The sequence below is a fragment of the Semicossyphus pulcher genome, unplaced genomic scaffold, assembly GCF_022749685.1.
Source record: "Semicossyphus pulcher isolate SPU_LCO1_2020_fin unplaced genomic scaffold, fSemPul1.0.p SCAF_17, whole genome shotgun sequence".
Lineage (NCBI taxonomy): Eukaryota > Metazoa > Chordata > Actinopteri > Labriformes > Labridae > Semicossyphus > Semicossyphus pulcher.
In genome coordinates, this window is record NW_027211681.1 from 11,198,569 (window position 1) to 11,432,545 (window position 233,977).

At 41.7% G+C, this 233,977-nt stretch overlaps 8 protein-coding genes across 9 annotated transcripts; 2 read left to right on the plus strand and 6 right to left on the minus strand.

The window, feature by feature from the left end:
* Positions 1–25,672: 25,672 nt before the first annotated feature.
* dand5 (DAN domain family, member 5) lies at positions 25,673–26,742 on the minus strand. The gene is made up of 2 exons (XM_069665461.1): positions 26,272–26,742; positions 25,673–25,960 (listed from the first exon to the last, which is right to left on the minus strand). The coding sequence occupies exons 1-2, from the start codon at positions 26,740–26,742 to the stop codon at positions 25,673–25,675; spliced, it is 759 nt and encodes a 252-aa protein (XP_069521562.1).
* Positions 26,743–33,188: 6,446 nt separating this feature from the next.
* On the minus strand, positions 33,189–36,206 carry tspan34a (tetraspanin 34a). The gene is made up of 7 exons (XM_069665696.1): positions 36,150–36,206; positions 34,945–35,160; positions 34,652–34,726; positions 34,426–34,533; positions 34,167–34,304; positions 33,969–34,061; positions 33,189–33,245 (listed from the first exon to the last, which is right to left on the minus strand). The coding sequence occupies exons 1-7, from the start codon at positions 36,204–36,206 to the stop codon at positions 33,189–33,191; spliced, it is 744 nt and encodes a 247-aa protein (XP_069521797.1).
* Positions 36,207–38,146: 1,940 nt separating this feature from the next.
* On the minus strand, positions 38,147–47,031 carry LOC138594561 (ras-related protein Rab-3D-like). Its single transcript, XM_069665695.1, has 5 exons — positions 46,913–47,031; positions 43,010–43,243; positions 40,406–40,524; positions 39,169–39,293; positions 38,147–39,046 (listed from the first exon to the last, which is right to left on the minus strand). The coding sequence occupies exons 2-5, from the start codon at positions 43,241–43,243 to the stop codon at positions 38,859–38,861; spliced, it is 666 nt and encodes a 221-aa protein (XP_069521796.1). The 5' UTR covers positions 46,913–47,031; the 3' UTR covers positions 38,147–38,858.
* A 1,548-nt stretch (positions 47,032–48,579) lies between these two features.
* Positions 48,580–51,567, minus strand: pld6 (phospholipase D family, member 6). The gene is made up of 3 exons (XM_069665463.1): positions 51,389–51,567; positions 50,282–50,511; positions 48,580–48,839 (listed from the first exon to the last, which is right to left on the minus strand). The coding sequence occupies exons 1-3, from the start codon at positions 51,565–51,567 to the stop codon at positions 48,580–48,582; spliced, it is 669 nt and encodes a 222-aa protein (XP_069521564.1).
* A 1,012-nt stretch (positions 51,568–52,579) lies between these two features.
* On the plus strand, positions 52,580–57,023 carry LOC138594906 (transcription elongation factor 1 homolog). The gene is made up of 4 exons (XM_069666182.1): positions 52,580–52,658; positions 52,965–53,101; positions 53,204–53,274; positions 55,823–57,023. The coding sequence occupies exons 2-4, from the start codon at positions 52,986–52,988 to the stop codon at positions 55,885–55,887; spliced, it is 252 nt and encodes an 83-aa protein (XP_069522283.1). The 5' UTR covers positions 52,580–52,658; positions 52,965–52,985; the 3' UTR covers positions 55,888–57,023.
* Positions 57,024–69,194: 12,171 nt separating this feature from the next.
* plppr2b (phospholipid phosphatase related 2b) lies at positions 69,195–125,273 on the minus strand. 2 transcript variants are annotated; one of them, XM_069665951.1, is made up of 8 exons: positions 125,095–125,273; positions 120,638–120,748; positions 100,476–100,664; positions 76,508–76,628; positions 75,823–76,073; positions 74,790–74,966; positions 73,194–73,324; positions 69,195–71,846 (listed from the first exon to the last, which is right to left on the minus strand). In XM_069665951.1, exons 2-8 carry the CDS (start codon positions 120,746–120,748, stop codon positions 71,738–71,740), a joined length of 1,089 nt encoding a protein of 362 aa, XP_069522052.1. In that variant the 5' UTR covers positions 125,095–125,273; the 3' UTR covers positions 69,195–71,737. The 2 variants fall into 2 exon arrangements, with proteins under 2 accessions (XP_069522052.1, XP_069522053.1); XM_069665952.1 differs by having other exon boundaries at positions 71,724–71,846; positions 73,178–73,324.
* Positions 125,274–133,756: 8,483 nt separating this feature from the next.
* On the plus strand, positions 133,757–176,849 carry palm3 (paralemmin 3). Its single transcript, XM_069666658.1, has 8 exons — positions 133,757–134,148; positions 162,502–162,554; positions 164,343–164,423; positions 169,768–169,895; positions 170,590–170,662; positions 171,821–171,851; positions 172,473–172,526; positions 173,832–176,849. The coding sequence occupies exons 2-8, from the start codon at positions 162,510–162,512 to the stop codon at positions 174,824–174,826; spliced, it is 1,407 nt and encodes a 468-aa protein (XP_069522759.1). The 5' UTR covers positions 133,757–134,148; positions 162,502–162,509; the 3' UTR covers positions 174,827–176,849.
* Positions 176,850–209,032: 32,183 nt separating this feature from the next.
* LOC138594393 (uncharacterized) lies at positions 209,033–228,697 on the minus strand. Its single transcript, XM_069665465.1, has 17 exons — positions 228,686–228,697; positions 226,450–226,540; positions 224,593–224,664; positions 224,147–224,487; positions 223,691–223,719; positions 222,987–223,049; positions 222,622–222,752; positions 219,003–219,151; positions 218,708–218,870; positions 213,549–213,917; positions 213,098–213,379; positions 212,986–213,012; positions 212,807–212,908; positions 212,660–212,690; positions 212,243–212,292; positions 212,088–212,122; positions 209,033–210,271 (listed from the first exon to the last, which is right to left on the minus strand). The coding sequence occupies exons 1-17, from the start codon at positions 228,695–228,697 to the stop codon at positions 210,173–210,175; spliced, it is 2,046 nt and encodes a 681-aa protein (XP_069521566.1). The 3' UTR covers positions 209,033–210,172.
* Positions 228,698–233,977: the final 5,280 nt, after the last annotated feature.

Here is a 233,977-nt window from a genome sequence, read left to right on the forward strand (position 1 = left end):
ATAAAGTCACCTATAAAAATGATACATAATAAAATTGTTACTAACGAGAAGATGAAAATAATTAATAGCAAAATGTTAGCAAAAAATAAAAGCATCAAGGTAAAAAATATATATAAGAATTAAACATCAACCACAGCAACAATACTAAAAATCACAATAATAAGAACAATAAGAACACTAATAATGTTATAAAATACAGCTATGTTATAATTCTCAATGGTCTGATAATATATTGATTAAATGCCATCAGCCATAATTAGTCGTATAATTCCCACAGTTTATACCGTGACCTTCCTAATATAGTTTTTCCCCTTCACTTTGTTTGAATATTAAATCCTCTCGACTTCTGTTTTTTTTGTGTTTTTTTTTTTACAGATGCTGCTGGATGGCGAGCTCGCACGTGCCCATCGGCCTGTTTGGAGAATGACCAGTTGATTGGAAACACACCAAAATGTGCCTCTAAACCCCGAATAATCCCACGACACGATTCTTTCTTAACCCTTAATTAACCGACAAACAACAGTTTTTACAGTCAGACCGCACAGTGAGCTCAGCACGAGCGCCCACAGACCGGAAGTCACAGCAGGCCGGGCTGATTTTCTTCAAGTTTCAGGCAACAAAAACTACATCCGAAAAAAACAACAAATAACACCGAGGAAACGTGTCTGTGGAACGAAAGAAGGAGCAGCAATGGAAAAGCACTTTTTTTATTCACGCAGGTGTTTATTTGATTGACAGGTGACCACTTATCAAACGTGCAATGTAACATGTTTTCGGCAACAGTCGTAGACGTAATTCTAAAATCGAAAAAGTGCAAAAAAAAAAGACGTTTCCTCTCATGAGAGCATTTACCTGCAAGACACAGCTGTGGGGGAAACTGAGCTGGAAAAAAGAAAGACAAACAAACTGTCCTTTCATTTTAAATGTTTAAAGTAATCGCGTTGCTAATAATAATAAAGAATTTCGAAGAATAATGTTATAAGTAAAACAGAATTACAACCGAACACGAGGATGGACATTAAAATATTGCATACAGTATAAAAGCGCGGTGGTACTATTAATTATTAAAGTGTGGAATAAAAATTACAAAATAAAAGTCTGATAAAAAAACAAAAACAATACGCCGTTTCTTTTAGATTTGCTCATTAAAAATCCGCACACTGAATCATTAATGTTTCAGAGGAAACACTTTACATTTGTCTATTAATGTGGCTTGAATAATAATTAAAGTCCCGTGCCCTGCTGATGCTGTTGCACCATATGCTTACAACAAGTGACCTAGATTTAATAAAGCAACAATTCTCACGTTTTTCTGAAAATAGTGTTGATGAAAATTAATCAAATATAACTGGTTCCCTTTTAAACTATTTTCTTTATAACATCCAAACCATCACAGCCATCAGACTGTTGAATGTTGTGGAGAAAGGGGCATAATCATAATAAAATAACTGCAATAATTAGGTCATAAATCGTTGATTTATATTCTAAAAACCAAATAAAAAATGAGAAACCCACAGAAAGTAAACGAGTTTTCCCTTTTTAATGTTTCTTGGCAGGAAAAATAAATCTAAGAATATAAATTCAACGATATGTTCCAAAAAAGTGGAGGAAATTTGTTGGCCCTGATCATTTGAGGGAACATTCAAGCATCAATTAGGCCGAGCTTTGGGTTAATGAAAGCCCTGAGCGCTGCGTCTCACCACAGCTTCTTAAACCAGCCATTACTGCAGACCACAGTGACTCTGATAGCACACTGCTTCAAGACCGGGCATTATGTGGGCAACAAGTTCCCCTGAACCTCAGAGAGAGAGAAGAGAGAGCGGCACACTGAGGGATCAGACCGGGCAGAGTTCAGACAGCATGCAGGACGTCTCGAAAGTCATGTCTATAAACGAAAAAAAGGAATCAGAGGAGCTTAGATACTGAGCTGTAGAAAGGATTTGTTTTTATAAAAGAGACCATGCGATAAATTGCTGGTCAAATTACGGCACTGAGGTCATTTTTGTGGCATCAACTGGTGTAGAAGTTTAGAGGGACAGACGAAAGAAAGACGAGGACAGAAACTGTCAGATTGGGAGTCCGATGCGAGCCACAACAGGTACATATTTTAATGAAGAAATGATGAAATATTGACGTGTATTATTAGGATAACTTCATAAGGTAAACTCTCAGATTATTTTAAAGATATTACAGAAAGAATATGGCTCATGAGGAACTCAAAACTCAGACAAACATGTTTTAGAAGCACAACATAAAGGTGAAATGTTCTCCAAACTCCTGTGTTTCAAGTTAGATCATCTATTGTTACAATGATGGTGGTGACTTTAAACTCAGGATATACGACTCGGGGTAAATCGAGGTCAAAATAAGAGAAATTAAAATGGATCTCTTCAGAACAAACCTGCATGAAACGGAAGGATTTCAATTATTCCTTGCAGAAAAATTGCAGAAAGAAAAAGTCAGCTAAATCTCGCCGCTTCGTTGCAAAACGTTGACAATTTATCTACACATTTGCAAAACTACGAGGGCTTAAGAAGATCACTAAAATAAAAACATAAAGACAAGCCAATACAGCCCAGAAGAAGATATTTTCCAACAATAAACCACCTTTTAAGGCTCCCAGCAGAGTGCAAAATAATGCAGCACAGCTACAAAGTACAACGCTCAATACAAATACAAATAAAGGCCTCAGCCCTGCATTAACTCTTCCTATTAAAAGCCTTCACTGTGACTCCTGCTCTACTTTCTCCCAGCCTGCTCTCACTCAGGTCAGGGGAAACTTAAACACTCAGCTGAACCTTACACAAAATATACTCAGCTCAGGCTCATATATCAAACACAAGCAGAACTATTTTTTCCCTCTATCGGCTGCCCGAAACCGGCCTGGAGAATTCTGCGTCTCTGTGCGAGAAAAAGTGCAATAAGCGGCGGAAAGGGAAGGAAAAAACAAGGCTCTTTTTGTGTGCGGCGGCGGCCGAGGTTTTTATCCCTGCACGGCCGAGTGTTGTGTAGCATTACAAATCTCAGCTCGGCCTGGACGGACACAGGAGGGCTCTGCTGGCCCTGCTCACACTGTCTGCATCCTTTACGCTCTGCCATGCAAATAAACCCAAATGAGAGAGCAGCTGAGGGAGCGAGGGATAGAGATGGAGGGGGAAAAAGATGGAAGGAAGGAAAGGGAAACTAAGGAAGGATGAAGGCAGTAAAAAGGAAATGAAGAAATGTATGTGGAGGGAAGGAAAGAGCTGGTTTGAAGTAGTTGCATGGGGACAAAAAAGGGAGAAAGTCTGTGTGTGTTTGTGTGAGAAAGAAAGAAAGAAGCGGCGGTTGGAGGGGAGAGGAATGCCCGGCCCTGGCACAGCAGAATGGGATGGAGGGTGGAGTATGTTCACACTGCTGCTGCCAGCCGAGCACATTCCCTCTGCAGAGTCATGGAGACTTTTTAACCTACACATCCTGAAGCTGCAGCGCTTTCCTTCAGGAGAGGTTTCCCACAGTCGCGTACAATAATATAGGTCTGATGGGGTTTTTATCAAATGAAACGTGGTTGAATAAGGGCCTGGAAAACGATTACAAGTGATGCTGAAAAAGTCTGCAGAGGCTTAAAACATGAACATTTGGCTTGTTTGTCGTTCAGAAGCTGGAGGTAGACACAGAAGTTTGTAAAAAAGAGTTAGGGGGTGTTTGACAGGCATCAGGCGAGAGAGCGGAGCAGTTCTGGTACGTGTCCTTGTCCACTAGGCCACAGGGACGTCCTGGACACTGTATTTTTATATTCCAGTTGTAACATCCTTTATCCCCACACACACTACGCTTAACACTAACACACGTCTCGATGAGGAAACTGAATTTGAAAAAGAAACAGTATGCTGCCAACAACATCTGGCAAACGGGACTACAGATGAAAACTAGGCTTTCAACTTACATTTTGTTTGAATGTTGATTAATGTGCATTGTTCCTTTTCTTTAAATAAACTATAATTAATTATGTTACACTCTAAAAAGTGATGGCAATCTACTCATTTTCTTTCTTTCACTCAGGCTCGAGTTTAAAGCGACGGAAATTAAAAGAAAAAGTTAAAGGTGTGACGTTAATACGCTGATTATAAAGTTATTTATGCAAGAAAAAATACGTTACAACACGGACAAAAATATTCACAAAGACAATCTGATAAATATTAAATATTATAATGTAGTAAAAAAGTTTAAATACAGCACACATAATGGAAGTGGTCAATGCACGGCTGGTTTATGTGATAGAGTGCATTTTGTCAGTCTGTGCGCAAGAGAAAGAGATTATCTCTACCACCGCAGCCGTCCGCACGTCAAATACTTTCTGGACTTAAACCAAACTTCCTTTAATTTATTGAACAAAGAGGCGATCAGAAACGCGCTCCTGACTGAGGTAAAGGACGTGTGTGGAGTTATTGATAATATCGTCTGCTCTTTGAGGGCTGCTTCAGCGTCACACAGAGCGAGCGATCTCTGAAAAATAATGTCAGAAAAACAGGTTTAACATTTTAGTTTAACAGCAGCAATAATTCATTTTCACACATCCCTCGTGTGTCCGAGATATTAAGTTGGGAAGTAGCTTGTCAAGTTTTATGCTTACAGTATTTTCTACATTATACTTTTGCTCCACTCATTTCAGAGGGATTTATTGATAAGGTGAAACTTTGTTGATCCCCAGAGGAGAAAGTCGGGAAATTCATTGTACTGTTACTCATCTATAATAAATTGACTGCTTTGGTCTATAATGTTAGAGGGGAGATTTTTATATGAAAATATGATCACTCAATGAACTAGAATATATTGTTGTAGATTCAGTTTAAAGTAACTGAAATGAGCTCCAGCTTCGCCCTCTGCATCAGCATGTTAACGCGACATTAATAATTAAATCAAATGCAGGTCTTCTATCTGCATATTTGTATACTTTAAGTCACTTTTTATGATACTTCTGCACTTCTACTCTTATTGTAAGACTTTTACTACCAATGAACTGTTCCTAAATTGTAATATTCATGTAAAAGAAGTGTACATTTCTCCGGTTTTAAAGCTTTTAACTGTGAGAGAGCCGCGACAAAGATTGTGAGCCCGAGTCAAACATCAGGAGAGAGCAGCGCGAGCCGTTTGTCTTTCTGAAGAGAGGCAGCGACTTTCCAAGAAATTTGCAAAAGTAATGTGTGCACAAGTGTCTTTGTTTATCAACGGCTGACATTAGGCTCAGCCTTGATAACACACGCGCACACACGCACACACACAAAGCCCACACAGTTAAACTGATAAAGCACAAGTTCAGTTTTTGAATCAGACATTTTGTATGAGCAAGAATTAGGATTACCATGAAGACAAGTTATATTATTATTAGTATTAAATTACTTTTATTAAAGCTAAAACTTTCAGCTGATAAATCTATAAGATGTTCAAGAACATTTAATGTGCATCATTAATTTTTTATTGTCATTTTTACGAGCACAATTGCCCCCAAAAATTGCCGTTTTCACCCATTCCTATATCAGGATATGAAATAATGTATCATTTTTAATATAAATGTACTTATAACATATATGCTGGTAATTTCAATAATGAATTTGAGTTGATTTCCTTTGATGCTCAGGTGTTTGACGGGCCGGTCACATCTTATGTCCATTTCTGAGACTAAAGAAATAATTTACAACATATAAAGATCATAGTTATATTAACTTGTGGTGAAGCAAATACTGTTTTTATGACTAATATTATTTTAAATATTATTAAAAAAGGAACAAAATATGAATCCTCAAACGTCCTCTAAAGGCCACAGTGACACTCTGCGGCCTGTATTTGTGTCTCAACTGTGCGTGTGCGTCCAGCTCCCTCTGACATCACTCCTCTTTGTGTCATAAACAGTTAGCAAACGTGACCTGACGTGAGCTCGTCTAAACTGCGGCGCACACACGCTGTCATTGTGTCTCCGCGTCTCCGCCCGTCCGTCCTGCGAGCGCGGGGGGCGTCCTCAGCACCGGGCGGATTTGTTGTGGGCCGGGCAGGTCAGCGCCGTATAAAAGTTAGTTAGTTTTAATGTTTGTGAGAAGAGGAGGAGGTGGAGGAGGAGGGCGGTTGAATGGATGCTGTGCGTGTGTGCGTGTGTGTGTGTGTGTGTGTGCTCCCCCAGGAGAAAAGAGGACTCCTAATCTGTTTTCCTGGCTCTTCTTTAAAGGGAGAGCAAGACACACTAGAGGCTCCCTCTGATCTGCTGCCCCATCCATCCCTCACTTTCTCCCTCTCTCTCCTCCATCCCTCCTTTCCTCGCCTCCATCATCTGTCTCTCGCTCCCTCTGCTTTTAGCCCCTCGTTTTCTCGGCCCCCCGTCCCTATGCTCTCTCATCTGTCGTGTTGGCCCGCTCTGGTCTTTGTATGGCGACAGCTCCCGTCTCCAGATACTGCCTAAGAGCTCTGATTCCACTTAATCACTCCGTTTTTTATTAGTTTTCCCTCGCAGGGTATTTTGTGTTCTGAATTGCGTTTATCTATTATGCTGTTTCAGATTTATTGCTTTAGGAGGCAGACTGTGTGGCACGCTACCCACCAATACGGTACACGATGCTGTGATCTCTCTACGTCTGCCCCTCTTTATGCCTGTCTGCTTTCATCCCTTCAAAATTAAATGAACAAATACACAAGCAGGGTGCCGTGCCACACTCGCTCACAACTCCTCGCGTACTTTTCCTATACTTTTTTATTAGTTTTCTTTTATTGGGCGTCTCGAGCGCTCCTCTTCGGTTATTTAGCGCGAAGTGGAGACCTCAGGGGAAGAGTATATGGCACCGCTTTCTCGGGATGGGACTCCTCTCTTGGATCCATCTGTCCTGGCATCTTTTGCGCCTCATTGCTTTACTTTTCCAATTTGAAGAATAAAAAATTAAAGTCACAGGTATGGCTTTCTCTGTGAGCACAGATGTCAGTCTTTGAACAGTTTTTTAGTAATTAGCAGGATATTTACAGTGGCTTAGTAGTGACTGTGGCACCTTTAAATCACACTGTGCTCTAAAAAGCAAAATTAAACTGTTTATTCTTCATTAATTTTGCGCTTTTGAGGATTTTTAGCAAACAAACAGTGATGCATGAGGTCATTTTTCTGCTGCGCTGCAGTCTGAACCGCTTATTTCTACTCAGAAAGGAAACATGGCATGCATACTCAAAATATTTTGCCCCAAAATGGCGGCATTATCATCCCGGCCCTCCATTTTGTTCTGTCACTGGAATCGAGTCTGGATCGTGCACCTGACTTGTTGGACCAGTGTTTGCATTTGAAAATACCCCCTCTCTATGCCCCGCTGTTACTATGCATCCCTCTAATGGTTACTGGTCACCTCGAGTGTCGCTAACCCGCTGCACCAATAGGAAACGGGCCTTCGGACTGACGTTCCCGCCTTCTCCGCTCTCCTTTCCAGGGGCTTCCTGTGACCGGGGGGGAACATGGGCGCTGGCCATCACCTCGACCGAATCCAGAACCAAATGAGAGACACTAAGAGAGGAAGACAAAAACAGATACAATGTGAGCGAGGAAGCCTCAGAAATATTCTTATACATCAAGAAAAAGAAGAAAAATGATGAAGACAACGAAAGCTCCGTTTTTAGATAAAAAAAAGAAATAAAGAAAAATTAATATTCATGACCCCGTCCCTCCCATCCAAATTCAGCACCCTCCCAAATCCTCCCTCCTCCTCCTCCTCACTTCCTCTCCCCTCCATTGGGTGGCAACACTTGGTAGGGCACATGGTGAGACAGCTGTTGCAGGGCAACATGGGCATCTGTGGTGCTACACAGAGGAGAGGGGATAGCATGAGGGTGGGGGGGGGGGAGTGTATGGGGTGGGGGTGTTTGTAGGGGGTGCAGACGACATCAAGAGAAGGAGAAAGTCTCCTCTTCTCTCTGCTCTGTGTTCATACGAGAGTGTCCTAAAGTTTCACTCTTTACTGTTGGATCCACGTGGAAAGGTGGAGAGGTATTTCAGGGACGGACAAGAGAGAAAAAGAGAGTCTGAAGTGGGGAAAAAGAAGACATCTCCTCCTTTCCTTCTTCTCCTTCTTCTTCTTCTCATTCTTCTTCTATGCCAAGCTGTGGATGAAAAGTAGCACCTGTCCTCCAAGCTACCGCAGAAACAACATTAGCATAAGAACACTCGGATGGGCCGCTCCAAGACTGGAGTTGGTGCCTTCAACGCCCAAATCCTCTCTCACACACACACACACACACACACACACACACACACACACACACACACACACACACACACACACACCCTTCTTCTCCATGTCTACATTTCATTCTGTTTCTCTCACACAGACTACACCCCCTCCACCCTCCTCCGCCTCACGCTGCACCTTCCTCTTCAGAGGGAATGGGCGTTTTCCCAGGGTTATTATCAGATGCCAGGTGCCCCCCCCTTCCCTTCATATAAACACACACATACACCTCACCCCCCACCCATCATTTTCCCCCTATTCCCCCCCACCTCCCCCTCCTCTCCCCCAGCACCTACCACACACCCTTGCCATTTCTCTCTCCCCCAAAGCGCCAGCGCAGCCCCACCTCATGGTGCCAAAGTGGGCAGCCTCTGCTTTGGCGTAGCCTGGGCCTTCTGGTGCCCTAGATAGCTGCGTGTACGTTTGTGTGTGTGTGTGTGTGTGTGTGTGTGTGTGTGTGTTAGTTGTGAGCACTGGCCCAGCTCTGTGCGGACACAGCCAGCCCTTTAAACTGTGTCAAGGCTCCAGATGCTGGGAGAGACTGGGATTAACACAGGCGTTTGTATGCAGACACACACGCACAAACAGATGCACACAAAATATTCTCTCAGCCGATGTATTGCATCATACTGCGAGTGCTTTGTGTTACGTGTTTTCACCAAAGCCTGAGCGAGCGGGAACACGGGAAAAAGAAAACGGAAAAAGACGCCGAAAAGGCCCAGAACCTGCTTCATAACGGAATCACTTTAAGGGCGGCGACAGAACGTACGGAACCTCCTTTATGACGTTAATAAAATGCAGATCACACACAGAAACGTGTGCGGCAGGATAAAAAGGTATCAGACATCCGATGACGAACCAGCGGTCTCTGGCACGACTCTGAGTCGATGCACTGATGCCAACGCTGCACCTCAGAAAGTGGATTTGGATTAGTCAGAGAGAGAGGAGGACCTCAGAGACCTGACATACACACACACCCCAGTGTCCGTACACTAGCCCTTTAGCAGCATGCCACTAGCCTCGGGGCACAAACACACACACACACACAAATATGCAAAGACACACACGAATACCAACCAAGTGTCCACCTACTGTTTCTTTAGTTTTGTGCCACTGCCCTTAGGGTATCCAGATTCACACACACACACACACAGTCACAAACACACACCATGTGCACATTCCACTGCTGATTGTGACATCATCACAACTGAACTCACTGAAAGCACCAGAGTGATGTGAACGATAGCAAATTACCAAGACAGTCCCCCCGCAAACTAGCAAAGGCTACAGACTGCTAATTACAAGAATGAAGCATGTGTGTGAGAAAGAGCGAGTGAGGGAATGTTTTCTTCTTCAGCGTCTCTCTCTCTCTCTCTCTCTCTCAATCTCTCTCTCGCTCGCTCGCTCTGTCTGTGTGTCTTGCTGCGCAGTAGTTATGGTGCCAGTTATGGAGTGTTTGCCATAGCAGGGAGCTGCCTTGGCACGGTGCCCTAATTTAGAGGAATTAAAAAGCACTAGACAGGCCCCTTTGTGGCACCGTGCGCCCGCTTTAATCTCCCCACGCCTCAGCGGGCACCCACAGCACCAGGAGTGGGCACGGTGCCCACATGACCCCAGGCAATATGGAAATCGCCACCAAAAAATCCTAACTAAGCGCCGAGCCCTGCCCCTGGTGCACAGTGTACACAGTACACACGGACATGCGCAGAGCGAGGCCGTCGCGCACACACGCACGCCGGTACCTTGCACACTGTACTCCCTCACACACACGTACTTACACATATGATTAAAAACATGAAAAAGTAATTGCAGGCGGCTCACATGTGTACATAATTACAACACTGTAACACACACATGTAGTAGTTTCAGGGCACAGGGGCATGAAATGAAATACTCCTGCTGTTGTCCCTGCTGGCACACACGCCGGTATATGTACATACACACACGCACGCACACACACACACATTCAGTTTTCCACTCGTCCGAAGTTGGTGTGTGTTCTATTTGAAGTGTAGGTGAGTGTAATGCTTGTCATGAGGTCATCCATCAGGGCTAATGAAACTGGCAGACCCCGACACTGTCTCACTGGGCAGCACCGCTGGCGCCGCAAGCTAACTCAAGGAGAAATGGACTGATTTAATTACACAGCCAGGGCGCGCACACACACACACACACACACACACACGTACACACGTCTTTGCACACATGCAAGCGAATATACATACATGAACACAGGCATGCACACTCACGCACTTTGCACACAGGTACATAATCATGGGTGAAAATGCAATCACACACACACGTTAAAAAGCCAAATGTTAGAAGGCACACGCACACACACACACACACACACACACACACACACTACTCTATCCGATTCTGCCCATTAGCCACTTCTTGCCAACACCATGTTTTGCCAGCTAGCAGACCGGTGCAACCTTTAGAAGTAGCCTGAGCTCCACATGGATGTTACCCTTTTGTGATAAACAGAACTCAGTGACCCGTCCTGGTTTCAGGGTAATAATATGTTTAGTTGTAATTTTCATCTATGTAGAACAAATCATTGAAGGCACCATTAGCGAGCTAGCTGCGCCTGCTCGCTGCAGGTTCACAATGTTCCCTTCCCTAAAACAAAGACCCACTTTGGCCCTGGAACAGGACGCACTCCCATCCCTCTCTCTCTTTCCATCGCCCTCTCTCTCTTTCTCCCTCTCTCTCTCTGTCCGTTTGTCTCCCCACTGGTTTCACTTAATAAGCTTCAAAGGTTTCTGGGCAACGTGACTTCCAAAAAAAAAAAAAAAAAAAGTTACCATGGCATTTTTTTGGCACTCAGCATCTTCCCTCTTGCTGAGGATATGGGGTTGCCATGACATCCGTGGGCACCTTATAAAGCATACAATTGTGTACGTTTGTGTGTGTGCGTGCATGCATGTGTGTGTGCGCCTGACGGACAACTTGTGCCAACCTCGGCTAAATGCTTAGACACTGGTAGGAAACCCGGGACGGCGGCGAGGCCAGCGAGTTCATCTGTGCCCGCCAACTCATGCTGCTTACAATCTATATATCCCCAAACACACACACACACACACACACACTCTCTCTCTCTCCTTTTCTTTTATTTTCCTTTCTTTTTATCTTACTGTTTCAATGCATTTCGTGAGCGTGAAATAAAAACATATCATAGCATGTTTTTTGGCCGTTACATGTTATTGATTAATAAACTCAACAACAAAAGAACTGGCTCGGAGCGAACGCACACATGCATCTCTGCGAGTGCATTCTGTGTTTGTTTTGCTTAAACTTACCCCAGAGAGACTCAAATCCAAGTGCTAACTTTAAAGTTGGCTCTGGATTTCCACTGATGGTTAATGTTTTCATACTGGCATCTTTCTTTGTCCCTGCTAATGTTTGTGTGTGTAACTTTGTCTGCGTGTGTGCACTTATTCTGCGCGCTCCCAGCCAAAATAATTAGCAGTGAGCGCAGAAGTAACCTGCAGTTAACTCAACGGATCATGATGGATGTAAAGGTCAGGGCCTCAGTGCACGTGCTAATAATTAGCCTTGAGTGAAGGGGTGTTCAAGTGATATAGGACAACAACAAATCCTGTTCGTTTCGCGATGGTTCCATGATCTCAAAGTTGTGTTTTAACCAAAGTGAAGCTACTATTTCGTCTCCTTTTAGCATTCAGTGCACATTTCAGGCACTCGAGCCTCAACTAATGTGAAACGCCTTCAGCAGCTGCAGCAGGTCTCCAATTTGAGCCAAATCTTTCCACACGATTTCAATGATCTTCATCCGAAATTTCAGCACATTAAACAGCATCCCCTTTAATTCCTTTGTTTTTTTCACTATTAAAAGTGTCAAAAAAATTGTGCATCATAGTCTAAAAAAATCCCCATAACTTCCCGTTTAAAAAAAACGATTATTGTCATTGAAAGTGAAAAGCTTCACTTGCAGAAGACGGCCTGATGGTGCCCCACACATGCTCCCATCCTTACATCTGTGCACTCTCACGGACAGGGCTTCTAGTGGCCTCTAGTGGTTTGTGTGTGATGTTACTCTGATGTTGCGTTTTAAACTCGGCACAGCTGAGTCTCACATCCAAGCTGCAGACGAATATTTTGCAATATAATACAGACTTATAGTCATAGCGTGCTCTTTCATCAACATACATTCAACCTTTTTTTTTGTAATTAAGAAATGTGCAATGAGAATTAAACTTCACAAACATAAATCAAAATGTTCCCAGATTTTAGATCTCTCTGGAGCCGTTTCACCACCACTTAAAACGTATATATCTATATTTTTTATAGCTATGAGATGCTGCCTTATTTCCTTTGTGCATTGCATTATGGGAGGATATTGTGCAGCACACTTAAAAGGTGTTGCCTTTACACTTACATGCACACAGTCTTTTGAGTGCACTGTATTTTGTCTCTTTTAGATCGTACTGTAAACACGCTACATGTATGTCGTTTTATAATCAGGAAGACGTCTCTGTATGTGCATACCAAACACTCTAGTTTGTTATGTTATTAAAAGCATATGAAACGGCCCATCTTTACGCTATTTTTCCAACAACTTCTTACACATTGAGTTATATTGTTAACAAAACTGCTCCTGCTCTAAGTTTAACTCATTCATCGGACACAAAATGGTCCGCTTCTCAAAACACAGCTCAAGTTTTTCATAATCGCCCACCAGAAAAACGTGGCAGATATTTTACCGCAGAGTGCGTCGTGTCCTTAAATCATCAAAAGCAATAAAAAAACAAACAAGCTTAGTCTTCAATCTCACCTAAATCACATCACAAACAGAGCCTTCCTCTTCGGGGAGAACACTCAAACTGCGTGTTTATACGCCTGCTAATTGTAATGCACCTGGACTTAATAGTGCACACAGAGATTAAATCCTGCGTCACATCGAGCTCAACACTTTTGTTGTTTTTATATGAGCCAGCATGTTTGTGATTTAACAGCTTGAAAAAATAATACATTTGGGTATTAAAGCGCAAAATAAAGTGTTCTGTCAGAGCAAGAATTTATGTTGTACGTACGAGAGGAACAATCCTGTGAACACTGCAGAAGAGACGCGGGGATTTACAGGATCTGTTTTCCTTTAATATTAAGGGAACGCAGCTTCACATAAAAGTATATTTAGTGTAATCTTGTGTTTTCTTGTGTTCGATGTGGATGGAGCTTTTCTGCTCTTTCAGAGCTTCATGTGAGGAATGTGGACCATCTTGGGCTGTGCCAAAGTTTGCAGCAGTCCCCAAAAAGCAAAGAAAATGCTGCTTTCAAGTCAAGAGAAAATATCTCTTGGATGAGAATTATTCCAAACTAAATTGTGGTTAACTTTCCTAAAATGAGAGAAATTCTGTTTTCAGGGTGAGACGGCGCGATTAGGCCGATAAGGGAGACAGAGGGTTGTGACGGCTTTGGGAAATAAGCCTCCGACAGGTTCTGCTATTGCAGTGGATCTGTGCTTTACTAATCTGCGTTCGCCCCAGCAGTGTAAAACTCCCAGCAGAGCTCGGGTCATATAATTTCGCTTTCTCCAAAGTAAGAAAAAATGGAGTTTAATAGTTCTTCTTATTAGCTGGTACAACTGCTGGGAGCCTGCAAAATAAAATAGCTGTTTTTCTGTTGATCTGTTTACGCTCGCCTGAGGAACTTTACAACCGAAAGAGCCAAGACTCCAGAGCGAAATAAAAAAACAAAAACCTTTTTCTCTCTCGCTCACAGCCAAAGTGGACTTATTATGTTACTGATGGCAGAATTCCCAGTGTGGAATTAGGACTTTGAGCTCCGATAACGTTCCTGAATCCCAGCAAGGCGCTGCTTTTACTGGTGCTGGTCACACACTGCTTTCTGCTGTGCCCTGAGCCAAACCAGCCGAGGAATTAGTCATTAATAGGGGGAAGACTTGAGGCTGCTACTGTTTCCCATACTGATGAAGAAAGAGAAGGATTGTACAATGATGTCTGTGATGGTGTGGGAGGTTCACAAACGCTTTGACGCCGTGGTTTTTGAGATTGTGTGAACGGTAGGTGAATGAATTTTTAACCATATCCCTGCTTTATTTTAAACGTATGCTTTTATATATCCGTCCGTGTGCTCACCTGTCTCACATGACAGCAGCTCTCCGCACACCTTCTCCTCACCATTAGCAGCATAGCCTCGGTGCCCCTGTGTAGCCATGATAAAACAATAGAGTGCAAATCTTCCAATCTCCTTAATGTTCACTAATCTAATGAGTGCGGCGGGGATATAAAGCAGATTGCTGAGCATTACGTTTTACCATTAGAGACACAGCCACCAGCTATTTCAGCACTTCTGCGCTGAAAAATATCTGATTTTACCATTATTACTCCAGTCTGATCCTATCGGCCTGCTGCGTCTTGGGTAGATTATGATTTGGCACGAGGAAGAGTGCGGTTACTGCTGAGTGTGGGAGAAAGTGAGTGGGAGTATGTGTGACCATACGTGTGTGTGCGTGTGTGTGTGTGTGTGTGTGTTTGATAGTGAGGGAGGGAGAAAATGGCGTAATAACAAGCCAAGTTAATAAAGGGAAACAATTAGGACATAAAAGATTGACATGACCCACTGATTTGAACGCTCTTGTCTGTCTTAATGAAATCCCTTTGACTATATCAGCTCCACACACACACACACACACACACAGATATAGACATGTGCACACTCATTATAGTGGTCTCATTGCTTCCCTCAGGCGCTCCTGACAGGTGTGGCTCCCACACACAGACACACAGAGATACACAGAGATAAACATTCACAAACACACACACACACACACACACACACACACACACACACACATGCACCAGGCCCTACAGGGCATTTTTTCCTATCCTGGGACCGCACAATGGGCACTTTGTACACCCTCCCAGCTCCCCACCCCAGCCCTTACACCATCAGCCCCCCACCGGCTTCCAGCACATCCCTCTTTAAATGGGAGATTATGCAAATGAGCTCGCAGCACGGCGGCACCCCACATATAAGTGATGTGCATTCAGCGAAATCTAAAGTGTGTGTATGGGAGTCAGCACATGACGGAAGTGGCCTAAAAACACAGACGAGCTCCAGGTGTTTGAACCTTACAGGAATATTTCTTTTAGTCATAACAGGCTGCTTTTGTTGCTTTTTATAATCTGCCGATTTCTTTTTTTTTACAGCAAATATGTTTCACAAATTTATGCTTACGCGGCTATAAATATCGCTTCAGCTTGCAGGCGAGACTCTGGTGGCTGAGAAATTGTCTCTGATCGGCAGCAGCTGCGAGCGGACTGATGGAAGAGCACTAACAATATGGTGCTATGATTAATTCATTGAAATTAACTGGACAAGTTTACAAAACTGCGCCGCCATATGAAAAGCACTGTTAATTCCAGGGGTGGAAGAAGTATTAAGATACTTTTCCAAAGTAAAAGCAGAAATATAACAAAGTTAAGTTAAGTTCTGCTTTCAAATTGTTACCAAAGTGAAGAATAGAAGTATCAAAAGTAAAACAGCCATGTCTGTGTTATCATTATCATTATTATTATTATTATTATTATAATAGATCTTTTTTTTGCCTTTATTCGACAGGATAGCTGAAGAGAGACAGGAAATGTGGCAGAAAGTAGAAAGTGGGGGATGACATGCACCAAATGATCGGCAGACCGGGAGTTGAACCTTCGATCAGTGCATCAAGGATGCTCTACCAACTGAGCTAAACCAGCGCCCCAGGACCATGATTATCGCTTTGTTAATATGATAAGAAGGAAGCATTTTAACTACTTTATAACGTAGTTTAATCTCTAATAATACATGAAATGTTTTGTGTGTGAAAAATGTATTTTAAAGTTTAGGAACTGTAGATGCTTTATAAAGGCGATGCAGTAAATATAAATATTTCAATGTGTGTTGAGGAGTAGTAGGATAAAATAAGCTCTGTACTTTGAACCATTTTGAGGTACTTTTATCCCAGTATTCTTTAGTAAACAACACCACTGATGGCAGAAAGTATTCAGAACATTTACTAAAAATGCTTTCAACATTTTACTTTCGTAAATACATTTCAAGCATCAAAAGTAAGGATACTGCTTAAGCAGAGAAAGGCTGCTGTCTGTATTATTCATCTACATATTATACTACTAACCCATGATGCATCAGTGTGTTAAAAGCATTATACTGTATGTTGCAGCAATGCAGAGCTAATTTATTGTATTCTACTGGAATTATATTTATGGCAGTAAGCATTTTTATAACATTAAACATCTACATCTTTGTAAAAAATTTATTAAAGTAAATGAGCATGAAAGCATGTACTAAAGAAGTGCTCAATTACAGAACTAGATTATAGACACTTACTACTGATTAATTTACATGCTGCTTTGACGGCTCTTTTATTCTGCATGTTGATAAAAGTGCAGCAATAAAACAAAATCAAGATATTGTGGAAATGTGTGGAAAGTATCCCAGTAATCTTGGGTTCTCTAGTAGAGCAAAGTGAATTTAAGATCTCTAGATAATAGTCGGACGAGCAGAAGCCACCTTCACTCCAATTAAAAGAAAACCTCTCTCAGGTAAAGCAGGAGGACGAAGCGGCACAGTTGGAAGTAGAGGAGTAGAGACACTGAGAGAGAGAGAGAGAGAGAGAGAGACGGCTGATACTCACTTCCCAAGGGTGCCGATTAAATGAGTGTGCAGACAGAGACGTACTAGAGCGTGTACACACAAACACACACCGCAGGCTTGTTACATACAGCAGTCAGGTTCGGGGTCAGGCCGGGACACAGGTTACCACAGGGTTAAAGCCTCGTGCACATGAGAAAAACAGCAGAAACAGATTTAAGAGAGAGGTGCATGCCAAGAGTGCCATCTGCTTTAGTTCCCCCCCCCCTTTCCAGTTTCCTCTCCCGTCCCTCCCCGGCTCCATCTTTGTTTCCCTGCACATTCCCCCGTTCTATCTCCCGCTAAAAAACACACATACATATTTTGTCAATAGCTAAATATTACCATTCACTATTTGTTTTCCACACTGCTGGAGCACTGATAGTAAACTACGATGGTATAGATACAAGGACGGGTGTGGGGTGGGGGAGAGGGGGGGTAAGATAAGTCCAAATCTGGCAACCGTCTCAAGTGTAATGACACCTCCATCTCTATGGAAAACCATCCCCTTTTGTCTTCACTTGCATGGGAGCTCTTTCTTTTTACTGTTTTGTTCCCAGAAAACCCATGGAACATTTGCCAACATTTTTAAGAGCTGCGAAAAGCAGGATTTTTTTTTTTCTCTGCTGGTTTTTTAAGTCTTCCACCTCGCAGGTGTTTCTTTTTAAGGCGTGCTCGACAATGCCAAGCTCGTCTTGGCTCGTCTTGAATGCCGCGGGCCTCGAGGGGGGGGTGTGGAGAAAAAAAACAAGGTTGGAGAAATCTTATTGATTAGCAGTTGTCGCTTCCCTTTTCTTTATCTCACTATGGCTCTCGTCTTCTGCGTGGCTCACCCTGTCTCGCACACTTTTAGAAGTTCTGATAGGAGAATGAGAAAGCTTTGTAGGACAGGCCAAGAAAAAATACAGCAAAAGAAATCTCAACTATAACTTAAAACCCTCACAGGAAGTAACCGGACCTGCAGATTTCATTTAAAATATGGTTTAAAAAAAGGCTGTTTTCAGTGCGTTTGTGCAAGTGTTCACGTGTCACAGACTCTCACAGAGTCAAACTTACCCCAGGCCTGCTGAAAGTGGAGCCGATATTAAGCGCTGTCTAATTTCTCTCCGTCCTTAAGGCGACTCCGGCTTCACAGATGCCGTCGAACCTGATTTACGATGCACGCCTGCATGTCATACAGAAAATGAAGAAAGAATAATCAATCTTATCTCATTCTGATGAGCCCATGTTAGTCTGATTAGTATTCTGTGGGTAATTGACACAATTGCAGCCAAAGCTGGGTTCATTAATGGGAAGACAGATTGCTGCTCGTTAGAGCCACCATGTGGTGCAAACACAAACAACAGCCATCTTGTTAAAAAAAAAGTGGAGTTGATAACTGTGTAAGCCGTGTTTAGTCTTAACAAAATGTCATGTAAAAGTAATAAGTAATAATAAAACCATGTTATTGCCCTTGAGAGAGAGAAATGATTCAGGTATTTAAATTAGAGAGGGAGGGGAAAGACTGAATAAACAGGTGGACTGCCAGTTAGGATCAGTGATACGCCGGCTGGATGGAAAGAAACACGGGACAAAAAGGAGGGAGGGGGAGAGCTCAGAGAGAGGGATGAAAAGAGGGAGCCGGGGAAAGAAGTACCATCTGTTTTTTAGGCACAAGGAAGATAAAAATGTGCGTAGCGCTCAGAGGCAGCATGTTGGTGTAGACTCAGGGTGCAAGAGGAGGAAGCTACGAGGGGCAGGGAGAGGTAAGGGAGAGAGGGCAGATAAGAGGGAGGCGGACAGATGGGAGACAGGAAGATGAGAGAGGGAGAAAGAGTGAGAGCGAGTGTGGAGGAGAGGGGAGCAGAGATTGGGGGTCTGGCAGCGGTGGGAGCACACTGGGCACGCTCACATCAGGAGGGGACATGACTCGACATGCCTGCTCAGCCCAGCTGGGTCAACGCTCTGCACTGCCATGTTGTTTTGGCTCCTGCAAACACACACACACACACACACACATACGTGCACTGTGGCACAAACTGACAAACAAACCTCCAGCTCGCTCCTCTCTGTCTCATATCTGGACACACACTCAGTCACAGGCAAACACACACAAGCTCACACCCAAAATGCCAGGGTTTTGGCGAGAGCGGGCCGGGCGGGCGAGGGCCCCGGACTAATGGAAACGCCAAACTCGTTACTCTAACGCTGGGTGACAAGGGCACCTTGGGCTGCAGATGTTCCTGCTGATGACAGATGGAGCCGGGCACTGCCAGGGGACAGTGGGCCAGGCCGGCGCCAGCTCCATGCCACCTGCACCCCTTCCTCTGTACCCCTCCACACAAACTCAAACACGCACACACTCACTCGCTTTCTCACTTGGCCTATCTCTCTTAAACACTGGCGCTCTGCTCCCCCCCTTTTTTTCCTCCCTCCTATGTGTCTGTCCCTCTCCCTCAATCACTCTTCCTCTTCCTCTCTTTCACACGCACTGGCATGCTCCTCTTCCTCCACTGCCCACTGCGAGGATGACTGTTTGCGGACAGATATCTATGACACTGGCAGAATGTGTTGGATGATATTGGTGTTGATCCTATTAACAGACAGAGCAGAGATTAGTGTTTCATGACCATAATTCAAGATGAGGAAATTAACAAACTGTTATGTAGTGAAATGTCCGCTGCAGCATCCTGATGAGCGCCGTAAAAAAAAAAAACGAGTTTGCTGCACGTTCTGTGAGCGCGATCGTAAGACTGAGTGTGATCCATGCAGCCATTTCAGAGCAGGAAGTGGATTCCAGATCAGCTAATGCACGATGGAGACTGCGTAATGATACCATTTATCTTCATGGAAGTGGTGACAGGCTTCTGGAGGTGTTTCGCCGGCCTGGCTCGAAGAGAGCGTCCACCAGGATAATTTGCTCGTTGCCGTTCGTAGCCAGATTACCAAAGTGTGCTCAGCTGTAATTCTGATGATGATGGTGAATTTCACGAGGCTTTCAACTCACCAGAAAAGCTTTTCACTGTGTCACTATGCGAGGCAAAAAGACAAATAATGTAGCCTAAAAGTTTTACAGTTACTTTTACACATATTTATTATTTTATAAGAGCCACAGATGCATTTAGCTTCTACTGCTTTGAGTTAAATGTTATGAAATATAAAGGGGGATTGTGCTTGAGTGCATGGACACGTGGAGAAAACAGAGGGAGGTAAACCCCGCGTTCACATCAAAGTCTTTCCCTCACAGAAAACGTGATGAGATTCTGGAAGAGGGCTCGGTCCGTCACGCCAGCAACAAATCCAGGAACATCGCCTGTCAGTCTGGGAATCCAAGTGTTGAAAGAACACCAAGCAGCAGAGATGCATATGTTTGCCGTTTCATAAATTTTGATAAATCGGACCAGGCTCGATAGCCAAAGTTGTGTCTCCAGCTTGGCCCGGTGCGATCGTTCCCACTGTTGGAATCTGCAGACTGTGATATTGAACTACTCTGTGATTAATGTGAGTTTTGACATTGAAATCTTCTCGATGTGCTGTGAGTGAAAGACGACAATGTGCAGGGTCCTAATCAAAGTTTCATGGGAGCTTGTGAATCTGCCAGCATAAAAACAGCGCTGCATTGTGGCTGCAGCTTCTTGGAGCACTTTTCTGTGCTACAGCCCCCCCCCCTCTACACTTACACCAAGCCTGCATCCCCCCCCCCTTTAGCACCACCTCATCCAAAAACCATGTGCGCCGTGTCATTTCAACTCCCTCCACGCTGAAGAAGGGCCCCTAACAAAACAAAACAATTATCTCTCCCCTCGTTAGGTCCTGGCTCGCATCCCCTCTCCCTATTTAACTCCCTTCTTTCTCCTGCCGGACCCGGCCTGCGCTCTTGCCCCTCTGTAGCCGTCTCTGTGACAATAAGTCGAGCTGAGGGTCTCTGAAGTGCTCCTGAAGTGGAGCGTTTAGCCGATTTTAGGCTTCATGTTTCTTTTAACGGCCTCGGCAGAAGCAGACACACAGGACGGTTGAGGTGCCCATGAGAGAAAGATTAAGAAAAGGGCAGGAGAGCGGAGTACGTGATGATGAGGGCATGTAGTCGAGTACGAGGCGTAGGATGGGTCGAGGTGGGTGCTGATGTGTGCCGGTGAAGAGGAAGAGGGAATGGACGGGCTGGCAGCAGGCGCTTGAGCAGGTTTCACCGTGCCAGCTCTTAATTACTTTAATTGGAGTCATTAGCTAAGTGAGCATGAGAGACATCACCTGCACGGCACGCAGGACCGCACCTGCCACAGCGACATTGCTATCATCATCATCACACTCAAGCGGAGGGTTTACTGACAGCTCCACGCTCGACCACACGGATGCTGCCACACTGAGGCCACAGTCAGTACAAGAGGAAGAAGATGCAAACAGATACTGGAGAAAAAAATTTAATCTGTTGAAACTGAAGGCAAGAGGTCAAAGGGTCAAATGTTTGTCGTCCTCACCTGACAGAGTTAGACAACAGTTAGAAACACTGAAAACAATCAAATTTTCATCTCTCTCTCTCTCTCTCTCTTTCGCCCGAATATCGAGCAACATTGGAAATAAAAGATATTGCTTTTGTGCTTTGACATATTCTAATTCAGGTCCATCAGTACTACATATCAGGCTTTGTCAGGAAAATAATGATAAAGTCCTGGACACATTGCCACAGGCCTTTTTCACAGCGGACATATTAACATCCAACAGGAGGAAAAGCGCAGGTGTTCGTAGTAGCATTAATGATGGCTGCATTCCATTTAGCTGCTTCAATGTCATGGTCCTGGTTGTGTGCATGCTGACTGACCTGTTGTGGTTTTCTCAGATACCTGAATAGCACAGAACCATTGTTACAGTTATTATTAACACCTGTGATTTTCCTCTTGTTGGATGTAGTAGTAGTACGGTCTCTGTTGTTAACAGTTCAACAAACTTTATCAAGACAGACAGACAGTCAGTCATTGCCTGACATTGATATGTGTTAGAAAGTAAGGAACCTAACAACAAGAAAATTTAATTAAACTACTTGTATATAATAATAGTAAGGCAGCAAGGTAAATGATCCTATCTACTTTACTATCACATGAAAAAAATATTATTCAATTGTTTAAGTATAAAAACATGATATTTTACATGAAAGTCCCATTCACACATGTACATTAAATTTGTTATTCAATTAAACACTTTTTTTTTGCACAGAACTAACACTGGATTTTTTTTTCTTTTTCTTAAGATGATTTTTGTCATTTACAGGACAGCTGAAGAGAGACAGGAAATATGGGGAGTAGAGAGTGGGGGGTGACATGCACCAAACAATCCGCAGACTGGTAGTCAAACCTACAATCAGTGCGTTGAGGACTGTAGCCTCTGTACGTGGGACGCCTGCTCCACCCACTGAGCTAAACCAGGTCCCCAGGGGGGCGTCTTTTAATAGCCAGTATGATCAGGTGTAAGGATCGCTGCAGTTCACAGTTTCAGTGTTGAATTGAATTGTTTCAACATGGAGTTGAAAAATAGTTGACCTATGGTGAAGTAGACTATGATGCATAAGACCATAATAAATCTATGGCTTCAACACAACCATTAAGGTTTCATACTACATTAAAAGCTGTGCAAAGTGCACTAAAGCTTAATTGTACACAAAAGCACCTACATCAAATTTCACAAAACACACACGTTATCAAAGTCCATGTAAAATCTGTTGCATTCACCGAGAATAAACCTCTGGTAACTAATTATCCGATGATGACCTCACCTTAACCCGTGTGATGCTGTATGATGTGGACAGCCTGAGGAAGGACAGGAAGTGGATGTACATTTTCAGGACTCAACGTTTGTTGTCTTCATTATAGCTGTGATGTTACTGCCAGAGTCCAGTCTGCAAAAAATCATTGTACACAAAGACAAAGAGTTATGTTCAAATTTACTTAAAAGTGCAGGTACTTTAAAAAGTAGTAGTAGTGAAAAAAGTAGTATCTGATCCTAAAACCACAGCAGGACTTTATCCAATGACAAACTTTGATGTTGTCCGAATCTGCAGGCTACACCTTCCTCTGTCCTCCTCAGCACCCAGCAGACAGCCTGGCAGGCGAGCTGGCAGACAGGCAGGGTGGCAGGAGCCTGGCAGGCTTAGCCCGGGGCACCGTCTCCTGCAGAGCCAACTCTGACCAGCTGGTCCAGGCTAACACCACAGAGTGAGCGTGTACCAGCATATCAGTGGGGAGGTGGATGTTAGCTGCAGTCTAGACCCCCTCACACCTAGAGCCTGACACCTCCAGCAGTAAAGCTGCACCCATGAGATTCAGGTGAGAAGTCTCTGTCTGGTCTATGGACTTAACAGGTCGTCACATTACTGTCCAGAGAGCAGTGCATGATGGACCCCTGTTTGCTCTCACCTGCTGGTGCCAGATCTACGAGCCTGATCCCCTGTCCGGCTTAGTCTGATGCACCATGACGGTCCAGCAGAGCTCCAAGCGCCTGAGGAAAATGTAGTGAACCATCCTCTTTAGTTCTGCTTAGCTAGTTAGTTAGCTTAGCAGAGTTTAGCGTGAGACACAGAAGGACACACAAGAAGTCGAGAATAAAAGGTTTCCAGCATCAAAATGGTCTAACCTGGGAATATTTGTTTTCAAGCCAATTATCAGACAAAGAACCACAGACGCACCTCACTCTGTTAATTAACGTCTAGAAAAACATTTTTCAAAGAAAAACTTCCAAGAGAATGTTCAAAAATAGGCCTGAAACCCTCCATTAATAATTCAGCTTCCCCTTGATACACCTTGATTGACCTGATATGATTTGAGTCGCCAGCCCCCCCACCCCCCATCATGCACACCTCCCAACCGTTTCCACGTCTGACAGTTAAAAGGCCTACACACAGAGAAAGAGCAGGCAGCTCATTGTGCGTTTTAAAGCGCTAACTAGGCCACTTAGCACCCCGTGACGCTGATCTGATCCCCGAGGCGCTGAACTTGGCAGCGGGCCCTCCTCCTTTCGCTCCTTCCTTTCCCCCTCGCCATGGGAACCAGGCCATCCTTAATGACGCAGGAGTGCTCCGCCGGATCCCACAATGCAAAGGGGGCTGACATCTGTCTTGCTAAGTGGTGCACTCTCTTGTGCACCTTGTTTGTTCAATCAACAACCCCCCCCACCACCACCACCACCACCACCCCTCACTCCACCTCTTCCCCCCTCTCTTCCCTCCACTATGCCCGTTTTCTTTTTTATCTCTTTCTTCAGTAAAAAAAAGACAAAAGATTGGCAGAAGAGGGGAGCAGAGTTTGAAAAGAATAGACAGCAAGATAGTGAGATCATGACTCTCTTTTAACCACCATCATCACACACACACACACAACAGCGCCGTGGGCAGATTATTACCGCGAGCAAGTGCGCCATTGTGCAGTGACAGAGATGGATGGCTAAACACAGTGCAGGTTTAGTTATGAATAACTCAGATTCCTTCATTTCACGAACAACAATCTTCAGTGTGAGGAATGAGAGTTAAAGCGGCTTTTGCTCACAGTTAGCGTGCCTGTTTGAGCCTCCAAACCTCTCTTCCTTCTGCATAATCAGAAAAAAAACAAGTGCCTGATTAAAAGTGGCCCCTAATTCCTCATAGTTAAGACCTGGGCAAATATTTGTCCCATCAATCTTGGAAAATATAGCCATCAACCCAAGATGTTAATCACATGCTAATGGAATCCGAGGGGCTCAAAGCAACCCCCGTAGCGCAATGAACGCTTTCACTTTTTCAGAAAGCCCACGTGAATGCAAATGGCCATCTAAACAGTCATTTTGACAGCATGCCAAGGCAACGTAAAGAGCCCCCTTCTTTATGCTCCTCTGGGAACGTATGTAGGGATGTGTGGGATGAGTTCACTTTACCAGACCCAGGTGCCAGGATATAAATGAATAATAGGTTTTATGGGCCCTAACTGAAAAAAAAAAGCACACACACACACACATAATCACACATGCTCACCCGCTCAAGTGCATCTGCAGAGAAGGATGTTCAAATTCCCACAACTACCCTGAAAAGAGATTGGGCATGAGAATAGCTGGTTCCTATACATAATTCAGGGGTCCATGCTGAAACAATTATGTTTGCTTACTGCTAAGTACCCGTGCTCAATAGCTCGTTTGCTCTCTCGTTGGGTGCTTTCAGATGTAAGTGCTATGTGCTAAAAGTCGGTGGAACAAGGCTTTTTAATAAAATATAGGAGCCGACACTTGAACGCTTGAATACGAGAGTGGCTGGAAAAAACAACAAATGCTCTTCATGTTTTTACTCGAGCTTTGCATGCTAACTAAATAGCACTCGTAAATCTAACAGGGTTGGCAGAAAAGTAATTAGCAACGGCAGGCGAAAGGAATTTGGACGAAAAGGACATTTTAATGACAATATTACAGATCACAATATTTCAGTTTAGATGAATCTAAACACATTTTTCCAGTCCAGTGTGGACGGATCCATCTGTTGCAGCGTGGCCAACATATAGGTCACTTTGTCTTCAGTCAGTGGTGGAATATACCACAATATATTACTCTGAATTACACATTCAGACTCGTACACAAAAACAGATACACACACAAATACACATGTAAACACAGATTAGTGTCTTATTATTTTGGCATCAATTAGGTGATATTAAAGTCCGTATCTTTGCAGTGATTAGACAGAGAATAAAAGGCATCAACCCTAAAAACCTGCCCTTCTATTCACTGTAGAAAATCACTGACAAAAAAACAAGCTGTCGTGCATTTTTCTTATAACCGCTGTATCACAGTGACAGGTAACTCTTCTCCTCTCTGCCCGTCTCACACTTGCACTCCTCCACCACCACCAGCCTCCTCTCCCTGACCTCGGCTCCGCAGCGGAGGGGCACGGTCACAGTGTGAGATTTGGACGGGGCGCAGCGGGAGCAGGGGGCCCGGTGGTGGAGCGACCCTGTGCCAGTAGCACCCTGCCCTGCAAACTCCCCCTCGGACGGGATGAACAGGGAGCTGCACTGGCCGAAACACAGCTTGTTGTGCACAGTTACCGTGCTGCATCCTTCTGCTGTCACATGCTGGGAGAGGGAGAGAGAGGGAACGCAACACTTAATACCACTTGTCTGCTTCGTTTCTGTACACTTACTCTCTATTATTATACCAGTTTCTTTAGGTTAAGCTCTCCTCTGAAATTATAACACCCTTCTCTGTTAAAGAACAGTTCTTGAACATCTCTTAATGCCAATGAAACAGCTGCTAACACTGCTATCTTTCACTAGACTGTGGGAAGAATCACTCCTCTTGATGCTTTTGTTCAAGACATGAACTTTGCAGAGGAATGCATTAAAATCTTGGCATAAAACATGATATAAGAATCTTTTCCTCTTACCTGAGTGAAAGGTACAGCCGTGCACGTCTGCTTAGTGTCCTTCAGGTTGACTGGCAGGTGCATCTTTTCTCCTTTATTGATGGCTCTCTGCCACATCTGCAGGCCTTGCCTCTTCTTCAGCTCCATCTCATTTTTAGGGTTCATTTGGTGCAGTGGACTCACCGGGGTCCTGGGGGCCAGGGCCGGACCTGGACGCCCCTGAGACAAGAAAGCAGGGAAGGACATCCTGGAGCTGAGGGAGGGGGCTTTTCTGGGGGTCAGTCCCCGTCTGAAGAAGCCTGACTGGGCCAAGGCACGAGGGTCCAGCTGCACCACCTTCACGACTCCGTGGACGGGCTCATCTGGTCCGCTGCCTGATGATTCAAAATCGGCTTTTGACCCTTTCACAATGTTGTCAAACGCACTGCGAGGGAATGTAAGAGCTACGGCTGCCCAACTGCACAAAAACACGAGGCTGATAGGGAAAGCCATTCTCCGACACAAAAAGGGAAAGTAGAAAAATATGTTTTTTTTAAAAATGCGGTTTAAGTGTTAAATTAAAACTAAATCTTTGTCTGGTGGTTTGGTCCAAGGTTCCAAATGGCAACCTTGCTGTCAGTGCTTTGTCAGTGTGATGGAGGGACTCTTTTATATAGGTAGCTGCCAGTTCTCACCTGTGTTTTAATGCACGGGAGGTGTCGCAATTCCCACACCAGACCAGACATCACACCAAGCTTATAACTCCGGCTCGTGGATGGTCGCCAGACTGAGAGGATTTCAGTGTCAAGGTCATAAAAAGAGCTTCATCCTTGAGGTTCAAAATAGCGTAATGTGAGGCGGATTCTGTTGTTACTGAGCATTTTAGCGATACATTTTAGGAATTAAGATCACTTTGATTATTTTAAGATTTTAAAATCTACAGGTGGGTTAAAAATTGAAGTCCAGAACAACAAAATCTCCATCTGTGTTCAGTAATTAAGATGCTGTGAGTGTGAAAGCCACAGCTTACAACTCACATCCTTTTTATATGCAACTTACGATAATTATATTCCATTAAAGCAACATCTCTTTTCCAACCTGTACACAAGCAAATGATTTTTTTTACCTCACTATCATAAAATGAACATGCACAGGGGGGATTTCAACCCTAACTTGCAGAAGTATTGATCGAAAAGCAGCAAACTGATCAAGGGGAAACTTTCACTGCTGGAGTTAAAAATGTGATCTCATCTACAATAAAAGCCTCACTGAGCAGGTGTTCCTGTTACCTTCAGCCGTAAAGCAGTAATGAGTTTATGTTCTCTGCGCAAACAAGCCGTCTCCTGTCCATCTATTCCCACAGCCTCCCCCTTGTCGCCCCATCATTACACCATTAGACTTCAATGAGCTCCGTCACCCGCGACCTGATCACACAGCGGCTGCTGAAAGGTCGACTGGCTGACAGGGTGATAATATTCAGGGTGTTTGACTTTCTCATAGAGGATACTTTTACTCCTCAACTCTTGTCCATGTCTGTTTCCCGTCCAGCACTTAACATTATGGTCCAGATACATTCAAGAACGGGAAACGTTTATACCTAATCTGAAGGCTGTCTGATCTTCACTGATGTGAAACATTTACACGCAGGTTGGTGGGGACTGTTTCCAAACTTTTTTAGCAGTTGCATTATTAAAAGTGATGTAGAACGTGAAAGGAAGTGTACTGTATTCATATGGGGAAATTTCCTTTTATCTGCAGTCTCTATGTTTTCCACAAGAGGGCAGACTTTACAAAGTATTATCTCCCCTGCCTAGCCACCTGCTCTCTCACTTTTTAAACAGCATGTTCTGAAAATGTTTCTCACACACCCAGATAGAGGAAATAATTATTCCTTTTAACACAAGAAGTTATTTAAATGTCTTCTCCCCCTTTCTTTACATTTTAAAGCCTGAGTGACACGTACAGGAAAAAGTACTGACTCTGCGAAAGCTTTTCACAGTGCTAACATATTTCAATGCGGCAGTTGTTGCGGCGATGAATGTTGTTCTTTTAAGAAAGGAGAAACTCACTTTAGCAACATTTAGTCAGTCATGTAAAAAGGGTCAAAAACCACCCTTCTCTGAGGATTGTTGACTTTATTTTGCACAACTGATACAACCAAAGAATAAAGTCAATAAAACCTGATCAAATGAAAACTGCTCAGAGATGAGAGATGTGTCCCAGTCTCAAGTTCGCCCATGATCCTGTAACAAGACTTTCCTGTAACCTCTTCACAAAACGCCTCGTCACCTCACTACGTTGCAACTGTCGTAAAGCAGCCAAACAAATAAAAGACAGCGTACAACATGTACAGCAAAAAAGAGAACAGCAGGGCCATGTCTGTGGTGCTGCAGAGCTGAGCTAATTCTGTGGATATGCTGGATTATAATGTTGGCTTTGCGACCATAAAGATGTTTTCATGCTGGGCAGAGAGGAAACACCTTTCAGATCATGTAAAAATGTTTATTATCATCATGTTTGTAGGAAGCTTTTAACCTGTGATGTTCACAAATATGTTATCTATTATTGGCTTCACTTCTTGTACCCTGTGTTCTACGTTCACTTTTACAAGAGTGCCTACAAACAATCCGACATTACAACTATCTAACCCAGAGAACAATAATGTGACGCACACTTGTCACGTTGCCTTTAACTGTTTTATGATGATGATAGATGATGTTTTCATATTATGACGCCACCGAGAAGAGTCCTCCTCATGTACATATGGCAGAACATGTGACAGGACAACCTGCTGACTACACTAACTATACTACAGTAAACACACACTCAAACTCGCTGACACACACTGTGATCAGTCCTTTATGATGTAAACTGTCTAGTTACATATCCGCAGCAATTAACCTCCACATGTACAGCAAATTAAAACAGCTCCAACCATAAGGCTAAACCATATGGAACACACCTTCCTATCCACCTGTGTAATTTATCAGCTGTTCAATCCTATTATTTGTTAACGGGTGCAACCTTTAAACCTTGCTAACTGCACAAATGATCCGCCACACCAGCAGCTGGCCACGAAAGAGCTATCCAACAACAACACAGGCTGTAGAGGGATTTGATGGATATATATAGTACTGTGCAAACGGTGGTGTGAAAAAACGTTGGCTGTAAACTAAGAATGCTTTCAAAAATATAAATAACAATAGTTTATTTTTATCAATTTACAAAATGATAAGTGAGAAAAATCTAAATCAAATCTATATTTGGTGTTCCTACCCTTTGCTATCAAACCAGCATCAATTCTTAAAGGTACACTTGCACAAAGTCAGGGATTTTGTAGGATTATAGTCAGGTGTATGATCAACCAATTATACCAAACAGGTGCTAATGATCATCAATCAACACAGTCATTAACTGAAACAGAAACAGCTGTGTAGGAGGCTTAAAACTGGGTGAGGAACAGCCAAACTCTGCTACCAAGGTGAGGTTGTGGAGGACAGGTTCATGTCACAGGCCATACACCACGGCAAGACTGAGCACAGCAACAAGACACAAGGTAGTTCTACTGCATCAGCAAGGTCTCTCCCGGACAAAGATTTCAAAGCAGACTGGGGTTTCAAGATGTGCTGTTCAAGCTCTTTTGAAGAAGCACAAAGAAACGGGCAACGTTGAGGATCGTAGACGCAGTGATCAGCCAAGGAAACTTAGTGCAGCAGATGAAAAACACATCAAGCTTATTTCCCTTCGAAATCGGAAGATTGTGCCATCAGGTCAGAACTGGCAGAAACCAGTGGGACCCAGGTACACCCATCTACTGTTCGGAGAAGTCTGGCCAGAAGTGGTCTTCATGGAAGAGTTGCAGCCAAAAAGCCAAACTCCGTCATGGAAACAAGGCCAAGCAACGCAACTATGCATGAAAACATAGGAACTAAGGTGTAGAAAAACAGCAGCAGGTGCTCTGAACTGATGAGTCAAAATTTGAAATTTTTGGCTGTAGCAGAAGGCAGTTTGTTCGCCGAAGGGCTGGAGAGCGGCACAATAATGAATGTCTGCAGGCAACAGTGAAGCATGGTGGAGGTTCCTGGCAAGTTTGGGGCTGCATTTCTGCACATGGAGTTGGAGATTTGGTCAGGATTAATGGTGTCCTCAATGCTGAGAAATACAGGCATTTTCTCCATCATGCAATATCATCAGGGAGGCGTATGATTGGCCCCGAATTTATTCTGCAGCAGGACAACGACCCCAAACATACAGCCAATGTCATTAAGAACTATCTTCAGCGTAAAGAAGAACAAGAAGTCCTGGAAGTGATGGTATGGCCCCCACAGAGCCCTGATCTCGACATCATCAAGTCTGTCTGGGATTACATGAAGAGACAGAAGGATTTGAGGAAGCTGACATCCACAGAAGATCTGTGGTTGGTTCTCCAAGATGTTTGGGACAACCTACCAGTCGAGTTCCTTCAAAAACTGTGTGCAAGTGAACCTAGAAGAATTGATGCTGTTTTGAAGGCAAAGGGTGGTCACACCAAATATTGATTTGATTTAGATTTCTCTTCTGTTCATTCACTGCATTTTGTTAATTGATGAAAATAAACTATTAACACTTCCATTTTTGAAAGCATTCTTAGTTTACAGCATTTTTTCACACCTGCCTAAAACTTTTGCAAAGTACTGCATATGAGCAACAACAAAAAAAAGTGTATTATTGGACTGGTTTAAGTGAGACATTACTGCAATCCCTTTCCTCCCTCTTCCACTCATAAAATGTCAGTAGCTCTTTAAAATGAAAAAGGAAAAAAAAACATTAGCATTAATTGTTATTAGCACTTAAAGAAGGATGGTCCTTAACTCAACTATCTTTTTGGTCTACATTATCTCTGAAAAATATGTCGCAACTTACTCACCACAGTTAATTTTTAAACCCTTTTTAGAAACAAACACACACACACACACACACACACACACATATATATATATATATAGTAGTTGAATGCTGAAAATATATATTTAAAATAACACTAGTTAACTAGTTGAATGCTTAGAATAAATAAATAGCACCAGTTAACCAGTTGAATGCTGAAAATAAATACATAACACTAATTTACCAGTTGAACGCTGAAAATAAATAAATGGATAAATAGCACTAGTTAAATGCTGAAAATAAATAAATAGCAATTGTTAACTAGTTGACCGCATTAATAACACTAGATAACTAGTTGAACGCTAAATAAATAGCTAAAGTAGTTGAAGTCGGAAAATAAATAAATACCACTAGTTAACTATTTGAATGCTTAAAATAAATACAATAGCACTAGTTAACTAGTTGAATACTGAAAATAAATACATAAATAGCACTAATTAACTACCGAATGCTGAAAATACACAAATAGCACTAGTTAACTAGTTGAACGCTGAAAATAAACACACACACACACACACACACACACACAAACACACACACACACACACACAACACTGAATGAACAAATCAAGTGCATACAAAAAGTACACAATAACAGCCACAAACAATAAAACTCCAAATCAAAGCCGCCACCACCAAAATCATACGTGGATTTACTCAATACCTAGCTGTGAGCAAAACGACATAGGCTAACAAAATGGATTCATCATACATTGCTAATAAAAAAGTAACAGGTCTCATGCTAGCTGTAGCTAACGTTAGCTGGAGGCACAGAGCACATAACATAGGAAGTAGCTAATACTTTCAGCCCATAAAGCTAACTCACAATGTGAATGCAGCTCGGTCTGACATACCTCTTCAACGTCCTCCTCAGTATCCTCCATGTGAACCATAATAATGTCTCCACCATGTTAGCATCCTCAATGCTGGAATTAGCCATCTGTGACCGGTCAGGCAAATATCTTTCACCCTTTCTCCTTTCTTATCAATAACAACGGTATCACGGTCCACTTATTGTACTCTTACATATTGTATTTCACCGAAACGATTCGGCACTTGTAGTAACTGGTAGACTACACACTGTTGTAACATGCTTATGCTATCCCAAACATCTTGTCACACTTGCAGCAACATGAACCGGCCAATCAAATCACTAAACTAGCAGCAATGGACAACGGTCAGGGTCAATCGCGTCAGTGAACCATTTTTAAGTAAGGACGTTGTAAGAATATATTTAAGATACTAATTGTTATATTGTTGCTTGTAACTTCAAATTTGGAGTGAAAATAAAATACATGGGTAAATTCTTATTAGGTTGAAGCCAACCTAAAACCCAGCGGCTAATGTGCCTGGACAGTGGTTATGCTAACCTACAGTCAGCGGTTAGCATAAACTACTTCCGGTCATGACTTCCTTTTCCGTTCACTCTCCGACTAGCAACTGAAAAAGATAAAATTGATTTGGAGTTTAGATTCCTGTGTATAATTCGTAATTTGTCCCTAATTCAATCCATTATATAAACATTCATTTATATATTTAATGTATACATATAAAGCATTCAATCATGCCAATGAAAATATGCAAAAGAAGACCACAGTCAATGCATGTATATAGTACAAGTCAAGATTGTGTTTTTGTGTTTAATATGTCAATTTGATCAAACATAAAAAAATAAAGGTATCATTTTACAACAGTGAATGCAAGGGATATGAACAACTGACACAATTATTTCTGCATCATTTCACATAGCTACATGTATCAGCAAATTAAATGTCAGCACAACAACAGCCCTATGAAAACATAAATAAATCACATATAAATGTGTACAGTTTCTAAACGAAGAACATGTCAGCTCCATCAACCACATTTTTGATTTAAATGCTCTGTATGCAATATTGTAGGTCGAGCATTAAACGACTTTTAATCCCTCTTTTTTGAATCAAGAAAAAAAACATAACTTTATATGATAAAAGATGCTAACAAGTCAAATAACTCCACCAATTACATTATTCTTCTCCAATCCCACACACGAATCACTATGCCTTGTTGCCAATGTTGTTGTAGAGAACCATCGATACCACCATGGCAGCAATCTGTAAGGAAAACAGTTAATCAGTTAAACACATAATCTAAACACAGTGTAGTGGATCTGAGATAGAGCTTGTATAGAGTACCATGAAACATTTAGGGACAAGCTATTTTGGATCTTTTTAGCTTGCTAAGGATTTTTAAACTGTTAAAAAATAACTCTATAAATCAACTTGTTATTTTCCTTTTAATACCTTTTGTTATATTATTCACATTAATCCGCACAATGTGGCATGAACATACAAATAATAGAGACATACCGGTGTTGCACCATATTCAGCAAATATTTTTGGGCCTCAAACTCATAAAAGAAGTAATGAATTTTAAATCAGAATGAGATATGTTTTTATAAATTTCTCCACAGTTGTGTAACTCAGAAATAAACGTATAGAACAGTGAAGTTGCAAGCCAGACTGATAAAAATGGATTCTCGCAATGAAAATGTTAATTTTGAGGGGAGCTGGAGATTTAGATGATAATTCTCTGTAGGTTCATCAGTTCAATGACCCCTTTAACATTGCAATTTAATGCACTGTTATACTAAAAATATTGACTATAGTTCATAATATGCGTCTCCTGCCAATGATAGTAATAAATAATGATGATGCTTGTTATTATATTTGTGTATTTATTTAAAAAGGTAGCAATAAAGTCAAACAATAATTATTGAAAGATATTGAAAGGGATGAGAAAATGTGAAGAACCCTGTCTGACTTTGTGTTCTGTACCTCAAGAGCAGCAATTCCTAAAGCCACAGCTGCAACGACCACAGCATTGTCCTCTATCAGCTGCAGCAGCTTATCAAAGCAGCCATCGATCATCTGGAAGAACGACAGAGATAGAGAATGTTTGATGCACGTCACCACACTTCATTGTTTTATTGCTAACATGCACAAAGTTGAATCAAGAGTAAATTGGTCTCATACCGATCTACTCGCTCCATTTTTATTGCAAACACCGGTAGTGATGGACGCATTGCAACATGTTGGTGGATAAACACCATGTTCTTCGTTAAAAGGAGAGCCATCAAAATCAGTGTAGTTCTTGTATCCGCAGCACTTAAACTAGAAGGAGACCACAAAGAAACACGAACAGTTCAACAGCTGCTTGTGACAATAGAAGTGTGTAAATCTCCTGACTGAAGAATTCAGTTGAAACATAAAACATAAATTATAGGTGCAGTACCTGCTCCATGGTGGCATTCCAGAGAGATGTCAGACCCTCATCCTTTCCATAGTTTACTTCAATGCCTTTTCTAACTTCATCTTCAAGTTCGCCAAGAAGTTCCTGAGCCTGAGAAGGATGGGTAGAAAAACATTGCATCAGTTCTTCAGGGTTTTTCACTGTGCAACATTTTTACAAAGGCAGTTATTACTAGCTAGATCCTGTTGTGCTTTCGAGAGACACTTACAACATCCTGGAAGACGAGCAGCACCACAGCACCAGCGACCTCGATGAGGAAAATAACCAGCACGATACTGAAGAACTGAATGAAGGGAAAAGGATAAATTACTATGTGAAATTCTCACTGTGTCTTTGAAATCAAGTCTCACCAACAGAGTGAGAAACAGGACATTTAAGCAGACGTTAAGTAAGTAGAAAGATACTGCAGAGATTCAAATCTAAAGCTACATACTATATTATTAAACAGCTTCATATCAGAGCAACCGAGCAGTGGAAGTGGACCTTTCAGACATCACTCACCGTCAGCAGCATACACCTGCTCTCCTTGACAGCTCCGCAGCAGCCCAGGAAGCCAATGATCACTAGCACAACACCCACTCCAATGAGCACGTAGCTGACGTAGACAAGCTCGGATAACCCAGAAGGAGCGCCATCCACGCCATTCAGAATACCCAGAAAGGAATCACTGTTCACCTTCACCCAGACCCCAACACCCAGGATGGCTGCACCTGCCAACTGCATGATGGGTAAGAAGAAAAGAGAGAAAGAATGGACATTAGATTAAAGCATGAAGACATAATGTTGAAATAGTAAAAACTTGAGTTGTACAATAAAAGACATACATTTTTTTCTGTAATGAGAGCTCTAACTGAGGACATGACAGTTCATAAACAAAGGTTTTTTTTAGAAACTTTGTACAACATTTTTAGAAATAGGCTAATTCGTCTTTGTGCCTTAAGTAAGATGAAAACATTGGCACAACCCTTATGTCAAGCCAGTTAGCTTAGTTTAGCTTAGTTTAGCTTAGGGTAGGTGGAGCTAAGCGGCTGCTTTTCCGGTCTCTGCAAGCGTTGCGAGTAAACAGTAATCTACTATGGCTGAACAAACAAAGAAAAGATCGAAGACTACAGATACGACTTCAAAAATAAGTGAAAATCCAAAGAAAAAGAAACAAATTAGACGCTCAGAGGACGGCAAACAGTCTAAAAAGGAAAGCGACCGTCAGCCAGGAAAGTTAAGAGTTACAACTGTAACAAAGGGAGCCAACCGTAGATGTCTGGTTAAATTGGGAAGCGCAATCTCGCGATTACCGTTTATCGCCATTAGGTGCCGCCAAAGAGAACGAGACTAAGAACTTTGAGATTATATCTTTAAAGTACTAGTGTTATGTCCCAAACAACAGGTGGTCTCTTAGGCAAAGCTAGGCTAATCATCTGCAGGCTGTAGCTTCAGCTTCAGCAATCAAACAACAACTCTTTTTACAACTCTCGCAATACAAAGTGATGAAGAGTTTTTTCATATATGTCAAACTATTCCTGTCAGCTCTCACTGAATAGAGGTACTCAGCTATTTCACAGGTTTAGCTGGATAGGGGAATTTTATACAAAGCCAAAGGGAATAGCTTGTACTCTTACTGCATTAGTGACTGTAATGTGTGCTGCACAGGCTGTTTTCATGTGGAAGAAGTAGAAAAAACAATTGGCAGTTTCCTTGTTTCAACTTACAAAGATGACGCCATTGAAGACGAACATGATCATTTTGAGAAAGCCGGAGCAACACATCTTGGCGGACTGTTTTTTTCACACTGCAAAACAAAAAGAGCAAAGAAGTCTGTTAGTTCAGCTAACTCAATAATCAAAGAATAGGAAACACTTCCTTATTTTCTGCTTATGGGATTATGGTTTAATTTGCATGTTAGCTCTCATAGGAAAATCAATGGTATGTATGTGGACGGCAAGCACCAACATGGGTCAGATGGCATTTGCTTTGGGTTACACATTAACCACAGTAACTGGCAGCAAAAAAACACAAGGGGTCCCAATCGCCTTCATGCTGACGTAACCCAAGGTTTCGGTTCATGTGTGATTCAAGTTTCATGTTCATATCCACACTTTATTTTGCCTCGCCGCAAGTTATTTAAAGGATCATCAAAAACATGTTTGAGTTACAAGAAATGTTCGACGGCTTCCTCTTAACACGTCAGACTCCATCTGGTACAAACAGGGAAAATTCACTAAAACTCCTCTGTGTGCTACTCTTAGTAACCTGATCTCTTCATTGTGTTAACTAAATTATCTATTTCAATTACGCCATAAAACTTACAAGTTGGAAAGGTGCCATGTAAGTAGGTCATGGTCATTTTTGTTATCACGCTCTTATTAATCTGATGTTCTCTGATTAGATCGCAGTTAAAGGTGAAGCTAACGTATGTTACTGGTAGTCACACTGAATCATAAAACACACACAGTGACTTCCTTGTCCCCAAGCTTGCACAACTTTGTTCCCTTCTGTCACCTGTATCCGAGACATGAGCTCAGTTTTATAGAGATTGATCTTTTGTTCTTCCTTATTGCACCTCTGACTGTAACACTTCATGGGAGCCTATTTGGATCCTGTTTCCTTATTGCAAGAGGCAATAAAATGTTTCCATAGCCACAGCGGAATCACGTTGTCCTTTGGAGCACCTTTCACATAAGCCCTTAGGGCGTTTGAACAGGACAAATAACAGTTTTCAGGCAAGTTTTTAAGAACTGCCTACATCAGCTCAAGATCTGTGACAAGAAAAGTAACAGCTAACGGAGCTAGCTTCCTCTGCTGTGAAGTGTTGATGATGAAGTGAAATAAGCCAAACGTTACTTGGCTCATTCAGTCTGAAAGTTGTTATAATCAAGTGTGATTTCAACTGAACCCACTTAAATATAACAACCAACAAAATGACAATAATGAGACATCACAAAGAAAGTTACACTTTGATAAAGAGGGAACAACTTCAATTATTAAATACCAAGTGTCATTCATCTTCCATTCTTTCTCTGGTTAAAACATATTAGATCCCAATGATTTTAGATGGTTGTAGATAAAATGTTAAGTTCTTATCTGTTGATCATATTGTTCAATAATTCCATTAAAAGTGTATAAGAAGCATGAAGCTCATACCTGTACTGCTCTGAATCTGTCTGTCCGCTGAGGTCTGATCAACCAGGAGTGTCTGCTCAACAAGGGTTTCACATGCCCCTTTATCTTCTCACCACAGGTTTAACCGACACACACACATGCGCACACACACAAACACACAAGAGTATACACAGATAGGACAGAAAGGAGTTCATGCCCTCCACATCACCGACTTTGCATTTAGGGTAAGCAACATTTCCATTGACCAAAGTCCGTTCAAAAATAGAAACTTTTATGGCTTTACAACGAATTAATAGTCCAACTATTTACATTGATGTCAAATTAATGATTGAATGACATTTCACACAGAGGTCAAAACACAGGACCTTTCTAAAAAGAAATGAAATGATTTAATGTTCGCATAAACACAATCAGGGTGTTTCATTTTAACAGTCTGGGGATAAAACATGATTGATTCAATTTTATAGGAACTCATTACTCATGTCACCAACTATCAGATTCTTTCTATTTTTTTAGAGGGTTTTTAATTCAGAAAAATAATTTTCAATTACTTAGTTCGCACAAATGAAAACCAACAGACACACTGTGTAGATTAATTTATTTTAATCTGAACTTTTTGAGGGACAAAATAAATGTAATGAAGAAAATATTCAACTCGCATTTACCATAAAATGGTAAAAAAAAAACAACACAGCAACATTAAAAGAAAAATATAAATTAAAAGCAAATGAGAACATCCCTCTGAAACAGTGATAATCACAAGTCCAGGCTACACGGGCAGACCTGGAATGACACAGCACCTTTCAGGTATGTTTGACTTTGCACTGAGCAGTCAGGAGCCGTGTCTCTCAGCAGGACTAAAGGGGTCAGATTCAAAGGATACACAGTGTGTGGTAAAGAGTCAAGGTGGTGTAATTTCACGCAACAACCACAAGGGGGCAGCATGACTCAAGTAAATCACAGTAATCCCCAGTCATGCTGATTTGGCTCCTGCCTTTCATTTACTCCCCCACCTGCAACAGGTGCTGTTCACCCACTAATGAAGAAGCAATAGAGCAGAGGTGTCGGGAAAAAGGCACAGCCGCTCAGCGCAGCTCTTTGGCATGTCAGTGTAACAGTCACATTCAAATAACAATGAAATGCTGATAAACAGATAAAATAATGAGCAAGAGCATCCATGACAGTATTGCAGTAACATAAAGTCAAGTACTTCCACAATAAGAGGACTGTGACAGTTAAGTTAATCTGTATATGTGTGTGTGCGTGTGACTATGAAACCAAATTTCCTTTGTCAGCTATCAGCACGTGCAGCGCCCCTGGCTGCCAGGGGGCGTCTCCTTCAGGTCAGCTCCCTTGTGATTGGCCGACAGACCGGCCTCACCGTTGGGGCTCTCGTTCATCTTCTCACAAATGACGTCCACCAGCTTGTCAAAAACCTGCTTCACGTTGATGTTGTCTTTGGCGCTGGCCTCGAAGAACTGAAAGCCTGGAGAGAAGAGAGAGAGAGATAAAGACAGGTGATGAGTCATTATTAAGTGATGTGTTTTCCTGCTGACTATGTGATATAAGTCTTTTTATGTGTGTGTGTGTGTGTGTGTGTATGCTGACCGAGCTCTCTGGCCAGTCTCTTGGCGTCTTCAGTGGGGACCTGCCTGTCTTCTTCCAAGTCCAGCTTGTTGCCCACCAGCGCTACTTGAGCATTGCCCCACGAGTACGTCTTGATCTGGGTTGCCCTGAGAAACAACAATGCAACATTTTCACACCTACTGTTTTTTCCTGCTGTGACGCACTAGGGCTTTTTACACATGCCAGTTCAAGGCGGGATTATTATGCCTCTGTTACGATCCGTCTTCTCGCGCATGGAGACATTCTCCCAGAGAAGTATTTTGACTTCAGAAAGTGTGATTGCGGGACTTTTAGCTGTATTTGTTTGTGTTTTTATTCTACTTTAACTTAAAGGGGTGATATTATGCTAATTTCAAGCTTTGTGTTTCACTCTGTGATACCTGTGGAGTAGCTTAGCATAATTTACAGTTTAAAAAACAGCAGGCGGGTGCAGGCGCAGGCGCTCATACAGCCTCTGCAAAAGAAAGTTCTTCTCTGGTTTTTTTATTTATAGGTTTGTGTTTGTATTATGAACTTTTGTTTAAGTGTATACAAACTTTCTCCTTACTTCCAAATAAAATATTCTCATTGAGGTCTTTTATTAGCAGAGCAGTTAAGATAACCAAAACATGCAAAAAAGATGTTTTTCAGACCTTGAATAATGCAAAGAAAACAAGTTCATGTTTCATCAACAGAATACTAATGTTTAAACTCAGGAAGAGTTCAGAGATCAATATTTGGTGCGACTACCTGGTTTTTAATTACAGCTTTCATGCATTTTGGCATGCTCTCCACCAGTCTTTCACAATGCTGTTGGGTGACATGATGCCACTCTTTGAGGAAAAATTCCAACAGCTCTGCTTTGTTCGATAGCTTGTAAACATCCATCTTCCTCTTGATCACATTCAGGAGGTTTTCAGTGGGGTTCGGATCTGGATTGGGCTGGCCGTGACATGTAGAGAGATGCTGATTTAAGGAAATTTTGGAGTGCTCTCTTCTTTCTTTTCTTTTTACTGTGTTTGCAGATGTATGCTATTTTTCTTTGAGATATCCTGTTACTGCGATCAAACTTTACCCCCTGTAACAATTTAAATCTGTGTTTTACTCACAGCAACTTGTCCTCATTCATAGATACCAACAAAAAAACGAATGGCACAAAGCTTTACATATATACTTCACATTTACCTATTGCATAGCTGACCCTAATATAGTGTGGCTTTACATTTGGAGATGTACCCACCAGTCCTGTACAGCACAGAACGACTCCTGGCTTGTGATGTCATACATAAGCAGGAACCCCATGGCTCCTCTGTAGTAAGCTGTGGTGATGGTGCGGTAACGCTCCTGCCCTGCTGTGTCCTGTAAACACACGACACACCTGATAATTATGGGAACATTTCCAGTTAAAATAATAAGACACAACCCACGACTGAGCCTTGAAGACTGGATGATTGATCCTTAATGAGGACAACTATGGTTGTTCCTTGAATGAAATGAGCAAATGATTCTGGAGGGAAGAAAACAAATGGTTAACTTGGTTGTCCTGAGAGGAAAAGGTGAATCATTAACTCTCTGGAAACAGAAGTGAATGTTTCCCGTCATGTGTGGAAGTGGCCACACCCTGTAAATACACAAGGACTCGCTTCAGGGACAAAAATAAACAGTATTTTTTCTTCTTCAAGCTCTTATCTGATGGTGTGAAAACTGTTTAAGCATCTGGATCCTGACCTACAATACATCTCAGAGACACCACACTGTGGGAGTCACAGCACGAGCTTTTACTACAATCCCCATGAAACCCATTCAAGTTGCTCAGCAGCTAATAAAATGTTCCTCTGCACTTTCTTTGTGTAAACGTATGCAACTGTAGCACTGTTAAGCAGAGCAGAGAAGGCATGCTATGCTGAATATTTAAAGCTGAAAAAATGCATTACTTTCATCTAACACTGCTGTGGGTGACTCCTCGCCTTCCACTTACATTCAGTAATAGATCTGTCCTGGGTGTCAGCCTGCACAGTAAGCACATTCAGCTCAGCTCTTACCCATGCATCTTTCATGAACCCTGCCGTCTGGAGACGATGTTAAACATCAACTGTCATTAACTCCGGAGTGTGAGAGATTAGTTTGCGCCACATCCATGACAGGCAGCAGCGTGTAACAGGGCAAACTGCACACTGGGGTGAGGATAAACAGTCTGTATTGTGTAACAATGCTTTTAAAAGCTTTACTCGCTCTGAATCTGAAGCTGGGTTTTAGAAGCTCTCAACCAAAAGGTAAAATGCTGTTAATTAATGAAAGTAAATAACAGATTTGACATTAAAGCGGCTGCAGCTTTTTATAGTCAATTTGGCTGATGTACTGTCTGTCTAGCTTGTTTTCTATCTTTCTATTTGTGGCATGGGGAATGAAAACGCAGCCCGAGCATTCAGCTGGAAATTATGAGCTCTTTAGACCTCAGTGATGTGAGGGCCACAGCTCTCTTTAACTGACACCTCTGCTGTCAGCTCACTGTACTCTTCATCTCTTCATTGTATTAAACTAACTTTTTAGTCTGGTCTTGTCAAGTCGGCCATCACAGGATTTTTCCGTTTCGTTCGTCATTAGTGTTGAACTGATTAAAAATGAAAGTGGCAATGATTGTTTGATTATTCCATTAATCAGGAAAAGAAAATTAGTTGCCGACAGGGCTGAACGATTTTGAAAGAATATCTAATTGCGATTATTTTGACCTATATTGTGAATGTTTAGACATAGTGGGCCTTTCTGTGTGGACTTTGCATGTTCTCCCCGTGCATGCGTGGGTTCACTCCGGATACTCAGGCTTCCTCACAGCCCAAAGACTCATTAGGTTCAACGGTGACTCTAAATTGCCCGTAGGTGTGAGCATGAGCATGAATGGTCGTCTGTCTCTGTGTCAGCCCTGTGATTGACTGGCAATCAGTCCAGGGTGTACCCCGCCTCTCAGCTGGGATAGACTCCAGCCCACCTGCAACCCTGAACAGGATGAGCAGCATAAATGATGGATGGATGTACAGTACGTGTTGGTCACTTAATCATTAAACCCCAAACATCTTATGTTTAACTAGAAGCCACATGAACTGGATGTGCAGCTCGCTACCGAACCTGGCAGTCAACTGCTATGTGGCTCTTTGCTCTGATTAGTTGTTGCTTCAGGAGGCATTTAGGTCTGCACCCATTTATGTTTCCCCTTGGTGACCAAAAGTGAGAGTTTTACCGCTGACGAAACAATGGGCACACGCGTCATTACAGGGAAAAAGAGATCGACATGTGGCTCATTTGGTGGGTGAATTTTGCTCTTTCCTGCATACATGAAAAGTCAGTCGAACCTGAAATTAAATTAGATTTTCCTTGTATATTTTATTAAATAAACTGATCAACAATATTTTTGTAAATAATTTGGTTAAAGAAAAATTATATATCATGAAGAAAAGGTCAGATATACAGTTAAGATTTGCAAATAATAACCTGTTGCTACAAAGTGATTAGATCAGTGACCCACATCACTTCAACAAGTGTCTGTTTGAATATACAGAGTATGTCTATGTGCATGTAATGGTAAATAGTGTGAAAGCAGGAAAGTGAGGGGAAAGCAAAGGATTTTTAATGAGCTTCGCTCTGATTATTTTTCATGCCAGAATGATTTGCCAAGCTACAGAGCACAGAATAGAAAGAATATCTGTAAAAAGTAGCACCTGAAAGGCTCTACTCATCATTTTTCCCGTTGGATGTGGCCAACTAACCTCAGTCAACCTGTGAATGAATAGCATTTTTATGAAGGACATGTTTGTGTTACTGCTGTTTGTTTTCACTGCTCTCAACTCACCCAGATCTGAAGTTTGACCCTCTTGTCGTTCCTGTAGATGGTCTTTACTTTGAAGTCGATGCCCACCGTGCTGACAAAGGCTGAAGTGAAGGAGTCGTCTGCAAAGCGGAACAGGAAGGAGGTTTTCCCCACGCTGCTGTTCCCGATGATCAGCAGCTTGAACATGTAGTCAAAGTTTTGGTCGGCTGCATCCCTCTGCTCAAGGCCCGTCCCCGGATCTCTGGCTAGTGCCATCTGTCAGATAAAACAGGACGAGAGAGGAGGAAAGGCTCGGAATCAGACTCCCAACGTATTCATTAGATGGTGAAACTCATTCAGACAAAAAGGACCAACCATTGATTAAAAAATGCTGTTAATGGGACCTGAGTCCATTAAAGGATGGACAAAGATGGAGAACGACGAGTGCTGATATTAGTTTATTGAGCAATTAGCAGAAATTAGTCATAATCAATGATGAAAAACAAACATTTCATTCATTTATCTGTAAAAAGGACAACAATTCCCTTTTCTGGCTTTTCCCTGGTGATAAATTGATGACTTTCTTTGTTTTGTATTGAGGTTAATTTAAAATCGCTCTGTCCATGACAGTTGGTCAAAAACACAACAAGAAGTGCTTAATCTGTTAAATGGAAAATAATCAACATATTAACAGATGATGAAAATAATCTAGTTATGACCCTTAAACAGCATAGGGACACCAGTTTATCTCAGTGGTTACAGTCCCTGTCCCCTATATAGAGGCACAGTCCTTGATGTAGGCAGCAGCTTCAGGTTCGACTCCGGCCCTCGGCTCCTTGCTGCAGATCACCCCCCACCCTCTCTCTTCCCTCATTTCCAAATCAATCCACTATACTGTGAAATTAATAAATAAAGGCAAAAAAAGCCCCAAAAATAATCTAAAAAAAAAACCACACTATAGCAGAAAACCAGAGCCTACAGGAAGCTGACTATGTATGTCATGTATGACAGCAGGAACAACAGAACATTCTAGAGTGCAAACAAGTCATTACAGGTTCAGCAGGTCAAACAGAGAGCGACTTCCCACACATTTAGGATTAATGACCATGATTGTGCAGAAAAAACAAAAAAATACTGGCAACTATTTACATAATCTTTTCTCTTTATAATTGTGACAATTTGCTTCCTTGCTTTGGTCTTATTTCATGTATATTAAATATTATTATTGTTTATACTATAGTCTGACAAGCATTTGATGACATGACTTCTTGCTTATAGATTGTGACAGGGATGTATCACTAGCTTTTGACATTGTATAGACAAAATGACCAATTAATTTTTCAGGAAAATGAATGGCTGATCAATTGATAATGAGTAAAATCCTTATATAGAGTTATTAGTGGCATTATAATGTATGATCATGTCTTAATGCAGAGAGATCAGATGTGATTCTATGATGTTTTTGCAGAATTCAGAAAAAAGATCTGCATACAGTAATGTTTATTTTTTTCCAATAAACTTATAAAAATAACATTTTAACAAGTGGAAACCTCCAGGGCTGAGAAATGAAGCCAATGTGTAAGTGCCAAAAACTGCAGTACCTCAAGTGTCCACTTGAGGCTGGCTCCAAAAGTGAGTCAATTCCAATTAGTCCCCAGATTAAAATGCTCTACTTTAGTATATTAAGAGCCTGGAACAAACAATTATTTGGGCCTCTACAGTTCATATCTCTATTCATGACAACTGAATTTAGGCTGAATTTATAAATAACTCGCTATAAGTGACAGGTGGATGCAACTAGCTAGGTTTCATCTCAGCTAATTCAGTCACTGAACTTCACCTGTCTGCTGTGCTTGTGTTGCTGGTGTCACACATTTACATCAGACAAGTAATATGGCCTGCCGTGTGATTTGTTAAACTAGCAGACCATCAAAGAAGTCTGTGCTCAATCTTTTTAAGTGAGTGAATATTAATTAATTATAATAATTATATAATATTTATTATCATTATTATTTTGTGATACGTAAACCCAAATTAGCAGATTAACTGCGCTCGCCGCAACAGCCTTGTTAGCTTGTTGAGTGCTTGTCAAACATGAAATGATTAGCAGCAGCCCATGCATAGGAGTCAGGATTGTTGTTGGCTTTTCCTTCGGCAGGCTGAGGAGAAAGAACAGTACTGAGGAGGAGACCAGGTTTTTTTAAGTTACCCGGTATGTGTCTTCATCCGTCACTCTCTCACTGGAGATACAGGCAAAGTGTGCATCTGCTACGTTCCACAAGCTCTCTTAGCTTCTTAAGTCTGATAAATGAACAACTGTGGTCAGCCACCACCATAGAATCTAACTCTGGGGGAAATGTGATGGTTTACTGGCTCATTAGCCATCTAATGAATTAGCCACAGGCACAGACTGTATAGCTCTGATAACTTGGAAATCATGTGTGTCAAACAATTGTATCAAGCTCTGGTCTAGAGTGTATTTATTTTTATTATATTAATAACTAAAAAGGGGAAAAGAGAATGAGCACAAGCCAAGAAAAAGTCACCTTTATACTGATGTATTTTAAAAGTATTTGCATCATGCAACAAAAGAACTGAATGAAAATGAAATTTTCTTGGAGTTACATTTGACATGATTAATGAGTTTGATTTGGCTGCATCACCGGCCTCCCTGGCTAAAACTGCTGTCTTATTTAAAGGCCGAGGGGTTGGTCTTCTGGGAAGCGATGTGGTAAGACAGTACTTGTGTGTTCGGTTGTCAGAGTGAGGAATCTCAGCTATTTGTGAATTCGGGTTTACACTCACATGTCTGAAAAATGCATCCTCGCTAATAGCTGAGCAGATACTTGTTGGTAAATGGAAGAGTTGTTTTAAAAAATGGTCTCTCGTCCTCCTTCATCCCTCCTATCGGTCGCCCCTGTGCCATGAATCACGGCCAGGGCGTGCTCCTTCCACTCTCTCTGCCTCCATCTGTCACCCGCTGCTCTCTAGACATTACTCACATGGACTCATGTTACAAAACTTATGGTATGAGTGGATCCTGAGCGGTAGGAGAGGAGCGATAGATTGTCCTCCTCTCCCCTCCTTGTATGTTTCATCCATCACCCATCTGACCATTCATCGACCCACTGACACACCCTTTTAAAAACACCAACACACACAAGCACACACCCATTTATCCTCTTTTACTCTCTCTCATATTCATCCATCTTTACATCCCTCCTGTCTTCATCCATTTATATCTCACCCCTCTCTCTCCCAGTCCACTCTCTCTCTGTCCTCCATCCTTCTGCATCATAAGGAGGCTGAACCATCCATTCGTCCACACATCCTCAAACCCCCTCCCTCCCTCCTCGGTCATATACTCCTCCCTGATTGCTGAGATCTCCCTGGAGACCAGCTCAGCATTACTGCTTCCAAGACCATAAAGAGGGACTTGCCGCCAGCGTGCTGCTAAACACACACAGCAAAACACCAACATCCACGCATGCGTACTACAAATAAGTATGAAAACACGTACAAGCTAGTGTTTGGAGGTTTAAAACGCTGGATGTAGAAGAAAACAAGTCGCATAACATCAACCACTTCAAAGTATACGTTATGACATAAAAGCAAATGTTAACATCTGGTCTAAATGGCTGGAGTTAATGGAAGTGCTTAATCGAAATAGGTGTGCGCTTCGCAAGTCCAGGCTAACTGTTTGTATGAGGACACATGGGGTCATGGCACTTGTTGGCACTTTGAATCAGTCTATTTATTTCATCTCATACCAGCCTATATTATTACAAAACCAAAGATATAAGTGGGACGTAAAGTTATGCTGACACTGTTTAAACAATGAGCCTAATTTGCTTACACTATCCTACCATACGGTAGCTAAAATACAACCTAATACCATTTAAAGAACCCTCTGCTGTGACTGAAAACTGTGTGAATGTTTCTCACCTCGGATGTAGTTTATGAGTCTGTCTCCTCCGTCCTTCCAAGGTTCTTCCACCTCCACCTGAAAGCCGATGGGTGTGCGGTGCTATCGGGCGCTCCTACTCATGCGCTCCGCTCCCGGATCTCCACAATGTGCATGTGCCTGTCACCGGGACTCCCACCCTGTAACCACAGTAAAGTCTGCCTGGAAATATACATGGCACTTCCTTTACGGAGTTTCAAAATAAAACAACCGCTTTCATTCAATCGTCAAAGTTTAAGAAAATTCAAGTAATTAATGTAAAATTAAGACTATAAAGCATAGTTAAGTTGTTTTAACCTGTATTATGCGTGATTACTAGAACTTTCGTCAAAGGACGTATGGTTGTACCCAATGACTGTATGGTTGTACAACACACTGCACGCTCGCTGGTCCTGCCAGACTTTTAATTTGAAAGAGAAATCGCCGTATTTCCGATACTGTTATGTCACTCAGCGGCTGATTTACGCAGTTTTATAGTAAACTTCAGTCGGCCTTCCCCTGCATAGTCTGTCGAACAGCGCAGACGTTCACTCGTAACGCATCCAAACTCATGACCTCTCACTCGGTCACTCATACACCGTGGATAAATTATAGCAGCTGATTCGCAAAGCCTGACATTGTCATTTAGCACGCTGAACTACAGCATTTGAACTGCTCAAATATTAAAACACTAAACTGAGACAAAACAGCCCTGTCCTATACCAACAAGCATCAGCCTGACTATTGAGCAATGCAGATGTAGTCATACACAAAGAAGTCACATGAATCATGTCCAAACCAGATCCACTCTACTTGCATTTGCAAACCTAAAATGTTAAGATTGGTAATCCACGAGAATACCAGCATGTATCTGAGCTGTGAGGGCTTTCATGTTGGAGCAGGAGAAAAAACTACAACCTCAGGGCAATGATGCAACAGACCTGCCAAAACTGCAGCATGAAAGAGGGTTTTATTGGTGCTCGGCAAATAGAATAGTGCCTGAGAGCACAGCGGCACACCCTAAACAATACACTGGATTTTTAAACCTTGTGTAATTTACGCTACACAAGGTGAACTGTGGATTGGTTATAAATTTTGGCACTAAACATACATTCCTGACCAGCCTGGATAATCCCTTATGTTTGGACAGGGGAAATGTATCATGTCATTAACTGATTACATAACCATCAAACCATAATATCAATTTGGAAGGCTCAGTAGAGATTTTCAAAATCAAATGTTATATTTTGTAATGTCAACATGTGACACGATATAAAAAACATAAACTTGAATCTAAAAAAATTAACACGAACTAGAACAAATACATGTTGTGGATATTATCCTCATCTTTGGTCAGTGCCAAACAGTTTGACTGTAGGCCTTTGTTTTTTATCAAATATAAGACAAAAATAAATTTAAACATAAAACTCAGTCTAGCACCTCACAGTGTAAGTCAAAATCAGAAGTTTTCTGGTACATACAGTGTTTAAAAATACGTGGCATGGAACATCTATCGCCTGGAACAGTAACATCGTCATTTAATGTCCTAAACAAGTCCTCAGAGAAACAAGAAAATCTGTAGGCATTCAGTGACTGAGCTGACTCAACACGCTCACCTTCTTCCTAAAATTTTAAGAGCTCTGATTCACTATTGATCACAGCACGTCAGTCATGGGTTCTGGTGGTGAGCAGGTTTTTGGTCACCTGAGCGGTAGTTTTGGGCCCGATCATTGCACAGCCACAACCTGTGGAACTCTTTGATAAACGGTCGCAGCAGGTCCGGCTCCTCTGTGACGACGACGTTCTCCATGTTGCCCTGCACTGCTGCCAGCGTCCAGTTGAGGGAGCCGGTGATGAGCAGCTGGCCGTCCACAACTGCAAACTTGTGATGCATGTACACGGAGCCCGCGGAGCAGCGCACACAGATCCCTGAGGAGCACAGAGGGGAGAAAGGGAGGAGCGAGGAGAATGTTCTTCAATGCTTCAGAGATATGTTGATCTTCTACCACTATCTGCTTTGTGACTTAAGGCTATGAAATCCCCATTTTGTCCTGGGAGCTCCTCAAGGAACAGAACATCAATATGAATATTTTTAAATAAACGGTGCTAACTTGACCTGAGGGGTGTGAAATAAAAGGGTTATCAGCTTATGAAACTGATGCACATTTACTCATCGTTGACCACTGCAACCTAGACAATACAATTTTGTTGACTGCACTATTATTTCACACAGAAACCTTTTAATTTCAGTTGTATTGAACGGAAACTCTCTTCGACAAAAACAGTACTTTAGATGGGTATTTGATGTGAGTTTGTATCACACTGTAGACTACTAATTTTTTTTAGAGTGGATTGCAGACTAAACTCAGACAGCGATTAGTCATGCAAGTCCCCCTTGAAAGGGTAAGTGCATAGCCTTTTAAAAAAGGGAATAACAATTACCAGAAATATGTTTTTAAAAGTCAATTTTCTGAGCATTTCTCTTCAGAGGAAAATGTCCTCATGACCCTCCTTATCTCTTTGTCTAACTGCCTGGCTTTTTATAATATATTCAGCTCAATGTGAAGGGACATGAAAGCAGCAGGACAGAGCGAATGCAACTAGCCATTACAGTTTCATGTATTTCCACTTTTGCACCCATGACCCAGACTGACCAGAAGATGTCCCTTTCCCTGCAGTTTAAGGGCTCCGATGCTTAAATGAACATTTCTTTTATGAGTGAAATTATCGATAAGTAAACTCTGGGCAATCTAAACAACCAGTGACGGCAAACTGAGCCAAATCCCTGTGCACAGGTGCCAGTCAGAATCAGCTATTTGAGGATAAAAATGGATTGTCCCTTGTGCCAAAGTGGTTCTCATGAGGTCTGCAGTAAACATACACACACACACTTAGAAACACTTTGCTTAATGAAATTCGCTGCCGGGTTGCCAATTTCTTACTTACTTAATTCTTACTTAACCGTATGCACTGGCGGTAATTCATTAAATGCAGAGAGCTGAGAGAGAGAGAGAGTGAGACAGTGTGAGTCCGACACGTGACACAAAATCTTTCAGAGCTCTCAGAGCATGATTACTCTGACTCATAGGAGCGCTTGTAGTGGCAACCTCCATTCACCCAGAAAATTCCTATCAGCTCTCAATTCACCACTAAGGAACCCCGTCGGGCTTACTGACAATGACACTTGTGATTCGAGAACACAGAGTGAGCACCTTTAGTTGAGTAAGACCCGAGTCATCCTTTCTCATATCTCAGGTTAAATTTGCCAGAAAAATGATTATATTTGAGGATGTTTTTGGCAAAGGGATGCTTTATCAGACTGTATAAAGACAAATGCGTCATGATGATTTAAATAACAACCAAACTCATACCCGCCTTGCGGAGGGCCCCTATCTGGGAGCCAGGGATGGCAGCGTAGTCCTTGTCAGTGAGGACTCGGACGGTGACGCCCCTGCTATGTAGTGCTAGTACGGCCCTGCCCAGGTCCATGTTGGAAAAGGCAAAGACACACAAGTCCAGAGAGGAGGAAGCAGACAGGATGTAGCGGAGAAGACGGGAGAAAGAGCTCTCTACACCATGAGGAAATGGGCACAAACAGGTACTGGAAGAGCAGAAAACAAGAGGGAAAATTAACTTATTGTAACATCTGCTGATCTTTAAAAGGGTTTACTAATTATCATTCAAGTTTTTTTCTGCGTGTTTACACAGATTTTCAGAATCATATCCTATTATCATAACCAAAAAGTGAGGAAAACATCTGTCAGGTTACAATCAGAGACTGTAAAATGTGGGATTTTTCGACACAAGCTGAAACTGATTTCAGGGGGAAAAAAAGGAAAAGACTATTAGTTATTGCAGCAGATCTAGTGAATTATTCAGAGGGAATGAAAATAAGGCTTTTATTTGTGGAGTGTGCACCAATTTCAAACCAGTATGACTATACCCAGGTACTCAGAAGGCTACTTTCTTAAACAAATAACTTTACAAATATTTTACATTATTAAACATTATCAACCAACTCTTGACCATCGGATAGGCTCTGATGCTCTGCTACATTTGCTGTGGACAGTGCTGAGAGTATTTTAAAGTATGGTTTCGGAGTTTGCTCTGCTGGACAGACTACATAATGACACAATTTCCAAATAACCTCAGGCATTTTTGTCTGTATATATGTTTAGCAAAAAACAAAGTCAACTAGTTAAAATAGCTCAAATTAGTGCTAATTTCTGTTTGGTCAGTTTGAAACACTTTCAATGCTGACAAACATGCAAATAACCAGAGTGATCTTGGTCATGCTATTTTTTTTAAATGTGTTTTTTTTTAGGTCTAACTCTATTTGAAAAGCTTATATTGTCTGTAAAGTTTTGCACTAGTGGCTAACATCACAACAGTCAGCAGTGATACAGCAAAAAACATACATGTCAATGTGTAATGTCAATCATGTCATACTTGGTCAACAGAGTGTTTAATTTACTTACTACGATGAAGAGGGATTGAAGATGCGCTCCACACAGGCCAGCTCTGAGGGAAAGATGAGGACCTCATTGAGGGTCTTTCCGGGCCTGAGGCGACGCTGGAGCCATCCAAGCAGCTCCACACTGAGGGAGAGGGCCACGACACCAAGGCCGACCGCCTTCACTGTCCACATCACTGACATTTCCTACACATCAAAAAAAACAATCAAAAAGTGTCATGCAAACTATTTTTTTTTAAATATTAGATCATAAAAATGTTTGTGAGTTGGGTGTTACCATGATTATAATGGGCATTTTCACACAGGTATGATTAATGGTAAATCACATGTTTTGCAATGTTGAAAGATTAATACATTATAAGAACTTTTCAATTTTGAGGATCTGCTTTTTTTCTGTTTAATATCATTGTAAATTGAATGTCATTACGTTGCAGAATGTTTAAAAAGGTTACTTTGGGAAATTAAAGTGGGCCTTTGTCACTATTTTCTTACATTTTATACACAAAAATAATGAACAAAATTGTACGATAGCTCTAATGTCATATATATGTAGACAACTGCAGAAAACTTCTCTGGTGGTTTGTAATAAAACGACCCCACAAAATACTGTGTTTTAATATTAATATTTTAAAAGATGTATTTAACCATTTAGCAATATATGATTGTATTTCGTTGCCATATTGGCTGATTGATATGGCAAACCACAGACACACGTCCTCAGTGGAAAAGTTCAAAGCAAAGTATTCACCTTCTTCAGTTATATTTTTATGAATGCTGAGGATAATTGCTAACTTATTAGTTAAAGACGCTTTCCAGGATGAAAAAAACTACAAATCTACTTAATCTAGTTAAACTAGCATTGTTGATCTCAATGTGTTGGTGATTTGTAACGTTATTAATCCATTAAACCACCAAATATTGAAACTACCATAACAACGCCATTAAAAGCAAGCTTACTGTCGAGATATTTAAAGTGTTAACGACTTACATTTCAAAAAATGTTTGAGGTCATGTCAAAATAAAAACGTGTGCATTTTCATTTTAAGACAGCATACCTATCCTGAGAGTTAGCTTCTGTCGCCACCACGCGGGAGTAGGCTGTGTCCGACGTTAATACGTCAAAGCCAATCAACTTTAGTGACACGTCAGACAGCCAATGACTTGCCGTTAAGCCCAACCTCTCCTCCAATAATTTAACGCAAACAGTTGCCGGTGCCGGGTCTTGTGGAATCCCTTTTCCTGATAACTGCAACGTGTATTTTCTGCAACCAAAGGTAAACAAGATTTAACTTTTAACATTAAGCAATGATGAAGATGTTTAAGACATATGTATAGTCTTGAAAATGCGTAGGATGTTTTCCCTCCAGAGTCTATTTATCTCGTGTGCTATCGTGTATGCTGTACTAGAGATCAACAACAAACATGCTAACGTTAGCCTGTTAACTTTGGTTGCTAACAATATGGTGTAGCAGCTGCTTTCTGGACTTGTTTTCGAGTAAGGTGTTACAGCTCATTGTCTCTTTTCGCTCGCGTTATCCTTGTTGAATCCGTGTGGCTTTTTTCCCCTCATTCTCACAAAGACTTGATTCAGTTTGTGTGCAATGGGTCGCCGCAAGTCCAAAAGAAAGCCCCCTCCTAAGAAGAAGATGACTGGTGATTTGGACTCTCAGTTCACCTGTCCCTTCTGCAACCACGAGAAGTCGTGTGATGTCAAAATGTAAGTACCTTGTACAAGTACGTTTCCCTGCCCAACTGTTTCAAGTTTGATTCATTGGTTTCTGAGCTGACTTTTTTTGTGACTGTCTTTTTATGTTTACAGGGAGAGGAGCAGAAATACTGGGATAATATCATGCACAGTCTGCCTAGAGGAGTTCCAGACCCCCATTACCTGTATCCTTGTTCACACATTCATTGCTGAGAACAATCACAACTTTTATCTGTCTCCTACAGTAACAAAAATACTTAGAACAGAAAAGTTTCTCATTTAAAAAGTACCACACTTTTATTTAAAGTTTGTCCCCAGTCTTCGTGATAGCAGAGACAAATTAATCTAAAACATCCACTTGCCAGATTTTACAGGTGCTTTTGACTGGATCCTTCAGCTGCCCAGTATACTGTGTAAGAAATGTTTGTCAGATAGTTTCAGGACTCCCTAACACTTTTCTGATGTTAGGTTAGGGGGGGTGGTCTAAGTCCTTGCATTGTTGTAACTTTATGAAAACAGCGTTTTCACAAACCACCGCCCTCTTAGGGCTGTAATGGATCAGCTGTGGGGTGGTGAGAAAGGAGTCGGGGCTTGAGCTTCTGTCCCAAGAGCTCTTTCGTTCTCTACACAATTATATCCGTCCCTTATCACTACTACAATATCAAGACAATATTTGTGTAACAATTAACTTGCATATACAGAATACGAGTTTTGTACCCTTTTTTTCCTAACTTGTTCAGACAAACATTTCTGATGGCATATAGGAGGGCTGCACAATAAATCACAATTTTATAGTTATCGCAGTATGAGCTTTCATAGTAAATGCGTCGCAAAAGTCTGAATTTATCACAGTGAATATGGAAATGGTTTTATATTCACAAGCCACGCTTTTTCACCAAGGAACCCTGGGTATAACGATTTGAATGTGATCAGATGTAACCCAAGTTAGCCATCAGCTACCCTCAGATTAATTGATGTTAATTTAGTGGTGAAAGAATAACAGCTTTTTGGATTCAGGTGGGACAAGTTGCAAACACAGGTATTGTGTAAAACATGTAGAACAACAGACACAGAAACAGAGTTATAGCTAATATGCGCTCTTATTTATATTTGTTTATCACAGTTCTTAACGTGTTAACAAAACTGAACAATGTAATCGCAGAGTTTTCTTATATCGTGCAGGCCTAGCGTTAAACCCCGGCTGGTGATCTTCATCAGTGAGTGGAGGTAGCTTAGACTACACATACACAGAGATGTCCGACTTATAAGTTACTTACTGATTTGTGTCCATACAAGCTACACCTAGCCTTTAATTATCATAAAGATCTGGGCCTACAGTTAAACACTGTCGTAAATCTTGCTAAAGCTGTTCTTCCTACTCCTTTCAGGTGCAAAAAAAAACTGCACATCCCAGACACATTCTGGGAAGGACTAGGACCAATAATCCATGACTGACTCTTATTTGATGATCACGACATCATCAGAAAGCAACACTAGAGATATAGGTTAATGAAACAACTGTGATCTGCTGTATCCACCTTTTTAAATGCGTGATCACAGAGAAATAACAGAAATCAAACTTTATTCCACACAGCCACACTCCAGTCTCTACTTCATGTTGGAGTGTCGCGTTATTTAATGATAATTATTTCTTCTAAAAACCGCACCATAAAAAACAGATTATTCACAGGGGCAGCCAGACCCGGGTCAAATGACTCTGCAGTAGACCCGGGTGAATATCGCCTCAGCTCCGATCGGCATCGATAGGAACACAAAACCTGGGTTGACGCGCTAATCTCCGCCCCCTATCCGGCGTGATGCTATGCTCCGTCGGTAACTTCTGCGACTCCTTGTCATCACGGCTACAAATTTCGCCCGTCTCTGTCCGAGCAGCGCTTGAACATCGTTCCAAATTTGTCAGGGCCGAGTTTGATACACAGACTGAATGAGTAATAGATACAATAAAGACCTAACCACCGTAACATCTTCACTGTTTACTAACTCTGTCTCCGGCGCGTTTGTGACGTCAGACTGTGACGCAGCACAAAACAGACCGAAAGCAGGATACTCAACTGGCAATGGGAAAAGAGACAATCAACATTTATAAGTGGGTCTTCCCGGGTCTAAAAAACCTGCGTTAAGTAATGTTGTAATAACTAATGCACCTCCATGACTACTGAGCAAACTCCCTTCACTGAGAACAACAACGTTTAAACCTGTCTTAGATGGGTTTCACACCTTAATAAACCTTACAAACCAGTATGTAATTTAAAAGTGAACAATCCGTTAAGATTATTTTGTTTCAAGAAAGAAAAGTTAAAATACAAGAAAAACATCTGCCATGAGGCTTTCACGGCTCTTTATTGCCTAAGATAAATTGGAGGTATTGTTTTTTGAACAGAATTACTGGGATATTAAACTCAAATTTGAGCTGTTTAAGCTTTTTAAGTCAGACTTTTGATCGAAAAAATACATCGTTATATACAGGATAGTGGAGAAGAAGGGAGCAGGATTCTGAAAATCACAGTATTTTCTTGCTCTAACTTCTGATGAATGGTTTATAGATTAGATCAGACTACTAAGGGATTCCAGTGTACTAAACAACCAGATATATTGTGTTTTCATTTTCACATTGATTTCCAATGTTTGTATAATCCTTTTATCCTTCCACTTTTATAAACTCTTACTCTGAGGCAACAGAATTCCTTTAATCCTTAACCCACTGCTCCACAGATCTGTCAGAGCCGGTTGATGTTTACAGCGACTGGATAGATGCCTGTGAAGCAGCCAATCAGTAGCCCTCGTGGAGCTGGATGTCTTTCAGGGACGGAGGGGGGAGGATGAGGATGTGGCTGGTGATCGCAGGCCCATTAGGATCAAGCTGGTCAGGGGACATTTATGAAACTTTAATTATTCACAGTTTCCCATATGGTCACTTGAGTTTTACAGCTGTGTGAACAGCAGTCTCTCTTATGAGGTCTTTGGCGCAAAGCGGCTCTTCTCCCCTTTCTGTGTAAACCATGGCCCTAGTTTTCAGTCTTTATTGTATGATTTGTTACATAATTTGTGATTTGCAGTGTTGGCTGATAGATCTTTTTATTGAGTGGGGCTTTCAATCTTTGTTTTCTTTTTTCTTTTTTTATTCTCTTGAACGGGTCTCAAAGATCTTTTATGTGCAGTGTAAACAAGTCTGTTTAAGATCATCAAAAATGTTTGCTGCTTTTTATTTAATCTGTAAGGAGGAGATATAGTTAGCCGCCCGAATATCAATTTATGAAAAAGGCCTCTGGTATAAAAAGTGGGATCCCAGCTTGGCATTCTAATGTGAAATCCACAGAAAGTAAACTTTTTCTTGTTTAGCATAATAGAAAGGAGGTGTGAATATTTAGATCTTGAGAGAAATTGTTGTTGTTTTTTCCCCCACATTCACACCTTATCACACACTCTGACAGTAGCCGCAGGACCTAGCAGGAGAGGAACATTTTCAGGGAGGCTACATTGCCAGATTTACAACGAGTACTGTTGTGAACTTCTGCTCAGTTCAAGCAGGATATTACCGTTTGTGTTCACAGTAGTAATTACCCACAGCTCCCGCCATCCTCCTGACGACAGTCGTGTTACATGACATTAGGTCATTCCACTGGAGAGGGGGATAAAAACATACAAGATTTAAGCTCAGCTGCTAAGTTTTGACTTCTTCTGAAATCTCTCAGTTCGGTTAAGTTGATTTGTTTTAGCTTACATTTTCACCAAATAAACAATTTCAAAAGATACAAATGATGTTAAGTGCATATGTACATACTAGTGTGACTATCCTGATGATTTCCCTATGCAACAGCCATCAGTGTTGAGTAGCTTAAAAGCAAGCTGTATTTTTTAACGCGATGAGTTTGATAAGTGTGATCTTGGAAATAAACGAGCAATAAGACTTCATAACAGCAAGTGTTGATTTGTTTTGATTTTATTATGTTGTGATGACGTTAATGTAGTGTGACTTGATAGCATGATTGACGTAGTGGAGAGTGACAGGAAATGTAGGGAGGAGAGAGCGGGGTAGACACGCGCCAAAGGGCCACGAGTCGGGGTCAAACCTGCGGCCGATGCATGGAGGTGTTTGCCTCTGTACGTGGCGTGCCCGCTCTATCAGCTGAGCTAAACGGGCACTCCATGGATTTCATTAAAAACATGTTTACATAATGAATTCTTGTTTAACCATTAAGGGAAAGATATAAAAAGCACACTCTTTGGATTTCAAGATGGTTGGTTGTTAAAGGTAATAATCTTTATTGTTCTTTAACGAGGGATTGGGAAATCTAAGGTATTGATTCAAGCTTAATGAACATAAATGGGCCCCACCATCTGCTGACAAATTGACAGTCAACCTCCAAATAACAGCTGGGATTTAGAAGAACTGAAGAATTTTAGATTATTTTATAAAAAAATATGTCCTAAACATAAATTACATTGCCTGGAGTAAAATGTCGAAGCTGAATGAGGTGACAGAAAAGACTCAAAGTAACAGTGTTGCTCTTTATTTCACTTTCTTCTGTTCCAGTTGTGATTCATCATTTAACACAGGTGTCGTCAGCCACGGCAAAAAAAACATGTTTTTTTTGTTAAACCGAGTACAATGGGATCCCCTCAGCTCGTGAATGGATGGACAACCACCAAAAAACACATTTTAATAATTACACCACCTCAATTCAAAGGTGTCAAACATCAGTGGAAGAGCCAGTTTCTGAATAAAATGTCTCCGTGCGGCTTCTGATCTACTCTCCTGTGGCATCTGTGACCGTGGCACATATTTTAGGAGTCCAGTATCCATTCATCCCCGCAGAGCGCAGGATGTAGCGGATCACAAATGAAAGCAGACACAGTGTAGTGAGGCTGTGCACCAGGCGGGGCTGAGTGATAATAGATGAGATGTGGAGTGCCTGCCTGGGCTCTCCACCCAGGAAGAAGGAGTGTGTCCGTGCATGCGTGCATTGTGTTTGATGATGGAGCCCAGCTGGAGAGGTATAGCCGACGCCTCATGAAACACGCTGCAGGATGATTACAATGGAGGATGATTATCACTGAGTCTCTCATCTGTCCCCCCCCTCCCACCGCCTCCCCCTCTCTCCTCTATTCCTCGCTCCTTCTTTCTCCTCTCCCATTCAGCACGCGAGGTCAAGTGTCACTCCGTCTCCGTTGTCAAGGCTGCCAATCACCCACACAGTGAGTGCGAGGCAACTGTTGCCAAGGAAACAGAGCGATTCGGTTGCTAGGCACCTGGAGCTGTGCTCACAATAGTCATTTTGTTGCTTAGAACACACACACACGCATACACAAATACACACAAAACCACAGAAACAGCTTTGCCAAATCAACAAGTTTACACAGCGTCAGTGTGAAATGTGTATGAATTATAATCACTTACTGTGCTAATAAATAAGAGATTTGCTTACGCAGGAGTAAGAAATCATGGAGTAGTAAACGATAGGAGTGTAATTTATCACAGGCACATTTGCAAACAGATGCTAATATATTGCTGAATTTGCAGTGAAACTTTGGGGTTTTAATTTATAACACTTAGCAATAATGCTAATGTACCAAAAATGTATTTGTGGATGTTTTATTCCGGCACCAATGCTGCCTGATTAATCAGCACGCCCTGACTCTAAGAATTCTTCAGACCTGCACCTCAACTTGATCAATAAAAGATATAAACATCCATCATTCTGACTAAAAATAGTTACCCATAAAATCAATCAATCCCTTATTTCCCCACTGGCACACGGACCCAGTGAACCTCGCTGCAACGAGTGAGCATTCGCATATATGTGGGGATCTGTTTGCTGGTTTTCTTAAGATCCATCAATCGCCTATTTCCCTACAGGCATGTAGATCATGTGAACCCTCATGCAGTTTATATACGTGTTTATGTGCCTGTGTGTGTCTCCATCATGACAGCCAGTCAGCTGAGCCAATAGCTGAAATGTCAGCAACGGGTGCAAGCCTTGACATGTCCTCATGTGTTACTGTCTCCTGTTGCTGCTACAGGCATCAAACTCTTCGCACATTTTTAGCATGAGCCGAGGAGACGAAAAATAGGAGTGTGAGAGCAGTCGGCAGTGCAGTGGGATGATGGTTGTGCACAAAATATCTACCATCCCGTGGAATTGCAGAACTACAAAAAAAAAAGAAAAGCTGTTTTTGGCACCAATTTCGCAAACTTTAAAATTTCTGTTCAGTATCAGCGAGTTGTTTGGAGCGGAGTGTGAAGGGCTGTGAAAGACATTCATCACCTGATAAGATTATGGGCTCACTTGTGTGCTCGACTGACTGACAAGGGGATGTAATCAAGAAGGTTTGGAATTAATGTCTGAGTCTGGAGACTTTTGTGTTAAGCTCCCCGAACTAATGCCAGGGGGGTTTAGCTTAGTGGCACGCTGCAAGTCTCCCTCTGCAGGAGGGGCTGAATTTGGCCGGCGAAACAAACTCATTTCCTCCACAGGTGTACAGACTGACATGGTTGATAAAGCTACGATGATAAAACCTTTTCAGCGGCTGGATTTGATTTGGCTGGCCCCTGATTGCGTTCTATTTAAAAAACCTCTCTGATAGAACAAAATAAGCCCTTTCCCATAAAAAGTCACCTCTGTGTGCTTAATTAAAAACCACCCCATGTCTGTGTCACCTCCTCATGCCGTCTATGCATTTATATGTGTCTGCCATTGTGCTCTACTGAATAGATCTCTGCTTTTGGACCCTTGATGATAAAGCTTCCACTCGACTACGCGTATTCTCAAGCAATAACATCCACATCTGTATTATCAACCCAAGAATACCCGTGGTCGAGACCGGAGCAAAGAGGCCCACCTCCTCCCCCTTCCATTCCTTCCTCTCCTTCTTCCATTCTCCTTTTCCTTGTGCTGCTCCTCCAGCTCTCTGAATAAGATTGTGGAAGGGAAGGAGGAGGTCTGTGCAGAGGCAAATCTTCCAGGACAGCACCTAGGATAAGAAAGACAAAACAGATCATATTTATCCTTGAATAAGAATGCAGCGGCATTGCTCAAGAGGTTATAATACACATTTCACGCACGCTTCAAGTCACGTCTTGTGCACAATGTGGGACTAATAACCAGATCGTGGGCTTTACGCAATACAACCGCACACACATTTACACACAGGCACGCAGGCAGCCGGCTATGCATCTTTACCTGAGCTGCACCGAGTAAACAGATTGCACTGCCAACAGCTAGTCCCTTTGCTCTGCCTGGTATCAAGCAACCGTTTAGCCCGGCGCTGAGGGAGAGGGCAGGCTCACCAATTATCAAATAGGTGTCAGTGTGTGTTAGCCTGCACGGAGGGGAGACACTGATTATCAAACAGATGTTCAGCCCTCACCTTCATGCCTTCTTTCATTACATTTTCCCTTCCTTTTCCTCCTACCTATCTTTGTCTCCTCCTATCACTTCTTATTGGAAGACTCTCTCCGATAGCACACACTCACACATTCTTTCTCTGTCCCATGGAGAATAAGCCCGACTCTTCCCCATCTACGCTTGCCAATTAGAGACACAGTAGTTGTCAATCAGCGGCTGAGGAGGAGAGAAAAAGAGAGGGGGAGAGTCATTGGGAAAAAAGGGGAGGTGGGTTTTTTTTTTGCATCAGCACCACAGACAGCTCCCCCTGGAAAACTCCGGCTAGTTCACAAACACGACTCGACTGTCTCCCTCTCTCGTCCTCGCTCTCACGTCTTCCCCCTTTAACCTTTCCTCTCTAATCACTGTGATCCCGCCTTCGTCTTCGTGTTTACCCTTTCTCACCCCTCCGGTCCCCGCTTTCTCATCCTCAAATCAGCTTGTTTATCCGCTCAGACACGTGCATTAACCATACATCCGTCTCTGTGCGCCTCCAGCCTTCATCAAAGCCGCACACCATGAAACCTGACACTTCCGGGGAAAGTTCCTATTTGCCACTGACAACCCTCTCACCTCACTCACACCTGTGATCGTCTACATGCTAACCCGCTGTCATTGCAAAGGGAAGTGCCAAAACTAAAGCTGGAGAGGATGCTGACACTCGTCTTCCTCATTACCTAGTTTCCTCTCTCTCTCTCTCTCTTTCTCTCTCCTTGCCTCTTGCATCTTCCTCCATCCCAACTGTCCATGTCTGGGCTGCTGATGATGACAACTCAAGTGGACGTGTCTTCTGTTCTCACCAAGAGCTGTGAAGAGATGTACGGAGGTGTCAGAGATCTGGTGTTAAAAATACACTCTGCTGCTGCAGCTGCTGCTGCTGCTGCTGCTGCTGCCCTCTTCACTACACAGGACCAGTGTGTGTCTGCTCTGTGTCACCCGAGTGTCTCCGTCCAATTTAAAGGCATGCCTCGGTGTAGTTTTTAGCTGTTTGTGTGCGTCTGTGTGTGGGAGTCAGTCTCGAATAGAATGGGTGTGCCTGCAGGAGCAGTTTTGAATGCATGGCCCGGGCTTTTTGTTAATTTGTGCGACAATATCTTACAGGTCATATGCACTGAAAGCACTTGTAATACATGAGTGTGTGTGTGGTTAAATGCATGTGTGCGTGTAGTGAGTGTTTTTTCGTTAAAGGAAATACACAGCGTATTTCAGTGTACAATGTGCAAAGACATTCATGCAGTCTGACCCTGCCTCCACACATTTAAAACTACGCCCTTAGTCCCCATAAAAGCTGCATATACTGTATAAGAACTTCATGGTGATAGACATCTGGCCTGCTTTTATAAGAAAATCCATTTCCTGAATTGACTTGATTGAAATTGAGTTGGCTCCAGCCGGAGGAGGGCTAATGAAAAAACTGCATTCAGCCTGTGTTTCATATTTATGTCTGACTTATCAATCCTTTAATGTACCTGGTGTTTTAGAATCAGAAGTGGCTGTGCTCGAGGCAAAAGAGCTCGAGATGGAGACAGACTGAGCAGGACGCTGGACTCTGCCGCTTGCACATCACTGCTTAATTGCTTGGAACTAAAGGCGCTGTTATGAAGATGTTTATGCTTATGCCTGCAACTGCAAATCTTAACAGTCATTCTGGCTGCACTGTGGAGCCTAATAGTCACTACCCAGACAGAAAGTAAACGGCCCAGTGATGCTATTGCAACTAATTCAGCCTGGAGTGCAGAATAAGAAACTTTCAGTGACAAACTTAACAGAGACTCTTTGGTTTCCTTAATCTTCCTCCTGGGCCTAAATGCATCACTTAGGCTTCATTTGGCCTACTAGCCCAGATAAGCACACAACCACACACAAGCACTGTAAAATTGCACCTGTCTTCTACGTGACACGCGTGGATATTAAGCTTTCTTTGTTTGTAAATACATCCGCTCCCACTGACAAGGAGAACCCAGTTCAGAGTGGCAAGCGTGGATTGAATCTTTAACCCTTTGCAGGGAGATTTGAACCATCTTTGTCTCTGCTCCAACAGGCTACACAAGGAAGGAAGAAGAAGCCACGTTGACACATGCTGCTGGTTAAACATTAAGCTGCGTTCAGGTGCAACCCCTCATCAAGCTGTTTGATACAAACTTGGGAGTTATTCTGATGGGACCAACCTGTTTTTAGGTATCAAATCATAGCGCGTGCCAACGACTAATTGATCGGGCGTTAATCCTACGCTGTGCACTGCCACAAACACGCTCTTATAGCTTTAAGATTAAATCTAAAAACAGTTTTCTTCACTTCAGGGATTAATAACAAATATCTCGTAATATCAGGACATGCTAAAGTGATGGGACCCCGAGCAGCGCCGCGCTGTCAACTGTGTCCAAACCGCTTTTCATGCTCAAATAACAGCGAAAAATACTCAACTTACCGCTGTGTCCACCTTTCCCGGAGAAGCAGCTCCATATGCCATACATTGTATCCATGCTGAAGAGTGAGAATAGGCTATACCGAGCAGGGAAACGCCCCCCCTCCTCCTCTCCCTCTCACTGCTATTCCTTTCTCTCCTGTGCGCTTCTCCTCCTGCTTGTGGGGAATCATATAACCACTCCTTGTTTTCTCCTTTCTCTTCGAGGGAGGGATGGAGCGATGGATGGATGGAGCCTCTGCAGCAGCAGCAGCAGCAGCAGCAGCATCCCATGCAACTCAGCTGCAACCTCTCACCTTACCTCTTCTGCTCCTCCTCTCTCTCTTTCTCTTTCTCTCTTGTCCATGCCTCCATCCAGCCCTGACGCCGGAGAGCATGCCCTATAGTGCAACGGTTCCCAAGCTAGGGCCCGGGGACCTCAACGGGTCTCATTGAGAAGGAGTGTGGTCTATGTTTTTTTTTTACTATAAAGGGGTGTGTTTCTCACTGGAGTGTTGAGTGAGCCTGTTTCATTGTGGTTTTCTTATCTCCAGGGTGACATCATTTTATAACAAGTATAGTATTCATAAGGCCTCCCTCCATGATGTTGTGTGACTGCTACAGTCTCTTTAATATTCCTCATAATGGGGGTGGACAGACCTGCAAAATATAATGCAATCCTGTGCAAGAGCCATGCAATAAATAACCAGAGCCGGCTACTTTTTTGAGGCTTATAATGGTATGAAATATTGCTTTAACTCTGTGATTATTTATATATAAACACCATATGAAACAAGTATATGTTTCTTCATAGACTTGTGTTTTCTGTCCATTATAAGATGAACCCAACAATAAGTATCCAATATAGTAGGGGTTATAATAAAATGCTCCCATAAAAGCGAACATACACCTATTTCTTGCATCTGCCTTTTTGAAATCTTTTTTTAGGTTCATTTTATTGCATCTTTTTGTGAGAAATCTGCTGTGTGAAGTTTATTTTTAATTATTTATTGTACACCCTTGTACGGCTTGTTGCGTAATCTGTTTATATGCATGTACATTTAAACTGAACTCTGAGGTGTATCGGATGCAGAAATAGAGGTACATCATGTTAGACAAAGCCGCCGCTCTGTCAGTCATTAGCGCTGAAATTATAATAGACTGAAATGGGACTGAATGGTGTTCCCTGCAGGGTCTTAACAGAGGTTTATACATGGCCTGTGGTGAGTCTGTGTGTGTGTGCGTGTGTTTCTGTGTGTGTTCCGACTCCTAATCCAGCCTCTTGGGACCTCTGTATCCGGTTGATGGTCTTCCTTAGCAGACATGCTGGATGGGATTGGTGGTTAGGCCCTTCATAATCCTCTCCTCATCTGGTGGCCTGTAAAAGAGCTGCCCATCGAAACCCGAAGTGTGTGCGTGTGTGGGTTTGTGTGTGTGTGTGTGTGTGTGTGTGAGAGAGAGAGAGAGAGAGAGAGAGAGAGAGATGGATGCTCAGTAATGATCCACACAAGCTCCCCATAAGAACTAAATTGTCTTTTGTCTTTATCTTTAATTCTCTTCCCTTTCTCCTCTTCTCCCTCTCTCTGCTCTCCTTGTTTTGGCCGGAGACGTCAGACACACACAGCAGACACACAGCAAACATGTAAATTTGATGTTTGAGAGCCCACAAGGCGCTGGAGCCTTCAAGGCCATAAAAACCGACAGCATATTTCCTCAAATAAGCAGCCGTAGAGTCTTTTTCTCTCACATACACACACGCACACTTACACACTGTCACACACAGTGTTAATGGCTTCATAATTGTCAGAGGCAGACCATTGAGCATAATCAGGAGACTGCAGCAAGGCGAAGACCAATATTTGTAATTTACTATGACAGATAGTACATTTTTATTACCCAGGGGCTGCTGGTTTGTTTTGGGATGCGATAAACCACACTCATCCACGAACATTTTATCTCTCAGTTCACATACTCACTTACACACACACTTTTCCTCTGCACTTCTCTCGCTCCCTCTCTCTCTCTCTCTCTCTCTCTGTCTCTCTCTCTCTCTCTCTCTCTCTCTCTCACACACACACCTACAGACACAGAGTGGCTCGGCCCCAGACAGTGTGTGACCTCGGGGTCAGGAGCATTACGCCAAACAGACAGACACTGAGTCAGGGAGCAGAGTTCAGCTCGTCACCGGAAATCACAGGTGCACACACTCAAGTAAAGCCACACACATGTATACACACAATCGATCATTTTTAACCCTCTCATAAGTACCAGAATCGTCACAGAACAGTACGGTTTGAAAGGTGGAATATGAAGTGTTTTTTTGCCATTCTGAAAGAATGCTTTTAAAAGCTTTTTATGACATTGACCATATACAGATGTCCCCTAGCATCAAGCTCAAACACTGCTATAATGTTGCACTGCTGTGTTCCACGTTGTCACGGTCTTTTCACCGCTCCTCAAATGAACAGCAATCGAAAAGACCACGAATAGTTAAAATCAAGAGTGACTTCTGGTCATATTTTAAGTTAAAACAACCTTTTGGATATAGCCTAATAGCTACGGTTTGTAAAGTAGCCAAAACCAGCATTCAGCCACTAGCTAGCTATTACCGTTAGCAAGAAGTGGTCGAATGCTGACATTACCTTTAGAAGGTTTCATACTATATATGGAAAGGCATAAACAGACTTAACTTTGTAAGACCAACATATTTGATAAGCCATTAGCTACCATCACACAACAGCTAATGTTAGCATTCAACCACCTCATAGCTAAGACTATAGAAATTGGCATATTTCCCACCATTTTGTACAACAGTATTCAAATGTAGTGTAAGCAGTCAACCTCTTCCTAGCTAATGGTAATATTAGCTAGAAAGCCAGATTTTGTCATTGCTCTGACTTGAAAGATGGCCCAAGGAGGAACATCGGGTCGTTATTAAAGTTGGAACAATATTTTTGATAACCCAATAGCTACAGTTTGTAAAATAGCTTAGGCTACACTAGCATCCAGCCACTAGCTAGCTAATATTACCGTTAGCAAGAAGTGGCTGAATGCTAACATGAAGATGTTGTATAAGATAGGACAGGGGTAAACAGACTTAACTTTGCAAAACAAACATAGGCTATTTGATAACCCATTAGCATCAGACAATAGCTTATATTAGCATTTAACCACTTTATAGCTAACATTTACTAGAAATTTGCTCCTTTCCTACTGTTTTGTACAACACTATCAAAATGTAATATAAGCAGTCAGCCACTTTCTAGCTAATGGTAATATTAGCTAGTAAGTAGCTGAATGCTAATTTGGCTGTTGTATCACCAGGTTATCAAATATGTTGCTTTAACTTGAAACATGGTATAATGTTCATCCAGAATCTTACAACCTAAAGACTCAGCACTACAACATTATAACAGCATTTGCGCTTCTCTCAGCGTATTATTAGAGGAATATTGCTGCCATTTCAATATGGTGAGTTGTTGGATTACGCAAGCATAAGTTACAAAATGATCAAAATGGATTCAGCATAACAAGACATAGCTTCATTTTTTATTCCACATATTCAACCTCCTGTCAAAAACCCAGTGCCTTCATTATCCATAATGCAACTCAGCTGCAACATTTCAGTTAAAGATTTAGATGTGTTATGCTAGAAGGGCCTGTTGTAGCAGTCACTCTCAGGCCTCGAGCGAAGACGAGGAGTGGGCTACAGATGTCTGCAGCGTTCTGACTGCACACCCTCAGATTCAGTTCATTTTCACACTTGGCCAAAATTTCAAGGGCCATAACTTTTATTTTTCAGATTAAGAAGCTTTCTCTGGTGCCACAAAAGGTTTCATACATTTTTTCCCCACATATGCAGTAATACTTCCCAAGACCCCTTGGGAGTTCCCCTTGCCTATACGTTATTCTCATACTGTAATGGACGTAGATCTGGCTGCAAAAAGAAGTCCAATGGCGTGAATCATTCGAGAAAATGACCATGCACATTTTTGAGATTACTCTGTCTCAATAGTTAATTGTAAGGCCTCCTTAATAGAGTATGATGTTTATTATGTAAATGATGATCCCATTTACAGTCATAAAGACGATAAAGCAGAGTATTCTTTAGGGCGTGGCAACCTTTGATTAATGTCTGTCTAACCATGATAGAGAAATAACAATGCGTATCCACCTTGTTGTCAGATAATGGTCCCTTCTGGTTCCAAAAACCAAGATGGTGATGGCACAAATGCCAAACAGGTTTTCAAATGAGTGGCTATGTCCACTTCTTCTACACAGTCGGAGGTTCTTTGGCAAATTCTATAAAGATAATCATCTATTACGTGCTGGCAGACATGTGCCATTGCGGTTTGGGAGCACTTAGAGTAACTGATGTTAAAGCAGAGGCAACCAAAGCAAATATAAATACCTTCTGTATAAATGTAATGGCTTAGTATCAAATAACGATGACAAAAGACATCAAATCTTTGTAAGTGAGGGCAGCATTTATAATCACACTGATTTACCAGATTTGTTCAAACATTTTGAATCACCACAAATTTCTCATTCATCTCTGGCGGAGAAAGCCTCCACACGATCACAGCAGTGACATGACATTATATGTGTGTAGCTCTGAGAGAGAATTACTCATGTCCAAAACAGTCAGCAGCCATTAGAGTTACACACGCAAATTATAAAATTGAATGGTTTTGCACTCTGATGCAGAACTTTCAAATGTCAGTGATTCATACTCTAACTGGAGTGGAAGGATGCTTGTGCTGCTCAGTAGTCAGTTTGTAGGACTGAGAACGTGGAGGCTGGCAATCAGCATGGAGAAACTGTGAGTGTGTGTCAGTGTTAACAAGAGAGACAAATAAGACACACAAATAGGAACAGAGAGAGAGAGAAGCAGGTGCATCACTAATGGCTTTTTAAAAAGGTTACAGCGTAGAGCTCTTCTTTTCTAATGGGGCTCCGGCTGTGCTTGAGAAGCAATTTCCGGAAAAGATAATGTTGTCGAGAGAGCGCAGAGGGTTCTGTGTGTGTGTGTGTGTGTGTGTGTGTGTGTGTGTGTGTGTGTGTGTGTGTGTCGTTAACAAGACTGACAAACACAAACTCAAAGGAACACAAAGAGAGGGCGGGGAGAGATTGGGGCAATTTAAAGAGAAAGAGAAAGAGAGAGAGAGAGAGAGAGAGAGAGAGAGAGAGAGAGAAATTGCCTGTGTCTACATTTCAAAGTAATTGCGCCATTACATTACATTTATTAGCTTGCTGACTAATGCCTAATGTGGGCCAGCGGAGGTCCCAAGTGAAAAACATTTTAAAGTGCTCTTTTCTGTTTTAGCATATTTTTACATTCCTAATGTGCTGTTTGATTTCATAAACATTAAAACTGCTGAATTTTAAAAGCCCCTGTGCTTTCTTGCCCTGTTTTCAGGTAACTATGGTTGACACTGCCACCCTGTGGCCACAGCATGTCACTATAGTTTTTTGAACAGAGCTGGTCTGACAACTTTCTGCAGGGTTTTCATTCAGTAAATCCCCTCTCATGTCCAAATGGGTTTTGGAAAAAGAGTTTTCAATCACATAAAGATATGCAAATGTGCTTGCTTTATAATAAACCGAGTCAGAATAAATAACACAGACTGCGTTTTACATTCATACTTAATATCTAATATGAAGCTGGAGAATGGCCACTAAGGGGCACTGCTTTTTCATTAGTGTGTCCAGATTATAGTATGCAAAACTGATCAAATTAACTATACAATAGTTCTCATGATACACACTACATCTGCTGGATTTTTCAGCGCATTATATATCATCACTATGCACTGTACAGCTGTATGAAATCGGGACACACCTTCAATGACAAAGTTCTGCAAAGCTCCAACAAAGATCTTCCAGCACAGGTTGGACTTTCTGACATGCAGGGTAGAAAAAAGGACAGATTTAAACAACAAAGTTAGTGATGGCTGAGTTCCATTTAGCACTTTTAGGGTTTAGGTCCTGGTATTGTGAAAGCGGTCTCACTACAACACTGTGATTACTTACTGGGACAATGTAATAGAACAAAGCCTTTTTTAATGCTATTAGTAACAACTGTGTTTTTCCTACCATGACCAGTAGAACAATCTGGTGTTGAAAAGGCCCATAACTCTTAGTCTGACTGACAGCTAAGATCAATAAAAGGAAGGTAGATATAAACTTTAAAATTAAAGGTTCATGGCTATTGATTATTTGAAATAATAGCATGAAACAAATTGAGCTGGCGAGGATGCGTCCTTACTGAAGCCATAAATGTAATTCAGGCAGCTTTATGTGGTAATTGCAATTTATTTTGGTAAATAAATACAAAACAGAGACATTTTAACATGAAAATAACAATATCTGGACAGTTATGGTGTTTTATAGCTCTTCAGGTGTTTACAAAAAATTCAGACTGAAGAGTTTCACTGTAGGTAATCTCAGAACTATAATGAGCACCTTCTGCTATAACAGGCATTGATAGGACGCCTCGGCAGGGGTCCTCTGACGGCCTGCAGTTACACACAAGCACAAGTGTGTAATTATAGCAGCTACTTTGACAGTTAAACTTAAGAAAACAGATCGCCAAATTAACAGTTATGCTGCCATACTGTGTGCTCATTATAAACATACACACAAATCCCAGTAAGCACACGCGCGCGCACACACTCACACACACACACACACACACACGCTAATAAAAACTGTAGCAATGTCTTCTTTATATAACCTATTGCTGTCTCTCCTACTTGTTTAACCTGTCTGCAGTGTCCTTTTGAACTGAGCAGAACCAAAGCATGAGCCAAACACACCTGAATGCTGTTTGATTTCACGCTCGTCTCAGTCGCTCGTCGCAGCACGCTACAGTCTTGCTTTAGATCCTGTTCCTACAAGACAGCTTCAGACAGCGCCAACCTGTCCACACAAGTTAAACGTAATGATAATGTAGTTTATATACTGTGTAAAGAAACCTATATACTGTACAAAACTATACAAAACTCAGAGGCCTCACCTCTGCCTTACACACTGGTCTGTGCCACTGGTTTTCTAAGGTCAATGTGAGGGAAAGATGGCGGACTAAAGCGGGAAAATCTGGAGAGATGGCTGAACAGATGGCTGAACAGGAGCATCACCAACTGATGCCACTGACCACATTTAGACAGCGGCCATTTTCCATTGATGTCACGCTCAGGGTGATCGCTCGAATGCTGTTGTGATGTCGGACTGCTGCTCTTGTTGTAAGTCATATAAATGTATGTTATTTGACATATCATTATCATTTCACCGCTCTATAGATTTAAAATAGCTAAACTGTTAAACTAACTAGCTTAACTAGCTAAGGATAACTAGCTAAGTGATATGCCATTACTGATACCTCTGTTTTAAGACAGTGAAAATTGGAGGGAAATCCAGCCAAATTTCAAAGTAAAACTAAATATTTCATAACCCATTAGCTAACGTTAGACAAAAGCTTATGTTAGCGGTTATCATTCAGGTAATGTTAGCTGTAAGCTACTTCCTAGCTAACATTTTATTAGCTAGGATGAGGCTTAAAGCTAATATCGAAATCCAGAATATTAAATGGGATGTGATGAAATTATAAAGATTGTCGAATACCTCACATTTATATGACTTACAACCTGGAAAATAAATAGCAGTTTACGTTATTACAGAGCGTCCCACACTCTGAGGGCAACACCAGAGAAAGAGGCCACTGTGTGAATTCGCTGAATACCACTAATGTAAAACGAAAGAAAAGGAAGCAAATACATAAACACTTTGATGTAAATTGAAAGGAATTAAAAACCAGGAATGAAATTGTTCAAAGTGGTAAGGGAAAGAGAAAATGAGGCGTTTATGCAAATCAACACAAACAAATAACTCCACGGGGGAAAAGGTTGTAAGACAAATGATCAAACTTTCCAAATATTTCACAGCATGGGCGTAGGACCTACAGACATTTATAAACACACACCTGAATAGTAAGATGATGGAAATCTAGTTCAGTTCACTTCAAGGATGAATTAACTGATGCCCCAAAACAAATGTGGAGTCACAAGCACAGCTCTAGTGTGTATAAATCTCTGTTCTGTCACTTCACACAATATACAGCCAGATCAAACCCTTATTTCCCAAAACAAATTAGATACAAACACAGTTGACTGAACTCTAAATTGGTTCCTCTGTGCTATAATTTCCAAAAGTGCTTTCTTCCTTGACGGCGTTTCTTGTTAGTTTTGAGTACAGAAAGAAATCTGTACCATAATACTCGAGTAGTATAGTACCATAATAGTAGTACCTTTGATTACATAAAAGTCTTTGTTTTTAATCCCATCATTTTCCCCATTTTATTGTCCTGAGTGTTGTAAAATGGTCTTTTGAGGACGATTCACCAGTGATTAGGATGTTCCTTGATCATTAAAAAAACCTGCAACTTTTTTTTAATGTCAAGTTTTTTATCAAGTCATCACCAGCCAACAGTCTTAAGAGTCACTGTTAGGTCTTTTTGGATAACAGGACAAGGAAAGAGGACACAGTATTGCTTCAACAGCTCTGGCTTTGGCGAGTCTTTCATTGGGTCTTTTTCACCTGAAAGAAAAAGGAGGCCATCCTGGAGAACGTACATGACAGAACTGGACAGGAGGACATGTATCCATCTCCTATTGGTCCTTAGCGTATGACAGGTTTAAGCCATGCTCGCCATGTGCATGCTTTCCTGTTCTGCCTCCTGTTATTGGTTGGACCTTCAGACCTGGGTGGATTTGACTCGACGGAGAGGATTTCGTCCTTCGGGATGGGCACGACAAGGCAGGGGGACTTCAGAGGGCAGGTCTAGACTGCGCTGGTGAGGCAACGCCGTGAGGGAAGGAGCACATCGGGAGGGGTGGGGGACGGGATTGGCTGATGGTCATGTGATCTCAGAATACGGTAGCCCTGGAGCCTAACAGGAGGGAAAAGAATAGAGAGAAGATTAGGTGGAGTGGGAGTGTGACAAAGAGAATAAGACATTTCAACATTTTTGAAGTTTAAACCTGAAAGAATAGAGCAGGTAAACTTCAAATGACTGAGACAGGGAGAGACAAGAATGCACAATGATGTCTAGACAGGGAAAAGGTACACAACAGAGACATCAGACAGAGAGAAGCATCTAGGACACATCCAATACAAAGAGACAACCAAGGTTATCACTGAGAACAATGAACAGTGAAAGATTCACAAATAAAAACCAGACTAAAGCTGACAGCCATGCTATGATCTCTGTAAGATTGCTGTTAGGTAAAAAGGTGCTTTAAGCTTTATGCTAACATCAGCATGCTAACAAGCGTGCACTGACAGTGCTATACTGAAGTTTGGCAGGTGTAATGTTTGGTCACGGTTTGTTAGCGTGTTAGCATGCAAACATTTGCTTATTAACCATAAACACAAAGTACAACTCTGATGGGCTGATGGGAATGTTTGTAGTTTGGCAGGTATCTGGTCATAAACCAAAGTATTAGTTGAAAATGTAACATCATGACGGTGGTAAATTAGGATCACTAAAGTTAATACAATTCATCCTGCAAGGCATATGAATGTCTGTATCAAATTTCATAGCTTATCCACCCAAAAGTTGTCAAAATATTTCACTCATAACCACAAAAGTCAACCTCCTGGTGGCAATCAATGCAGTAACTAAACTTTGGTTTATCATCTCTGAGCTCTGGAAACCGCTGTTGCATGAAGAAGCCACTTTACTCTCTGGCAAAGAGCTAAAGCCAGCGAGCAAGGCTGCATCAAGCTAAAGCTAGCTAGTGGGATGGCTAAGACTAAAGTATTTCCTTTTTGAGTTTTTCCCAGCTGTTCTCTATTATTGAAAAAAATGTATATTTTAATGTGAAACAAACTTCATAAGTTAATTATTCCATATAACGTATTTAGACCTAATTAGTCATGATAGAGAGCACAACTGTTACACTAACTAGCTTAACTAGCTAAGGATAACTAGCTTAGTGCTATGCCATTACTGATGCCTCAAGTGAAATCTATTAAAGAAAAAGTCATGTGATACTCAAAGTGATATATGTCTATCCTCTGTGGAACATGAATGTGCAGTAGCTGGGGAGATATTTCATTTTGGATCAAAGTGGTGAACTGCCTGATCCACATTGCCGTTGCCATTACAAGATCTAGCAATGGCCATTAAGTATTTATCTCACAAAAGACACCTTTAAACAAACATATAAGTTGTGTTTTGTCAAAGCTTCTTTAACATTAACTTCCCCCATCCCTTACCTGGACGCCACTTAACTTTTCGAGTGGACTCTCCACGCGGGGCAGGGTAAGCAGGGGCAGCCCGATGGATGGCTCTGGACGCTGTGGAGGCGGAGGATTCGGCATTGCAATCTGGGTTGGCTTGAAATTATTGATCACACATGACACCTGAAAGACAAAAAAGAGTTTTTCCACTGCAGTTCAGAGATAGATGATTTTCTAATGTGTGTTATGTCATGGAACCTGACAGTACAGATGAAACTTACAGTATGAGAGGGACAGAGAATCAAAAAAGAAAGAGAAAGAATGAAACATGGGAGGATGCATGGAAAGAAAGCTGTCTTATAGATAAACACAGTGAGCACTTTGATCTCTGAGGCAGACGAGGATCCTGGTAGATTTTCCAGAAAATTGATTTGGACCAAGATGTCCATTCCCAAATGACACATTTTAAATGTGCCATGGTAAAGATTCAGTTCAGTTCATTCACATTCACCAGTGTAAAAGTGTGTGTCCTCTTATGCCTCAAGCTCGCCTTAATCATCAGTCCATTCTTAAACCTTCTCTCCTACACCCACATCACGCCAACACTGGTATCCCTTTGCACTCTTCCCTGATACAAGCCTTACCCTCTTCTTTTTTTATCATGCTATCCTGCCATTCAGAGGCTAAACATAGTTACTAGCTACATAGAAAGATAGAACTTCATGTAAAATTAGCTGCAGCTACATTAGAGCTAAAAACAATGCAGAAATTGAACTTTGGTTGTAACAAAGTCTAAGCTAGGCTGTATCAAGCTAAAGCTAACTGTTTTGATAGCCACATCAGTCTCCTTGTTATTTCTTCCCCCTATGGTATCTGTAATTGAAAAAAATGTCCATAAAAAAAACAACTTAATTAATGTGTTATTCAGCATAACTTAATGACACTAAATACAATCAATATTTAGAGAAAAACCGCTAATATAGATGATGCTAGGCTGTATCAAGCTGAAGCTAGCTGTTGTTATAGCCACAACTAAAACATTTCCTAGATGTTATCTGTTACATATGTTGAAAAAAAAAGGAAAAAAAATTCAACTAACCAACTTCATCATTTAGTTATTTAGCTTAACTAAATGAGACTAAATTCAGTCATGGTGGAGGACTAAACAGCTAAAGTGCTGCTAAAGCTAACTAGCTTACTGATATGATGGAACTGATAGCTTTGTTTTTGCCTCCAGTGAGATTTATGTGATTTGGTTAAGCTAATTCTAAATTAAATATGTAAATGTTTACCTTACAACGTATTCAGTTGACTTTAATGTAACTATATAAAGTAGACAAATAAACACACAAAAGTGTCTTAAATAAACTTAATAAACTAATACACATTTTGTTTGAGTTTTTTCCCATCATTTCAAGTGCAGCATTGTAGATATTTTAACTATTCTATGGTCTATCTAATGGTAAAATGACAAGTCAGAATTCAAACTCTTAAACCATTTCCTGTCAACTTTACTGCTTCTGTAGTTTCTGCTCACTGACTTTATAAGGCAGCATCCTTTCCTCTAGTATTTCCTCATTTCTTCTATTCTAATCCCTGACTCCTCTTTCACCCTCCTTGCCCTTTCTCCCTCCCTCCTCCTTCGTACCAGGAAGGCAGCGATGGCTCCTCCCGTGACAAACCCTGCCAGGACATCGTTCCAGTGGTTTCTGTGTTCAGTCACCCTCATCACTCCCACCAGCACAGCCAGAGACAGCAGCACCAGGCACAGGGTGGGTTTGGTCAGACGGGTCCCTTTGGTGCGAAACACCAGGGTCACGTACATCTGAAATATATCAAAAATAAAAATGACTTGTTGTTCATTCATGTTGAGCTGAAGCAGGTGTTGGATCCACAGGTCCTCAGTGAGCCTGCTGATATAATTCAAACAGTGCTGCAGCTTGAGCACTAGCTTGCACAGCTTGAATGAGCCACAAGAGGCCGCCCTCTGCTCTGTGTTTAGAGCAGCTGAAGGGATCAAAGGAAGCAGTGAAAATAGCTGTCAGGGTTGGTTTAATTCTTCTAAACATGAAAATTACATTGTAATTGAAAGCAGAACAGCAGCAATTAAATCAGAACTAAATGTTTCTGCTAATAGAATAATTACGTTGGAGACCCACAAACATTTCATCTTCATAAAAGAGAATTTGTGTAAAGATCATGTGATGACTAAGAGGTTACTTCCTTTTGACAGAATCTTGTTTTATTTCTGTCCCCCTATGACCTCCCCCTAGGAGGTTGTGTTTCTGTCTCTGTTTGTTTATCTTTTTGTCTGTTTGTCTGTTTGTTAGCCGGATTATGGGAACAACTACTTGCACAATTTTCATTTCACTTGGTAGAAGTATGTAGCTTGTCGAATTAAAGTATGAATTAAATATTAAAAGCCCTCTGTGTGAACGCACCATTATTTGTAACAACTGTTTTTGATAGCAAGCTGCTATGTGTGTTTTCTCTGTCCAGGCATTTGATATTTATACATGTGTGTATTTTAATATGTTTCATATTTTCACAAATGTCTGTTAATATTTCGTATTTAGAAATATGTGGTAAATGCAAGGCTGAGATCACCACAGTCAGTAACCATCATGCACAACATCAATATGACAAGTACCCCAGCCTATCCCCTGCTCAAAGTTCCCTACCACTGTATAGACGGCTGAGTAAAAGCTGAGCGCTGCATCTTTGGACGGGAAGGATTTACGGGCAGATGCCACCAGGTACGGGTTCCCCGTGCAGGCGCGGCGCTCTGTGATGTACTGCAGCGGAGACTGGCAGCCCAGCGCTGTGTAGTTTGGCCTGCAGGCTGACAGGAAGTGAGGTGTCTGGTTTCCTGTCACAACTTGCCCCGCATTGGCAAAGATGGTGGTGGTGAAGAGGCCAAAGGAGTAGACACCTGTGTGAAAAAGGAGGATGAAGTGAGAGAAAGGGAGGGTGTTGTTTGTAAACTCCAAATAATTGAATCAATGATGCTGGTAGGAGTCAGAGACAAAGCTTTTACATGGGAGTTAAAGGGCTAGGCTGAATGCTATCCATGTGGGAGTGAAAGACCAGACAGACATAGCCTTTGCTTTTATGCATTACTTTTGAAAACCCATAACTTAGATAAATATTGGAGTGATGAAAAAGATCACAGAACATCAACAGAACAGGACATGAAGAGAAGGGGCGAGAGAAATTAGTCCACTGCAGACCTAAAAGGACAAGGACTCCTTCTGGCCTTGTAACAGAGCAGCACAGATGTAAGCCTTAATGAGCCTTGGTCCCAGAGTGCACAGGCTCTATTTAGTCAAAGCCGAAGAACCTCTGATCTTTAGGATTATAACTGACCCAGAAAACGTACGATCCTACGCAGGAGAGGGTTGAAATAACAGCAGTCTGCGGTCACGATGGTCTTCTCCTGAGCTCCCTCCGCCTTCACAAAGAAGCCGGTCACTTCTCCGATCAGAATCTGGGTCAGAAAGAGACACAACAAACACTTTAGTCAAACAGAAAGTTAAGTTTTGTAGTTATGGATTTATCAACTTGACTGAATATTCTGTGTGTTGTACTGTACACTGCAAAATTATTCATAAGTGTTTCTTCCTCAGCCTTGCAATATTTTTACTTGGCCAGCCGGGCTTAATTTTTCCTTCAACATTTGGCTGATTTTATGCTGCTTAAGTGAATCCCAACATTAACACCTCCCATTCGCTCACATCAGTGGGAGTTTGTCGACCTCAATGTCTCATAGACCTTCTATCTCGTTTTCTTTTTTTATGCACACATTTACAGCAGCTTAATAAAACCATTACTTTACTTTGATTAATAGAGTCATATAAGGTTAACAACCTTATAAATTGAGGACTGGGTTAGACAGATATTTGATGAATCAAACACATCTTATACTATTTTTATGATATTTAAGATTGTATTAGCTCACACCCCAATAAAACCTCCATTATATTTTAAATATTATAGCCCTTCCACATTTTTAACAAACATCTAAAGAGCGCACACATCAAGCCTCTGGAGACCATTTGAGAAGTCGTTTTTTAACTTTTTAAAAACGTCAAATTGACATTGATCTCTTCTGACCAGGTATTATATTCACTAAACACCATGTAACACATTCGTGGACATCACTTCATCCCGCACACTTAACCTGTCTGCCGACAGAAGCACGGACGGATGAAGGTTACGTACTTATACAATATGCATGGCCCAGAGCACGGAGCGTGGGATGAAGCTTATGCACCAATGCTCACTGCGCTCGGTTAGACAGATGAAGGCTGAGGTTTACACTAGCGCTGATGTCACAGACAAAGAACCAACCATGTACGGTTCAGTGAGAGCTGTGGGGCTTCTGTGTCAACATAAATGAAGTCTTTGGAGGATGAGTGCTGTGCGGCAATGCAAACCCGAGGTCACCTATGTCGGGGAAAAAGGTTCTAGGTTTTTACTCTTTTCAAGATATGGCTTTGTGTTTGTTTTATACAGTGTCATGCCCACTTTCAAACATTTTCTTGAATTCACAGTTACAATAACTACAAAGTTCTTGCACTTCACTTTTCGGCCCCAACTCAGCAATAAGTCTGCACTTACTAAGGTAATAATTGACATCTGCTTGAACAATGACTTAGGTAAAGTCTCTGTTGCAGTACTGTTGGACGTAAGAGATGCTTTTGACACAGTGGACCACACAATTTTCTTACATAGGTTTGATAACAGGGTAGGATTCTCTGGGAATGTCCTTAAATGATTCAGATCATATCCTCATGACAGGAAGTACTTTGTTTCGATTGGTAACTGTGTGCCAGAGCAAATGGCCATGACATGTGGGGTTCCACAGGGGTCCATTTTTGGACCCCTATTGTTCAGTCTCTAAATACTTTTGTTGGGCCAGGTCATTGAATATAATAAAGTTGCCTACCATAATTATGCAGATGATATGCAAATATACATTTTACTTACACCAGGTGTCACTGTATTGAACAAATCAATGGCCAGATGCAGCAAAATTCTCTCCGTCTTCACAGAGATAAGACCGACATAATTGTCTTAAGGCCACAGAAAGAAAGTCTGAGTGTCAGCTCTCACCTTCAGTCCCTCTCTCTCATAGCTAAGAGTCAAGCAAGAAACCTTGGCGTTATCGTGGACTCAGATTTATATTTCCACAGCCACATCAAAGCGAGACCTTGAAAGGCCTATACATGCCTTTATTTCCAGCAGATCACTGCAGTGGTCTGTTCACAGGGCTTTCAAAAGAAGCTATTCAGCAACTTGAGCGAATTGAATTGATTCAAAACTGAGAAAGATGACCACATTACTCCACTTCTAAAATCCTAACACCGGCTACCTGTTACTCTAAGCCTGTGTCTAAGTCTCTCTGAGGCTCAGCGCCCAAATACATCTCTGACATGCCTTTGACATTTGAACCTTGTAGGACCCCGAGGACAACCAAGAGTTAGAACCAAACACAGTGGAGCAGCGTTTTGTTATCATGCAGCACAGACCTGGAATAATGTCCCAGATGATGTTAGACAAGCCCCGACTCTGACTCCCTTTAAGTATGAGCTAAAAGCGTTCCTTTATTACAGTGCTGTTAATACTGCACATTAGGGCATAGTCTTTGTTCCATTGCAGCAGCTGTGTGAACACACCAAATTCAAATTCAAGTTTATGGCATGGGAGTGGTCTTAATAGGTAAAGATGAAGAGACAATGACTACATTTTTAACCTGTTTAAACAACTGCCATGATGTTTTTGAGCATGTTTCCTTAAAGGACTATTAGTGGACAGATTTGAGATGAGGTTGTGTATAGCAGAATGAAAATGAAATAAACTGCTGAAGCTCAGTAAACCCTCTAAGGAAAAAATAAACTATAGAGAAAGAAAGGTTTCCACACAAAAATAAAACTATTTAAAGTCTCGATTCTTAAAAAAGTCATGCAGGAGAAGAACCAGTTTCTCCTATTTGCTTGATTGCTCTCCTCACCTGTCACACACTAGTTTGACTGAGCTCTATTTATTTCTACACAGAGGTTTGTGTGTAAGCAGAGATATAAGTCATGTTCCCTGGGGCTGTTAGAGGTTTGGTACCTTGCTGCAGGCACTTTGGCAGAGCTGGTGGGTGCTAAAGATTAGACAGGTGGATTACTGCTATTAAGGAGAACGTTTTTACCTCCAGGCTGCTCCAAAATCACATCACCCACTGCCAGTGATCAAAATGACTCCATACTCCCATCATTGGAACGACTGAGAGTCTGAAAAATAACAAGTGGGTGTCTGGTTTGAATGTCAGTTAATATAATATGGTTCATTATGTCTGATGTTATGGTCTGGAATTGTATGTTGACATTCTTAGTCTGTACCAACTTTTATTCAATAATTATACATTGACAGGATTTTTTTCAGCTTTTTGTTGGGTCATTTTTTTCCAGTTTTTATAGGGCAGGGACTTGTGTTGCACCAATTAAGTGTATGCATTACAGATTTGACCTCAGTCCCAAAGTGCAAGCTTCCTGTAATGCAGGAGGGTATCAATGTTTCCAGGGTTCAATAGGTTCTGAATATGAAATATCAAGGAGACCCTTCAAAGGGTTTTATGTTTACAGTAGTGTTTTTCCCCTAGGTCAAATACTTAATGTTTCTCTGTGTCGATATATGTTAAAATCCCCATCTAAAGCAGGGGTGGCCAACCCTACTCCTGGAGGGCTACCTTCCTGCATGTTTTAGGTTTCTCTGCACTCTAACACACCTGATTTGAATGATCTGCTCATTATCAACCAACTGAAGCGTCTCAGGTCTAAAGCTTACTGACATGGTACTCCTTAAAAACCGTCTCCCCTTAATTCTTTGGGCAAGAACGTTTTTCTTGACTTTAGAGATTGACATCTCCACAGTAGCTAAACTCATTTTTACCATGAAAACTACATTTAAACGTCCTTCATCTTTTGCAATTTAAAGCATTACATAGCAAATTACCCATTACCCCTTTATCATAGGACTCTTGGAAAAGGGATGACGTCCCTGTGATGCCACGGGGCAGAGGTAAGGTTTATTGTACAGCAGGTACTGTGAAATACTGTATATAGTTCCGTTTTACCTTTCCTCTTGATGTCTCTTAATAGAAGTATGGTCATAATACATTTTTTGAAAATGCAACAATCCAAAGTTAGGTCAGGAAACAAGAGGTTTCCTCAGACGTCATACAGGGTTAAGGGAGGAAGTTTCTTTGAGCTACAAGAAACCGAAGCAGCCTTCCCTCAATCCTTTGCACTGAGGTGGTATAAAACTGAATCAGAGCTTCTGTGGGTTGCGGCATTATATATTTAAGGAACAAGACCACAAAAAGATCCAAACGCCATGACGAAAATCACTGCAGTGTTCCTACAAGAGAAAACGATGTAGATCTTAGCGGAAGATTGATGTGCGCTCTCATTCTGGCTCATGTTAAAACTCAGGCAAAACGAGTGCTGAATAAACCGTTGCTGTCCTCATGTATTTCTGGGAGATGCTCTTGTGAAGTGAGTGTGGGAGAGAAGAAGAGGAAGAGGAGGAGTGGAGGAGACAGCATTCACTGATGATAGTCAGCTTGCAGCCAAAAGGACAGAAGGCACAAGAGACTTGTAAATGCTGTTGTTGGCAATTATTCAGCGTGAAAGTGAGATTACAGATTAAAGCAAAGAGGTTGATTGCAACATAATTAAAACTATCAAAGGCTCATTCCGAACTTGGCAAATTGGTTTCAACAGCTGTTAATGCAACTGTTTTAGAGATGCCACATTCACAACCTCAGAAAGAGACACCTCTAACAGACCTAATGAACCTATACATGGCTACCGCACACACAAATACACAAAGGGCAAAAAATATATAGGCTACTGAAATGTCATTTCTATGAAATACCTAAAATATTTCCAATATTTCTAACAGTAATTTAGATGTAATTGTGAAGGAATTTCATTTAAGTAAACTGTGACTGAAAGCTGACCATTATTTTTTATCTAACTGATGATTCTGATTGGAATTAAAATTATTACCACTAACAAACAAAAGTCTACATAGCAAGTCAACTTAATATATGTCAATATCTTTGGTCAACACACAGTTTCCTTTAAACAACCAGAGTGCCAGAGCTACTTGATGGTTCCTTAAATCAAACTGACCCTAACTGCACAGCGGCCATTTTCCTCTGACATCACTCTCAGGGTGGGAAGCTCAAAGGCTCTTGTAATGTCACACAGCTGTAAGGGAATCTGACAATTCAATATATTTTAACTGATTCACACCTGATAAACAACATGAGAAAATGGAAAGTGAGAAGTAAAACAACTTGTTTGATGACCCATTAGCTACTAGCAGCTAACATTGGCATGCAGCCACTTGCTAGCTAATGTAACTGTTAGCTAGGAGATGCTGATAGCTAATATTACCGTAGGGTAGAACTACTTGATACAACAGAAAAGGTGTAAATTCCTAGCTAATGTAATGTTAGCTTGGATTCTACTTCTTAGCTAACATCTTAGCTAATGCATTGGTAGCTAGGAAGTTGAATGCTAACATTAGGTGGTGTCTAACTGCAGCTGATGGGTTATCAAAATGTTGCTGTCCTCTGAAATATAGCCCAATGTATTTTCAGTCCTCTTTAATCTTGAAGTGTTGAAATGATAAACAATGCTAGATTACCTACATAGGCTACAACTTACAACCTGTAATACAGCTGCAGAACATTACATGCGCATTTGAGCCTCCCACCATGAGTGTAGAGGAAGAAGAAAACGGCCGCAGTGGGAATTTGCTGAATTAAAAACAAATGAAGGGCAAGTAGGAACAGAGAGGGAGAAATGTTTATGATATACAGGTCTGCACATGTTAGTTAATAATAATGAAGACCCTGGTGTTGTTGCTATTAATGTCACTACATTAAAAATGGAGATGTATTGTAAAAAGCAACTGCTCAAGATAATAACATTGGACACTGAATGGTCTCATTATTCCTTCTCTAGCAAATTTCCTTGTTGCTTCTCACTGTGAAGGAAGTGGTTGTCATGTCCACTCCTTCATCATTCACTCAATTACATTCCCAACAGCCCCCAAGCTAACGTGTTTACACATCTACATTGGGCAGTGATGGGCTCCCACTGAGTTTATATTCTGTATTTCTCCCACAGCCATGTATTCAAAAGCATCTGGAGTCGATACTAATCACTTTTCACACTGATCTCACAGAAAGGTTGCTTCCTGCTGCTTCTCTGACTCCACTTTAATCCCAAGGAAAGGCCTGTAATAGAAAGTAACATAAAATGCAATGATTGCACTGAGCTTTCATGCAACCTTGGTTCTATCTGGCAGCTTGTAAGTCTCAGTTATCAATATTCATGGAAAGAAAATACAAATGTTACAATCTTTTGGCCTCACACTGAATGCATTTCAAACCTATGGATATTTAACATATGTTTACAGCTTTGTGGTTGATTTCTTATCAAAGGAATGGATACAGGCTGGACAGGAAGCAAACAAGTTTAAATGTTTTCTTCTAAATAAATGCCCTGATCTTTTGTTCATGCTCTCTTCTACATGTTGTATGAAGCATCTTTTTAAGGTTCATCAGACAACAAACAACTTACATAGGATATCATTCTTATTCTTTCGCTTATAAATAGAAATCTTACTTGTGCAAACCCACTAAACAGAGTATTACAGCCTCTTTTGCTGCTCATTGTTTAGGATTTTAAGGGCAGCAACTTTGGTGTTTGGTTCATTTTTCTGGTATTCAGCAGCAGGAAGGTTTTTCTATCAAAAGCCCCTGCCTATGTCACACAACAGAATAAATGTGAGCGGGAATCTAGTGTAAATATTCGACTTCTATTCATCCGGTGGAAAGAAATATGACTCCAAATTAATAACAATGTCAGTTGGATATCTAACTTGTCTAAAGAAAATCTGTTAATGTTAATGTGTGCACCTTACATCTAATTTTGGGGGGGTATACGTTTAAGTTAAGTGTAAGTTGCGAGGTGGGGCCTCCATGAATCGGACTTGTTTGTCCAGCACATCCCACAGATGCTCGATTGGATTGAGATCTGGGGAATTTGGAGGCCAAGTCAACACCTCGAACTCGTAGTCGTGTTCCTCAAATAAGTCCTGAACCAGTTTTGCAGAGTGGCCGGGCGCATCATCCTGCTGAACGATGCCACTGCCATTAGGGAATACCGTTTCCATGAAGGGGTGTAACAATGTTTAGGTAGGTGGTATGCGTCAAAGTAACATCCACATGAATGGCAGGACCCAAGATTGTCCTGCTTCCAACACATCAACTTCAAGGACAAAATGTTCACATATCCCACCCACTGACAGGTGCCATTGTAACAAGATAATCAATGTTATTAACTCGACCTGCCATGTTGTGGCTGAATGGTGTAAATCTAATGTCATGGCATGTAATGTAATTAAAATAGGTGTTAAAAGGAGCTAATATGTTAAAAATTATAGCTCAAATAGATAGTTTAATGTAATTAAAGACAAGAAATATCATTGAGACAAATAATTATCAAAGTGAAAGAAGTCATACGTGACATAAAGACACCATCTTGCCAAAAAGCTGCTCCCCGTCTACCTGCTTCCATTCAGACACACACGGCTTCATTTCAGCAGAACCTGTGCCAAACGGCAGCGATGTGTGAGGCGAAAGCAGCTAATCCCATCTGACATTTACAACACAGCAACTGCACTCCACAGATGTCAGTCTTTTTGGCTTCTAGTTTGACAGCAATAACAAATACTCGAGAACAAGGACACACCTGCAGACATGCACAAGAAAAAGAAGTGAAATCATCCGATTCGATACCGGCAAACAATGACACCTGGTAGAGAGAGGCACGAAGAAAAGATGTGTGTCATAGAAAGTTAATAAAAAAAAGTTTATAACACTAAAAATAAATAATAGGTGCATGAGTGGATGTGTGCTTGTAAAAATGTGCGCTGAAGGGAAGCAAAATTATAATTAGGAGATAAGAGAAAAGGACAAAAATTGCAGATTGGGAGACAAGCCGCCGAGGCGAGGAAGAAGATGAGATGGACTGACATTAAGCAATCCTGAAATGCAAAACACAACAGATTTTCCAGAGCATTAGTCTGCCTCTAATGGAGGGGAAGATGGCGGGGTTATTTGAGTGATTTTGAGGGTTGAGTGGATTTTTTGAGTGGTGCAGATGGGGACTGTTGGCGTGCCAGCACGTAGCCCACAGCGAAATACACCCTCTTATTCATGCTGAGGTGTCTGCTGTCATCCTGCTGTGTGTCATCAAACCAGCAGTTTTGAGGCTACGGTTCCCACACACACGGATTCACTAAAACACGGAAAACATTCAAGTGAACTATGTTGACAGATTCTGGTTGAAATGAGGACACTTTACTCTGAGTAGGGCTTAACAATTCATTTCAAACAGATGTGCTTGTGTAAGGGAAATAAAAAGCATGACGTTTTAAGATTTGATAAGCAGAAGAAAGATGAAGGGGCTGTGAACGTCTTGAAGTTGTCAGAGAAAGCAGAGGAAGCTATGTGAGAGTTGCCAGTGGGCTCAACCTTAACTTTCAAACTGTAATTTTCTAAAGTCTGAGCAGAAGGAAAAGTTTTCCACTCGATTGGAAATCAACTTTAGAAAAAGGTAAAAACCACTTGGCAGCCAATTAGTTAGAGCAGATGTTGACAGTGCTCTGGAGGCAATCGCTGTGTTTTTTAACGCCACTTATTCTTCATATCCTGGGAGAGTCAGAGGGATAAGGAGAGATGTCAGCTAGTCAAAGGAGAGGCTGTGATTAAGTTACAGGCAGACGTCTGTGTGCGAGCGAGGAGAGAAAATGGGATGGCGCCTGAGACAGAAGAGGACGGGGAGATGATGGAGAGGAGAAACATAGAGAGTAAAAGAAGGAGGAGTTGATAAAGATTGAAAGAGAGAATTAGAAAGAGAGAGACGCAGAGAGTGACTGACACCGACTGTCTTCTCCTGCATCAGCGAGCAAGATCACACAGCCTCCTTTGTTGAGAGAGAACCAGTGTGTGTGTGTGTGTGTGTGAAAGCTATAGAAGCTGTAAATAAGAGTTTTTCGTCAAGCAGGTTGCAACGGTGGAGTTTTTCATTTCTGACAACTGTATAGAAGGGTTGAAAGAAAGTCTAGATGTGGCACAGAGAGGAGCAGACTGAGGGAGAAACTCTGGAGGTTGAGTGGGCCTTAATTGGCTTTCTTTCATTTCCTACCTATTGTGACAGGGTGACAGCTCTTTCACTTCTGTGAGAGTGATTCCAAACTGTGTGTGTGCGCGCAGGCTTGTTTGATGTAAGATGACAATGGCGATCAAAAGGGGGAAAAACATGAAAAGAGAAAAACATCAAAAAGGGGATGACATCACTTTAGGGCACTCCGGATATGTGTACTGAGACGATCCAGCGTCTAATGATGAGCTCTGACTGGACTGACAGGAAGTGTAAATGGTGGATTTTTATTGTATCCTAGATGCTCATTCAGGTGTCACTTTCAATTTGTAGCTCTTCCACAAAGAAATACACAAGCTGCTTTAAACAAAGACATGATGTACTAGGGCTGTGCAGAAATATCGATACAGCAATCGTTAACTAACTGACTAATCAATTTCCCGACCCTTATATCGATACATTTAATGGATTTAAGACGCCCCATATTTCCCTCAAATTCCTGTGATCTAACGACGAGTAGGCTCGTTTCTTCCCTGCATCCGTCACTGCCGGCAATACTTCAGGAGAGCAGGATTGAAAAATAAAAGTCGGTCTGCACTTCAGTGATGCAGCCAAAACAGAGACAAATGATTTCGATAACCAACCTACGATCGCACTAACAAGACGCCACGCAGATACACCTTTTTCTCCACACACCTACAGCTCTGCTGTTACACAGCGGCATGGCCCTCTTCCTGTTTCTCGCTCACAATATGTGTCTGCTCTGTTTCCATTATCCTGAGTTATGTTTAACAAAGCGACATGGCTCTGGATGACATCGGCAGTACGCCGTGGCACTTTAAACCTTTTAAAACAGCGCCATAACAAGGTCCATATTTAACAGGAGACGTCGTACTTCAATCAAAGCATTCACAGGAGGGATGTACCAGCGGACGTCTCTCTGTAGAAGATAAGATAAGACAATCCTTTGTTTGTCCCACAACGGGGAAATTTACAGTGTCACAGCAGCAAAGTGGATCGTGCAACATTACAATAAAGGGCATATAAAAATAAGTAAGTAAACAAGTGTATGTGTGAGTGAATAAGATCAACAGACCAAATGAAAAACAAAGTCAGCAAGCGTGCAGCATGAATGAATGAACGAATGAACCACCGGATGTAATAATATAAGAGAAGTATTGCACATGTTGAGAAGTGAGATAGTGATATTGCACATTAATAAAATAAATAACTAAAAATAAGTATTGCATGTGTGTGTTTGTCTGACGAGCATGTGAGCAGACGCTGCTCGCAACGGGTATGGGGGGGGCACAGTGTGAGTGGAGGATGTTCATTACTTAATCAATCGTGGATGAAGATCATGGACAGACGAAATAAGAAACATCATTATAAACCTCAGCGGCCTGTACTCTCAGTTCCACTTTGAAATGTTCTGAAAATTATGTTGAATATTGCAACATGTCCAAATACGTATCATACCGTGAGCCATGTGTGTGAGGTCCTTGCCAATACCCAGCCCGAGGAAATACACAGAAATATTCAGGTTCTCCACACGTACAGAGAGGTGTCTGTAGGAAACACAAAACACTGTGTGCGATGTGAAACAGTGTTTTAAACAGGAACAAATGATGCAGCATTAAATGCCCCTTTGACGTCACAACGTATAAAAAGAAACATAAGCTTGAGGGGGAGTGTGGAAGTTTATGCGAGTGCGTCTGTGCATTTCAAACAGATGTGTTTCTCGTCATCATTAACAGCTCGGGGATATTATGATAAAACACTAAATTTAGCTACGCATTAACACCGTGAGCTGCCACGCTGTGAATCACATCCGTGCTCAATTCCTTATCTCTGCGCTTATGGATGTAATGCGTGTTAAGAGGAAGTGATGTATACGTGCGCACCTTCTAATATGATGTAATACCGACTGAAAGTGTGGAAAGACGCGCATGAGCCGTCATGAGGATTGCGAGAGCTTCTGCAAATATCACATGACATTTGTTGACATTGCGAGCCCACTGCTCTACTTTAAACACACACACACACATACACATTTGCAGGCAGCCTTCTCACACACACACACACCAGTAATGGTAACCATGACAATTTAGCTGCTTCAGCTTCATCATCACCCACACTCTCTCCATCTCCTTCCCTCTGTCTCACCCTGCTTTTATTCTGCGTTTCGCTCATCGCCGGGCAGCTTTCCCAGGTCTTTGTGGAGGAGAAACTAGGCTACCAATAAATCTCTCCTACTTTTTTTCCTCTTTATTTATTTCTCTTTTTTCCCCTCCAACATAAATTGTCCTTTCTTGCCTCCTTCCTGTTCTCGCTCTCACAGTTCAAACCCTGTTGTTCTCTGGAAGGTTTTTACCGTGTTTTGACGTATGACCTGGTTCATCATCTCCTCTCTGCGCCTCCCCGCTTCTTTTCTTGTCTCTTTGCATTTTCCTGTTTTTCCTCCTCTCTCTCCCTCTCTTTCCTTATCTTGCCAACTATTCATCAGCATCTCTTCACCTCCTCGTACTCACCTTTCCTTCCTATAAGCTGTGTTTCTTTCGATTCTGCCCCCACGTCACAAAGAAACAGAGGGATCTCGCAGATGAGGCCTCGCGGCTAATCTAGCAGAGTCACAGTACGAGTGTATAGCTGGATTAGTGGATCTCATCTGTGGGTTAGAGCATGTCTTACAGGCTATCACAGTGGGAGCAGATAGCTGGTCAGGCGTGTCGGCATTGGGCTACATGGCCTGCTGTCCTCATCTCTCAATCCTCTAGCCGGTGTGATTGGCAGTGACAGGATAAAGCTGTGATTATCCCATATTATCCCTGCACTTTTGTCACTGCTCCCGCTCAGAAGCACAACTGCTTATGATGAGCACTGCTGCTTCTGTCTGTCTGTCTGCCTGTCTCTTTTGCACACACACACAGGAAGAAATAGACAGACAGGTAAATGGAAAACCAATTACAGCAAAGAAATTGGTCTTTATTTTGTTAGAATGGGTAAAATACCTCCTTTGAGGAGATTCAAGCTGGTTTTGAAACAGCTTCAATTTAATACTGATGCGTCTTTTTGAAAGCAAATCAGACCATCAGCGAGAAGATAAATGATTTCTATATAGGTAATAATGACGCTGCCACCACTGACAAAGCGATATGCAGCATGCAGGAATAAAAAGACACGCACGTGCAGGATGGGATCAGCAAAGGGCAAAAAAGAAAAAAAAAGGACAATGATGAGCGTGGGTGAAAACACCAGTCGACCTTAGTTGGGAACTAACCTTATATGCCCTCTTCTTCTGAGACAGGTTGGTAAAATGTCGATGATATTTATTGACAGCGTGAGAGTTCAAAGTGGATATTACTTAAAAACAACTGGCATTTACATTGGCCTCGCTACCTAGCTATATCTTCTGTTAGCATTTCAAGGAAGTGCTGCAAAGTCCTGCAACCAAATCTGCGAGTTGCAGGATGAACAAGGTGTATATGTTTGCTTCGTTTCAATATGGTTATCTTGAAGTCGTCCATTTTTCATCGTCATAAATCACTCTGTGTAAATCAAGCTGTGTCATGATTCGTTAAATTGCTCCCAACACAAACGCACATGCTAGCCTGACTAAGATCTTTACGACACCAGGCGTACAGCTTTTGTCCACAGGGGGCGCCAAAATCAAAACAAAACGGCACTTCCTCATCGATGTTCTATAAATAAGATTATAATGTAGCTGAGCGTAAGTTCAACCAGGAAGACTGTTCCTACTCATTCATTCATTAGCATCATTCATTGACGTCACGTTCCTTCTCTCCCGCTCTGTCCTTCCTGTCTGGTGATCAGCTGATTATGGGCGTATACTATTTAAGTACTAAACCAACCAGATTCAGCCTCAACGTCTGTCGACCAATCACCCCGCTGCTGTCAAATTTTAAATCTGTTCTCCTCTCTTCCGCAGACAGTTTGTCGGTTCAGCTCGATCATTGCAAACGCTCAGATTTTCAGTTCAGCGGTAGTAGGCTAGCCTATGTCTGCTCTCGACCTCATGTGCATTCCACGACTCTGCGCTGCAGAAAACGCCCCCCTTCGCAAATAATGCTGTGTCTGGTAACTCATCTGTGGCAAGCATCTGTCACGTAAAATATCTGTGTCCTCTTCAGCGTCCTCATGGCTGCAGGCCGGCCGCAGCATGCCTTCACGTCCGTTTAACAGCCACGCCATACAGCACTGGCTTCTGTCGCTTCAGCCTCTCACAGGTGGGAAAGTTTGTTGGCAGCAGATCCTGCTCTACTCAGGTAAGAGGAGACGTCCTGCTAACCTTCTCATCTGATGTGTTATGATCGCTCACATCCAGAAAGGTAACAATATATGTATTTATGTATGTTTTTGCCATTGACTGGTTCCTCTATAATAATACAGGGACTTTGTGCTTCAGGAAAAATCATCGGTCAATCATCGTTTTTCTCTTTATCAGCCTCATTCAGTGTCGCAAGCAGCAACCCTTTCTATCAGCTTTCTCGTCATTATTTCATTACGGGATTCATTATTTAGTAGGCTAAATAAACTTGTGGGGGTTGGCGTGGTTTAATCATAAGTCTGTAGTTCACGCCAATGTGACAGTGAGGCTGGGCAGGCGCGAGTGTGGCGTGCATCTGATCCACACGTCCTCCGCCTGCGAGGTTAATCCCGGTCACAAGAGCTCCAGCCGATCAGCGCAAGTCTCAGGCACGACATTTCAGCATGAAAATGACGCGGTTATTTCCCGTGGCTTTCCTCTTTAAAAGTTCCATCAACAGTCTTATCGCCTGGCTCAGTGTTAAAAACGCATTTCATGCATTCGGGCCATGTATTTATCACAGTTTTAGTCAGAGGTGCTCATTTAGGGTGTCATCACGCAGCGTTCCCTTCGTCACTACAAATTCATTCCAGCATTTCATGTAAAGTCTCATGCTCAAACATGACTCAATCATTCATCCGGCTAACTTATGCAACCTTTGTTCACTGTTGATTACGCGCATTCATTGTATTCCACAGTGGCGTCATATTCATCAACTTGGAACTTTTAACTTCTGCGTGCTCCTCTTGAATCAATAATTTGTTCATGCGACCTACTTTGAAAACTCTGCCAACAACTTTCGTTGTTGTAGGTTCCTATGCAGCAGAAATAGTAAGTAGTCATTCTGTCACGTGGTTTTTCTGTCAGATGTTTACCTTTAAAATGCATCATCAGTCTTGTGGCTGTTTTTATGTGTTTGTTGCATCTTTAATGCTCTCGTTTACTTGTCTATCCCATTTGTTGCAAATGTTTAATAATCATTGTGTTGCTCTCATTCTTTACTTTCTGTTCAATTATGTTGCTTCGGGTAAATACTTAAACTCCTGGTCAATGCTGACTTTATCGAAAGTCTCTGTTCATGCCTGACCTTGTCAAACGTAAGTCTCAAGTTACCTGGTAGGTAAGCTTTGCATATAGCTGGTGGTGCTGATGCTATGTGTGGTGTTGCTAATGGGTGGTGGTACACGTGTGCGTCATTGTCACAAGGTCTCATGGCGGGGGAGGGCACTTACACACACCACGCACTTGGTAAGAACATATGGATCATATAGGTTCCAACATGCACCTCACGTATAGGCCATGCAGCCTTCGTCATCATGACCTTTAACACTCAGCCTTAGTGGCGCGATCAGGTCATCAGACCAGCATACACCTCACATAGGTCTATCGTGACCTCATCATGCACGGCCTATCGCTGGCTCTGAATGTCTTCGTGACCTCACTCATGCACGGCCAATCAATGGCTATCAAGGTGATTGTGAATGTCTATTTGTTTTAATAAGGCAATCAATTATTCATGTTACTGTGTTTATTCTTTTAACTCTTCTTAGAATCCTGTTGCTGCCCGGTGAGGCCTGCATCACCGAGAGTGGTTGTATGGCTCTCCTGTCATTTCTTCACATGATTGTTTTGGGGGGTATCCTATCCTGCTCTCGGCCTCTCGACATCTTCGAGTACATGAAGACATCACGATGGAGTCTAATCGCCAAAGACTTTGCACATTTCATTCTTTCCAAACTTGTAAATACATAATTGTTCAATCTTAATGAAGTCTCCTGATTGAAATAATAATACGCCGATGCCAACAACCATTCAAACCAGATATTAAAAATTCTGACCTAAAAACAAGACAAAAAACTCTTGAAATATTGTTCAATTTGTTTCCTCATTTCCCTGAAACTTAAAAAGTACACCTGACTCTTGTTCTTCTTATTCTAATCAGCTTCCAAACTACTGTATTTATATGGTTATACAACAGTCCAATGCTCCGACCGAGTAATCTCATTGGACAACAAGCAGTCCATTGTATGACCGTTACAGGACAAAATCAGCAAAGAGATAAGAGGTACGGCTTTGCCCACAGGGGGCGCCAAAGTCAACACAAACCAAAAGTTCCTCACAGGAGCTTTAAATAAACCAAGAAACAACAAACTGTTAAATAACAAACTATATGCAGCTTTAAGAACTGCTGTATAAAGCAATATCACACTCGGGTTCCTGCTGTTGTACAAACTCTCAGCACAGCTGTGAGTCTTCTCTCTGCCTGTTAGGACCATTTGTCTGCTTGGCTCGCTTGTCTTCTTTGAGTTTGAGTTTGTTATCCTGAGTGACCTCAGGATAACAAACTTTTCTTGTGTACACCTTAATTTGTGTTTCTGTTTTGATTGTCAAATCTGAGTTATCGCATGTGGTTATTCACTCTTATTGCATCCTTTCATGAGACAACCCTGACGTGCTTGGTATTACATACAAATGAAGGCCATTATTGGTATTGCAGATCTATAAGGTGAAAGGAGAATAATTCTAGCTTTGTTTGGCTATTGTACAAAAATTCAGCTGAAGGGAAAAAAAAGAATGCCCTAAAATCTTCCAAATGTTTCAAAAATATGCCCCTGCAAAGTTAGCCATAAATTGTAACGGGTAGCAAAGCATGATGTCATGGCTGCATCTCCCTTAATAAATGCAAGACGTGTTTCTTGATTCATCACACACACACACGGAAACACAGCTACAACTGCAGAGTCAATGAAAGTAACTACACGGTTTGACCTTCATAGCAAAAGTCACTTTTTCCACAAGTTATTTGTGGCAAAAGTTTCCGAACAACAAAAACTATGAAGCTGATCTCCCCTCAGTCGATTGTCTGGGACGGAGACCAAAAGCAGAGTTTCAGCGTCACACACGGATCTCTTCTCCTGCTCGATGGTTGATCCCAATCCTCTTCTGTCTGTCATATGTGACTCCATTATTCATAAAGGATTGTCCCGAGGATTAACAGTATGCAAACTTCTGGCCAATTTGCATAGCATTTGTGTGTTTGTGTGTGTGTGTGTGTGTGTGTGTGTGTGCGTGTACACTTCCCCCAGCATGTGAGATAAAATACCAGACGGACGGCAATTGCAATCACCTGGAAAATGTCAGAAGAGAGGCATGATTGCTGGAATAAACTGAACTATTTCTCCTGTTTCATGATCTGTAATGGCGCTCACCTCATCAGCCACACTTTATGTCCACATAAGTGAGAGTGTGTGATTGTACTTCAGTGTGTGTGTGTGTGTGTGAGCAGATTTCTTTAGAGCTGCTCTTCAAAGATGACAACTCTGATTACAATAACAATAGAAGGTAAATATAGAACAAAGAGGCGAAAACGGAGAACAGGAAAAGCCCGCATTTTCTCTCACAACATAATTTGCTAACATTAGCATGACAATAGAGCAGTCAGGGAGCGTGATTGGAGCTGGTAGACTCACCTACAGCCTCCCACCTTTTCAGTAACAAGTGTCTACCTCCAACACGTAATAAGACACAGAGAAAGAAAACAACTTCCACATCCAAAGTGTTCATGACAGCGAGAGGAGGAAAGTGCCGGTGGCTACAGTCAGATTTGACATTTCCATATTTTTTTTCTGAGGTCTAATCAGGAGGATTGGATTGTGTGATATTTGCTGCGTGTTGCCACAGCCGGAGGCGAAGCTTTGTGGTTCGAGGAGAGGTGTGTCTTTAAAGCTAAATCCACCAGGACTCAGTGGTGACGCATTTATGACAGCTAAATATGGATTAAAACAATGAATTTCATGAAATCAGCGGAGGGTAAGAAAGTTGGTCCAACTTTAGTGAACTTAACTCATTATTTTATACCAACTGTATTGATCTTTAAGGGAAAAGAGGAAACTAGGAAGTCTCTAATAAAGAGAATAATGAGAGATATTGGTTACATTTTCTTCGACCTTGCTTTCCTGAAGGATCAGCAATCCAGCTTTTCAGATTGGTTTTTATCTGCCAAAAGGAAACTAATTAAGACCAAAGGAAGGCTCTGCAAGACCTGCATCTACTCACAACATCGCCAAGCTTCCAGCACAGTCTGTTTCACAGGATGCACCCATGAATAATGCTGAATGAACTTCGTGTAACTTTGTATTTCACTGCATGGGTCAAAAACATATCGATTTATTTTTAAGATAATTTTTTAGGACTAGGACAGCTGAAGAGAGACAGGGAAATAGAGTGGGGGGATGACATGCACCAAATGATCGGCAGACTGGGAGTCGATCAGTGCGTCGAGGACTGTAGCCTCTACATGGGGCGCCTGCTCTACCAACTGAGCTAAACCAGTGCCCCAATAATGTATGTATTTATGTATATTTTATGTTGTAAAATGATGTGTAACCAGGTTTTTCAGGTCTGTACATAAGAAAATAAAACATTAGTGATGGTTTAGTCCCTGCCTTCAGGTCCATATAAGCTGCTGTTTGTAGAGAAGCTGGTATTTCTGCCTTTTCGGTTGAAACTTGGTCCAAAGCACTCTGAGAAAATCTGAGATTTGCTGTTAACATCGTGGATATAAAAAAAATTTTTTCTTCAGGCTAACCCTGCTGTAGCAGTATCTCAAAATGACTTCATGTTTTCTGTGTTTGGACAGTTACTTGTGGGAAAAAGATAAACAACAAAATCAATATCTTATAAAAAGAGACACCTGTTGCCTCTCCGTCCAGTTCCAGGCATCTTCTCTGTTCCTCACCCTGACCTCTGAACTCTGGAGGGAAAATAATCGCCTTACTTAGCATTTAATCTACTTAACGTCCACCACTCTATTAAACTATTAAAATATCACTACGAAGGAGCAGCTGCTGGTGTTGAAAATTGAAGCCAATTCGGAAGTGCAAAAAAACTGAAATTTTAATGCAAACATCAAACAAATAATCTGTCTCACTTTGTGATTTATGGAACTTTACGGCCGTGCAAGAAGTCTTTTCGGTGAGTAAAATTATAGTATTATTGTATTGAAATATTTTTAGCACTAAGTAGCAGGTATACTCTGCTTGCTATAGCTGGCTTGTTAGCCTGTTAAGTGTTAATCAAACATTTATTTAGTCATCGGCCTGTAAATAGGAGTCAAAAGTTGTTGGCTTTTCCCCGGAGAGATGACAGCGGACCGTAGTGATGAGAAGACCGATTGTTTTATGAGTTGTTCACCCGTCGCTATCTCACCAGGTGAGCAAGCGGCAGGTCGGCTACTTCTTTAGTCTGATAAATAAACACCTGCAGTCAGTCACCGTCACAAACAGAATCTCCTCTGTGTGAAACATGAAGTTAAACTAGCTCATTCATGAGCTAATGGATTAGCCACAGACACAGGCAGCTTTTAAACTGTAACTTGACTCCTCTCCAGCACCACCCTCTCATCCAAATATGGTCACTTGGGTCCAGAAAACCAACATGGCAGCGGCCATATTTCTGCTTCATTTACGCAGTCGAGAAACCAATGGGTGATGTCACACGGTGGCCATGTCCATTATTTGTACTGTACTGTCTGATCCCAACACAATGTGGCTTTAACCACATCCAGCAGCTGTTTTTTAAGATATGACGGCAACAATAGCAAAGTGGGCTCTCGCTTAATAAACTCTGGCATGACTGGATGATATGGTCTGCCTCCATGGTTTGCGTAATTCCCCGTCTTTCTGTCACACGGGGCTGCGTTATGCATGAAAGCTCTTCTTGAGGTTTAACACGCAGCAGCAAACAAACTAGCAGAGCAGAGACTGAACAACATCGGACAGACTCTCGTGTTCGCTCTTCAACCTTGAGGTTCTCTATGTCTCCTTTTTTCTCTCTGGCGTTTCTGTTCACACAGCCTCTGTTGCTCACATTACATTTTGAAGTCACTGTCTGTGCTCTCAGAGAGCGCCCTCGCTTTGCCTTCCCGTACTGTTTGAGAGGCTTATATTTAGCAGCATTAGCGCCGAGCGCTTCAGGGCCAAAGTATTTAGCATTATGCTTCTGACCCACATAAAAAAAGGTTGAGAAATAAACGTCTACATTGAAAAGCTTTCATTCATTCATGGCTTCATGACGTCTTCATTTAGCCAACAGGTCTGTGTGTCTGTGTGCCGTCAAGCTCACACGTGCCGCATGCATCTTAAGCCTACAATTACCATTTGATCCTGTGATTGGTCGAAGCTTTACTGTAATGACTGAAGGGCGGGGTGGAGCGTGTAATCAGCACACACACACGCACACAGTCTCTATTGCACAACACCCTCACACACGCACGCACAAATAATGAGCTAATGGTTCTGACTGCACTTTACACCACTCTTTAAGCTAGCTTGACATGATAATTGGCATGAGTGCTGAAATGTCACCTGTACCGTTTGGTGTGTGTTTTGTATGTAGTCTATGCCCTGTGTGAGCGAGTGTGTGCGTGTGTGTGAGCGAATGGAATTAGCTACAGTTGTAGAGAGGCATAAGATAGCCTGCAGCCACTGTGAGTAGTTTTCAGATCCCAGCTCTAGTAACACACACACACACACACACACACACACAGACACACACCGACTCCCACCTGCACACGCTGAATCCGTTTTCAGTGGAAGTGGAGGAGAAGATGTGCGCCGTCATCCACCCACACACTCACCTTCACTGATGCTCTGAAACCTACAGCATATTTGCAGAGTAGCACACAAGAGCTTCTACTTCATGCACCTCTCACTTCCTCTGTCTTTGTCTCTGCCTTTCACACACACACACACACACGCACGCACACACACACTGCTCTTATTCTAATCGAGTAACCACATCAGCACTCGAATGCGGTCAGCTCTGGTGAGCGTCGTTCAGATCTTACAGGTTCAGTTTGACGTGAAAGCCCTGAGAGATCCCTGCTGCCTTTCAAAGTTGTCAGTCAGGCTGTTTGTGATCGAGCTCAGGAGACGTGGCGGATTCTGTTTTAACCCAAACTGCAGCATTTTTAGATCCCTAAGCCAGAAAACTTCATTTCATCATGGCCTCTGAAAGTCATAAGCTGTACAATCCGAAACCTTTTCTTTTCTTATTTTACCTTTGAGGATTTCCATGCTATCAATAGTCAACAAAATCTTATCATGATGGACAATAACATCATAGTTGTTGCTTGAGAATGTAAGAAGAATGTGATGTGCCAAAATGCTTTTCTAATCTCACAATAGGGCTGCAACTAACGACTATTTTGATAGTTGACATTGCTTATTGAAACGTCGACTAGTTGAATAATGAATTGCACAATGACTTCATGGCTTTTAAATTTAGTTGGAGGTTCTTTTAAGTGTGTGCACACTAAAACTTAAGACAATAAATATGAGTCCTTCATTCTAAAACATGTCTTTTAATATACTTTGCTGCTGATTTGGCTCCTACTGATACGAAAGATTAATAAAAAATGCAACATCAAGTTTTTTTCCATTTAAAACCAAGGACAAACAAAGTGCTGATGTATAAAATAACTCAAGTGTTTAATGTGCCTTCTATTCAAATGCTCCACATTACCGACGTGCTGTTGTGTTAAGCAAGGCCCGCTTTACATCTTGCATGCGATCCTTTTCTTTGCAGCGTGGAGGGTGAAATGCACCCCGACCGTAAAAGTTTAGGACGCGATGGTCGCTGCCATATTGCTATGTTTTGTTTACTTGTTGCTTCCCGGTCGCTCTTTTGCAGGCGAAACTCTCAGAGATAGGAAGGATGCGAGATGGCTCACTCCTCAGCAAACTCAGCTTTAGAAAACGATGTTGTGTCCGCACACAGCATGAAAAATGTGTGATCCACAATAATCCAAATTAATTTCGTCAACGAACGTCGACTAATCATTGCACCCCTATCTCAGAACTATGATCATTTTGTCAATACTGGATATCAGTCTTTGATAACAGGTGGTCACATAACCGTAATGTAATAGAGTGTGTCCCCGAGGTCGAGGAAGACGCTCCGCACAAACAGGAAGTTGAAATAAATGCATAGAAACAAATAATGTCATAAATAAGCACAAATACGAACTTGATATAAAAATGAACAAACAGATAAATAGGAAATTACTGTAAAGGATGCCCTGTGGAGTTTTAGCGTCAACAAGCACATATGTATACACTCAGAGCGTATCCTTGAGCTGTAATAAAAGTGTTGAACACATTTCTTGAATAATAAAACGTGATCAACATTTTAAAATGTTTTACAGTATTTCAAATCCTCTGCCTTTGCTGTTCACTGCTGTGTGTCTTGGCACAGTACCGCCTCCTGTAGATCAGTCGAATAGTGTATGCACGGTACATGCACGAGGCTAGCACACTACGCTGATTTATGAGAGGAGATAAGATAGAAGTTAAGTTTTCTGTATATAACTACACTGCTTCATAGTTTAAGCCACAATACCACACAAATCTGTCAGTTCATGCCCACTCCTGTTTAGATTAGTATCTCACTGACCGGGTCATCACAACCATTGATCTAACATGGGACAGGTATTTGTGGCGTCGAGGGCATTTAACAACCAACATGGATGGGGAACGTAATCTACTATTGTGTCAGGATCCAAAGAACCAGGCAGAATTTCATTTTAGCTACTTAATCGTGTCACGCCAAACGTCTGTGTTTCATGCTGAACTTGAAATCTTATGAATTGGATGATTGAAGAAGCTAGCATAACAGCTTACCGCTAAGTCATAGTTTCATCGCTCTGACTGGCTGTAGGTCTATCCTATTGCACCGAGAGGCACTTTGCTGTGTGCCAGGTAATCACACTTCTTGGAAATTGGAAAATGATCAGAGAGAAGACAGATCACTTCACAAGGCAATGCTAGGCTAGCATAATGCCACATGAGCTGCTTCATTCATTTAAATATTTAAGAAGCATGGTGTAGATTTTTTTACATGAATGTTAATTAACCTACATTTATGCCACTTTAGGGTCAACAGCTCTCATCTCAGCAGACTCTAATGGCTCAGCCTCAATCTACAGAGTGATATTCTCATGTAGTACGCCTATAAACAGGCACAGCAAATCAATCCCCCACTTTTCTGGAGTGGCTCCGGCTGGAGTCTCTAAGTGGAGAGCAGCACGCTCAAAGCTTCTCCACAAAGACCTAATAGATGATGCAAAGTGAGGCAAAGACATTTCTTTGGGCACGCCACTGATTTTGCTCGTCATGGAGATTATTACTCATCCTGTGAAAACTGTTGTATAATATCTTCTCTGGCTCTAAGGAAGCTTCTGAGTTGCATCGTGGGAAATGTAGGATGGAGCATTTTTTGGACTGGACCCACAGAGAAGAACTTAAGCAATAAACCGCAGTTATCCTGAGTTGTAGAGTATTCCTCCCCATCAACTGTAAAGTTTGTAGTAAGTTTAGGAGCTGTCACGCACACACACAGACAGACAGAATACACACGCACACACTGCCGGTAAACGTAGCTCCAGGTGATGTCTGTGCTGTCAGTCGAGGAACTCTTCCATTTCCTTTTGTTGCAAAAAGTCTGAGTCAAAATTTAGAGCAAAGAAGTCTGTTGTCTTACTGAATGTGAACAGAGGCCCGTGGGATGATGAGGTATCTTGGAGCGAGGGAGACACAGATGCTCTGACTTTTTAAAAAACGCCGCTTCGCACTCCAGGCATAAAAATCACGCCACTCTGCTCCCACTCTGCACACCATCGCACACCCTGACGCCTGCAGCCTCCTTCTATTCCAGTGTATGTTAGGCTGCACACAAAGTCACACCGAGAAGAAGGGCACACCTGTGCTTCTGTCGTAGAGTTATTGAGTAATTGTGTTTTGCTCTTTTTGCACAATCTGTGATCCAGAATGTACACAAGGGGATATTGCTGCAATTAAATTAAAATACAGGATGTAAACTTCCATCAGTCCAGAAATAACTTTAAGATAAACTCAAAATATGTTGCACGGGAGGGGAACAAATGACCCAGGAAGGCCCGTATCTATGAGTGTGATTTTGTGCACCTGCTTGTGCGTGTGTGTGCGTGTGTTTGTGCTGCCCTAATATGTAGCTCAGAGGCAGCCATGTCGTGCTGCCACTTTACTGCAGGACATCAAAGAGACGGGCCGTGGGGGACAAGTCAGTCATGGCGACAGCTTTGATGAGGATGTGAAGCTGTTCCATTATTAATAACATCACACTGTGCTGACAAGAAAGTACGGCTGCTGTAATTGAATTTAGCCTTTTAAGAACAATTAATGCACCTTACAACATGTATTTATAAAGGATCGATGCCAGTGAAATGCATGGATCTATGGGGAAATATTTTTGTGCATGAATTTGCACGCTGCCAAAAATTCATGACCTACAAACTGTAATTCTGTACGGATGTTTAATTATTAACAAGCTGCTCCGATATGCATTTTTAAGTCTTGGTGAAAATAATGAAACTCTTCCTCTTGTGCATAAATAAGGAGAGCCATTTAGACGGCATGTTTAATTCTGTTTCAGTGCTGTGCAGAAATAAGAAGAGAGTCTGTGCACACCGTAGCTCCCTCTGACTGCTCTATGGAGGACAAATATAGTGCCCGTTGCCATGGTTATGACAGGGAACACATCCACACAAACAGAGCAGTGAAACCACGAGGATACACACCTACACACACCTCTCTCTCTCTCTCTCTCTCTCCCCTCTTCAATCCACAATCGCCACGTGTAGATGAGGAGGATCTATCCATGTGTGTGCGTGTCGATTGCATGATGAGCACCTGTGGAAGGTTTTTTTTTTTCTTTAACAAGTTGAACACACACTCACCGTCACAGTGGGGATGGCGGTGACGAGGGAGTAGACGAGGACGGGTGGCGCCTTGCTGTCATCCTCCGGCCCCGGGTACGGCTTGGAGTAGGCTTTGTCGAAGCAGAAGAAGCCCTGGATGTGCACGGGGAACGTGTCCGTGTACTCAAAGTAGTACGCCAACAGAACGGTCCCTGCCATGATGACCAGCTGGAAATAAAACATATTGGTTCCAGATTCAGGATTGGATCCACAGAGGGTAGGAGTTAAAAAAGAAAAGACAGCCGCAAAGAGAAGAAGTGGGAAAAAAAAATGTCACAGATTTTCTTTTTAAAAAAAAAAACGAGATTTTTCCTTCTCAGAGCAACATGATGGATGCCTCCGTAATGTGTAAAATGAATCAAGTGTGTGTGGAGAGATAGTGAGGGATGAGAGGGAGAGGGAGGGAGGGAGAGATGGAGACAGAGGGAGACAAATAAGGAAAAAGACAGATAGAGAGGAGGAAGAGAGAGCGAGGACAGAGAGGGAGAGGGAGAGAGGGAGAGAGGGAGAGAGGGAGCGAGAGAGAGACAGAGATCCCTTCAGCGATGTCAGCGTGCAGAGTGGGAGGGTAAAGACATAAATGGAGACTGATCAAAGAAAATAACGGCGTGTGGAGGACGAAAAGAAGTGAACGAGGAGGGGGGACAGAAAGGGACGCAGATGGGGGGGGGGGGGAGCCGAGCAGCGGAGAGGAAAAGAAAAGGAAAGAAGAGAGAGAAAAACAACCACGGGGAAGAGCAGAGGGTCGGACAAGAAGAATATGTGTGCGACTCTCTGCATAACTTAAGTTGTTCTTGTATCACGCTACAATTCAGCCATGTAAAAAACACGCCACGAAGCATAAAATACGACCTTCAAACGCATTTGAATACTAATACGTTCAAATAAAACATATTAGCAATTCATTATATAATGAGTGAGAGAGTAAAAGAGGGAGATGGGACGATAAAGATAGAAACATTAGAAGAAGAAATGTTGTTCTGCACAGATGAAGCAGATGCGCCAGCAATAATTATTCATTAGACTCCAGTAAACAGCACGCTAACTCCTTCCCCAGCTCTCCACAGGAAACACATTTGCTGCTGCATTATAAGCTTCTCTGAGTCTGTAACTTCAAACAGGAGGTCTCTGCAATATTTGTTTGCCCTGTGGCAGAAAATGAGCCGAAACAAAAGTCTTTAAAAAAAAAAGGATGCGAGTTTAAATATAGCGAGCAGCTGATTAGTTTCAGAAGCCTAGATGTTGCCTCCATTAACTTCCCTTGGATGTGAAGGACGAATCTATCAGCAGCACAACACGAGGAGCCTCTTCTGCCAGGCTGAGCTGGTTCATAGCTTTAGGGACAGAAGGCAGGAACGAAACAGGAGGCCAACGGCTGAATTTGTTTTCACCACAAAATGTGAAACATTTAATGGTTACCGGAGTGTAATGCCATATTTGTAGAAGTCATTATTAACGACGCAAAAAGAGCAGTGGTGAGAGGCTTGTTACTTGTTATACCTTGTGGTTTTTAAATAATAAAACAGGCCTGCAGAGCTGTCGCAAGCTGAATGAAGCTTTCTCACAGCAGACATGTCGACTTGTCTAACACGGTGTAACTAATGACATTATTAATCGGTGCACTGCATTGCGATAATTGCTGTAAAGGAGACATCATTTCTCTTATTAGTTCCACATGTGCTTTTCCAGCCGGAGAGGTCAGAATATCAGCCGTGAAAAAGGTCGGTGACTCTGACTCATTCAGGAACGATACGGGGAAAACGTCCTTTTGAATGTTCGGGCGAAGTTTGAAACTTTTAACGGAAGATAGAAACTAAGGGGGGCAAGTTAATGCAGTTCTTAATAATCAACTTCTGCTATATTTGTAACTCATTCAGCCCACATTTGTGATGTAATACCCACTGGTGGTGGGTGGTCAAATGAACCATTTTGTTAATGGACATTTAAATCTTAACACACAGTCACAAGACTGACACATTCTTCCTCCCAATCGTCTGATGAATGCCACTAAGCTGTGACGCTCTTCAGACCCCTATTGCATCACATTTCAATCAATCAATCAGATTTTAATTGTCTAGCGCATTTCGTGCAGGACTTAGTCGTCAAGTAACCAAGAATAAATATGCATAATAAATATGCTTCTTGTTAGATTTTTAAATAAAGCTAGCTGAGAAATAGATTTTATGAGATGTGACATGCAAGAATCCAGGTGACCTTTAATGTAATGGAAACAAGTCAGGTTTTTACCTTCATTGTTAAAATAATAAATACATGGTTTACAGCAGGGGTGCCCAATCCTGCTCCTGGAGAGCTACCTTCCTGCATGTTTTAGGTTTCTCCGTGCTCCACACCTGACTCGAATGTTTTGCTCATTATCAATCCCCTGAGAAGCTTCAGTTGATAACAAGCAGATCATTCAAATCAGCTGTGTTCAAGTACAGAGAAACCTAAAACATGCAGGAAGGTAGCTCTCCGGGAGCAGGATTGGGCACCCCTGGTTTACAGAGTGAAGGGTAGAAGTTCGGTTTGGTTTAGACACCAAAATGTCTTGGTAAGATTTGGAAAATTCTGTGGTTTTGATTAAGAAAAAGTAAGTTAAGTTAAAGAGAAGACAATTTAAATATTGGTTTCACACCTGAAATGCGCCCTTGTCCTCTGATTAAGAGTCCCGTGTGTTTGACCCTCCAAACTACCCCAGCCCTGTTCCTGTGTTTTCTCTGTTCTCTCTTTATACGTCACTTAACTTCAACCGCATATTAACATTACACTAGAGGGGCACCTAAAGAAGAGAGTCGAAGGGTTCCTACAGTGACGTAGTGAGAATGATCTGGTTTTGGATTGTGGGTTGTCTTAAAATGCATCAACAGAGAGTTTAATTCAAAAATCACAGCAAGTGAGTTACATTGTTCTTTCAGGATAAACATGTTTTATTTAGTAAACTCTGGTTTTATCTTGCGGCTAAATGTATGCAGAGAGAATTCAGTAAACAGAATTGGGTTTCATTGCATAACAAGGGCAATTTGTCATTCTTGTCCAAACCGCAAAGACAATTCGGTTTGCATAAAGTAAGAGATGATCAGTTCCAATCTTCTGTCTGTGCAATCATTATGTTCAGTTGATTAGCTTGGCTTAGCACATAAACTGAAAGAGTGAAAGCAGGGGAAACATCTGGCCTTACTTTTAAAAAACAAACCACCATGAGCTCTGAAGAGGAACACCAAGCCTTTAAACAAAGATGGGAAAATATGCTTTTTTTTGTTGAGTTTCCTTTTGATGACAGCAGTCAACAAGCTAATGTGCATTGTGCTTCTCATGTAACTGAGAGCTTTTAGTGGTGTCCTTATTCAAAGAAAGATGTCAAAGACGGTAGCCTATGCAACAACATGTTATCCCTGTTTGTGCTGACATCCTTTTCATTTATCTATAATTAAACGTATAAATATTTTACGTAGAATCCTTTTTTTTTAATTTACAGCACTAAAGAGGAAAAGTTACACAGCGGCAGATGGCTGAACAAGTGAGGAACAACCGAGAGCACCTCCTCCAACATGTTTATCCTTTCAGCAGAGTGACAGAGAGCCACTCAGACTGAGGCTGCAGGGAGGGGACGGGGAGACTCGTTACAAGTGGCACATTTCAGCTTTATTACACAGAATGAAGAGCCACAGTGAAGATGTGGGAGAGGCTGACCTAATTCTCATTTTACACCCTGCTCCGCTGTTAGATCTGTGCCCTTTACAGACGTTTAAAATATGAGAATGACTCCCTGCATGAATCGCAAATCAAATAATTGATCTGTACCTTTGTGTGGCAGTATGGAACCTAAGGAGAGGACGGTGTGTTCAATGGCAGCGTAAATGCCGTGAGACCCTTAAATGCGAAATCATGAGGGACACAAAGAAGCACACACATATCGGCAAACTGTACAAACACCTCCAGCCTGTAGTTTATATATAGTCCACCAATATCAAGCAGCTCCATGTTTGTTTCCATCTACAGGAGCTTTGTGCGTTTCACTGAGTGGGCGTGTGAGTGTGTGTTCCCAGCGTACACAGTGTGTTTGAATGCGTCTGCAGGCGTGTGGGTGAATTCCCATGTCTGAGGAGGAACTCTGACACAGGCAGGCACATTGTGTTGAACACTTCTCTCCACCGTCCATCCCTCTCTTCTCTCCCAGCTACAGAAGGCGTGAGGGAGGAAGGAAGGAAGGGAGGGAGGGAGGTGTAGGCAGGTGGGAGGAAGAGAGCTGCAAAAAAACACAGCCATCAAAGTTTAAACAAATATTTGAAGACAGCTGCAGAAAAAAGCCTCCCCGGGAGATTACGCGTGTCATTTTGCATCTACTTTTGCACTACATGAGATTTAACACTGGTTGTGCTTATTGGCTGAGCTGTCAGACTGAGATCTTAAAGCAATGTGCGCAGAATAATTTATAAGACAACATGAGTTATAGTTGAAAACATTCTGGGGAAAGATTACCGCGGTAAAAAAAACATCAGTGTGACTAAAATACAAAAGTCCAAGCAAATAAAGTCTTCAAACGTCCTATTAACGCCCCACTGAATCCAGGATTAGAGCTTTTATATGACATTTCATCTGCCTACCTCCCACATGAACAAAAAAACCACTTCCCGTTCCCTCTGCAGCCTGTTTGAATATTAATAAAGGTCAAAGCAACTCCAAGTTGATGGTTTCTAATTAGCAGAGAGACATCCTTACGAGTCACCTTGGAATATTTATTTGCATAAGCATTACGTTCAAAGCATCCTGTGCATATACTGTGTGAAACTAGTGAAAACTGAAGCTGCAGGAGGGGCGACACAGGCGGACAGCTCTGTCACATGAGTCATCTAAGTGCAGGCTGTTTACTCAGAGTTGTCACATTGCAGGTAAGGCGTTTGTAAGTCAGAGGACGTGCACACTTTGAATTTCACAAAGAAGCTTTATCTCACTTTTTGCATCCGTTTGTTACGTTTCGCTCCTGAATGACGCTTTCAGTGTTTTCCCTTGTGGTTAGTTCAGACTTCATAAAAACAACCCCCTTTTTAAGCAGTTTTTATGCATCTGTAGGAGAAGCATATCAAAGCAGTATCTTCCTGTCCAAAAGTTTAAATTCATATCAACTTGTGTTGGCCTTCTCGCACTTTTCTTTTCCCAAATCTATTCTAAACAACCTCTCAGCTCGATGCAAATCTTTAGCGATCATCTGGCTGGCAGACAAAAATTAAGACAAAGCATCTAATCTAATAGAATTGGCGCTACATAAATCCTGCATCAGAGTTTCATCCATACAATGCAACGAGTTCTCCAAACTAACATCAAAACACATCACAAGTCTTCTTCAACTACACGCTACATTTGTCTGATCTGAGGCCCCTATAAGGACAACATCTTACGTCTGTTCTTTCCAACAAATAATGAGACAACCCTGGTTAAAGTTAATTACAACGGCAGCTACAGGACTTTGTTGCTTCTTCATTCATGAGTGGGCTCGGTCTAAGAGATAGGGTAAGGCTTAGAGGAGGGTCGGAGTAGAGCTGCTACTCCTTCGCATCGAAAGGAACCAGTTGAGGTGGTTCGGGCATCTGATTAGGATGCCACCTGGGTGCCTTTCATTGGAGGTTTTTCTGGGCACGTCCAACTGGGAGGAGACCCCGGGACAGACTCAGAGCTCGCTGGAGGGATTATATATCCCTATGTCCATATGGATGGATCTCACTTCCTCCTTCTTTCTTATAATTACAACGGCAGCTACAGGACTTTGTGTTACAACTAGTGTAGTTAGAAAGGGTATTTCAATCATGGACACCTGTAGTTTTGTTAAACTGTTGACCATCGTCTGCATATTGCTCATCACATTTAAGTCCACTTGTACGAGAAGCATTCAGTATAGAAGCACAGAGTATGCAATGTGTTAAAATTACATGGTGGGATGTGTTTCATCCTGAAGGCCCCTGTTTACGTCGTGTGTGAAACCTTAACCATGTGTTTAAAATGATTGCAGTTTGGTCAGGTATAGGCACCAATACTACTTTGTTAGATTTAGAAATGAATAAGTTTGGATTAAAATAAAAACTCAATGTTGACTTTTGGTTTCACAGAAAGAAGACACCTCAGTCTCCTGGGTTAAAGTCCTGTGTTTGCTTCACTGACTTTAACAGTAAAGCATCACCTAGCTTCATAAAGGCTTTAGTTTTGCAGGCACAAAATTCTTCGCATTGAAGTATGTCTGTTTAAAAGTTGTGTCTATTTCACAGCTGCCATGAGACCGGGCTGAAATGGTGGAAAGATGAGAAAAAACTGACGTCTGGCTGGTTTATTAAATATAATCAAAAGGAAACTAAAGAACAAAACGTTCATGAATATTTTGTCAAGAGGCCAAACACATATTTAAATCAATATATCTGAATGTGAAAATTATCAACATTATCGTGTCTCATCTTTTATCAAATCACTCTTATTGTTGCAGCAGCCCAGCAATAAAAAGACACGTGTTTGACAATATCGGAGAAACATAGTTTTTAAGAATGAAGAAAAGAAAGCTGCTCTATAATTCTGAAGGTTCAAAGGCTCACGGATCACAACCTCCCACTCGAACACACACAGCCGTGCAAACATCGAAGTGTTAAATAAGACTTTGTCTGGAAGTAGAAAATGTTGGTCACGCTGGCAGACACAACATGTTCACGTTCTTTGTTTCAAACCGGATCCTCGCATCACAGCAGAGGTAGAAACGGGCAATCATTAATGATTCACACACATTTTGTATTCTTGCAGCTCATCTGATTTGACAGAAATGACAAACGGGGGATTAAACTGTTATGCAATGAAACCTAAATCTATTTACTAAATTCTGTCTGCATGAATTAACCCTCAGGATGAAACCAGAGTTTACAGAATAAGGTACATTCATGATTTATGATGACCTCTCTTTGGCCTACCCGCAGACGTGGAATAAAGACTTAATGCCCGTACCTTTTCACTTCAAAGGGAGTCAAAGCAAGATAATCAAAGAGACTAATGTGGCATTGATGTGACAGAAACAGAGGAAAATCTCCTGCCTGTAAATGCCTTTTAAACCACACGTTGGAAATAAAACATGACGATTATAACGTGCTATGGGGGGGGGTAAAAGGGCAAAATAGATACGGGCATCATTAATGTCTCCTGGGGCCAAACTGTGAGCTCTCACATGAGTGGTTCGAGTCTACTCTGGGCCTGTGTGGAGCAGCCAGATGGCAGAAAAGTCAACTGATAGTCAAACATGTTTACAGGAGGTGAGAATGTGAGGACGGAGGCTGGTGTGGGGATGACAGCTCCCCGCTGGGAGACGCCGAATGTCACACTGCTCGGGGGACACGCTGCTTCATTACGCTCTCTGGATGACTGAGAGGGTTTTCAATGAGTGCGAGTGATAGTATGAATGAGTCCATGGAAGGATACACGTTTTTAAGAGTTATATATACAGCATACAGCAACACCTGCATTTTGATAAGTTGGTTACAGTTAGAGACCGTTTAAACCTGCTATTAAGATTCGTCCTGTATGTATGTATGTATGCAAGTTCACACCTGGCATAAGAATGCGTCTCCACTCCCTTCCCCGCTCTTTATGCAAATAAACACGTAGCCTACATCGTACTCATTACAAAATACATCAGCTGACACAGAAAACTGCAACACAGACTCACAGCTGTGTGTCCTAGGTGCGTTCACACCTCTACCTAAGGTTGTGCACTTGTGATTGGGTCTCTCAGGAAGCATTTTAAAGGGGATGAAACCAAAAAGTTTTACAACACGCAGACAGTGGTGATCCATTTTCAACACAAAATCATTGTCCTACGATTTCATATACTGCGCCTTTTTTTTTTAAGTTCAAAACAACTGCAACAAGCTAAAGTTCAATAAGAGCACAGTCGGTGTCAGTAAAGCGATGAAATACAAGCGGTGGAATTTTTTCATTACGACAGCCACAAAAATCAAAAATTTGCACCATTCTGACATGCATTTTTCTCTGTGACAACACACATTGTCTCACAAGTTACCAATTCCAGCGTGTTCTCTTAGAAACAGCTGATGGAGCACATCACCTGAGAAACCGGCCTGACGCAGGCGTAGTGATACTGGATTTGTCAAGAGAGAAAATAGTGTCAAAAAAATGCGCAGTATATGAAATCCTAGGACGATGATTTTGTGTTGAAAATGGATCACCACTGCCTGCGTGTTGTTTTTTAAGGTAAAACTTTTGGTGTCATGACCCTGGCATCGCGCCAGAACTATTTATTCTTTGTTAGGAACCGGACAGAACTCCGACCACGGGACTAGGTGAGTAAGCTAATAGCTTTGCATCCACTACACTACTAGCAAGTATTTCATACAACTTGGTGTCCAAATATCCAAACTATTCCTTTAATACCTGGTGTAAACATACATACTGTATATAAACTAATATGTCTGTGTCATGCCAAATATTTGGACAGTGCTCTTTAGGTTTACAAAACACAACCATTAATTAGGAATAGATCATGAATTTCAAATATTCAAAGTCATTCATCAATAAAAAAATCGATTTCCATTGTTTCTACTGGCACCTGGTTGTAATGCGGTGCTACCATCAGACGGTGGCTGTAAGCTGTTTGCTAACTGCCATTAAATAACAAGAGAAGAAGAAAGTTTCGAGCCATGTGCCGGTAAAGCAGAGACCTCTGCAGCTGTCAAAGAGTCCTGCTCGGAACGTCCAAAAAATAAACGAAAATGAGGTCAAGCGTAAACTTTGCCAGGTCAAACTAGCATATCATACGTCTACAACAACTATGCACATTATGACAGGCTAAGAGAAACGATCCACGTCTGTGTAGTGTATAGGAAAGATGCACAGTTTATTATACCCCCAGTTTTCAGTACCCATTTTTACACAAAAATAATACTAACAGAGTTGTGAATGAGGAAGAAGTAACAGTCTCTCTCTCTCCTAATATCAGCGTATATTTGCCCGTGTTTGGGGGGATCTTTAAATAATAGTCAGATAGTTCCCAGTGAATAACGCATAGTATCTTTGCTTGAAATGCCGTACTATTAATCAAACTTTATATATTAGTGCAAATCCAAATAAATTGAGTTACAACATTATGAGTTCTCCTTTTTAATTTCAGATAACATAACTGTGTCAATTCTTTTCTTATAAATTGTGCACCAAATAGCAGCAAAAACAAATGTAACTCTATCCAAGGCTACATCGATCTCTCATCTCTTCGGCTTCCTCCAGGCAGCTGGGTTATTAAATTGTATCACAGCTGACTGGGCTTTTCTCTATTATCCTTTTTTATGAAATCAATTTCTGTTTTTATCTTATTTAACAAAGTTTTGAGTGGTTTTCAGTGAAAGGGGGCAGAAGAAATAAAAATAGAACTTTTTTTATAATATCATAGAGATTGCCCACTGTCAGATAAAAAATCTAATAAAGGCTTAACAGCACTCTTTAATGTAGTCTTGAGCAGATAAAACGACATTTTTAAGTGTTTAATATTCAGTCAACACCTCTCTATTTGATCATGTAGGCATTTTATAACTGATCCTAACCGAGCCTCAACCTAAGGGTGCCTCAAGGAGGAGTTATGTAGCTGCTCAAAAATACAACAATTAATGCATATATGAGGTTACAACATTGTAATGTTATAAACTATTAATTTCATGTTTGTATTATGAATGGGAGATTTCAGTGTAACCAACCTCAGAACCCATCGTCTGAGAGCGATCTAGTAATTGTAAGTCATTCACACACCTGTCCCATTGGTTGAGAGTGTGAAGTGTAACTGTTTTTTTTTATAGTGTTAAACGGACTGCTGTCCTTGGAGTGCGTCTGTCTGTGATCACTGCGGGTCACAGAGCGGTGACGCTGCACCACTGGAGCAGAAGGAGCGCCTGCTGCGGGATTTCCTCCTTGTAAAGCGAGTGCTTGCATCCGTTGAGGAACTTCTAATCACTTCCCTGGGATAGATGTGGCCCAACTTCTAAACTTTGTCTGAAGTGGCTCTGGTAATTCCAGCACAGCGCCTCAGAATATGAGACATCTTCTGTCCGAGGAAAAGACGTAAAACCAAATGACAATCGCCCCTGCAGCAATCTCACCTGATTACACACAAGCTAGTGTTTTATTTACCTTCACTGTCACTGCGGAAAAATCATTAATCTACTTGGTGTGGTGCGTGAAAATGGCTCATAATTTTACGCGATCGGCTGGAGTGGAACTTTGAAAGGTGATCGGCCAATCACCGATCCCCTAATTAGAGCCCAAATCGGCCTATTTTGATTGATATCCGATCGATCGGTGCATCCTTAACACAGAGGCTTCACTCTGGCTAACCACTGTGGTACGAACCCGAAAAAGAAACCGCTTTTCTTGTGATTTACTTTGATTACCGGGTCTTACCTAAGCCGAAATGTCAACATCATGATGGAGATTAGTAAAAAGTCAAAATGAAGCTCTGTCAGGTCTGTCCTCAAGAGGAGAAGAAAACTACTTTAAAACGCTCGTTTGTTAAACGAAGGTTGGATTGATCTGATGCATTCAAGGACGTTGGGGAAATCTAAACGCTCACAAGTTGTCACAAGTTGCATTTTTGATCTAGAACAGATTGTTAGCTGTTAGCATTCAGGTCTCTGTTTATAGAGATTAATAAGAAGCTAAATCGTTGTCAGATAGCCGCTGATGGGAGCTGGGATGTCGTTACGGCGAATTAAGTTCCGCCTGCTTTTGCTCTCCTCACAGACTCCTCGCAGCCTGCTGATACGTGATTGGTCAATATTATTTTGACTACACAAGTACTACAAACGGAAACCAGAACACTTGCCGTCCCTAAAATCCATGTCCCTGCCTACAGACTCTACATTTCTATGTAGAATCTATAAATACAGTGTACCAAACGTCCCTGAACTCAACAGGGCACATACAGATTAATGCTTCTTAGATTCGTCGTGCACAGAATTCTTTCTGCAACGTTTCATAAAATTGCAAATCTGCTTTTAAAAGTTGCTCATTAAAAAGCCTCAAATGAATTCACTAATTCAAAACATTACCTTGGATAAAGAAACCCCTCTGCCATCATTTACTGCAACCCTATTTCCAGAGTCCAGTTGGTTTTACAGAGTGATTTTCCTCACAGCGTCCAGCAAAAAATTGGCCCTACATTAGCGTTGCATGAGGCTTTTTGTGTAATTTGGTTTCCTGATTAGCTCACAGACAAACCGGTCACATAATTAGAGCCAGTGAATATTTCACAGCAGCTGAGGTTTTAAATCAAAAAAGGTTTGATTTTAGACCCAGACTCACACACACACCGATAGGATGACTCAAACGACTGCACATAAAAACACACACACACACCACCCTCCCCTCGCACACTAATCTGCATAAATCACATGTTAATGATTGAGTGAAAAAGCCAGAACATTCCCCTTCAAGGGCACATCATCAAATCAACACTGACAACGTGCAAATGAATGGGCTTTACTGCCGCCTGGTGTCTACACACTGTATTACAACTGAAAGAGCGAGACCAGTGTGAGATATATGAGGCGGCTGATGGGAACGAGTGGACAGCCGGAGGAGGTAGAGCCCTAAAGAGAGGACGGGGAGAGGCAGCGGAGGGAAAGTGGAGGAAGATAAACAGATGGATAAAACAGTTAATGAGACATTAGTATATCACAGAACGCGCCGGGGCAGAGCTGAGTGTGCCGCTGGGAAATAAAAACGGAGGAAGGCAGCAGAAATAAAAGAGAGAAAACAACAGGGGCGAGGGGGCGAAAGAGAGTAAATGAGGATATATGAGAGAGGTGAGGAGGAGAGAAAGGTAGAAAACAAAGAGGGAACAAGGGAGAGGGGAGAGGATCAAAGCAGCCATTCATCTTCCCCTCGCTCTTCTTCCACCTCTTTTGTTTGTCTCATCATTAAATCGCCACACCTTATTTATCTTAAGCTCGCCCGTTTCCCTCCAATTATCTGTCACGTAACATCTTCCCTCAATCATATCCGAACCCACGCTCTTTCTGTCTCCCCCCCTTCACGCTGCATTTACCACTCCGTCTCTCAATCATCCACGCTGTCACAAGCCCTTCTCTATCTGCTCCCTCACATGCGCACTTTGTCTTGTTGCATCTACACTATCTGCCTCCCTTCATCCATTCTCCCTCTCTCTCTCTCTCCCTCTCTCTCTCTATCCCTCTCTCTCTCTCTGGCTACAACAATCACATAATTCTGCAAAAAGCCCCGTCCTCAAGCAAGCGAGCCCCTGCCCCCGCATCTTACAAGAGGGAGAATAAAAGCAGATGCAGGCTCCCTGAATAAAAACCCCACAGTGCAATTACAGCTTCCAAAGCTCTCTACTTACATGTATAAACAAGATTTAACATGCATTAATTGTTTTAAACAAACTATTGTCTGTTTTTCCCCCCCCTAGAAATTAAAAAACACTGCGTCTTTTAACAGTCTATTTAATTTCGACATATTTTTCAGCACAGAAGAGGGACTCATTTGACTAACAAGTGAGACTTTGATGTGATCTGTCCCTGAGCCGGAGAGGATGCCAATTTCATAAATTGTGAATATCTTGATTTTGGAAGGAGCCTCCTCTGTTACAATTTATTTAGCTGACCTCGTTCAGAGCAGCATTTCTGAATCCTGTAATTGCAGAAAGAAGCGAGAGCGAGGGACAAGATTATATCTCACAGAGCTATTATGTTTTAGAGTCTTCCTCCAGCAGCAGGGATCTTATTTTTTCTATTTCTGATGGGATAATTTGGCGTCGGAGCTGCATCCGAGACATGCGCCTACTATATCCAGTGCTCGCAGATGATATGTGCCTATATGGTGATATACAGGGTCGCTCATTTCTCCCCCCCCCCCCCCCCCCAGGTAATAACAGGTGGGTAGCAGGCAGCTAACAAGTGTTTCAAAAAATCCACCCAGAGTGCTGAGAAATCCCAGCGCAGCAGACAGGCGGGCAGCTGCTATTCATGGAGTGTTGGAGATAATGAGGGGGAAACGAGGGAGAGAATAATGCGAGAATGAGTTGTTAGTGTGTCTTTGTGACGATATGTGTGTGAGTGCGCGGGTGGGTGGAAGGGAGAGGGGGCACTTTAAAAGAATGTGTGTGAGCGTTTTCATAAAATGAGCAAGAAAACTTAAGACGGAGAATTAATCGATGGTAATGTGTTCTGGGACGGGAAGATTTCCTGTACCTGGTAAAAAGAAATAGAGATGGTGTTTAAATCGCCCGTAAAGAGATTAAAGGAAGTTAGTTGTATATTAGGAAACAGCTTGAAGGAAGAAGTTGAGCTGTATGAAAGGAGCACGAACACAGTAGATAAGTAAGCATATTTTGTGCTTGAATAGCTGTGAGTACAGTTTGTTTTGGGGGGTCTTGGTCTTGGCACAAAGAACAAAACATGTTCAGAAAAGAGAAAAACTAACGTGTCGCTGGGAGGTAGAGGATGTACTGAGGCAGTGTCGACCACAGCAGGCTCTGTGGGTGAAGCGAGCACATGCAGAGAGGAAGGCCTGATGCATTCAGGGTGTTGTTCACTTTTAGAGCGACCTGCGCGGCGCTAGATTCACACTCGCACCAAATACAGGGAAAGACGGCAGAGGCTGTCCGTGCTCAGACACCTCACTTGTTGACAGCATATGTGTTGCTGGAACGGTTTGCTGGGGTTGGTGCACTTGGCAGCAAAATCAAACACTACAAAGCCTTTGATGAGCAACAACTATATCCATTAGATGCAGTCACTCGAAATAATCTTTATATGGTAATTATTTTGGCTTAATACATCATGGAGGGAATGTAAGTGCCTTGTTGGATTATGTGTCATCACAATGCTTTGTCGAACGATAGAACAAGCTATGTGTGTGAACCACATGCTAATGTGTGGGGTGCTCAGGGCTGTTTAAACTCAGTATCAGCGTTTTAAGGAGCCAGACATGTTTAATGTCTGTTGATATGACACTAACAGGGGCCCACTTGTGTTCACTTTTGGAAAACAAAAGCACTTATGTTAAGGTTAGGCGAAATTCATTAAAGCTACATGCTACATAAAGAAGTGTCTCCTGTCTTCAGTTTTACCAGGACTAATATTTCCCAAACAATTGAAGAATACTTCTACCAACAACATCAAATCACAACTAAACCACCCCCAGTTAAGGCGTACATTCAGGTGCTTTGTGCTAGTAGCCTCTAATATAGCCTGAGCTGCTAGCTCATGAGGAGCGGGCTACAGAGGACTTCTTCGTAACTCTACTTCAGCCCCAAATTTTTATGTCTGCAGTCTGCAGCTTCACAAAGTCTTTGTCATGGATCCTTCAGTCTCCTTTGCAGATTGTAAAGCAAACCACACTATAAAAAAACAACCTGTAGAATCTACTCAATAAAACTGAGGTAACAATTTGCACTTTATTTGACTGAGTAACTTGTACCCTATGTGAGTGAACAGTACCTACATTTAACAACTATAAACTGAAATAAATTAGGTAAATTCTCCTCAACATTTCTCATTAGATTACACAACTAATTACTTAATAAAAATGAGTAATAATAACTCTTGACACAAGTTTTCACGCTCACACGGGCAATCTAGAGTCACCAATGAACCTAACGAGCATGTCTTTGGACAGTGGGAGAAAGCCGGAGTACCCGGAGGGAACCCACGCGTGCACGGGGAGAACATGCAAACTCGAGCCCACTTTGTCTGGAATATCTAACTAATGAATAAATATATACGTTCATTCATTCTATGATACACGGCAAAACAGGAGTCTTAACTTTAACCCCAATGGCACACCGACACTGGTGAACACCAATGAATCCAGCTGGTCTGCAGCCGAGAACAAACGTTTGACGCATGCGCGCTTTGCGGTACAGGCCCGATATCTCTGGGGAGATTTTATTACATTATTTTGAGTTGCAATTGTTACAGTTGAAAATTAGGTAATGCAGGTGAACTTTACTCATTTCAATATATTTCACTTGCTAACTTTTATACTTTTAGTATAATTTTTTTTATTTACTACCCTCAAAAATCCTTTTTTACAGTGCACCTGAAATAAATGTTGACATTTAGGCGGAGAGGAAGGTGCACATTCCCGCTCATTGATCAGGGTGTATTGTATATGTTTGTGGATCATTGTGCCCTTTAAAGGACTATTTATTTACGTAAACTAAACTTATTTTTATACTTGTATACTTATATTAATTTACTTGTTTAATAATACGCATGTTTTGGTATGTCCGATATTAGATTTTTTGGAGATATCCGATATGCTGATATTTTCCAACCCTTTTTGCCGACTGTCTGTTTTGATACCGATATATTAGGCATGTGTTTTTCCATTTAATTGCAGAGAATACTAAGTCTCCCCTGTAGTGGAGCCCACCGGCAGATGCAGAAATAACGTAATACAGTGCTATTTAAAGTGTACATATTCACTGGGCAAGATAGGAACACTATTTAAACTTAGCTTGTGTACAAAATGCCAGATTTATTTCCATGTAACGTTTTCTTTTTTTAGGGTATCATCGAGCATTTAGGCGTAATTGAAGCGTTGGCCATATCTGCCGATGCCGACATGTCATTTTCATTTCATTTTCTATTATCTGCAGATACCGATAACATGCCGATAATATCGTGCATCACTAGGTTAGACCTTTGTTTATGAGGGAACATTTTGTCAAGTACTTTTGTTGAACTCCAGGTGAGCTGAAAATTGATTCCACCTGAGGCAAAGTGGCACTGATTACAGAGCTCCACCCTGATTGGTTCAAAGAAGCAGGTAACGGTATAAAGGGTGAGGGGAAATCGCAGGCTGGTTGGTCTGTGTTTGTCACTATGAAGGCTGCGAGGAGAGACAGTTTTCCTGTTATGATCATTTTTCTTTTGTGTGGCTCGCCTGAATAAATTCTTCTTGCAACTGAGAAATTTGAATTCTGGTTTTTCACCCTTTCCACTCACCCTGCCTGCAATCCACAACATGCTGACTTATATGACATTTATCAGATTTCGGGCAGCTCCATTTGGAGCGACAAAAACCTTTTTTCTCCACATACAATATGCAGTAGCACTTTGAGAATGACTGGGAGCTTGGCTCCTGGCGTGTCTACGGCAAGTTCATTCTCCAACACAAAGTGCAGATAGAAGAGAATAGGCTGGCGGGCAGTGGGTGGTGTGGGGCTTACCTCTGGTCAGAAACCGTGGCTAGCTCAAACCGAGAGCTCCCCACGAGCGGCCAGTAGACGTTTCTTGTTCAAGGTTTATTGTTAGTGGTTGAAAAGGAAATAATAAACTGGAGATAGTATGCCTCTAGTCCTTGTCATTATCAAAGCACAAAACAAAAGGTGCTCTGGTGTTGGGTCTCAATCCTCATGGTGGTTCAGCGCCAAACTTCTCACTGGACTTTGTACCCCTGCGCAACTGCTATGTGCCCACTACAGAGCTGGACTCACCAGGGAGTCCAGCTCTGTGCCCACTACAGTGGCCACCGTGGCAGAGAGAAGGACCCTGGATAAGCTGTTATCCATCCTGGACAACGCCCACCACCCTCTGCACAGCACGTTCACCAGGCTGAGGAGTGTGTTCAGAGGCAGACTGCTGTCCCAGTCCTGCTCCACAGACAGACCCCCTGACCATGAGACTGTAAAATAAGCACTGAGGTTAATCTTGCTTACCTGCTACAATCAGATTTTGTATTTTAAGAATGGATACTGTCAGGGAAATGAATAGGTCGGTGAATTTTCTGCAGATACATTCAGTATCAACATTTTTGGATTTGCCTGATAAGCTAAAGCACGTCTCCTAACTATGTTGAAAGCAAGAAACACAATTTGTTGTTGCAAATTAGCAGTACATGAACTCAGAGACTTTCAGTGTGCATCAAATTTATGTGAGGCAAAAATAAGTTGCGAGAGAAATACAACTGACGAGGCAGAAATTCCTGAGCAGGCACAAATGAGGTCATCTGCAGGGAAGCTGAGAAACGAGAGACGCGAGCCGACATGAACCGACACCTTAGAGTGTCATCAGAGGCAGCAGGGGCTGTAGACCTGAAACATTATGTGGTCCCATGCTCAGCGGCCCGTGTGCTTTACAGAGCTCGCTGTGCCACGGGAGGACGCAGCCAACGAGGCATGAGGAGGAAGAGGAGGGGAGGACGATACGCTACTCCGAGCTGGCAGTCGAGGATGAACAGAAAAGCTGGACAGCAAGAGCGCACATTGTAAAGGCTGGCAGCCAGGAATTAGCAGCTACAGTAATGATGACCATGTTTTACTATTGTTGCAGCTCGTCCCACGCTCGCCGTCTACTCCCTGTCTGCAAATCATCCGCGCAGTGAGATCTACTCCAAGAGTCCACTTGTACTCACTCGGAGTACTTTGAAACTCAGCTTCAGTACAAATTTTCACAGTCGGCCCGGCTCACACCAACTCCTCACACTCCTCCCACCCACCCAGTGTCTGAAGCCAGGCAGGAATCAGTGCTATCAAAATGACTTTTTAAAGAGGGTCCTTTGAAGCCGTGTTCTCTGTTCGGCGCCGGACCGGTCTCTTGTGTGGCGTTCGCAGCGTGACAGCGGTGACAGCAGCACCACGGAGCGAAAACAAGAGAGGAGAGAGATCCACAGAGGGAGGACGACTTGTCTGCTTTCTCTACCATGCAGCTTTATGGTGCGAAATCACCCTCCTTTAAGAAACTGAACATGGCCTATCTCACATTTTTAATGTAGTAGAAGAAGAAATGTCTGCGAGAGACAAGGAAGACAGTAGATGGAAGAAGACACGGAGGGGAAGAAAGAGATGGTGGCCAAGCATGGTGCAATGAACTGACAGCAGACCTGACGGGGCAAGAAGAAAAAGGCCGTCGTCATACAAATAAAGTGATAAAAAAAAGAGGTAACAGACAGCGAGAGACAGAAAGTCGGACTGTGAGGTAAAGAGAGAGGGAATCAGCAACTAGATCAGAGCCAGGAGTGGAGGAGGAAAGAGACTGAGTGTTTGAATTGAGAAGAAATGGCTAATGAGATGCTAATGTAACAACAAAGGAGCGAGTGCCCTCCGGGGGGAGCTATGCTACTGCAAGCTGCTTCAGTATGAACACAGACAGAAGGGGGGGGATTGAATCTTAAAATGCCCTTTATTAAACTACTGCAATGTACACAGATTCATTCGGGTGCATATACGGTGATTAAAGTCAAACTGGATTTACATCAGCCCACCTCCGGCCGTGTTGGAACAAATAAAAACAACCACTGTGAGTCTGCAGAGCGAGCCGATTCAGGTGACAAAATGGGAAACTGCAAAAAAAAAAAAACACCCCGCTCCCCTGGACTGCAGACGTTCATGACACCCTTGTGATATGAGGTGAGGAAGAGGACAAGGTGTACTTGTCACAAGAAAAAAGCAGAATTGAGGAAGGGGTGAACAGAAAAAAGAAGACGTGATGGAGACCCAAGAGGAGGCATGAGCTGGTTCGAGGCGTTGGGGAGAAAGGAGGAGAATGGTGGTCTTTGCAACAGCAGAAAGGCTCTTTGAGTGGGAGGAGAAGATGAGGCTTTACAAGTAAAGGGGAATAATGGAGAGATCCATGGCGCAAAAGATGCATTTACTCAAGGGAACAAGAGCTGGAGAGGAATGATGTGGAGGAGCTGTATGAAAAGAGGGACTGGGCAGCACTCAAGAGAGCGTCAAAGAGAATACTGGAGGAATAAGAGGAGGAGCACTGACAGATATAGGCCTAGAGATATTATAAACGCACTTTAAAAAAAATTAGGAAGCTGGAAAATCATTATAACAAGTCCACAAGAGGATGCTGAGAATGAGCCAAAGCCAGAGCACAATGAAAGGAGGTAAAAGCAGGATTAAGGTTGAGCGTAAAGCTGCAGGGATTGATGGATGTTTGTGCTACAAGGAGACGCAGCGGTAAGAGAGGTGTGTTGGAGAGGGTAAGAAGCATGTGTTGGATGAGGCACAGGGAGCAGGGGGAAAAAAAGCTACAGTACGATCTCAAGGGGACGTTGTGAATGAGTGAATGAGCACAAAGGACGAGAAGAAGAGCGAGGTTGACGAAAGTCCTTCAGGAGATTCAGACAACAGAAGAGGCGCAGTCTGCAGGTGGACTAAAGAAAGCTGCAGCCTGCTAAAGATAGTTCATGAAAGTTTTGTTTTTTTAAAACAATGCAAACTGAATGAGAAGTACATTTTACAAAGTCTGCGTTTACTTCAGTGTGTCTGAGCCGGCGGGACAAACAAACGTCCATAACTTTCTTTAGCTCCATTGTTTGCCTGTAGGCTCCGATTGCAAAACCAGAAATTCTCACTTATCTAGAGAACTTTCTGTTGCAACATATGACTCAACAAATGTTAAACTCAGGCTTGTATAAGAATAAAACATCCGACTTCAAGAGCGGGAATTCAAAAGGGAAGGCTGTATTTGAATGCCATAAAACTGCTAATTCAGCTCAGGCTGCTTTGCTTGTTGTAGCTTGGAGGACCTGGAGCGCGTTAGCAGTGGCACGGGCTAATTGGGTTTCCTTTCCTAATTAGGCCAATTAATTAGGGAATGCAGCTGAGGCCATGAGCGCTCCAGCAGGTCATTTAAGGATTACAGCGAGAGAAGACGAGTCGTGGGAAGAGCAGAGGAGCGGAAGGAAAGGAATCGAGGAGATTACGAGCAAAAAAGGTCGCTGGAGAGGGCCTTTGTTGTGAGGAAACCTCCTGCTGAATGTTATCAGAAGATTCATGAAGTGAGGGTAATTACCCGTTTGTGACGATTCAATCAATCACTTCATCCGGGAGTCAGCGAGTCGAAAACAGAGCCCGCTAATTCACAATTTATCCCAGCTGACTCTCAATGTTGTTAATCTGCCGTGAGAAACGTGATGGAGCAAAGAGAGGGAGAGGAGAGGGGGAAGACTTTCATGTGTCCATTAGTTTGCTCTTGGGTGACTCCCACCTGAAGAGTTTACAAGCTTATTTTTTAATTTCTACCACACTTTCATGTTCAACCGTGCAGCATTTACACAGCACATCGCCCATAACTTCAGCAAAGATTTGGATTTTAGACGCGAGGGAAAGGTTATCTGGTTCACGTCGAAACACTCACCTCCACAAAGAGGAAGCAGGGCACGATGTAGGTGCTGGTCTTCTGCAGGCTTGTGTCATCAGAAAGGGTCCTCATCGGCCTCCTCGGTGCCGTCAGCTGACCGCCAATCATCTGTGGGGTCAAAGGTTACACAGAGCTTAAGTTTACTTTGTTGTGTTTGTACAAAAGGATTTTGTAGGCGTAGAGCTACTGCAAACTAAATATTCAGCTGAACGTGCCAATATTCAAACTTAACATCATAAAAAACATTCGACTTATTGGGAAGGAAAGAGACTTAAAGGGCATGATTTACTCACTAAAGGGAGTCACTACTTCAAGAGTAAATACAGTAGTAGTGTATTTATGTTCAGTGCCAGGCCGAGAGTAAATCTTACGGTGAGGGTTTCATGGTCTGTTGACTCACAGCCAAGAGACAAATAATATCTTTTCATCTATAAGTTCAGAATCTATGAGTCTTCAACATGTTTAGTATTTGTCTCATGATATTCTACCAGCTATGTCAAACCTCCCTCAGGCTCTCCGAACACACAGACATGCCTCTCCTTTCTGCCAGGTGATGCAACAACACTGCTGTGTAGGACTTTTACTCATTTTGGAGGTGACTGCCTGTGATTCCTCCCAAAGCCAGCATTTAAGGTTAATAGCACTTTCAATTTAATTACAGACTAGAATCTCTGTCTCATCTAAGGCAGAAATTTAACTTGAGAAGAAAAAGTGTTGAGGTGTAACAAAGTACATTTACTCCAATGAGGTTGACTTAGCTACACTTGAGTATTTCCATGTTGTACTATGTCATGTCATTTTACTCTACCCCAATTTATCAGTCAGATAATATATAAGATTTTTGATGATAAATTCTACATATTAAAACTAATATATTATAGGGGCGCCATTTTGGCTCAGCTGGTAGAGCAGGCGCCCCATGTACAGAGGGTACAGTCCTCAGCGCACTGATCTCAGGCTCGATCATTTGGTGCAGGTCATCCCCCACTCTCTCCTCCCTACATTTCCTGTCTCTCTTTAGCTGTCCTATCAAATAAAGGCAGCAAACAAAAAAATCTGTTCCCGCCCTTACCCTTACATCACCAAATGTTGCTCCTGGCGCCTAGCAACAGGTAGCTAGCGGGCTAACTAGCGTCAGATACCTTAACCTATTGTTTCAAGGGCCCTTTTCGTTTTTTTTTAAACATGTGTAACGCTAGCTGTTCAACTGAGTTGAAAGCAAAAATGTTACATTTAAAGGTTGTGTAACAGTCCGCCATCTCGTTTGAGTTTGCGCACAATAAAGGTCGGGATATGTTCGGCCGCGTAGGCTGCACCCGATGGATCTTTCAAGGACGCATTTGTCTGAAGGTGCGTTCAAATTGGGACAGCCTTCGACGCGCTGCTGTGATGCAATCAGTCTTCAAATACGGCCTTCGAAGGCTGCAGCCCACGGATTGGTACACAGTTTATGATTTATAGCATTACTCTAGATTAAGCACTGAGCTGTACATAAAACAGTCCACCTTAATTAGCTACAACATTAAAGTGTCCTTACACACAAATTCATCAGTACAATAAATTCCTGATATACTTTTACTATTACAGTATGTTTTGATTTAAATATCAATGTACTTTTACTCTGTTAAAACAGGACTAAAACAGCATTCTTACAATGCTATTCTTATTTTTCTTCACGTAAATTATCTTAAGTACTTTTCCTTCACTGCAGTTAAGAGATGTTTCTTAATTGTAACCTTCACAGACTTGGCACAACCACCTGTTTGATCTAATTTCTCACAGTAAAGAAGGAAAACACCATGTGTCCAACTACTTAAGATCTTCAATCACAATAGTTTATACGCAGCACTTCTGACGTGCCATCCAGATGCCTCCATAAATGAACCAGAGACCTTCAACCCTGTAGATAGCACATGTGCTTTATGTTGTCAATTTTACAGATAATCACGTCTGAGCACAGAAAAAGAAACCTTTTATCATCTGGCAGCAGAGAAAAAAACATCTATTTTTATACACACACCCACAATAATATAGACACACACCTCACCCATACAGATGCCCACAAAGATGCATCAAATATGCACACACACAGATACACGCGCACACACCAGAAGTGTTGGATGGGGGAAATGAGGTTGAAAGGAGGAGAAGTAGAGTGGAAACAGAGGAGCGATGATCAAAAACAAAAGGCTGACAGAAGGAGATAAGAGAGACACAAAGTCATGATGCAGACGTTTGGAGCATCCTCTGAAGTAAAGAGGGTGGGGTGGAAGCTAGCCGACTCAGCAATGGGAAATAATCGCGATTGGAGTGGAAAAACAGGTGGAAGAAAAGAAACGGCTTCAGTCCCCACTGTGAGAAGACGAGGGGGGAGAGGTTGTTGAGGAAAGTTAGAGCAGACAGGCAGACTGTCAGATGCAAATGACTGCACTGGAGCTACATGATGTCAGCTTCTGCTCAAATTCACTTTGAATCAAACACAGTTTTTCTAAGAACTGAGGACACAGAAATTATGATTTTATCAATCATAAAGAAAACGCCCTCAGCACTCTTTCTTATAATTTAATTCAATACACCAATTGGTTCTCCCCTCAGATATCGAGCCCGGTCGCTCATCGCCTTCACAACAATTATCTCGCTGGCTTTATGGCCGAGGGGCAAATCTCTGCTGCCGTGTCAGCCCTTTCTTTAATCAATGGTCGTTTTTGGTGAGAGGGGAGGAGGCCACTTCACGATGCTGGACTGTGTCCATGTCTTCATAGTGAAACAATGACAGGGAGCACGTTTTTAATCCACTTTTTAAAGTACAACATTAAAGAGAAAGCACCAGTCGAGTCCTGTTAACTTGAACTTCGATCCTTCCTCATCTTGAACAGCTTCATCTCACTGAAAACGTCTGAAATTTGAAGATGAAAAGAAGCGACAACAAATTCAGATCCACAGAACTGTGTTCAAACTCAGATATCCTTTTAGAGCTTCTATTCAATCACATCAGGACTGCACCGAATAATGGTCAATCCAATTTTAACTCGCGGGATTTGGGGGATTTAAAATCATCATTCTGCAAAATCACCTCCGGTGCTGTCACAGCGGCCGCAAACTTGAACTTCAATTAACTGGCATTAGAGTCCCTCTTGGCGGTTTTTGTTCCACGTCACAGATTTATAATCATCGTCCTCTATTTTTAGCTTCACATTACACATGTTGATGGGCAAGATTTCTGTAAACGTATGTTCGCACAAGCTACACATACATCTGCATTTCTATATGCATTGTGCAGCTTAGTGACACACGCGCATAAGAAGAGCAGTACAAACTACACCCACTGTGTTTAAATGTGTTAATTATTCATGCAGCGGTTCATATTCTCGTTTTCACTGCTCTTTCTTCACTATCGCCTGTCTGTGCCTCGTGGGAAACACAATCGCAGTATTTTCCCACTATTACAATATAAGTACAAGCTTCTACCAGTGGTGCCTCGGCGACAGCATGACGGGCTTTCAGTGGAGAAACAGCAGTCATTCATCCTAAGTAAAGAGAGAACAGGTTGTACAAGTTAAAGCTGAAGATAAACGGATTGTAAATGTACAGAAACACACACAGACACACAGACACACACACACACACACAAAGAGGAGGTTGTGTGCTTTAACACCACATAGGCACTAAAAGCGAAGCAGCACAAGGTTGGCATGACTGATCGTCTCTTGTGTGGCTGTCCGTGTCACTCACTGTGATGTGCATCCTTAAGCTTCATGCTGGCACCACGGCAACAAAAGACCCACTCTTTATCTCACTGCCGCACACACGTACACACACACACGAGCACACAGTGACCATCATAGCAGTGTTCATTACATGTCAACTTCGATGTCTGTCCAACAAGTGGTGCTGCACAGCTGATGTCTGTGCAGTGAGAGAGAGAGACAGACAAGGATGAAGAGCGCGCGCGGGCACACACACGCACACACAAAAATACATGCATAGGTTATACTGTATTCGTATATAGTCGTTAATATATGCATACAGTATGAATATATAATTTATTTTAATATACAGCAGTCTTAATGTTGTGATAGGCTCCTTCCCCCCGCAACCCCCAACAGGATATACGGTATAGATAATGGATGGATGGATGTTGTATTAATATTTAAATGTTGTTGTGTAGTGGCCAAATACTTGAGCAAATTGTATTTTGATGCTTTAGGAACATTGTTCTTGAAACTTTCATGCCAATACATCCATTTAATTTGAGTCTAATCGAATGAAACTGAATTGAATGTAATTAAACTGAGGAAGCCTCCTGCACAGAATCGCTCCTGTGCTGCACCTCAGGTTCAACAATGTGGGTCATAAAGATGCACAATCACACTCACACACACATTCAGGAGCAACCTGTTCCCAAAAGAAGCAGAAGAAAAAGCAGAGCAGTAACTGGTTTTAAAAAGTCTCACCTTAAATCTGTCTGTGTCGCTCCTCCTGCTGCTGCTGCTGCTGCACAGTGACCGCTGCCTCCTCCGAGTCTCCGTCTCTACGAGGATTTGCTCCTGCAGCGGACTCCCATTCCTTGCTTGCGTTGTGGTCCCAGCTTTCCCCTTCTCGTCTCTTTCAAAGCAAAAAAACCAGCCCTCACTTCCGCCGCTCCGCCGCTGAGGAGCCCCTCGGCACTGAGTGTGAATAGAGAGAGATAGAGAGAGCTTGCCACACTGCCAGGCAGCCAGCCTACCAGCCAGCCGAGTCTATATCTGTCTGCACTCTGCCGCTAGGTCGCTAAGCTAAATATGATGATCTTCAACAGCACTTCAAGGCTAATTAATCAAGGGACGGGATCCACAGGCTGGAGAGGGAGGCTCCTCCGTGCAGTTACCGGTGGATGCGAGGAGAGGAAGAGAGACAGACAAGAAAGAGGAAGAGAGAGAGAGAGTGTGAGCATCTGTATGGATGTGTGTGAGAGAGAGGAGAACGGGAGGCAAAGAGGAGGAGGAGGAAAAAACACAGAGTGGGAAGAAGGAATAAGAGAATGAGACAGCTGGAGTGGAGCTGAAAAGAACCATCATGTACATGAGAGAGAGAGAGAGAGAGAGAGAGAGAGAGGAGGGACTGTGTGTGTGTGTGTGTGTGTGTGTGTGTGTGTGCGTGTCAGAGGCTGCACAGTGGCTGAAATGGTAGACACTGAGCACTTTAGGAGCTCGGAAACCACTTTGATACTGGCCGACACCATAGGGCACAGGTGTCTTTCTGGTATAACGTGCATACGTGTGTGTGTGTGCGTGTGTGTGTGTGTGCGTGTGTGTGTATTCAAGGCAGGTGAAGAAAGACAAAAGTAATCTGAAGGTACAGAGCAAAGTGTTTCGTGTTTGCTAGCAGCGTGTCTACAACTCGACAAGGGTGTCAAAAATGACAAAGTGAGCTCAGGTGAGCTGGGACAACGATCCAGCTCAGCCCCTGTGACAGTCGACTGAGGGTTAATGATGCATCGCCAAGCGGAAAAGTGGAACACGTCCTGCACACAGCCCTATGTGGGTCAGAGGCCCCCAGGTGAAAGCTCACCAGCAGCTTTTTGTGTGTATGTGCATTTGTTTATGCTGCATAATGGCATGGGTTTGCCCTCAACGAATCCTCTGTCTCCCTCAGGGCAAAAACAAAGACGGTGTGTGTGTGTGTGTGTGTGTGTTTCTGTACATGTGCATGCTTGTGTGTTCATGTGTGTTGCTCATGTTTAGACATGCTATGGCGGCCCAGATAGACAGCTGGACAGCCGGCATGTGCCTCAGGCGTTGCCACACAGGTCTGTGCTGGGATTTTAGCCCAATGGACAACGTGCGATGCTAACATGACATTCACATACAAATATACATCCATTCGATTGACTACAAATTACTGATAAGAATCTATTTTACCGCACACACAGAAAGAGTGACACACACTGTGAAATTTGTGCAATTTAAAAAATAGTTTGACACCTGTCATGTCAGCAAATATGAAGCCACAGCCAAAAGCCAGTTAGCTTAGCTCAAAGGAACGAGTGCATAAAGGGGGAACAGCTAGCCTGGCTCGTTCTAACTATAGGAAAAGCCTACAGGCACCTTTAAAGCTCACCAATTAGCATGTTTGTGTATTTCCTATTCGAGTGGGCAGACACTTCCTGGGGCATGACCCTCGGTTAAACCACAAACTTGATTTAGCTTGAATACAACAAACTTGATACAGGTTAGTTAGCATGCTTTAGGGGTTCAGGTAGTCAGATTTAGTTACCTTTTAGAGCCAAGCTAGCAGTTACCTCTTGTTCCCAGTCTTTATGCTAAGCTAAGCTAAGCAGCTGTTGGAGGTAACTAAACATAAAACACAAAACTTATGCCAAAAGTGGTAAATATGGACTGAATGTTCAAAGTGCCTTCTAAAGCTGCACAACTATGACCAAAAAGACAATCATATCATATTAAGATCACAATTGTTAATCATGATGATTAACTTTTACATTTTTCTTTATTGTACTTAGACATTTAAATAAACAGAGCAACACTTTAAGCTCTAATTAGGTTCTTTACCTGAATTTGGTGCATCTCTAAAATATTAATAAAATCGTACCAAAAATTGCGCTTGCATTGGTAATTTCAGTCTGACTTTAAGAATTGGGTGGATATGGTGCTGCCTGTACAGCGTCCCTGTTATGGATGTCTGACTTGATGCTGGACAAGGATGAGTAGTGACAATATTCCTCTTGGCCTTCATACACTGATCATACTGCACTTTGTGATGTTTTTTCAGCTGGTTGAGTTAGTTAGTAAGTTAGTTACTTTGCGGCGCAGACATAGGTTTATTGCACTTTCTGCATATTATTTTTCTTGGACTAGTGGGCAACCAGCTCTAGGCTACATCCTAAACCACAGCCGCCCGAATGTCAACCTATTTCTTTAAAACTTTGTGGCAGTAGATATGATCTCCTCTCATATTTAACCCCAAAGTGAACAACAAATGAGCAACAACTTAACCAGGTTCACGAATTCCCTATCCCTTTGAAATCTGGTTTGAGAGGGCCACTTGTGGTAAAGTGTGTCAGAGTACGCCATTGAGAGAAATGAGATCTGAGAACATTAGGAGGACAAGGAAACTGTGCGACATCTCTCTCCCTCTCCTTGTCTCATCCAAAAAACATTTCTTTCAAAAGACTTTCAGCCAAATGTGTGAGGGAGCAGCATTATAAAAGCTTCCCACCCTCTCACTGCACTCAAACAAATCACTCACAGCTGGAGAGGGACCCCGGACCACTCTCCGTAAAGTGTCGTTTTTTTTTACTGAGAATGATGGATAAAGCCACGTGGTGTCACAGATGTCATAGTTACCATGGCAACTCACTGCATTCATATAGTGGGATGACAAGCGAGGAAATTGGCATAGGCAGAAATACACACACACTTACACATTTAATAGCGCACATACACTGCAGATGGAACAAGAGCCACTTAAGACTGGCCCCGCTCACACACCATTGAATCCCTAAACCTAAATGAAACGTCGCTCACATCTCGCACAAAAGCAAAGCTAATGTAGCTAACCTGTCTCAATGCAAGTTTTAAAATTGAATGACTTTTAAGGCAGGATTAAATCGAGCAAGCTGAGGCACTGCAATAGCTTCCTCTCCTCTTACTCCTCTCACTATCATCATTCTTACTGCGACTTGAATAAAGTCCACTCAAGCCTTCCCCCATTGTAAGTTTCAATCACATGTAGGCATTGTGGCAAAAGCATCACCTGTAAAGCAAGTGGACAATTTCAACAGATACAACTTTTCTTGCAACACTTGCACCGGCTTGCTGCAAGGACACGGAAACAACTGACTTCAGCGACTGTAACATTATCTGTCTTTTACAGCCTCCCGCAGGTATATTATCTGCTCCTTCACTCACTTTAACTCATACTGTGCAGGTGTGCTGTCTTCGGTAGCATCCCTCCTTCACAGCTCTCTGGACTTCTACATGCATGCATGTGATACAATAACTTGCAAGCATCATATATTATAATGTCAAGATTGAGAGAAGTTGTCAAAGTCAAGGGCGAAACAGGGCAGGTAAGATGCTGTAGGGCTGCATTGCCTGCGAGACACGAGACACGCAAGCACACACATGCAGTACACCTGCCCCCACACACTCCTTTAAGCACAGTACCCTCTGGGAAGTATATATATTGGACAATTTTGCATGTTATGATCTACTTCCAAGTAAGTATTGTGTCCTGATTCAAGGTAGTGGAGGCTGGGCTTGTTGGTCAAATATGAAGTACAACTTTCATCAGGGAAACAGAGTTCATCTTCTTCTACGGACCAGCAACTAACACTTCCAAACTTTTGGCTATAACTAATATAACTTTATCAAAGAAGGATCCTATGGCCACTTGTAGTGTATAATAAAGGGTGTCGAAAATACAGTTAGAAATTTTTTTTTGATAAATGACTGTCTTTCAGCTCTTGATGTTCTGCCCCAAAACTTAACTGCTTTTGTTCACTGTCATAACTATTATCAGGGGTTTTTCAACAGCCACAGGCAGGTTATTGCACATTGTACGTTACCTGCTGAACACCTACCAGCAGACTGACAAAGTAGCGGTTGAACAGAAGGGCTGCCTCTGCAGGATGTGTAAAATCATTGTGTTCTTATTCCCAAGGCTGTTTCACGGCCCTCAGCCTGTACGGATGCACAGGGTATCCTTCAGGTATCCTCTTGCATGAGCAGGTATTTAAAGTAACTGATGTGTCAAACAAAACGGGACCTTCGTAAAAGGTGGACAGGAGTTGAAGGCCTGTGTTCATAACTGATTTTTACAGCGAGCTTGTTGTTCAGAATGTTCCGTTCTGTATGGGAAACATGAGGTGCTTCGCATGGATGGAGAGTTTACCGCGTCACTTTAGATTTTAATGCGCCAGAGACGCAGGACGCATTACCTGGCAACATCACTGTCTATATTTAGAAATAAAAGAAGCGGTGATGGCGGTCACATAACCACGGCCATGCGGTCACCGTCACAGCCCTAGTTATCAGACGCAAACCATGTAGCCCAACATTTAACACTGGCATGACTGTTCTCCGTCTACATATGTACACATCCATAAACATATAGGTAAGTACACACAATAGGTATGTTCACACTTGCATAACAGGCCCTCGGGTGGCTGAGCGGTTTGACAAGTGTCGTTCAGCTGGATCAACACAAGCTGTTTGTCGACTAGCATCTGAAAAACATATGCAGCCTCACATGAGACATACACCTGACAATAGAAACCACTGGCCTTGTTCCCTTTTCTACGTGTGTATTGTACACAACACAAACACAAAGGACGCTCTTTTTACAGTGTGCTACACAAACACATACATGCGCGCACACCTGCCAACAGAGAGCGTTTAGAAGATGCTGGTATGTATGAACAAACAGGTACAAAGCACAGGCGCGTAGTATTGTTAAGGAAATGTTGCTTACAAAAACCTGAAACCCACAAGCGCACACTCACACACACACACACACACACACACAAAACACAGCGGGACTGTTTTGCCGTATTGTTGAGGGAGAGCTGTGTGATACGTGAGCATGTGTGCTCCCACTATCTGACTGTTCTTGTGAAGGCTCGCTCTTGTCTTGGGGAATCAGAAGTAGGCCGAGTCAGAGGATGTGCTCGTTTCATACACCATCGCTGTGGATCACAGCCAAGGACATTCTCATATCAAATTTCCATGCTGGGGAATTTCAGCCATAAAGTATTAATCAGATTTTTAGCAAAATGGGATTATAAAGAAGATACAGCACGGGTCAGCTAATCGGTAATTCATGTGGATAAAACACTGACCGTCACCAAAGACGCTGTTACACGAGTACTTCAGGGGTTCATATCTCAGATTTGGCTGTATTAAAAAAGCAATTAATCAGGAGAAAATGAGCCTGAAGTATATTGTGGTATAAATGAAATATGAGTAAGCTATAATGAAATATACATAAAAATAGCTTGGCCTAGTTTCATCTCATGGAGCTACAGTAAAGGGGAGTTAAATGGTGCCTTTGGTCTGTCCTTGCTGCCACTCATGAACAAAACCTTTTTATTCTTACAGGTTTAGGGTCAGTGAAGGTATCATGTGACATCAAGTAATACAGGCCCTCAAAGAAATGGTCCCTTCTTCAGGGGACCCAAATAAAGTGCAGTTGCAATTACATGCAAAATTCAATAGCAATACATTTCAATGAATTTTGCAAACACTGTGTTGGACTTGAATTAGGTCTGGGCAATGTGTCAAAAATGATAATCACAATAATATTTTCATCATTAATCATTATCAATATTTATCAGTGTAATATAAAATGTCATAATACTGACAGTTTAGAAAGCATCCTGGTGACAGCAGAAGCCAGAAGAAACCAGAGGCTTCAGGGTCTCTTCAGCGGACACGTCACATCCGGGGGGCTGAACACCGAGCTGCTGCTAACTTACTTTTGGTTTCTAGCTTATCTTGGTCTTTGGTTAGGATTCCTTCAGTGCTCATCATTTACAAGTTTCTTACCTCGAGGATGGCGATTTATCAGGTAATTAAAAATGAAAATGTTCCGATCCTGGTAAGTACAGATGGACGCATGCTGTCTAAATCATTTGTCACTTTTGAGATATTGAAACCCATTCCGTCTTAATCATTTCTCAAGTTTGGGAGGATAGTGAGAGTGCACTTTTATTTGTCCTCAGTGCCACTCATTTTTTTGTCTTTTCCAAAGTCATCCACTTTCTTTAGTTAGTTTAGTTCTTTAGTTTAAAAAGGAGAGGAATCGGCGTGTAAGTGGGACATGCAAGCAAGAAACTGTAGACTGGTTGTTTCAACAATGTTGATTTTGGCGCCTCCTGTGGAGAAAGCTGTACCTCTTATCTCTTTGCTTATTTTGTCCTGTTCATGCTCAAGTGTCAATCTTATCCTGCTTTCTAACAGTCATATGTATCACTCACTTTAAAATTTTGCCCTGGAAAATGTAAACACAGGCAGCGTGCAGTTAATCGCTGCGTCTGACACCTACCCCCCCGCCAGCGGTTTCAGGCATTTAAAATAACTATATAGAAATAATCAATAATAATCTTGTTGCTGATTGTTGGTTAACTTTTGTAGGTCATTTAGAGCAGGGGTTCCCAACCCTTTTGACTACACGTACCAGAGAGTAGCAATAATATTTTAACCGGGGAATCCTTGGCTCTGTGCGGTTGTATACTTCACACAGCCCATTCGACGATTCTAACTCCGCGTATGTTTGGAATGTCACAGGCCGGGTTTCGCAGCCTGGTACTAAACGGCTTACGGCCCGGTACCAGTCCGTGGACCAGGGGTTGGGAACCTCTGATTTAGAGTAGTCAGAATTAATTTCAGTCTGTTTCATAACCAGCGAAAAAATCCTCACAGGAGCTTTAATATTAGCGGTGTACTACCCCTGTTAGATCTGGGTAAATAGGACCATGGTTTATCACCTTTATCAACATAAACTTTATCACGATCTGGTATCAGGATTATTTTGTCGCCCAGCCCTATCTTCAATGTAAAATAAGATAAACTAGGGTTTGGATTTGCATAAGTAAATGTAATCACAACTTCCTAGAGAATATGCCAATCTGTTCTTAATTAGAAGTAATTGGTGTCACATACTGTGCAACGAAAAAATACAAGGAAGCAAAGCCAGGAACACAACACAGCATACTAATGTGGAAGTGTAATTCTGCATCACAGCATACCCAGATGGATGTGTGGAATGGTGTGTGTGGTGTATTTAAATTTTACAGACCTTAAAAATCAACTAACAAAAACGTACCTACCTACCTTACAAGAATGACGCACATCTCCCAGTAACTTGAAAGTTGGTGGAAATGAAAACTTTGGATCTTGCAGCCAACTGGGATTTACGATAGATTCCCACGGTGACCCTGGATCACAGAGAGGGCGGAAAAAAACATCAAAAGAAATCCATAGAAGCTTTTCAAAGCATACCTGCAGCATAATACACTATTTCTCATCTGTCACTTCAAAACCGTGATATTTCCCAGCCAACAGGTTCTTTAATTAACATGTGCAGAAACACAGCACAGTGAGCCGATTAACCCAGCAATGAATGTCGTAAATGGATGTAACATACGGTTTAGTCCAACAATAAGCAGCTACTATGAATAACTAATTTTCTCTTTAATGTCACCAAATGAATTGCATTATTGTCCTCTTGCTTGTTGTCATTATTTGAGCGTTTACACCCTTCAAATTCCTTCCTTTCCATAAAAAATAATGAACTAGCAGTGCTTGTTAGTGCTGTTTGGTTGTAGAAATTGTAAAATGCTAATGTTGCAGATGCAAATTAGGCCAAATCCACCTCTAAACACACATGACAGCAACCCAAAAAAGCACTGTATTATAAGTAATGTAAGGCAATAGCTTAACGCCCATATTCCTTTTCATGTTAAAAGGCAGGGCAGGATGTTGAATCCATAATTTGAGCTGAGTGGGATTTTACACTTCAGAGGCGCCCTTTCATTCAGAGAAACTTTTTGCATTACATGTAGGAGGTTTGCCCTTTTTCTATTTCTAACTTTTATTAATGAGATATAATTAATAAGCATGACCTTTTTGAAAAGATTCAACGTTTCTTTAAAATGACTTCTGGTAACTTGTTATGGCCTGGGGCAGCTACAAGTCAGACAACAATGTAAAAATAGATTTGTGGTTTCATCCAAACATGTACTGAACATGATAAATGATGAAAAAATAAGGATATTACAGCACTTACTTTCGCATAGTAGATACATTATTTTGACTCCTACATACAGAACAGACAGAGCTAACATAGCTCGCTTGTTTTAAGGCTGGCAGGGGCCAAATAATAAGTTAACATTGCAGTAAGCTTTCTCTCCAACAACATAGTCTTCATTCACCACCTGGCATGTTATACTTTGCATATAGAAAGCATATTAAAATGTTGCGTTTGATGAAAGCTGTTTATATGCTCTGCAGTCATTCTGAGAGACAACAACAGGAAACATGAGGCTGCTGCTGCTGTGCTGTGCTGCTGCTGCTGTCTGGAGGGCTGGCCTCACCGTAATGACTGGAGTCAGGTAACCACCGGACAGACAGACTCTTTTCCCCTCTCAAACGGGCTCAGACACGAAGGGAGGCGGTGGGAGCGGCTTTTCGCGACTTTTTCACCTCGTTTTTTAATCAATGCGTCGACTTTTTCTCTAAAACAAAACTTAAGGAGCTGTAAAAGTTTGATAAACGTAGCTACGCGTGGTTCATGTGACGAGCGTGGCGTTTGGGGGCTGAACGTGGAGGCTACTCAGGTGTTCATCCGCGCGAGGACGTTTTAGCTGTAGCTTGTTCTTTTTGCAACTTAGAAGAAGGATTTCTCTGCTTTTTTGTCGTGTTTTCAGTGTCCCCACTTTCCTTTTTGGTTTCGTTTTACGTTTTCGGTTCATTGGACTTATAATACATCAAGTGGACAAGTTTTAACAGGTAAGTTTGTTCAATATTTTGAACATTTTTTGGCAGGAATTTAAATAAGGTTTGGTGTAGCCTAATAAGTAGTCGGTTGACACTTTTGAAACTGGGCCAGGAGGTGGAAGTGAGCCTGGCCAGAGTTGGACAGCCACAGCAGCTGTTGACTTGTCTGACCTCTGTTAAGCATTACTCAACGAAGAGTCACACAATGATTAAAAAAGCCTTTGAAATGTAACTTGACTGTTCAAACTTCACAAGTTAAAGTCAAACTGTTTTCTAACACCCTCTCCTCTCTTAAATTCTCACCCAAACTTAGAAATAAATACCCTACATTTTGCACTTAATTACACAAGACAGTCTGACTGCAGGATAGGCTACTTACTTTTAATGCGCAAAGTTGTTAGTTTACAATGGATATCTTATCATAGTTAATGTAGTTATTATCTTATACCATGATGTTTGTACAGCAGCCTATCATTTCCTTCAGCATAAAGACTATCTGTAGCTTTTTTATTGCAAGTGTTTTTTATCAGTGCAGTTTTATGAGTAATTAAGTCCGAAAGCCTCGAGCCTGCAGGCCGTTTACAACAGTTTATGATGCATTGAAGATAGTAGTGCTATCTTTTGACACTTTCCTTGCTGCTGCTGCTGCTGTTGCTGTTGCTGCTGCATCTCCGTGCCACACATATCACACCCCTACAAATCATACAGTCTCTGATCTCTGAGTTTCAGATTTAACCACACATTTCCTTGTCTAACCCTCATATGTATGTCTGTGTTACTTTGCTGTCTCATCACTTTAAAACACTGGTGCCAAGTCTATACTTAAGCTTCATTAGAACAAGCCCATTTCTGCCCGAAACCCCATCAAACAAATGCTGCGTAGCATGCAGCTAAGAATGCAGCTAAGCATACTGATTTACAAGCAGAGATCCCTGCAGGAGCTCCTGACGTTGCTCTTCTTCTGTCAGGCTCAAGAACTCAGAGCCTTGAGGCCGTATCTGGGGGTGTTACTCCCCTCCGTCTTAATTTGACTCTCAGGAAAGAGTTGCTTTCTTGAGGGTTTGTTAACAAGCGTACTTATGCCCAAGGTTTCAAAGAGAAGCTGCACATAAAAGATCAGTGCACAGGATGCATGTAAATATAAATGTCACAGCAGCCAAAGAAGAAAGCTGATTACAGATCAGCACTGCTGCTTTATGACGCTATAAATAGGACAATCACTGTAGTGGGAAAAATAGTGAAATGCACTTAAGACGGTGTCACACTCAGACAAGTCTTCCTGTTGTAAAACACGCAGGAGAAGGATGAGCCTTGAAAGAAAGCCATGTCTAAGGTGCTATAATAATGTTACTTCGAGTGGTCTGATCAGCTTTTGTCTGATCTTTGCACAGGGCTGTGATACATCAGCTTAATGTCCTTATGTCACTGTGGTCACTCTGTCATTCTGCCGTCATATTTTCAGCTGCCAGACTCTGAGTGTTGTCTTGACTGTGAATGTTGTGAATTCTGGGGCACATTTTGGTCTTAATAGCTCATAAAGCTCTCTGCTGTCTTCTGTGATTTGTCAGCGAGCCGATCTGTCTGCTCCACTCATTCATCTTTAACTGAAGCTATGAAACATATATGACATTTATTTTAAAATTCAGTCTCAGGGATAGAGCGCTGTCCCCCCCCGGGCCTCCAAGCCCCATAATTTAGTGGTCACATCTTGTTTGGCGGCCTTATTGAAGCTAATGTAGAAACAATGAAGAAAGGGCATTTTAGCATAACTTAACACACCCTTCATTAAGCTTAACAATTATATACATGAAAGGACACCAAATAATGTATGATTTCATGTATTTTTTCGTGGCCATCGGGCTATATGGAACCTCAATCTGATTTAGTAGCTTGTTGCAGCCATAGTGTTATCAGTTCTTGCGTCCCAACAGCCAATGAATGACAACCAACTGAAGTATGTTATGGGTTTTTGAAATACCACAATCTATATTGTCCTGGAGTCCTTTATCTACATGTATACCATAGTCTGGGTGAGCTCTGGGTGTCTGTTCACCGTTCAAAATTGACATGCTGGCACCATATCAACCGTCTATCTAAGTAAAAGCCTCCGTTTACAATTTATGTAACTCGTCAACAAGCACTAAAGCAATACATTATATTACAGCAATAAAGGAACCAAACATTTCTTCAACCTTTTTTTTCCCCACCAATTTTTGGTGACCGGGATGCAGCAGAAGAGAGAGAACCTGAAAAAGAGATGTAGAAACAGCGTGCAGTCTTTCAGTGTCTCATCCTTTGAGCACCACATGATCGCGCCTGTCTCACACAACGCTAAAAGTTCACCATTCTGAATTTACTGTCTCTCACATAAGCGATTGTCTCACACCCCATTCACAATCTCTTCAGGCTGCGGTCGACAGTAAACATGACCTGTCGTTTGTTTGTGAAAATCTTCATGTTGATTTGAGGACAATGGCATGGCTGGTTAGCTGGCTAGTGTAGTCAAACATACTGTCAAACTTTATCAACTTTATGTCAACTGTATGCAATGTTATTGACTTTGAATCTTGCTATCATAACGTTAGCTTTCTGGCAAACAGCTGAGCCGAAGCATTTAATGAGCTGCGCTGCGGCCTAGAAATATCTCCTGTTGCTAAGTCGTAGCGTAGATCCGTTCTGTTTAATGGAGTGGTGAACAACAACAATCAAATCAATGTGCAACAATCAAATAAGATACTCCATGATTGACTGACACCTCTGTGGCATTTCGCATGGATATGGATTTAGTTGTTTCTCTGTCTGATCTGTTTGCTGCTCTGCTGAAAAGTTTATTTTCTTTGATGCAAACAAAATGCAGCACATGCTCAGTGTGACGTGTTAATCACCTGCGAAGCAGTTTGGTTTTGACATGAATCTGTACGAAAAGGAGGAGAGACGGGCTCGATATCTGTTAAAGACTGATAAAAGCAGCAGAAAGTGTGTAGTCGTCGGCACCAGTCCTATCTTTTCAGATCGCGTTGAAGAGCGCAGGAGAGAGTCAGACTCTGACAAACAACAGAGAAGAAATTAAAAACGGGGAGGAGACAAAAGAGTTGCTGGGAGTGATGAAATCCACCATTTCTTTGCTTGGAAAACGTGGTGATGGATGAGTTTTCAGCAGGAGGGAAATTCCTCACTGCCACATCGCCCCCAGCGAAATCTGTCTGGCTGTCCATCCTACTGGATTTTGACATCTTTCTCCCTCTTGCATTGCACAGCGTCAAACGTTCTCCATTGTATTTATTTGTACATTTCCATATTTCAGTCGAGCTACGAGGCGCGCGTAATGATGCCCTGTGAAAATTACGTTAGATTTTTAGTCTACACTCTCTCTTGATGACGTGCTGCCTCTGCTCTGACTGTCGGTTAAGATTGCCCAAACCTGCTTCAGGCTGTTATTATTATGGCTGTGCAGAGGATTACACTCAGGCGTCACCAGGTGAACGAAGATGGTTCATCTGGAAACAACAGATCAGAGAGATGCTGACCACACAGGAAGTTTATTTTTCAGTGGTGGAAAGGTTTTATTATTAAGTGAGCAATTACCTCAGAGAAAATAGTCCCAGTTCTGTTTCTGCTTAATTTTGTTCAACGGTTATTAGCAGATCAAATGTATTCTTTAGGTTTCATTTTAAAGGGCTACACTACTTTTAATTTAGGTTTCCTAAAATACGACCACATGTGAATAGGTAGTTTAAAAAAGGAGGCTCAAAATGCACAAGAGGCTTTGAAATTGCTGCTTCCTACACTTCCCACAATGCAACTTGATTGTCACTTTCATCAGACCCTTCCACCCTGATAAATGGCCACATTTTTTCAATATCCAAGCCCCAAATTTTTGCAAATATTCCGTCACAAATTGTTGGTTTCTTGGCTTAAAAATGAGCTGACCCTGATGACATCACTACGACACACCCGGGTTATTTTCTCAAATGTAGAGAAACTTTAGAAGCACGGAGCTGTTTTATCTAACTGTATAGTAAGCATGATGATGGTATTAATATGCGTGTATTAAAAAATGGGTGGAGTGCCCCTTTAAGTAGGTTAAACTCTGAGTATTGCAGTCTGTGTTAGCGTACAGTGTGATGGCTTAACATTTCATCACTGAGTGATTGAGGTTGAGACATTTAAGCTAAACTGCTCCCCTGTGACCACATGACCTGCAGCATGTACCCGCACTATGTCACCATGTCAGGCACATACCTGAGATACCTGCCACGCCCCGACGTTCAACTGAAAACCCTGAATTTCAATGACTTCAGCTTTTGTTTTTCTTTTTTACCTTGTGTCTTTGTTCGGCACAAAAGGTGTTTTTCAGACACCACTCTTCTAATCATTCTGCTTGTGTGTGTGTGTGTGTGTGTGTGTGTGTGTGTGTGTGTGTGTGTGTGTGTGTGTGTTTGTGTGTGTTTTTTTGGGTGTGTGTCTGTGGTTTTCCTTTTCATTTGTAATAATCTGTTGACTGAAAGTCTCTGAAATTCCGGCTGACAGCAGGTGAGCGAGAGCGAAGGTAGAAAAACATTTACCGTCTTCAGTTTACTTACTGTCTGTTGTGCACAGTACACATGCCCTTCTTTTGACAGCAACAACAATGTATTAGTCAGGCAGACGAGGATTAGACGGTAAGTAATGTGTTATGGTTGTGAAGGTAATGGTCTGCTAAGATAAACCTGAGCTGCCTCTGACAGGATAATATTTCAGCTTCTTAACATCCCGGCATTTACAAACGTCTTTGTCATGAATTTCCATTAAGTCTAATTTAAGATGGCAGTTAAAATGAAGCACCTCTCCCCTGCACAAGTTACACACACACACACACACACACACACACACACACTTTAGGTGCCAGATTATTAGGTATACCTAGCTAAAACAAATGCTGTTTAATACAAACTGCCCTGCAAGTTCCACAGCACCACAACATGCAGACTTAAAAATCACCATCAATTGAATTCAGTGTCTCTAAAAGCTAAAAATGATCACCCTCACTGGGGTAGGATCTGCAGGATTGAAGGATGGTTGTGTTAGACTCACTTTTAGCTGGCGTGCCTGGCCACTGTGTGTACATCAAATGTATATAAAGCTAAAAAAAAAAACCCTGACTGTTCTGATTAGTATCCAACAACAGTTTGGCATTTCCTATTTATGTACAAATAAGGGCTGCATGATAAATTGCAATGGCGTCATCGCAATATCAGCATGCACAAGATACCATACTTAATTAGTTCCTGAGGGTGTTTCATTCAGTGTTTTCACGCTGTTATTAGAAACATGCTACACACACAGGTCTGAAATACACACATGCAAAAACAGAACTCTATGGACATGCATTAATGGAGAGATGTCAGAGTGAGGGGGCTGCACATGGACGTAGGGATTCGGTGCTTTGCTCAAGGGCACCTCGACAGTGCCCACGTACTGATGCGGCACTTCTCGAGCTACCAGTCCCAATTTTGATTTCTTGAACCAGCCACCCTCCAGTTCCAAGCCAGGTCCCTAAAGACAGAGCTACCGTCTACCTCTACAATATCACAAGACTGCCTTTATTGCAATGTTTGGGAAACAACGTGTATGTACACACAGCGTGCATTCACATTCCAGTGCAAACATTTGACCTATTAAACGGAGCCCTGAATACATGGAACATTCACACCGTTGTAGCACCAGATACTACTCAACTAGTTAGATCAGTTGGTGTCAACTTAGTGGTGACTGCCATGTCTGAGGAAGGTGACACTTCTGCCATTTTTAAATATTTTAGTTTAATAGTGAAAAGTGCCAAACAGCAGGGCGACATAATGACTGCTAATGCTAATATGCTAATATGCCCTTTTCAATATTTGTCACAGGTTTTATCATCAATGCAGATTTACGTCACATCTTGCAGGCCGAGTACGAACACAAAAAGAAGACAACATTAATAATGCACATTAAGGCGTAACACAAAAGCAGATAGACGTGGCTGTGGTTAGTGGTGAAGCAAAGCACAGAGGTGACAGAAGACTCCCACTGCTGCACACAGTAAGAAACAATTAGCTGAGTTATGTTTGGATAACATGTATTTTGAATGCTGGCAAAGCATGTTTACACATTTTAAATGGGACACGCTTTGGGTTACATGCGCTGAATTGACTGAACACAACAAGCCATGAATGAACAGCAGAGCTAGGCTCACACATATTTCGGTGTGTGTGTGTGTCTCTGTGGTGTGAGAGAGGAGGAGATGTAGGTGTCACAATTTAGCAATGCCAGCAGGCTGTCTAATGTTCCATGTCCCTACAAAGCTGCAGCTAATGTGTGATGTTGTTTTCTAGTCAAATTAACGGTAGAAAGATGTCTCTTTACTGCCACTTTGGAAGAGACTCACCTGTTGCTGAATTTCTTAAAATGTCAGCGACCGATCTACATCCCACACTGCACTGAACTGATTTACAGAGCCTGTTTTTCTTTGTATGGTTCTGGTAGCTGTGGTTTTGTTCTGAGTCTTGGCAAAAATTCATATGCAGAGTAAACATCCTTTTCATCATCAGAGGAGGCAACGGTTTCTATTGCTGCTTACAGGCATGCTTATTTTCCTGGCGTTTAGTGAAATGAAATATTCTGACTCTTGTTGCAATGCTAAACACTGCAGCTTCGTCGGCACTAGTCGTTTTTCTCTAAAGTCTGACTGTCTAATTAATGAATTTGTCAATCACACTTTAAAGGCGAACCCCCCCGGGAGGAGCAGTGGTGCAGATCTGGAGCCTTGCCACATTAAAAGGAGGCCTTGTCAGACTATTATGGATCCGTGTTTTGCACTCGTAAAGGAGCAGCACGAACGCACCATTCTATATAAATCCAGTGTGCGTGCTCGAATAATACACCAGGCATACATACACACACATCATGGAGACTTGTACTTATACACACGCCAGTTAACCAGCCTTATTTTGTATCTCTGATTAGTAAAAAGCCTTCTGAGCTTCAATGTTCCCGCCAGTGGTGGACTACACATTTAATTTGCCCGCCCAGCTCAAGAAAGAGCATCTGGAGTTTTCTCGTGTGTCTTTGACCTCTGGGTGTTTACCAAAACCTGGAGAACAAATAAATGATGTTGCCTTAGCGAGCAGAAGCATTTCTTTGTACCAGGTTGTTGACCTTTGTCCAGCCATGACCTTTTCCCCGCTGGTACAAACGTCCTTTGAGCCAGTGGAAAAATGAATTCGAGTTAAATAACTTCAGACGTTTGTACATTTTAACATTTAAGATCAAGTACAAAAATTGTTCCTGAAACTTTTGATTTAATTATTAGTGCATCTGACGGAGCTAGTTACTGTTTATCCCAGTTGTCCTTCAGTGCTTTTCACACAGTAAAAGAGACACATTTTTCTGTGGACTTTGTACATAGTTTGTGAGAGGCTGGCATTTTTAACCACTCAGTCACACATTAAATTGTCACGATTTTTAACAAGCTTTCTTCTTAATGTAGCCGCTGCTGTTGGTTAATGTAGGATTGAAGGCCTGCTCTCTGTGCAGTCCACACAGCAGGAACATTTGGCTTCGGGGAAGGATTTTGGAATCCTTTTATTTTGAGAAGAACAGGCCAGATTGCTCCATTACGATCTGAAATTAAAAGAAAATCTGAAAATTACAGACAGGCCTGTTGGAAAATAACAAAGGCACAACCATTTAAAAGTCATATTAAACAAACTGTGAGAGGAGAAGTGGAGAGGTGAGGGAGACATGAAAGGCAGCCAAGAGCAAACGAAGAGGGCAGACCTGAGAATGATGAGGTAAATCCAATTGCCGACCAATTATCTTTATAAAAGCTTGAACATGAGGATATGAAAAGATCGATGGTCGGTTGAAATCAGATTAAAAGCTTTGAAATTGCCAAGGAGATACCAGCAAACCTCTGCAACAACAAAAGACTGTGGGGGCGACAGTCATGAATCTTTCTGACGCTTTGAGAGAGAAAATATTCTTTTTTTTAATATAACAGGTAAGAAGTCCTACTGACTCATTTAGTCTGGGTGTCTTTCTAAGGAAGAGCGGCCCTGCTGACATCGAGCTAATCGCAGAAGTCAGAGCATTGCACACCTGAGATTACTTCTGATCTGTTTACGCTGAGCTGCATTAAATATTTTCCACATTTATGTTTCAGAAGTCATTAAATGTGAAGTCACCCTTCACTTACAGCTCAGAGATCCTGACCAGCAGCGAAAAGACGGGTGTGTCGTCTCTCATTTCTTGCAGGATGAGCTGGTGCGTTGCCCACAGTGGTAATGAATACGGATGGAAGTTAAACATTACGTTTCCCAGACCAGACAGTTTCAAGGTGACGGGACGCTCTTGCAGCTTAGAGTCAAAACTCGACGGTCTAATCAGCTGGTAGTGAACGAGTTGTTGTTGTTGTAGTGAGTTGTAATCAAACCGATTTCAAAGTAAGACATTTTAGAGTAAACGATGAGTTGAATGTCTGGTTCAGGCTGCAGCGTGTTATGTGAGATGATGTGTGTAATTGTGACTGAGCTATGAGGCCCCGCAGCACACAGACCTGCAGGCTTTTGACTCAATGACAATAGCGAAAATGAACCGAGACCGGATTACACCAGTCCTGCATTCCTCTCCAAACCTGTTTGACACACACACACACACTAATCCTGCACACAGAGACAGACAAGTCAGGCCTATACATGTCATACACACGTTGGCTCAAAGTGCAAAGAGAGATTTCAATTTTATAATTCATCGATCCTCATAATGTTTTGTTTGTTGTAATATATTCCCCTGAGAAAACATAACCCGTCAAACCTTGTGTCCTCGAATGCAGTTAAACCTCCCCATAATGCACAGCTTGGTTAGAGATTAAACCACAGACCAGCACAAACAAACAACCAGAGGCTACAGTGAAGATCCACACTGACAGCGTGCGTCTGTGAGCAGAGGAACCTTTGCCTTTATTTCAGTGGCATTTTGTTGGTGACCTATTCAAAAGTACCCGAACAGCGTCTGTCTAAATCTTGTCGGGGCTTTGGCTACTGAAAGGCTGCACAGTCACCTCTCATCTCATTAGACATATATCAAACACAACTGACAATATTTTTGATCTTCCAGTAATACGTCATGTCTTTTTTTAACCCATGGCAACATTTTCAAATCGTTTAGTCCGGATCCAAAAGAGATCCAGTTTACAGTAAAACAGAAAAAAGAAACATGATCCCTCCATCCATCCATTTTCAATGCCGCTTATCCTGTTCAGGCTCACGGGAGGCTGGAGCCTATCCTAGCTGTCATTGGGCGAGAGGCGGGGTTACACCCTGGACTGATTACCAGTCAATCACAGGGCTGACACGCGAGGGCTGTGACTACTGAACTGAATTTTTCTTAGCACGGTGACACACTTACGCCCCCTTGTGGTTCAGCGATTAGCCCGCTGCCGAATTATGTTTTGTTTAACTACAGCACGTCCCCCAGACAGTAAAACATCATCGACATAAGTGAACACAGCATGAGCCGTGGAAACGCGACTTCATAATTGCTAAGTTCGTATGCTTAATTGTTGAGATGAAATCTGTGGTGACCGGCTTGTCGTTGTTGAAGCAGCTAAACAAGCATGTTGAAACAGCGGCTCTGACAGCGAGGTTTCTTTTGCTGATTACTGTGATTTTCATAACGTATCGTTCTGTATGGGATAGATGACGTGATTCCCTGGGACGCATGGATAGTGTGTTTACTGCGTCCCTTTAGATTTCAATGCGTACCTTGCAACATCATTGGGTCTGTGATATCAAACAATAAAATAGCAGCGATGGCGGTCACTGGGTCCACCTAGCAATGGCGTCGCATAACTGCGGTTTGATCCTCCTTTTGGTGTCCTTTAGACATGAGAAGAGTTGTTCGGTATCTGCCGGAGTACCCGGAGGGAACCCTCACGTGCCCGGGGAGAACATGCAAACTCCACACAGAAAGGCCCACTTCGTCCACACTGGGATTCGAAACAGGAAGCTTCTTGCTGTGAGGCAACAGCGCTAACCACTGCACCACCGTGCAGCCCAGACACAACCATTCTTTAGCTTGATAAATTATTTTTGTATTTTATTTTGAATTACTCTGTTATATATTGTGGTGATTTATTGATATAGTCACTGTTGCTTTGAATAATGGATTAGAAGACTGCAAAAACACCATAGTACACCCAAAGCTGGTATTTTGTTCAGTATTTTCCCTTCATATTCTCTTATTGCAGAGCGAACGTAAGAAGCATATAGTTGACTATATTTATAATCCTTTTTTTAAAGCTTTAGAAGTGCTGTGCAATTTATGAGCCGATAACTTGAAAGCGAAAACCTTCTTCTACATTTGACAGATGGTCCTTTTGGAGTTTGTAAGAGTAGGAGCACCGCCGCGGTTAAAGTCTTGTGAAACAGCTGTGCATGTGTCTGCATGTGAGACTGTGACAAAATGGAGACTGTCACATGTTTTAAGGTGTCTCTGTCAGAACATGATGTGTGTCTTTGAGCTGGTTTCTGGTGGAGATGCGGGCTGACTGTTTATGTTGTGTCACAGCCTCGCGGGTGTTGTCAGGACCTGTCAGAACAGGTGTGTAGCTCTGATCCCCCCTCTTCACACAGCTCCCTCTGGTTCATGCTCTCACTAGCTTCAGACTGTGCTTCCCTGCAGGAGTTTCCATTTATATGATGTCTTTATGTCTCGTCTGTTTCTTCCTCACTTCTTTCAGTCTCACCTCCTCCTCGTTTCTAAAGCTTTCTCTCTGCTCTTTATGACCTGTCAGCTGTGAGCCAGGTGAGGTCAGGAGGACTGGGTTTGTTTGAACAGAGACTCCATGAAAGAAAGTCCACAGAGTTGACCTTAACCTTCGTCTCTGTTTATCTTTTTTTACTCTCTTTCCAATTTAATTTGCCGCCATCGCACAGAGACTTGACTTCCTTCAAACTCTCAGAGACTCCCTATAATTACACTTGTTGAGATGTTGTGTATGCAGCATGTGTCAGGCACTATTTATCAAACTCAAATATAATGTAAGAAGGCTGTAATGATATTCAGCTCGAGGCTCAGGCCAACTTTGCCTCCACTGACTGTCTCTGTTTCCCATGAAGCCTCTGCAAACCTGTAATCTTCACTCCTCTTCACACACACACACTGTTTCACCTCAGGGTTAAAAACCGGTGTTTCCCCCCTTATCACGTATGCTAACTCGTGCCTCAGCTGTCTGTGCAGTGTTTGAGGGGATACAGCTGCAGATAGGGGAGGTAAAAACACCGGAACTACAGTGATTAAGTCAGTCTGTCCTGCAGAGGGAAGGCGACACTTGATAACACATTGTCTCCTCCTCTGGAGTCCCACAAGGTCATGACTGAGTGCAGCCCAGGAACCAACAATTCACCAATACTGTCGTGTTGGTTTGTTCACTACAAACCTTTCCAAGAGCTTTTAAGGGATTTCCCAGTCTGGCTGATACGATTGAAATCAATGCCATGATGCCATATTTTATATTTCACCAGCTCCAAAAGGAGTACTGATTTCTTTTCAGTGAAATCATTTTATTTGAAGGCCAATGTGTAATTGGTGGACTGAGAGTTAAAGCTGTAATTCCACAGTTTTCATTTATATAATGGCAACTCCTGCCTTATCAAAAAGATCTTTTTTATGATCGCTTTAACAAGACAAATGTGTTGAAAATAAAATGTCACATCAAATCATATCACAATTTTATCCTTGCCCTACTTTCCCCTTTTAGATACATTGTATGTGAAGTTGTTATGATTAATCAATTTGTATTAATATAGCACAAAATAAAAACCAACTTCATCTCATGACACACAAAAAGAGCAGGTCCAGACCGTACTCGCTGTTATATTATTTACAGAGGCCTGTCATTAATCCACCATGAGCAAGCGCTTGGCAACAGTGACAGTAAAAACTTCTTTTTGACAGGCAGAAACCTCGAGCAGAACCAGACTCATTTCTCAAAAGCTCTGTGCACGCTGACTATAGGTGTACTTGAGAGTATAATTAAACAAACCTAAATGCAAGTAAGGGATAATGTCTGGTGAGCAGGTTGTTATCGCGGAATGGAACCCGACAAGATGTGCAGGTCCTCTGACATTTTCTCCTCCATTCACCATCTTTAAACACGGCTGTATCCCACACTGTGGTCTGTTTAATGTTTACTTGTGTGCCATCTTCTCTCTGTTGTAACCTTCAGTTTTGCCTTTTTTAACCTTTGTTGCTTTCTCTGCGCTGTTTTCGTCTCTTTTCTTTTTTCCTTCTGTAAACAGACTGATTTTCAAATTTACCGGACTTCTTTTGGCGGATTGATATGATTACAGTTGGTCCTCCGGATTGTGTGATTAGAGCTGAATCCCTAGCAACGGCCTGTTGTTCATAACAACGGTCTGTTATTGAGAAATAGCAGACCTCGGAATGCTGTAATTAACCAATCAGAATGAAGTACTTAACACAGCCATGTAATTATCTAAAATAACGTGTTCACGTATTTCCCTTTAACAGAGGAATTCCACACTATGTAGTTTTTTATGTCTATGCCCAATACACTTTTCTCTTCTTAGCATGTGATCTAAACACATGCACATTTTACAGTAGACCGAAATTAAATCTGATAAGATCTGACAGGGATGTTAAAGTAATGTTGTACTGAGTTGTTGTGGCTGCAGTGTGTTATGTGAGATTATGTGGCCCCTAAGCACACAGACTTACAGGCTTTTGACTCCATGATGCCTAAAAGCCTATTGTGTGTGTAAATAGAAAAAATAACTTAAGCTTCTGCTTGGATTTCAAAGTTGAGTATCTCGCCCCTCCCTAACATATGTTGAATAGTTCTCATACATCCAGTCTGATAATCCCCTATCAGCTGTTATTCCTTCTAAAAATACTTCCTGACTCATACAAACCTTAAACAAGGAGAAGCACACCTTCACTGATACCTTCAAAACTAAACCACACTAGGACACACATACAGTCAGACCCATGCAACAGTGTGACTTCTTCACAGCTGGATTAAAGACATAATCCTGCTTGTTAATCACACTCAATGAGTCATCCAGGCTGCGTAGCATGTTATTCTTCTGCCTCATCATGCATATGTATGATCCGGATGACCGTGTTAATCTCTGCGGGCCTGCTGCTGATTTGATGAGTGGATGACAAGGTTTCACAAAGGCCTCACCACACTGTCACTTCTGATCTGCTGCTCGGCTTAATGGCTGTGGAGCCGAGGTTTTCACCCCAAATCCCTCCAGACTTTTTAAAATGTGTGCAGCAGATGCTGATTTTGTCGTGGCTAGCGATCAGAAGCTTGCACGTATTGGGACCAACATTAAACATGCAGCCATATACAGTATTTAGCTTTATGTTAACCATCTGTGAGTTTGTCCGACCAGATATTGGCTCCACAAACTCTGATCTTACAGCATTGAATATTTCAGTTCGACAAATCTGGTGGATAAAGGTAATAATACCAAATCTTTGTCTCTGTATAATTTGTATTTTCCCCTTGTCAGTTGCAGCAGATGGCTGTCCACCAAAGAGTCTGGTTTTTGCTCGAGGTTTCTGCCTGTAAAAGGCAGTTTTCCTTGCCATTGGTGCATAGTGCCTGCACATATGTGGATTAATGTCGAGTCTCTGTAAATAATACAACAAAGAGTACGGTCTGGACCTACTCTATATGTAAAGTGTCAAGAGACAACTTTTGTTGTGATTGGTGATTGGCTATATTATACCCCTTTCCCACTGAAATTAGCTCGTTGATGCAGGTTTTTCAGACCCAGGAAGATCCGCATATAGATGCAGATTGTCTCTTTTCCCATTGCCAGTGAAGTATACTCCTGTCGGTCTCTTTTCTGCTGCGTCACCGTCTGACGTCACAAACGCGCCAGAGACAGGGTGAAGATGTTACAGTGGTTAGGTCTTTATTGTATCTATTACTAATTTAATCTGTTTATCAAACTTGGCGCGACAAATTTGTAGGAGGTTAGCGTGTCGACACGGGTTTTGTGTTCCCATCAATGTCGATTGGAGCCGAGGCGATAATTACCCGGGTCTACTGCAGAGTCATTTGACTCAGGTCTGAATGCCGATTGTAACCTTTCCTACTTAGCAAAAAAGCCGGGAGTTAGTGGGTTTTTTGACCAGTGGGAAAGGGGCTTTAGTCTAAACTGATTGATTGATTTCTACTTACTAAAAGAGGCCTTTGCAGCAGTGAAGGTGACTGCCAAAAAATAATGGTAGGTTCAACATCCAGGCCATTAACTGGCCAATGAAATATGTTTGAAGACCCATTCCTGGTACTGTTTTTAGTGTGAGTATTTCCACTGTTTACCTGTTGATTGTCGCGTCGCCAGACAAAACAATCCAACAATCCTGTCGCAAAATATTAAATTCACGGGCAGTGTTTTGGCATCTGATTCACCTTCATGCTAGACTTCCTTCATATTTCACTGGTGCCTGAAACAACCAAGCAGGTATGTTTTTAGTCTAAAGTGCAGCGTGACTTGCTGGTAATACCTGACTTCTACATGTGGAGCCAAGTAGCGCTAATGTTACCTGCAACTGTCCTACGAATGAGTTACCCATCAGTCGATTATGTAACATCATTTTTACCCCCTGATTTGTTTGTTGGTCAGGCAGTGTGAACACGTGATTGACCAGAATTATAAGGCAATACTGCAGTGTTGGAAGCAACATATGAGCCCCAACTTTGACAGTTACATGTGGTGTTACTTTCAGAATCAGCCCAAAAACAGATCCGATGCAGAGCAGAGGGTGTGAGCTAGAAGTGTTCCTTGGGATACTGTGGGCTGAGCCAAGAGAAGGCTAAGACCAGCCTACCTCCTGCTGAACAGAGACTCTATTGTGTGTGCGCCTGTGTGTGCGTGTATGTGTGGTACCTGACAGAACACCATTGATCCTCCTCAATCCTTTTCATGGCTGTATAATGTTGAGACAAAATGAGAGCAAAGGAATTTCCTCCTTTGAGGTGCTATTGTTTCATCATAGTCTCCTCTCTCAACACGATTTAGTCGAATTGTCAGCGCGTTAAACTTGCTTTAGTCTCACCGCTGAACGCCGGGACCTGTTGGAAGATTTCTTTTGATTTTCCCCTCGCAGTGATCTCTTTGATGCTCTCCAGCATACGTGTTCTGTGGTGATAAGCTTACTGTATGTATCTGCAAAGTTAATAACCTGGTAAATATGCGATTGGTAGGTTGACGACATCTTTGACTCTTTTGAAGTTACATCATTTTATTCTCGGTGTTACTTCAGAGGTTAGGCTGAAGTAGGGCTGTCATGCCTGTGAAGTGCAGCGCTGATTAATGACAGGCAGTAAATCTGTGATGTAAATTGTTGACTTTGATAATCCCCAACACGCTCCAAAGTGTACTACACTGTTGGCTCTGTGACGTCGGAAGCGCACACATTAACTGTCCGTACTTTACTGACTCACACACACTCGCACACAGCAGAGGAATGCAGCGTTTTCATTCCCTCGACCCGCACTGTCAATCAGAGGATCTTGGCTGTGTGCTGTCGCAGCAGCACCATCCAAGTCACACAAATTCCACCCATAACACCCACCCACACACACACACTCTTACACACACAGCTTCCTAGTGTGTCAGATTTATTTCTATGTAGATAAGCAGGATATCCATCTCCAATAATGCAATTTGTGCTGCAGAGTCTGTAAAGCAACTGAAAATCAATAGCTGATGAAAAAGCGTTTTACAACTGATTCTCTCCGTCCATCCCTCGAGCCAGAGAGTGGCTGCCTCTGTGATTTCCCCGTCTCCGATTCAAGTTCTTTTTTTTTAACAGTTATTTGCCTGTCTGTGTAAGTCAGGATCTTCCTGAGCAATAGATTAGTGACGACAGCTGAGGATGCAGAAGTTCAGGGATCAGGGTCGATCAGATTGCATGTTCCGTCTGTAACCGCTTGGAGGACGGCGATGCTTGTGCTCTTCCTGTTCCCAAACACATGGGGGGGGAAAGATATTTTCAACTTAAAATGGCCTTGTGTACTTACTCTCTGTTTGAGAGGCCTTAAAGCAGGGCTGTCAAACTCAGTCAGATAGGGGGCCGAAATTAAAAACTCAGTATAAGACGAGGGCCGAACGGGGTCAGACAATAAACCACGTTTTTATCAGAGGTATTATGACAAATTAGTCGTACAGAAATATGAACTTAACTGCTCTAAAGACGTCTTACAGAATTTAGAAAACCAAGGGTATCAAAAAAAGGAGATCAAATTTAAAATAAAAGACACATCAGCATCATTAATGACTCAGTGAGAGAGGGAGTCACTGAGTTATTTCCAAATAAGTTTTATCACAGGCATCAAAACAGCCAAAAAACTTTATTTTTCTGAAAATATTTAATATTTTTATGTTTTTTATTCACAACACCATCAAGAAAATACCATAAGCAGTCTACCTGTGATTATGAGAAAAGGTTCAAAAAGAAAATATATATTTAAGTGCACCCTGCTCTTATTTGCCAAAGCCAGCTGCTTGGCAAATTCATGTTTGTGGTTAGGGTCTGTGCTGTGGACGCTCTTAGGATGGAGTGAAGGTCTACTTCAGTTGCTTACACAGGTACGTGCTTCCAAACATGCTAAGCATCCAAGCAGCTTGTAAGCGGAGCTTGGAGCGTCGTTACGGAGCTCTATCAGCTCCATTTGGATGCTTACAGGTGCTCTTTCCACGTCAACTACAAACGGATTACTGAGCAGTTCAAATTAAAATTTTTGAGCTCAAAAGCCGGCAAATCACATTGTGAACTCTGCCAGGTCCGCTCAGTTTATCAGCAAAATGCGCAGTTGGGAACACAGCCGTGGAACCTGGTTTCAACATGAAAAGTGACCCAAGTTACCCTGCTGCGTCTGAGTCCACCACAGGCGCAGCTCGTCTTGTTAGGCTCTCACTGCCTCACACATGGTCATGATCACACGGTCCTGTTCCTTAAGCTCGACGTATAGCAGAATGAGATGCTGCGTTACGTCGCACAGAAATGCCAACTCACACAACCAGTGCTCGCAGGTCTTGATTGGTGTGGCCGCTGTTGCGATGCATTCTGGGATTTGTAGTATCAGCGGTGTGCATGTTGTGTTATACTATGTTATGATAGACGTGTGATATTATCTCGCGGGCCTCGAGTTTGACACATGTGCCTTAAAGTACGAAGCTGACCAAATCAGACCTTAAATAAGGCCTTTAATTATAGTACAGTAAATTATAATATGTGTGTTTTACCACGCAGGAAAAAGAAAACTGATTTTATTCAAGGTAAGGGTAGCTATCATGTGGTCGAACGTATCCCAGGAAAACACAGGAAACACCGGATAATTTGTCAGAGAGGGAGGAAGGACGACCATAAACAGTTAGCTAATGTTACTTCTTGCTGCTTCATTACAGTGAAGTGACCAACGCGAATAAACATGACTTAAACTAACATGAATGAAGTTTAAAAACTGCACCTCGTACGTGAGCATGATTTCTGCCTGAAGCCCGTTAACGTAAATTATGACGAAAAATGTTTGTCAATGACCATTATTCCATGACAAGCAAAAAATAGATTGTCGATAATAAAAACTGACGACACATTTTGTTTTCGTTAACGAGGCAGGACTAAAATGTGCTCACAGAAAAAGAAGACGCTTCTTCCTCACTAAAAAGGAGCAATCACCAGCTGTCTGCTTCAGGCAGACTGTGAAGCGATCATGAATATATCACGTTTAAACAGTAACAACACTGCTGCTGCAAATAAGGCAAGGCGTTCCGTGCTTTCACATGGTAACATTACGTTCCAGAAGTATTCACTAACAATGAACTAAAACTATAAAAGGTAAAAATGACTAAAATGTGACAAAAGCTCAGAAGCGTTTTTGGTTTAAGACTTAATCTAAATTAGCTGCCAAAATTACTCCAGACTATTTCCAGACATTAAGGCCCGGACATTTTCCGGACTTGCCCTTCCACATGTACCAAACAGAAGAGGGCTTGTTCATATGACCTGCATTCCCGCTACTGGAAATACATTTGGGTTAGGTGAGACGGGCGCCTGGGTAGAGCGTGCAGGAGGAAGAGTAGACTTCAGGAAGGGGACTGTTTCTGGTTTAATATCACTACAACATGAATGAGGAAGTTTCTACAATAGAAACACAATAGTAGAAAACATAATACTGCTAACTAATTTGGAGATTTGCGTTCTCACAAGCAGCCAACCTGAGTAATGTTGGTGTTTTTCATCTCCATGGCTGGGCCTGTCTGCGTTTAAACTGCAGTGTACCAAGGACAGGCTGAACAACACGTTTTCAGATTGGCAGGTTTGAGACGTCACAAACCTAAGGAGCCAATCCCGTTAATGGACGGGGTGACGCTATGCATATCAGTATGTGCAACCTATGGCAACCACTTCAGCGCAAGCCAGCTGTAACCGTCAACATAATTTTCAACAAGTTGCCTCTAAACGATGGCAGAGACGTGTTTTAGTGGGCGGGGACTTTGCAGATTCAGATTCATTTTTAGTGAGGGAGAAGGAGGAGATGCCTTGGGAGAATTTTTATGTAAAATTTTAACGTATTTTGCAGAAAAACACATCAGACACAATTTATTATTTCAAGCAGAGCATTTTTATATGTCTTAAAGAATGACTGGAGCTGGTCTTTAAATACTCTGCTCTAAAGACTTATGTCTAAGTGCAAGTAACACTTTTTCTTGTTCAGTTCCTCTCATCAGTTCTGCAAAAAACCTGCTTTACTGTAACGCTGCATTTTATTCAGAAAAACCCAGAAGAAGAATCCAGTAATGTAAATGTAAGCTAATGGGACGTGCCGATGCAGCATTGCAAATGAGCCTCCAGCAGATGAACTGCACTTCAAAGCAAAGATTACTCAAGCGCAGCATCACTAATACAGGTATTAGAAATTAATAAAGCCATTAATGTTGGAGCTCAAATGTGCTCGCTGTAGCGTGTGTAATTGAGGGCACACCATCAGATAAACCTTTTCTGTTTCACAACAATCATCCCCCACCTCCGTCCACACATCTCTCCAAGAAATGGAGCAGGAACTTCAAAGAGCGGAGTAGCAGGGTGGCCGGCGGTCCAACAGCAGCGTAATTGCATCATCGCACAAAAACAAAATGTCACTGGGTGGCCTTCTAATGGCTTCCTCCGCCCCCGCCCCCGCCCCCTATAGACCTGCAGCTATTTTAGCAGCTCTGTACGTTGTGTGCTCAGCGGCCGGTATTTACAGAACGAGCCAATTCAGAGGGACTGCTGCTGTTTGGTCTTTCTAATGACTTCCTGACATTAAGTGCATGTTAAATAGAGCTGAAACTATCAGTAGATATTGAATGTGTGCATTGACAGGGAATGGATTGGCACCTATTTTGATAATTAATAACATTTTAGTGATTTTTCAAGCCAAAATGCCAAATATTTGCTTGTTACAGCCTTTTAACTGTGATGGTTTTATGCCTTTTTCTTCTGGCCTCAAAATGTGTTGTTCTCTTTGACTGTTAAAATAAAACAAGTAATTTGAGTGCATCTCCTTGGGCTGAGAGTAATAAGAGCAAGTGTTTTTTAATATTTTCCCACATTGTTAAGGAAAAGAATCATCTGCAGATCATAATTACACATTTATAGCCCATTTGGTGCCTTAAATATCCGTATTAATTATATGATACGTCAAACCAGCCCGTCTTCTGTCCGTGACCATCTTTTCATTGTATTTATAAAAAGTTCTGATTCTCCATCAGAGCAGATTTGTCAGATCTATTGAAGCCTGTACTGAAAGTCGCCCTGTGACACTTGTTAGACTCTCCTGACCGACAGTTCACAGCTTTCATGCTCCGCTGCAGCCCGCGTTCAACCCTGCCGAGTCAAAGTCAACAACCCCGTACTCTAGCCGTCCTAAAAATATGTGCACCCACATCCAAGCTCGAGAGGAGTATTATCTCACAATAAGCTGGTTCCTGATAGAGTCAGATGTTGTGAGATGAGAGATTTGAGATCATGTGGTGTAGCTACTGTGTGATGTTACATTGTCAATGCCAGAGAGTGGGTTAGTGCCGTCCATCAGATCACACTGGTTATTAGGGTTGTGAAATGCTTCGATACTCTTTTGCTACACTTCTAATTAGTCTTAATTGATGATAGAGAGGGAATATTTTTGTCTCTTGAGGGACAATCATACAAAGAATGCCTTTAATAACCATATATATTACAAACATGTTGGTATTTTAACCGTGACTTCTTTTTTCCAGCGCTGTGTGCAGGTTGAAAACAGGAAAAAGATCTTATTTTGTTAAAGAACGAGGTTTTTCACACTAGTTTTAAATTGTATCTTAACAACCCGACCGATTACACAAATTGTCTCTCCCAGAAATCTTTTCAGGCTCCGTCCTGTTAAACTCTAAAATAACAGAATGCTAATGCTGCGGCTTTTGTGAAATTTTTTGCTCAGTTTGGAGACTTTTCTTTCCTGCGCTGTGATTTGCATTTTGCTGCACAAGCTACACAAGAGTTTGTGAAGAAGTTCTGCTGGTCTTTTGATTAAAGAAACAATGCAGCGTCGTGCCTTGTAGGAGTGTTTCATTCTGCTATACAATCAGTTGTTTTCTGCCTTTGAGTGCGTGCCAGAGAAATCCAAGAGCAGCGAGACGCGATACGAAATGATTCTTATAGTTTTTCATTCCAGACGCCCTACTGTTCCTCCATCTGTTCCCACAGAGCTAATGTCACTACACCAGCACTCAGCATATAGACTTCATGGCACCCCACTAGGCAAATACACATTGTTATATAAACACACACACATTCACTGAAGGCAAATATACATTCTTTAGCACCGGGGCAGGAGGAATGTTTGCAGAGAAACCACGCTGACAGTTTGCAGTGAAACTGAAGGACTGACGAGCAGCTAGAAACTAAACACTCCCTGTTAAGCTCCTCTTATTTACCATAGAGCTGCAATGCATCATTGTTTTCACTTCATCCATCTTTTGTATTTTTATCACCCAATTAAGAGCTTCAACCTTTTTTGATTTACTGATAAAGCAGAAATTGATTAGGGACTGTTTTGTTAATAATTCTGCTCAAGCCTCTTAAAGGAAAAGGCCACAGGTTTTACACATCAAAGTATCTACAGTTTTCAGGGATTACTACGATGTGTGTAGAAATGGGTATTTTGGAGGATAAGGCACCTCAAAAGTGCAATTTACCCTCCCGCCAATGAAAGCCAGTCTGAGATTTTACTTGCTCTCTTTTGAAGGCTGCACGGTGGTGCAGTGGTTAGCGCTGTTGCCTCACAACTAGAAAGTTCCTTGTTCGATTCGCAGTTCGGACAAAGTGGGCCTTCCTGTGTGTTCTCCATGTGCGTGCGCGTGTTCCCTCCGGGTGCTCCAGCTTCCTCCCACAGTCCACAGACATGCTACATTGGTGACTCTATAATTGCCTGTAGTTGTGAATGTGAGCTTGAAAAGTTCTCCCAATGACAGCTGGGATAGGCTCCAGCCCCCCGTGACCCTTAACAGGATAAGCAGTATATAAAATGCATGTATGGCCTCTCTCTCTCTTTCCTTCCTCATCTGTCAGTCCTCCGTCAATGTCCTCTTGTGTCTCTCAGCCATGACGTCCTTATTGACAATACTGAGCTGAGTGGTATTAAGAATGGCCCCAGGCTGCATTGGCAGCTACTAGCAGAACACACCCAAATCTGAGACTGCATTTTCAGCTATTAGAGTTGCATTATGGGTAATATGGATAGATATATAGATATAGTCAAATATTGTGACTGTCGAGGTTACCAGGGTGAAATGCTATAATAATGATTGTTTACATTGTGAGAAAGTTGCTGTTGTTATTTGTCTTAAGAGATCAGTCACTGAGTTTTAATGGATTTGGGACCATTGATCATATAAAACAAGCCATTAAAAAAGTAACCTGTGGGTCTATGAAATTGTGATAGGCGTTGATGGCTATTTGATGACATTTTGGTGACCAGATAGTTGATCAATTCATTAGCTCATTAGTAAATGATGAAAAATATGAACTAATATATCTTATTTTATTTATTTATCTCAATTTATTTAACCAGGCTGAGATTAAAAATCTCTTTTACAAGAGTGTCCTGGCCAAGAAACAAAGTTTCAGACATGACACACAACAACTACAGAAACAAGTCTACATATTCGGGGTCACATAGCGAAAGCCATTAATTAAACCATCTACAACCTGTTGCATCTTCCTCCTGGGGCTGTGCCATATCATATCGTGCAGATTATACCAGTGTAATTTTTGTTACGTGATGTGTCATCGCGATATCAAAGACGTAAATTTGCGTATTGCTTTTCTATAGAAGCGCTCGCCTCGGCATTAAATCAATACGGGCATGAGAGAGCCTGTCTGTCCGTGTAAGCCCCGCCCCTGCATGCTCGGAGTGTGTGAGTGTGGGGAGGCGGGGCTGCTCAGCTGAGAGCAGAGAGCGCATTTGGCAGAGAGCAGACTTAATGTTTTATAGATATTAGCAAAAGAATTGAAGACAAGAAGAACAGCTGCATGCTAATACAAAAAGAGCGGCCACCGTCATTACGTGCTGCTTTGGAAAACACCGGAAAACACCGGTGGCAGCGACGTGACACCTCCACAGTAAGCATTAAAAAGTTTCCCTAATATGCTACGCAGACGTTTACGGGCTTCATGAATGAATAAATTACTTTTAATTAAGCCTACATTCGCTTTTCTTCTTTGTTTCTCTTCAGATTACCATCCACTTGAAATGTGTAGCATAGCCGCATATATAGTAATAAAGCAGGCAGCTTCGCTTTTTACTGATTCAAAGATAAACAACATACACGATAAACGATTGATGCAGTGGCAGATCAAAAACCTCTTATTAATAAGTAAGAAGAGAGTCTAAGCAGATCACAGCTTGTAGCAGCAGACTACAGCAGTGTTTCTATGTTGTCATGTAGATCCAAACGTGAACACTGACTGGTTGGGCACAGAGTGGGCTAAAACGTATAAAAGGCCTAATTCTCCATTGAACATGTGCCAGAGGCAGCCAAATTTGGGCTTTTATAACCCAAATTTCCCCCCAGACCCCCCTCGTTCATTGGAAAAGAAGGGAAATTGTCAAAACACTTTATTTTGTTTGCATGAATAAATGCTGCTGCTGCCTGAAATCACAAACAAAACATTATTCAGTTTTATTTTTTCATATCGTCATGAATATCGCAAAACTTTGTGAAATATCGTGCTATAATTATTAGGCCATATCGCCCACATCTATGCCTTAAATCTACTACTAAGATTTAAAGAGATCAGGTCCTTCAGACCCAAATCCTCCTGCAGCAGATTCCAAGCAGCAGGAGCAGCGTACCTGAAACACCTTTTCCCCATTTCAAGACGCACTTTGGGGACAGATAGTTAAAATTAAGTCTTGCGAGTGGGTCAGAGAGCGAAGACTGTAGCTTCCAGCATTTTTCAGATCAATAAAATTACATAAGAGGGAAGAGGCGTAAGAGGGAAGCAAGTTAAGAGTTGCCTTTATAAATAAAGATGAAGTGATTTAGTCTACGGTCGGACAATGCAGGCCAGCCAACTTGAGCACACAGGGAGCAATGATGAGTGAGGGCATTCAGATTTGTAATAACCCTCAATGCTCTGTGGTGCAGTGTCAAGGCGTTGAGAAGGTGCATGCATATATAAAACATCACTGTCGGCAATCAGTGGCCTAAAAGTAACAGCAACAAGTCTTGTTTTTGCAGCAAAAGAAAAACACAATTTGTTTCTAAAACAGCAGCCCAGCCGCAGCTTTAACCTCTTTACGAGTTGCTGAATATGAAGCTTAAGATAGTGAGTCATCGAGTCAGAATCCCAGGTATTTATAAGTAGATATCAATTCAATCACATCACCCTGAAATGTAACAAAAGATGGCAGGTTCAGAGGCTTTTAGTTTTATCTGAATTTAAAATCAGTTTAAACTCACGAAAAGTGTGTCGTACACAATCAGAGGCATCTTGTAAGTGACAGAGAGATCTTGAAACATTGAATAAGACCCATCACAACACAATTCATCACTAACATGATGTACTGGGACGCTTGAAATGACTGGAGCCTTCATAAATGTCATCAGTAACACCTGTGCTTCTTCCGCTATGAAGCGTTGAGATGTCTGCTGTGAAAAGGGCCTGTTGACTAATCAATAAATAAACTAATAAACAACATTCTTCTCTCTCTCCTCTGCAGCTTCTGCTCTTCACTTTTGTCTTTAGCCGCAGCAGCTTCAGCGCATTGTGCAGTACGTGTGAGAGGGGTGAGGGGAAGGGGAGACGCTGGGTGTGTGGGTCGTATGAGGTCAGACATCCTGCAACGTGTTTAACTGGAGAGTGTTTCTGCAGGACACAAATAAATCCCTTGAAGACCAAAAAACACTTTTTAATGGAACTGAGCTTCAGTCTCCTCGGCCATCTGTGCTGGCATCTAACAGGTGTTACAGGTGAACAGGTGTCAGTAATCAAATACTGTAGCAGCCGAGCTGTGTTCATGGCCGTCTGCCATATTGTTGTTTTCCTCTTCTGCTGTTTGGTTTGGAGATGGATTGGATATAGTGTAAGATGGAACAGAGGCAGTGAGCATGTGCACAGGTGCGTGTTGGTGTGCCTTCTGAGTACCAAAGAGCATTGTGGGAGTTGTGTGAAAATTCACAGTTAAGGTGCAAAGATGGTTAAAGTAAAGATTTTACATTAAAACAGTCCTTATTGGATTTATTTTGTGGACAATAAGGAAGAGAAATCACATGGTGGAAATCCTCAGTGATTTAAAATGTCATGATTTAGTCAGATTTTCCATGTTGTAAATAGTCCATATTTTCTGTAGCTATACTAGGTCTTCATCACAACTTTTGCACGTCTATCCCTCGTGGTAGATGGATCTCTCTTGTGCTTGTCTGAGGTTCCTCCCAAGGAGTCCCAAGTTATATCTGTAAGTGTCCCAAGATTAAGAAATGAAGGATTAAAGAGCAGCTCCAGTCATGTTTTAAGACAAAATATGTTTAATTACTTTGTAAAAATCCTCCCAATATGGACTACATTTCTCCTTTCGTAAAATTATAGCTGGAAACAAAACACGTCTCTGCCATTGTGTAGTCGAACCTTGTTGAAACTTAGCTTGAAATTTAGTTTTTTGTAGTAGTAACGTTAACGTTAGTAGTCAGTAGTGAGTTTGCAAAAATTATGATGACGGTTACAGCTGGCTCCCGCATCAGCGAAGTGGTTGCCATAGGTTACACATAATGATATGCAAAGCGTCACCCCGTCCATTAACGGGATTGGCTCCTTAGGTTTGTGACGTCTCAAACCTGCCAATGTGAAAACGTGTTGTTCAGCCTGTCCTTGGTACACTGCAGTTTAAAAGCAGACAGGCCAAGCCATGGAGATGACTGCTGTTGTCTTGTAGCACATGAAGAAGACCACATGGAGATGTTAAACACTTGATTTTCACTGGAGGGGGTCTTTAAGAAATACAAGAATAAAAAACTTTTATTTCGGACTTCTCTGTAATTTTAGCTTTGGGGGGGGGTTATTGGATATTTTAACCTTCCTTTTTGGACTTATAATCATTTTCAATAATATTACAAAAATCATTCTTTGTTTATCCTATCTGCTTTCTTACTATGCCTACATTTGGATATCTGCCAATACCAACTCTACCTCGGATACCAGTGGGATAAAATAATCGACATGTTGTTGGAGGACAAACACTGATTGCTGACAATTTACTTGCTTTTTTTTTTTATTTATTAAAGTGATGATAAAGTGATGACCAAGTGACCAGCAGTGAGTCGAGGACTGTAGCCTCTGTACCTTGGGTGCCTGCTCTACCAACTGAGCTAAACCATCACAATTCCTTAGCTTTGACTTACATTAAACTCTGTGCTAGAACTGCACTACTGTCGTCTCTCATCATCGAATGATTACTTGATCACTTTAAATAGTTGAATTCTTGGGGGATTAATGGTGTTGGGTCAGTGTATTGACTAGCATACTAACTAAAAATGGGAGGCCGATACCCGTACAACACTTACATTGGTGTCAAAGGTCGTCCCATTTTTTAATCCCAAACCAGTCGCTTCATTTCCCGTCACTTTACTCCCCTCTCATCTTCTCTCCTCTCCAACCATTTCCACTTTCTGTCTCTTAACTTTTTGACTTTGTCAGCCTTTCCTTCTCTACCCTCCTGTATCATGTCTAATTATCGAAGTCAGTGTGCGTCTACAGGGAGCTTCTCAATACCTCCCCATCAAAGCCTCTGTTTGTGTTTGCTTGTTTATCTCTGGCTGCTATTCTGGGCTCTCTCCTGGATCCCTGATGAGACACGAGCCTTTACTCCCTACGGAGGCTTATACTGTAAGCTGTCACTGCACCTCCAGTCATTCAAAACACTGCCAAATGAGATCTTGTCTCTTTATATCCTATCCCTCAATCCCATTATATATATTCTTATATGTCTTTCTGCTTTTGTTCTTGTAGCTCAGTTCTTCAGATAACTCCAGCGTAATGAAAAGCTTGCTAGAGGTTTCTTCCCCATCAAACTTTTGCTCTTAACTCTTCTTCTTTCCTTCTTTTGCTTCTCCCTCCATACTCAGTTTTCATATTGTTTCTTATGTTCCTTTTCCCTCATGACCCTCCACCCTAACACACCTGGAGGGCAATGAAGGAATCCTTTAGGTGTTGGTAAGGAGGAGTTTCTTACTATGCTAACTAACAGGCCCTCAAGGCCCTGAAGCTCCTTGGTAGAGCAACAATAGCTGCAATTCTGGGGAGAAAAGAGAAGCCTCATTTTGTAGAATATGTTAGATGGGGACCGGTCTTGGTGGGCGTTGAGGGTTGATGTGTAAGAGCGTCTTTTTGTTTTAATTGTAAGGAGAAATATGTAGTTGAGTTTTGATATAAAAGGTGAGAACGAGGATTGATCTTTGTTTTGGCGTCCTTGAGACATTCGTAGAGTCGTTCAGTATCGGCCTACAATGCTGCCTTACATATGATATCGGGTGTCAGCATGTGTTTTAGTCAATGCACCAAATACGATCACATAACCAACATGTTATATAAATTATAAGTCAAAATCAGTGTTTTTCCAACAATATTATGTACAATTTTTAACCACACTTGTTTCTAAGGGGAACCCAGTATTGGCCGATATTCCAGTATCAGGAAGGGAAACATGGTATCAGTACATCTGTAGATATCAGCTTGTTTATGAGCTTTTCCAGGTTATGCATCTGAAAGTGTTTTTTGTGTGTTTGTGTGTATTAGTGAGAGCATATTTTTGTGCTTCAAAGCTCTGTGATGGCGATTAGCGACGGCCGCTGTGACAGTTTGGCATTTGTTCCAGAAATAGGGCGCCATGTCGTTCACATCCTCCCCAATTTGAGATCTCAGCTGCTGCGATGGCTAAAGTGATTTTTGAAGTCGGACGGAAGCCTGTACTCACCACATGGGCCGGTCAGGGAGTGGAAGATTATTATTGCCGTCTTTGTATGAAAAGCTTCCAATTTTTCTTGATTTATGAAACCCACCCAGGAGAATTACATATGGGACATAAAGTAAGTGTTGTTTCTCTCCTGGGAAGTTGACTTCTTTAAAAAGGAAGGTTTGCCTCTGAAAGCGGAGTTACGGCTTGTGATGGCAGGAAGTCGCTAATGACTGAGCTGCTGTGAGCTGGTTGTTATGTACGACTTTAGTCGATTCTCTCTCATGTAACTCACAGATTTAGGGAGCTTTAGTATTGTCACATTTCTTTTTAGCAGCAGGGGAAAACAAATGTGGATGCTTATTTTCTTCCTGATGCCCGAGGCTGTGTCAAGATAAACTCAAAGGGCCTAATGGGGGTGCGGAGGAAACATGTTTTTTTTTTGGTGAGGTGGTAATGGTCTGGAGGATTTTGGGTCCTGGTAACTCGGCAGGAGAAGGCACGCATCACCATGATATGATACCAATTACCAGCTTTACAAATGGCTTACGTCAGGCTATGATTGTGTGTCGCCATCTTTGCTTCCTCTGTATCCTCTGATGTAATACGGGTGGGACAAACGAAGACGAATGCTGTCTGATGCTCTCCTCCTCACACTCTTTACACACAAGATAACTTGTAAATGTACAAAAAATAGTGTGACTCCTCAACAGAAGGAATAACAGCCTGGTTTCACTCTCTCAAGCCAGTGAACACTGATCTGGTTGACTTGTCTCATATTTGTTTAACCTCTCACCCCTAACCTTCAACCCTGTCTTGTTGTGTCACAGGAGCCAAGATGGATGAGACGGAGAAGTACAAACAGCGGCTGGAGGCGATTGCTGTGAGTCCACATGCGCACACCCACCCACACACATGGGCGCATTTTTCTTACAGATCCAGCAACCGATGTTCTGAAGCACCGCTGAGTGGAGTGGAACTGTACGCATTTACACAGACTGTGGAAGAAGAGGAAGTTGGTCTACATCAATATGGAGGTTTTAGAACACTAGTCTAGCACAATATATTGTTTTAGTATAGACTAGGGATGCCACGGTGGAGAAATTGAAAAACACAACAATAAAACATTCAAATAGGCTCGAACTTTTAGGAACAAAACGAACAAGGAGGATGACAGCTTGGCGGTGGCGCATGGCGTGCCCACCTGTGCTGTAATATAAAAAAAGGAACAAATAAATTAGATTTATAGTTTTTTAATAATGAGAAAAAGAAAACAAAACCTAAACTCGAGGTTGTAGGCGACATAGATAAAAAACAAATATCCACAGGCTTAATAGCCTTATAATAACAATACTATACATAGTACAAACAGTGAAATTAGCAAACACTACAAATAAATGGTGATCTCGCTCTGACATCTGACACCTGCTGCTACTCTGTGTGCAGCAAATCTGCGCTGCTGCTGCAATGGAGCCGATTTTCTGCAGTTTCTAATTGGAGCAAGAATATACACCATAGTATTTTTTTTAAAATGTTGTTTTTTTCTTAATTTGATGAACATGGGAGCTGTGCTGATACGTGAAAATGAAATCTGTGGGTTTTATTTCCGTACGGCCAAAAAAGGCAAAACAGCGGTTGGTGCCTGAACACCGTGTAACACTGGTAACACCGACAACCGCGATATAAGCATGTGCAATAGTGATTGTGTGTGTCACAGAAAGAACAAGACAATGAGATTATGATTTTAAAAAATGTACTTTCATGGCCCAGACAATAATGTAAGACAATCGTTTGTTCTGCAGTTACGAGAAGGGCCTACTGTCATTCACATGTTCTGCAGAGAGAGAGAGAGAGAGACACAGAAGCCCCCTCTGTTGTGCCCCGTCTTCTATGTTGAAATTTGCTTTAAAAACATCACAAATATGTGTTACTGTTTAAGTTCCATTTTAGCCATTTAATATAGTGTCATAGTTGTCAGATCTCTTTGTGTTTAGCATCTCTTCTGGGCTGTCTGACTGCGAAAAACATGAGGATAAAAAAGGGTACAATTAATTTCAGATAGAGATTTGTGGATTTAATGTTGTTGTGTGGTCTTCACAAAAAAAAAGCAAATGATCAGATACAGCACAAAAAAAACTTCAGCCGTCTGGTTAAAAAAAAAAAAGTTAGTCATATTTTTAATGACATTTAACAAACCTAAAACCAGTTCCAAAGGATCTCCTGCATTACATGTTTACATGTGAGGTACCTCTGCAGCGGTGGCAGCTCGTCTACTTCCTCTTTAATCTCAGATCCTTCACATAGAAAAAGAGGGTAAAGAGACTGAGCTCTCTTAGCTGTCTGTAACTTCTAAATAATTAATTGAATGTGCAATGTTGTGAGCCGGGGTGTCCCTCTGGTCTCAACAGCAGGTTGTCATGGGGATAGCTGCTCTAAGCATTATGGGATATAGAGTTTACCTGATGCGTATTGTGACTGTGTCCTTGTGACAGATGGTTGACCAGGTGTCCCTGTTTTACTCTTTCCCAGTGATGTTTTATTCACTGCATTTCTTTGCCGTCTTTTTTTCTGTTGAGTCATTTACATCAGCTTGTCTTCAGTTGCTCTTTCTCTTCATGTGAATAAGACTCACTTTTCTTTTCTTTTCATTTCTCTATTTTATCTCTGTCAGGAGAAGCGTCGGCTGCAGGAGGAGCAGGACAAAGCCAAGAGAGAGATGGAGGATGAGAAGCTCAGACTACAGCAGCTCAAGGTCTGACACATACACATAGGATGATCTAAGCTGTCTCATTCAGTGAACCACATACCGAACAAATGCACGCATCTGTCATTTCACTCAGCTAAATTCCTCTGCAGACCCATTCCAGCTTGTTAGCAAGCAGATATCTTTAAAATGTATTTCCTTTTCCCGCACACACACCCTTTTACACACACACACACAGATGAACTGTACAACCTTCTCCTTTTCCTGGTTCTGCCTGTTACTCACAAGGTTAAAGGCAAGCCTTCCTTTGGTGAAATCAGTTTTTATGCGAATGTTTACACACTCTGCAAGTCGCAGAGCCGCTCTATTGTTTTCACATCATTTCCACACTGCCGTTCCCACTTCCTACTCTACTGTGTTACACTGCCCCGGGGCACATTCCTCAAATTGTGTGAAATTTTTGCAGCATGTGTTTGTGTGCACGCAGGTATGCATGTGTGTGTGTGCCGGTGTGGTCTTGCAAGAGACTGTTTTGCATGTTATTATTTGTGTGTGCATGTGTGTTTGTGCGTCTTTGAGATCAAAATTCAAGTTGCATGAGGCTTTAGAGATTAATTTTTAATGATATGATCATAGCTTTTGCTACATTCATTAGCTCTGACATTGACTGTAACCCCAGGGTAGATGTGAGGGTGTGATAAAGAGGGAGCAGCAGCTTATACACACACTGCTCCTGACCTGCAGGAAAGTTTTGGAAGGGCTGAGTCCAGCGAGCCGAAGGCACTGGGAGGGGAACAGAGCCGGGCTTGTTCTGCACTGCAGGAGAAAACACAGAGATGATTTTGTGACGCTTATAGTGAAGTAGGTAGCTACCGGCTAACCATTGCCAGATTTGAAAAACGTGGGGCCATAGACTGCAGGGGAGTTTGAGTTTTCAGACGCTTGCGGACCTAACCTAGTTTTTAGTAAGAAAAAACATAGCTGCTGTTGATGCCTTGTGCTGGATTCGAGGGCATTCAGCTACGTAATTATGACACAAATAATCATCCTTGGTATTTCACTAGATTAGATTTACTAAAAGTTCCCCGCAGACAGACTCTGTTTATTTCCGCATGTCAGGGTCAGCTACAGACCAGCGTTCCTCGAGCTGGCGAGAGTTTAGCGTCTGGCTCAGGGGCTGCACAGATGCTTAGTAAAACAAGCACTTGCACCAAGGTCAACTCATTGCAACGCAGCGCTCATATGTACTAAGTCACCCTGCAGTTACTGTTATCAGTCCTGACGTGCAGGGGAGCACAACACAACAACCGGTTTATTAAATGTTTGTGAAAAAAGGTTTATTGTTCCTGACAGTTTCCTGTTTACAGCCGTCCCTAGTTCAGTGTTTTATATTATATATTTTCTCTGCACAAACACTTTCTGAGCAAGTAGGTATTAAGTGGGATTTATTTTTTTTGTAACAAATAATAATAGAAATATATTAGTGGAGTGAATAATAGCAGGCCGGGTGTGAAAAGCCTGACAAGTGGCACTGTAACCACTATCATCATGACATCATGTTGTGATGTTTCATCAACAGGCTGCTCTGTCTGATCATGCTGTGGTGTGTTGCTGCGTCCCTTTGTTTGTTTTGAATTCTAGATGTAGCGTGACAAAGGTTATGTTGACACTGAAGGGCAGTCATGACTTTACAACTTTTTTTCCATGTTAGTGAATGTACACTGATTTACTTTCTTTACACCAGGTTTACAAAAATCAGCTTGAACTGTACCTTTTTAAAAATGCTGGAAAGAGATCTGTAGAGCTTTTAAAAAGACAAATCCAATTTAATTATACTGTTCATCTCAAAAGCGGTTAAATAAATGTAAATTACACAAAAGTTTAAGGCTAATCAGTAAGGTACAAATAAATTATCTGTGGTTTATGATTCTCATGCAATGGAAACGCCACGTGTCCCTCATTGTCACAAATACAAACACACAAGTAGAGTTTGTGCTAAATCGATTACTACTGAGAATTGCACTCTTGGTGTTGTAAAACTTGAAAGTACTTGCTTTTGTTTTCTGTTAGGAGGGAGTAGCAAGTAGCCTCAGGCAGCTTTTGTTCACTGGGTCAGGACTATTTGCTGAAGTGGTGTAGGAAGATGAAAAAAACAAAGTGCACACACATGCTATAAATCCATGCTAGCATTCTCTCTGTAGGTGAGTGATGCCATGGACTCAGTGATGTTTCTCGCTTTCTATCTCTCACCTTTTTTCTCACCTCCGCCACCCTCAAACAACCACATTCACATTATCTTCCCAGCGCTCAATTCTCACGCTGACCGTGTCACTGCTCATCTCACATCTCCCCTCTCTCCTCTTCTCACTCTTTCTCTTCGGGTTGTGTCTGAAATCACTGCCTCAGTCACCCTTTTGCTATTCCTATCATGACAAACAATATGTAACTTCCTGTACATTAATTAGTATGTCAGGTTTCCAAATTTTAGCAATCATTATTTTGCACTGTAACTGATAAGTACACTGTGAAATGACACTATTTTTGCATCGATGCATCACATTGCATTCAAATGTTAGTAATAAGTAGAATGTGTCCCAGTCCCATATTACATACTTACACTGAACAGGTGTGAAGTGCACATGAGAAAAGTAACAAAACATAAATACTTAAAACACTCCTTCTAAATTAAAGGTTAAAGGTCAAATTAAGGTTTTTAAGAATGTATATGTCCAATCAGTGTTGACTGATTTGCTGCCATTCAAGCAATAAGTACGTGCATTGCAAGAGAAAGCTGAGTTATCCTTCTTGCGGACTCTTGCTGGCAGCGCCTACATGTACCAAGATGCGTTGTGTGATAGCCGCCTCAACCTCCACAGCTGTGTATGCTGGCTTAAATAAATATGGCTAAATATCCCGCTCAGCGAAACTTTGAAATGTTTCCATAAAAACCTCTACACTGACATTTTGGGATGTCATTTTTACTGTTAGCTCTGCTCTGTTACTTTTCAATACCAGCGAAGGCAGTGACTAGAAATCAAAGCTGCAATTGGCTGCAGTTCCTCCAGGCAACCAACTAAGCCAAATGATGGTGCTTATGTCGGGAGAACAACGGATTTTGCAGCTGTGCCCCAGAGCACACAAGGCTAGTAATCCTTTTAATGTACAGTTTTGCTACAGTGCAATGTACAATTATTGTGACAACAATAAATGCAAGTCATTGGAGGATAAAAGCAGATTTACCAAAGATATACATCAGAGAAAACACTAAGTAGACTCTGAAAAGTTGTTTCTGTTGTCATTTTCAGCCGTAACTGCTGATGTAAACAGTAAACAGCAACATCTCACCTCTAGTATTAACTTTAACTATTCAGCCCTTTAACATAACCAACATTTCCTACCCTAACTTACCGACCTGTTATACTTAATCATTTTAAACCTCAGTACTGATTATAAAATTACAGCTTCAACTTCAGCAAATGTTAGTTTAAAAACAGAACCTTGGCTTGCCAGAACAATGTCGGCAGTTAGTAACGTTAGCCTAGCTAACTCCTCCCTTTCAGAAGCTGAATCCAGAGCTTCTCAAACACAAGACCCAACCATTCTCTGTATTTTCTTCACCCCGTTATTACGCACCATGACATTGTATGTTCGGGATGGGCGGATCAATCCTGTGGTGTCCATACTCCACTACTCATGCCCATACATGCCACTCTCTGTCAGACAAAAGACATCAGAGGAGAGTTTCCGAAGAGGCAAAGCATAACCATGATACAGGCAGGAGTGCAGCACCTAAAAAGTGCTAATGTTTGCCCTGACTTGTGTCTGCCCTAAATTTCTAAACATCCTTATGACTCATTTTCAACATTGTTGTTAACTGTCCTAATTTAGTTACATTTTTAGTCAGCCACCAGCAGTTGGTTTCAGTTTAACATTCTGTTGCTCGTAGCAACCACTGTACAGGTGGAGATAAATGGATATAGTTTTCTTACTCTTTGTGAGCACTTTGACAGCCATTTTTTATTTACTCGCAAAAATACCCTTGTTGGACAGTTATATTAAGGTACTCAATTTATTATATCTATTTTGTGACAGTTTTAAGTGTATAAAATATTAGATGTTAAGAGACTTCAGTCTAGAGCTAACCAGGCTAGCCATACCGTGCGTAGCTAATTGTTAGCTTAATTTAATATTCTAGTAGTTAGTTTTCTGTTGTTGTCTTGCCTACTGTTGACAGTTTTTTAATTCTGTTGTTTTCTCCTTTATTACAAGATTAATGTGTAGTTCCTTGTTTTTCTGCTTCTGTTGCATTACAGGTATGAAAGTAGTTTGACAGTTAAGACGAAGGGATTAACTGCACGCTGCTTTTGTTTACATTTTCCAGGGCAGAAATTGACTGTTAAAGAAAGCAGGATGAGATTTTTTTTTAAGTACCACCACTTAAGCATGTACAGGACAAAATCAGCAAAGAGATAAGCGGTACAGCTTTGTCCACAGGGGGCGCCAAAATCAACAGAAACCGAAAGTTCCTCACAGGAGCTTTAAGATAGTTATTACCAGTGTCAACATGACATAGTTTACCCACAAGGGAGTATCCACAAGTTATTTAACAGCTTGACAATGTCTTGCGTAGCACATATCTTGTTCACAATTCTTCTGTAGCCTTCAAGAGTCCTAATAATGAATGTTTGGTAATTGTATGTGTTGAGCACCAAGCTAAATATAACCTTTCAAATATCGATACTGGTGTCCGCTTCTAAAATCAGTCTAGAAGATTTTCATTTGAATAAATGTCTGTTAAGTCTCTATCTATCGCCAAATGAGGTAACATGATAGTGAATGAGCCTATGGCCCACTGATAATAGCCTTTGCATTTGCAGAATTACTGACTGAGTGTCTGTGGCGGCTTTCACAGAAAAATCACAAGCAGCGTCCAGTTAGTGACGTGTTTTCCATCATCCAGCAGTGATTGGTCTGCCAGAGAGGGTAGGCGAAGCTAAGCGGCTGCTTTTCCGCTCTCTGCAAGTGTTGTGAGTAAACAGTAATCTACTATGGCTGAACAAACAAAGAAAAGATCTATGACTACAGATACAACTTCAAACATAAGTGAAAAGCCAAAGAAAGAGAAACAAATTCGACACGGATAACAGTCTAAAAAGGAAAGCGACCGTCAGCAAGGAAAATCAAGAGTTAATACCATGACAAAGGGAGCCAACCGTAGAGGCCTTCATATTGGGAAGTCTACTCCCGCAATTACCGTGTATCGCCATAAGGTGCCGCCAAAGAGAACAAACCTGAAATGTTCGAGATTCGCACTTTAATGTAAAAAATAACACAATTAACACTCTCCTCTCTCTCCTCCCTTGTCTCCTTCACCTCCTCTTTGTCACTGCAGAGAAAGTCTCTGAGGGACCAGTGGTTAATGGAGGCAGCACCTTTGTCCCCAACTTCCCCGGACGCCCAGAGCCCTCGCTCCCCTCTGTGGGGCTCCCAGGCCCAGGAGATGGAAAAGCGCATTGACAAGTACAGCCACAGTGTGTTGTGAGGTTGTGTGTTTGTGTGTGTGAGATTTAAAGCTAGGAAAAAAAGGAGACTGTTTGTGACTGCTTGAGACAGTTAGCAGAGCTGACAGAGCATGAGAGAGCTGTCACACTTTTGTTGTTTTTGTATAGTTTGAACTGCTTGTACTGTATAATTGATAGCTGCAGCATTCCCTTTTCTATTTTTGTTTTCTTGTCATTTCTGCTGTTCTGCCGTACATTATGTATGCTTAGGGAAAGTTGAGTTTGTATTCTGCCAGCAGCGAGTGAGAGAGTGATCCAGCCTGCACAGTTGCCAGACAGGACTGGATGTTTCATTATTGTGGTGGGCAATCAATTAATTCCCTGAAGAATACACCCAAGATCCCAGATCTCTCCCTTACTTTTCATAAATCTCCTTACCTACACTATCCATGCCTCTGGAGGAATTTAAACATATCCATTTAAAAGTTTGGACACACTTTCCCATTCACTTGTATGAGGAAATGTGTCCAAACTTTTGACTGGTAGTGTACATGTAGTTTCACTTAAATCAGGATCATTAAATTAGGCGGAAATCATATTAGCATCAAATGCATACATTTAATAGCTTCATAACCTAAGAGTGAAGTTCAGATGTGATGGGTTTATCTTTGTGTATATGTGTGTTCATCTGCACAACTGTGTGTCAATCTAAGGTTGGAGTCAGAGAGTCAGCGGTTGGCAGAGGAGGAAGAGAAGCTGAAGGAGCAGATGGAGGATGGCCAAACTGTGAGGAACTTGCACGTACACACACGCACTCTCCTCCTCGCTCCCTGGCCACCGAGTGGTTTGGAATATGTGTTAAACAAGTTTGCTTCCATCACCTTCCATTAGGCAGAACATTTTCCCACAACTTCTGTCTCTGGCTTTCTGCCATGAATAATGTATTTCCCCTCTTAATGTTCCTTTGATGTAGCACCTTTTGTTCAAAAGCAGGAACTTTCTGAATGTAATCAGCTCTGTTACATAAACAATTCAGCACTTGATCCACTCTGGAATTATTGTTTCACTTCAAGACGAGCGCGAGTGTGTTTACCTCACCTCGCTCAAGGTCTACAACAAAAGACTTGTCCCTCCTTTGCTGCCGCCTGGCTCCAGGGTCCTTTTCAGCGAGGCGTCTCGTAATCATCATATATTCATCTCAACCTTGGCTTTCAGCTTAAATCAACCGGAGACATAAACAGATGATTCAATTTTTAATAGCTGTTTCAGCCGATTAGCCATGCTGGTTCAGAAAGAGGACGCTTTAAATGTTTGACCTTATCCTGTGTGTAAAAATATAACACTTAAAGAGGCCCTGCCAGCAAAGCTTTGGTGGGCAGACTGAGAGTGAGTGGCAGCTAATATTTGGCGGGCACAAAAACACGATTATCACTTTTCCCTGATTCTCTCTTTTGAAACTAAGGGTGTGATGATATGTTCAGGTCCTAAAAGTGGGCTTTTAATTGCAACAGGCGCACACATTTATATGATTAATGTGCAGATCCGATATGGTTAAGTATATGCTACATCAAACTATAGAAAGGGGTCCACTTTTCATAGGTCAAGTAGGGCTTTTCAGCTCAATCACTCCCCCTTGTGACCAGGCAGAATGTCACGGCACTTCCACAGCTACAATTATCCTCCATCCGAGGGACGTACTGGACACATGAAGGAAGTTTAAACCAGCCTGTGCTTCTCTGTGAAGAGCGAAATTCATTTCAGAAATATCCTGCATTGTGTCTGTTTCCTCAAAGCTTGTGTGATGTTCCAGTATTTGCATTTCAAATGTCGTCTTTTTATACTTGCTTCAAAATAAACCATAGGCTCAGGCAACACAACACAAACAGATTCACCAGTTGAGTCAGAGTAAATTAAATTCCTCCCTCTGTCTCTGTTTCGCAACAGGAGGCAGAGCGAGCGGCAGAGGCCGGTGCAGGTAAGTGGGATCAGACGAACCTTTTGGCACAGAGAAATGTTACAATTATAGAGGAAAGGATGAATTTATTCAAATTTCACACTGTAGAGGAGGCAACTTAAACATTTTACAGCAATTTGACAAGCTCTGACATCCACGGTGTGTAACTGAATTGCTTTTTAACACTGTATTCTGTCCAATACATGCCAACCTTTAACACTTAATCATATTAAAAGCACTGTGAGCAGACACACTGCTTCCCTAGCTGCCACCACCTACCAACCACTCTTACTCAATTACATCAGTACATATTGATTAGATTTCATTAGTTTAATGTTGGACGCCTTCCCATGTCTCCCTGTTTGCTTGCAATGAAAATAACTTTGAATCTTTGCATACAACATAAACACTTTCTGTATTTGTCTTCTAGTGTTGCATTTGTGCATTGACACTATTACAAGAAGTGTTATTTAAAGATGTTGACAGCATTATAATTCTGTCTGTCAGTTCATAATGCAGCTATTATGCATCTTATTTAATTAAAAAGGTAACATATACTTGAGTGATGATTTCTAGACTGCGTGTCTGACAAATGCTGCGTCCTGCTAATGTTGCAATAAGTACAATTTACTTCCTCCTCAGAAATAGTCCAAGATGCTGTGGTACAGAACGGTGAAAACAATGCAACAGAATCGGGTGAGTATGGAGATGACTCATGTGTCATAAAAGACCTGCAGATATACAATTACAATCTGAGTGCAAAATATACCTTGCTCACTTTAAATCACATCTGAAAGCTTACTGATGTCAACTAGGGATAGACCGATTATCGGCGCCAATATTCGTCATTTTGACGCATATAGGCCTCGGCCTTTTTTTTTTTTTTTGACGGCCGATAAGAGTTAATTTCTTTGCAAATTTTATTCAACTTTGTTTTATTTACTTAAAAAAACTGCTGCTGACCCTGGGAACTCCCTGCGCTTTTTGTTTGTTTGTTTAATATACATATGCTTAAAGGCCTTTAAACAAAGTTAAGTGTTGGAGTTTGTATAATTCAATTCAATTTTATGCCAATATTTTAACTTTTACTGCAAATGAATATCGGCTCCAAATATCGGTTATCGGCCTCCTTGACTACTAATACTCGGTATCGGTATCGGCCCTGAAAAAAACATATGGGTCTATCTCTAATGTCAACATCTGTCTCATCACCTTCATTTAGAAAAAAAACCCAGTGCATTTCCTCTCTAATCTTCCTTTTGTTAACTTTAATCTAACCACCGTCTTACCCCACCCCCTTAAAGACTGTGTAACCCCCTATAGAAACACTCGCCTATATGCATTGTACATGCTGATCTTAATAAATATGCATAATAAAGGCAGAAGCGGAATGGGTATACCATTACTTCATGTATATGCTGCCATGAAAACTTACTATTCTGCACATAAATTTATTCTAATAGGCACTCAAGTGCATAACTTGCATTTTTAGAGGGCAGCGGGTTCATGGACGTGTCAGCGAGGATGCTGCTCAAGCTGTGAAGTGGACAAGAGAGTTCTGGAGATGAAATTGAGCCATCCATTTGAATGTAAATCGTCCAGGGTCCATGACCTCGGACAGCAAAATCTAAAATTGCTAATGCACGCTCCGCATTCTGTCTTCAGCTTTAATATTTTCATTAGAACAGAGGTGAATGACTGGACTGTGTTATGCATTAACATTCGTAGCTGGTAGAACCTACTGTTAAGTGCTGTGCAACATGAATTTGCTGTATCAAGCGCTGACATATTGGTGACAAGCAACCGCTAATTGCAATCAAGTAACAGTGTGTCCATCTTAACACAAAGAAAGCTAATAATCAGTGTTAATGAGAGTGTAGCATTGATTGCCCATCATTTTAAATTCATGAACAATTCTTACTATTATAATCAGTGCAATCAGTTGGAAATCTCCTCCTTTACTGACAGAGATATTGATTTATTATTATTCTTGTTGTGCAGAGACAGCCGAAGATGAAGGAAAAACAGACCAAAGCCCACTACTGGATGAAACTGCAGCGGTCCTAACCAACGGCCGAGCAGACTTAGAAGTAGACTCCAATCACCACGCTGTAGAGGAGAGTAATCAGCCCACCTCCAACGGACTAGTTGTAGCTTCCGAGGATGTTATAAACATGGAGCCAGATCCGGGGCTGAGCCTGTGTGAGGTCTCAAATGTCAACATTGAGGAGGAAGAGGAAGAGGAAGGCACTCTGGTGATGAGAGCAGAACGTGTGATCATAACAGATGAAGGGGATGATGTACCTGAGGATCTCACACCCCAGGACGATCAGCAGGAGACGATAGAGTCAGTGGAAACCCCTCTGAAGCCGGATACAGAAGCAGGCGAGGAGGGAGGGGAGGCTGTGGAGGAGGAGGAGGAGGAGGAGAAGGTAGTAACAGAAGCAGCTCAAGAAACTTACACACAACCAGAGCAGAGTGAGTCAACTGAAGATGGAGAAATGCAGCAAGGTTTGAGTACAAACGAAACGGATACAAAAGCTGAAGGACATGACGAAGAATCAGAAGAACCAACCTCCGAGCAGATGCCGTGCCCAGCCGAGCCTCTAGAGGGCACCACAGTGGCTCCGGTGCCAGTGTACTCCGAGGTGCAACTGCCCGCTCTCACCCCAAAGCTAGAGGCAGAGGGTGAGGCTGAAGAGTCATCAGAGGGAGCTGAGGCAGCAGTACAAGACCAGGACCCTGCCTCTCTGCCCGGCCAGTTCCAGGAGGTTCCACTAGCTGATCCCCAGGAGAGCCCGAGGACAGAGGCTGGTCCGGGGGAGCAGGAGCCCCTCCTGTCCCAGGCCAAAGTCCCCGACACTTTGGCAGCGACCCCAGCAGCAACAGCCAACAGCCCCGGCAGCACAGAGACACAAATCCCGACCAGGGACGGACAGGGAGAGGGAACCCAGGCACCCAAACGCAAAACCTGCCAGTGCTGCTCAGTCATGTAGACCTCCTCTCTTTGCATTCTTTCTCTCTCTTCCTCCCTCTGCCAGCATCCTTCAGACTATCTTTAGACACTCATTCCCTCGGGTTTTTGTTTCATCAAACCTCTCCTTTCCTCCCGTACCCTCTGCCCTCAATGGTCGTACTCACCTTCCCATCACACTGAGTTAGATTTTTGAGGTATGGACCGAACAGTGTTTAAGTGCCTTGAGGAGCTCTCTACCCAGGACTACTCTTTGAATTTCTCTTCACACAATGTGGACCAAAATATGAGGTGTTGATTTTTAACACTTTTTGCGCTTGTTTTTTTCATAGCAGATTAGCAAGCCCATCTTTATAGGATCTTAAAACCAACATATTAGATGTAGTTAAGCAAGAAACCAAATATTAAAGATGTATCATTTTAAATATCTTCATGTGTAATTTAGCGGGTGATTTTTAATCTTAATAGCAGATTTAACTTGAAAAGATCTGAAGAGGTTCGGAGAGGATATTGTTCATATTTAATGAATTTAAAGCTGAATTATTTTATTGATTTTGGTCTTTTATTAGAGATACTTTAAATCCAAGTATACCAACATTTTTATTCTCTCTGTAATACAGACAACACAAAGACTTATTGTATAAAAGGTCCAATTTAGGAACAGCAGCGTGCAACACTGAATATTTTAAGGCTGTTGTAAAACAGAAAAGACTTTGAAATTCTTTGACATTTTTATTTCTAGAGATAAGATTTTGTAGGAGGCTCCCGATCCAGTTGCTCTGTGTAAGGATGTATATACTGAATACAGAGACATGTGGATCCAGAGTGTCTGCCATGTCAGCTTTGAAATGACCGATGAATGGTTGAATGATTAAACTGATGTTTGTGAAACATGTCATGATGTTTATCCAGCCTTTCTTTTAATCAAACTTTGGATTTATCCCAACATCAACATTGCTTCATGAGAGAACAACACACTGATTGATCTTTAACTATTTGTTAACCGATTTGATGCTTCAATGACTTTAAGTATTCAAAAAAGTTCCGTGCATATCTATGACACCTAGATTTTTGAATAGTGTACTTCTCATTGGTGTGCAGGAGAGCTAAACACTAAAAACAAGGGACAAGTTAAGACTTTGCAGAGCTGTATACTCTTAATTTCTTTGATCAATTGTATACAAGCACGTATGAAAGTCACAGCTCCTTATCTTTGTCAATAAGATTAAAAGTGAAATGTCTGAGTGTCAGTGAACTCACCACAATACGATATGTGATTTATATCACAGAGAGCACAGGTAGACTCTGCTCTCTCAGTGTTGTGAAACTGCAGTTTGTCCGATGGGACTATAAAGCCTGAGCAGCCTGTACACTTGTTTCACTGTCAGACAGACCCTGCAGCGCTACTCACTTTGTTTTGTCCAGTCGTGTGACGTCACTATACAGAGACATGTTTGCTGTGTGCTCCATCCTTCTCCTCTGCCTGGTGTCTGTGAGCCAGTCGGGGCAGCTTGTGGACTGCGTAGACAAGCTCCAGCCTTTGAATGTGGATCCTCTGTTCTTGGAGGGCAGGTGGGCGATGGTTGCAGGAAGTCTGAAAGTCATTCAAACTCAAGCGCCTGTCACAACATCCAAAAGCATAAGTATTGACTTCCACAACTTCACTCTCAACAAATACAATCTAGACGACGAGTGCACCCGTTACTCCCACAACATCACAATCGACGGAAGCAACTATATATTAAACAGTGTCGGCACGTTGAACTTCAAGGGGAGCTTCTTCGCAACCTCGTGTCCGGACTGTGTGCTGTTGAGCTTCTACATAGACTCGCCCGATTATAAATCAGAGGAACTGTGCCTGTTCAGCAGGAGGAGGGCGGTGGAACAGTGGGTGCTGGGGGAGTTCGCCGCTCAGGTGCACTGTATGAACATGCAACAATATACTGTGATGGATCCAGCCGCGGAGCTTTGTTATTTCAGTCACAGCACCCAACCCTGAGGACAAAACAGAATCCAAAAGAGATTAAATCTGTTCACGGAGCAAATAAAATGTATGTAAATGCACACAGTGTCCTTGTTTGCTTTAATGCAGATGGTAAATTGTTCACAATAGGTGATTTTATTAATAAGAACTATGCCTGGTTATCTGGATAAAACAGTAAAGTAAAGCAGGAGTATTTTTTATTTTCAACACAACAATCTTGGTTTGGGTAATAAGTGTTTCACGTATCTTGTAATACATCTTTATAACAAAATAGAAGACACTTTGTTTCTCTCCAATCTTCATTCCCTTAAAGTGATGTTTAATATAGTTTAATTAATTGTAAATATATACTGTGAGCAACTACCGGTCAGCTACTGAAAGGATTAAAATGGCAAAACAAGATTGGGGGGAAAAAATGGTATCACTCTCCTTTAGTAATAAACTTTCCCCTTCAACGCCTCTCCTTTTACACTACGTGTCACATTAACTGTTTCAAACACACATTCATACACTAATGGCAGAGGCTCTCAATCAGGATGTAACCATTCACACACTGATGGCTCTGCTTTCGGGAGCGAAAGGGTTCAGCATCTCGCCCAAGGACACTTTAACATGTTGACTGCAACAGCCGGGAATTGAACCCCCAACCAAGGATGTAAAGAGAGACATGTGGATCCAGAGTGTCTGCCATGTCAGCTTTGGTTGAATGATTAAACTGACGTTCGTGATACATGTCATGATGTTCATCCAGCCTTTCTGTTTGTCAAACTTTGGATTTATCCCAACATCAACATTGCTTCATGAGAGAACGAACACACTGATTATTCTTTAACTATTTGCTCTTCAACCTTCTCATGTAGAAAATAAAATGATTAGTTAGGTTTTTATGTGTTGGTACTTTTGCTGTACGCTTTATAGAGCCAGCTCACGTGAACAATCAATTTCAACCAACTCTCATCTCATTTCTTCTTCATGATTCAATTTGTAACAAACTCACAACACAGTCACTGGATTTAGCTGTTTTTTCTAGAATGACATACTTGTGTAAGCATTCTCTATTTGATGCTTCAATGACTTAAACTATTCAACATTTAAAGTGCATATTTATGACACCTAGATCTTTGAATAGTGTACTTCTCACTGGTGTGCAGAAGAGCGAAATACTAAAAACAAGGGACAAGTTAAGACTTTGCAGAGGTGTATACTCTTTATTTCTTTGATCAATTGTATACACTTCCAGTATGTACGTGTCACTAGTTGTAAGCATAAAAAGAGGGCAGAGATGCTTAAACTGTTGAAATGATGATCGTGGTTTTTAGTATTTAAGTTGGCAAAAGCTGGAAGTAAACATTTCCAGTGAACAGAAAGTGTCCTTTGCTGTTGACATTGCAAAAAACAATATTTGGAATAAACTTCTGACCAGTCAGCTGATGAAAGATTAGAAGGGCACAAAGATATTGACGATGAATTTTATCACTCACTTCAAACACACATTCATACACCGATGGCAGAGGCTCTCAATCAGTACCACTCATGCACAGTCACACACTGATGGCTATGGCTTTGGGAGCGATTCAGGGTTCAGCGTCTCGCCCAAGGACACTTCCACATCTTGAATGCAGCAGCCATGAATTGAACCCCCAACCTTTCTATTATGAGCCACAGCCACCAACGCAAGAGACAGTCAACCTAGGAAACTAAAACATTTCAGCTTTCTTAAAAACAAAAGCATTTCTAAAAAGAGAATAAAAAGCACAGATATTTTTTAAAACGTTCCATTTAGCTCCTTCTGTCTCAGGCAGGTCCTGGTAATGAGCCTGCTGTCTCACTGGCAGGCTGCTGTTGTTCACTGTGACATTTAAATACAATAGTGACATCGTTAGTGTCATTAGTAACACCTGTGTTATTTCAGAATGTGAAAGGGGCTTCAAAGGGACTCTGACATTTGCCATTTATTTTGCAAAAGTGAAGGTTTAATATAGAATGAAACTTTGTTATAAAGTTTAAGCATGAAGCAGTGTGCCGTGATATTTGTAGGCTGTGTTCGCTTCCTTTATTTCCAGAGATGTGGAAACACAGCAGGAGGAAGAAATGATGCGTTCGACTTAGCTGACAGCTTAAACGTTAAGTTTAATCACAGTCTCATTCAGTTAAATGTAGTTACGCATTGACACTTATCTTCGTAGCTTTCCTGCAGTCATCAAACAAACTAAAGAGAAGATTTTCATTGTATTTTTAATTATGTACCAAACTCTGATATAGTTTCTATATAGCACTATATACACCTTCTATTTACTTTAGCAAAATATTGCAGTATTTACGCTGAATGTTTAAAGAACACGAAGCAAAGTTCCCACTTTATTTGATGAAAAACATTTGACTGAGCGCACACCTCCCACACTGTCTCAGGAACAAGTTAACTTCCAGTGTAAACATTCAGTAGGTCACAAAATACAAAAAATCCACATCATGCAATTTTGTACTTTTCTAAACTTGTGTCCTGTTGTCCCCGATAACTAAGTTAATGAGTTAAAACTATAAAAATGACTTAATTTTTACTCTACCTGAAATTAAAGTAGTTTGTTACATCAGAAGGTCAGTTTTTTAAGTGGTAAGCATGGGTAAATGTCTAAAAGAAAGTAACTCAGTACATTTTCTGAAATGCTGTACTTTAGTACAACTTTGAGGTACTTGTACTTACTTGCGTTTTTCTTTTTTATGCTACTTAACACTTGCACTTAACGATATCTCAGAGGACAAACTTTTTAGACACAAAATTCTTCCTACAGTTATAGCAACTGGTGACATTTCAGATTCTAAATATATACAGTACACATATATATTCTGCATGAGGAGCTACTTACATGAAACACATTGGTAAAAATGTAATCAGTGATCTTTATTTGATGAACAGCGTGTGACTGACCGCAACCTCCCACATCACCACAGATAAGAGAGACCAGCAAACAGTCAAGATGTAAGCAAACATTTGTTTCATTTCACAATCAAAGAATCCCCAGGTCGATAAGAGTCTCATGTCGTAAAACTGGATGTTTCAACTATAAAACCAACAAAGCCTCTGGTCTGGACACTTTTTCGGTGTTACACCACAGTGCAGCTAAGATTTTATATTTATCCTAACAACAAGACAACAGTTTGACATGTTTGCCGTATTCGCAAGCGTTCTCCTCTGCGTCCTATCTGTGAGCCGCTCAGATGCTCTGGCCTGCGGAGAGTGGCTCCAGCCTTTGAAAGAGGTGGATACTCATCAACTGGTGGGACGATGGGCTTTAGTAGCAGGCAGCATGGGAGGCCCTGCAGCTGAGGACATCCTGAAAGGAACTGACAGCATTACTGTTGATTTCTACAACTCATCATACACCCAATCCAACCTTGTCGATGGCCTGTGCCGCTATCATCCCAGAAACGTCTCCATAGAAGGCCACGTCCTTAAGATACAGGTGGGGAGCTTTAACTTCACCGGGGCCTTGTATAACAGTTCCTGTCCAGACTGTACGCTTTTCACCTTGGATGTGGACTCACAGCATTATAAGCAAACAGACTTTTACCTGTTCAGCAGGAGAAGGGAGCTGAAGGAGGAGGAGATGAACGAGTTTAAAGCTCAGGTGGAGTGTCTCAATATGCCTCCACCTGTTGTGATGAATCCCAACAAGGAGCTTTGTCCAGAACAGACTGACAACAAACCAGCTGCCCAGGCTACGGAAAACACAGAGGGACAAAACGCTTAAGAGACTTTGTCATGTGATGTCTGAATATAATAAATGATTTAAAAAATATATGAGATGTTTTGGGAGGGTTTTTTTTTTACTGGTGTCCTGTTGTCCTGGGTAACTGAGGAAGAAGTATTGTGGGAAAAAAATTAAATATAGAAAATAAAAATGTTTAAATATGTGAGTCTAACCATGTTTTATGTTTCCAGAAAGACAATGAATTCTTACTCTCCCTGTGTAAAACAAATTATATTTAACAATTAAGCACAAATATTATGTAGTTTTCTGAAGTACTATACTTTAGTTGGCTACCGTTTTCAGCTACTTGTACTTCCCTAACTGCCTTTTTCATGGTAGCCTACTTAACACTTCTACTTCACTATATCTCAGAGGGACGTGTAGCACTTTCTACTACGTGTATCTGACAGGTACAGGTGCTGGTTACAGTTCAGATTAAGGTTTTAAAGACAATATTGCACCATTACAATTATAGTTCTATTTAGCAGACGCTAACATACTGAGTGTGATAGCCATGAAGGAGGTATATGGAAGCCAATCTGTCTCACCAGATTTAGACATTGCTCTCTGCTAATGTTTTCTCTGCCATGGAAATATTGAGTAAATAGAGGGGACAGTCAAATCGGTAAATGCCTCGTAATAATTAAAACTCAATACATCTCAAATATGAGTCAGCTGCGGTGTCAAAGAAAAACATGAACTGGTCAGCTGGAGTTTGAATTAACTTGTGATGTTGTGTGCGGCTGTGGTTGCAAAAGCAATCTCAGAACTTTGTTTTTATGGGTCGTGGATTGTTCCAATGATAGCCTAATCTCTATTAACAGGTTCTACATAAAAATGTAGAACCTGTTGGCAGGGGCGTGAATTTGTAGTACTTCTGGTTTCCATTTGTAGTACGTTTGTAGTCAGAGTAGTATTGACCAATCACCTATCTAGCCGGTTGCAGCGTATGCTGGAAAAACAGTCTGTGTGGAGTGTAGGGGTCATCTGACAACAATTTACACTCTAATTAATCTTTATAAACAGACATCTGCAGCAAGTTCAAAAATTCAACTTGACACAAATTCCCTTGACGCTGTGTCACGAAAGCCATTCAGCGTTTAGATTTCCCCAATTCTTTGAATGCATCAGAAATTATTATCTTCTCCTCTTGAGGACAGACCTGACATTTTTACTTTTTACTCATCGGCATCATGATGTTGTAATTTCAGCAAATTTAAGACCCGTTAATTACAAGTTAATCACAAGAAAAGACGTGATTAATGACTCGTCACTCCTTGTTGTGACTGTTGTCAGAGAAGCTACGTGTTAAACTACGTGACCAGCTATGTCATAAGCTGCGTGATAAACTAAGTGACCAGCTACGTGAGCTGCTACGTCATAAGCTATGTGACAAACTAAGTGACAAACGTGACCAGCTACATGACAAAATACGTGACAATGTACGTGACCAGCTACGTGACAAGCTATGTAACCAGCTTCGTGAAAAGCTCCGTGACCAGCTAAGTGACAAGCTACGTGACGTCTGTGGCAGTAATTTTATTTTGCCAGCTATCACCAAAAAAAACAAGTGTTATAGCTACATGGTTGAACCTTCATGTAAATATAGTTCTGTTAGACTATTACAAATAATGTAACACCTCTATGGCTTGCCAAGAGTCAGGCTCATTAACTGGCTTAGTTTTAATAGAATGTGAAGATAGAGTGATTGTAACGATACATTTGTATGACATGCTAGCTTACAGATAAAGTGGATAAATGGGTAGAGGCGAACAATCTGATATTTAGCCAAGTCACCAAAGCTAGCTGATGTTGGCTGTCTGCAATAACAAGCGGCTGCAACAGATTGTATATAGGTATCATATATTAGACATGAGACATACTTTTGAATAACACAGAGATTCTACACGCCGTTGAAAATTAGATTGGAGGTAATTAAGGTCAATTGAGGTCAATTAAGTTAATGGCTAGCTAACAGGCAGTGTGGAAGGCAATATTGTTATGCTAGCTGATAGTTGGCTCTTGTGGAAAGATAGCCCGAGCTAACATAATCACACTTACCCAATGCCCCAGTGGAGAACGCATGTCCACATGTACATTCACACGTTATCCACGCGCTTCTCCTCACTTACGGTATCCACAAGCAAAGTAACAAATTACAAAATTACAGGTATGTTGCTGCTACGCCGCCGTGTGCATGGTGATAAGACATGGTACGTCAACGCTACCAAGACATCACATGTAACGTTATGTTCTTCATCAAATACTTTAAAATAATAGAACTTTTCAACAGCTGAGATCTCGTCTGTCTTAGTTCACTGGGATCATCCCCGACACAATCCTTCCCCGAAAGGTTTTATGACTACTGCTACACAGTTGCAGTTAACTAGTTAGCGAGGAATTAATCCATTTTATTGTACAACAAAATCAAAAGGTAAAGTTAGATTTCAGCAACTTTCTAGCACACAGTTAATGCTAACATTGCTATCCATCCTACCTGTTCTTTCTGACCTGAAATAAAAGCTTTGATGATGCAACTTTTCAAGTTTGTTTTATGCTCACTTGTAGATACTCGACTTTAATCAAAACATTACAATATTCACTGAGTTTATTCATCCTTTTAGACGCTCTGTACGCAACATAAATGAGTGATAGAAAGTAATAGTTTTACAGAGATTTTTACAAAATACAAAAGGCCTGCTCGATATGAAGAGTTGTCTTTTTAGAAATTAAAGCGATAATGTATTTATCCACACCGCCTTTTTAGTTTCTGAGATAAGTTCAGAAAAACAATATTTAAAAAAAGACAAACCACCTACTCTAAATATGAAAGCAGTTTATTAGTTTTCCCTCATTAGCTCATTATACAGAATGACATTCGAGGAAGAGTGAATCAAGCACAATGTAAACTTTACCACAGGCTAGAGAGAGCCAACACAGCTCCAGTGTAAACAATGAATAGTCACTGAGAGTTGTCAGAATGTTTCTTTATTTCACAATCACAGAGTCAACAGGTGAAATGAGGACTCTGCTCTCTGGAAATTTCTGTATTGTGTAACTAGAAGTCTCTGAAGTAACTATAAAATCAGCCTGACCTTGTCTCTGCCATCATTCTCTGCTTATCACAACAGTGGACCTGGCAAATATATCCTTTTAAGTGCCTTCAAAAAATACAACATGTCTTTCACTGTGTGTGCCTTGGCTCTCCTCTGCTTGGTGTCTGTGAGTCGCTCAGCTCCACTGGTCTGTGAGGACTTGGTCCGGCCTTTGGATCAAGTCGATATTCATCATTTGGAAGGTGCATGGGCTTTGGTTGCAGGCAGCCTGAAGGATCCTGCACACCTGGAGCGATTCAAACAAAGAGACAGTGCAAAGATTGCGTTTTCCAACGTCAGCGAAAGCTCCGATATTTTGCTGTCTCGCATGTTTGGTTTTGGTGACAAATGTGAATATCATCCCTCAAACATCACACTAGAGGGCAGCAGCTTTTCCACCCATAACGTCACCGTGACCTTCCTCCATACATCCTGTCCAGACTGTTTACTGATGCGCTTCGTCGATTCAGGGGAGGTCCGAAATGTGTACCTGTTTAGCAGGAGAAGGGAGGTGGAGCAGAAGGAGTTGGAAGAGTTTGGGGAGCAGGCGAAGTGTATGAATCTTCTACCGCCTTTTACCATGGACCCAACCAAAGCACTTTGTCCAGATGAGACCTCCACCGCTCCAGCAGCTCCAACTGAGGAGAAACCAGAGGGACAAGAGGCCTAACAGACTCTGGCTTGTGATATAAATGTCATATGGGGTAATTAAATTGTGAATAAATTATTACTGAGCAAAATGCTAAATTGTATTGGAAAGACTTAAATGAGCTCAGTCAATAACAGTCAATACACGTAAAGCCTGGATTGGTGTTACTTACCCCGTAACCAAAAGGATGGACACATGATCAAAATGTATATGTGGTAAAGAGATAAATGCCAGTATTGTATTTGAAACCACAACTTGACCTTTGAATGCTCATGCGGCAACATGCACAAGTCATAAATGGATTCTATAAGTCTTATTTGAGATTAGGCGACGTGTTTCTCCAAACTGTTAATAAATGAAGACATGTTTGTCTGATTTGTTCACTTTTTGTCGCATAGTAATGAGTGTTTCTCTCACATTTCTTCTTAATATTTATACATTATTTATACACATTTCATTAAGATGCAGCTGCTGGCTCACACTTAGGAGACAAATACGACTCCCTGATTACTTTGATCATTACACCACAACGTTCATACTGAACATTCAGAATTAGATGTTCTTTATTGTGTGTTACAAAGATATAGAACGTTTCTGTGGCGTGGATAAAAAAGCAAAGATACAAAGGGCACATAAAGTTCAAAAATGTCTGCAAAACTATTCCCACCAACAGCTGTCAGTGCTTTTGTTTGTTCAAAATCCAAGTGTGGCTTACAGACAGAAATGATAACAGTGAACACCTGGCAGATTTAAGGGCAAAGCTTTTTCTGTTTTAATTAAACGGTATGTTCATTAAATAACTGATCTTTTTTTACACCACTTGAGCAGGAGTCACTACATGATTTTATGTAACTTGTAGTTGAAATGTACAGTTGATCTTTAATAATTCATCAATGCAGAAGTATTATCTGCCATACTCCACCGTCTAATAAACCCTGCTTCTAAAAATCAGTTGACATAAGTCATAAGTTATTTATCCCAGAGCAAACAGTGGAACTTTAGGTTTGTTTTATACGCAACAAGGAGATTTGTCCTGAGCTTAGTGTTAGCGATTCAGTAGCTAGTAAATAGAGTACAGTATGTCGCTGAGCACCGCCTCAAACATGTTTAAATCAACTTGTGGGCTGCCTTGGCCCTGTCGAAAGGTAACATAGCCCCTCTGGCCCCAGCAAAGACTAAGGCCCTGTAAAAGTTGAAATAGTAGTAGTAGTAGTAGTAATAGTAAATAACATTTTTACACTTACACAGACAAGAAACAAAAATGTTAAAGAAGGGTTGTATGATTCTAGTCGAAAAAGCTAAGCAGATTATTTTTAGCTCTTGATAGAGCCATGTTAAATGTTCCCACTCTTCATGCTAAGCTAAGCAAACCAGTGACATTTAGTTTACATTATTACACAGCTGTGTTAAATACTTGATTCTGATTGGTTACTTACGGCATTCCGATGTTTGCTATATTTCAATATTTCTGAATAGAAATATGAGCGCTGCTATGAGGAACAGACCGTTGCTAGGGATGCAGCTCTAATCAAACGATCCTGTAATCATAGCAATCTGCCAAAAGAAGTCCGGTAAATTTGACGCCTGTCTATTTACAGAGGGGAAAAAAAGGACAAGAGACAAAACAGCAGAGAGAAAGCAATAAAGGTTAAAAGATGCAAAAAGTGGGCGCTGGTTTAGCTCAGCGGTTAAATCGGTGACCATATACAGAGGCTATAGTCCTCGATGCAGTATCCCCGGGTTCAACTCCTGCCCGCGTGTCATCCCCACTCTCTCTTCCCCATTCTTCGCCACCATCCTCTGTCCTCTCTCTAAAATAAAGGCATAAAAAGACAAAAAAAAAACAAAACAAAAAAAAAACTGAAGGCTACAAGGTCGGATCTACAAAACTGAGGACGACTCAGAAAGTAAACATTAAACAGAACACAGTTCGGCATACTGCGATGTTTAAAGACGGTGAATGGAAAAGACCCCTTCAGGGTGTCCCTGAAGAACCATCCAATTCCCTTACATAGTGACATTAGCTTAACTTTGCATCTTAGTTACAGTAATTAGTATATATGTCAGGGTCCTAGTCTGTCTTCCCTGTGTTTCCCCTCCCTTGTGTGCCTGTATGTTCTCTCTTTGTGTCAGTAGGAGCTGGGCGTGGCCTTGCTGACTTCATTCTCAGAACAAGCCTGCACACCTGCCGCTCATCAGCTAATCAAGCCACCTACACTCTGCTCTGTATAAAAGCCCGGTTGAGACAGTCATTCCTTGCCAGTTTGTCCGTTCACCACATGTGGTATTCGACCAGGCTGCTCTTTGGAAGCTTTTTCAAAGCTTTTTGACCGTTTATTTGTCGTATTGACTCTGTGTTTTTTGTGCTTACATCCACCTTCTCCTGCCGTCTCCACCGTCTCTGTGCCCAGCTCCTGTCCTCAAGCCACTCTGGTCTGCCTTGCCCTGCTCAACTTCAGCCTTTCAGTTTGGAATAAATTACCTTTTGTCAACCTGCATTTCCAGTGTGTTTTGCTGTTTGTACGTGGGTCCAACCTTTTGGTAACATTATAACAATATATGTCAAAACTATGTCAAACTAAATGTTTTAATTAATCACATTAAATAACATCATGAATAGGACTTTTTAATTAAAGACATTTTGTCAATATAGGAAAAACACCTGTGTGGATGAGAACATTTGTTATGGCTGAGTTACATACATGTGTTTGACACTTGAGCCACACTTTTAGCACTAACTGGGTCACTCAAACTGAAAAGAGCCATCTTTATTTTTATGAGAAACACCTGGTATTATTCTGCTACAGTGATGTCCTAAAAAAGCCTATTGTAGGTAAAAACATAAACGTCCTTTGGTTCTTAACGCACTAATGAAGTAACAGTATATCCTCCCATATAAGTGGACAGGATTAAATCATGCATCGACATTCCCTTTTTCCTCATTAGTAATCAAGCCAGTATATAGAAATAAGCACAGTCATTGCCAGATCTTTCTTTGCCACCTAATGCAAGACTTCCCAGTACTCATTTTTGGACTGACTCCCTGTTGCCGAACCTTCCTGCCATGTCTTAATCCCGGCAATCACTTCCGGCATCCGTCCCTGACCATGAGTTCTGCCTCAGCATTCCTGGTTTCTATCTGCCTCTTCCCTTGGCTGCTTGGTATTTCCCTGAGACGACACTACAGTGTGAGGTTTCCTGTCAGCTTACCTGTGGTTTCCAGTGGCTCAAAGACTCTGATTCGTTGTCACACTCGGCACTTACCTTCCGTCTGCTCCCTACCGGTTCGTTGGCTTGAACTAAGTGCTTTCCTAGTTTTGGAGCACGTCCTCTGCCTGCTGCTTCACAGTACCGTTGCCCTCCTCTGAACTTTTGCATGAGTGCGTGTGAGCCATTATTGTATCACACTCACCTGTCTCCGGCCCGAGCCCCCGGCCTTCCAAGGATTCTTACCGGTTCTGACCTTTTATCTGTACTGAGTTTATTCCTTCCTGTTTGTACCTGCCTAAAGTAAAGTTATCTCCAACGATCTCTGTTTCCCAGTGTGCTATAAATAGGTCTAAACACCCTTGTTATATAAACTTCATATTTATGTAGATATTAAACTTTAATTTCCTCAGGTACCTTTTTATTTGTAGTTATTCAGATAACAGTTTAAAACAGACGAAACAGCATCTCAAATGGGAGATAACAACAAATCAATACATCTATTGATCAAACTTTCTCTCATTGCACAATAGTGGAATCCACTTTTAGATAACAGGGAAATATACCTGCACTGTGTTGCAAGACTGGACTTTCCATTTGCAATTCAAACTATAAAACAGGACTAATCCAGATCCAGTCTAGACGAGAAGTAACCACAGGGACAACATTAAAAGGAGAAGATAGATATCAAAGAGAATTTGTTCAGATTCAACATGAGTCCTGTGTCTGCTATCTTTCTCCTCTGCTTGATATCCGTGAGCCATTCAGCTCGTCCGGTCTGTGAGAGATTGGTCCACCCTTTGGAGCAGCTGGAGCCTAATCATTTGGACGGCAGGTGGGCTTTAGTTGCAGGCAGTCTCAACCACCCGTCCTCCATGGAGGCCCTGAGACTAAGAGACAGCATCACTATGTACTTCTCCAACTCCAGTTCCACCTCCACCTTCTCTTACACCCAAATCAACCGCTTTGGTGATCAGTGCCAGTCGCTGCCCTACAACATCTCACTGGACGACAGCACCTTCGACTTCGATGTTGGGAATCGCTTTGAACTCACCGGGTCTTTCCTCAACACGTCCTGCCCGGACTGTGTGGTGATGCAATGGACTGTGAAGTCAAAGAGGAGGGTGTCTAATGACTTGTACCTGCTGAGCAGGAGGAGGGCGGTGACGCAGGAGGAGATGGAAGAGTTCAGAGCTCAGCTGTGGTGTTATCAGCTGCCGCCACCTGTTGTGATGGATCATACTAAGGAGCTATGTCCAGAACAGAGCGAGAGCCAACCAACCGTTCCAGCAGCAGCAGCAGCAGCAGCTCAGATTGAGGAGAAAACAAAGGAACCAAAGGCATGATGGGACTTTGGCACATGGCACTAACTCACACAGTCTGAAAAATATAATAATATAAGGGTGCTTCCTACAGTTTCAATACTTTTGCATTTTCTTTATATATACAGTGTATTCTCTCTATATAACAAAGGCAATGACATTTTTCCAGCAAGGGGAGATTTCACCATAAATTAACCCTTTGCTTGGACTCTGCCAATACAGCATTGCATGATGGGATTTATTTGTTATAATGTCTCTTTATTAGTGAAATGTTTTTGGTCTGTATGAATAAAACTCCTTTGACTTGATTTAACTATGTTGAAATAAGTTGATTTATTCATCAGAGTATTGTGAATCGTGAATTTTGTCACTGAACTGTTAAAGGTGAAATGTCATCTCAAACAGGGGTGTGTCCAAAGGGTGGCCAGGGGAGGCATGGGCCCCCCTGAAATCTGATTAGCCACCCCTGGTGCACCCTCATATTGGCTCAATGCCCGTTCAGAGTTGGATTTATTGTAAGTTCAAACCAACTCTTTGGACTTTGTTGCAACAAGATACCATTTTTTGCCATTTCAATTTAGCAACATTCTTCTGTCGTTACTTTTCACCGTGACTTTTGCAGATACATCTTCTTTTTGAGTCCTTAAGCATGGAAGCTTTTAATGTTTTTTTAATACAAAACCTGGACACAGGAAAGTGACAACTGAGAAACCTTAATGTTAGTTATTTAAGTAGATATGATTAGACAAATGTTTGACATATGTGTGCGCACATGCCACCCCTGCACCCTTCACTGGGGTGGCCAAGTGGGCCCCTGGTATCAAGAAAAGGTTGAAGCATGTATTGTGTTATAAAATCATACTGTTTGTTTTTTCCAGATATAGGTCAAAATTAAAGCGTGCAGTGATATAATCAACCCCATATCCCTCTGGGACATTCTTCATTCACTCCCATGGTGTAATAATTAATGTGTGTTGCTCACTAATTGGATTAGCACCATACATTTTCAAATCCACAACAATAGGGTAAGCCGCCTCGAGCACACGTGTTTGTGCATGCACACATGTTCCTCCTTGTGTATGTATTAGTGAATGTTTTCTAGTGTGAGCATGGTTTGCAACTGTGGGCGTGCAGAAAGGATTAAACTGTGGGTGTTAGGGATCACACAGGAGGAGAAACAGGCAGCAAGTTTTGTGAGCAAAGAGACTACTTTTGTGTTGATTGACGTGAAACAAGTGTGTGTTCTCAGAAATGTGCGCCTGTCATTTGGAGGACTTCTTCAGAGTGTATTTCTAACAGGTATGTGTAACTGCGTAGTCTAGTATTGTGTAATTTACTTTTCTTGAATATTTGATGTATTCAAATCAGGTTAACAATTACTGCAATAGGAACACTCTAGAAGCTTTTTTTAGCCTTAAATTAATCTATTATACATCTATTATATTTAAATCAGGTAAACAATTACTACATGAGAACAACTGTGCTATGGAAATGATTCTAAACAGGCGAGCCTGCAGAGAGCAGCTTTCCCTGGTGTAACTGTTGGCCACATGACGATAGCATATCAAAGCAAGTGACTGTTAAATGTGCAAAGAGCCATGCCAGCAACCACTAGACAGCAACAGAACTAATTCTAATTAGGTACGAAGTTGGCTGCATTTATTTAAATGCATTTGCATTTTTGACAAATGCCCTCAGATCTCAAAGTACCCCAGGACACTGCCGACCTTAAAAAGCAGGGCGAGTTTATTTGTAAGGGCCATTGCAGATGTATTTTTAATGATGATCATGATGCTGCTGTTCTTTTGATATAAAGTGAGCCCCTTTGTAGATAATGAGCAAAACATAAGTCTGTTATGTAATAGAGTTTTAATCTGCAAGCTCTTGCAACCCTACTTACCCACTGGAAGACTTGAAGAACCTTTTGGTTAATTTTGCCAACTTTCTCCAAAAATAAAACAAAACATGTTTGATGTACGAGGCCTTTAGTTTTCTGAGGAACGTCAGATTACATTACCACACGTCACTGTATGAATGAGCAGATTGTTTCACTACAGTAGTGCTGCAGGATCATTGTATTAATAATTTAAGCTTGTTAGTTTTCTGCAGGATTTTGGAAAGAATTAACCGATGTGTAAAAATAGACCTGTTTAAGCAGAGATTTGCAACAGATTTCTTATCAGTGTAAACTATTACAACAATCCCCTTCACACTGTGACAAGAGACTTGTTTCATGCTCCATTTCACAATGAAACTTGAGAGCAAGAGAACAAGTTGAGAGCTTACTGAATGAGTGACATATTATGCTACCTTTATTAATTGCATTAGAGTGAGGCTGTCAACATGTGGTGTATTCTACAACAGAGCTGGTAGTTAATGAATACTATACAGCCTTTTCCAATTATTCTCTTGGTCTTTAAAGGTGCAATATGGATAACTCAATTAATGAGCTGAGGCTCAGTCTGATTTAGACACAGTAATAACTGTGCCAACTATCCCATTCCTCCTCCCACTCATGTCCCATGAGAAATCAGCCAGTCAGACGGCAGCCAGGATACATCTCATATAGTCATGTGGCACATTCAGAGTCCGCTCTAATGAGCTGTTTGTTCATCCAGTTGACAAAGGACAGGGAAAAAAGCAGCAAATCTATAAATATATTTAGAATAGAAATCAATGTTGAAATATTCGCAATTTACTCTAGCCACAGAAGCAGAAGTTTTCCTCTGAAGTCACGCTCGGGAAGAAGCTAACATCAGTTATAATGTCGTCAAGCTGGTTGGAGTGAAATCCAGCCATGTTACAAGCTAAACATCATACTTGATAACATATCAGTTACGGCCAGACAGTGGCTAACGTTAGCATTATATTTAGCTCACTAGCTAATATTTCCATTTGCTAGGAAGTGACTGAAAGCTAATATTAATGTTTGGTAGAGTTACACGATACAACAGGAACTTTGATTAGAAGATGTTAGCTAGGAGGTGGATCATGCTAACATTATCTGTTGTCTTATTGTAGCTAATGGTTAGCACATTTTTAACTGTTAAATGTGGCTCTATTCCCTCCAGATTTTCACTAGACCTATCTATTAATTTCTCAGTAAGCGTTGTGGGTGAATGGTGAAATGGTGAATACATGTGAATACTGTAAACGAAAGCCAAAGTGTGTTGCTGTGATGCTGTGCAGCTGTGGTTCCCCACACCAAGCATTGTAGATAGCGCGCATGACTTACTACCCTCCCTGTTCTCATCCTAATTTAACCACATTAGGCCACGTTGTTCTGCTGTGGTGCCTGCACGCTCAGCCTTTATTATTAAGCTACTACAGTGCTCCCCACTGTCCCTGCCATGACACGCTGTCAGCTTCTATTATCTTTACATGAAGAGAAAAATATGCTCTAGCTATGTAGCTAAGTATCTGTCTATTGAATCTGTCCCAAATCATCAGACTAGTCATCCCTGGTGCTACGATCTAAATTCCCCTTAATGATCACAGTGTTGGATTCCAGCCATAGTTGCTTGGCATGAATCAGCACAGAGGGAAATGGGCTGAACTGAAGACGACATTAGTTTTGTGTGCATTTGTTTACATATAAAAGGATTGGCAGCACAGTCAGTAATATTGATACAGGGAACGCATAAAGTACTAAACAATGTGTGTATCAAGAGATATTAGAAGAACTGGACTCCCCTTTTAGTCAGTGTACCCTGTGGAAAATCCTGCTGTTATTTCAGATTGTGTGTGTGTGTGTGTGTGTGTGTGTGTGTGTGTGTGTGTGTCTGTGGTACTTTCCCATTCCCAAGCCTGTAAGCCGATTAAAGAAAGGTGTGTTCAGCAGAAAACTTTATACGCTGCACAGTGGAGTAGAGTAGCTACTACCTTACAGCCAAAGCCAAGCAGAAAGTTATAAACAAGCTGCCTGTAAAGCAATAACAAGAGCTTTCAGTATCTGCCTGATGAAATATGGTTGCAATTCTTGTCCTCTAAGTCCTCAGGGCAGATTTTGATGCAATAGACCCTCACATCTTAATCAATAGTCTTGAAAAGTTTATTGATCTTTGTGACTGTGTGTTAAAGTACTTCAAACAAACAATTTAAGGGGGAAAGTTTAATGTCAATCTTGGAGATCAAGAGAAACATGACATCTGTTTTGGGGTTGCACAAGGTATCTGTCTAGGTCCATTGTTATTGTTATTATACATGCTGCCACTTATTGACATCATTAGGGAGCAAATGTTATGTTTTATGTGATTTATTTTTTGTGATTTATGTAACACTGATGCGGATAATACACAACTGTACATTACAAACAAACCAAAATGATGCTGCAGCAATAAATTCCAGTACTTTCTGTTTTCATACACTTGATTTGTTGCTCTAATCCTGCACAAGCTACAATGCATAATTATTTGTGCGAAAACACAAATTCTTGACGAATTAAATGACACTAACATGTGTGATATTTATTGCACTACCACAAGACTATAAGTGGAATGCAGTACAGGACTGGTGCACTTTACAAATGTCAGTTGTCTAAAAAATCAAAGCAGTTGTTTGTGGGTTTTTTTTTATTTATTTGGTATTTTGTAACCCATAAATATTTTATTTTAAAATTTCCTTTAAAAAGTGTTTTCTTTTTATCAGAGTTAGTGTTGCAACAAAGGTTGAACAAGGTTTGAGTACAGCAATGGCAATATAGCACTTAGCATTTCAAAACTGTTCCACATTAAATGTCACAGTAAGTACCGTTTGATGATTCATTTTCTTGAGCCGCTTTCCCACTGGTCAAAAAACCCGCTAACACTCGGTTCTTAATGGGAAAGGTTACAGTGGCCATTCAGACCTGGGTCAAATGACTCGCAGTAGACCCGGGAAATTATCGCCTTGGCTCCGATCAGCATTGATGGGAACACAAAACCTGTGTTGACACGCTAATCTCCGCCCCCTCTCTGCTCGGTAGCATATCATACAATAAAGACCTAACCACCGTAACAACTTCACGGCATACTAACCCTGGTTTGGGCGCATTTGTGACGTCAGGCGGTGACGCAGCAGAAAAGAGACCGACAGGAATATACTCCGCGGGCAATGGGAACAGAGACAATCTACATTTTCTTCCTGGGTCTGAAAAACCTGCGTCAACATTTATTTGTAATACTTTAGAAAGTAATTTAATCTGTGCTGAAATAATAGTATATATAAAGGGGTGCTTGTTGTATTTTGAACTCTGTTAATCACTCTGTTTTTCACTTGTCCCCTCTCTGTTCCTCTGCTTTCTCTCAGACTGACCAGTTGGTGGCAGAACATCCTGACTGCTCCAAAGGGTTTTAATTCAGAAGACTTGTCATGGATACAAAGCCTGTGGCCTTGCAGGAACAGGGTCCTGTAAACTCACCAGATGAGCCGGTCAATGATTCCCGGGTCCAGGGTGAAGTGTGTGCAAACGTAAGCCAAAACTCCCCTCTGCAGGACAAAAAGGCTCCCAGGGCAGAACCTGAAGAGGATATAGACATCCTGGAACCTGGAGCACACAATGAAACTTTGCAAGACAACCAAACATTCTCAAAACCAGAAATAGCAAACGTTACCAAATTGGAAAGCCAGGATTCAACAACAAATAGTCTGGACTCCACTGGGGAGACTCAAGAGATGGTGACACAGGAGGTTTTGCCACCTCCTTGTCCTGCTGTCACGGCTATATCAGAAGAAGAAAGCTTGGAGAAAGCAGACTTTTCCGACCTGGAGGGGGACGAGGTGGAGTGCATAAGTAATTCAGAGATCATTTCAGATCCAACAGAGGACCTTATGTGTCCTGATAGCCAGAACAGTCAAGAACAGCCACAAAGCACTCCTCTTACTGAGCCAGTTAGCAAACCTTTAGATTTAACAACTGAGGAAATGACAGATGATAATACTACAGCAGAGGAGAGCATCACAGATCTGAACCTCTCACCGGATGGTTTTGACAACAGTGAGGCTGAAAATATGCCAGTGGTTGCTGCTGCTGGAATAAATTCAACTACCCATAATTCTCCCTCTGACAGAAACAACTCAGATGATGTATATACTCCGCGCTCCCCTCCTTTTGCTGATGAAAGTGAGGAAGAAAAGGAAGTGAGCGTAGATATGTCCTGTCAGCAGCAAGTGAGTAAACAAGAAGAAATAAGAAGTATGCCTCTTTCTGCCAAAATGTCCGTCCCAACTTCACACATGGCTGCAGTTACACAAGCCAAACTGAGGGAGATGCTGTTGTCCCAGATCCAACGGGAACTTGCCCTGAGGGCAGCAAACCAGGAAGCTGCACAACAGGTGCTCAGCCAGGCCTCCCCACCTTTGTTGACCGTTGTCATGGAGCTGTCCAATAAGGGAGAGGCATCTTCGTCTCATGGCTCTGGTTGTGTTGTGGCTGAGAGAGAAAGGCACAGTGGGGCGGGGGAAAGGACAGAGGGAGAAAGCAGTCAAATAGAAGGTGAGGAAGGGCAGACAGAGAGTGGGCTTGAAAGGAACAAGGCTGTTGAAAAGCAACACAGCGGAGGACTGTTTTCCAAAGCAGTCCAAACACGAAAGCCTAAGCCAAAAAGGTTCAGATTAGTGTCTTCTAAACACACCAGGATGGAGAGCGACTCGTGTGACGATAGCCAAAGTGACAGTGGAGTTTCAGCAGATTTCTCCCCATGCAGCACTTTGGAGGGCAACACCATCGTCTCTGCAGGTGGTCCAGCAGCTGCGGTCAAAGAGACTCCCATTGAGAGGGAGATCCGACGGGCTATAGAGCGTGAACACAGCCTGAGAAGGTCCAGAGGGCTTCCAAAGCAACCAACTCCAGAATATGTAGAGATCCCCTTAAAGAAAACGGTTTTCTTCCAGCCGCTAACAACTAATTCTGAAAAGTGTCAAGGCAAAGACCGGCAGTTTGCAGGCAAGAAGATGCAGCATGAGATCCATGGAGAGGTCCAGAGGGAGCAGGATCTGGTCAAGCTTGGGAAAGTTCCAGGTTTCTACCACAAAGGCACGGTCCGCCAACTCAAAGAGAGGAAAAGGCTTTTTGAGGTTTTTCAGGCACCTACTGTCTCAACTTTGCCTCTGCCGGCCAGGACTAGGGCCAGATCCTGGCCCTTCTCCTCTGAGATTTCAAACATGGTGAACCAGGAGGCATCCATCATAAGGGGCTCATATATAGAGAGGAGCCCAAACTCAGCTATAGGAGGAGGTTCCACTTCTCCAGCTCTCAGAGGACCAGGATTCTCCGAGGGGACAGGCTGTCAGGTCATCATCATAGAGAGTAACCTGAGTGTCCCAGCAGAGAATCACTTCCACCAACCCAAAGCAGAGGCCAGCACTACAGTCGACTTTGGAAGGCCTAACATCTCATCATACAGGACAGGTGGACATTGTGCGATTAAAGAGAGTGAGCAAGAAAAGGAGGAGGAAGAAGAGGAGGAGCTGACACCCAAGGAGAACCCCTTTTTCAAGCTGCGCTCCTCAACAAATTTACTTAAAGTGGAGCAGGATATCCGGGAGGCTCAAGAAAGGGAGAAGGAGCTTCTCAAGCAGAGGATGAGTTTGTACGGGGGCGGAGGAGGTGCAGGAGCCAGAGGAGAAGGAGGAGGAGGAGGAAGAGCAGCGAGGCCATCCAGCATAAGCGGAAGGAATCCCATTTTGACTCGTTCTTCCTCCCTGAGTAGACTTCCTGTTAGCGACTCACCTGGCTTAGCATCCAGGCCAGTAACTGGACCCCCAGCAGGTGAGTGTAGTGCTGAGTGTTGGTCCACAGATAGAGGTGTGTGTGTGTGTGTGTGTGTGTGTGTGTGCAGGGTATTGCACACACAATGTTTTTCTGTGGATGCTTCTGTGTGTGTGTGTGCAAATTTTATATCTGTGGTGAGATGATGAAAACCCCCTGAAACAGCCCAGTGAGCACATTATTTCATTTTTCTCATGGTCAGTGGAAAACCTCCAACAGCTTTGCGAAACCACCGTTAGCTGTTATGGGCAATAATTTTGCACCGGAGACCATAAGCTGGCCGACAAGAAAATAAAATTCTGTAAGTCCACAATAAATAAAGCCTCTAGTCCATCATACTAATTGCAAAACCTGAGGTGAGGAAAATCCGGAGTAATATCTCCACAGTTTATTGTTCCAACAAGAAAGGAGCACGTTGGAAGAGTTCTGATGAAGTTTAAGTCCAGCATTCATTGTGTGCTTGTATTTTGGTTCTTGGTGTTAGTGATAGAGAGTGTGAGTAGAGACTAATGACGACGAGAAATAAATAATAAACAAAGAGACATTTTGAAATAGGTTGCTACCTATATAGCCTGCTGAAAGATCATGTTATTACATGAATCTCAATGTGATTTCTGTGTGCATTTTCCATACAGCAGTGATTCCTACCCAGGGATTAAAAACCTAGGGATACTTCTAGTTGCCAAGGGGTAACCTGAAATACAGCGCTCAGACCTGATGTTGCAATAAAGAGTGTGTGATAGCTACTGTAGTTAGTCAGTAATGGTAAAGTAAGGATAACTAGGCAGCCCTGTTGCGAAACATACTCTCAAATCATATTTAATTCATATCAATGTGATTGACTTGTAACAGTGCGAGCATACCGTTAGCTTTCTTCGGCTTAAAAGCAGAGCCGAAGTTTGATATAAACTGGACTAGAAATATCTCCAATTTGTAGCATAGATCCAGTGTATTTACTGGAGTATTGAACAACGTTTCCATTACCTTAGACCTTTATGGGATGCAGATGATTATTCAGATATTAGACAAACCCTCATGCGTTACTGGGGAAACAGTGCCGGCTTGTTAACGCCTTTTACTTTTGATGGCAAAATGCACGAGAGCATAATGTAATGGAAGCGTGATGCCATGCTACGGTTGCTTCCTTAGCTACAAACATCCAGTTTACATGATTGGTGTTGATGATGGAGTGCTTGATTTCAGGCAGGGCTGTGAGGTCACATCAGACATAAGAGGTTTGAAATGACTGCCGTGCAGTATGTTTGACTGTATGTTTGTGTTTTGTTGGCAGGTGGGTTGAGAGTTTTTTGTGACTGTGTGTGAATAAAAAGGTCACAAACAAAACTGAGAGACAAACGCACCTGTAGGGTGTGCCACCTGAATGACCATGACTTGTATTGTGTCATGGAAAATGACTCATCAAACCTTTTGATGTTCATTTCTTGTTCCTAGTTTTTGTTTCCTTTTCACCATTCATCTTCAATCAAACTTTATCTTTCCTTTTCCCAGAAGTGCTGCATTAATTTGATCCCAGGAGACTTGCCCACCTTGGAGCAAAAACCAAAATCACTGAAACCCATTTGCCACATTGCTGCCCTGATCTTTCTCATCCTTCCCTCAGCCATTCTGTGTTCTTTCTCTCTCTTGCAGCTCGACAGTCAGTTGGCAAGTTGGGCATGTGGCCCCCAGCCCAGGCTGAGGAGGGGAAGATTAACCGGCCAGAGGTGAGTCAGTGATGCCAGTAGTCCTATTACAATCAAAGTTTAGACATTAAAACTCCAGCTTCTGCTAGGACTTTCACAAACTTGAGACATAACATGAAAATGTAGGCAAATCAGCTTACTGAGACTCCCTCGAATGCAGCTAAGAGGATATCAGGTTGCACAATCAAAAAGCTTTTTTAACTGAAACTTAATAGATGAATTGCAACGTTGCTTTGGGGCTTCAATTAGCTTTTCAACAGCATGGATATGAACGCATGTTTAAAACTGTACTGGATTGAAAAGGGATGAAGGGTGGCTCTCGGGAGGAGGATGTTAGCATCTCTTATGCGCAGAATGTGGGCCACAAACATCTGATAACATATTGAACACACAGTAAGGAGCTTATCTTTATAGATAAGGGAAGAAGGCAAACAGCCCTGAGACAGAGAGGCCGGGTCTGTAGAGTGGCTTTGTGTGTGTGTGTGTGTGTGTGTGTGTGTGTGTGTGTGTGTGTGTGTGCAAGAGTTTGTGTGTGTGCAGTCAATAGCAGAGAAAGAGGAAAGTCAATTGGATATCCTGTTACCTGCCTTGCATCTCTTTGAAAGTGTGGTATCTCTGATTAGAGTTGAGAGCTCCTACGTGGCTTTAGCGTCTTAATTCAGTTTGGCATTGATATGCAAGGTTTTTAATCTGCACAGTGACTTCAGCATTATTAACGTTTTGCTCCCTTTCCTCTCACTACCTCTTCTCTTCTCTTCCTCTGTCTGCTGGGTGGTTATCTGCTCTCTGCAAAGACCTGGTTCCTGATTTCAGTTCAGGAAAAAATGTAAGATTAGAGCAGAAATTGGCCACAGTTGTTGACTTAGTCTCAGTTAACGTGAAACAATATTCACACAGCAGCAATTTTATTCTAACTTTATTCTCATGGTGGGAAGCTTAAATGCTGTTATAATATCATTCTGTTGTCTTTCAGGCTGTTAGTCATATACATCTGGGGGATCTTAAATATTGTTGTTATTTCAAATTGATTAGCATAAGATGATGAACAGACAATCCAGAGGGAAATCTGGCCAAATAACCACATAACTCATTAGCTACAGTCAGACAACAGCTAACGTTAGCATTTAAGCCACTTACTAGATTATTTAACCATTAACTAGGAAGTACGTGAAAGATAATATGATCATTTTGTAGTGTTACACAACACAATAGGAAAGGTGTAAATTTTAATTAATATATTTGATAATAGCCAGCTATGGTCAGACAATAGCTAATGTTAGCATTCAGCAACTTGCTAGATAATACGTTTAACGGTTAGCTAGTAACTGACTGAAAGATAATATGACCGCTTTATAGTGCTACTCTCTCTCGCTCTGTCTCTCTGCTGGGTGGTAATCTGCTCTCTGTAAAGACCTGGGTCCTCTTTATTAGGGCCCGAGCACCGAAGGCGGTGCGAGAACCTCTTGAAATTGAAGGAATTATTATTCTTTCTTTGTTTGTTTGTTTGTTTGTTTGTTTGTTTGTTTCTGGTGCCAAATGAATCGCATATTTGGCGGCTTTAACATGCCCCAAAATCATCAAATTTTGACTGTGCATCAGGGCTGGTGAAAAATTTGATATTTTGTGGGTTTCGCAGATGACTGTTGCAAAATGGCTCCATAGCGCCCCCTAGAAATTTTCAAAAACGCCTCCCCATAGAGGTTACTTTCACCTAGGTGTATGAAATTTGGTAAGCATATTGAACAGCCCAAGACGCACTAAAAAGCCTCTTGCACCCATACCTCAAATCAAACAGGAAGTCAGCCATTTTGCTTTGAATTTCAAAATAAGACGTGTTTTTGGCGATTTCCAGGGGTCATACTTTAACGAACTCCTCCTAGGGACTTCCTCCCAGACTTTTCAAAGTCGCTCAGTTTATTGACAACACATTGAAGATTAAAAGTTATCAAAAGCTTGAGTTTTTGAGAATGGGCGTGGCCTTGGCTGGGGGTCAAAGTCTGATGTTTTTTGGGCAAAATGCCAAAAAATGAAAATCACTGTTACTCTCACATACAGTCTTCTATCCTCTTCATATTTCACATGTCAGACAAGAATCCCAGCCCCAACACAATTACATGAAAATATTTCCCATCAGGCCTAGCGCCCGCTACTGGAAACAGGAAGTGACATGTTTTACTCTACAAGCCCCTCCTCCAAGGTGGTAAAACATATTAACCTCAAATTCATGTCAGGAAACTCTTAAGACCTTGATTAAGGTCTGTGAGAAAACTTGGTGAGGTTACAACAGAGGGCGTGACCCTGGCGGCGCCACGAATATAACCTTTGCCATGATGCCTCGCCATAACATTTAGGCATTGATAACTCGTCCGTACTTCATCCTGTCTGCACCAAATTTCACATGCTTGATCAGAGTCCCGCCCTGAACAGATCTACACACTCCTTTCCTTACCAATACTATAGCGCCATCCACTGGTGACAGCCTGTATCAACTCTCATATACATTGTCCAATCTCCACCAAATTTCACAAGTTTCATGAGGGTACCGCCCTGAACACATCTACATATACATTTCTCACTCATAGTCATAGCGCCACCTACTGGGCAGAGTCTGTATAAAGTGTCATATACATTGTCCAATCTCCACCAAATTTCACAGGTTTGATGAGGGTACTGCCCTGAACACATCTACATATACATTTTTCACTCAAAGTCATAGCGCCACCTACTGGGCAGAGCCAGTACTACCTCTCACATACAATGTTATATCAGCTTCAAAATTTGCATGCATGATTATAGTCCCGGCCTGAACAGGTCTACATATTAATCTTTCGCTCATAGTCATAGCGCCACCTACTGGTCAGAGCCTGAATAAACTCTCATATACATTGTCCAATCTCCTCCAAATTTCACAGGTTTCATGAGGGTACTGCCCTGAACACATCTACATATACATTTTTTGCTCATAGTCACAGCGCCACCTACTGGGCAGAGCCAGTAATAACTCTCACATACATTGTCCGATCAGCTCCAAATTTCACAGGTTTCATGAGGGTACCGCCCTGAATAGGTCTACATATTAATCTTTCGCTCATAGTTATAGCGCCACCTACTGGGCAGTGCCAGTACTAACTCTCACATAGATTGTCCGATCAGCTCCAAATTTCACATGCATGATAACAGTCCCGGCCTGCACAGGTCTACATAATCATTTTTCGCTCATACTCATAGCGCCACCTACTGGCAAGAGTCAGTACTACCTGTCACATACAATGTTATATCAGCTTCAAATTTCACATGCAAGATTATAGTCTCGGCCTGAACAGATCTCCATAGGAATTTTGGGTGATGCTGACCAAGCCCCTACTGGTGGACAGCCTGTGGCTACAGTACATCCTGTGCTTCATGCACACCCCGCTTCTGAGGTGCACCCCGTGTCTTCAGCACACCCCGCGGCCGCGGCAAGCCCCAACGTGGCCACGGGTGCGAGGGCCCGTTCATTGCCGCTTGCGGCTTTAATTCTGATTGACTTTGATAACCGTCAGCTATGGTCAGACAACAGCTAATGTTAGCATTCACCAATTTGCTAGATAATATAAGGGTTAGCTAGAAAGTGGCTGAACGCTAATATGACCGCTTTGTAGTGTTACTCAATAGGACATAGGAAAGGGCTAAATTCTTAGCTAATGTAATGTAAGCTGGGAATTTTCTTCCTAAGCTAACATTTTGCTACCTTTCCTCTTGCGTCCTAATGCATGTATAACTCTGTTTTTCTCTCTATGATGGGTGGTTGTGCTCTCTGCAAACACCTGCTTCCAGATTATTTATTCCTGATTCAATGTATTTGATAGCCCTTTAGCTTCCGTCAGACAACAGCTAATGTTAGCATTCAGCCACCTACTGGATAATTTTATCCAGTAGGTGAAAGCCTGTAAGACTGCTCTGGTTATTGTTGTTACATGAACAATAATAAAGGTGTGCATTCTTAGCTAACGAAATGCTAGCTAGGAATTTTCTTCCTAGCAAACGTTTTCCTCCCTTTCCTCCTGCTGCCTCATGTGTTTTTCCTCCTCCCTCTTTTTTTATTTCTCTCTCTGCTCGGTGGTTATCTGCTTTCTTCAAAGACCTTGTTCCTGATTATATATTCCTGACTCAATATATTTGATAACCCATAAGCTACAGTCAGACAACAGTTAATGTTACCATTCAGCTACTTACTAGATAATATAACCGTTAGGTAGGAAATTACTGAACGCTTTTGAGTGTTACACGCTAGGAATAGGAATAGTGAAGGCATACATATTTAGCAAAATGTGAGCAACTAATTTTCTTCCTAGCTAACAGTTAGCACCTTTTCCTCTCTCTGCTGGGTGGTTATCTGCTCTCTGACACCTGGTTCCTGATTGCAGTTCAGGAATAAACAGAAGATTGCAGGAGAATTCAGTTGACTTAGTCATACTCAACATGGCATTGAGTCACAGTCGCATTAACCTCCCTCTGAGTAACTACGCTAATGATGATCATCTCAAGACATATCCTCTGCAGGAAATACATTTATCCCTCTCTTTTTGCTTCTTTTTTCCCCATGTTGGCTTCTTGGCCTCCTGCTCCCACACATCTGATGTTTCTACTATTTAATCATTTTTCTTTCACATGCATCTCTCTTTCTCCCTCCCTTTTACCTTGCAATCACCATTTACTCCTTCTGTATTCCCGTCTTTTAACCCAGTTCATTCACAGTCCCAGAAAGAAGACTCCTTTGGTGCAGCGCTGGGAGGCGGGCCTGATTAACGGACACAACCAGGAAGAGGACTGAGGATGGAGGAAGGCTACAAGAGACCTGCGCACTTTTTTTTAAAGTTGAGGACTGAAAAGATTGCGAGATAAAAATGAGAGCCACGTAAGGAAAGTGGGAGGGAGCGGTGGTGTAGAGGAGGAAAGAGAGCATGTGATGCGAGAAAGAGGTCAGGGATTGAGGCTGCAAAGGGGGTCAGAAGAATTGGGAGCAGGGGAAAGGATTGATGGTGGACTTAAAACCCTGAAGAGTCCTTCAGTGAGGAGGAGAGGAAAAGGAGGAGGAAGGCCACGTCTTAGTGGAAAGCTCTTGGCCTGCTTCTGGTTGTGGAAAACTCTGACACTCATGAATGTAAAAATGCTAAAATAAAAAATTATTAATAACACTGCGAGTGAGAGAAGAAAAATGTAAATTTAGTAGGGATGTGATTTGCAAACCTTAATGATGTTCTTAACCATTGTGAGTTTGGAATAGTTGTTACTTGATGATGAAAATATCGCATCTAAAAAAAAACAATGTGTCACCTTCCTTTTATTCCTTTAATGATGCGTTAAATTGGGTTACATGTTTATTGCACCTGTACAATCTAAAGTCATCCTACATTATAGCCATGCAGTAAATCCTACCTTTGTGTGTCATCTTCTTTTATTGACACTGTGTCAGAGAGTTCAACTTTGTGGTCTATAGATTATGATGGGGTTGTATTTGACTGCATTATAATGATAACTCTACTTAATTTACATACCCGGGGAAGGGAAGGGACACAAAGCTAGAAACAGTATCAGCATATTTGATCCCAGTGCACAAAGACGATTCATTGAAGCATTGTTGTGTTTGATCATGTTGAGGTGTGCCTAAGGAAATTATGACTCAGTGTGTGAAACACAGTGATTAAATGATTTCCCCCGTCTTAATTTATAGAGTAGCTAATAATATTTGTCTTTTCATGCATCAATACTGTTGAAAACTGGATTATAATGCATGAAAGCACCTCCTTTGTGCAGAATTGTCATGGATTCAGGGCAACAAATGTCAGACTTGTAACATTTTACTGATGATTGTTTTTTCAAAATAAATCCTGATGCACACAATGAAGGTTGTCTCACTTTTTGTCACTTACTCGAGCGCACATAACATACAATTTAGTGATGCATTAAGTGTTATTCTAATGTTCCACAGTAGTTTAAAACTAGCTACAGTAGGTGAATGTCCATAATGGAGACAAGTCAGTCCAGTTTCTCCATCAGGGCCTGTGACGCTATGTTTAGATCCTCTACTCAACTATGTGCTTCATGTTCCGTCTTTATGTTTACCCATCACACTGTCAGTGGTCAAACAGTATAAATGCCCCATTGGGCCTTTGTATGTGTGTGTCAGTGTGTCAGTGTGTGTGGGTGTGTGTGGGTTAGATCAGCAGACCACGCTTTAGTGACCTCCCAATCTCCTGTGAATAATTCATCAGCTCATTTTGACTGGTGACATTGCCTCTACATTATTATGGAGGAGCTGCAGCAACTTAAGTGCTCAAAATTATTAATAAGCTTCATTCCTCACTGGGCAACTTCCCCCATAATGCCACATTGCCAGCTTTCTCCGTATTATAGCATGTTATGTATAGTCTTTTAACGTAACTGAGAATGAAATATAGCCCCCCCAAAAAAACTGCAGTCCCGAACAGACCGAGGCTTTGCAGTGAGACGTTTTGTAGCACTCAGTATGCTTCATGTTTTGTGATCAAGGAAAAATGTCAGCGCCAAGATCAAAGATTATTCTTTTATGCTTAGACCATCAAACAACCCATGCGCTCATGCAGACTCTATTTTCCCAGTTATCTCTGTCTTTGATATCTAATCTGGCTGCTTTTCGGATGCCAGCAATAAGCCTGCACACCTGTCTGTCACCTGCTCGGCTGCAGACTCATTTCCATGATATTTCATTATCTCCGTCATCCAAAGTCCTGCTGGCACAAAGTCACCCAGGCAGCATTGTGTGAGAGCATCAGCATTCGGAGGATTAGCAGCTGCTCTCTTTGTGCGTCTTTGTCGAGAGGACAAAAGTATGAGAGGAAGTGAAGGAGATGTGTGTGTGTGTCATTTTTAGATGAACTGTAATATATGTATGATGTGAGTGTGGATTAGATGTCTGTGCAGATTTGAGTGTGTTTGTTGTGTATGTTTGTTTGAAATGATCTGCCCTTCACAGTGGTGGAGTCCTACTAGAGTGCTCTCTCAAGCACTGTAATTAGATGTACTTTTAAGGTACTTGTACATACTCAGGAGCACTGACACTTCGTGGCACTTTTAAAGCAGCACATTTTATGGTGAAATATAAATGGGGCTCCATGGTGGTGCGGTGGTTGCCTCACCGCTTGAAGGTTTTGTAGTTCGGAGGAAGAGGGCCTTTCTGCATGTTTGCATGTTCTCCCCGTGCATGCGTGGGTACCCTCTGGGTACTCCAGCTTCCTCCCACAGTCCAAAGACATGCTCGTTAGGTTCATTGGTGACTCTAAATTGCCCGTTGGTGTGAGTGTGAGCGTAAAGGTTTGTCTGTCTCTATGTGTCAGCCCTGTGATTGTCTGGCGATCAGTCCAGGGTGTACCCTGCCTCCCGCCCAATGACAGCTGGGATAGTCTCCAGCCCCCTGCAACCCTCAGCAGGATAAGCAGTATAGATAATGGATAGATGGATGGATCACAATTTGCATGTTCGGCTGACCTGCTGTGAACTACTCAGGTTACAATTCGACAATATGAAGGATTGCATTCAATTCAATTGTAGTTTAAGTTAAGTTTAAATTAAGACTTGGACACTAAAATAATGCTTTACCTAAAAAACTACCTGTACTCTGTACTGTTACAGACACCTTACAGATTGAACATTTTGTCCTAATTTGTTAATACTTTATACCATTCATTACGCTGTTATAAATACAACTATCTGACAGTATGTAAAGTATTTAAATTATGTACTCTGAATTCTCCTCACATATGAAGTAGGATGACACTCAATGCTGTAGCAATAACTGTGTATCTGTTGTCATGAAAAAATGAGCCAGTCGGCCACTATTTGCATCCGTAAGGCCGCCTCGAGAGCGCATGTTTGATCTCCATTCACAGTGACTCATTTGTGTTTGCACTGTCAACTGACAATAAAAGAGATTCAGCGCTTATTCCCCACATATTATTCTTTTACATATCATCCTGCCTGATGTGGGTGTTGTGTTACTTTGATGTCCGTGAGGCGGGGTCATAGGATGCAGAGCTGAGTCACAGAGAATCAACAGAAACCAACAACAGCACATTTCATGTAGTCATTGTTGTACGGAGAGGAGAGTATCCCTTTCACACTCGTTCAATGCAAAGATCGTATCTATTAAAACATTATTGTTTCTATTATTGTGCCTTTAAGAAGATAGTTTCTCAGAACAAATGACAGAAACTTGGTGGTTGTACCCACAGACTGAGTAAAAAAGATGGACGACATGACAGCTCCCTGAAAGTGAAGCCAAAACATCTCTATCGCCCCCTGCTGACTGGCTGCAGTATAGGTCATAAAGCCCGCCTCCTCCATGTTATCAGATGGGACATGAGACAAACTATAAAATAAAAAAATACATGAAATAAATGTTTCTCAAACATGGTTTCTGTCATTATAGTTAGTTCTTATCATACTGATTTACATCTGAAGTGTTCATTTTTCCGACGAGTTTACTTTTAATTAGTTATTTGATGCTGTAAAAAGGATGGTTAACAGCTCTGTTGACAGATACGGCTCCTGATCTGCTGTTAAATTCGCCGGAGTGCGGGATCTTTGCCTTTTTTTTGGGTAATTTAAGTGTGTGTGTTTTGGTTAGCGGAAGTGGCTACGGTGGCTCCACCCGCAGATCTCGTCTACTGCACCGACTCTGGCTCCAAAAGCACAAGATGGCAGCGCCCGCCTCCAGGGTATTTTGGCTTTAATTTTGTACATTGAGAGTAGATGGAGATGCGTCATCCATCTTTATGTACAGTCATTGGTTGTACCCAATGATTTTGTTTGAAGGCTGTGAGTATCATCAAACAGAACCAGATAATAACACAAATTAAACAAGATAACTACCTCATTCCGGAAAATGTCTGTTCAAGCAAAACACAACTGTCACTGAGTACATTTGGAGGTACTTTGAGCCTGTAATAATTATTATAAAAAAAAATTTAAGATGATTTTTTTGGCTTTTGCCTTTATTGTATAGGACAGCTGAAGAGAGACAGGAAATGTGGTGAGTAGAGAGTGGGGGATGACGATCGGCAGACCGGGAGTCGAGCCTGCGATCAGTGCGCCGAGGGATGTAGCGTTGTATATGGGGCGCCTGCTCTACTGAAAAGCTCACATTTCGCGTTCACCTTTGAAACATGATTTCTTTTACAAGGCTGTCTGATATTGAAAAGTCTGCCAACCAAAAGGTCTGATTTCGTAGCCGGCCTAAATCCTAACCTTGGCATGTTTAAAAAAAAAAAAAAGAATGCATCAGATTAAATTAAATTATCAACCAAAAACAAGCTGCCAAAACTTTCAGGACGTAGATGAAAAGCCTGCACCTTTCTTGTTCAGTCTCTGCATACACTCCTTTCACTAACACATTTGCGACACAGCATGGGCCGGCATGAAAAAGGCAATTACTGTATAATGTGTTCAAAGATTGTAAAAAAAAAAGCTCTTATATAGACGTGACTAATAATTCAGTGTGTCACATACAGTAAGCACGCACAGGGTGAAGCCACGACAAGCCGGTGTGCTGTGGGCGCAAATTAAGGTGCCACTCAGATTCACCTGCATGTTGAACTCCTGTCGCTCAGACCTCCCATCATTGTTCGGCCTCTTATTCAAACAGAGCCGCCATTATTTAGAGCTGAATGTCTGCACTGTGTTTGCATCTGAGCACACTATGACTCACACAAAAATATGAGCTGGAATTTCTTTTCTGTGTCTAGGAAATACAAATGAATAAATAGATTCCTGGTGTGCAGGTGCGCTGCTGATAGAAAGCCCCGTGTTGCTGTCGAGGCCGGTGAAATGTAATAAAAGTCAGTGCTAATACAGAGTTAGCTTTTTGTAGCCTCCTGTGGTACAACGACAGCCCTTCTCTGCTGAGTTATTGTCCATCATAAAAAGCACATAAACAGGTGGGAGGTGTATCTCCCTCCTGAGTCCTTTCACTTTCTTACTTTCACACAGTACTGAAGCCTCAGCACGTTCGCCTGCAATGAAGAAAACATAAAGTGAGTGTAGGGCTAAAAAGCAATGTCCTTTTAGTTGAGTATTGTCCCCCTAATATCACATAATAAAAAGTAAGCTGCAGCACTTTACAGTGGCTGCTGTATGACCGGAACCACCACCAGGATTTCTGGCTTCATGCACGTCACAGTCACATTGTTCCTCTGAACACAGGAGCTGCTTTCAATGTCGTCATGCAGGTTTGTTTCTGATAATCAAATGATATCTAAACGGCGCCCTCTGCAGAGTACTTAGCAAAACTACAGCCTTTCACAATCAGGTTTGACAGCTCATATTACGTTTCGTTATTTTGTGCATTTCATGGATTATATTTCTAAATTAGTCTGCCCCTGTCACCCTGCAGTCTGAGGCCCTCAGGCAGGAACCTGTTTGCTGTCTCTGCTGAACATGTGAGACCAGAATGGACCCTTACCTGCAGATTAACTTGTAAAATCATTAGCCTTTGCCCTTTTATATATAAAAGCTTTTTTTGCACGTGTGTATTAATGTGTATCTAGGTTATTATATGAACTGTATGCAAGGAGTTCAAGTCTACAGTGTATATAATTATAAGTGTATATCGCCATGTTAAGTACTTTGCTATCTCTGGTTTTAATACTGTGATTACTTTATAATTACACTTTATTATTATAACCCAATAATTAAGCTCCAAATAAAGTTAAAACATCTACAGATTTGTTTTATACACAATCTTTATGGTACTGGGATACAAATATATAAACCTACTATAAAAATAGTTTGTAATATCAATAAGACAAATGATCAATTAGGCAAAAAACAGCTGAACAAGTGTTAGTAGTAGTAGTTCATGTCATCATTGTCAGACCTGTCAAGTTAATTTATTATTTCAGCATTTCCTGTTTTATTTTTTTAACCCTTGTCTCTCGTCTATTTCAGTTCCTGTCAAGCTGTCTCCCTCACCGTTGATCACCGGGCCCCTCCCTAATGGGTTTCACCTGAGTCTTGTTGCGTTCCCTCCCTCTTCCTTCTTAAACCCTGGTGTTCCCTCACTTCCCTGCCAGATTATCACTAGCCTTAGCAGTTGATACATCCTTCCCCTCTTTATTAGTTAATCCTAGACCCTCGTGTTTTTGACCAGCATTTCCTGACCTCATACCTGTCTTTGCCTGTCGGATCCCTGTTACCTTTGCCTTCGCTTTTTGGCTTCTGTGTACCGAACCTTGCCTGAATAAAGACCATGTTTTTTGGAACTATCATCTGTCTCCATGAAAATCATGTCAAACTGCACCCGCTTAAAAGGTTGTAATACAACCATTAAGTGATGATGTTGAAATCTTTTTAATGTAAATAAATGTCTGTTAAGTCACTATCTGTCAACGAATGAGCAACACAATGGTGATTGAGCTTATGGCCCACTGATAATAACCTTTGCATTTGCAGTATATAGTATTAGTACGGACTGGTGAAATTGGGAAGTGTCCTCCTGCCGTTACCGTTTATCGCCAAAAGTGCCGCCAAAGAAAAGAAAACTGAAATCTTAAAGAAGCTACTTAAGAGACCTTTACTTTGGCGAGTCAGTATTCTCATCTGATTAACCCAAATTAAAGCAAGATATACAGAACACACATACATACTTTGTAGGAATAATAATAAAATCTATATTTAGATTCACAGGCTCAGTTACATGTAAAATCAAACAAACATCATATCCTGTTCATTTGTACAATTGTGCTGCTACACACGTAAAAGGAACTGAGGAAATAGCCTTTCCTGTCCTGCTGTGTAACTCCAACTGATGCTACACTGATAAACTCCAATAAAGTATAAACACACGGAGCGAGAGAGAGAGCGAGAGAGAGAAAGCAAACATCTCTACATGAACATCTCTAATGGATCTGATGGGTCGGGGTCGTGAAGGTCGACATTGAGCTCCATAAAGGGGATCTGGAGCCCGTCTCTCTGGTTGCGTCTGCACTGGCCCATCCCTGCGCAGAAACATAAACACACATGTGCAAGACGTTTTAGATCTCAGCACGACGTCTTTTCCTGTCAACTCATGCAACTGCTTTTACCGTTTTATTATGTCTGAATAAAGCACAACATTTGAGCCTGGTATCCCTCCATTTTTTGACCCTTAGACAGACTACAGTAAGTTTGGACTACATGTTCTTTCTCTGTGTTTCTCAGCAAGATTATTTTGTAGATAAAAATCTGCTTGTAAGCAAAAGAGAAATTAAGGAAGATCATGAATTTCGTCTTCTCACTTCTTCTTTCCCACATTATAAAAGTCCCTATATTGAATGTTTCTAAAGTCACCACAACAGACCAATAATGTTTTCCCCCCGATCTCCTACAGCCAATCAATTGTACCATCACAACCATGACGTCCGCTACATCCAGGGAGATTCATCAGAAAGTTTCCATCAACCACAATAAGGATTAAATCTACCAAAGCATCCCCAGACTGTGAGGAGAGTCCTTCTCATTACAGTGCAGTGGAAGTATGTAAACAAGATGTGCTTGAAAAAAGCTGCAATTCTCGATGAGATTTCTGCTCCTTGAGCACAAGGTAATACGAGGACACTCCAGATCGAGACACACATCTGATATTAAATATTCAGCTCCTGTCGCGCAGTCTCATGATCGCTGGTTGGTCTCTCTGTCAGCTGGTGACGACTTCGATCTGTCCTGTAAGATGGCTGCTCAAAGAGAAAGAGAGAGCCTGGAGAGAGGCTGCATCCGGATAATTACTCATTAAACTCAGTACAACTAACGCTGCAAACCCTGCAGCACTAACGATGTGGGTTCAGTATGTATGCTGAGTGGCTGCATGTGCGTACATGTGTTTGTCGGTAGGAAGATGCATGTGTGTGTCTGTGTGTGTGTGTTTACAGCACAGGCATCATGATAGTTTATAGTTGTTTGTTCAAGTGAATCTACGGAGGAAACATTGAGACCGCAGAAATACCACACATACCAAAAGGAAGAGGCGGACTAATGTCAGAAAACTGCGCATGAACAGCCTTATTATCTGTGTCAAAATGAACATTAATGCAAATGCAATGTTTGGTAAGTCTGCCGTTTTTCCTAGTTCTTGATGAAAGGATCAAATCCTGCAATAATTTGATCACATTTTCAAGTATCCACACCAAATGTGTTCCTATTCCTGTGTCAAGCTGTTTAAGGGAAACTATTTATTCATGACATGTTTTAAAGATTTGACTCTCCTTTTGGAACTAATGGGCTTGAGGCTGAGAGCCAAAGAAAGTCTGAGAAAGTCAGAAAGTATTCAGAAACAGACTTTAGTCCTTTCGGTCCTCTCATGGGATATTTATAGAACAAAAATCCAGCTAGCCTTAACTCCAGGTGCTGAATTATAAAGGAAAGTGCAAAGGTATAAAGGAGGCTATTGCAAGGTTAACCATGGTTGATAAATCCATTCATCCATCCATTATCTATACCGCTTATCCTGTTCAGGGTCGCAGGAGGGGGCTGGAGCCTATCCCAGCTGTCATTGGGTGAGAGGCGGGGTACACACTGGACTGATCGCCAGACAATCACAGGGCTGACACACAGAGACAGACAACCTTTCACGCTCACGTTCACCCGGGGGCAACTCACGCATGCAGGGGGAGAACATGCAAACTCCTTGCATAAAGGCCCCCTATGTCCGAACCAAGATTCGAACCTTCCAGCTGTAAGGGGACAGCGCTAACCACTGCACCACCGTGCAGCCCTGGTCGTAAATCCTCCAGTAATATTTATCAGCAATTACAGATTTAGGTGTTGTTTGATATTTACCTGAGAGGTCAAGCTTGTACGCCTGAGAGTAAGGTCTGCAAAAAACAAAACAGCACAATGTCAAGCTTTGTCTCATATCCGTATATTCATGCAACAAACTGTTGTAATACCTTAAAAAGCTGATTGAAAAGAAAGTTATATGATTGCTATCTCACCAACTACGTGGTCCTTTGCATGAACTTGAGTCCAGAACTGTGCCTCCTGTCTGAAACAGTTCAACAGAGCAACATTTAATACCAACGCTGCAGTGATATGAAATCAACCTTATAACTCCCAAACAAGGCTGTGTGAAAGCATGAAATGGATATTCATGCTGAAGGAGAGGGATTAATCAAGTGCAAATCTTTCCTCTGCTTGCCATTATGCAAACTATATTTATTAACTTTCAAATTATATTCCAGTCTTTTATTATGAGACATTTTTAACTGATTACTTAAAAATATCTGCATAAAATAACAGCCTCTAAATGTTGCCTATGTGTCATGGCTGTCAGGGTGCTTCTCATTAAATCTCTCTTTAGGAGCACTGAAAACTTTGCCGTCTATGAGACTAATGAAGATTAAAAAACATACCTTTTTTTCTTTTCTTCAGCTGCTGCTTTGACTTTAAATAAAGGTGAAAAAGTTAGAGGAAGGAGAGGAAATTCACACAGGAAGAAAATCAGAACAGTGTTATGTTTTAGTGAGAAAACAGAAGTTCTAAGAATGATTGTGAAATACCTTTCCGGAGCGCCACTACGACCACAAGTGCGAGCGAACAGAGGAACAAAACCACAGCAGAGAAAGAGCCGAGAACAAGAGGCCAGTCCACAGCGAGGGCATCTACAGGCACATCACACGAGCATTATTGTGGGTCACAGTTAATAAAAAATATACGATGTATTGTACAGTCTGACTACCTGGTGATGATGGAGGGGGGAAAGGACCTGAAAGATGAGAAAAGAAGTAAACAGTCATGTTTTGTGTTAAACCACACACACACACACATACAGCACATCTGTACATCCGTACCTCTGGTTACAGCAAATGGGAGGCTGTGCTCAGAGTGGCTCCATGCCCCTCCCAGTAGGACACTGTACTGGCACTGGTAGGACGCCAGTGGAGTGTCCTGGACAGGCACTGGGAAGGTGACCTGATGTTCAAATAAGGTGGCGTGTTGAGTGTCAACGGGAGATTCACTATCAGCCAGGTAGAGGGAGAAGACAGCACCGGGGTACGCAGCAGAGCCTCTGCAGAGCAAATGCCACACGTCTGTCTGCTGCTGGAGGTCGAGGGTCGGCACTGGCAACGGGTCTGGAAACACAAGCATAAATCTTTAACAGGAAAGGTGCAAGCACAAAGATGATGATTGATTTGAGTACTAAGATTTAAGCAAAGATTTAAAGAATGTCAGTGGTGTAAAAAGTTAAATTTCAACAGGGACTCTGTTACAGAGCTTTCAGGCCTTGTGAAACATCCTCACCTTTGATAGTGATATGAACCGCGTTGCTCACAGTTGAATTAACCAATCCCCTTTTCTTGGTGATCTGGTAAAGGCATGTGTACTCGCCCTCCTCTCCTCCCCTCACAGGCCCCACAGTGAAGAGTCCCGGCTGGGGTTCGGTGTTTGGTACCCGGCTGGCCTGAGGCTGCTGGATGATAGATGTCCCCGTTCCTTCAGCAGCCCTCAGCAAAAAGAAGGTCATTGGTTTGTTTTTAGAAGCAGACTGAGAAAGAGCCGGGACTGAGCAGCTGAAGGACAGCACATCTCCACGATTTACCACACCAGCAGAGGGGGTCACGGATAGGATTGGAGGAGGGTAAGAGGGTATGGGGCGAGTAGGGTCAGCATCTGGAGAAGAAATAAAAGAAAGGGGGACATTATCTTTATATTTCTGTGGAAAAAATCCAAGCAGTAATCCAGGGCTGAAAAATAAAGCTCATGCAGAAGTGCCAGTGCCTTCATCTGAGCGTATTTGTTTCTTTTTCTTTGGATTTCCACTTCTTTTTGAAGTTGTATCTGTAGTCATTGATCTTTTCTTTGTTTGTTCAGCCATAGTAGATTACTGTTTATTCCCAACACTTGCAGAGACCAGAAAAACAGCCGCTTAGCTCCGCCTACCCTCTCTGGCAGACCAACCACTGCTGGCTGATGGAAAATGCGTCACTAACTGGGCGCCGCTTGTGATTTTTTCCACGAATGTCGCCACAGATACCCAGTCTGTAATAATACTATATACTGCAGATGTAAAGGCTTTCATCAGTGGGCCATAGGCTCAATCACCATTGTGTTACCATTCGGCGATAGATAGAGACTTAACAGGCATTTATTTACATGAAAATCTTCAAGATTATATCTGTAAGCCTAAAAGTTATGCATAATAAGGGGCTTGTTCACTTTGAGTGCGAGGATGCTGCTGGCTGTCGGCTAGGCATCACCCCAGGTAATTCAGCCACTAAACGTAACCTTTCTGCCGTGTTTGTGTTGTTGGTGCCATTTGGATAATATTCATGCAAATATCAGGCAGATGTTATGGCTCGCTTCCTGCTTTCTTACAGTGCAGACGCTTTGCTGCTCGCTCTCCGCTTTGCTTCCATTCTTTTGCTGAAATCTTCATTTTTTTCACTCAAGTAATGGACAGTGGATCCTGGACAATTATAAATCGCTGGGACTGTACTTTTTAATAGATATAGGAGGTCTATTGGCATATTTCAACAATTTTATACCCAGGGCTACATGACTGTAGCCTAACAACAGCACAAGCCTGTGCTGCAGCAGGAACATCGTACACAGCTGAAGCTAAGATGCCTCCTTTCTCCACGGACGACTACCACAAACTCATACAAAAGATTGCAGTGCTGGAGACCAAAATTCACCACCGAGAAGTGAATGTGGAGGTGAGCGGCCTGTGCGGGCATGACACCACTTTACCGTTCACTCAAAACAGTTGAACAAGAGCAGGCTAGCACACTGACAAGAAACACAGACAAAACTACCAAGAAACAGACAGGCTCTGTACTGTGTAATAAATCTTCGAGTGGTGGTCCTCCTTGGAACTACCTTGGAACTAACTAAGAGTAAATCAAGTGGAGGACAAATAACAGGCAGAGCACAGCGCGCTGAGATATGCGATGAAACCGGCTGGCCTTCACTACCTCCCAGGCAGAGTGCCTCTTCAACCCCGGTAGTTGGTAAGACACAGCGGTGGACAGCTTCGAAAGGGAGGGTTAGCAACAAACCTCCCCAACAACCGAGTGTGGAAGTGCACAACAGATTTGCTCCACTGTATCCACCGAGATAAGCACCATGGAGAAAAAGTGATTCCGTAAGGGCCCAGAAAAGAGAGTGCCGCATTTACAGACCCTGAGAAATGAAAGACAATCTTTTATTCTCTGAGATCATCAACAAAAACAGTCATAACTTACGCATTTTATTTACTACTACGGACAGACTAACTAACCCTCCAGCTCAAATATCTCCAGAATTAGTTTCTACCAGCAAATGTAATGAGTTTGCAAATTTTATCAAGACATCAAACATGCAATTCACTCCTCAAGGCCAAAGAGCAAAGTACCAACACTGCAGCCAGACAGAAGTAGCTTGTCAGGTATGACACACTTTACATCCATAAATGAAGAAGCACTTGAAGAGATAGTCTCCAGCTTCAGTTCATCCACCTGCTGCCTTGATGCTTTACCCACTAGCTTCCTTAAGACCATATTGAGCAGCTTGGTAAAACAGTCCACTCTAATCGTTAACACCTCTCTCCAATCAGGCAAGCCTCTCTTGAAGAAGAGCAATCTTGATGCTGCTGTACTGAACAACTGTCGGCCTATATCCAACCAGCTGTTATTTAAGGTATTGAAAAAGTCGTTCACATACAACTTATGTATGTGTGTACTTAATTTCTTAATGCAGAACAATTCCTTTGATAACGTTCAGTCAGGATTTCGTCCCCATCACAGCACGGAGATTGCACTCATTAAGGTATTACATGACATCCGCTTGAATACTGACTCAAATCTCTGTATTAGTCTGAGTCTGATTGAACTCCTTTACTCAAGTAAAAGTAAGAAAGTACAGGCTCTGAAATGTACTTAAGTACAAAAGTAAAAAGTATTCCTCAGTAGGACATTTTATCGACCACTCATGCAAAGCTAACTAAACCTCACAATAATAATAATAATGATAATAATAAATCAAAGACGATTAAACTTAAACATTCTAGCTTAAAATCAAATAAAACTATATGCTGCCAATAATTAACAATAATCTTGTTCTAGAGTTGTAACAACACCAGAATTTTGAACTTCAGAAATGCACGATACCTCTTTTGATAACTAAAACCAAACTAGGATAGCTTTCTTCATTTATTATCACTGGACACTGTCTGGTTTTGCTGCAAGCCAAATTTCAGAGGGAATAATAAAGACTGAAGCGAACTGAGGTCCCAAATGAGCACCTGGATCATTTTTCACAGCTTTGAAATCAGTCTTGATGTTGGCAGGGCAGCGTGCAGAGACCGCACATGCATTAAAACTAAAATAACCATCCTGTTACTTCTTCTGCTTTTTACTATTACTATACATTGCTAGAGTCAGAGGAATAATCTCAAAGCAAAACCTTGAAAAGCTTATACATGCCTTCATTTCCAGCAGATTAGATTACTGCAACGGTCTGTTCACAGGGCTTTGAAAACAAGCTGTGCAGCAACTTCAACGTATTCAAAATGCCGCTTTTGTCCTGACCAAAACAAAGCAATATGAGCACATTACTCCAGTTAACATCCTTACACTGGCTACCTGTAACTCAGAGAATTGATTTCAAAGTTTCACTGCTTGTGTGTGAGGCTCTCTGTGGCTCAGCGCCCAAATACATCTCTGATATGCTTGTGACATATGAACCATAGGACTCTGAGAACATCTGGGGCCGGCCTGCTGCTCATCCCAAGAGTTAGAACAAAAACATGGTGAGGCAGCGTTTTGTTATCATGCAGCACAGACCTGGAATAATCTCCCAGATGATGTCAGACTAGCCCTGACTCTGACCACCTTGTTTTACTAATACGTTGTTTTATTTATGGCAGCCAGTGCAAAGGATTCTAGATTGTTGTTGACTTTCACGTGCAGAGAAGACAGCGGCGTAGTGACGAGAAGTTACCAGGGGTCCGTTTCACAAAGAAGGTTCAACAAACTCTGAGTCTAACCCTGAACTCTGAGTTGATCTACTCTGAGATAGGAAACTCTGAGTTTTCGGTTCCAGAACAGCTGATCAAAGTTAGTTCAATGAACTCTGAGTAGGTTCAGCCGGAGTTAAGTGCGTGCACGCTGACTGTAAAAAGCCAGCATTAGTGGAACCCTGATACCACGATTCACCATGGCAACGGTACACAAAAAGAGGTCCTCCTACGTCACACCAGTGGAGCTCGAAATCCTCATGCGGACGTTCAGAGAAAAAAACATACATGGAAGCACTTCAATCATATTTTAAATATTAAACTAATGAAATATCATTCAGCGGCAGTTTTAATGTGCATTAGCTTTATCCCTAACATGATGCTGACTTCACATACATTATAATTCATGTTGATTAAACTGAATGTGTTAGTTAAAAAAAAAAAAATCCAATAACTTACGGCGTCTTATTTGAGTGCTCTCGGCAGTGGTGTTGGAAAATCTAAAAATGATGACTTTGACAGAGATTTGTCTTTTGATTTTTTTAATCATAATTATAAAAGACTTTTGCAAAGGGGTCAGAGCAGCACAGAGACGCAACGTTTCTTCTTTTAATTCAGTAACCGCTCACACACACGCGTGAGACGGGCTGAATGAATGAGGAAGTCGAATGAGGGTTTTTTATTCTAGAGGGAGGAGACAGAGAGAAACTCTGAGTTTCCTGAAGAAAACCTGCTCGCGACCAGGTTAGGTTCACAGAGTCTGTTACTACGGTAACTGACCGAGAGCTTAAGTTACCTCCCTTTGTGAAACGGAAAACTCAGAGTTTCCCTCATTTCAGGGTTAACAGACTCAGAGTTTTAAATAAACCTGCTTTGTGAAACGGACCCCTGGTCCGAGAAAGCAAGCAGCAAGTACGTTTCTTGTCACGTTCCATAAGCTCTCTTAGCTTCTTTAGTCTGATAAATAAACAGCTTAGCTTAGCTTAGCTACACCACACATAGAAACTCATTCAGCTACAAAAGTCAGTTGACAAACCAATGGGAGAGGTTACGGTGGCTACAACCATTACTCATACAGTCCATGGTAAAATCTATGATATTGCTAACAACCTTGGTTTGCCACAGTTGCTAACCAAACCTCGCTCTGTAACCGTCAACACTTGAGGCTTGCACAGCACATACTGAGTTTGATGTTTTTAGTAAGCGTGAGTGGGTGTGCGGTTTCTATATCAAGCACAGGATGCAACTACGACTACACACCCACCGAGCAGAGGACAATGAGAGACCACAGAGAGCACCTGCATGTTGCAGCGTGTTTGTGGGGTGGTGAGAAGTGGGTGGGAGTGTTTATTATATTTTACAACATGTCGAATCACAGGGGTGCAGATTCAACACATTTACTGTGCTGTTCCACCTTCAGAATCAAATGTGGAGCTACAGCTTAATAACAGTGTGCAATACTTACCTTGCTGGTGCTCCAGCTGCAAATAGGGACTGAACGCACTGAATCGACCGTCCGGATCTTTGTACAGACAGCAGAAGAGTTCACTCTGGCCTGAGACTGCTTCCTGTAGCCTCACAGTGAACTGAACCTCCTCAGCGCCCGACGGCAGCTCCTGAGAGTCCACCTCAATGAAGGAAGAAAAACACCAGAGGAAAATAAAATCTTAGGAGCCCTGTGGTGGTAGGAGGACACACAAACCACACACACACACACACACACACACACACACACACACACACATATATGCTCAAAAAACCTGTTCTCTGTGTCGGTACAGCAAGTAGTGGACCGCACGGTGGCCTTCAGGGGCCCGGCACACCAGAGTCACTGAGTCCTTTGACCTCAGGTAGATGTCAAGCTTAGGAGCCGGAAGAGAGGGAGGGGTACTGGATGCTGATAGTCTTCCTAAACAGAGAGAGAGAAAGGTGCAGCACAATTTTCAGATTGGTTTCACAAATTCCTTTTAAGCTGGAGCAACTGTGCAGCCGGTATACACACTGCTGTCATTGCTTCAGGTGGTGACGCCGAATATGTAGCAAACAGGTGATTGCAGAGTTCAATTGGAGGAGAAATCTCAAAACAGAGCTGTTGGCTGGTGTCTTTTACACTAACAGCATTTACAATAGAGGGACTAGTTTGTGTAAAGGATTTCACTTTTTACTAAGCAGTAAATATTTATTCATATGGCGTCAAATCACAGCAAAAGTTATCTCATGACACTTTACATAGAGAGCTTAAAGTCGAGACTGTGCTCCTTCTTAAGAATTATTAACAGAGACCCAACATTAATCCTACAATTAGCAAGCACTTCGCAACTGTGGCAAGGAAAAAACTTCGACCAGAACCAGACTCATGTTAAAGTGCAATCTGTCATGACCGACAGGGCCGAGAAAGTGGGATAGAGAGAGAGACAGAAGGCAATAGCACAGTTGGCTACGTCTTTGTTACACAGTCAAATCAGTTAATAGGTATACAAAATTAAAGAACATATTTAGAAACACTGAACGTATGAAACTTACCCCAAAGCTGTAGAGAAGTAAGTATTAGAGTGTACATCCAAAGTGATTTCCCACCACTAACAACCTGCATGTTTAACACAAGGAGAAGACTGAATAATCAAAGTAGAAAAGCACCTACAGGCTCCCTCTCTCTCTCTCTCTCTCTCTCTCTCTGTTTTCTGAATCATATGACATCCTCTTTAAGACAGAACGAATGGGGAAGTTGAACAAGTAAACACACTTCCTTTTATGGAGTCCGCAGCACAGATGTGTTGTATGATGGGCATAAATATTAGCAGGCCCGTGTCCCACATGTAAAGATATGTCTGTGTCTGCACATGAATGTAGAAAATATTCACAAACATAACATTTGGTTGCATTAGGGTGTGATACATGTGCTTGATTTAAACTGTAAACGCCCCAAAACTTGCACTTGTTTATGTTGACATGGCCTGGGAACCATGTGAGGTGCGACATAAGGGTGACATGATGTGACTGTGGAATAGATGAATCATGAGACCATCCGGAGCTCGATGCCACCCAGAACCCAACCAGAGCACAGAGGTCCGTCTTAATCCTGCCTCCGCACTGTGAACAGGTCCACTCTATTCCAGAGGAGAGCAGAAAGTGTTCCCTCTATGATCTGGGTGACGTCGAAAACGAGATGCATGTTTTATTTTATTGTCCTTTATAGCATAATTTCAGATGCCACATGTTCAGCAAAATGTCTGCAGATTGTCTTCATTTGTTTCCCGTGTCTGGTGAGTGCAGGCTTCAGTACCTCTGCCTTCCAACAGCGAAGGAGGCTGCTTTATGTTTGACTTATTAAAGGTAGTCTGTGCTTTAAATGTGCTCAAGTTCTTATGCTTAAGGAGAAATATAAGTTTCATAATTTATTTGACATTGTTTGACATGTATGGAGATACAAATGTTTTTTTGCTCCCTTTCTGTTGTTGCTCTTGTTTTGTTTGTTGTGTCTTGTAAGACCATGTCGGCAGGGCACCTTTTTGTGCATGACCCTAACTAACTGTATATAAAATGTAATGCTATGGTCTCATATTGTACGTTGTTCCTGTGTTTCAAGTCATTAAATGTTTAATTTAGTCATGATGAGCACTCATTTATTGTTTGTTTCTCTCTTTTTATGGATCAAATCGTTAGTTGTCACAGTTTCTTGATATTTTAAAGTTTCTTTTGTGGATTTTATTTATACAGTTTATACGTTTTAAGCCAAATGCTGTTCTTTGGTATCAAAAAGGAAATAGGCTTAAAAGTGTTTGTTGCAGCCACCTCTGCTGATGATAGGACCCAAGAATGAGGTCAACTTTGGATGGAACATGTTAATAAACTGTATAAACAACTCCTAACTTGAATCACTGTGTAGCTGAAGTTGTTTAGTTTTCAGCACAGAGGGACCAGAGCTCAAGCCTTAAGGAGAATTAAAACAGTCCATAATGAATTGTATGTATCTGAAGGTGGTAAATATAAAAAAAAAAGATGATAAGGGGCTTAAATCACATTAGTCTGGAGCATCACTTCCACTCGCACCGAGCAGTTTAACTGCACAGGTGAAACCCTGCAACATGTTGAACCCAAAAACATAAACTACCAAATACTTTAAAATACATTTCTTCCTTTTCTTTCTCGAGTCCCTTTAAACAATGAATATTTTTTCCGAAATTCCCAGTGAGTCATCCCTGACCACTGTAAAAGGGAAGCTAACGTAATGACACATGTCAAATACAGAGAGCAGGGGAGGAGGCGGCTATTTTTGAGCCACTGGTATAATTTTAAGGAAGAAGATGATGTATTGTTCTTTATAAGACCCATCTATGAATCATTATTGAGATAAAATACACAAAATTCCCCTTTTCATGGAAATTACAGTCTGTGTGAGAACCATTCATCACCATCCCCGCTTATATCCATATTTCTGCATCGTCATTTCTACTCTCGGCATGCAGTACAATTTAAAAGAGGGATAATTTTCGCAGTCATGACTCCTGCAAACCCCTAATGCTTTGTACAAAAAAAAAGGCTATTGTTATTTCAAAGTTAAAGTATGATTCTTAAGTGCTGACTGCAGGAGAGCCTCAGCGGGGAGAGATAAGGACGATGATCATGTGTCCCACAGGGCCCTTCCTGATGTGCTGAACAGTAGCTGCATGAGGTAATTGTGATTGGGGGAGGATTGTTTGTAACAAGGGCTAATGATTTTTAATGCAACAACCAATAATAAATAATATTACTACAGAAAAACAAGATTCAGTAATCCCGCGTATATAATTAAAATGCACGTTACTAAATGTGCATTGGATGTATTAATACATCTGTATGTTATGAATGAGTACATTAAATGCTTATGAAAATAACACAACATCCATGAACGATCAAAATTCGAATCAGTCAACATAAGAAGATTTTGGGAGGCTCAAGACCCTGTTAGCCCCCCCAGAATGATTTTAAATATGTTTGGGTGATCAATTATTATCCTGGTCAGCTTTTGAGACTTATTTTCATATCAGTAAGTAATATTATTCAGTATATAAAGTACTTATTAAATATTAACCAAATGATTGAAAAAGACCGAACTCAAAGTCACGCTTGTTACAATATCTTAGTACACAAATTTATGTTTACTTCATTTATAATGTCACACAGTGACAGTTTTCTGGAATACACACAAAGACAATAATATTGTTTTGTAATATGAAGACATATTTACAAAATGTGTCTCATATTTATTTGTAATATTCAGCAGTTTAAGAGGACGTGCATACAGCTGAGCTGTCTGCCTCTTCCTTCAAGTTTTGCATCTGAGCGGAAGAGGTTGGTGACGACTTCCTTGTTGGTGTGTGAGGAACGTCCCAAACCCACCAGCACAGAAGAAGCTGATTAAAAACAACATCCTCTGTGGTGGTCGAGCTGGGGCGTTCCCCATCGCTTGGCTGCTGGCCAAGAGGGTGGTGCTGAGGGTGGGGGGGTGGAGGGTCAGGTCCTGTCCTGTCCTGTGAGACAAAAACACAAGTGGTGAATACGTTTGAACAGCTTTGCATTTTTGGTAAATCCATCCATCCATCCATCCATCATATATACCGTTTATCCTGTTCAGGGTCGCAAGGGGGCTGGAGCCATCCCAGCTGTCATTGGGTGCAAGGAAGGGTACACCCTGGACAGGACACCAGTCAAACACAGGGCTGACACACACAGACACACCCACACCTATGGGCAGTTTAGAGTACATTGGCTGCTGGCTGAAGAGGGTGGTGCTGAGGGTGGGGGGGGGTGGAGCGTCAGGTCCTGTCCTGTAAGACAAAAACACAAGTGGTGAATACGTTTGAACAGCTTTGCATTTTTGGTAAATCCATCCATCCATCCATTATATATACCGTTTATCCTGTTCAGGGTCGCAAGGGGGCTGGAGCCATCCCAGCTGTCATTGGGTGCAAGGCGGGGTACACCCTGGACAGGACACCAGTCAACTACAGGGCTGACACACACAGACACACCCACACCTATGGGCAGTTTGGAGTACATTCTTGTTAAATATTTAGATGAATTCAGACTCCAAAAATGAAATGATTGTTCAGCATAAAAGAAGGAAATAATAATACAAAAGTAAAGTTAATTTTAACTCATCACTTCTTTCTGTCTCTCCTGCTACTTTTGTAATCTCAGAGAGGGGGTCACTTACTTAGTCTGTTGTAAGAAAGGCGACCACCGCTCTCCAGCTGGTCCTGTAGTCGTCCATCCTTCTCATCTGGTCTGGAGTAAATGTTGTCATGGAGATCCCGGGATTGGAGTCGAAGTCTTCCTGGTCGTCGCTTCTTCTGGGGATGTTGAACCAATGAGCTTAATCCTGCTCCATCTGCACACCTGTGGAAAAACAGAAATCAAAGTAAAACAGAGCGATTTTTCTTAATGTTGGTAATTATCATCAACTTACCTCTGTCTGGTACATCCACCTACACCTAACTGAGAAAACACCACGGAGCAGCAAAGTGAGTTAAGTTAACAGTCGATTTTTGTCGGTTGTCATTAAGTATAAACTTACCGTCGTCTTCTAAAACATTTTATAAAGAAAAACACAAAGTTAGTAGAAACATTTTAACACATTGAATTTAAATTTGTAGGACAAATTGAATGCTGTAATTAATATTTAACTTACCTCGGGTTCATTAATAACATCAAAAATGATAATGTTCACTTTCAGACATCAGTGTGTGTGTGTGTGTGTGTGTGTGTTGTCACCAACCCCACCAGACGTGTGGGAAGGTGACCTGGGCTTGGTTTTTATACTTAACCTGAAGACAGGAGCTCAGTGTTAATCTGAGTCGCTGTCGTCGGCCCAGGTCGAAGGGTGCTCCTTACCTTCATCCCGTCTCTGCCTCTTCGCACTTACCTGTGATGCAGAGCTCTCCTCCCTACGTCTCTTCGCGGAGGAGCCGAGGCCGGAGGAGGAGGGAGCAGGCTCTTCTGGACCAGGACCAGCCGGAGGACCTGCGGAGACAGGAGGAAACTGCTGAGGAGGGGAGCCAGGTCTTATGTCATCATCATAACCATTCTCTTCGTACTCCTCCTCAGCAACGTACCCGGAGTCGTCAGACCATCCGCCGATGTCCTCGCTGTCGGTGTCTTCTTCCCAGTTGATGTTGAGGTCGAAGAGGTGCTGAATGTCGTCATCAAACAGATAGTCGTCCTCGTCTTCTTCAACATGGTACTCGTACATGGCGAAGAACTGAGCTAATAATAATAATAATAATAATAACATTATTTATAATGCACCTTTCAAAACCAGAGTTACAAAGTGCCTTACAGGCAAACAGTAAAATACAAGTAAAAACATACGCTGGAAGGGGTCCACGATCCTGAAGTCAGGGAGGCCATCAGCATCATGGTCAAGGTAGACGTCCACACCATCTGAGGGGGCAAAAGTGAGAGCATCGCATAACACAATGTTAATATAAATATCTTATATCATTAAATATTTCTAATAAAACAACCATAACAACAATCCAAGTGACAGTTAGACAAGCATATTTACATAAACTAACTACTATTGTACTACACTACCACTCAGCCACCAACACACACACACACACACACGTATCAGTCACATCATATACTGTGCAGTTCACTTTATGGTACAGTGGTCACCTTTACTTAGTCCCTCTGAAAAACTGTTAAAGCTGCAGTGAGGGACTTTCACTTTGTGTCCATCTTCTCCTGTCTTTGCTCTTCCTGTCCTGTGCATGCATCCTGCTGTCCTTTAACACTCAACAGTTACTTACCTTGAATCTTACCAAGGAAAATGTAAACAAAGGCTTTTTCGGCAGCGTGCGGTCTATCCCCACCGACCCGGTGGCAGCGTTGACAGGAATTGAAAATGACTCGATCTTCTCGCTGATGGTGTTAATTTCAGTCTCGTAACCTGCTAAAAGCTTCTCACAGGAGCTTTAATAAGTCAACTTTGAAATAAACTTTTCATAATGATGGAAATTTGGTTAAGATTGTCAGTATATTCACATATATATCTGGTTAAAGAGTTTTAGCAACAAATGAGATTAACTAAACATAATTGCAGATATAATAATCCTGTTCATAATCACAGCGATTAACCTTATATACTAGAACTGAAACTATAAGAGTTTATCAGGATCAAAAGCATTTTTAAAACAAGTCGTTGAAATAACTGGGAGAAAACAATTACCAGACAGGGAGACAGTAAATAAACCAAATATACTTGGTGCATTCAGCAATTAAAAAAGGAAAAGCAATCACAAGGACTTGGAAGTTTATGTGGAAAAAACTGTGGATGGTTTGAAATAACTTAATGCATTTGCATTGCACCATATGCGTCATAATGCACTCCAAAGCCTGGGTACATTAATTACTACTGATTAAATCATGCGCAACAAACAACATGGCTTCTCCAAAATAACGACAGTAACTTCTGTGCAGATCAAACTAGTAGTTTATCAATCATTATTGTCTCTAGTTTATAGGTTTCACTTTGAACAATGTAATTTGTCACTTCAGCTCAAGTCCAGAGACATCGTTCATTTTATCTTGTTAATTTAAGTTCTTAACAACACCGATGTGTTTGTTTACATTCTGTATCTGACAGTTAGTTCATTGTGATCAACTTTGAAACAGACAAAATTGAATCTCAGCATCAGCTCCGTATACAATAAGTGAAGCTTCAACAGTTAAGAGAAACGAACGCAGGTCCCCATGCACACAGAAGCACGTGCCCCGTTTGTTTACACTTGTACGTTCTGACGTTCAGAGGTCAAAGTTCCATCGTCTCCATGGAGCACAAGAAAGATACATTTTTAGTATTTTACGAAACTCGGTCTCGTAGCCATCTTTTACTTATAATATCAGCGCAACTTTTAGCAAAATGTATAGCAGGACTAATGCCCCAAACCAAAATAAAAATGTTTTAAAAACTATACACTAGTTATTAATAGGCTACATTCCACCTTTTTACAGGGATATTTAAGATAATTGAGCATCAAAAATCATTTCAAACAGAGAAATCATTCACCACCAAATCACCGAGTGCTTTCAAACAGGCCTAATAACATAATGTAAGCATAATGTTTCATAACATGAAAAGCTTTTCAGGGTATTGAGTAGCATTAAAGGACAGATTATTCATAACTAAAATGACAAATAATGCAACATTAAAAGTAGCCTTACCTGCAGGGTCGAAGTCCTGGGCGATGTCCAGCAGGTCCCGCGGGTCGACGGTGGTTCTACTCGGCGGCATCCTCAGGCTCGTCGGTGTTCCCTAAAAAAGATAGAGTAACAGAAAGATGGATATAGAGTATCCAAAAGATTGAGATAGAGTATCCAAAAGATGGAGATGGAGTATCCAAAAGATGGATGGGGTATCCAAAAGATGGAGACGGTGTATCCAAAAGGTTGGTTTATCCAAAAAGGTGTTTGTTGTCGATTCTCTCAAGGGCTTTCCAAAGGTAAGCTTCACAGCTCAGATTTGCAGGGCAACTCGTCAAAGTTTAAATGCAAAAGGGGAAAATAGAATGTTCTGCGGCCCTTAAATACCCTCGGTTCCTGCATTTTTCAGTTTCCATGGCAATTACTGACGCGCCTGCGTGCGTGCGATTGAGCGAGACTGATAGTAAGAGATATAAAAATGATTTTTCTCCCCATATTTACTAAATACATTTCGATTTTATTTATGATTATTTATTTATGATGTGGTTGCAGCTATTTGTCATCTTTTCATTAAATTACAGCTGAAATGGAGCTACATAGAAACCGTTAGTTGTGCTTAATATTTTTCCAACATTTCTTGGTTATAATTACATTTTAAAGTAAAAAAAACAGCAATTCTGTTAACCCTATAATAATCAACATAATGGTTTCAAAAGATTGTTTGTGTTGTACTTTTCAAAACACTGATGCCACAAGGTAATTCATGTTTCGGTAGCACTGTTTGCATTACACTATTGTCATAGCATAATCTTAAGTCAATTGTTGTTTAATAAAGTTACAACTAACTGCTAACTAAAACAATGCACTGATATGAGGGGTCAGTAAATACTTTCAGCTCATTTTTTTTTCTGAGGAGAGAAAAGAGGAAAACTTGGTAAAAACAGCAACCAAACACACTGCCTGCAGCTGTTGGTAAACTCTGTTTCCTCTTTTAGGTTTGTGAACAAGTGCTAAAGTTGTTCTCACACTTGTATAAAGCCTGCTAGCAGTATGGCTCCATCTGTGGTAATCTTGGTCTGTCTGTTGGTCTACCATTTTGGTCCAAGCTGAGAAACTATTTAATGGACTGCCATTAAATACAAAGATTCATAGTTCTCAGAGGATGAAACTTTGGTTATCTCTGGCTTGCCACCATCAGGTAAATGATATCACTTTAACTTAGATAACTATTAAAAAAACTTAAACTACTGTTTTCAGACAATAAAACCTACTGACTTTGTTGACTGTCTTACTTTTTCTCTCCACCAAAGGTTAATTTGGATTTTTCAATGTATTCACAATTATGAGGAAGAAGCCCAATTAACCCCTATCTACACAGAGATGAAAACAATGTAGGCTATATGACTCTTCCTTGACTTCAAAATTGCGTGAATGTTTTGTCTTCGTCAGTAAAATGCCCCAAAGCTGCTGTCTGGTGGGATGCACTCCAAAAAGGCTAAAGGACACAGAACTAAGTTTATAAGAGTTAAAACTTAAAAACTGAGCCTTTAAAAAGACAAAGGTGGATAAGGGCACAAAGACATAAGGCAGAAGCAGGAACATTGTAAAAACTGTGGGATTCTGACACCCAGGTATTTAGTCTGACAAACTGTAGATAAGGCTAAGTGAGGCCTGGTTTTGATGTGTGTTGATGATGATGATCTGTAGCAACAAATGATGAAATGACCTGGCAAATTGATCGCATGGAAAGGAGGACGGGCACTGAAATAGACTAACAATATTATCAAAAGCCCCCTTAACATCCTGTTAGTGTTGTCATTTTTTGATTCTGCTAGCATACTGATGTTAGCATATAGCACATGTGCAAAGACCAGCATACAGGCTCGCATGCTATTGTTTCTAGCTAGCATCTTGTTTATATATGCCTCTGGGTGAAGACTGTCTTCATAAGGCCTCTCTCACACACCACTTTTTACACTTCTTTATCTGTAAACTGACCTCTTCTTGAGATTAGTCTAGTGTGCTAAGATTTGTTCCAACTGCATGACAAGGAATAACTTTTAAGTGAGAATAAACTCCTGATTTTTGTTCATCCTTAGCTCAGTTTGGCTAACTAACATTTGTTGCTATGGATACTAAAAATTTTACAAACACTGCAGTGAAGACGAAAAACATTTGACAACTGGGTAGGAAGTGAAGGGAAAATGACTTAGAGCCTACACTAAACTGTTCACGGTAAGCTGCCTGCTCTGCTAACCTTCGCTTCCATTTTGGGGCATGCCCCCAGTCCACCGGCACCACTTGTCATCCCTCGCGCAGCAACAGCATCCACGAACTCCTTCAGTTTAACGCGCGCGCGCTGCCGGAGCGGATTTCTAAACAACATGGTGCCTTCGAGGGACACGTCGGGGGAAAACATCCCGAAAGAGGAATAAAAAAAGCACTAAAGAGATGGATGAAGAGCTTATACCGGAGCCGGAGCACCTGCTGACGTTTGTGAGGAAACTCAAAGAGGTGTTTGACGTTTGCGACGGAGACTCAGACGGTTTTATCCGCCCTGAAGACTTGGTGCAGTTGGGTTCTCAGTTTGGTAAAGCAGAACAGGTGAGAACATGTGCTTTTCACCTTCAGTTCTGTGTATCTTTAGTCACGTTCATAGTCTACCCCTATTATATTTGCAATACAGTGCTGTTGGCAACCGAATAACGCTAGACTTTGTCACACGACCTCGTTATTTTCCTAAACTTAGCGAAGTACTGTGGGCTATCTCGCTTCTTGAAGATTTAACTCCGGGCTTTCACGTTGCTAGCTTGCACGAGGTTCCATTTCTATGTTTTGACACATGAGAGGCTAATTGGTAAGCGGTACGCTTTACCTGAGGTGCATTACTGTTGCAGAGATGGCTCCTAATTTAAGTTTTACACGTGGAGTCAAGTCATGAAGAAAAGTTTATTACCACTGCAGTGGGAAGAGATTAGTCCAGTGAAAGAGCCTGCTTTTCCTTGGTGAGGAATAAGACAGTAGTTCAATGTTTACTGGCCATTCTGTGTGGTGGAAATGTGCTTTTCAATTTTAACAGAATACTATCAACAAATATCTGCTGTTTTTGTAAGTCAGGTAAAAATCAAAACCCCCTTTCCACCAATTATATCCACCAATTAAAGAAGGAGAAGCTGAACCAGGAGAGCAAGAAAACCATGACCAAGTTTAGGGCTGAACTTCAATATAAATTTGCCAAAATAGTGCAATAGACTGTTAAATTGGCTGTGCTGATGTGTTTGCTCACATTAGCTTATTGCAAATCTGTATATGTTTATCTAAAAATTAAAACAGATTCCATGTTTAAATGTTTTCCCACTATAAAATTAGTATAGCCTACTTCTTGAAACAAGTATTTTATAAGCACATTAAAAGGGTCCGAATGTAAAATGTTTGTATGTTTATAATCATTTAAAAAACGTTTTGGCTGATAAATTGTTTTTTTAGATTTTAGATTTTTTTAATATAACATACGATATCAACTTTTACCTATAAATACTTATATACAGTATATAGCTACTATATCAAAATGCATTTCCCAAACATTTTATATCTTAGGTATATGTTAAAGTAGAGCGATAACCTTTTCAGTGTGGCTGTTCCATCCCTCTCACCTATTGTCTGCTAACCCAACACTAGCTTCCTGCAACCCTAAAAAAATAAGCAGTTAAGAAAAGAGTGTGTGAGTTTATTTTTGAGTAAAAAGGAAACTCAAAGAGGGTTCTAATGATTGCTAAACACTTTCGAGTTTTTCTCCTTATCTCTGCTTAAAGCTCCTGTGAGGAGTTTTTTGATGGTCATGAAACAGACTGAAATTAATTCTGATGTCTCTATATAACCTACAAAAGCAAACCAGACCATCAGCAACAAGATTGATTATTTCTATATAGTTATTTTTAATGCCTGAAACTGCTGGTGGGGGGTAGCTGTCAGACGAAACGATTAACTGCACGCTGCCTTTGTTTACATTTTCCAGGGCATAAATTTTAAGTGAGTGATACATATGACTGTTAAATAAAGCAGGATGAGATTTTTCATTAAAAACCACCACTTAAGCATGAACAGGACAAAATCAGCAAAGAGATAAGAGGTACGGCTTTGTCCACAGGGGGCGCCAAACCTAAACTTCCTCACAGCAGCTTAAAGAATGATGTAAGAATGCTGTTATTTTAAGCAGTTTCAAGTCTAGTATCTGTATGTCAATACTGATTACTGTAAGCTTGAGAACTCTTTAAGTCAAATCATTTCTCACTGAAGGTTTTCCAATAAGCCTTTGTTAAGATGCAGTTTCATGTCATTTAATTGAGGGTTTTGTCTGTCTGAGGCACAGTTCATTATGAAAGACATACCTACAACACACAGTGTAAAATACTGTAGCATGCTCTGTAACCCTTTTTGACCTAAAAAGTTTAGATTGTGATGAATCAGGGAAATTATTGGTTGCATTCTATCTGTTTTCTTCAGTGTTTGTGCCACATCCCCCGTGCCTCTGTGTGTCTCACTGCATGTCGGGGTAATTGATCGCTGGCGTTGATTGGCTCCCCAGTGTGGTGTTGCTCATCAGCAGGAACATTGCAGAGGCCCTGATTAGCTCCTGGGGGAAGCTTTTCGCTGACCTGGGAAATGAGTTGAGAGGATGAAGTGGAGGCAATTTGTTACTCAAGGACCTATATGTAAGAAGATCCCACACTTCACTGTGCAGAGCATCACTATTTAATACTTTAAACTTATTTTTAATCATTATTTAATGAGGATAATTTTATTCTTTTGAAGCAATTATAATGCTGAGACTCCTGTACCTTAAGTATTTTTTAATTTAATCTGCTTGATAGACTGTATTAAGCAGTTTATAGGTTCCACTATACTGTATGTGTTGTCCTCTCATGTCATTGTCCTATATGAGCAAATCCCAGTGGCTGTTTCGTGACAACTTGACCTACTATAGCACACAGTAGGTTACTCTCTCTCCCAGTTGTACTGTCACATGCAAACGTGCACACACTCACATTATCCTACGGTTTTTCTCTCTGACCTCTTTTCTTTCCCCTTCAGTTTGTCCTCCAAAAATGGGGACAAGTGAGAAACAATAATCTGGCTGTTAACAGTCTTGAACAGGACCTGCGTTTTGAGTTGTATCCAAGTAACCCAGTGACCTCAATTCAAAACCTCTATTGCTGCACTATCTCTACCTGTCACAGTATTTTTTTTTAACCCGGGAAAACCCTGAAGTTGTTCGTTTCAGTCACCAACCTTTGCTAAAATTAGTGCTGTTAAAATTGAAATGGCTGTGGGTAGCTTGCAAAGAGGATAATGCATTATTCAACCAAAGTGCACAGTGCTCAACGGCTGCAGCCCTCTTCAGTGTTGTGAACGTGGGAGGACCATGAGTCACAGTGTGCATGCACAAGGGCATGCTTTGGCCACTTTCATTGTACAATGTTGGATATTTCACATGAGGCGGATAGATTCATCCATCTTGCTGCCTTCAGCCTTGGTTCAGGCTTAAAGGTATCCATGGCTCATTTCCCCCTTCGATGGAACTGTACAGGGTGTGATTTTTCTATATAAATCGCCCATTTAAATTATATTAAGGCTTAAAGTTGTGCAAAAATAGGGGCCTGGCTACTTTGATAGACATTGTTTCACGCAAATCAAGTGAATTCTTGTATTTATCTTGCAGCACTAAAAAGCACATATCAGTTTCAGCGCTCACCGTGCCTGGCTTGTGTTGTGTTTATTTAGTGTTTCTTGTACATTGATATATTTTTGGCAGCCCATGCGTAGGAGTCAGAACTGTTGTTGGTTTTTCCTTGCAGGCACAACAGTTTGCTCCGTACTTCAACCTTTTTAGCTTTTTTAGTCCAATAAATAACGACCACATTAAATAGACACTCATTCTGTGAGAAACACTGTTATTTATTTATTCATTAGTTTAAGTTAGCCTTGTGCGTACTGTATAACTGTTACTCTGTGTTTGCCAGCCCCTCATTCCTCTCATGCTCCCCCCTCTCTTCATAACATGGTCACTTCTGGCTCCCAAAAAAACAAGAAGGCTAAGGCCACAATATCAAAACTCTTGTCCACAATATAGTAGGTAACATCCGTTATTTACGGTATATACTGCCTATGGATTTGCCACTGTGAGGGCCACAGGAAAGCAATGCAACATATTGTTTTTCTCTTGTTTCATCAGCAAGTCTGACGGCATCAGTGTTCAAAAAGTTGTTGTAATTTTAATAACCTCTATTTAATTATTTTTTAATTAAATGGAGGTTATTTTAATTAATTTTCTAGGCACAAATTCCTAAGGTAATAAACCATGTTGATGTTAATGACTCCATGGCCTATTCCTGTACTGTCATTGACTTGACAAACTTAATCATCCGTCCTCCGAAGGCTCTAAGAATATAAAAACTACCCTTACTGGGATGTTTGCTCCAGCTATCACTTTAGAATTGTACGTATATAGCAGACTCATGCATCACGGAGTGTAACGCCAGTGACCTTCATAATGAAGAGAAATAAAAAAGATAGATGCAGCATGCCAAAGTATTCTGACTATCAAACTATCACTGTCAGTCTTAAGGTGTCTGGAGATGTGAAACCCTTTCCACCCCTGTGCATCTCTGTGAAGAGCCTTGCTGCAACACGACAACAGGATGAGTCATGTACTGAACTGGTTTGTACTCATCAGCCACCTCTCTATCTCAGAAACCAAATGCTGTTATGTGGCAGTTGGGACGCACAGACCTTCATTAACAGAAACATATGCAAGTGGCTACTAAAGGTAGAAGTGGGCGTAGTGAGATGAGAACAGGTGAAACTAAAAATACTCACAGTGCAAGTTGTACGTTTAAATGGAACACTCACATTATTAATGGTATTAATCAAAGCCGTCCTATTCCTACGATGACTACTGTTTTTCTTCCTTTTGAAACCCGTTTTTCATGCAACAGAATATCTGTAAATTATGTGTAATTTTGTCATTTCTGGCATGCATTCTTTTTCAGCATCATGCAACTGCAACATTTCTCTGCAGGACCTCAAACAGATGTTGATAAATGTTTTAAAGTGTTAGAGAGGACAAAATGAACTTAACTTTAAACTGCCTTAACAGAAATGTGTTTGGTGTGCTCTGATAGTCTTCACGGTCTCTCTGTACTTTCCCACCAGGTGAAGAAGTTGGTCAAATGTCTGGACTGCGACTCTCACGGGAGGATCAACTTCAAAGACTTCTGCCGTGGCGTCCTCACCATGAAAGGTGAGAATGGCTTCAAAAATTCCCCTTTAGGGATTACAATATCTGTGTGTACGTGTGTGTTTGTGTGTGACATTTTCAGGTAGTGTGTATTTTGTTTGGGCATGTTTCTAAGCATATATCAGAAACAAGAGAAATCACAATGTAGATCTTTATTAGAATAAGTGTTGCACCCAACCAATGCATATAATTATACTTTAATTAAGTACTTTTTAAGTGTATTTTAACATTACAATCAGAGGACAACATGTC

What these genes read in the sequence shown, in the direction of transcription:
- palm3 (XM_069666658.1), top strand. Translation starts at nt 162,510, where the DNA reads ATGGATGAGACGGAGAAGTACAAACAGCGGCTGGAGGCGATTGCT. An exon ending in TCAGACTACAGCAGCTCAAG is followed by an intron (nt 164,424 to 169,767) that starts GTCTGACACATA and finishes TTGTCACTGCAG; the next exon opens with AGAAAGTCTCTGAGGGACCA. An exon ending in AGATGGAGGATGGCCAAACT is followed by an intron (nt 170,663 to 171,820) that starts GTGAGGAACTTG and finishes GTTTCGCAACAG; the next exon opens with GAGGCAGAGCGAGCGGCAGA.
- plppr2b (XM_069665951.1), bottom strand. Translation starts at nt 120,748, where the DNA reads ATGATTGGCGGTCAGCTGACGGCACCGAGGAGGCCGATGAGGACCCTT. An exon ending in TAGGATCGTACGTTTTCTGG is followed by an intron (nt 76,074 to 76,507) that starts GTCAGTTATAAT and finishes TTTTTCACACAG; the next exon opens with GTGTCTACTCCTTTGGCCTC. An exon ending in GTGGAGAGTCCACTCGAAAA is followed by an intron (nt 71,847 to 73,193) that starts GTTAAGTGGCGT and finishes CCCTCCTGTTAG; the next exon opens with GCTCCAGGGCTACCGTATTC.
- pld6 (XM_069665463.1), bottom strand. Translation starts at nt 51,567, where the DNA reads ATGTCAGTGATGTGGACAGTGAAGGCGGTCGGCCTTGGTGTCGTGGCC. An exon ending in TTCAATCCCTCTTCATCGTA is followed by an intron (nt 50,512 to 51,388) that starts GTAAGTAAATTA and finishes CTGCTCTTCCAG; the next exon opens with TACCTGTTTGTGCCCATTTC. An exon ending in AGGGGCCCTCCGCAAGGCGG is followed by an intron (nt 48,840 to 50,281) that starts GTATGAGTTTGG and finishes TGTGCTCCTCAG; the next exon opens with GGATCTGTGTGCGCTGCTCC.
- tspan34a (XM_069665696.1), bottom strand. Translation starts at nt 36,206, where the DNA reads ATGTGTTGCTCCGGCTTTCTCAAAATGATCATGTTCGTCTTCAATGGC. An exon ending in TCTTCAATGGCGTCATCTTT is followed by an intron (nt 35,161 to 36,149) that starts GTAAGTTGAAAC and finishes CCCATCATGCAG; the next exon opens with TTGGCAGGTGCAGCCATCCT. An exon ending in GGAATGCCACCATGGAGCAG is followed by an intron (nt 34,305 to 34,425) that starts GTACTGCACCTA and finishes GTCTCCTTCTAG; the next exon opens with TTTAAGTGCTGCGGATACAA.
- LOC138594906 (XM_069666182.1), top strand. Translation starts at nt 52,986, where the DNA reads ATGGGTCGCCGCAAGTCCAAAAGAAAGCCCCCTCCTAAGAAGAAGATG. An exon ending in AAGTCGTGTGATGTCAAAAT is followed by an intron (nt 53,102 to 53,203) that starts GTAAGTACCTTG and finishes TTATGTTTACAG; the next exon opens with GGAGAGGAGCAGAAATACTG. An exon ending in GTTCCAGACCCCCATTACCT is followed by an intron (nt 53,275 to 55,822) that starts GTATCCTTGTTC and finishes ACTGCTCCACAG; the next exon opens with ATCTGTCAGAGCCGGTTGAT.
- LOC138594393 (XM_069665465.1), bottom strand. An exon ending in GGTGGATGTACCAGACAGAG is followed by an intron (nt 223,050 to 223,690) that starts GTAAGTTGATGA and finishes TTTGTCTTACAG; the next exon opens with GACAGGACCTGACGCTCCAC. An exon ending in GGTTCATATCACTATCAAAG is followed by an intron (nt 213,380 to 213,548) that starts GTGAGGATGTTT and finishes TTGTGTTTCCAG; the next exon opens with ACCCGTTGCCAGTGCCGACC.
- dand5 (XM_069665461.1), bottom strand. Translation starts at nt 26,742, where the DNA reads ATGGCTTTCCCTATCAGCCTCGTGTTTTTGTGCAGTTGGGCAGCCGTA. An exon ending in CGGCTGTACCTTTCACTCAG is followed by an intron (nt 25,961 to 26,271) that starts GTAAGAGGAAAA and finishes TCCCTCTCCCAG; the next exon opens with CATGTGACAGCAGAAGGATG.
- LOC138594561 (XM_069665695.1), bottom strand. Translation starts at nt 43,243, where the DNA reads ATGGCACTAGCCAGAGATCCGGGGACGGGCCTTGAGCAGAGGGATGCA. An exon ending in GGGTCAAACTTCAGATCTGG is followed by an intron (nt 40,525 to 43,009) that starts GTGAGTTGAGAG and finishes GTGTGTTTACAG; the next exon opens with GACACAGCAGGGCAGGAGCG. An exon ending in TTCTGTGCTGTACAGGACTG is followed by an intron (nt 39,294 to 40,405) that starts GTGGGTACATCT and finishes GTTGTTTCTCAG; the next exon opens with GGCAACCCAGATCAAGACGT.